Genomic DNA, 288,358 nt, shown 5'->3' on the forward strand with positions numbered 1-288,358 from the left:
GAATTTCATCATCCCACTTGAATCTTGCCTTGGATGCTTGTGTTTGAATCCTTAATGAAGATTAAAGGCTGGAGCTGCAATCTGCCGATGGAATTTCTCCTCTCTTACATTATTGTTCATTAAATACCAGTTATTCCTTTGTGCTGCTGCTGCTGCAGAAGAAAAAAGGTGCCAGGGAAGCACCTGGGATGTTTTAAATCACAAATTTGTTGGGGAAGGGGTGAGGGCAGGGAGTGTCCTTGGCCCTGCCCTCACTCCAGCCTGAGAGGGACACAGTTATTTATTTATCAGCCCAGGAAAATGATGTATTTACTGGGAGAGTCAAGGCTCCAGCCTGGCATTCATTACATGGCTGTTCCTATATTGCAAATGCTTCACTGCAGGCTGGTGTGGGCTGGAGTTATTGGGGAATTACTGGGATTTAGATCTTCTCCCAAGAGCTGAGTCAGACAATATCACTGCTAACCCTGGGTGTGTGCACCATAAAGTTGTAACCAAGCAACAAACTGCCTCTAGTGTTTTATTTTTGGTGGGTTACTTTTATTATTTACACTCTTGGTTTATTCATCTGCTTGGTGTGGATTGTGATAATGCAAAAGAAAATTTAAGAATAACCTTCAAAACTATTTCCCAGTACAGTTTCTGTGGAAATTGCCATTTTCCAATGAAAATCCATGTGAAATACATCCTGTTAGGAGTTTTGGCTCAGAGTTAAAAAGCTCAAAGAATTGAATGGAAGTAAGTGACCTGTGATCCACTTGCCTCAGTTTTCTCTACATCAGTTTGTTTTCACTCCACGATCTGAGATTTCCTTCCTTCCAATCTTGGCACTGTGGTTGTTCAGCTCTGAGGATTGTCTCAGGGAATTTCAGTTCATGTCAGCAGCTGCTGAACGTGTCACCAGCTGCTTCTGAGCTGTCCCAGCGTCAGCTGAGCTCCTGCAGATGGTGATGAAGAGGACACGAAGGTCTGGCCCTTTTCAGGCTGTTTTTGAGGTCACTTCCTTCAGTAAAAAATTCAATTCTGAAACTTGACAGGCTCAGATTTAACTTGTTCTGCTTCTCATGTGTTCTGGTGATGGTGGAGAGCTGCATTTCCTTGTGTGGGAAGGATAAACCTCTCCTAAACTCAGCCTGGGGGTCGCTGGCTCCAGGACTTGAGTTCCTGGGTGAGAGAAGGATCCAGCTCGATCAAAGCCACGTGGACAGAGACACCTGATCACATCACCCTGGAACCAGTGGGTGTTTTTCTGACCTTTTTTTTCCCTCTTGAAATCCCTGCTCTGCCTGGGCCGATGTGCAGGTACTGAGTTTAACACCCTGGCTGTGTGTGCTGAAGGAGGTGAAATCTGCTTTTGCCTGTGGTTCACTTTTCCATGACTAAATTTCCCTTCTCTCTCTATTTTTTATTAGACAAATTATAAGTGTTCCCTCTCTGGGGTTCTGCAGAGCCAGATCTGGAGCTCTGACAGTGTCACCTGTGAGTCTTTGACTCTGCTGCCTGTGAGTCCTGCTGTGATGGTCTTGTGTCTCTGAAAATCAGAAGAAAATGTAGTGAGGAGAATGCAGATTGAGCCACTTTCCAATTCTTTCAGGTAGAAAGCAGATAATACCTCAGGGCTTTGTTGTTATTCTGGTTTTCTGAAAGCAATATTCAGGGGAATGTCTGCATCTGCTGAATCCACCTCCTTTCCTTTCCCAGCTCAGAACTCTGTTTCTTTGGGGAGACAACAAGAGTGTGAGGGTTGGTTTTAATATTAATTTAGAATCCCAGTGTGGTTTATTTTCAAACAGAAAATTGCTCCCTATACTGAATGATGCTGAGGCATGCAGGGCTCAGAAAACAGCCTCATGTCTTGTTTAGGCTTGGAAATTGGAAAAAATTCAAGATATGATGAGTGTGTAGATTTTCTGATTCTTTTTGTCGTGTAAGACCCTTGGAAGATGAGGTGTCGGAGCGATTTCATGCTGTGTAATATCATGTCATTGGCAGGGGCTCTTTGGTAATGGAATTTGGGTTTTTCAAAGTACAGAGGCTGCGAAATCAGCCTGCATGAAAAGGCAAGGTTTAGGGCTTGTAATTGTGACACTTCAATGAGAAGCTTTAACATCAGTTTTTAAAGTAGTGCTGCTGCCTAGAAGTGTCTCCCTGAGTACAAAGGTGTAAGACAGAATGGCCAACGAGGAAAAATACCTTAGAAATAAAATCTGGCTGCTAAGGATTTAAACCAACTCCATCTATAGCAGCGGGATAAGATCTTTCACTCCACCTGAATGATCAGGAGGTAAAACTGCTGTCTACTCATCTTGCTGCCTATTAAAAATCCTCTTTTTAATACAAATGTAACCTTCCTCCCCTAATCTTTAGTGGGCTTTTTAACAAAAGGAAACGTTAAGTCAGAGTTTGGGTCCTTTATGATAAAGTTCCATTTTGGGGCAAAATAGATTCCACTTCAATCTTCAAAAAGTTTGGAAGTCTATTGAATGTGGAGCTAGGTGACTTTTTGTTCCTGGGATTTTTCTCCCCAGTAAGGCACATGAGACTTTTGTCAAAACAGTAATGAAATTGCTACAATCTTTCATTGTTATTTTTGGTTCTGTGTTGATTAGTCATAGAATCATTGATTGGTTTGGATTGGAAAGGATCTTCTCATCCAACCCCCCTGCCATGGGCAGAGACACCTTCCACAATCCCAGGCTGCTCCAAGCTCTGTCCAACATGACTTTAAACATTTCTAGAAATGAGGATTAAAAACAAACAAGCTGTTACTAAAACAACTGCCAAAAATAAAAATAAAAAAAATCACAATTCTTAGGGATTTTTTTCCTTTAAACAGTGTTTTGCAATGCTTTTGGAAGAGGAGCTGAGGGTATTTGTGTGTGTGCTCACAACAGAGTGATGAGACAGCCCCTGAGTGTGGCTCCAGTTAGAAAGAAAGAATTTGACTGAGAAAATGTTTATTTCTACCATTTCAGGGTGATGGAGTTTAGCCACCTTCTCTTAAAGAAAAAAACAACAAACTACAGGTTGAATGTGATGGGGTTTGGAATGTTATAAAGATGAAATAGGTGTGACAACCCTGGCCAGTTTTGTGGTAGACCCACGGGGCTCTTGACCCCCAGTGTGCCTGGCAGGAGTGACCCTTCCTGTCCTCCCTCTTCTGCAGCTGAAGCTTCTGAACTCTGCACGTCCAGATTGCACAGATTTGGGCTTGGGCGTTTGTTCTCAGGGTAAATATTTGTTTTGGATCCCTGAGGTCTCAGCCTTCTGCTTGGTGCATCCCTGAGCTCTCTGTGCCGTGAGCTGAGGACGTGGGGCTGAACTGGCATTGTCCCCCTGGTGCTGTTCATCTCCGTGCTCCCCTTCCCTCCCCACACGTGAGCTCAGCATCTCTGCCCCAGCCAGGACTGCACACGGGGTTTGTGATGCTCCTGGCACTTGTTTTCATCCCCCTGCTCTGAGCCCAAAGCAGGAATCCTCACAGGCAAGCAGTGAAGGAAATTGCCGTGCCCAGGGACACCAGCAGTGTTTTATTTTCATGGGCTTTAACCTGCAGCGGGGCTGTGGCTCTGTCTGGTGATGCATGGCTTTTCCCTGGGGGCTGTTTTACTTTTTAATATTTTCTCACGTCCTGCAGATGGTCGTGTGGGCTTCCAAGGGGATGGGCCAGGTGTTTTCCTACACTCATGCAGAGCATCCACTGAGAGAGTTATTGCCTCACTCAGCAAATGGATGTGACAGGACTTATTCTTACACTCTGCAAATGAAACTGTGGACTTTGATTTGGGCTGGTTGTTTAAGCTGAAATCCTTCATGAATCCCTGAATTGTGGTACTTAAATATTTCTGTGGAGAGCTGAAGAAGAGGTTTTCTAGCATATAAAATTACACTGGTGGAAGGATGGCACACGATCTCTGCCTCCGTGTGAGCAGGCAAGAGGAAGAGCGAGGCAAAAGTCCGAGACACAGAATATTTCTGTAAAATCCTGTAAAGAATATGTTGATTGTAGGAATAATAAATTAGCTACAGCTTCTCACTCACACAGAACCCCCACAGAAGGGGACAGAGCTGGGCAGGTTTCCCCTCAGAAGGGGACAGAGATGGGCAGGTTTCCCCTCAGGTGAGAAGAGCTGAGAGCAGAGCAGAGATGGCAGATTGGGGTGATAAAGAAAAAATCACTAAAAATCCTTAAATTTCCTCCAGCACTGCCCGTCCTTTCCTCTAACAATTTCTGAAGGACCCTGACTTAGGAGGAGATGCTGGCAGATGAACTTCTTGTTCTGTCCTGGAGCCTGCAGGGGGATGAGGAGGGAGGGAGGGAGGGAGGCTGGGGTTCATTCGAGGTGCCCTCAATGCTCACAATTAACACTGGATGCATCAGTGCCCACAAACAGCCTGACTGACGGCATTCAGCTCCCACAAAAGCCGCCGGCCTCATTAACATTTGCTGCAGCTTGAATGTTGAACTTTTTCTCAGATTTCGGGGGCTGAGTCGGGAAGTCTTTCCCTGTCCCCCACACACATCTGTTTGGATGGAGCTGGAGGAGGAGGGGTGTGGGGTTTGGCTGGTTCAGCTGCTTTTATTTGTCACTGAATGACCAAAGTGAGCCCAGCAGAGCTGGGATTCCACCAGTCTGGGGGAGCTGGTCGCGAATTGCGGCTGCTGAGCTCTGGGGCACAGCATGAGCAAGGTGCAGTGAACGGGAATCACGATTTTAAATGGCTTCACACAAGACACAGAGGTTTAATTTAGCGGAAGAACGTGGGTAACAAACTTGCCCTATTCACTGGCATGGAGATCCGTGGATTAGATGGATTTCACGTGTGACTAAATTGTCGTGTTTGAATGGCAGCGGTCTGAAATCAGAATCCTGCCCAACGTGGAACTACATCTGAGACCTCTCTGCAAATTTGAATTAAATAGGGAGAGCAGTCATGCACTTAGGGGAAGTGCTTGTTCACAAATCAAATTAAACATAAAAAGCTGAATAAATGTTAAAAATTAGGTTTTGATGAGAAAGCTGGTTTTTTAACAAGGTCTGTGAGGAATTTTGGGGATTGTGTTGCTACATTTCCTGTAACAAAAACCTTCACGAATCGAAGCAATTTTTTGAGCGTGACCATTTATTTCAAATGAATGGATTAAAAAAGCTTTGGAAAAGCAGAAGGTGTGGGTTTAAATGCAGAATGTCAGAATTGCAGCTGTGAAATCTATAATTCAATCTTGCTTTATCATCCTAAGCAAAAGATGGATTTCTAGTAATGGATTGTCAGCTTTAAACTGCGCTGTAGCTTTTTGTAATAAGCACAAGTAGATTCTTGTCAACCAGACATGCAATAGTTTTCCACATAAATATTTTCCCTTGCAACATTCTGTCCCGGTGCCTGCATTTTTTAACAAGAGATCACTCTTTGTGAGGATATTTGCTCACATCACCCAACATGATGGGTGAAGGACTGAGAATAAAATGCTTTTGCAATTAAAATTATCCGGTTTCAGTTGAAATCGTCCTTATTTATGCAGGGCAGACGCTCATCATAATTTATTCAGTGATTTCTCTTTCTTTTGTACCTGAAGACAGGCCTTGCAAGTCAGGGGTTATAACCCTGCAAAAAGGAGCCAGTAATTACACCTGCCAGCATCTCCCCCTGGCCACTGGCACAGTCACCCATCAAGGATAATTGACAAGTAGCTAATAGGATAAGCTTTTGTTTCTTTGGGTTGTTTTCCTGTGTTTTCCCCCTGCTTAGCAAGGGGAAATCCATTAGCTGGTGAGGCTCCACCAGGAATGCGCTGCTGGGCACACAAGGACTGAGCCCTTGAAGCAACAGGGAAGGGACAAACATCTTTAAGAGGGAGAAATAGATGTCTTTCATCTTCTCTTTGACATCTAAATTCCCAGCTGGCTGGCTGCTGGAGCTCAGCCCGTGCTGGAGCGGCCCCAAAGGAGCTGCAGATGCCATATGGGCTCCACCTGAGCTGGGCTGGGCAACAGGTTCTCCCTGGGGCCAGCTCAACAAGGCTCAGCTCCCGGCTCTTCATTCGAGGAGCCAACAAAGCAGCTGTGTCTGGGCACTGGTGGGACAGGAGGAGACCCCTGAGCCTCTGGGAAGCACAGAATCCATACCCTGAGAGCTGAGGGATGAAGAGGAGCTCCCAACATCCTTTAATTCCCGTAGCGGTGTCTGTTCATGGCTCAGTCAGAGCAAGGAGGTTGTCACAGCAAAGGTGTGAGTCCTGAGGCCAGGAAAAGGGTAAAAGTCAGGGGGAGAGGATAAATCACAGCTCAGGACACCCTGAGGGTGTGGGGAGTGAGGATATCCAGCTCCAGCCCAGGTTTGTGGTTCACAGCCAGTCTGACCCGTGATGCTGCTGTGATGTGTGTCAGCTCCTCCTCAGGCAGAGGGGCAAAGGGAACGGGGATCTTCCCCTCTCCACACCAACCCACAGCAATTTCAGTCAACTTCTGAAGATGAACCTGAACCCAAAATTCCCCAGGAAAGGGAGACCCTTGCAGGTCAGAGTGCAGTCAGTGCTCAGTGTTTGCTGCCGGCTGGCTCTAAACCCACCCCTCCCTCACCCTGGGGGTGTTTTTAACCTATTTTGCCAAATCCCTGATTCCCTTCCCGCATCTCTCCTTCCAGAGCTCCTCTGGCAGTGCAGTGCAAGTGTGACATCCTTCATCTGCCCCCAGCTGCGTTTACTGGAGCGCAGTGATGCTCTTCAGATGCGCTCCAGGGCTCTCCTAAGTGGCACATTCCTCCTGTGCCTGTTCCCTGGGGAATGCAGGTTTGCTCCCTTGCCATCGTCCCCACGCTGCTGCTCGGTGCCTGAGCACCAAGGTGTGTTAAAGTGTCTGAAGGGATGTTATTAACTGGGATTATTTGTGTTTAAAATATGCAAACCCATTAAGTCAAATCACCTGCTGGTTTCCTGCTGAATTTCACTTCTAGACCCAATCCTTACCTCTGAAAGAGCACAAAAAAAAAAAATGGGTTTGGAATAGCTCCTGTTAGGAAAAGAATCAAAATTATGAATAAGGATGTTTCAAACCCTTTAAACCATCTGCATGCTGCCAGCTTACCTATTGTGCCTTTAATTTAAAAGGAATGCTAAAATGAGTGCAAACACTGGAAATTATGGCTCTCTGTGGAATACTAATCCGTAATATTTGCATATTTCTGACATATTAAAATTCCCCAGACTCTCATTCCTTCATGCTCCCGTCAGGGCAGTTTTGAGGACGTTCTGTGGTTATGAGTGAGGAACGAGAGCTGAGAGGATCTCATCAGGGTGCTCTGTGTGACTTGGAGAGCCTCCTGTAATTTCGGGATTTGTCTGGCTAAAATCAATACTCCATCCCTTAACATTTAGGGAGGCTGTAAGAACCATGATTCCATCAGGAATGCAATTGGATTTTCTTTAATCATCCTCTTTCTACATCTTATTTCACATTGCCAGTGAGAAGGACATTTATCCTAAATAAATCCTAAACTATCCAGTTCCTAAAAACACGATCAGGATCAGGCTGCAGGTGTGCTGAGCCCTTTATAAAACACCTGGATGGGATAGCCTGGATATCATAAGGTGAGGATTTTTGGAATAACTTGCAATTAAATCTGGATTTTCCACTCTTTCTTCTGCCTCAGGTGACTGTTGACTAAAATGTTCTTCTCTGTGGATCACAGAAAAGATGGATTTTCTAAAAGGAATGGGAAGGATCATTCTGCTGCTCACCTGTGAATGTGTTTTGAGGTGTGTTTTTGTAATGTGCAGCTAATTTTGGTCCTGGGAACTGTTTTTTGGGGAGGAACCAGCAGCACCAGTCAGGTTTGGTTCTCAGATTGTCCCTGCCTGGCTGCACTGAAGAATCAATAAATCAAGTACATAGAATTTTATTCTGTGTACATCTATTTCAATTTCCAAGTTGAAACAGATGTACACAGATCTACACAGATGTAAAACCAAAAGCAAAACGTGCTCCTTTGGAACTTCAGCACTAATTCCACACTGCTGCAGATATTCCTCATTTTTCCCATTTGTTCCACTGCACAATTACCAAGGCCCAGAACTTCTGCTGGGCTTTATCAGACCTTATCTCCATCACCCTCCCCACTAGCTCAGAAGGCTCTCACCGCAAGAAATTAACATTTTGATGCACTTCACCACACAATTGCCAGCTTTTATTTTCTTCCCATTAAAATCATTGGCTCAGTTTACAGCTGGCTTGGTTTTTAATCTGGCTTTTTGCTATTCCTGTGGTAATGGAATCCATTCAATTAACACTCTCTTGGCTGGAGGGGAATACCAATCATTAAGCAATGCCTATTTGCCCTGGCCAGGCATGGAGGAAGGATTGCTTTTTGCTCTGTCAGGGGTAAAAATTTTGAAATTTGATGTTGCCAGGACTTCATTTTGTGAGGAATTCAGGCAATTATTGGGTTTCACTTGGCTGTTGGTATGGGGAACCTCTGTGTTAAAAGTTTAAAAGAGATAGTTTGGCTTTGGGTTTGTATTTGGTGGTTTTGTTTGGGTTTTTTTTGGAGGGAGAGCATGTAATATTTTGGAGGTTTGACTTTTGTTTCTGGTTGGTAGTGGGTTTTTGTTTTTTTTTTGTTTCTTTTGGATTTTTGGTGGGGTTTTGTTGGGTTTTGGGGATATTTTACATTTTTTTTTAATTGAATCAAGCTTGTTTACAGCAAAAGAAGCCTGGAGAAAATGTGTTCGAGTTCTGCAGCCCTGCACGGTGAGGAGATGAATACCATGAAAGAATGGAGCAGAAACCAGTGAACCTGAGGTAGGCTTGAACTTTCTGGACTTCTTTTGTTGTAGGTTTCTTTTCATTACCATGGGAGGCATCTCACTGCTGGGCAATGCTCCTGAGCTCATAACAACCCCCCTGGACGGGCTCAGTCACAGCAACTGGGGGGAAACAGATCTTTAGTGCTGCAAGCAAAATATTCCTGGAATCTCACCAGGATCAGGAGCCTTCCTGCCCAAAAGGGAAGGAACCCCAGGAGGAGAGTGCCAGCCCTGGGAGGTGCCTGGAATTGGGACACAATTATTTGGGAATCACTGAGCATCCGTTGCTGACTGTCACCCAACAGGTCTTCTCTGGCTGCCTCCACATCCTGTTCTTTCCTTCCCAACCAGTTTAAAAAGGATGAGGATCATGGCAAATATCCCTTCTTCATCTTTAATGGTTCTATTTCACAGAAGAAACAGATCTAGGGGCCCAAATAATCTGCTATGCATTCATTCCATGGTTGGACTTGATCTTGGAGGTCTTCTCCAACCTTAGTGATTCCCTGATTCTATGAAAACAGTAATAGGCAGGACAGGAATAAATCTGCCCTGCCTGAAATCCTGTTTCAAATATGGTATGATCCACTGTTTTAGTAATTATGTGGAAATTATGGTAATTTTTTTTTTTCTTGGGAAGAAAAAGCAACAGACAAACTTAATTGTCAATGTTAACATAAAATGCAAAATAAGTTTTGTTTTCCCATTCCTGTTCTAGCAAATCCCAATGCATAATTCACAGCAGTTTCACACTCAGACCCACTACACAACTGGTGTGTGTTTCAGGAGGAAAACACACCAAATGTTTCCTATTTGCAAATCTCACAAAATCCGGGGTGATTTTCAGTTTCGCCACAAAATAGGAGACCCACGCTTCCATGGTCTTGAATTTTGTGGTTGGAATGTTTCATTGCCAGAGGGGAGAGAAAAAAAAATGAAAATCTGAACAGCCTGTTCAATTAAAATCAATGGAAATTTTCCCAGGGACTTCAATGAAACTGAACATGGGCACCAGATCTGTGAAGATGGCTGGAAATGGTCCGTGGAGAATTCCAAGGCAGGCAGCTTTGAACTGGATATGAAATAAATGGGAAACTAAGTGCCAGTGGCTGCCAGTGGGGCTGTGATAAGGCAATGTGCAAACACTTCCTCTGATAGCCCTGGAATTAGCTGCAATTAAGTGTGATTCTGATGAGGAACACATGGAATTTCCAGTTCATCACCGTGAGCAACGCTTGTGCAAAATTCCTGCAGCAAATTGTGAGTCTCTGCAGGCGCTTCCTGAGGTTGGTTGTGTGCACAAAGCCTGTGGAAATTCCAAATTTTCAAAAACTGCAGGAAATTTTCACAGGAGTGAAATATTTCCACTTCCACTGGGGTGGAATTTCACTGGAGTGAAATATTTGCCAAACTGGAGTTTAATGAGAAACTGGAAATGAAGGAGGAATCAAAACCTCCGTGAGAAACAGAAAGGAGAAATGTGGAGGGCTGCAGACTGAACCTTGGAGTGTCCCAAGCCATCACCTCTCTCAGGTGGGTGCTGTTTGCAGGGCAACCCCTGAGCTCACCAAGGTCTATTTTGTTTTTATTTTCAGAATTATGCTCTGCTTCACTTAGAGCAAACATCAAGGATAACAATCAGGTAGATGCTGGGGCATTTACACGCACTATAAAGCTGGTATCCATTGTAAATATGGTACACACAGTAAATAGGTGCTAAAAGAACAAGATTTTTGTGTTTCTTCTCACTTTCCCTTCATTTCTTCTCTTTCATCTCTGTTATTTTGGGGTTGTGAGGTGCTGTTTTACCTCACTGCTTTGAGAGCTGCTCTGTTTGCATGTCCCTGCTGAGGCAGTGCCTGACTTAGGGGACAGCGAGGATCCCTGAAGGAATTCCCCAAAACAAAACCTTAATTACTGTTCCCAGCTGTATGGAAATGTGCCTGCCCCTGGCAATGCAGGGGAAGATGCTGGATGGTGACAACACTGTCTGTCCTCCACCTCCTGAGCAGAATAACTCTTGATCTTTCCTATTTCAGCACGTGGAGGGGCTGAGCCTGTCTCTGGATGTGCCTACATGTGCTTGCCCTCATAAATTATATCTGTACAGAGCATTTTCTCAGTGATTTTGCTTCAGGAAAAGGCAAGAAGCATGGGCACTTAATAACAGCTCCAGCCCAGAGCTGATCATCAAAGCTGTCCTGGTTTTCAGGAAGCCTCACAGAAAGTAACTGAGCCACGGCATTTGCAGGTGGAATTTAATGTAAATTAAAGCTGAAATTCAAGTTGAAATAGACAGAATGACTGAGCCCAGGAGTGGCTGGGCAGTGCTGCTGGCAGGGCAGGTGAGGGAGAGCAGGGAGAGCTTTTCCAGCTGCTGTTGCTGATTCCTGTCCCCCTGGAACTGGTCAGGAAATGCTGTCAGCTGCCTGCACTTTGCAGTGACAGGATTTGTCTTTATTCCCCCCAAATAATGTGTCTGCATGTGCTGTGGAATGGGACAGAGGATTGTGCTTTCACTCACCAATGGTAATTTTGTTCATTGTCAGGGGTTTTTGCACACAAAATTTGATTTTTGTTTTTCCAAAAAAAATTTGATTTGACTGCAAGGAAGTTGATGTTGCCTGAGCCCAGGTTGAGGCTGTAGACATCAGGTGGTTTGGAGCTGGGCTGTGGCCACACTCCAGCCAGCTCTGGGTTTAATGAACCTGCTGCCATCTCTGCATGCCCTGTGGGACCCTCAGCTCTTCACTCTCTCTTCTGCTGAGACAAATTTATTCACGTGTGGTGGTGTTTTATTCGGGATGGGGGGCTTTTTATTGAGAATAATTGCTGGTTTCTAGCTCTGTTTCTTTTTCCTTTGCCTTTCCCACCCATAAGAATGCCTTTCCCTTGCTCCTGTTGTGCTGGAGGTGAGCTCTGCTGTTGATTAAACAGGGATCGATGCAGAATTCCCTCACCATTACCCTGTACATTTTTACATGAGAACAATTTATGTTTTACCATCAGTTCCAGCAGTTCAAACTACTTCAAAAGCAGGAACTTAATGCAGTTGTGCTCTTGAAGGACTTCACATAACATTTAATTCTGCAAATGGCAGAAGTGCTGAGGAATTTGGAGTTTGGGGGTGCCACACGTGGGAATCTGCACATTTGTACTGGCAAAAGCCATGATGTAAATGCAGTTATTCTTTGGTAGAACTTAATTTGGGGAGCTGAATCTGCCTGAAATGGAGTTGGGATGAGCCATATCCATGCTAGGAAGGTGTTTTTAGCAAGGTTTTGTATTTCAGACAGCCCTTACATAAAAATGATGAGTTAATAGCATTACCAGAATTTCATGCCTTCATGCCCACAATTTAATCTACAATTTATGGTGTGATCCAAACCCTGCAGCTGCTACAGGGAGAAAACTTTTCTCCCTACCTTAGGAATTGCTCAGCATTTCCCTTTTGTAACTCAGCAGAGTGAAAAGCACTGGGGGAAGGCTCCTTTATAAAGGGCTGGAGAGCAGCGTGGTCCCTTTGGTTCCTCGCTGCAGGAAGGGAAGCAGGACCCCACATCCACAGGGTTTTTGCAAAGCCCCCCCAACAGGACAGGGTCATGGAGGGTCCTCAGTGAAGATACTCAGGAGAATTATCAGAAAATTCCTTTCAGGGGTGAGTAATGAGGATCCCAGTGCTTTGACTCTGAGCTTACTCAAGTGAGGAAGAGCTTTGAGATTTAACTTCCTTGCTTTTCTGTGGTAATGTAATTGTATCTCTGGCAGGAGATCCATGCAGTGACATTCAGAACAGGAACAATATTCCTAGACAGGAAATATCTTGGCAATAATTAGAAAAAAAACCCTCCAAAGAGAAAAATAATAAATGGAGATGCTCTGAAATAAAATTTAAAAAGCACATACATTTTTTGACAAATCTCTTCACCTAAGCCATGCAAGGCTGAGAGATGCCCAGCATGAATGTTTTTCAGGAGATTTATTTTTTTAGGAAACAATCTTTTCAAAGTTTCAGAGATGAGGTCACCCACTGAAATTGGCAAGTTGGCCATGTAATTTCAATGCCCTCCATGCACACCTTGCTCCTCAGAGATGTATCACTCGCTCTTCCCCAGTATTTTATTTTCCTTGCTGTAGAGGTGATCCCAAGGCAGATGTGAGGGTCATCCTTGTCTCAAGCACTCTGGAAGTCCATGGGCTGTGCTGGTGAGTTTCATTTGCTGCTTTTTTAGGATAGATCACCTAAAGGTGCCTAAAAGGGTTGTGCCAATGGGAAAAATGTACACTGGTCACTGCTTCAAGAAGGTGGATGATAAATTATAGGATGAGTTAATGGTTTGTGTTGGAAGAGACCTCAAAGCTCATCCCCATCCATCCCTGTGCCATGGCAGGGACACCTCCCACTGTCCCAGGCTGCTCCAAGCCCTGTCCAGCCTGGCCTTGGGCACTGCCAGGGATCCAGGGACAGCCCCAGCTGCTCTGGGCACCTGTGCCAGCCCTGCCCACCCTCCCAGGGAACAATTTCTTCCCAATATCCCATCTGATCCCACTTCCAAACACTTAAACCTTTTCTTTTCCACTGGGGTTATTGTAGAGGGTCCTGTTCAGAGCCAGAGTTCCCTATAATGAATTTTAGACACAAGGATCTGGGTCTCTCCTGGAGAAGATGCTGAGCCTTCCTCAGAGAGGGAGAACATTGCAGGTATTTCTTACTCTTCTTTACCTCCCTGTGAAAAGTCACATTTTTTTTCAAATTTGCTGAGAAATTTATGGCCAAACCCAGGCAACCCCAAAAATCTGATGGTGTGGGGATGAGAGCAGTCTGAGTGTGTGCAGTGGGAAATCCCAGCACTGAAAACATTCACACTTTATGCAACACTTTGGGTTTCTTTAGCATGTGATTAATACAAAATACTTCTAGAGAAGGAAAATCAGCTGGTTCTCACAGCCCCAGCACTCAGCATCCCAGCAATTTGTACTGATAGCTCCAGGCTAACTGTATTTTTTTCTTGACAATTTATGCTGTTCAGTCCAAAGCAGGAGATATAATTTGTCTGTAGATTCATGGACAGAATGAGAAGTTGGTTTCCAACAGGATCTCAGGGCTCCACAGAAGGACTCTTGCTGTGGTCTGGTGCAATGTTGTTCTTTTATCATCAGATTTGAGCTCTAAAACTCTTCATTATAAGAGGCATTGCTTCGATTCCATTTCCAATGTTATTTATTGTTATTTCTAAAGCTATTATTTGGTGCATAACATTATTCCTAAGTCAGTCAGCAGGTCTGAACATGAAAATGTTAAGATGCAAATTGCTGATATCTGGCACTGAATATGGATGTTTGAAACCAAACTCTGCTACTTGTGAATAATCATTACTCTTAGCTCTCAAATCTCCAACTGTTTAAAAGACAAAGTTCATTAAGATAATTATAATTTCTTGATGGCAAATCATCTTCTTGGCAAAGTCACTCTATATGGGAAAGCAAAAAAGCTGCAATGTAATCAGATGCTGCTGGAGAAAGAGGTTTAAAAAGGCAAAATGATTGAAATTAGTGCATCTTTAAACTCAAGGCAAAGGCAGTGTGTGCCAATCCCAGGTTCTCTGTGCCTTTCCTTTTGTCAAACAATTGATTTTTGTGTATTGTTTTTAAGTCGGCCACTACAATGGGTAATTCATCATCACTGGGAGATAGAAACTCAAGCAGTCTCCAAAAATAATTGAATTTTTCAGAAATTCTCTAAGGGGGTGAAAAATCCATAACAGCCATTAAATCCTGCTCTTTGTAGAAGGAATATGAAATATTACAATTATGTTCAAAAAGAAAAAGAAAAACAACCCTCTTTAATTCCAGTTGCTGAATCTAGCAGGAGGAATTTGGTGTTTTGTTATGCTGCTCTACAGTTTCAATGGAATTTGAATGGAAAAATGTGATAACACATATCAAAAGATGTCATTTATAAGGGGAGAGAGGAAGCTCTTTAGGAATTCCTGACAAATTCAGGCAGGAGATTACAGCCTTGATCTGTGCTGGGATCTGCACATGAATTGGTGCTCCATAAATGAGGGGGCGTTTGGTGCCTGCCCTATTCTGGCATTTCCATGGGATCTTCGTTTTTAGAACATCTCCAGATCTCCTGTCATTCCCAGGATTTGCTGTGCAATTTCAGGCCATGGGAAGGAGAAATATCCACCTTGGAAAGCCCATCTGCTCTTGGCATCATGGCACAGGAATAGCACCAAGAGCAAGAGTGGGATCCAGGCTTGAAGGTTTCCAAAACACATGAGGGAACTATGACAGCTTCTCCAAGGTATTTTGTTCCTCTCCCTCTACCTGTAGGATTTGAGTTGCCCATCATCTTCAAAAATGGATCAAAATTCTTTATAATTCTGGTGTTTATCAGTAAGACTTGAGGTCTAGTGGTCATACACCGAGTATTTGCTCTCTGGGAGAGATATCCCAAATTTCTGCGCTTATAAAGGGCTCACAAAGATTAGAACCCATGTTTTTGGAAATGGACTTACACTGGCATGGGTTAAATGGGAAAGGAAGAAGATATTGAGGAGTAAATAGAGCTGTGGTAATTCATTACAAGCTGTTTTTTCTATATACATAATAGTATGCTGTAAAGCAATAGATCATGTGAGATGAAGCCATAGCATGACAAGATGGATCATTTAAGATATTAAATGATGCTTTTCTGTGTACTGTTGTTATCCAAAGTCTATTAAAAAAGTATCGGACAGGATATTTTTTCTCATCACTCTTGTGTGCTTAGACCTGGCTTAGTAAATCCACTGCATCATTAGCTCCTGCCTGAGTTCAGCTTTTAGAACAGTGTACAGTTCTGAAACCATTTCACTGAAAACTGTTATTTTGTTTGTGTGTTCTAGGGGAAGAAATCATCTGGGAACAAAGGAAAGAAGTGTCCATGCTGTGCTACAGGATCCATGCCCAGATCTAGTGGGAAATGGCGTTATTTGAGTTCAGGTACAAAGATTAATTTGTGTTGGCTCTTGAGATGCTTCCCCTGGCTGCTGTGGGGGTTTGCTTTCTCCCAACAAGGGTACAAACCCCAAACTGTGTGTGGGGCAGGGTGGGGACACGATGCAGGAGCCCTGCTGAAGGATGAGCAGTTCCTTTTGCAGTCCTCTGACGATGCTCCAAGCTTCAGGCAATAAATCACAGGATCCCAGAATGGTTTGGGTTGGAAGGGAAGCTAAAGATCACCCATTCCACCCCTGCCATGGGCAGGGACACCTTCCACGATCCCAGGTTGCTCCAAGCCCCATCTAACCTGGCCTTGGAGACTTCCAGGGATGCAGCCAGAATATTTAACTTAAGCCCTGAGTTATTTCTGTGGTAGCCATGAAAATATTCACTGTGTTTAGCATTATCTGTCAGATTTTATCTGAAGCTGTCCCTAACAGTGACTCCCAGCTCTGCTCTGAGGGACTGTCACAAAGCAAGGGTCACTGGGTTGCCACCCTTGGAGAAAGGGAAGAGTGACTGCCAGTAATACCCTTGGCTTTATGAAGTGGAAACATCTTTATTTGCAAAGGCCACTGGGATCATAAATTTGAGGCAGGGTTGATGGGGAGCTGGGTTATAACCCGAGGGGGGAAAGCACCGCTCACTTCCAGCCACCCAACGCCCAGCCGAGCTTGGCTCGAGTCTTTGCTCTTTAATTAAACCATGAGCTCTTGTTTTTGGCTTTTCCCAAATTTTTTCAGCCTCTGTCTTGCACTCTATTTTCCTGCTTCTTGTGTCTTGAGGCATTTTGTGTTTCTGAGGCGCGTTATGAGGCGGGACTGTCTTCCGCTGAGGAATTAACTACTAGCCAGTGTTGAAAGAAGGATATAGGATTTCATGGACCAGCGGGCTAATATGATGTGAAATCCTATTTTCCTATCATCCAAGTGTCCACAGAATTCCAAGTTAATGTACTCTATACTATATGGTTGCCACCTGTTTATATTATCAGTAGTTTGAATATTTAAACATGACACACTCCATTTCCTACCAATTCGTCTGCATTTCCAGAATGGATTCTCCCAGTGTTTCCATACTTAATTTTTTGTCTTCTTTTTTCCCTCCAAAATGAGAGCTGTGGCCTAGCATGACTACATTTAAATTTTCATTAAAAAATTATATAGTTCACAGCACAGATTTAATTGATCTCACCCTTACCTGGTGTAAATCAACCCAAGCAGCATTAATCCTAACGAGATTTCTCACCAGCTGAGGATCTGCTCCTGTGGATTTTTGTGTTCTCAAAGCTGGGGAAGAGCAAATCTTCAAAAAAAACATCTTTGAAGATGGCTCCCTTTTAGCTGAAAATCACATTTTGCCGTCATATGCACATTTGGGGAACATCATAAATCTGACGTGAACAGCCCCCGCTTTCGGTGCATACATTTAAATATCTGATGATCCCAGGGCCCGTGGAGCACAGGCGGGTGGGAGGGTGGCTGTGAACACCCCGACTCGCACGGGGTCGTTGGATCATTCCCGCATCTGGACTAATAAACGGCAACTGCAGTTAATGGAGAACAATGAATCTTGGAACAAAGGGGGGAAATCGCGCATCTGCTGAAGGAAAGATGTGCCGAATACTGATTAGGAAAGAGATCTGGGAGTTGTTGGGGAAAATCTCTAAAGCATTCAGCTTAATGTGCAACTGCAGAGAAAAGGGCAAGCAGAACGCTGGCTTGTAGTGCTGGGGGAAGGCAATATAAATCAAAGCAGCTGCCTTTGTTTCCATCAGGCATTGTTTTGACATCACCCAAAGAACTGAACTTTATTTGCTATTGGCCACTCTGGCTTCAGAAGAATGTATTTCTTACTGGAGGGGATTTGCTGTGCACTAAAGTAAATTACCATCTTCTGCATTTTAAGATAAGGCAGAGGAAGAAACAGAACAAAAATCAGCTCATTAAGGAGTAAAGCGACCACTCTGATTGGGGCAATTGTTGTCAGAGAAGAGCAGTCTACAACTTGACCTGAGGTTCAACTTCAGGAAAAAGACAGGATGTGGAAATATTACCTAAAACGTGGTTAATTCAGATTGAGAAATAAGTGTTTTGTTGAAAATCTCATTTTGAGCAACTCTAAAATGATGTGAGTTATCGCTACAAAGACAGCAAATGATAGAGGAAAATGTAACTGCTGGGGAATGAAAAGACCAGAATAATAAGCTCAGTGCTCTTATCTGCTTACCAGCATTTGGATTTTGTCATGTTTTAATTTTACAAGATTCCCAGACCAAAGGAGGGATGATGCTTCCCTCATTCCTGGATAACTTTTCACAGAACCCCAGAATCACCGAGGTTGGAAAATCCCTCCAGGAGCCTCATCGAGCTCAAGCTGTGCCCAATCCCCACGTTGAGGACTGGGTGTCACCTCCAGCCCTTCCTTGGGCACTCCAGGGATGGGCACTCAAACCTCCCTGGGCACTTCCAAGGCCTGAGCTCCCTTTCCATGGGGAAATTCCTGCTCTGTCCACCCTGAGCCTCCCTTGGCCCAGCCTGAGGCCGTTCCCTCTCCTCCTGTCCCTGTTCCCTGGAGCAGATCCCAACACCCCCGGCTGTCCCCTCCTGCCAGGGAGTTCTGCAGAGCCAGAAATCCCCCCTGAGCCTCCTTCTCCCATTTTCTATTTCCATCCAACCCCAAAACCTCTCAGAACATCTCAGTTTCACCGACCAGGCACTCCTCACCTTCCTGTCTATCCATCCCCTGTCTCAATTTCTGACTCTGATGTATTATTTTTCAGAATTATTCCAGCAGAAGTCAAACAACAGGAATAAATTAGAGAAGAGTGGTGAGCTGAACAGTTTTCACTTTAACAGTATTTTAATAATCAGCAAAGTCACCCATGTATAGTAATGATAAATTGCTTTGCTACAGGCTAATATAAACTTTACAAGTATAATAAATATTTCTGCTTGGCTAAGAAAACTGAAAAACTGGAAACCTCTTAAGTATGTGCATCAGAATGAATGAAGATAAAAACCTGGGGAATATTTTTAAAATGGTTGTTTTTTGTACATTAAATCTCAACCTGTCTTTATGGAAACAGGGATTTGGGTCACTGATGTGTTTATGGTCTAGCTGAAATCAAGGAGATTTTGGCATCACATAGGTGCAAAACTTAGATTTATTTCTTTTCATGTTGCTGTTATTGGGATGGGATTAAAAGATTCAGGGTTATTTAAAAGAAATATGTCCATTTCAGATTTTTCAGCTGGAGATTTGCTTGTGGCACACTGTGTTGTTGAGTCAATAAAACCCAATCCTTTTCGTAGGAGAGCCCTTTCTTTGGAGAGTTACAGATGTGATCCAAATCAAAGACAGTATTTATGAGAGACAGAATGAAATTTTTATAACAGCCCTGCAAAATTAGATTTTAGAAGTTCCCACTTCCCATCAGCTGCCAAGGGATGAAGGAACTTAATATTGCAGTACCAGGAACAGCCTGGTATGAAATACAGGTAATAAACACAGAAAATAGTAATAATTTTATTAGGTCTTTTAATCCCATTTATGGTTGGTTGGAAGTTAACTGGGGGAAAAGGAAGAGCTTCACCCCACTTGAAACCTGGGATTCCAAGCTGGCTTCCAGCTTTGTAGTCAGTGCTGGTGACACCAGCCTCTCACTCATTCCACAGAGGGAATTTTCCAGCTTTATTCAGTTTTCTTTCCAAAGTTATTACGTTTCTCTCCCGCTAAGAAACCTCTAACTTCAGTCAGAGCATCCAGCTGCAGCAGCCTGGATTTCATCTGTCTCTTTTCCCCCTGGATATTGTCAGTCACTTCCATCTCAGCAATCCTTTATATCAGACCTGTTTCATCCAGGCTTTCCCGATATTTTAAAGAGAGATGCAGTTTTTATATGACTTTGGAATAAATGCCAGGGCGTTCCTGCATCTCCCTGTGTACATTTCCATCGAGCTTATCTTTCCACTGGCTTGTATTGATTTTTCCTGTGCATCTTTTGTTTTGCTTTGTTGATAGAAGTGGTGGATGGGGAAAAAAAGCTTTCCAGTTTTTGCCTCTGGTTTTATTTCTTCATCACCTTTTCTCTTCTTTCTCTTTTCATCCCAGCTCTGTCTCCACAGGAGTGACAAGGCACTGCTGAGGGTTGATGTCACCAGTATTTGCACTTCCTCTGTGAGGGACAAATGTCACGGAAACAGGTGCAGAATAATCTTCTGCCAACACCATAATCCCCATTGTGAAAGATCTTTGCAAGGTCAAATTATAACAAAGGATTTGTATATTTTCCAGATCTGGCCCTGGAGAAGAGTGGCATCATTCAGCTTATCCTTAGGACAAGGAGAGCTGGAAATCTGAATTGACCTTTTTGATCTCAACTGTAAGTTTGCAACAAAATCTTGCTGATTGTCTCCTCCAATTTTGTTTGATATTTCCTTCTGTATTCTTTGATATATGGGCATGACTCCTGGAAGTGCAATTCCTGTCAGGAACAAGCAGCATTCTGTCTTTGCACCAAATAAAGGGAGGATGCTGGACTGCAGGAGGGCTTTGGGTGCCATTCTGGTTCATTGCCCTCTTCTCCTGACTTTTCAACTCTGCTGAATAATTTCAGTCATTTCTGATTTGTGTAAATGCTGTGGACAAAAATCATTCTGTGAGAAGCAGCAGCTTTCTAATTGTTGTGTGTGTTTGTAGCAGATGAGACACTGAGAGCTGGGAGGATAAAAATGAGAGCAGGTTTGTGTGCTGGGGTCAGGGCTGGGCTGAGCCCTCTCCTTGGCCCTTTTACCAGTGCTCTCTGTCTTTCCTAGCTCATACTGGCTTCAGTGCAGGAAGTAGCACGTTCAGGAGCTTAATATCCAAATAAATACGATTAAAGGGAACAACTGCAACTCATTCACTCCCTCATTTTGTAAGAGTACACACAGACTTGAAGCTTGATTGCCAGGGCTGCTCAGGAGGTACTTCCAGCATTGTAAAATTGTCTGTGCACATCCTCGATGCTCTTGGGATCAAACCAGCTCCCTGTTCCTCCCTGGGCAGCCTGGAGGTGGCTGCAGAGTGGGCCAGCAGGTCCTGCCAGGTGTGGGGCAGTGCTGGTGACCTGATCCTGCCCCTTCCACCCTGTGTTCACAGCTCCCTCCTGCTCCATCCCTCGGGAGGTGTGGGGAAAGCCACTGCTCACCCTTGGGGAACTGTGGTCTGGTAGCGATCTGTGACGTGATTTACTAAGAACACAACACTTAGCCCCTTCTATCAGGAAGAGAAAATGGTCTTATGAAGTTCTCACTTGGCATAAAACACCGGGAACTCAATTTTTTTCTTTGTTCTCTTAGGCAAGGAGGAATCCGTGGATCTGTGGCACAGAAGGGAGGTGGGTCATACCCTGCTCTCTCTAGGAAGGCCTCTGATGATTCTTCCAATTGTTTTTCTGCTTCAAACACCCATTTTATTGCTCTTGCTGCCATAAACAGTGCTGGTATTCCTGCTTGGCACAGCACAAGCTTTTCCTGACGGGGCAGTAAGACATTCCCAGTAGAAGGAATTCACAATTCCCACCCATGCTGGGAACACCTCACGTCCCTTCTCTGTTTGCACAGGAGAATGGTGCAGGCAGTGGGGATTAATTAGGATTGATTCCTGCTGTCTCAGTGGCACACATGGATTCTCCTATAATTGAGAGAGATTCCAGTGATGGAATTGAGCTGATTAGGCTGAACAAAGTAATGTTGCATCCACATGCATCCTGCCTCCATGTAATTAGAATTGTTGGTCTTCCAAGAGCAACTGGGAGCAGAATACTGGGAACTAAAGGATTCTGTTCATGTTTAGGAGCACAAGGTTCCTTCTCCAAAGTACTTCTGGTCTAAAAGGAAAATTAAAAGGTGAGAACAGCAAGAGAAAGAAGGAGGTGAAGGATTTTCCTGAGATTATATCACAGCATAGGTGCTGTACTGGGTAGAATGGAAATGTCCAGGGTTTCTGGTCCTGCATTTTTCCCACTGTGTTACATTCAAAGGCTTTAAGCCACTGGGGTACAGACACCTTTTAATTTATCTTTTTTATGGTCTCTGTGCCTTTAAAAGCAAAAATAAAATACTGGCTTGTAAAGGGGGACTGAAAGGATGTCAAACACTTGTGCAGGTGCATCCCTCCCTGCATGATGTCACCTTGCTTTGAAAATCAGCAAATTGTCAGAGGATCTGTAATGGAGGCACACAAAAGTTGATATTTTATTTGCAATTTGCTGTCTAGGAAAATTCTAGCAAATTTTATTTATTTTTTTTTTACCCTGAACAGTGCTGTCCTTAGTCCTGGACAGGTGAAATCTCATGGCAAACCTCCTTAAAAGGGAGATTTCTTTTTGTTGTTGTTCTTCATGATTTATTGAGGTATTTGAAAGGTTTATGGCAAAAGGAGCTCTGCCATCCCACATTTACATAAGCTTCTTATGTCTGACAATACCTTTGTTTGTTCCTGAATACACCACGTATTTTTCCTCCATGTTTTAATGTGGATTCACATCAGGAGATGATAAAAGCATTCGAAATTAAACAGTTCCTGAGTTAACTGCAGCACCTTCTTTCAATTAGGCCTTCATACATTATAATAATCCCTATTTTGAGATTATTCTGCTATGTAAATGGAAGATTATAAGCAAGAATGCTGAGAAAACCCCTCTCCCCCACCCAATTAACAATTTATCCTCTGAATCTTTTCATGTAATGCCTTTCAACCTACTTGGATCCAGTTCTGCCTTTACCTCACTGATTGTCACAAATGTTGCACATTTGTGATGAAAAATTTCTGGGCACTGATTTTAAAACAGTTGGGTTTTGGCAAAATTTTTTCATTCCTTATCAGCACCTGGGATTCAAAATTCAGTCAGATGAACTGTTAGAGCAGGATGTGTAATGAGCAGCTGATGGAAGGGGATAGGGCCCCCTCAGGACACTTTTATTTTATCAGTATTTTCTGGAAAATGCTCACAACTGAATTTACCCTAAAGAGATAAAGGAGTTTACGTGCCACACCAGTCTGTGCACTCGTTTTGGTTTAAGTCTGAGTGATAAAGGCAAAACCATGTATTTGTTAGAGATAATGCTCAGTAGTCATGGCCTTTCAGAGCCCTGTGGAGGGGAATAACGCTCTGCATCATCCTGGATTCCTGCTTTGCCAATTTGTTTCTTTCCTGCACCCAAAGGGTTTTTGTTGGAGCAGCTGTAGGGGACTGTCCCTGCATCTCCTGAGTGCTGCCTGGGAGGGTGGATGTGCTGGAGAGCAAGGCACTGCCCTGCAGGAGGAAAAAGCTCTGGTGGATGCATGGAACTCGTTCAGGGTGATGAAACCTCCTCGTGGAACCCCAGGAGAACTGGAGGAAGAGTGGGGAGAACTGGAGGAAGAGTGGGGAGAACTGGAGGAAGAGTGGGGAGAACTGGAGGAGGCAGCATGAGCCATGGTGGGGGATGAGACCTGGAGAGTGATTTTTGACAGGGCCAGGCAGTGATGGATGGCAGGGAATGGTTTTAAACTAAAAGGGGAGGGATTTAGGTTTGAGGCTAGGAGGAATTCTTCCCTGGGAGGGTGGGCAGCCCTGGCACAGGTGCCCAGAGAAGCTGTGGCTGCCCCTGGATCCCTGGGGGTGACCAAGGCCAGGCTGGGCTTGGAGCAGCCTGGGACAGCAGGAGGTGTCCCTGCCATGGCAGGGGTGGGAGGCTGAATAATCTTTAAAGTCCTTCCAACCCAAATTCCTCTGGGATTCTCTGTCTCTGCTCTCTTCCAGGTGTCTTGCTGACCCAGGGACTGGCTGTTTGTCCGTGGCATCTGCTGCAGAGGGACAGCAGGACGTTTATCCCATGTCTTATGTGCGGATTCTTGGAAAGACTGAGGTCACTTTGTGCACTCAGTGACACGAACAGCCATGAGATCACTGCACATCATAAAACACCTCCTTCATCTTGTGCACAGCTCTGCTTCCCCAGCCACTGGTACTTTTTCTAAATATCTATTTAATGTCAGCTTCATTTGTTTTAATTCATGCCAATATTCCAAACCAGCAGCAGCTGAAGCACCTATTTCTGCAATTAGTGCAATCTTGCTCCTGCATGATAATCTTTTCTCCAGGCTGCTGCCAGCTCTGAGAAGTGCACTTAGAATAGAGTTGGCTCTCAGTTAACTTGAGGGTAACTGGAAGTGATGTCACCTTCAGGAGCAAATACTGGTGGAAAAATACCATTTAATTAATGATTTAATTTTTATGTGGAGGGACAGACAGTAGAATTCCAGACTTCACCTTTTCTGCACTGAAATTTGAGGTCTGATGCAGTATTCAGTAATAAAAAGCCGTCTTTGTGCTGTCACTGTGCCATAGTGACCCAATGTTTTTCTTCTGAACCCAGGAGTTATGGTCAGGTTCTTAACTGATCACACCAAACCTTTGTGAGAGCCCTGCTCGAGGAAAGAGCTTGTGTATCCTGTAGGGAAGGACGATCTTTGCAAAGAGAGTTTTATGTCTGGGTTTTATGTTTGAGAGTCTGGGTTTTATGTTCCCAGGACAGCTCTGGCACAGATATCTGTTCTGAAGGCTGATGAATGTGCATTGATTTATTTGGGAAGCTCCCACAGTGACTTTGCTCCCAGAGCCTGGTCTGCTCTTCATGAGACTCCTTCCACAAGACCTATGTATAAGAAATTTGGTTTTGGTTTAATCAACCTCAGGCAGTGCAGAGCAGCACAAAACCAGCCTTGAAGAATCCAGCTTGACATCCAAAGGATTGGTGTCAGCCAAAAATGTGAGATCACCTCACAGAGCAGAATGTGTGGCTGTGGTGCCTGCAGAAGAAATGATGAGCTCGTGGGTCACTGCAGCATCACTCACTGCCTCAGCCCTGGCATGGTGACACATCTCATGGATTGCTCACGTCCCCTCTGTGTCGTTTTAATTGGGAACGGCAGAAAGAACGACACGGACTCTCAAGGGAGTCAGAACAGGAGAGAATCTCTCAGTTTATTGCTCCAGGCCTGTTTTATAGACAGATACGTGGAAAGTATAGAAAGGAAACTCTTATTGGTTAGTAAACTACTACATCACCATCATTGGTCAGTGGGGCTCACCATCCCCCTGACCTTCTCCTGCAAGGAAAACAAGGAGAGCAAAACAACACCTGCAAGACTGTTTTGTTTCCCTGAGGATTGTTTTAATTCTTTCTCATGTTTTTCCCAGGCTACTTTCTCAGGCAAGCCTGAGGAGCTATGTGGCCTGTAATTTGTACAGGCACTCTGATTCAGATTTAGCATCCATACCTCTGTCCCAGGGTGTGAGCTCTGCTGGTTGAACTCAGAGTTTTCTCAGACACATCAGTGAGTGTCAGCCCAACACCAGCAGCCAGACCCCGCTGGTGTCCCCCTGCTATGGAGGAGCTCTGGCACCAGGAGAGGGCACCACAAGCCCTGCCTCTCTCCCAGGGCTGGAACGGGGCTGGAATTTCCTACAATCCAAGCGTTTCTCCTCCTTCATTCCCACGTCCAGCAATACCTCAGGATCTGCCTTGGAAACGCTGGGGTTTTGCACATGACAGCTTGCAGCATCCCGAGCGAGTTCCATTTTCCTGCAGCTATTCCTGAGTGGAGAAACACTCCTCTGGAGGCTGCCATTCCAGGCTGGCATTACCCAGAGCACTGACCAGCAGCTTTGCAGAGAGCTGAGGAGCTCCTTGTGAGGAGCGAGGTGCAGAAAACCTCTCTGGCTTCATCAGGGAAACAGCCTCGGGAATTTGCCTTTCCTCTTTCCTCCTGCAGAGACTGTGTGAATTGGCTTGTGATGGTTTTGTTCTCTGCTTAAACCTTGCAATCTGATTTACAGCCTTTGAACAGTCTGAGGCAAACTGTGCAGCTGAATAAAGAGGGAGGGAGCAGAGAGTGAAGCAAGGGTGCCTGGGGGAGAAGCAGAGAGGAGCTGCTCCATGGATGGATGCAGAGAAGGTGGGATAGAAAGCCCTTGGAGAGATTAATCATCTCTTTTGCCCTTTTTGCAATCAGACACATTTTCCTGGCCTGCTCACACGAGTCCATGTGTCTGCCAGCTGCCTCTTGCAAGCTCTGAAAGAAGTCATTGAGTCCCTCTGAGAAAACTGCCTTGGCTCAGGGGCTCAGAACATCAGACTGACTCCACACAGGGCTGGAGCTCCATAAAAACCAGTCTGATCTGCCAAGCAGGGAACTGGAAGCAGAGGTTTGGAGGATGCATCTTATCCCAGATGAAATAACACACTTGGAATTATTATCTCCAGCCTTAGAGCGCTGAGAGATGTTGAATTTCCTCAGGTGTCCTTCTCCAAATCACCACTGTCATCCTGGCATGGGTTTGTATCTTCAGGTCTTTGATGCTGCAACTTCAGGAAATGAATGAAATGAAATTTCAGAAAATTAAATGAATGGGAGAAACATAAGGAATGTCCTAACAAAATGTGCACCAGGTAAAATTGGGTGTAATGAGGCGTCCCCTCAGCCATCCCTTCAGCAGGGTGATGCTGCACATGGCTACAGGTGGGTACAGAAATTCACTCCAGCAGGCTTTCCTATGGCTATGGCCATCCTAGGAACGCCTCTGTGATGGTGCTTTTGCCTCTCTGTGCTTATTTAATCTATCTCCAAAATAACATCCTCATCTTTATGCAGCTTTGAAGCTGCACAGAGGGATTCCCTGTCTACCTGCCCTCCTTGCACATCCAGGATTCAGGAGCTCAGCAGCCCTTGGACAGCCTGTTTCCATAACAACAGAGGAGGAAAAAGCTGAGAAGTACTCAGTAACTGCATGCAGAGCTGGTTGGAGTGGCTCCAGAGGGGCATCAGGCCTCCTGCAACCCCCCAGGCTGGGAGGAGACCCCAGGGAATTCCCTTCTCCTCCCACCTCCCTTGGAGGAAACTTAAATTCTGGTGGGAAGTGGAATGAGCAGCTCAGCTCTGACCCTCACACGAGGGGCTGATGCCTTTCAGCTCCATCAGTTAATTTTTATCCATTATCCTTCTGCTGTGCATCCTTTCCCTGCTCTTCCCAAAGGCAATAATGGACTCAATCTCCCTGTCCAGCCTCTCCAGGCACCCCCTGCTCCCTGGGGACCCTGAGCTCTGTTTAAAGAGCACCCAGAAGGTGTCTGGGGGCCCCAAGGACAAACCTCGCTGGCCAGTGGGACCTTCTGAGTGCCATGGGCATCACAGAATCACAGCATGGTGAAAAAACCCCTTTAGTCTATAAAACACAGACTTGTACTGCCAACATTCTCCATTCCTCTGCTGTTGTTTGCACCAGCCCCTGCATGATTTCTGTATTTTTGGATCTTGTCTCAGGAGAGAGCACACAGCCCACACAACGCTGAACTTGTGGTCATTACTGCAACAGAAATTATAATAAATTATTCTGCAAGCAAAACAAATCCTGTGCAAATTGGAAAGCAAAGCTGCCTCTCCAGCAGCTTTAATTTGGTTTGGTGTTTTTCTCCCGGTTCAGAAGTGACTTGTTCCCTTAATGAGCAGGGGTCTCATTCTGATCAATGTATCCCAGATTCACAGGGGTGCCACTCCCCTGCTCACCAGCATCGCTCCTGATTTATCCCAGCACTCAGAACATGCTCCTGTCTTGCTCAGCCGTCTTTTTTCATTAATTCCAGCTTGTCTTTGCCCTTTCTAGCATCCAGAACTCCAGAGGCACAAGTGAGAGCACTTACTCAGCACAGGTGAAAAGGCAGCTGCCAATTAAATCCCTGTAATTCATTGTCATTCCCAGCCCAGGCAGAGCCCTGGAGTGGGAGCAATCCATTTATCCTCTCCTTGGGTCACACTCCAAGCCAATAACCTCATCAGCGTAAACACCCTTAAGCTTCCTTATCCTCTTCATCACACTTTAAGCCATATTTTACTTTCCCTTGCCTTTTGCATGCTGAACTCGCAATTTCTCCATGGCCTCGCACAACTTCTCCCACTGACTTTGCAGTCACCCCACAGAGTGAGTGGAAATCTCTGGCTTCCCACTTTTCCACCTAATTACCTCATTTTCTTCAGTGGACCAAAAATAGATTTTCTGGGAGACACATAAGCAAAGATTCCCTGGTCATGAAAGGAACTAATGCTTAGGACAAAGATAATTATTTCTCTTGAATAAATAAATACTTGCCATAAAACCGTAGGGGAAATATTGTATTTCACCTCTACTGTTGTCATGATCAGTTTCTAATGGGTTAATACACAACATATTTTAAAGAGAAAACATAGTTCCTATCTAAAACTACTTAATTTTGAGTTACATTGGCCAATTAATATGCTAGGAACCATCATAGGTGCCCCCAGGGGTCATCTTGGCTTTATTACAGCAATATTTAAACCCAGCCTTGGCTGAGTGGTCTGTGACCACATCTAGGCCTGGTTTAAAAGAGCCTTTGTCAGCACTGGGTTTGTCACAGCCCTCAAAACCCTCTCTGAAGATCCACAGCCATAAATCTGCTGCAGCTTGCTCAGTGTTTTAAGGTCAAATAACATCTTTTAATGAGAAAACATGAGTCAAAACACTGAAGTTTAAGTATTTCTCACTGATTTTTTGTCTTTTTTTTTTCTTCCCCAGTGTATGAATCACTGGCAGCATTCACACCTCCAGCCATTGCTTTGAATGTGCTAGGAATTTTGTTTTTTTTTAATTTGAAGACATGATTTTATTTATTTTATATTTGAAATTTTATTCTCTGTCAGTTGTGATAAACACAACTCCCTATCCCATTTTACATTTCAACGTGGAACATTAAAAGTGCTCAAGTGTTTTTCAGGTAAGTCAATACTGTCTTTTCTTTAAATACATAACCTGCTTGGAAACTGGAGCATATTTCTAACTGTTTAGAGCTTTTCAACCAGCACTGCTAATATTTAATTGAAATTCAAATAACATTAAACAGCAAGCCATTCTCTTGTGAATTGTTTGTGCCATCAGCACATCACCTTTGGACACGTGGTGACACCTTTTCAGCCACGCTAAAGTGTCACCCAAGGGTGGCACAGTGGGGAGAAATAATGGATTTGGGGTGGATTTACATCTCAAATTTGGCACCAGAAGAAGCTGAAACCCCCCCAAATTTTGCCAACTCATTGGTGTTTCAATGCTTCGTTTTGAGAGCTCGGAGCTGTGCCAGAGAGCAGCGGTGACAGGAGAAATTAAATTCCAATGTGTCCCTCTGCCCATCTGGAAACAGCAACTCAGGCTGTTTCCCATTGACCTCACAAGATTAATTGGCAGTTGATAGCCTTTATATTCTAATTTTCCACCTAAGGGCCCTGTTGTGTTTCAGCTGCTGGGCCTGCAGAAAGGCATCTTCATGTGGGATTAAAATTTGTATGAGTGAAACAGTTCTGATCAGAGGGACCTGCTTATTTTGAGGTCTTATTTTGTCTTTTCATCCCTGATTACTCCAACTTTGGAGAGACAGTGTAGCTTACAAGGATTTCCTTTCTCAGTGTCAGGGGTTTTTGGCCTTACTTTTACTGCAGCTGCATTATTTAAAATCCTTCTCTTTATTTTCAGTCAGTTCGATCTCTTGGCAATAAGGGTGGAGAACAAATTGATTTTCAAGAAATATATAACATTTTATGATTGACTATTGCAAAAGGAGAAAATACAGTCCCTCAGTCCCTTACAAATTAGGAGATAATTAACAAATGAATGCTGCAACTATGTAGATTGGAATGAGATGTAGTCAGATAGAAAAGTCAGAAGAAAGTCAGATTTGAAAGGGTTGCTTGTTTTATTTATAATTTGACAGAAAATGGCAACTTCACCCTTCCTGCTCCCCCCCCCCCCAAGAAAATGTGTAAAGCTTTCAGTGTATTTTAGATGGCACAGGGAAGGAAACTCATTTTAGCAAAGGTAAGAGAAATATCAACTGTTTGAGTGTTCAGAGCTTTACAGAGGATTGAATATCTGTGTCTGGAAACAATTCCTTTCAGAAAAGTTCCTTTGGTACAGTGGTGATTACTGTCATCCTGGGAAAATGATGCCTGCCTCGCATTCCTGCCCAGGGGTTGGATGTTGGCATGGGGATTTCTTTCTCTGCTGGTTCTCTAAGGGATGTGAGCGACTCCTCAAGTGTGGATTATCTGCAGGGCTGTGCCATGGGCCTTGGAAAGGCTTGGTTCTGTCAGCAGGCAGAGAAATTTACAGCCAAATGTAGATTATTGGGTCTGCCATTTTTTAATTGTTACCTGTTTGTGTTACATATTAATTTAGCTCCCAAAGGAGGCAGGGCACTTTTAAAATGTCCTTTCCATTGGGCATTTCACTGCTTTAGTGTGTTCCACAGAGCCCCTGCCCGAGGAATTCATGAGCCCAGCAAAAAAGGCAGGTGGCAGAAGGACTGAGGGAGCAGATTCACCAAAGCTAAAATCTGGGGGCTGTTAGAGTTGGTGGAGACACTTAGAAAAGGATCCAGGATGAAATTCCTCCTGATGGAAAATGTCAGAGCCAGATTAATTTCAGGGAGCTGGAATTCAGCTCAGTTTGGACTTCATGGTAGCTCTAAATCATTAAATCAGTGTGTACCTTAGCAGGAATCTAAACACAGGTGGATTTGACAGGGTTTTTTCCCTGGTTTTGCCTCCCCTCCCTGCTGGAATTACCCAGACAAGGATGGATCTGTGGGGTGACATTGATCTACATTTGCTGTTGATTTCTGAGGGAGCACATTTCCTCCTTGAGGAACTTTTGGAAGCCCTCAAGCAGGACGTGGCTGTTGTAACAGGATTTTTCCTGCTCCATCCCAGAGCCAGACTATGCAGCAGGAATAAAGTCTGCAGTTTGCATCAGCTGCAGCCACCTCAGGGTTAGAAAAGTCTCAAAACCAGTTTCCTTTTGCTGACAAGACTTGGATTAATGGGTTTCTTTTGAGGTCACCTTTGTGCATCCTTGGCTCATTCCAGGCTCCTCTTGGCCCAGATTTTGTGCTGAGTTGGGCTTTTGCCACTGCTGGGCATCAACTTTTGTGATCAACTGACAGGAGCTTCTCATATTCCACATCCCCAGTTCAATCTTTTTTCTCGAGCTAAAAACTGTTTTAAAGAAAAATATCTGGTCTTGATGTCATAACAGCCATCACAAATGATTTACCACAAGTAAGAAAATTTTGCTGAAGGGTTAATTAAACTCTCAGCTTTGAAAAAAAGTCACAAAATACAAAAGCAATGAGACTTTTTATATCTATTTCATATGCTCTGCTCATTCAGTTGTGGATTTTGTAGCCCTCCAACTGATAAGGTTAAACCTGTGGCTTTTAAATCCCTCTCAAACTTATGTCCCAGTCAGAGTGTGGATCTCCTTAGGGATCCAATCCCATGGCTTGAATTCCTGTCCTTGCTCCATCCCATCTCAGTTTCCGGATACTCTGGAAAAATCTCCTGCTTCTCACAGCCAAGGGGTTAAACTCACCACCTCATTTACTCTTAGGTTTGATCTGAAAGTTTTAGAAGTATTTATCTTTTTTATTTAAATACTGAAAAAGAAAAGCTAGACTGCCTGCACAGTGTATTGAAATTATTACTATATATTATCATCCTTTACAAATATAATTCTGAATATTTGGATAATCCCCAGCACTTTAAGTCCTTACTTTCCTTCTTGCAAGAATATAATTTTTGACTCACACTCATCATCTTGACTTAGTGACAACACTTTCAGTATTTACTGAGTGATTCCTATTTTTAATAAAATTTCTTGGTTTCCCATGACATGAATTTATATATATGCATTAAAGGTTGAAGGGTTTGCTTTTTTAACGGTGTTTTCCCAATTATTCCATTTGATGTTCCCATTACTATTTTTTTTTTCCTCACTGAATGTCTTGTCTGAAGGACACTGAAGAGGGATAAATCATTTATGTGCTCTGTTATGTGAGAATTGCCAATATTTTTAAAGAAGCCTCACGTTGTTGGTCAAGCTGTCACTTCCCTGCTTGCATAATAATTTTGTATAACTGCTCATAGCCAAAAAAAAAAAAAATTGCTTTAATATAGAATTATTTGTATGCTGTTGTTTCCTGAGCCCTCTAGAATTCTATAACTTTGTCTGTCTGGTGGAATTTAAAAGCAGTCTGAGTTGTAATTGGAAAATGTGTATCATAGCTTGTAGTATTCAGAGGCAAATTGTCTGGGCAGAAATTGCTGATGCAGGTGACCCTGCGAGCCACCAGCCACATTAAATTGGTAAAGGAGCACAGGCAGCACCAGCGGGCTCAGCAAACACCCATCTGTTGTTTTGGGGGGCTTGATGTGGATTTTAATGCAGGTTACTGTAATAAAATCAGCTCCATGGACGTAAAAGATGGGAGAATACAAATGACAGCATTAGCCAAGCCCAGTGCTCGTGCCTGTCTTAGGAGATCAGGGCCATTTCCTCCTCCCTCATGAAAACCAAATGAAGCCCAAGGCAATCATCCTGTCCACGTGTCTGCACAGTTTGGGAGGGGGTGCCTGGTAATTCTGATTTAGCTGTTCATGTTCAGAGCTGTGACCGGTTTCAAGGCTTGCTACAATAATTCTGTAAATGTTTGTTGTTATTGCTATCCAAACGGGTTTGGTTCTCAGCTGAAAAACGTGCACAAAACATTCCTTTACAATCCTTGATTTTATTTTTTTTTTGTCTTCTGTCAGCATAGGGCTTTTGCAGTAGAGATTTTTGTGGAATTAATGTCAGTTGACCTTGACAGGAAGAAATAAAAAATATCCACAAAGCGTTTTATTCAGCGGTTGGTGAGCAATAGGTCACTGGAAAAACACGACAGTGCTCATGGATTATCCAGGCAAAGGCTCCATTCTCCATATCCCACCTCCACACTGGGCAGGGATCAGAACAACTGCAGGACCTCCTTGCTGAGGTTTTGTCCAGTGAGTAGCAGCTTTTGTTCAGAAATAGGAAATCTTTATTCCTGGGCCCTTTTAATCTCTTCCACAAACGAGTGAGATCGATGCCATTGTCCTGACGTGAGTCACGATTCCATTTCTCTAAATATTGCAGCTTCCTCCTCCTGGGCTTTGTGCCAGTTCTCACAGACCGAAGATGCATTTCCTCACAGCTGTTTTTGTGAGGTGCACTCACTTTTCCTTAGAAATGTCCTTGTTCCTCTGCATGGCAGAGCAGGGGCTGCTCTCCCATCCTTCCCTGGCAGGGTGGGCAGGCCCTGGAAGAAGATCCCAGAGAAGCTGGGGCTGCCCCTGGATCCCTGGAAATGCCCAAGGTTGGGATGGACACTGGGTTTGGAGCTCCCTTGGATAGTGGAAGGTGTCCCTGCCATGGACTGGATGAGCTCTAAGTCCCTTCCAACCCAAACCATTCTATGGAAAATCAGGAATACTCTGTGGTGGCATCACTGGAGCTCAAACCCTCCTTCCATAAATTCTCTTACGAAAGTGAGACCCAGCTTTGCCACAGCTTGGGTCCAGGGAATCTTCAATTATTTTCTGCTGGATGAAATGCTCTCCAGGGGTCAGTCTGTCTGTCCTGAAGCAGAGTACAAACTTGTGTGGAGCTTTCTGGTCCAGCTGGGAATTAAACCTAAATCCCCATCTCCAGGCTGAGCTCCCTCATCTCCTGCTGTGCCTGTTTTTCAAGGAAAAGAGACCACGACCTCCTTTTTTGATGGAAACTTAGGGAAATATGTGGCTGGCCATAGGATACCTGATTCATCCCATTCTGAATTGTTTTCCATCCTGATCTTTGGATCTGAACCCGTGGATGAACCCCCTTGCCTAAATGATCTTTCAGATGCACTGTTACGTTCGTGCTCTTAAGTGTTGTGGGGTTGTTTGGTTTTTTTGGATTCATTTGTTTTCGACCTAGATCTTGCTGCTTTCTTTCAAAGGGACTGTAGGAAACCAACTGGAAAATAAGAACCAAATATTTCCCTGAATTTGAGCCTAAATCTCTCCGTGTTTGCACAGCAGACAGGCAGCTCGCTGTATTTTGGTGTCAGATTTGTTATTACAGATTAGATCAATTGTCTGGCTGCAGTAGCAACCCCCCCCTTGTAATGCACTTAGTCAGTTGTGAAATCAGGGACTCAGTGGTGGGAAAACCAGAAAATTCTCCATAACCCCTCCAAGCAATCAATTTATGCCCTGAAGCATGAGATTTGATTACCGTTGTTATTGTCTTAGCTTGCATAGTTACAAATGTTATTAGCAGTCATAAAATTATCCAGCCTTAAAAAAAATCAGATTAGGGAAAAAAAAAAACCAGTCCCAACATTTCATTCCAGGTTCTTCAAAGCCTGAATTCCTGGGATTGCTTCAAACTGCAAAAAGTGGAAGTTCCTTTAACTCACTTTAAATTTGGTGTCCTTTGATCACATGGATTTCTCCTGGACTCTCATTAGGAAGGGATAGATGAGCATTTTCTGGCAGGTCTGGAGTTTCTCTCTGGTCAAGACCCATCCAGCTTTCAGCATTTCAAAGCTAAGTGTTGATGAGGTGTGTTTATAATCAGATCACTCTGATCTGTGTTTAATAAACCATTAGCAGGATGTTCATCACCCTCTCTCTCATCTGTGTTTTTCCCTCAAACTTTTTCCTATGAACTCCAAGCTCCTAAAGCAGCTCGGTGCTTCTCAAACTGCAACTCAGCTGGTACAACTTAAACACTCTAAAAATTCAAAAGTTAAGGAAAATACTGCAGAATGTTGCAGCAGGGCATAATTAAAAAATTTAGATGACATCATATATATTATTTTAGCCACTTAATTTGTCCAGGACCAAAACAGGTTCCCAGAATCTTATCCTATTTTTTTTTTTTTCTTTCAGTCCATATCAAATTCTGGTTCTTGATATTCAAATACATTCCCATTTTTGCATATCTACCTATTCAGAAAATTACAGCATCTTTATTAACGAGCTCTGCTGATGGGATATGTGCTGGCAAACACAAGCAAATTCATTTCCTCCACAGAAAATCTGGCCAATCTGTTCTTTTGTCCTGAGTATTTCATGTGTCTTAAATGGCATTTAGAGCAGGACTGGGAATCTTCTGAGCCTGCCACCAGACTCTGGAGCTGGGTTTAAAATGCTGGGTGTGTCTTGAGGGAGAATATTCAGGGAATCAGGTAACAAGTTACAGTTGGGATTGGCAAAACACACCTGCTGTTCCTCCTGACTCCTTCAGACAATGCCTGAGATAAATATTCCCAGAGGGTTTTCTCACACTTGTTTTCAGACAATGTTATGCATTTCATGTGTATTTTAAATATGTGATCAGTACCAGCCTAGAGAGAATTAATGTTTTCCAGTGTTTCCAGCAGTGTTGCTCTCTCATTCTCACATCAAGCAGAGGGTCTGATGAAAAGGCCCCTTGATTTTCAGCAGGAAATCCCAAAATAAAGAGCAGTTTGTGAGACACAGAGAGGACCACACTGAGCTTCTGTGTCTTTATTTTTGTTTGGTGCAGACTTAAGTGCGACGACATTTGCCCCATTTCATTGCCCAGTGAAATGTGAAGCACGACTGGGTATGTCTATTTACACTTTACTTAAAGCAAGCCCTATTCTCAAATAGATTTAGTTAGTGCCATGTTATTATTATTATTATCATCATCATCATCATTAATATTAATATTATTATTGTTATCAGGAACACATTTTATTTTGCAAGTGTGGAGCAGCTCTGGGGAAGCTGCTGTACTTGGGCATTGCCATCAGTTGGTTTCCTAGCAGAAGCAAAACTTTGTGCACGATTCTGTGTGAGAAGTTAAAACCATTTAATGCTTTCCATATTATGGCCTCAAACCTGAACATGGGAGAAGACCTTGGGAAAATCACCTTGACAGAGAGGATCTAGCAGCTGGGCCAGCTAAGCAGGGAGATGAAGGTCTAAGGGGAGGCTGCATTTTGCAAGCCCATCTTCCCTCTGTGGCACAGGGATGTGGGGATGGGCAGCCTGGGGAGAGCTTTGGCAGCAGCCCTGCCTCGAGCAGTCTCTGCAGGTCATTCAACTGGAGTCTCTCTTCTTTCTGGCAGAAATCTGCCTGGAAACTCCTGCTGCTGCTGAGGCATCCTGGGTGGAACTCAGGTTTGGCTGGGGAGGGTGAGAGTCACCAGCCCTGCTTTCCATCCTCCTGGCAATGGCAGGAGAGGCAATGCCAGCTCTCCCTGCCTTTCCCAGCTCTTACCTCTGCTCCCAGACAAGCAGCTCCCCATCCTCGGCCTTTCCCATTATTGCCAAGGCTCCAGTGAATCTCCAAACCTCAGGACTGGAGTGAGTCTCTGATGGCTCCTTCTCCTGGGTCAAATGGCTTTTCAATTTCAGCCCCCAGCCATCCCTCCTGGTCCATTTATCTCCCGAGTTTCCGCTCACAGGGCACAGGTCTGTTGCTTAGCTGTTGGTTGCTTTGGAAAGCAATGTGCTGTAAATATAATATTTTACTGTCTTTGGATGGAACAGTGACTCAATTCAGGGTCTGGCATGGAGGGCAGGATCCAAAGGGAGGATTCCTGGCCCTCTCTGTGTGCTCTGGGCTGGGTGTTGGCTGCACAGAAATCTGCCCAACTTCAGAGCTTCCTCAGCAGCTTTGATCCATGCATTTATATTGGTGCCAGGTCACTTATGCATAGTTTAATATAAAAGGTCTATTTATTAATTGCCTGACTTTGCATGGCTGCAAACTTACCATTATTTTAACAGTTTTGCATTTACTCAACAAATATATTAAACTATTCTGCCCTTTTCCCTTCCGGTTTTCAGATCTTTTTTTCTTTTACTGCCATCTTTATAATGCTTTTCCTTAAATTTAATTATTTACCCATCCAAAAGGCAAGATCACCTACTTAAATGTGCTGGAGATAAACAACACCAGTTGGCCAGTACATCCACAAATTCCAATTGCCACTGTCCCAAAGATCTTTAACCCAAATGCTAATAATCCCCGGGAGTGCCACTGCGCTTCGGTAGGGTGGGTTTATGGTTTAATGTCCATGAATGTTACTTTATGATTATTGTTCATTGCATTAGGCAAGGCTCAGAGGAAAGAAAAGCACCCAAAGGTCAGCAGCGGGACAGAAACGTGTGAGGAGTCTGAGCCTTCATGAAAATGATTCCCTCTGACCTTCCCCAATGATTCTATCTGACCTTCCCCACCTCTCGGGATGGGGTGCTTAAGACAGTGACTGGCAGATCTGTGATGACTGTCTTTACCAATCACTTGGTAAAATGCAAATTACCCAAAATTTAGCCCATTCCACGCAGAATGAAGCACCCGGGCAGAGTCCGGGGTCTCGAGTGCACACGTGAACCTGAGCTGGTTTTATTACACATTTATTATTTAAATTACAGAGGGTGGCATCTGAAAAAAAAAAAATAAAATAAAATAATAAAAAAAACCCCAAAAAACCCGAAAAAGCCAAAAACGAGGAAACGAGGTTTGGTTTTCCGAGGTTTGGTGTTGGGATGATTTGGTACATGAGGGTTTAGTGGGGGAGAAGGGGGAAGGGCTAAACCCAGTTGCGGTTTTCTTAATCTTCATCCCTTCTCCTGACAAGCAACGACAATTCTACACCGGAGAGAGGGGTGAGCCCAGGCGGGGACCGTCCCTTCCCCGGCAGCGCCTCCCTGCTGCTCCTCGCCTGGATTTTGGCGGAGTCCCCGCACGCCGAAGCGAGAGCATCCCGGGCTCCTGCACGGGCAGCGCCCCCAGTCCGGCCACTCCTTTCTCCTCCTCCCGGCCCGGTTCTGGGCTGGCCGGCACTGGGGGATCCTCCGGCACCTGCCCGGCTGCGGGACGGGCTGGGGGCGGCCAGGGGCTCCCCTCGCTCCCTCCTCTCCTCCCTCCCCGCATCCCTCCGGCTCCCGGCGCATCCCCAGGAGCCGCCGGAGCAGCGGGGACGGAGGTGCCGCCGGCAGCCGGCTCCGGCCGAGGGGACCCGGATCGGGCAGGTGGGACCCGGAGCGGGGCCGGGGCCGGGGCGGGGGTGGCTGTGCCCCGGGGGAGGCTGCGGGGAGAGCGGGGGCTCGTTGCCATGGCTCCCCGCAAGCTCCGCCGGAGGAGATAGCGATGCCAGTCACGGAGGGACCCTCTCCCTCCTCGTGGGTGTGGAGCGGGGCTGGCTTTGGGGTGGTTGCGTTGGGTTTTTCCGCTCTCCCTCCTTCCCTTCCCCCTTACCCCCCTCCTTTTTTTTTTTTTTTTTTTTTTATTTTTCGGGGTGGAGCGATTATTTCGGAGCGCCGGGACGGGGCTGCGGAGCTGCGGCCGCCGCCGGGACCCCTCCGCCCGCCCGGGCTCAAGGTACGGGGGGGAACCGGGGGTGTCCGAGGGTCTCCGGCCGTGGAGCTCGCCCTGCCCGGCTCCCAAAGCGCTCTTTTAATTATTATTATCGCTCTGATTTGCGAACTGCTTCTCCTCCCGCTCCCGGCACCGCACCTGGTCCCGCGGCGGCTGCGCCTGCGGAGCGATGAGGAAGGGGAGCCGGGCTCAGCCCAGCCCGGGGGGCTGCTCGGGGGTCCCGGCGGGTTCTGGGGAGCCCCTGCGGCCCCTTCTCCCTGCCCCGGGCGGAGGAGCCGCTGCCCCCGGGAAGTTTCGGGGTGCGGAGCCCTGCGGAGCCGGGGGACAGCGCGGAGCTGCCAGGGGACACAACCACGGTCCCCTGGGGACCCCCGGCTCAGTGCCCTGCTGCTTTAGGGGGGCTCAAGTTTGCGAGCCCGGCTGTCCTGCAGCCGTGGCAAACGCTTGTTTCTGCTTCCCAAATGATTTCGGAGAGGATTTGGGGTGGTTTTGCTGCGGTACCTAAATAATTAGCCAAGTCCCCGGGATTTTTTCTCTCTGGGGAAGCGATGTGCTCGTGTTGCAGCGCAGGAGAGCTGCTGGAATCTCTGAAGCTCGGTGTGTCTGGGCCGTGTGTTATTGATTTGTGTTGCGAGATCCAAGGAGATTCTGTTTTCCAGCAGTCAGACACAGCAAATGTACGTGGGCTTTTCACCATTAATGATACTCGGCTCCTTCTGGGCTAGAAAGGGACTAAGCTGTGTTTTGTTGGATTATGTCCAGGTGTTCAGCCCTACCTGGGGATACTTTTGCTTGAGACGTGGTTTTGGGGGATTTCAGCAGAGCGGTGACAGGTGGCATTTCTGTGTCGTTGCCAATGGTTTGTTTGGTGTGACCGAGTTAATATGTGCTGTGTAGCTCCCCCAAATCCCGTTCCATAAGCGATAAATAATAAATGTTATGACTTTAGATACAGCTCTCAGGAAAGGAGAGGAGGTGAAAAAGCTGCACTTGAAATAAATATGTATTTTTTGGCCATTTTTGAACATGAAATGTTACCTTTGCCATCCTCTGGCCATTGCTTCCCACGTGCCTCTGCTTGTTTTCTGCTATGAAGTATCAGAGTGCACAACTCCTGCTGTCTTAACGCTTCTCTCTTGCTTAAAAGTAGTAAATTTTATTTGTTTAAAAAAAAAACAAAAAAACAAGTAAACCCCTCTCTCAGTGGGTCATTTACAAATCAGGAAATTCTGTTTCACCAGTTTCTGGTCCTCACTGAGCATCTGCTGTCAGTGGAGTCTGGCTTGGAGAGGAGCTACAAGTCCAGACCATGTGACATCAAAATGAGATGCACAGGCTAGGAGACCAGGATTTGCAGAAGGTAATTTCTTTAGAAATATTGCCCAGTGTATGTGAAATTATCATTAAATATCTTTAGTAAAAAAACACCTGCCGGCAATCAGGAAGTTGAAATTCTGCCATATGCAGCACACAGCCTGGAAACCAATTTGTTTCTAAACTCTTCCTGTTTATTATTGATTTTTATCAAAATAGGGATGGGATGAATCTTGAGTGTGAGGCTGAAAGAGACTTCAGCAATGTACATTTAACTCAGTGAGTGTAATTATTGTGGGCATTTAGTATGAGTTACTCCAGTAATTAAACTTCATGAATTCTTCTTTACCCCAAGAAAGACAACAGATAAGCCTTCATGAAATGAAAGATTACATTATTCACAGCTTGGATGTGTACCTCGAGTGGCTTGGACTGGAGCCACCTTGTTTGCCAGTAAAAATTTACTTTATCACTTCTGTTTGGGAGAAAAAAACGGAACAAAAAGGAATCTATTCTTTGCATAAAACGATGCTGAGGACAGTTGCTCGTGTGATCAGAAAGGATCTGCTCCTTTCCCCAGTGGGAGAGGACAGGGACTACTTTAAACACTGCTAATTAGTTCAGTTTATCCTGCACGCATTACGATGCTGTAGTTCGTTAATTATACCTTTTCCCATTAGCAGTATGTTAAGAATAATGAATTAACACATCACACAGATCAAAAGAACGTCTACAAAGTTTATCTTAGAGGAAAGAAAGTGTTATTGTGTGTCAGGAAGTCCCCCTGGCTTTCCCAAGGCACAGATTTTGTTGGAATTCCTGAGCTGGTGCTTCAGAGCCCTATGAATGACTTGAATTGATCACAAACAAGTGACACTGGAGCTCTTGGTTGCTTAGCAACCCACCAAGATGCCACAATTTCTTTTGGTATATTTGTCCAGTAAAGTAGAAATTCAGTTTTGTTACAGATCAAGGGTTCTCTGCCAGCACAAAGCCCACCCTATAACAACCCTAAATCAGGGAGAATGAAAATTGATGTCCCAGCACAGTGTGGGAGCAGCATGGGTGTGAAAACAGAGCAGGAATCTTGTAACCATATTCTGGTGGTGATGTTTGCAGTGTTTTATAACAAGTTTCAATTGTCCTTTATTGGTTAGACTCCTAAAAACCCCAACTAGGACAAGTTATATCAAAGAAATTTATCTGCAGGTGCTGTTTGAACAGTTCCCCTGGTGCTTCCATGAGCTGTGGGATCCTGCAAGGTCTATGGGGCTCCCCTGCGCTCCACTTTGAAATTCAGCCTGGAGTGTGTGGTTTGATTGTGCTCTGAATTACCCCATGGCCCCCAGGGCTGGGCAGCTCTGCTGGGTTCTCCTCAGAGCAGACACTGCGTCCTTCCCAGATCTTTTTGTGTAAAGGAATAACAGGTTTAGTACTTGAAGAGCAGAAGGAAGATAAATGTTATCATGATTGTCTGCCTGAAGTACCAACATCAGCTTGAACGAGTTATATTTTGGTCACTGAACTCTCTTTTGTTACTCCTGGCTCCACGTGTGCTGCACCTTGGGAGGGAATCCTGCATCATCCCATCCCCACCCTCTGTGCTTTTTTGGGACAGGGACCCCACAGGGTGAGTTTGGGCTGAACCCGAGCTGGGCTATTTCAGGAGCTCACCCTGTGCCCTTCAGCTGCTGAGGGGCTTTTCATCCGTGGCTGGAGCTGGAGCAAAGCTTTGCAGTGTGTGTGGCTGGACCTGGGGCTCCCAGCACTGTTTTGCTCTACTTTTCTCCACCCTTCTGAGCTCTGCCCATGCAGACAGCTCCTCATCCTGCTAAAGCTGGACCTAGGAGAGGCCTGCTAGGGCTGGGAGAGCTGCAGGGTGCCAGGACATTCATTCTACTTAAATTGCAGTGGCATTCTGCAAGATTTCTTCCCCCTGGATGAGAAAAAGGAATCCAGGTACTTCTCTTGGTGGAGCTTGAGTATGGAATAATTTATCATGTATGGGACTGGAGGGGGATGTTGTAGCAGTGCCCACACTGAACCAAATCCCAGCTCCTTGTCACTATTCCCAGGCTAAGATTATTGTAGTTCCCAATCTGTGTACTTGTAATTAATTGTTTTTTTAGGCTCAGACAGACTTAGGTGAAGAGCTTAGGTGAAGACCTGAGAGCTTGGCTGATTTATTGTGAGTTGGTTTTTTTCCTCCTTTTGTTTCTGTGTAACAAAGTCAGTGCTCAAAACTCAAGGTTGTTGTATTTAGCTTTTTTTTTTTTTTTTTCCTAGCCACTCTCTTCTATTTGTTTTATTCATTGATTTCTGGAAGTTCATTTGCATTCCCAGATGCTGATTAGTGATTGCCCCTGCACAATGAACAGATGAAGGTACTTGGTAATATTTGGTGCCTCAGGTTTCTCCTCCCAGCGTGTCCAGGCACCCTGCATGAAGCACACAGTGTGTCGTGGCTGTGGTGATGTTATTTTCTGAGGTTTAAGCACTCCCTAGCAGATGTTTCCTTCTTCCCTCATTGCACCTGGATGTATAAAATTAAAAAAAAAATGCAGATGGAGAACAGTTTATCACTTAAAGTAGTGTTTATTATTACAGCTTAACTAGCTTGTGGTTTCCAGTGTGTTTTCCAAGTGCTGATCCTGTTTTATGTAAGAAGGACAAAAATTATGTTTCTTTCTTCATTAGGGCTTCTCTTTGTATTTTCTTTTGACCATTTCTGGGACTCTCTTCTCTCCATTTATGAAGAAGATTATAAACTTTGGGTAGTTTTCTCCTTTTGTTTGTTTTTTCTCTCTTGCAACAGGATGGAGTTAAACCAGAGGTGTGGTGAGGATGTGATTCAGGTTAAAGGAGGGTGAAAAGGAGTTTGGGGAGGACAGGGACGAGCCTGCTTGGATGCATCCCCATTTTTGCTGCTGCTTTGTGGCACAGCAGAATTGAGATGTCTGGATGCTGAGCCAGTGGTGGAGCCTGGGCAGGGCTGTTTCTGTGAGAGTGAAGTTTTTAAGGGTATTTTCACCAGCTGGTTCCCAGCCTGGCTGTGAGAGCTGGGCTGAGCTGCCTGGGGACAGCCAAGCTGCAGACAGGTGACCTCAGACAGGCCCTGTCCCTGTGCCAAAAACAGAACTTCCAGTGTCCCTGCCAAATCCTCGCCTGTCTGCAGCCAGGGGGTGTGGAAAGGTGGCACCTGCCATCATATTTATCCTCAGAGCAGCACCAAGGGGCCTGTGCATTGCTCTGGGAGGGCTCTTGGTCCCCAGCCTGGCTCTGTGTCACTGTCCCCTGTGCTGTCCCTTATCCTCTGTCATATCCTGGTGATGCTGCTGCTGCACTTCTCCTCCTCCTCCTCCTCCTCCTCTCCCTCCCTCCTCCTCCTGAGAGCATCAAAGGCAGTGCCTGAGCTGTTCATTTCTGTTTCTGAGAGGGCTTTAAAGGTGGGATGAAGCCACGTGAAGGGGCTCTGATGGCTGGGGAGTCTCTGTGCCCTCCTGGAGAATACAAAGTGTAACTACAAACAAGCCAAGCAGTGAGAGCACGAGGCTGCAGTCCCAAAGAACTCTAAACATTCCAGTGAGCCAAAGCCCTCTGACCTCTCAGTACAGCTCACTCAGAGGATTTTAGTACTTTCAGAAATCTCATTTCAAGCCCCTCCGTTTTTTGGGAGGCCCATGGGATGACTCTGCAAGGTTTGAGTCACTATTCAGAACAGCATCCTGGCTGGAATGAATGGGAAAGGCAGAAATCTACTCAGAGGAGTAGGGAAAAAAAAACAAAAAACAAAAAAAAGGGCAGAATTGGGCCCATCCACCTTTCAGTGTGTGTCTGCTTTGGTGACTTTTGGAGTGTGACACAAGCAATTCCCTGTCAGCCTTCCCCGCTGGTTGAATGCTGCCTGCTGTGCTTGTGTGGCACTTGAAAGGAGAGAGGGCTGCCTTTAAGGAGTGTATTCCCACAGATTTAAAGGATATTTGAAAAATGCAGCGCTGCGTCCCGTCACGTGTCGTTCCAGCATTAAACCCGCTGGAAACCTGCAACAATGTCCCAGTAAAAAATGCCTGGTGCCACTGTGCATCCCCAGTGCTTCAAGTGAAATGAGTCCTGATTAAAGATTGCTCTGCTGATAAGGAAAGTGAAATTATTAGTCTGGGGCAGATTTTTTATTGTTTTTTTGCTGTTAGAAAGCACCCCAACAATGCTTTCAGCTAAAGGAATGATTAACTCGATTTTTGTGGGTTTTTTTAATACATGTTGACAGAATGCACCATTTTTTTGCAGTTTACTGAAATCAGAGAATGGTTAATAAGAAGAGATTGTCTGTAGGTTTGGAAGGACCCACATTTTTCCCAAGGTTGATCTCATAGGTTTGTCTGTCCCATCACTGAAATCCTTCCCTCTGGGGCAGTTTGTGTTGGTAGAGCCAGGTCTCTAAGTACACTTGCATCCATGGCTGCTTAATTTTGTTGATTTTACTTCTTCATAAGCAAAATACTCCAAACCACAATCTTTTTGTTGAGTTCAGTGAGCTTACTACCTAAAATTTGGATTATTGCTCAAGTGTTTTACTGAATAAGAGCCCAGTGCCTTATTTTTCACAGGTTATTCTTTCATATCACTCCACAGATGACTTTGTTCCAGTAAAATTTCATTGAGAGGATAGATTTTAGAGGATTTGTGTTGTAAGTCAGAGGAGGTCCTGTCTGATTTTTTTATTATTATTACTCAGTTTTACAGGAATAAGCTGTATTGAGTGCTTGCTTTGAGTTCTGCCAAGGCATCAGTCGAAACTACAGCAATATTGGTCATTACCATTCACATCCCTTTGAGATAAATATTCATTTTTTTGCATCTGGCCAGAAGAAAATGGCACAGAACTGAACTACTGCTATCTGCTAGTGGCAGATGTTTTTTACCATATTTTTAGGATAAACCATGGTGGCTTCCAGGCTGGATATTGCCCAGAAAAACCACTGGTGAAGCCACGGCGCCGCTGAAATGGATGCTCAAACTCCCAGTGACCTCAGCAGAGTCAGGTTTTTGTCCCAGGAGTGATGAAAATCTAATTTACAGCCTAACCAGTTTGAGGAGGAGGCGTAATGGCTGGGGTCCTTGACTGATACAAATGAGGGTGATTGAGTTACCCTGGCTTGAGCCATCTGGGATTTTGGAGAATCCGCGATCCACGTGGGCTCTGCAGGCAGGAGATCTGGGAGTTCTGTGGTTCTGCCTCCTCTCCATATCCCATATCCCTGCCTTGTGTTTTGACTGGGAACAAATAACCAGGAAACAACAATGAATATTGCTGTTTTGTGAGCTGTGGTGAGCAGGGCACGGAGGAGCAGTGATTAAAGGGCTGTCCCAGCTCTACAGAGCTGAGCCATACCTGCTCCATTAAACTGACAGGGCTAGCACTGAAATCCACGCTGACTGCTCAGGCTTTACCACCTGCATGACAAATGCACCTTTCTGTCACTGACTGTGTGAGGCTGCACTTAGGCTTTCCCCTAAATCTGGGATTTTTATGATCTCTGCTGAGCCTGGGGAATTGCAGCCTCCCTGCTGTCCGTGCTCAGCCCAGGGTTCTGCTCACCCTGATTTTCAGCTAATTCCTGTCCAGACAGTGCCTACCTGCTGGGAGAGGCTCAGGCTTGCCTTTTCAGCTTGGCTTTATAGCCCAGGGAATTGCTGAAAATTGAGCTGTTTGAGCTGTTTTATGGAACAAAGCTTTATTAAAGGTGAAGTGCAGTCGGTGTGGTGGCACCAGAAAGTAATCACAGAGTGTCAGAGTAGCTTGGGACATTAAAGATCATCTCATCCCTCCCCCTGCCATGGCAGGGACACCTCCCACTGTCCCAGGGTGCTCCAAACCCTGTCCAACCCAGTCTTGGACATTTCCAGGGATCCAGAGGCAGCCCCAGCTGCTCTGGGCACCTGTGCCAGGACCTGCCCACCCTCCCAGAGAGGAATTCCTTCCCAACATCCCATCCAAACCTGCTGTTTCAGTTTGAATCCATTCCCCCTTATCCTGTCACTACATGCCCTTGGAAACAGCCCCTCTCTATCTATTTTGTAATAGTTATTTGGTGGTGCAGCCCCTAAAGAAAAGGAAATTTCTCCCATTTCCTTTCCTGCCAGCAGGATTCTGCCTTTTGGAGAGTTGGACCTCCTTATCCTGCCAGAGCAGCACATTTTCCCTGTCAGCCATTCCCCCTGTCAGACATCCCTGTGCAGTGAAACCTCACAGAATTCCAGCTGCATAGCAAGAGGAAAAATTCATCTTTGGTGCATAAAATTATGCCTCAGTGTTTATTAAAAAAAAAAACAAAACAAAAAAAAAAAAACCCACAACAGGCAACAAACCTGGAGGGTAATTCACAATCTTATCATGTGTTCCAGGAAAAAAAAATTGGAATAATCTTTGCATTTAGCAGATAAGCAGCATTCTCCCTACAAACCTATTCCACTGTGATCCTCCAAAATGTATGCTGAGCTTGTCTGTACACAGAGCTCCATGAAATGGGTGGTTAGACCAAATTTTTTTATCCCTGGATAGGATAGAGTCAGGAATGTTGTGTATTTTCCCTGCAAATTACATAGTGCACTCGCTGAAAAGAATAATGTATGCAAAGTTTGGCAGCTCAGGCAATGACAATCCATTTAACCATTTATAGCTTTATGTATTTTATAATCCCTAAACCCAAATGTCCCCAGAGAGGGAATGTGCCCTTAAAAATTTTAGGCCTTTAAATTAAGTGAATTTAAATTCCTTCATTTGCATATTTTCCCTTTCTTTGTTCTGCCTGAATGAGATATTGCTCCAGTAATTGAACTGTAATTTCAGCACAGGTAAATGATGTAAGACAGGCGAGATTCCGGGCGCTGCCTGAGCCGCTAATCCGGCAATTTGCAGCACACCTTGGAGAGGAGAGGCTGTCCAGCCCACTTAGGATCACCCAGCATGGGGCTGGTGCTTGAAAGTTCAATCAATCTCTGGTGCTAAATGTGCTCCTGGAGCAGGGACTCGAAGGGATGCAGTGGGGGGAAGGAATTCCTGGGAAACAAACTTCTCACTGAGCTGATGGCATGCAGAATTCCAAAGGGGTTTGGAAGGGACATTAAAGATCATCTGCTTGCAGCCAAGCCCAGTCCAGCCTGGCCTTGGATGCTCCCAGGGATCCAGGGGCAGCCACAGCTTCTCTGGGCACCTGTGCCAGGCCCTCCCCATCCTCACAGGGAACAATTCCTTCCTGATATCTCACCTAAATTTCCCTTTTTTCAGTCTCATCACTGCTTGTCCTGTCACTCCAGTCCCTGATGAAATACACAGATGGGTTAAAGCTGAATTCTCCTAAAAATAAAACTTTCCAGCTAGAGCAGAGCACTGAAACTTCTGGAAGAGTTTTGCTGAGAAGGTTCTGGTGATGGTTTTGTGGTGTGTGTTGGTCTCAGCCCATGGATTTGGCATCTCTGTGCCCGTGTGACAGCTAAACTGGGATGGGTGGGCAGGAGTGGTGTGGGAGGGAGAGACCATCAATATCTGCTGGAAAAAGTCTTGGTTATGATCTTTGGGAAAGGTTGGGTGATGCATCATGCAAGCATGGCAAAGTGGTTTTGGCTCCATCATCCTGTCTCTTCTGCAGGAATAGAGGAGAATCCCATGTGCAGAGGGGGAAAGCAGGAGAGGTAAGAGATGATTGTCTGGAGGGCTTGGCACCAATGCCAGGAAAAGAATGGAAAAGTTGATAGAGGACTGAATTAAAATAGAGTTCAAGACTAGAGATAATTCAGGTCTCTCTGGAAAGGGAGGAGTTAGAGGTTTGATCAGTGAGGGTAACTGAGGTTGCTGTCAGAGTTTCCTGGTGTTAGATGTGGTATGCTGTGAAATCTCAGTTAAAACCAAGCAGTCCCAACAAAGCTGGTGTGTGGAGTCTTCTTTCATACAATTCTGGAATGCTTGGGGTTGGAAGGGACCTTAAATTGCACTCAGTGCCACTCCTGCCACGTGCAGGGACATCTTCCACCATCCCAGGGTGCTCCAAGCCCATCCAAGCCAGCCTTGGACACTTCAGGGGTCCAGGGGCAGCCCAGCAGGCTGAAGGACAAATAGGATCCTTTCACACAGGGATTTTATCTGAATCCATGAGAGTGCTGGAAAGCCAGGGTCAGTGTTGGTGTCAACAGCTGAAAGAAAGGGTTTACAAACCTGGAGAGTCAGGGAAATAACCACAATATTGATTTGAAGAGTGGAGGAAATTCCCTGCAGTGAGAGATTTAGAGCTCAATCTGCTTAGCTCATCAGAAAGAGGATTGAGAAGGGACTTGATTACAGGAGCAAGTATTTTCATGGGGAAAGCATATCCAGCTTTTTAATCAAGAAAAGAAAAGAAAAATCAGATCCAATAGCTGCAGGCTGGAGCCAGACAATTTTAAATTAGACATTAAAGACAGGTTTTGTTTTTTTTATCTGTGATTAACCACTGTGATGGACTGTGGTGTGTTCAGATGGAGACTGGATACCTCGTGTGACACAATCAAACACGAGTTGCTGGATATGATTTGCAGAGGACAGGAAAAAACACATCAGAATTTGCTGTACAGAAAGGTGCAAAGGCCTTAAAATCTGTGAGCATTGAGAGGGCAGTTGAAGGAAGAAGAAAGAAAAGGGAGGAACTTTTATGGGAAGCACAAAAAGGAGGAATAGAAGCACTGCAAGGACAAAGAAAGGAGTTTCAGAGCTTCTGTTTTGGAGTATTGGAGCATATGTGCGAGCAAAGTGAATTTTGGCATTGGGAGCACCTTGGGTGTTGGCAGAGCTGGAGTCATCTGTTTCCCAGTCAAAACAGCAATTTTGGATTCTGGGCTTTGTTAATGATGATAAAGAAACCTCCTATTTGTGGTCTGGGCTTTTGGCAGCGTTGTGGTGCTGGGGGAGAGGATGGTGGGATGGATCCCAGGCTGGGATCCCAGCAGGAGAGCTGTGCCACCCTTCCCTGGAGCAGGGACACATCCTGTATCCCAACATTGATAAGATAGATCCCAACAGGAGAGCTGTGCCACCCTCCCCTGGATCAAGGACACGTCCTGTATCCCAGCATTGATGGGATGGATCCCAAGCTGGGATCCCAGCAGAACTGTGTCACCCTTCCCTGGATCAAGGACATGTCCTGTATCCCAACATTGATGGGATGGATCCCAGCAGGAGAGCTGAGCCACCCTCCCCTTGATCAAGGACATGTCCTGTATCCCAACATTGATGGGATGGATCCCAAGCTGGGATCCCAGCAGGAGAGCTGAGCCACCCTCCCCTGGATCAAGGACACGTCCTGTATCCCAACATTGATGGGATGGATCCCAGCAGGAGAGCTGTGCCACCCTCCCCTGGAGCAGGGGCACATCCTGTATCCCAACATTGATGGGATGGATCCCAAGCTGGGATCCCAGCAGAACTGTGCCACCCTCCCTTGGATCAAGGACAAGTCCTGTATCCCAACATTGATGGGATGTCCCATTCCAACACCAACTTGTCACTGTGGTCCCTTGTGTGTCCCCTTCTTTTCTGGCATCAGTGTTACACACACAGGTGTTAAAAGAAATCGAGAACTTCACATTTCTACCATTGAACCAAATTTTCAGGAAATCCCACAAGGAAATCTCTGTGGTCTCAGGATTTTCCATGTGTTCTCTCTCTTTGTCCTCTAAGTTGTTTCACCAGAGCAGTGATTGAGACTTCTTTTTTTCTGAGAAACATAACTCTATTACACCTGCTTACACTGCCTAATAATGATATTATCATCAATTTAAACCCAGTATTGTGTTTTTTTCTGTGAGGTGGTGCAGTGGTTCAGTCAGACCGTGCTCCTGGTGACTGCTGCTGTTTTTCTCCTGTGGCTCTTCAGCTATAACGAAAGTGAAACAAATGCCTTAAAACTGTCAGTAATATTGATATCATGGGAACTCTTTAGCCAGGACTGGAAATCACTTTTCCAGAAAAATTTCCAAAACTCTTCTTTACCTCCACAGCAGAGAATATTCTGTCAAGGTTATGTGGAAGGAAATCTCTCACATATGCTCTTTTTTCACAACTCCATCCCAAAGGTGTTACTTTGTTCAGCAACATTTCCTGCATTGTTTGTGGACTGGGGGAGAGTCACTATTTGAGGATCTTCTCAGTGGAAATAGAAGATGTTTTCTTTGGACTATTTAACAAAACCATAAACTCTTTGTGATCAATTAGAGCTCCAATCACCTGCAGTTCTGATTCTGCCTTGGATGGCCATGGACATTTGGCACTGCCAGCAAACCCAGGACCAGGGTGTAGAACTGGGTTGGTTATGCTCATGTTCTCCTTGGAACCAGGAAAGCTGATAAATGGGAATAAACTGATTTATTGGGGAAAAAAAAAAGATATGAAGCAAAGGATGTGTGTCCTACCTGTAAGAACTGGCTGAGTGGGAAATAATTATTCCAAAATCCTGTTGGAATATCTTGACCTTGATGATCATTTTCTTTCTTAGTGGACATCCCAATAATTTGTCTTTGCCTAAGGATCCCCTGGAAGCTGCTCTCAAATCAGAGCAGCCCTTCAGCATTTAACTCCTGACATTGTGACATCCATTAGGAACGCAGAGAGGTAGGAATTACCCTATTCAATCCGATTAAAGATCCAATTAAGTTAGAATCCTCTCTCTGTTAGTAACTAAAACCACATGACTCAACACCCTGGGAAAAGCCCCAAACCTTCTTCCCTCTTTCCCTGAGCTCTCATCACAATTTAGGAGCAAATTGTCCCTTAAAAATATTTTATTTTATTTTATTTTATTTTATTTTATTTTATTTTATTTTATTTTATTTTATTTTATTTTATTTTATTTTATTTTATTTTATTTTATTTTATTTTTATTTTATTTTATTTTTTTTTTACCTTATTTTATTTTATTTTACCTTATTTTATTTTATTTTACCTTATTTTATTTTACCTTATTTTATTCTATTTTTTATTTTCATTTTATTTATATTTTATTTTTTATTTTAGTTTTATTTTCTTTTGTTTATTTTTATTTTTTATTTTATTTTATTTTTATTTTATTTTTTAATTTTATTTTTGTATTTAATTTTTATTTATTTTTTTAATTTTTTAAAAAAAATATATTTTATTTTTCCTTCTTCCCAAGGACTTCCAGCTTGGCTTCCATCCTGAAACATGAGATCAATAGCCCTCATAAATTCTTCTCCTGCCTTGGGAAAGTATTGTTATTAGCACTTTAAATACCTAATCATTCTCCTAATCATCCTGCCCTTTGTATCAATAACTTTTTTGTGTCAGACAGGTCGCAAAGTTAATTATGGTGATTTACTTCCTTGTTTTAAACGTGCTGTGTCTTAATTCCAGTGTGATCATTGGAGTGGCTGCTTGACCTTGTTTCACCTGTTTTCATAAATACTTGTGTCTGTCATGTCCATTCCTGGAAACACTTCATCTGTACATGAAATCCTGGGGATTCTTCTCATTCCTTCCTTAAAGGGACTTGTCATATTTTCCTTGTTTGTTTGTTTGGTTTTTTTTCTCATTTAGTCCTTTTTACATCTCTAATTTTTGAATGCAGTCCTGCCTGGTGTCAAAAATAAATCAGCAAATCTAAATTGCAAATAATTATTATTAATAATGATTTTAGTCCTTTCTAAGGCATTCTGTACAGAATCCTCATCTCAGTTGCATCTTGAGCACCTTGGGCTGCTGAGCAGATGGTTCCTATTGAAGTGATTTTTATTCATTTCTGTGGAAAGCAAACAATCCAATTGAAACCCTCTTCTCCTGAAGGCCAGGGGCTATTTGATGAATTTAACTTCAGTTACATCGAATGAAACAAATCCATTCTGACCCTTGAGGAAGCCTCATGTTTTAGATCATAGGTTGCTTCTAAATATAGGGATGGGAAATTAATGTCTCCTTGGATGGATGATCCTGTAACTGCCTCCTGCAAGGGTTTTCACAGTTCCCTTTGAGCTGAGTGGCCTGGTCCTTCCTGGAGAGGGTGAAATTTGAGTGGATAAAGTGTTTAAAAAGATATATTTATGTTTAAATATATATATATATATATGCATGTGTATGTGTGTGTATGTGTGTGTGCACAATTAGTTAAATTACTATATTTGTATGGTTTTGTGCAGAATTGTTTAACCATCATGGCAGTTCATGGAAAGCAAAATCATTTGGGAGATACATCTGTAGATATATCTTTATTTTTTGTTTCAAAACCGCTTTGTGCAACAGGCAGTAGCTTTAGCCTTGGGCTTTTGAATCTGATATTACATTTATCTTCCCTGAAAATAATCAGAGTACAGCAACATCTGATGTGCCTGAAAGGGAAACAAACACAAGTGAAGCAGCTGAATATGGAGCATATGACATGTTTTGATTTATTCCTGAGCTATGAACTTTGAAATTTGATATTACACACCTATAATGCGTTTTCATGAGTGTCCCCATACAAGTGCATTTATATCTTCTACTTATAAATAAAGATAATCGGGTTTTTGCCTTGTGTGGGCACACGAGGAGTGCTGGAAAGCTCATACACTAAGGTTTATTTCTTCCTAATAATTAATAATTAGGTGTTACCTGAGAGGTGGTTCAGATTCTTTCTATTTTGGGATATTGTTTTATTTGGGTGCTTCTCTCTGAGGAACAACTTCATCCTGTCCTTGGCACTGGCACTCTCAGTGGCAGATGTTATAACTCAGAGCAGACAAGAAGATTCAGATTTTTATTTTCTTCTACTTTTTTTTATTTTTTTTTTTCTGTAAGTGACTTGCCCCCCAGGCATTTTTTGACAGGGAGAATATAATTTCAAATTAAATGTGAATGTGGAGGCTTTCCAAAGCTCCAAATTGCAGAGATTTCTCAGCATGGCTCAAGGAGAAATAAAACTCTCCATGCTGATGGGCTGCTGTGATGGGAGGGGGCAGCTCTGGTACCAAACCCTGTGTTTATTGCTTTGCTACAAATTTGGACACGAGAGATGCCCTGTCCATCACTGAGCTGCTTTCACTTCACTCTTTTAACAACCTTTTCCCTTCTGGAAACCTCGGAAAGGCCAATAGGGCACAGCTGGATTTTCCCTTCTCCCTGTTCCCCTTCACCTCCAGATGGTGACTGGTGGTTCAACATCTTATTTATCAGGTGAGCAGCAGTGAGCACAGGTGGTTTTAAGAGGAAGAATTTGCTGCCAAAGCAGGCAATTCCAGAGGGCCAGGAAAGGCTTTTTTGTCCCTGCCAAGGTGTTTGCTCTCATTTTGGATGGGGAGAGGTGCAGTGAGGAGAGGATGTCTCTCTTCATTGTGGTGGGCTCTTTTCAGCTGTTTCAGGAAATTGGTGTCTGTGATTTTTATGTCTTTCGAAGGAAAAAAAGCTTCACACTCCAGATCTAAAACTCTTGAAAGGATTCCCCAAGTTTAAGAGCAGAACTTTTTTCCTGATGAAACAGAGCACAGAGGAACTTCCGTGTTCCTTGCCTAAATCTCCAGATTTCCACCCCAGCTTTAACAAGGTCAGGTTTGCATTGTGTGGAGCTGCTCCCCTTTGTGTGGGTTCTGCCTGACTGAGGACAAGACATCTTCTCACAGTTTGCCTTTCATTTCCCCACCTTTATTCCCTTCTTCACCTTTTTGTTCCAGCATTTGGCCTGGGTTTTGTCTCTCGCTCTGGTGCTCCTGTCCCCACCACTGCTGGCTCTCAGGGCAGGGGGTGGCTCTGCAGCCCCCAGAACTTTCATGTTTTGGGGTCAGTGTGGTTTGATGCTGATCAAGGGCTGTTTCCATCGGGCATCTGTTGATTCATGCATCTCTAGGAAATTGTGGAATTGCAGAACTGTGTGTGCAGGCAGGATCTGTCCCTCTGCACCAAAATCTCTCCCTCTCGCTCCCCCTGGAGCACCTTTTGTGGGTCATGGCCATGAATTCCCTTTGTGCCCCCACCTTCAGGAGGTTTTTCCTTCAGTGCTGAGGATCCAGCCTCGGAAAGGAGCGAGAGCTCGGAGAGCTTTAACCCATAATAAGCCTGATGTCCTCGGGGAGAAGGGAGATTAAAAAGCCCAAATTCTCCAGGAGATTGTCACTTGGCTAATGATGATCGTAGCCCATGGCAGTGGGGGATGATAGGGCTGATACTTAGCAGGGGTTGTGAACCAATTAGTCTGCTCAACAAAATACTTGGTCCATTGGGTGCAAATGTTAGGAATATTTATAGGGTTGGCTCCACAGCCAGCTAATCAAAACTGGAGGAAGCTACTTAAGAGGCTGTCCCAGGCTCTACAGAGGCCCTGAGATTACACAGCTGACAGATAAACAAATGTTTGCCCATGTAAATATTAGGACTCAAAGACTGTATTTGAACTCTTTCTCAGTTTCCTGGTGGTGTAAAATCAATTAGGGGTGATTAAAACACGCTGGGAGTGTGCTTCCCTGCGGAGAGCAGGCTCTGGTGGTGGCTCTCCATGGGCAGTCTCCTGTTGGCTTCTCCCCTGTCGGGGTGTCCCAAGGTGGGGATGTCACATCAGCTGGCCCAGGTGAAAGGGGAGCAGCACAGTAAGAATTCAGCCATTACTGAGGTGCTTTGCATTCCTTTCCTGACTGATGCTTCAGCCCTGAGTGGTCCTGTCAACTCCTTAACCCTGAACCTGCTGATTTTCCAAAACATGGCACTATTGGAAATGCACAGTGGTCTCACAGTGAGTGCTGGCCACCACCTTCTGCTGCTAAAGCAGAGACTTGGTCCTTGCATAAAGTCTAATAGTGGAGTTGGAGGGAAGATAATTCATCTTAATTTACAGGCTGGTTTAAATGTTTCCAAACTCTACTGACTTGTGTATTTATTTGCACGTCATTTCAAATTTTCAGGGTTTTTTCCCCTCTGATCTCAGGCCTCAGTTGCAGAAACATTTCTGTGAAACAGACAGGAGTAAGAAAAATCCACAAGCTTCCCTGGAACAGCTTTTTGAAAGCTGAGAGTATTGATTGCTCAGATTGAAGGTGTAAATGTGGTTCTACATGTCTTTACAGAGAACCTGCAAATAGAAGAACAGCTTCTAACCCTAGTACTCAGCTCCTCACCAAAATATCCTGCCTTGCTGTTTTCCAGCTGTGATTTTACAGCAAGTGATCATTTTGAAATACAACCATTTTGGGTTTGGGGCTCAAGGTGGTTTTCTCCAGTTTATTTTAAAAAAATCACATGTTAAACTGGGGCATTTATTGCACTTGGCAAGCTCTATACTAGGTCTTTACTTCAAGAAAAATCAAATTTAATAAAAGCCAGGTTGCAGATTGTTCTGGCGAGCACGATGTAATTTTATTTTTTTATTATGGTTTTTTTACACCCCTCTGTGTGTAAAAGCTTTCTTTATGCTGCTGCTATTCTGGCTGTAAATGGCTTTAAGTGCAGTGGGTTTTAATATAAAGATGTTCTTTCTGATGGCTCCTATATGTTGAAAATGACATAATGCCTTTTTTTTGAGCCTGAAAAGCACCATTCTCATTGGTCCTGGTAATTGTGTTAATAGTGCTCTTTATTTCCAGGTTTTCTTTGGGTTTTTTTTTTTTTGCTTTCTTTTTGTTCATGTGTGTATCAGAGATGCAACACACTGGCAGTTAAATGGGGTAAAAATGATCTTTTGGAGAGGATGGTCCAAGTCCATGGAGACTCTCCAGGGATCTCATTAAAGCATTCTCTCCTAATCCAGTGTACTGCAATATCAGCTCTCTGAATCCCACAGTGTGCCTTCCTGATAGGTTAGTTTACACAGAATTAATTGTCTAATTTTGCAAACAACCAGCACAGTGCACATTGATTTTTATTTATTTATTTATTTGTTCAGCTGCCTATTTTTAACCTGGTGTGTTACTCTTTGTGGATTCTGCTTTGTATTTCAAGGTAGTTTTAACAACCTAGCTCTACTTACACCAGTTAGTCACAGCCCATATCACACAGGAATCATTGTGTATTTTTATCATTTTCTTTTTGTCCTTACAATAGATAAAAATTGCTGGTAATTTAAGCAATAATTTTCTACATTAAAAAAAAAAAAAACAAAACAACAAAAAAACCAAAAAACAAAAAACAAAAAACGCCCAAAAAAACAGGTACAAGGGGGTTTCAGAAAAGAAAATTCAGATTGTTCAAGGCTTCAATGGTTTAGATGCTCCAGGGACTGATCCTCACTGAGGAGTTTGGATTTTCCTTGTCCTCAGAGGTCACCTGGCTGCTTTGGTGGCACTGGAATAGCACAGGGAAAATGAGCCTTGCCCTGAACAAAGGACCAGCAAGAGGAAAACAGTTGATATAGAAGTACAAAATAATGCATTTGAATAAAGTCTCATGGACTGGGCTGTGAATTTGGCTCAAACAGGTTTTTTCGTATATTTGGAGGATCTGTTTTAAGGTAAAGTTCTTGAAATGTGACTTGCACACAGAGGAATTTTGCATTAGAACCAGAGTATTATTCAGGCTGACAAAACCCCTTAAGATGATCAAGTTGAAGTTGCTACCTGTGGTTTTTAACCACATGAGAAAGATGGATTTACTCACAATATCCCTCAGCTTGCTTTGGCCAGGGTGGCTGCTGAAAACCTGCTGCTCCCAAGCACCTGCTCCAGACTGCTCCCAGCTTGGCTCCTCATTCTGCTGCCCTCAGGAGACACATTCCTTTCCCCTTTCCCCTTTCCCCTTTCCCCTTTCCCCTTTCCCCTTTCCCCTTTCCCCTTTCCCCTTTCCCCTTTCCCCTTTCCCCTTTCCCCTTTCCCCTTTCCCCCTTCCCCTTTCCCCCTTCCCCTTTCCCCTTTCCCCTTTCCCCCTTCCCCTTTCCCCTTTCCCCTTTCCCCCTTCCCCTTTCCCCTTTCCCCCTTCCCCTTTCCCCTTTCCCCTTTCCCCTTTCCCCTTTCCCCTTTCCCCCTTCCCCTTTCCCCTTTCCCCTTTCCCCTTTCCCCCTTCCCCTTTCCCCTTTCCCCTTTCCCCTTTCCCCCTTCCCCTTTCCCCTTTCCCCTTTCCCCTTTCCCCTTTCCCCCTTCCCCCTTCCCCTTTCCCCTTTCCCCCTTTCCCCTTTCCCCTTTCCCCTTTCCCCTTTCCCCTTTCCCCTTTCCCCTTTCCCCCTTCCCCTTTCCCCCTTTCCCCTTTCCCCTTTCCCCTTTTCCCCTTCCCTGGACCAGTTGATGGAGTTCTGCTGCTCCCCCAGCCTCTGAGAGCTGTGCCCTGAGGAACAGCTCTGCTCTACAAAGTTCATCACAAACACAAATCCCTCTGTGGAGCTGGGGCTGTTCACTGCCATCAGCAGGGGCTGCTGGAATGAAGCTGTGGCTTCATCTGTTGTAACCTGGAGAAGTTTTATCCTAAATCCCAGACTGGTTTGGGGAGGGACCTTAAAGCTCACCCAGTTCCACCCCTGCCATGGCAGGGACACCTCCCACTGTCCCAGGCTGCTCCAAGCCCTGTCCAACCTGGCTTTGGACACTTCCAGGGATCCAAGGACAGCTCCAGCTTCTCTGGGCACCTGTGCCAGGGCCTCCCCACTCTCTGAGTAAAGAATTTTTCCTGATATCTGATCTAAACCTGCCCTCCTTCAATGTGAAGCCACTCCCCCTTGTCCTGTCACTCCATGCTCTCACAAATATCTTTCCATCTTTCTTTTCAGGTGGGAGTTCAGGCAAAAGGAATAGGAGTGAAAAGATGGAAAAATGAGATACTTTGGTTCATGTAAGTGAGGGAGATTAAGGACAAGTCAGGATAGCTTATGTGGAAGAGAAAAAAAACCCAAACAAAGCAGCAAAATTATCCTCAAAACCTATTGTAATTCAGAAAATGTGTTAATCAACACTAGGAATTCATCTTCCTTTTCTCATTTATGTTCACAAGACGTTTTCCAGTGAAAATTACAACTTCTTGTGTAAGAAGTGAGCATTTTGGACAATATTAATGTTCTCTGTGTTCTCTCCTTTGCCAGCATGTCTAGGATGGTAAATAGAAAAGAAGTCAGGGAAAGTTTGCTTTGCCATCTCATTTATTGTCCTTTTAGTGCTTGCTTCTATTAAAGAAATTCAGGAGCAGCCTACACTGGGAATTTAGATCACCACAGCTGTTCCAAACTCCTTTTGCCACAGGGATTGGATCTCCCTGTTGCACGCTGGATCTGAAAAATGAAGAAGCTAAATGGGATTTCTCCATCACCCCCAAAGTTCCAGGAACTGCACACTGGGCTTGAGCAGAGCTGAGGCTGCTCCCTGCTGGGAGGGAAGGTGGCACGATCCTGTGTGGCCCTGTGACAGGGATGTGACAGCGAGCAGAGCCCCCAGAGCTGTGTCCCATCCTGGCCCCAGCGGCAATGTGCACGTTCTCCTCCTGTCAGCTGTTATCTCGGGCTGTTGACATCACACACTAAGTAACACTTAAGGCAGGTCTCTTCCCATTAAAAGATGAATTCCCGACACAATTGAAATCTCCGGGGCCTTTGTCACTGACTTCAATGGGCCTCAGCTCCCACCTCATGGCTCCATGGGAGGAAGAATAAATTGCTGCCGAAAAGGCGCTGCCGGTGCCGTGCAGGGGGAAAGGATAATTAGCAGTCAGTCATGGAGCTGCGTGCTGGTTGTCTGATGAATAATAGAACTGAGTGCAAGTGAAACGTTGCCTTCCAAGTGGGTAAAGTGATTTTAGCAGATTAACATGAGTGTAGGCAGCCAGGAAACATGGCATGAAAACCAAGCGTGAGAGGAGTTCTAGACAGAAGACATCAACTTTTCCGTCTGTCTGGTGTCCAAAACATGCTGTGGGTTTTTATGTAAATACTGCACCAGGAAGTTCTTGGGGATCAAGAAGACAAAGTCTTGTGTAACTTGGATTTATTTCATCTTTAATTTTTTGGAGAAGAGGGCTGATGCTCTTAGAGGAGCTTGAGGGAGATTTCAATGAACGCTCTCCTTCCTTTTTGCTTCTTGTCAAAAATACCTTTGGCAGTTGTCAGAGGAGCTCCTTTGTAAGGCGTTCAAGACCAGCTGGGATGAGGATTGGAACAACCTGGCGTAGTGGAAAGTGTCCTTGCCCATGGCAGGGGCTTGGAATGGGATGAACTTTAAGGTCCCTTCCAAACAAAACCATTCTGTGATGGCAGAGGATGATGGACCATGTTTTATTGGAAACCCTGGCTTGGAAACTCCGACTCCAAACAGAAAGATGGTGAGACCAGCTGCTGCAGCGAACCTGTGGGACAAAGTTAGGTGCTGGATTTGCAGATCTGTTACCTCTAAGCAAAGCAAGCAACAATTAAAGCAGAAGAAAGGCATCCCAGTGTAGTTTTAATCATTAGTCTCAGTTTGTCGTTGGTCTTAGCGCTGCGTGAAGCTTTGTGAGAGCATAAAGGCAGCTCTGTAATGCCGAGCCTTTTAACCAGCCCTGTTTGTGGATTGTGATTGGCAAAGCCATTGACTTCATATTCTTTCATGTTCTTTCTGTTCCCTCCTGTTTTGATGTTATCCTGCAGTCATCTTAGCTGCGTATTAAACAAGAGACTACTTCAATATAAAATGATCAAAGGGCTGAGGGAACACAGGGCCATAAAGAATATATGGAGAGCTGGGGGAGAATGGTGAGTTGAATTTAAAGGCTTTTTCAAGCTGCTTAATTCCTGCTTAGATTTCTGGTGTCACCAATAGGCAACAGTCCCTTTCTTTAAATCTTTTACTAGGGATTGACTGGCAGAATCGCTGTTTTACATGGGGTTTAAAGAGTAAAAGGCCACCCTGAAGGTCAAACCCTAGGAGATTTCCACTAAGAGCTCATTGATTCTCCTAGATTTTTGACTTGGAGAGAGAGACCACTCCTTCCTAGATCTGCAGCTTGGATACAAGTGCCTCAGTATGTGCCAGCACAGAAGGCAGGAGCCAAAGTGTAAGGGCAGGAAAAAAAATTAGAGAGAAAGATGCTGTGGGGCAGACAGACAATGATCTCAGTCTTGTATCATTCAAACTGGTGACATTATTAGCTACTGGTCCATGAAAAAAAGGGCAGTATTATTTTATCTGTCTCAGAAATGGATTATGTTAACAATGAAATTGGGCAGGATAAAGATTTATGGCCCCATTCTCAGCTTGAGTAAACAGGCAGAGGACCTGAGTGTGTGGGGATGGAAAAGCAGGGATGTGAATGCTGGGGATCTGGTTTTCTTCACATACAGACACGAATTCAAGGGTGATGTGACTGCACAGGCAAGTAACTGTCTCTTTTTTATACCAAAAAATTCAGATGAGCATGTTTTGCCTCTCTAACCTCATTAAAGTGTTGGCCTTGTGAGCTGCCCAGTGCTGTGGTAGTGATTAGCAACATCCTACCCCATAAGCAAACTCTGTATTTGTTCTATTACCTACTCCTGTGATATTTCAATCTGATTCATTAGAGAAATTAGCATTTTTATGGACTAATTAGGGGAAAATGTTGCTCGTACTCTTCCTGATATACAGAGATTTTTCACACAACAAAGACACATAGAAGTGAAACGTGATTCCACCCCCCCCCAAAAGGGAAGAAAAGCAAAATGATTATTCTAATTAACACAGAATGTTGGGGAGATTTGAACTTAAACCCAGGAATTAAGAGAAGGTTAGATTGCTGCACTACTGGCAGTTTGTCCAGTCTTTTTGAATTCAAAATTTCAGCTCTCTTTCAGTTATTTTGGTTCTTGAGGCATAAAAATATTTTAAAAGCTGTCAGTCAGTCACTGTATTTTTTGTGACAGTTGCAAAATGCACAGTAATGAGAATGAATAGTAATGAGTGCATTATTCAGCAGCTATAAATACCAATTGATTTCCACTGTAAGTTTATATATTTCAGTCAACATACATTTTTAGCCTTATTTTTTTCTTCTCTATAAAACCAGGCTCAGGTTTTATTAGACTGTAGCTAACAATCATTCAAACATGTCTTGGTTTTCCTAATGAACCACTTGCTTTTGAAGTTTAATTCTAGCTCTGCCTGTGAGTCACTTGCTCCTGCTCACATTTTCTGTTTGCCAGGAGGGTGAAAATGGGTGGCTGGGACTACACAGCTGATGTTGGCTCTTTGCAGGGGAAGTGTTTTGGGTTTTTTTCCTTTTCTGAGAGGGTGGAATAGCATTATTTTAATCAATGCAGGCATTTCCTGTTTTGATCATTATGTTTTGATAATGATCCTGCTCTGCAGAGGCTCAGAGCAGCGAACCCCTCATCCTGGGCTTCTGTGGAAAAGGCAAAAATCTCCATCCTGCACAGAGGGGAGAAGTTCAATTAGGCCTTCTGGTGTCACGGGAGGTTGATCAGGCTTTAATTGGCTCCAGCTGACTGGCTGTCAGGCCATGCTATTCCTCACCTGCAGTTGGGTACTTCTCAAATATGTATGGAATTTTGTATTGCGTTTGAAAGTGTCACACAAAGTCAGAATAATTATTTTAAATTATATTTTGCAGTGAATGCGCTGTGATAAGCACAAGTGAGGGAGAAAGCATTAAAACTGTGGAGGAATATAAGTAGGAAGGGACCTTTGGAGGTCCTCCTGTTGAATGTTGGCCTGACTTTGAACTTAAATCAGGTTGCTCAGGGTTTTCTTGGGTTGAAACCAGGAATTAGGCTTCTCTCTTCATGCAGGACAAACCCAGTTCTCTCTGCACTCCTCCTGAGTTATGTGCTGCATCTTCCTCACCATTCTGATCCGTTCTGCTGAATTTTTTCCTGTGCCCTTCTGCAGTCAGCCATGGCCTTACAACTCCCACCTCCCTGGGCAAGCCTGACTGCTCCCCTGAATTTCAGTATTGTCAGGAAATCTCAGTTTCTGCTGCATCACCAGTTGCCATATTTTATATTTTGTGAAGGCTGACTCAAGCTTTATCCACTTCCAGTTTTTAACTGGGTGATGGGCAGCAAACCCCCCAGCAGCATCTTCCTTGGTGGCTTTTCATTCTGGCCTCCAAGAATGAACTCCCAACAAACCTGTTTCACAGCATTAAATCCCTGAGAAATAATTCTGACTCATCAATCTCTTCTGAGGAAAATTCTGTTGTCTTGGCATTGTTTTAAACTCCTTCTAATCCTATAGATTTATTTCTCCAGCAGAAACATGTCCTGTTTTTCTGACAGAAAAACGAAAATTAAATCCTTTTGGACTCCAAATACACAGAGTACCATAATAAATTAAGCATCTTGTTGATGTTCTTTCTTGCTGAGGGATTGTTGGTGTAAAGTCTTTGTGCATGTCTGTGGGCAGAAGGAGTTAATAGAGCACTTCAAGCCTCGAGTGCCAGTGTAAAGCACTCCTTGAATCGATGGCTTTTTTCAGTTGCACTTTCCTCCTTGTGCTTTCAGCAGTTCAGAAGTTGGGATGCTCAAATTGCCCATCTTGACCTCAGTTGTCTCCTGTGTTAATAAAATTCCCTGTGCTGCTGCTTAGGCCATTACTTGGGACTCGGAAGTTTTATTTCTGGCTCTGCAATTATCCCACTGCTGTAATTTCCTTATCTGGATTGGGGATAAATAACAAAGCTCTCCTTCTTCATAGAAGGCTCAGAGATTTGATGATGAAAAATGCTATATAAGGGTTCAATGTTGTTATGGGAACAAATATCACTTTGTTTGCATGGCTTGACCATCTTAACAAGCAAGCAGAGAGTTGATGACCAAATCAAGATAAGAATTGAACAAATGAGGGATAATGAGCAACTTCAGAATATAGACTTCATTTTTTCCTTCTGCTTAAAAGTTATTCACTTTTATGTCTGTCTGTAGAGGACTTTTTAGTCTGTGAATCATTTGCCAGTTGGGTGTAGAAATCTTTCAGTTTGCTTGTTTTGTGATTTGCTTATCATTTTCAGATGCCAAATAAGTCACTTATTAGTTTGTGTGATCATTAGCAATCTCAGCATAGAATCATATTATAAGGTTAAGTTTCCAATTTTCATGTTGGACAATTTTCAAGTGCATTTAAAGGGCATTTCCTGGGGGGGAGAAAAGTGAAAATTATAGTTTAATAGTGAAGTATCTTTATAATAAGAAAAAAAATTGTCCTTCATTAAAACTGTGCTTGAAATCTGTTATGAAAAGGGCAGCAGAAAACTGATCATTTTAAAATACTTTCAAACTCCTTTGCCTGTTATTTTAACTCAGTGCCATGGGTTAGGCCCTCCTGATCTTTCAGAGTTCATGCTCGTGACAGCTTGCATGGGAGTCACTTCTAGGTTATAGAGAGGAAAAAACCACCATGCTCAGTTCAATTTGCATTAAATTTTAACCAGGAAACAAAAGGAAATGGTTTGTCAGGTGGGGTAAATAAATTTAAATTCAAAAACCTACACTGATTTATTTGAATCAAAGACCATTTACCTTCAAATTGAGAGATGGTTTAGGTGGGACATTGGGAAGGAATCCTTCCCTGGGAGGGTGGGCAGGCCCTGGCACAGATTCCCAGAGCAGCTGGGGCTGTCCCTGGATCCCTGGCAGTGCCCAAGGCCAGGCTGGACAGGGCTTGGAGCAGCCTGGGACAGTGGAAGGTGTCCCTGCCATGGATTGGCTTTAATGGTTTAATGGTTCCAACCCAATCTTTTGGGGATTCCATTTCTCTGTGCTGAGAGCTGCTCCAGAGTGCCTGATAATGACCATGGATTTGAGTGTGAATAGCTGAACAATTAGGGTTTTTTAAGATTTCATATCTTCAAATACACAGAGAGAAATTTTCTGTCTGCTTTCATTGCTGAAACCCCAGGATTGTGATGAGACTCCCTGTGTCTCCTGGAGAAGGGTGGCTGTTTCCCAGCTGCTGTGCAAACACAGGGTGCAGTCCCATCCTTTTGTCAGCGATGTGCTGCTCGGTTCCTCCGTGGTGAGGAGCTCAGAGCGGGGCTGTAACGCAGCTTTGAGCTTTAGGAGGTTGTTAAAACCAGCCAGAGTGCTGCCTGTACCTCGGGGACATGAAATGCAGAATCATTCTAGCCAATAGGCAGGTACAAAGCGTGCCAAATTTTACCCCAAAGTGCTCACAGGCTGCTGCTGTCGGTTTTGCTCGCTGACTTTTATGGACTATCAGGATTTATTGACCCAGCAGGGGAATATTGACAGAGGTGATTCTGTCCTGCTCCCAGATTCCCTTAAGGGGCAATAAGAACACCTGGTGTGCACTGTAAATTTCAACTCAACTCGTGTGTGGCGTGGCACGGGGTTTAAGTGCTGAGCACTCCCTGATGGTGTGAACATGAAACCTGGGTGATTCTGCACAGACCTTGACATTTTCTTTAGGGAAAAAATGGTTCTGCTCCCTGGGTAATGACAAGGCTCAGAGACAGACTGTGCACAGCCTTTGCTTGGCTGCTGGAGCCAAGGTGATTTTCTCCTGGTAACTTTTAATGCCCTACATCCATATATTAAGTTCACCACCTGAATTATGTACTGGCAAAGAGTTATAACATTTCTTATGCCTGAGTAATCGAGGACCCAAATCTGGCCCAATGGACTTGATTTACAAAAACGTGTTCACGGCTGCCTTCTTTTACTGGTGCAGTAAATCACAGGAATTGTCAGCCAGCATCATGTGATGGGCCCAGACAGCTGTGATTAGTACTGCAAGGCTCTCTTCATATTCTGATAGCATTTCCACTAATAAATAAACAGACATTTGAGCAACTTGTAGCACTGTGCTTGGAGTAATTATGAGCCAACCTATTCTATATGTGCCACAGAGGAGAAACATATTTTTATTAATTTATTTTTCCTGGTGGGAAAAGTTGAAAAATGGGCAAAGCATGTCTACTAAACTAGGCTTCTTAATTTTATTCCTGTAAAATTAATATCTTCTACTGTTCCTAAAAAGAAAATAATCATATTATTTAAGGAACAGAAAAACATTTGTGCTGATTCTTCTCGGCACGCTGCATCTCTGCTGGGTTGTGTTTAAAATGCACATGGGTAAAACTGCATCAAGAATGTTTGTTTCTTTATTAAAGAGTTTATTTTCTCTCTTGCTGTTCTTTTTCTCAACCCATGTTAATTCTGTGCACTTGGTCTTAGTCAGAAGACATCACTGTAAATATTCCCCTTAGCACAGTTACGTTGATGTGGGATCCATAAGCTGTAAGGGCCTTGGTCTTTTGCTGGGAAAGTTTATCCACTTCATCCCGTGCTCTTTTCCAAGCTGGTTAAAGCATCTTTTCATGGCTTGACAGCACCTCCTCCTGGAAAACTCTTCATCTGTTAAAGTGCACAAGTGCAGCTCATGCCTCTCTGCTGGTGCTGGAGCTGCTGGGGACAATGCCCAGCCCTGGGATTTAGGTCCTTTCATCCCTTTGCCACCTCCACATCCCTGAAACAGGATCAACCTTCATGGTGTGGGCTGAGAGCAGAGTCAAGGCAGGTCTGATGTACAGAGCCCAGTGCTGTGGGAGCAGGTTGGCTCCAGGAGCAGCCAGAGCAGTGCCAGAGCTCCATCCTGGCCAGCATTCCCCTCCTTTGATGCCATTCTTCTTCCTGCAGTCCCACAGGACAAATCTGTGAATTACCTTCCTCTGTTTTGCAGGGATCTGCAGCAGGCACAATTCAAGTACCATTTAAATATTTATTTGTGCTTTCCAGAATGTATTCTGAGCCTGAGTGGCAGGTTTTCACTTTGTCATTTGTGTGTCTGTTCAGGAGCAATGCATGGGTGGAATGTGAAGGTCACATTGCAGCAGGGACTGCTCATCCCTCTTTCTTTGTTCCTCCTCGGCCATCCGGAGATGCAGGAGCCCGGGAAGCTGCTGGTGCCATCTGTGGCATGGCCAGAGGCAGTGGCTGATGCCAGCCCTGCTCCTGGCTCTGCTCAGACACCGAGCAGCCCCAGCTGGCCCCGGGGCTGAGGGTGTCTCACCCATCTCTGTGCCACACACGAGGCAGGGGTGAGCAGCTGAGGGCATGGAGACTGCATTCCCCCACCCAGGAATCCATCAGCTCCCTCTGACCTTTGGGAAATGGAAAGACAGAGTGGCTGTACTTGTGGAACATCAGAACAATAAAATGTCTTTGCAGCACTGGGAGCTCAGACAGGCAGACACTTTGCCTGAGCCCACAGAGGAAAAGAGTAGATTTTAATTTCTCTGTTTTAAAAATCCCACCAGATTTACCATACCAGGGCACCTAAATTTGATTTGGGCCACAAGGTTTCTAGGACAGTCATAAGTCCCAGTTAGGAAGGGTACAGGTTTTTCCCTTGTAGTACTCAAGGCATGAAAAACCAACAACAGGCTGAGTTTTCAGTGTAGACTGGAGACAGGTTTTCTCATTAAGACAGACCTGGTTTCTGTTATTCCTCTGTGAAATAAACCCCGTGGTTGATTTTGAAATTTAAGGAACTTGCTGTAGCCAAGAGAGCCCCCAGCAAGGGAGGCCAGAGCTGGCTGTGCCTGGTTGTTGCACAGGAGGAATGGTGGTCCTTCCCTTCCCTTCCCTTCCCTTCCCTTCCCTTCCCTTCCCTTCCCTTCCCTTCCCTTCCCTTCCCTTCCCTTCCCTTCCCTTCCCTTCCCTTCCCTTCCCTTCCCTTCCCTTCCCTTCCCTTCCCTTCCCTTCCCTTCCCTTCCCTTCCCTTCCCTTCCCTTCCCTTCCCTTCCCTTCCCTTCCCTTCCCTCCCCTCCCCTCCCCTCCCCTCCCCTCCCCTCCCCTCCCCTCCCCTCCCCTCCCCTCCCCTCCCCTCCCCTCCCCTCCCCTCCCCTCCCCTCCCCTCCCCTCCCCTCCCCTCCCCTCCCCTCCCCTCCCCTCCCCTCCCCTCCCCTCCCCTCCCCTCCCCTCCCCTCCCCTCCCCTCCCCTCCCCTCCCCTCCCCTCCCCTCCCCTCCCCTCCCCTCCCCTCCCCTCCCCTCCCCTCCCCTCCCCTTCCCTTCCCTTCCCTTCCCTTCCCTTCCCTTCCCTTCCCTTCCCTTCCCTTCCCTTCCCTTCCCTTCCCTTCCCTTCCCTTCCCTTCCCTTCCCTTCCCTTCCCTTCCCTTCCCTTCCCTTCCCTCAGCATCACCCCAGCTGGGAACACCTGGAACAGAGGCCTCAGAGTCGTAATTTTTCCTTCATGCTGCAGAAAAGTCTTGGGAAAAATCCTGGATAACCTTCCCTGGGAAATTGCAGTACCACTGCAGGGAGTATTGGATTTGAGGTGGAGTCTGGGGATTCATGGAGTTCTTTAAGGAAGACAGTGGAAGGTGTCCTTGTCCATGGAAGGAGGGCTGGAATGAGATGATTTTAAGGTCTCTTTCAGCCATTCTGTGATTCCATGATTCTCTGACAGCCCCAAAAGCCTGGAGTGAGCCCCTGAGCAGGTTCTGAGCTGAGGCTGCAGTGGGTGCACCTGAGCAGAGAAATCAGCTCTGTCCCTGCTCTGTCTTTGCCATGGGAAATATTTCCAGTGGTTTTGGGGAGCAGTGAATCCTTATTGACTAAACTCAGCCTGAAACCACAAGAAACCCTGCTATAAATTGGCTGGCTCTCATAAACCCAGTGCTATAAATCAGCTGATTGATGCTTGTATAAATCTGGTATTTTTTTCCCCCAAGTTTTCCTACACTTTTCACTGGGAATGTTTTTGATATAACCCCTTTCCTTCAATCTGACTGCTTTTTTTTGCTTGTCCTCTGTCCATAAAGCCTACCAATAACATCAGCCTCACAGACCTTCTCTCCAGGAAATGCCATTAAGATTTTCTTTTAGCAAAAGTGAGCAGCCCTTCAGAAATCCTTTATCAGGCCTGGTTTTTCCTGTTGTGGTTTGCCTCTTGCTTTTTTTTTTTTGCTTTTTTTTCCATGGATAACTGTAATTTAAAGCTTACAAGATCGATAAGTCCAAGATGCACAGCATAAATGGGAGAAGCAGACAAACAACTGGGAAAGATAGGAGACAGCTGATGAAAATGAATTCAGCTATAAAGCATTTGAGTTACTGTTCTCTGCTCTGATTTCTGAGAGAGATTAAAAAATAGGAGGAGGGGGAGACACAAATCATCATTCCCTCCTCCCTCAGAATCTCAGGTTGAAATAGTGTTGAATTTCTTCTTTTTCTTCCCATGTCTCTAAATAAACAGGAGATTTTTTTTATTTAGAGGAGAGCTTTTAATCAATTGCAGGAGAATTGGTTTAATACAGAGCTAACTGGGGCAAGTGTAATGGCAGGAAGTCTGGACCTGATGTAATAACAGCATCTTGTCTTTCACTCCCTGAATCCAGCCCTGTGATAAACTGAAATCCTGCAAATGGCCTCTGCTGTGCCCTGGTTCGTGGCAGAAGGATTTTTCCACTCTGTTTGGTGATTCTGGGTTGGGGTTTGCTGTGGTTTCCAGCCCAGGCATGTCTTACAAGGCTCAGACCAAGGCTGGCAGAGCTCAGCTGGGCTGGGCCCAGCTGGCACGGGCTGGGGCTCAGACAATTTGCATTTGGCATTACAAATTGCAGTCACATTGCTCTGGGGAGGTGGAGGAAAGGCAGAGTGCAGTGCCAGCAGGAGAGCAAACATTGCCGAGCTAAAGCCTCAATAGAAGTCAAGAAGGATTAAGGTGCAGCTGAAAGTAGAATTGGGGTTCCTAAATCACTGCAGAGCTTTAGAAAATGTGTTCTGTTCACATCAAAACCATAATTTATCTACAGAGGGGTCAAGCTGTAAAATACATGTGCCAGTGAGTTGTGTTTCAGTGAAACTGCAAATTTCTATTGATGGGGAGATTCTTATGAATGTTCCCTGTGTGCCCATGGCCACAGAAACTCCCTGAAAGGCTGAAGATGTGTGTGGCAATAAGCACTGGCATTTTATATATTTACATATACATTTACACCTGTGTGTGCTGAAGCTGTCTCTGTTTAGCCCAAAAGATCAGGGGCACTTTGCAATTTGAATTTGAAACGCTCTGTCTGTGAAAGGAGGTCCAGGTGCATGTGGGGACTTTGGAAAATTGGGATTGGCCCTGTCCATGGGGAAATAAATCTGTCTGCACCTGGTGAGATGAGAGCAGATAAAGAGATTATCAAGTAGTGACAAGAAAGAAAATAGGTTAGCTGAATTCTTCTTTATACTTCTCCTCCCTCAAGATGTCTCTCTGAATATCTTGTCATTCATACAGCGAGGCTGGAAAGAAAATCACTTTTAAAGGTGACCCACAGATGTAGAAAAAGACCAAAATGGTGCCTGTGTGCTCGTTTTGCCCCTGGGTGACACAGGATTTGGTCTGGGTGGGTTGTAACGCTTGGGAGAGCAGGAAAAGTGGGATTAAAGCTCCAAAGTATTTTCCATGCTTTTGCTGCTCCCAGCACACAGTGAGCCAGCTGCAGGTGGGAATATCGAGGTCAGTGGCAGAGGTGTGTCCTCTCCTTGTAGTAAAGATACAGAAATGCAGCTCTTGGTCAATGTGTTTGAAACAGGTGGAATGTATTGGGAAAAAACCCAACCAATTTAGGGATCTGTTTCCCCTTGGATGAGCTTTTCTTCCATGAGCCTTTTTTATTTCTTTTCCTTTAAAGGAAAGCAACTGTTGAAAATCACTTTGAAACGTGTTTCATGTTAGGAGAGCAATAATGTAGGTGGTGATTGATAAGATTTATTGTTTCTGGGTTCGTGTTATCTTGTGATTCTGAGGAAAGCTGAATCTTATCTGTTTGGTGCTGTATAAACACTTAACAGACTTCAGAGAGCTTGTAATGTAAGCAGAAAAGAAAGGCAAAGGAAGAGAGGGGAAATGTGCAGAAAATGCCTTGTTCCAAGGCCACAAACCAGATTTAAAATAAAAATCAGATCTCCTCACTCCTGCCCATTTTTCTCTATTCCATGGGGGACTTTGCTTCTGTTATTCAAATATGGAAAAACCTCTCCTTTTCCAGGTAAATGAAGGGCAAGGAGAATGAGATCAGACAGAAACTCAGCATACAGGGGAAAAAAAAAAAAATAAAGCAAAGGAATTGTGCTGATAAAGGTGCTGGTTTTAGATAAATTCGACATATGACATACCATTACTCAAATCACAATTCTGTCTTTATTCCTAGATGCAGTAAAGTGGGAAGAAGGATTCAGATGTAAAACTACAACCTGACCATGCATTGATGAGGAAACAGCCACATGTTCTGGTTAGAAATGCATATTTTTCTTCTTAATTAAATATTTCTGTTCTGGGTGTTGATTTCATTTGCCTCTCTTCATGAATCATCACAGTTCAGTTCCTTGTAACCATTTTGGACCTGTTTGATAGCAGCTCTGTCTGTAAAAAGCTCCCTGTAAAAGCACAAACAGGTGTGTGTGTGTGTGTTTGTGTGTGTAGGTATGCCCTGCAGTGATCCCCTGGGATTTTAATTCCCTGGAGGATGTGGACATGCTTTCAGAGCCTGACAGCTCCGAGGTCAGATGGAGCTTGTTTGTCTTCTCTTTTTGCAGCTCAGGCAAACACTCATTTGTTATTGTGTGTGGAGCTGAGCCCTAAGCCAGGCTTTATCCTGTTGTAGCAACTAATTGGTGAGGAAATTGTGATTTTACATTCAAAAAACCCCCTCAGTTCTGGAGAAAAAGGTGCTGTGACCATTCTACCCCGATTATTTCAAGGTCAGTGTCCCATTCTGCTCCCCAGCAGCTGCTGGTGGCCATCAGGGCAGGGAGGGGCTGGAGGGATTTCCTTGGATTTCCAAAAAGCTGAAGAGAACCAGCGGAAGAGCAGGGCCTGCATGGTGGCACTGCCAAGAACTCTTCATCAGGGAAAAAAGGCTTTGGAGCCCTGGAGTTATTTATGGCTTGCACTTCTCCAGGACAGTTTGTTTCCATGGGATTTTAGTGCCCATGGACCCTTCCTGTAGGGAGATGTGCCTGGAGGAAATAATCACACTGGCAAGGGGGTTCTGTCTATTTATTGAACTATTTTTAAATCCTATTCAGGAAAAAAAGCAACAAAACCCTCCTGTAATTCTATTTTCTTTCTGTTTGTGGCTGCTGAAAAGGGAATCTTGGCTACAAATGCATGCATTTCCCATGAACTTTTACTAACAGGAGCTTCAAGGTGAAAACTTGGCCTATAATGGGAATTATTAACACCATAACTTCCTATTGAGCTGCCATTTTTTAGGATTTTGTGTTCTGCTTGCTGGGATTGACTACTGTAGAGAGCAGGTTTCTTATGTATCTGCTGCTGAATTTCATTTTGTGAACTTTTGTGTTCTGTAAAAACCAGAATGATAAACTTATTGACAAAATGTAGTTTGTCTGAATAGTCTTTAAAATGTTTTAGGATTTTTTTTAAATTCTTTTCTTACACTCACTGATAAATGGATTTTCCCCATTACAGCCAGTGATTCTTCCAAGCAGAAAATAATATACTAATTTCTGATCAGCCCCAGCTAATCAGGCAGGCAGTGGGATCCAGCTGCTGTGTAAGTCCAGATCTCCATAAAATCTGGTTCTATTTTCATTTATCTCATTGTGGGAGCAGCTCTGACCTGAAAAGCTCACTTCCTTGTGTGTTTGTGAGTTAGCTGATAAACTTTCCCTGTTTCCAGACCATCCAGCTGGGAAGGCCACCATGAAATGCTGGCTGGTTTTTGGGTGTGAATGAAAGAGAAGAAAGTTTTACTCTGGTTGTCATAGGGAAAAAATTTTGTTGTTCCTTCTTGTACACCTCCAGAACCTTCTCCTGAAGGATTTACTATTTCTCTTGGAGGACAGTTTGTTGTCTCTTCTTGCACACCTCCAGAACCTTGTCCTACCTTTTATCCCCTAAACCTTCTCTCTGGGCTGAGATCCCATGGGCTGAGCTGCTCCATGTCCAGGGAGGAACCCTGGAAATGCAGGCACAACCTTCCAAGTGCAGACTTGAGCAGCTTTTGTGATTTTTTTTGTGATTCCTGTATGGAATCACAGAATCATTTAGGCTGGAAAAGACCTTTAGGGCCACCAAATCCAAAGGATTGCTGCAGCTCTGCTGAGGCCACCACTGAGCCATGTCCCCATGTCCCCAAGTGCCACATCCACACAGTTTCCGAATTCCAAGGAAGTCCTGAAGTGCCTGCAAGTGTGGATGTTTGGAATTGGAGTATTTCCCCCCTCTGGATCCCAGTTTAAACCACCCACTTTTGTGTTTTTCTGCTGTTTCCTCTCGGACTGAACCCGTTTCTCAGGGCAGGGATCAGCCTGGTGACCTCCTTGCCCTGCATGACCAGAGAATGAACCCAGAGCCATTCAGATGGGGCTCCAGACTGGAGTTAATCTGTGCTGCCCCACAAATAACTGCATTTACTCACACAGGGGCTTTTTATTTAAACACATTTCTCCTCTTTGTCAGAGAGGGGAATTGTAATTAACATTTCATTGTGTGATGAACTCCCTATATTTAGAGCATTATTGGTGAATCTGTTACCTTTTAAAAGATATCTGGCAGTGGGAAAGTTGGGAATTGTTCATTTTCATTTAAAATTCAGGGCATGGTGTGTGAAACTGTGTTTATGAGGAGGGTACGTGGTCCTGTCATTTTCTACTTGCTTAAAAGCTACATAAGTGGTTGAGGCTCCCATCCTGAGGAGAAGAAAGGGCTCATTAAAAAGATTAGCTCATAGAGAACAAATTAAACTTCAGTGCCCTGCATAAAGATTATAATAACTGTAATAATAAATGAATTAATAATGCATTAAAGGAGAATTCCTCCAGTCAGCTTGTCACACGCTTATCCTTGAAAATTGACTTCAGCGACGTGTGTCACATGAGCTAATGACCTTAACTGATGGATTTGGGATTTTTCCACACTCCAGAATCCACTCAAACCCAGATTTCTGTATTTTTGACAGTCAGTTTGCTGGGTAGACATGCAGTAAGTTGAGCCATTTGGTGCTGCTGGTTGGGGAGGAAGCTCTAGTTTTAACCTCAGGTAATCAGAGCTGGTAAATCCTGAGCACTGGGAAGGGGAAAAAATGACAATCCAGTGCTGGAGGTGAACATCTTGGGCTGATGTGGAATGGAAAATTTATATGAAACTGACAGAGAGTAGGTTTAGATCAAACATAATGAAGAAATCTTCCCCTGGAAGGGTGGGGAGGGCCTGGAATGGAATTCCCAGAGCAGCTGTGGCTGCCCCTGGATCCCTGGCAGTGCCCAAGGCCAGGCTGGATGGGTTTGGAGCAGCCTGGGACAGTGGGAGGTGTCCCTGTCCTGGCAGGGCTGGAATGAGTTGAGCTTTAAGGTCCCTTCCAACCCAAACCATTCTGGGATTCTATCTGGGGAGCTCCCATAAATTTGAAGGTTTTGTTCCCACTGTTATAAATATGGAATTATCAGGATTTAGGAATAAGTTAGCAAGTTCAGCACTGAAATAGGAGGCATCCATAGGGGTTTAGCTGGGGAATTGTAGGTGCTGAGGCACCTCTAGACAGCAGAAAAGTGAGAGTTTGGGGATTTCTGCTGTTTCCCCTGGGTAAGGGCTGATTTTCTAATGGTTGTTACACTGGGGAAAAATTGAATTAAGGGAATTGATTATCCAGACATGGTAAACCAATGCTGGTTGTAAAATGCATCTTTAGGCACCTGGGTACCTTTAAAATTAATCCATTATTCACTCCTGAAACCCAAAGCTGCTCCTCTAAACCCAGGCACTACTGAAGATGGAGTTTACATGAGCCATGGCATGGTTAATTTATAGAATCTTGAAAGAATTGAGGCTGGAAGGGCCCTGGGGAGGTTCAGAAAAGAATCTGTGGCTTCCAGAGATTATGGGGAACGCTTACCCTGTTCCTACAGAATCATGGAATGGTTTTGGGTTTGAAGGGACCTTAAAGATCACCTCATTCCAACCCCTGCCATGGGCAGGGACATTTTCCATCAGCCCAGGTTGTTCAGTTTATAATGATTCTGTCACAGTGGTGCTCCTCTGTGTCCTCAGATACACCTGCAAACAGGTATTTGTAGGTGTTGATTTAACACTGAGCTTTGCCTATGAAAGACATGAAAGCAAATTCCTTCTGGGATGCTTTTTCTTTTTTAAATTTGAAAATAATTGAAAATTCGTCTCCAGTGTTTTGTTGCTTTTATTGGAAGGGTATTTTTAATAAAAATCTCATTCAGCATAGAAAGGGCAACATCAATGGGGTTTTTATCAGTGCTTTGCATCATGTTAATACCAGAGCCAACAATGAGTTGTGCAGGTATTATACCAGAACAAAGGAAATTATTCCAGGGATTTTATCAGAGAATATTTTGAGTTTGCTAGTCAAGCCATGCAATATGTGCTCTGCTTTATTTGCTGGCTGGTGCCAGAGCAGCTGAACAGTTGCTGGAGTTTGCACAAGGATTCTTTTCTCTCCCTGCCCTGGTTTGCTTTGGCACATTATTTGATCCACGCTGGGAAAATAGTGAGAGATCAAACAAAAGTGATGTATTAATACCTGGAATTGTTACAGCTCAGAGGAGTGTTGCCTCTTCCTCATTGGAAGTGGTCACTGGGGGTGCTGGAAGTACAATCCTCTTTTTCAGCCTTCCCAAGCAATAAAGGCTGAGCCGTGAATTCTGCAGGATTTTGGAGCAGAGCAGGGAGGCACAGCTCTGCCTGCTGGGCTGGAGCTGCTCCTCCAAACCCCCCTGACTTCTGCTCTCAGGGCAGCAGAACACCGAGGTGTTCTTAAATTTCCACTAACGAGGCTGGCTTCATTAGCACTCTCATCAAATGGCTTTCAGTTGCTATCAGTCTGACTTGGATTTGAATTGATGACCTTGAGATAAAAGGCTTTTTATTCTATTACCCATCTCCTGAGCCATCAAGTCTTTAATATGCCGTGTAAAATAATTTTTCAGATGGTATTTCTTTTATATAATATCGTCGTTTGTTGCTAATGATGTCTGATTTTGGGTGCTACAAGCTATAATTGTGCACAATAGTACTTTTGTTATTCCTATTATTTCAGATTTATCTGCTGTGTTGCCAGATACTTGTAGACACAGAGAAAATAGATTGGTAATAGAGTGTAATCCAGTTTTATATAAACGAGTTAATAAAATCACATAAAAATACAAAGTTAAATTCTGCACCGGCAAAGCTCATCTCTTACTTCTGTAAATTGAAGTATAAAACTTGACTTTGGTGCTGAAATAAGCTTTAGTGCAAAATGCTATATGGGACCACCAAATGCATGGAAAATTAAGGAAAAATGAGTAAGAAAATGTAATGCAAACATCACAACGAAGGAAGTTTATTACATGCCACCTTTTTCCTCCTGAAGGCTTTTCCCTGAGGACAATATGGAGGAGGTCATGTTAAAATATCAATGTACACAGGAGTGTTAGAGGGGAAACGAGGGAGCTTTTCCTGTTTTGATTTTATGTCACTGTGTTTGTTTGGAAAAGATAAAACTGGGAGCACTGGGATGAAGAGGTGCCTTTAGGGAGAGATGCTTTGGGAATTCTCAGGTATGGCCAACTTGTTGTCCATAGTTGATTTGGCTTGAAGGTATCCAGTCATTAATTTGAAAAGGAAGATATTTCAAGGCTGCTGCTGCAGCAGTTCCTTGTGCCAAATTAAATGGTTTTGTTCCAGAGGAGATAATAACATTTCTCTAAGATGTTATTTATTGGGTTTTGACGCTGAAAATAAGGGGTAGAATGCAAATCTGGCACAAATTCCAAGGGGTCAGGCAGCTGTGCCCTCTGGACCCCCGTGCATCCCCTGCCTCCAGCAGAGGTGGTCGTGTCAAGGTCACTCCAGAAGCTCCCAGCAATGGGTCACAGCAGCTTTCTTGGGGATAAAGTATGAAAATGATGAACTGTGTAGCTCAGACAGCTTTCCATACTATCTGTCCTTAATTTCCCTCTCAGTGAGCTGAGGCAGCCACTGCTGGTGTTCCCAAAGTGCTGCTGATTGGAGCCTTCTTAATTAAACCCTGTCATGCAGGAATGTTGCTGCCATGTCCCTCTTCCAGCCTTCCCTCTTTATGGAGTGGGCAAACATCCTCCTTTCTAGGTCATGTTTTCTGACTCTCACGTGGATAATTACCTCCTGTGTCCTGTGGTTAACATCTGGTAATATTTCCCCAAACACCCCTTGTGTCTGGCAGCAGCCTCTCCTTGCTGACTCACGCTTGGGTTTGATCCTTTCCAACCTCTGTTCCCACTGCCTGTCTGAAAAAAAAACGTCTTTTAAAGCTTGTCCTTGGTTATTCCCAAAATAAGTAGGACTTTGACTATCTTTTCATTAAATTATCTTCATTATTTCTGATTGTTTTTCACCATAAGTCTTGTCCTTTAGGACCCTGGTGAATCCTTCACACTGTGTACAACTCATAAAAATATGGGGCCAAGTCAAAAACAAAAAAAAAAAAACATTTTTTTGGGTGTGTTTATTACCAGTGTAAACTCACAAGTTGTTGAATGGACCTTACTGTGACAAACATATTCTGTATGTCTATTTAAAATGTATCACAGCTAATTCCCTCCTGTGATAGGGTAATTACCCTGATTTTTAAAAAAGGTTAGATTGGGTTGACATGATTAGAACTTCACATCTTGGCAGTTTCTTCTCACTTTATATTCCTGGAGGCTCTTAGAATTTAATTCTTTATTCATTTGTCCCTGGGTCTTCCAGTGATCTGAATTTAGGCTTATGGAGACCTCCTTTTTCCCATCTGTAAAAATAGCTGCTCTGTTTGACCATCTCTTGCCCTCAGTCATTCTCAGAGAGTGCTAAAAACGAATTCCTGGTAGTTTAAAGGGAACTTCAGCAGATTCAGAAGTATTTCAAAAGGAATTTAATCCTTAATTACTTACCCAGCTTCATTTTACCTGTGCAGTCCTCAGCTCTCTCCTCGGATTGTGGTCCAAGCTCCAAGTTAAAATTAATTCTCTTGAGGGTCTGGTCACTGTAAAACATCTTTTTGTGAAGAAAGAGGTAGAAAATGCCAACCTTTTGTGATTTGCAGTCCTTTCCCAGGTAGATAATGGACTAAGGTTGCCCTTAACCTTTACAATCCCTTTCTGCAGGCAAGGTAGGAAGAAAGGATCTTGTCACTAAAAGTAAAAGCTTCTTTTGTAAGTGACCATCTTTATTTTTTTGATTAATCATGGTTAATTCAACTACTGAAGGGTTAGAAAAACTCATTAGGATTTATATGAACGACTTCTTATCGCTTAATTAGTCTTCATTAGTTGGATTGGAAGACTTGAAGATCCCCATTTCTGCATTACTCACCAATCCATGACAGGCAGGCAGTTTTATTATTATTTTTTAGAAGTGCACTGCAGGTGTGGTTGTGTTCTCTTCAATTTCCTGCCCTTTTTTGCTGTCCTGGTGCCTGATCCTCACTCAGGTCCAGGTCAAACACTCTGAGGGGAGCAAATCCAGTTTCAGGAGGAGGAGGAGGAGGAGGAAGAGTTGTTTTGGGCAGCTCAAGCATCCAACACAGAGGACTTAGAGGGGTGGGAAGGGTTAAACTGGAAATCTCACCCACGTTGGTGTGCATGGGATTTTTAGACCTTGGTAGCACTGCATTGTTTCTCACAATGATGGCAAAGGCATATTGGAATAATAAATACATGATAAATATTATTAATGTATTAAAAAACCTCACATTCTGTGGTTAAAAAATTGCAGCCTGTTTTTTTTTGTTATGCTTCAATAGTTTATTCCAAGTCCTGCCCCTGCAGATTTGGAACATTAATGTATTTCATTCTTCTATGAAGAATATTCCTCTTTTCTGCAATGCCACCTTCCACTTAGGGATTTCTGAGACAGATGTGATATTAAAGAACCTTCAGTCCGGTGCTTTGGAAAAAAAGGAAATAATTTAAAAGCAAAAAACAACACAGTACCCTTCAGAAAATGGAAATATAAATTCATTTTCTGAAAGTGACTGAGCTACTATTGAATTATCTTCTAGAGTCATCATTTGACAGAATAGCATAAGAAAATGCCATACCGTGATGGCTCTCCCAGATTTAACAGCCACAGCTTTTCCAAAGGCTCATTTCCCTGGAATCTGCTGCGTAGCAGAGGATTCTGAGAGGAATCCTGGGTGGATCCCTGGATGGGCTGAGGAGCTCTGCTGGCTGTGGGACAGGGGCTGCTGGAGATGTGAGGGCACCAGGATGGAACCACGGTGGATTTTCCTGGTTTTCCCTGGGAAGGGGCTGGTGGAAGGTGTGAGGGCACCAGGATGGAACCACAGTGGATTTTCCCAATTTTCCCTGGGAAGAAGCAGTGGGAAGGTGTGAGGGCACCAGGATGGAACCATGGTGGATTTTCCTGGTTTTCCCTGGGAAGAAGCAGTGGGAAGGTGTGAGGGCACCAGGATGGAACCACAGTGGATTTTCCCAATTTTCCCTGGGAAGAGGCTGCAGAGGAATGACCACAATTCTCTCTGCTGGTCAGTTTGGGTTGGCTGGAGCTGGCCACGAGGTCTCTGTGGTCACAGCACAAGTTGTGTCTCGGGGACAGGGCTGAGGGGACACCCACTAACGAGGGACTCAGCCAGGAGACAAAGGGACATTGTGCTCATCATCCCTCATTTGGGAATTAATGAACGAGACTCCAGGCCTATGAAACCTCTTCCACTGGGCAAGGAGAGCTCTCCACCGAGTTCTTGCTGCTTAATGATTTCATTTCGGGTTTGAGGGACTCTTTGTTGCTGTGCAGTGGTTCTGGGCAAACTGGTTTTGGGGGAGGGATTTGTGTTTTCAAGGATGCTTCATGCCTGTGTTAGAGAAATGCTTATTTTTCTTAATTCTTTCATGAAATCCTGCAGATTAATGATGCAAAAAAAAGGCTTTTTGATCATCTGTTGAGCTGCTGTGTCCCTACAGGGTGGTTGTTTTCATTAACCAACTCGGGTTTACAGTTCTACAATGCAGATTTATGTTAAAAAGTTAATAATAACCCTAGAGCACAAAATAACAGGGAAAGCAATTCTCTGCAGGTAATTAAAAATCGAGCCTTTCTGACAAAACAAGATATTGTGTAACCTGTGAACCTAAAAGGCTGTCTTGGTTTCCTACTGCCTGACATCTGCACGGGGCAGAGCTGGTGCCTGCTCTGCCTTCCCCAGCAGGCAGGAGATACTCCTGGGTTACTCAGAGCCCGTGTTCTGCACAGCCTGCCTGAGCTGCCAGCAAATGTGCTGAGATTTGCCAGTCAGCTGCTCTCAAACAGAATTTGCAATGTCTTTTTTTCTCAGAGGAAGCACTGGCTGGAGTTCCTTTCTTCTGCAGCTCCCCCAGGGTGGGGGGGTTTGGGTAGCTGGGACAGGCTGCACAAGTGGAAAGAGCCTCATTTCCTCAACAAGCTGTCCCAGAAAAGAGCATTTCTATTTTTTTCCCTTTTTTTTTCCCCCTTTGCCAAGTTCCCAAAAACAACAGTTCTCATTAATCTAGTCCATTTCAGCATTATAACCTTTACCTCCCCCCAGTCAAGATGTGCAGTTTTTTCCAAACCTCTGCTTATCACACGGGATTTTCATCTCTGAAGGGTTTATATTTGAGTTTTTATCTTCAAGAATGTTTCCTGGGAGTGTTTTTGGGGTCTCCCAACACCTCTGGGTGCTGCTGGGTGAGGATGGGTCAGTCCCCAGAGCTGAGGGCTGCTGAGGTAGAGATTGCATAATTCAACATTTTTCAGTAAAACTCTGAAAGCCCAGGCTGGCATTGAATAAATGATAATTTCATCATGAAGATGATAACAGAGACATTTTTACTTCTAGAAACATTTTATTGGGAAGCAGTGGCTTTACCGTATTTCAGCCTCGCCAAGGCACTCGTAGAACACCAAAACATTCAGAAAGCACTGACAAAACTTGTTACTTGTTTTGCAGCAAAGAGCAGCTCTGATGCCACTCATTAAAGGGTTCCTTCAGCCCAGGGGCTGGGACAGGGACATTTGTCTCCCTCAGGGCTGCTGATGCTTTTGACAGATTTTTTTGAAGTTCCCATCATGAGCTGTAGCCTTTGGACTCCCTGAGGATTGCTGGAAATGCCCTAAAACTTGATTTTCCCTTCTTGCAGGAAGTATTGGAGATCAGTGAGAGAAGGTTGTCTGCTATTAGGATTAACCTGGCCTTGGGTTTCTCGTTGCACTGGATCTGTTCAAAGCCATTCTCCCACTTGCAGAACAAGTGAGCTGGAATTTAGGGCTGTGTCTGAGGGAAAAGTGCCCCTCTGGATCTCACAGGAGGCAAGAACCAAGGTCTGGATGCTGGTGATGGAGGATGGTTGTGCTACAAGGCAGCAAAAGAATGTTACTCCACCATTTGGGGAGAAATACATCAAGAAAAGGACCATGTGTTAAAGGAATTGGATTTAGCAGCAATTTTTTCTGTGTGGGTGAAAGGGTAAGGGAGTGTTTTGCTGTAGGGTGGCAGAACTGCAAAGAACAGAGATTTTCAGTCTTAAAATATCTAATTAATATCACTGATTCTTCGCCTTGCTGCGAGCCAAGTGTCCTTTACTGATCGTTTTTCTATGTAGAAAGAGTAAATATTGTGTTCCATGTGCTCAGGCAGGGGCTCTGACATGCAGAGCACAGGAGGGCACCCTCATCCTCGGGGACTGAGCTGGTGCTCAGCCCTGCTCCACTGCTGGGCCTACATTTAAAAATATCCTTTTGGTATTAATCTCTCCAGACTCCCATCATACATCATCTCACTGAGAAGTGTAACATAAGGAATTGGCTTAATTAGTGTTTAGGGACTGTTAATTTGTGATTGTTTCTGTGGAGGAGGTTGCCCAGTTCCCTGCTGAGTTGTCCAAATTAGTGACCTGCATGCACTGGATATTATTTACTTGTTTTACAGCAAGATATGGGACCAGATCTCTCTCATTCCTCTTCCCTTGGGTTTGGATGAATCATCAGATTTCTCAGTTGGGTTGGGTTTTTTTTTGATGACTCAGTTGGGTTGGGTATTTTTGTCTCCAATCTGCCACTTTCACCCATCTGCAGTCCACTGAAAAGATTTGGATAAAAGTATTTCCAGGCTTTTATTTCACCAGGAAGTTGCAGAGAAGCAGCAGCTTGGTGACGTAGCAAAGGCAGGTGCACACTGACTTCTGCTAGAAAATTCAGAATAATCAGAAATAATTTACTGTTTGGAAATGTAATTGATAAAAAACGTGCCATATGTCATAAATTGGTGCAGGGTCTTCTGGTGAATCCTGAGATCCTCCTGGAAGGAACCTGGTTTTCTCTGTATTTGCAGGGTGGGAAAATGAAGATGTAGAAATATTTCATGGTGATCTAAGAGAAATTGCATGAGAGGCTTTCACAGCCTAGGATGGACTTGTTGGAAGTGATCTTATTTGGGTGTTAATTATTTACACACTAATTACTCAGAGTTTCACGGTACTTTAAGTAATTTGGCTGCATAAAGTTTATTGATAAACTGTTTTTAACAGAATCCCACCAGAAAATGAAGGCAGGTGGAGGGAATAGGATGACTTTGGAAAAGTTTCAGATAGCTCTGAGAGTCAGAGACAGAACTGAGCAGAGTTGAGGAATTAATTTTAAAAAAATATTATTTAAATTATCATTTGCTCAGCTGTAACGGAAGATAGAATTTACGTCCTTCTTGGCCAAGTTCAGCTGACTCCCTTTAAAAGAGGAGTTAATTGAGATAGGGCAGAAGGACAGACTCAGATATTTTAGGATCACCCTTTACAAGAGCCACATACAGGAAAATCTGGTGCTAAACGCTCTTCCCCTGATAAATGTGGTTCTGCTGCCATCTGATCCATATTCCCAGCTCCGGGATGTATCACCCTGCACATTGCAAAACTCGGGATTAAGAAATGCACCTTGAGAATGTGCCAGCCCAGCTCCTTAAAAGGCTCCCAGAAAAGATGAGTCACTGCTTAAATGGCCCCTCGGTGCATCTGCAGAGCATTTCAGGTTAAATCCCCTGGAATAGTCAGGATTCCTTGGGGAAGCTGCTCCGGGGGGCAGAGGCAGCGGAAATCCTGGAGGAAAGGAGGTGGCATCAACCCAGGAGGAGCATGAGGGGAGAAGAGAGGTCCCAAAGCCATCCAGAGCAGTGAGGAGGAGGAGGAGGAGAAGCACAGAGGCAGCCCCAGGAAGGTCTGGAATTTCTGAACTGGTCTGGGGGTCTCGTGGATGGTTGGTGGTGTCACCAGGAAGGGGCAGATGTGAGATCCTGTTCTGGTTCATGGTGTGCAGGGCAGGGTTTGGGAGCTGTGGTGGTGTCAGAGCACTTTGGGGAGATGTTTGGGATGTGTCCCCTCAAGACTGAGTTGGTGTTTTGTGGTTTTATCTGTCTCCCCACCTTCTCTTGGTCTCTTTGTAGTTGTGTGGCTCAGAGCCTTGGTTATTGCACATCTCGGTGTAAGATCAGGATTTTTGTCTATATAGGCAGGATTTCTGAATTCCAGTCTTAGCCCAGATGTTTTATGGGTTTTGTTGTTGTTGTTAATTTCTTTTTCTTCTACCTCCTAACAAACCCTGCTTTCTCAATCTCTCAGCTGTGCCCAATGTCCCGGCAGAGCTGATGGGCAGAGCTGAGACATCTGAGTTTATTCTCAAGAGCCTGCTGCTTTCTGCTTCTCAAAACACATCTAAAACAACCTTTACCAGAACAATTCCTTTTACCTTTTCTGTCTTCTGGGTCAGGGAGGAGTGAGATTTTTAGCCAGGTGTTTTCTGACCGTATGCACTGGCTTTCCTTTGCTGAGTGTGTTTCTGACACATCTGAGCCTTGAAAAACTCAGATTCAGGTGCTTTGTGGGGACCTTTCAGGAAAATCAGATTCTCTTCAGCACTGCTTGGATTTTTGGAGTGTTCTACACAGATCATTCCCAGCTGGCAGGAGGAGGTGCAGTCCCCAGGGCTGTGCAGGCTCTCCCGGTTAATGAGCTCCAGCTTTGGCTGCTCTGGGATGTGCCAGGTTTTGCCTGGCAGATTTTTTGGCTCCTTCTGAGGGAAAGCAGCTTCTTTCTGTCTTTGTAATAAATGGGGACAGCTGCACATCGAGGCAGTGCCCTTCCAGATTCTGAAGATTTATCCAGACCTTGCTGGAGTTCCTTGCAATTCCTTCTGGAGGTGAGAGTCAGATTCTGCTGGGATTTCTTGTTAACTTTGATGTTGCCTTAGTGGTGATTCTGCCTTAGGCTCTATATGGACACTAAGAAAATATCAGTTATTTCTTTCAGACAGAGATCCTTGTAGGGATAAAAAGTTTCTGTTTTTCATCAGGAAAAAAAATAGCGATAGGACAAGGGAAAATGCTTCAGACTGGAAGAGGAGAGGGTGGATGGGGCACTGGGCAGGAATTCTTCCCTGGGAGGGTGGGGAGGGCTGGCACAGAATTCCCAGAGCAGCTCTGGCTGCCCCTGCATCCCTGGAAATGTCCAAGGCCAGGCTGGGAGCACCTGGGACAGTGGGAGGTGTCCCTGCCATGGAAGGGGGACACTGGATGGGCTTTCATGTCCTCCCAACCCAAACCCTTCCAGGATTCTGCGCCACATTTAACAGGACTCTGTCCTAGTTTTTTCTCATGAAAGCTCATCTAAACATAAATAATATATATATGTGTTTTCATATTTTCTATATATTTTTTTATATCCTGTTGATTTCTGTTTCTTTTCTGTTTCTTCTCCAGTGTTATTTTTTTGTCTCCTTTTTACTTCTTTTTTTGCTTCCCTTTCTCTTTTTTTCTCCCTTTTTGCTGTAAAGTTGCAGGTTTCCCTCATCTGTGAGGTGCACACCAGAATTTTCAATTCATTTACTCTTCTCCTTTGACAGCTGCATTTTTTTGCCTCTCCATGTTATTACCAAGTTTTGTTCTTCCTCCAGGCTTTGCTCCACCAGAACTTCCCAGCCCATCCAGAGCATCTCTGCTTTATAATTACTTTACATTTCTTTATGGCTTCTCTTTAGGCAGGGGAATTGCATAAGTTAATGTGAATAATAATAATCAGTTTGGATCTGTCACTGCACGACTGATGATGAATAATGCAGACACTGCTCTGCTGCTGGATGCAGTTGTTGGGGATTTTTGCCTTTTTCTCCTCATCACCTGCCTTGAAGTATTGTGACATTGGATGACACAGATAAACCTGGGTTCTGTAATTAAGGTTTATTTTAATGATCCTGGAAAATACTGAGTTTTGTGTGTTCTCGTGGCTCAAATGTGGTTTAATCATTCCTCCAGTTTTCCTTTCTGCTCTGCTGACATTTCTCCAAAGGAATAACAGGATAAATATTCTCCACAGGAATATCAGTGGGATAAAGCTTCAGAATGCCACACACACGTTAAGGTTTTCATATTAATGACAATAATTTTGTGCATTAGATCAATTAATTTTTCCCATCTATCTGTGGAAGGCCTGGCAAACCCCACTGAGGTGGGAATTTCAGCACCTATGAATTTGACTTTTCTAATAGAATTCAGCTTATTTTCCATGAGCATTGGGGTGATTGGGATCTTTTCCACTCCTGTTTCCATAAAAGAAGCTTTAAGTCTCCCTGTACAGGCTTTTGCAGCTGCAAAAAAATGAAATTTGATGAAAGCAGTGACTGAAACCATGGGTTCCTCACCCCCTCCCTGCACGCTCTGCCCAGAATCCGTGGAATCTGTACAGGAAAAGCTCTGCTTAGGCAGGGTCTTATTTCCCCCCTCAGTTTGCCAGCAGAGCTGCTGGTTGCTGGGCTAAAGAAAAGTCATTTATGAGTGGTGGGTGAGGAATTTGTGAATATTCAGCTCATCTGTCTGAGCTGACACCGAGCTCTGAGAGCCCTGTCCATTACTGTCCAAACAGATATTTCCAGATTGGATTCGATCCCCTTCAGGCACTGAAACTTAAGAATTTAACGGGGATTTTTTAATTTTTTTTTTCCTCCCATCCCCTCCCTCTTTTTTCCCCCCTGTGGCTGTTTAATATTAAAATGCTGCATCTCGTGGTAGGGAAGTCAGCAGGGATGCTCCAGCTCCGAGGGAATGTTAATTCTCAGGTTCCCAAAGCCCTGTCAGGAGCAGCTCCTCGGATGGGCTGAGGCTGCCTGGGTTTGCTCTGGCAGGATGGAGAGCTCAGCCTCGCCTTCAGAGCTGATTCCTGGGAAAGGAGGGTGTGGGAATCCAGCTCCTTCCCAGAAGGGAAGCCTGGAAGGATGCTCCTGCTACTCCACAAAGGTGATTTTACGCTGTCTTAGAGTTGGAAATAAATCTGAATATATCTTTGGTTTAGCCAGCGTTCTCAGAGTGTTTGGGAGCAGGAATGGTGAATTTCCAGCTGTAGGTTTCTTCCTCACTTGCAGCTGAAAAGGCTATGGAAAAGAACTAGGGGAAAAAAAAATAAATTGGCTTTTTGTTGATTCTTCCTATAGGAGAATCATTTGAAATTTAGCAACTCAGCTTCCCAAAGTCACAATTCCCACTCAGGGATGATGTGTGTTGCACCAAAACCACCTTGGTGTTCCCAGAACATAATGAACTCAAAATGTATTTATTGACTGTATGGCTTGAATTCAAAGATCTTTAAATGAGAAAGAAAGACAGAAAGAAAGTCAGAAAGAAAGAAAAGCCAATTTTCCCAGCAGAAACATTTATAGTGGGAAGAAATAGTTTGAAAAATTTAATTTTTCAGCCTGAGGCCAAACAGAGCAATCACATATAGGATGAATCAGATGGGTTCCATGTACAGAATGCTGGGAAATCTGCTTTGAAGCATTAATCAACACTTGCATGTTATGATTTTTAGCTTTGTAATTACAATCATGCAGTATTTACCAAGTGTGAATACTTACATTGCAGGGATTTGTTATCAAATTGGACGTGGGGCTTAATTTAGATTAAATTCAGGAACTCTGTGTCTGGAAACCACTCAGTACTTTGTGCCTTGTAGGCAAAAAGTGCAGAGGAAGAACGTGAGAAAGAGGAGAGGAAATAAACAGCCCCACTGCAGAGACAACAATACACTGATTTTTCTCTTTTAATTAACAAGAAAGGTTCAGGTATGAGAATAGAAACAAATCAGCTTGATGTAAATTCATTGCAAATCAGAGATGCACTGCAGATACCAAAAGATTAAATACTCCAAGCAGAGTCCTGTGGAAGCTGGGTTTAGGAACTGATTATTGTGAGGCTGAGCCTAAGTAATAAGCATGAAATATTAATTAGGCTCCTGGTATCTCATGAAATAAAGGTGCTTTAGCATTAAGAAATGAAATTGAACCAGACTTGGAAGAAACATTTCAAATTATTTTGTGCAGTAGGCTAAGGCAAATATTGACTCCCTGCTCCACTAATGCAAATAAATTAAATTATTAGGGATTAGTGGCCAGTTGAAAGTGGAGAGAGCCCAAAGCAGGAAGATTTAACCTTTTCCCTGCTCATCCCTGACACTTGGGATAAGCAGCAGTTGTGTCTCCTGCACTGGAGCACTGCTGCTCTCCAGGGAGGTCTTTGGTCAAATTAGTCGCTAATCTTTGTTAATGTGCTCTCCAGAGGCTGCTGTGCCAAGGAACAGTGTGTGCAAGGAGATCTGCCCTGCTGGGGCTGGATGTGGGGAATGATGGAGTTCCAGCAGGGCAGCTGAAACCTGACTGGTGAAATTGTTCTCTGAACCCAGCCGTGTCCCCAGGCCTGGCTGTCCTGCAGTGCCACATTCTCCAGGGAAGGATGGGTTTGTTGTCAGGGTCCTGGTGGAATGAGAGAGGGAAAAACACCAAAGGAGTGAGGAATAGGAAGGGTTTTGATTCCCTGGGAGAGGAATCAGAGGGGACTGAGTGGTGCCCTGATTATTATAATCATGCATTATGTGAATATACATTAATATATATGTATATTTTATCTACAGGCACACATACATAGTATGTAGAATGATAACAGTGTAGCTATTTCAGCAAAAATTACTCCTGACACCAACACCCTTCGCATGTCCTCTTGTTATCCGTGCTCCTTTCAGTTGCAAAATCCAAATTTTTATGATCTTTGTGGTCTTTTCCAACCCAATGGTTCCATAATTCTATAGCTGTGGCATTTAGGGGATGCTTTAGTGTGGAGTTGGTATTCCTGTGTTAATGGTTAGACCTGATGGTCTTAGAGGTCTTTTCCAACCCAAAGGATTTCATGATTCTGCGATGTGTAAAATGTTTGCAAGCAGTTCCCACTCTTATTTACAGCACTCCCTCTTCCAGTGATGCTGTGAGCAGGGGCAGGAGGGTTTCCCAGAGCTTTCCCTGCATTCAGGGGGTGCTCAGGATCAGTGCTGCCAGTGTGGCTTTCTCCTGCCCTTTAGACCTCTTCCAGGAGGAAGATTCAAGAATTCTTTTGCTTGTAATTAAAAACCTGAATTTCCTGGAAAATTTGGAAAGAATGCACCCCAAAAAAAGGCTTAAATAATACTTAAAAGCTATGATTTATTGTACTGTTATTAGAATAGACCTGTGTATCCTTGGCACTTCCAGGGATTGCATTCATTGCACACAGGTCCCATCCTGAGAATGGTATGAACACAAGCAGGAGTCCAAAAGATGGGAGAAGGTGCATCATGACACAGAAAAGCTCAGTAGGATCATATGTAAAGTCTGCCAAAGCTGGAATTTGAATTTCTGCCTCCTGTCCAAGACCATCTCTTTAATTGAAGACATCACAGTGATTTGGGAAAGGGAAAGGCTGCAGTGACAGGGTCAGATTTGAGATTTGTAACCCACATCATCCTGCCCTGAGCTCTTGTTCTGCCTTCACAAACTCTTCCCAGAGAAGTGCTGGTTTGTGGCTGAGGCTGCCAGAGTCCAAGCCCAGGCTGCCACGACCCTCAGCTGCCTCCTCCTGCCTTGGTTTTGGCCCTGCAGTTTTCCTCCTGCACCACAGATATCATTAAGAACCACTGGCCCAATTCCTTGTTTCATTATGGATGACAAAAATAAAACATTAATAGGTTTTTTTCATATGAGCTGGGAGTTAAATATTCATTATTTCTTATTACTTCAATGTCACTAAGCCTTTGATGTGCTGAAACTCCAAAACTCTTCTCTCTGCTCTCCACTTGTACCCTTTTAGCTCCTGAGCGTGAAGGGCGCCCGGGCTTTGCTTGTGGCTCCTTCCCTGGCTCAGCACTCCTGATGTCACTGCTGGATGGGATCTGGGATGAATCCTGAGCAGTTCCTGGCTCCTGCCTGAGCTCTGGCCCTGGGCTCACTGCTCCCTACAGCCAGGCCACTTGTCTGTCACTGTGTCAGTGTCACAGGACGTGGCGTGGCTTGGGAGGGACCTCAGAGCCCACCCAGTGCCACCCCTGCCACCTCCCACTGTCCCAGGCTGCTCCAGCCCCAGTGTCCTGTGTTTAAAATTCATGGAATATTGAGGAATGGCTGTGTTAGGAGGGAATAGAGGCACTGGGCCAGCCCTGGGCACTGAGGGTGGCAGGAGGGAGCAGGGATGTCATGTCCATGATAAAACAGCAGCCAAGGCGAGAGAGATGGCTTTGCATTTTGTTTCTTAGAGCTATTTCTATCCTCTCTTTCACCTTCAGATCCCCGTTGTGTGTCTGGATTGCTGTTTTACTCCTTTGTAATCCCAAATCAGCTTTCCTGCAACTTGCTATCCTGAATTTTTCCTTTCAGATTTAATCTTTTTGTGCTGTGATGTTCTCACAGAATTATTTGGGTTGTGAGGCACCTAAAGATCATCTGTTTCCACCTCCTGCCATGGCAGGGACACCTCCCACTGTCCCAGGCTGCTCCAAGCCCTGTCCAACCTGGTTTTGGGCATTTCCAGGGATCCAGGGGCATCCACAGCTGCTCTGGGCACCCTCAGAGCCTCCCCACCCCCTGAGTAAAGAATATTTTCCTAATATCTAATCTAGCCCTGCTCTTTCTCAGTTTGAATCCATCCCCCTTGTGCTGTGCCCACGTGTTCTTGCAAATAATCCCATTTGTTTCTAAGTGAACGTGTTCAAACGTTGACTGCCTGCTGTCCTTTAATGCCAAATATTTTCCAGAAAAATGGCACTTGAATGCCATAGGCATTTCTGTGGCAGTTTCCTCAGAATAGGAGCAGAATCTCTAAAAATGTGTGTGAAATATTTGTGTCTTACCCTTCCTCAGAGCTTGGTTCACCCCAAGGTACCACAATTATCAGTTGTGTAAATCCCTGAGGCTGTGGTCGTGGTTCTGCTGGGGGAAATACGCAGCAATTTGAAAATCAGTACTGAAAAGAGGTTTTTTAAGACAGGGAAAAGGTGTACAAGTTGTTTTTATTTATGAAGTATAACCATGAATTATGATTATTGTGTATGTTGGCCTGTTGTTATAGATCCTTGTCACGGAAGTTGCATCCTACAGGTCTGGGCATTTTCAGTCTCAAAGTTCCTCACCGGCAGATTAAAGAGAATTCTTTGTCAGAGACGTGATCTCCCCTGAAAGAGGCTGCACATTCTGTTTTCTGTGTGATTAAACATTTTCCAAAATGATTTAATTTAAAGTTTAGTTTGACAGCAAACTGTTGGGTTTGTGCAAAGGCAGGTCTGCAGTGCAGGCCTGGGGAGGGGATTCTCTGGTGGATTGGAGTTTGGCTTTGAGTAGTAAAAAATAAAATAAAAATAGAGGTTGAACAAGTGATAGAATGAAAGGTATTTTCATTTCATACGAAAAAAACTTCCACAAAAGTCCAAATTTCTGACACAAATGCTGATTTCTCACTCCTGGGTGTTGTGTTTACAAGCAGGGGCAGGGCATGGGTGGTTTCAGCGTGTAGGGAGGAGCTGGAATAGCACCAATCCTAGGGACAAACTCCAGCCCTTGATGAAAAAATAATACAATCAATTAATAGATAATCAAGTGTTAATAATTGAAATGAACTTGGCAATGAGTGTTTTAATATTTAAACATTATTCTGATAGATGAAAATGAATCACAGTATTACCTGACTGTCTGGAGGGATGCTGGGGAGAAATTCAAGTCTGCTCCTTAACACAATGGATCTGCAATCCAGTGGGTCATCAGCTGATGTTTTGTGGTTCAGGAGAGGTTCAAAATGTATTTCCAATGTGCTATCTTCATTTTTACAAGCATTCAGGGAAAAGAGCATCAATATCTGCAATGAAATACATTTGAAAGGAGTTGGGGTTTGCTTTTGGTGGCTTTTTTTGTTTGTTTTGGGGTTTTAATTTGTTTTTTGGTGGAGTTTTTTGGTTGGTTGTTTTCTAGTTTGTTTTGATTGTTTTGTTTTTTTTTTTTTATTTTGGGTTTGTTTGGTGGAGTTTGTTGTTGTTTGTTTGGGGTTTTTTTTTGAGTATTCAGAAGATATTTTATATCTTTTATTACCTTTTTATTACCTTCTATTACCTTTTATATTGCTTTATCTTCTATTACCTTTTACAGTGCTGCTGCAGGTGACAGGGCAGCAGCAGAGCCCATCCTTGGCCGTGACCCCAGGAGATTTTGGGGTGCCTGAGCCACTCTCCAGCTCTGCTGGGCCAGTCCCAGGTGCCTCTGGTGCTGATCCAGGGCAGTAGATATTATATATATATACATATATATGCATATTATATATTATATACATAGATATTATATATATATACATATATATGCATATTATATATTATATACATAGATATTATATATATATACATATATATGCATATTATATATTATATACATATATATATGGAATATTTTCCCAGCTGCTCTGGAAGTTTGTGTCAGGATGAGCCAGGCTGGCTGTGACACCTGAAATCTGAAAGGAGAGAAAAGCAAGCCTGCATGAAGTTGCTCCATCAGGAGCAGCTGAAAGATGAATTTACAAAGTGATGACTCTTGATTATTCCAGTTATTTCTCCAAAGGTTCTTCAGCACATTTTAATTTGAAATTTAGTTTTCTTGCAGTATTTCAGTTCTATAAATTGCTTCAACTAACACTGCAAAAAAGCTGGAAGATTGTAATTTTGTTATGTATTTTATTCATCAAACCTGAATGCAGGTGTTAGAATTCCTCACTGGACTGGATTTTTTGCTAAGGGCAATGAACAACTTTGGAAAATTCAATAGGTACCAGGTCAGGAGAGGAAGCAGAGCATAAACTACACGGAATTATCTTGGAATAAGGAGTAAAGAAGGAAATATCTTGATCTTAGATTCTGGATTTATACATGTATTTTTCCAGTTAATTTTAACTTCATAAATTCATAGCAATTAATTTATTTCAGTGTTGAAACTCAAAGGTTTTTCAACTCCTTAGAAAAACCTGATTCTGTTGTTCTCATCGCCTTTCCCAGTTCACCTTTCAACTCTAAATGCAAAAATTTATTGGCAGCAATTTGGATTCCAGTAGCTGGTGCTTTATTCAGTGGCTCTGCAAGAAGGGCTGGGGTAAAAATTTGGGCTCAAGAGAGAATCCAGAGGTTTTTATCCACCTCATGGAAAGGAGCACTGCACTCCTTCTTGGAGAGCTGCTCTTGAAGACATTTATAAGAAAAAGTGGTTCAAATAGTTTGGAAATGAGGAGTGTGGCAAAGGGGGAAGGGATCTGAATTTCTGGAAAAAACTCTTTATGCTATTTCTTTATGAAATAGCACCCAGTTTTGTGTTCCTTGTTTTCTCTCTGTTTAAATTTGGTTTTTTTTTTGGTTGTGGGGATGTGTGGTAATGGAGCTGAGTGTTTGACAGACAATGAACCGTGTAATGACAGTGATTAACATCCACTAAAGGTAATTCAGGTGGGAAAAAGCTCAGCAAATCTAATAAATGCTTCCACAGGAGGATCTGCCTCTTGAGGGGAAATACACAAACCACAAAAAGAAAACCCAAAACCCACTCTGGGATTTTCAAATTACTTCCAGAGACTGGACTCACAGATCCCTGATGGTATTCATGTGAGCAGAGCATCCAAATCCCTGGAAATATTGGTCCCCATCACATCAGATGCCTGGAGGAGTCGGTGTCCTGCAGGGATTGGGGACTTTGTGCCCCTGCTCTGGGCTCCTGAGTGCCAAGGTTTCAAATGAGCTGTGCTGAGAACAGCCCTGAAACGGAGTGAAACAGAAATTAGGGAATGTTTCCTTCGCTCTGCAGAAGGCAGAGCTGGGCTGGGGGGCTGGATGGATGTTCAGACAGCTTTCAGCAGGACTGCTCCTCTGCTGGCTTGCACAAAGTCACCTCTGATTGTCTGCTCAGGGCATGTCATCTGTCACAGCTGCTCTGTCTGCTGCCCATCGATGTCCTTTTGGACAGATTTATGTCACACCCCATCCCTGCACCGTGACCAATAGCACAGGAAACAATGAAGGAAGCAGATGCACATTATTTCTTAATTATTATTACTTTATTGCCATCTATAAATAATTTCTCTATTTTCCCCCCTCCAAAACCAGGTTCCTATTTGTTTTCTTTTTTCCTTTCCTTGTTGTTACTCTAATGGGCTGTCTCAGCTCCACAGCCATCAGAAATCTTGGCTTGATGAGGCTGCTATGAAACATTTAAAGATTTAAATTATAAACTCAGAGGGAGAAAACCAGTGATGCATGATTAGTTGAAAGTTTTAAACATAATAGTCGTATTTTTCATATGCACGTACAGAAATGGCTTATGTCAACTGTAATGTGATTTTTAATACATATTAATAGAGTCTGTTGCAGTGTGGATGGTTTGAACACCTTTTGGCAGATGGCTGTGGTATTAGAGAATGCACAGTATAAATTAATCATTTAGAGAAAGAAAACAATGCTGGAGTGCTAACATTGTCTCTGCTCAGAGATGCAGTTCCAGCACATCTCTCCTGCAACCAGAAAGATTAGAAGCAGGATTAAATTTGCCAGGGAAATGAAATAAATGAACAGATAAATTCCTGTGTCAGAAGGGAGCTGGGTGTTGCTACAGCTTGTTCACATCCCCAGCTGTGTCTCCATCTCGTAGCTCCTGTCCCTTCAGAGGTCAGAAGGTGCAAAGCCAGGGCTGGGGCTCGTCCCTGGGAGGGTTGGAGAGGAGCAGCATCCCCCACATGGAGCCCCAAGGCTGTGAGGCTCAGGTGTGTTGGGTGTGAGGGGTGGAGCAGCTCTGCTGGGAGGAAAGGCTGAGAGAATTGGGATTGCTCAGTCTGGAGAAGGCTTTGGGATGACCTCATGGTGGCTTTCAGTGCCTAAATGTTCTCCAAGAGTGCTGGAGAAGGACTTCTGCAAGGGCCTGCAGGGACAGGACAGGAGGGAATGACTTCAGACTGAAAGAGAGCAGGTTTAGATGGGACATTAGGAAAAATGTCCCATGGGGAGGCCCTGGCAAAGGTGCCCAGAGCAGCTGTGGCTGCCCCTGGATCCCTGGCAGTGCCCATGGCCAGGTTGGACAGGGCTGGGAGCAGCCTGGGACAGTGGAAGTTGTCCCAGAGGGGACAAACAAGATGGATTTGAAGGTCCTTCCCAACCAACCCAAACCCTTCTCTGTGGAAGGCAGCAACCACTGCCCTAAAACTGATGTAAGATGTGAAAGAAGTTGATGGCTGAGCACGGCCTCCTTTTTGTTTTGTGCTGTTCAGAAAACAGAATTAGCAGGTGATGAATCCACGAGTCCTGTAAGTGTATTCCACTTTCCAGGTAGTGGCCTGACAAATGGCAGGGATTTTGTAGGAAATCACTTTAGCAAACGCTAAAAGGCACTCATCTCTGAGCCAGAGTGCAGCAGCTGCTTGGGCAATTTATTGCTGTGCTCAAATTCCTAATCGAGGCGCTTGTATGTAATCACTCTGCCTGGTAACCCTGGCTGGGGGAGTCCAGAAAGAGATAGTTAAAGCAATCTGCATTTTCTCCCTTGGAAATCTTCAGAGCCATTCTCATTCCTTGAGTTTCCAACAGGAGAGGCGGTAGCTTTTGGCTTCTGCTCGGTCAGGATGATTGTCAGGGCTCTTAATGAGCTTTGTGCAGAGTGAGCGCTTTCGGAACATATGTGTGCAGCAAGAGCCTCGCTGCTGCTGGCTGGGCACGCTGCTCCACAGGCAGCCTGCCTCTCCTGAGCCTTGGAGCATTCCAGTGTTTCCAGACACCCCTTTGGAATTAGGGATGATCATCGAGCTCATCCCTTTGAATGTTGCTGCTCCTTGGCGAAGCTGAAGTGGAAAGGAATTCTAACACGAATCACAAGGTGTGAGCAAATGCCTCTGTTTACTGGTTAGGGCTGTGTTTTCTCTGGAAAGGGAATTGTGCTCCAAAGCTTTGAAAAGGAGCTTTGTGTGGTGAGGTGGTGGCTGATGTGAGTGCACAATAACAGGCTGACAGGTTTGCACTGTGCTCTGACACGTCGTGTCAGGGCTGCTGGAGATGGAGCCGAGCTCTTTGCTGGAGATGCAGCAATTGCAGATCGAGTGATATGTAATTTACTGAGCTGCTTGTTAATTCTGTGAGCTGATGAAATCTCCTGGGCATATAATTACTACAAATGTTTACTTGACTCTACCACATAGCTTGACATTATACTCCACAAGTTTGTACCTCACTGAATTATGGCCTGGCTATAAAACGCCACTATTAGGCAGCAAAATATTAAAGAAGTGCAGATGAGACTAAAGGCATTTTAAAAATGCTTTCTACGCCTTGGAATTACAGCCATTCATCCCATCTCCTGCTGGTTACACACTTTGTAATAGCTATTGTTTCCACGGCTGGGGTTTAATTTTCCTCAGCACGTTGGCAGCGCTGGTGATCTCAGTATCAATCCTCCCAGCAAGGCTGCGGGAGCTGCGGGGAGGCCAGCGGGGAGCAGCCTGACTGACAGATATTTCAAACCTTTTTGTGCTCCAGGATTAGTGAAACATTCCCAGGCAGACCTGTTGGAGGGGGTGATGGGTGGGATCCTGGCTCTGTCACCTGCAGGGGAGCTGGGCTGGCTTTGGGGTCAGGTTGGTGCCGTTCCTCCCTGCAGGTGACACTTCAGCCCCTGTCAGCCTGGGGCAGGGGAAGTGCCAGATTTCCAATCACTTCAGAGCCCCCCTCTCACTGTTCATGGCTGAATTGCTGTTTGGGGGCTTTTCAATGACTCAGATCAGCCCCAGAGTGCAGGTATGTGTTTGAGCTGAATATTTTGGGGTGTAGGGGTACCAGCAGGTGCTGGTGGGGCTCTGGGACATGTTCTGCAGCACCATTCCCATCTACACAGCAGTCCCGGGATCACTGAGCTTGGAAAAGCCCTCCAGGATCATCGAGTCCAAGCTGTGCCCCATCCCCACCCTGTCCCCAGCCCAGTGCCACCTCCAGGTGACACCTCCAGGCATGGGAACCCCAAACCTCCCTGGGCAGCCCCTGCCAGTGCTTCTCCACCAGGTCTAACACCAGAGGAGCCACACTTTGAACAGGTCTGGATGTTTTCTGGAGTCCTGGATTGTCCCTTTGGATAGGAAAAAGTGGTGCTAGGGACAGCATCCAGCTCCTGGGATGGTTCCTCCTCACCTGCAGATTCCTTTCAGCAGCCCTGGAGCTGATTTTGCAGTGAGTGAGAGCCACTCCCAGACGCTTGGGATGCCCAAACTTGCCCTGAATCAGTATTTGTTGAAAACACTGATTTCTTTGAGTGTGAAAGTCGTGTATCCTTTATGCCCAACAAGCTTCTATGAGCCCATTTAAACATTAGCTAAGCTGAGAATGAAAACAACTTTCACTCTAATAAAGCCAAAGTTGCAAAATTAGAAATGCTGTTATTACAAAAGAAAAGCAGACAGAATTAGGAAACAGAAGCTTCATGTGTTCCTGGATTTGAAGGCGTTACCTCCAAAGGAGGAATCTTTGGTAAGTTCAGCCTGACAGAGCTTGGATTTTGGAGAGGTCTCTTGGGGGTGGAAGCCCACCTGGAGCTTTCACTCTTTATTTTTCAATTTTCTGGCTGCTCCATAATGTAAGAGGCATTTTAGAGCAGCTCTCAGGCCTCCCTGATTCCTGCACTGGTTCAAAGGATCCGTGTGTGTTGTCAGCTTGGATTTACCTGTCTGGTACCCAGGAGAGTGCCAATGACCTTGGTTTGTGGTGAATGGATCTGAGGGAAGCAGAGGGAATGGGGATACAGCTGTGTTCTGTTCCTCTCAGGAAGCACACAGCGTTGCAGCTCTTTGGTGGTATTTATAAACACGTAAATCACATTAATAAATCCCCCAAGAAAGATTTTCCTGAGACAGGTAACAGAGAGTGGCCCCAGCCCTGTTTTTCTTCACCAGTTGCTTCTGTTCCTGGAAAGGCAGTGAGGTGTTGTGGTGCATGAGCAGAATTTGACAGGTTTCCCATGGAAACAGAAGATCAGATTTTTATTTCTTTGTCAGTGAAGCTGATGTCAGTCAGGAGCATCTGTGCTGTCCTCAGAGGATACACCCTGGTGTAGGTTGGAGTAAGTGAGCGCTGAGTCCTCCTGTGCCCTTGTGCTGAATAGTTTGTACAGTCTTTTCTGCCTTAATGTATCTTATTTATATATATTTTTAAAAATTGCTTGGTGATATGATAGTAGTATTTTCTTTTTGAAATAAATTCCCGCTGTGGCTCCAGCCTGGGGAGTTCAGGCAGGTTTGAAATACTCTCAAATGCAGATTTGGCTGCTTTGCTCTCTGATCCCCCCAGACTGCCACTGCCATCGCAGGGTCCCCAGTTCCCTGCTCGGGGCTTTGAGACCCAGACTCTTTCATTTCTTCCCCAGTGAGTTTCTGTTCCAGCCTCACCAATTCTCCCAAGTCCCTGTGCTGCCTGTCTCTGCACAGCACTGATCTCCTCTCAGCTGCATTCCCGGGTTTTTCCAGCACCATCCCTCTCCCAGGATCTGTTCCCTTGCTCATGGATGTGGAACAGCAGCTGCTGTGAGGCTCAGCCTGGTGCTGCACCAGCCTCGTTTGGTGCCTGCTCCCATTTCCTTCTGTGCTCCTCTTGCTGCCTCCCAATCTCCGTTTCTCATTCCACATCCTCTGTGCTGCTGCTTCTCAGCACTTTCATCCCTCCAGCCTCATGGAACCATGGAGTGGTTTTGGGTTGGAAGGGACCTTAAAACTCACCCACCCCTGCCCTGGCAGGGACACCTTCCACTGTCCCAGACTGCTCCAAGCCTTGTCCAGCCTGGCCTTGGGCACTGCCAGGGATCCAGGGACAGCCACAGCTGCTCTGGGCACCTGTGCCAGGGCCTGCCCACCCTCCCAGGGAGCTCATCCCTTGCTGCCTCCTCATTTCTGCATGGAGAGGGTCCCTGAGTGTCTGTACCAGCTGCTGAAACAGCTTTGCTCAAAAAGCATCGCAGTTCTTGTTTCCCTTTTCTACCTCCAGTGTCAAACTGGCTCGGATGAAGAGCTGGGTTTGGGTTTTTGTCACACTAACCTGGCTCTGCTGTTTCCAGTATGGAAATAGGTGAGAATCTCAGGCACACCTGGACCAGGAAAAAATGAGTCAAGTCACATCTGCTTTATGAAACATCAGTTGGAGCTTTTCCCCAAGCAAGTCAAGCCTTTGCTGGCATTGGGTCAAGCCAGTTGTCTTTAATGCTGTTCCCAGGGTTGCCTGCAGTGAGGGACAGAGGGAACAATGCTGTGCACACCAATGGCAGAATAAACCCAATGCTTCCCTGATCCTGGCTGGGAAATCCCGTAAAGCATCCCAGAGGCATTGCTGGACCTGGCTGCTGACTAGGAAAAATTCTGAGAGCAACATATGTGTAAGAAACCTGTTTGAAATCCGTATTTCTCAAGAATTCTCTCATTCACGTCATGAAACTCACCCTGCCTCTATGTAAACCTGCTTAATATTGGGTTGTGATATCATTTACCTGGTCTGCTCCTCTGTAATTGGTGGGAGAGAAGGAAAAAAAATCTCAAAAATCTCTTTATGAAGTGCTCTGCCAATTTACCATTCCATAAAAGAGATGTGCCATAGTTAGTACTAAGGTCTAATTATGCAAATTACATAATTTAATAATCATTATTAAATCCCAGCAAGCTTTATTTCTTTCCCTTATTGTTGATGGTTGTCCTTGATAGGAAAATGGCATGATGCCTATCATAAAAATTAATTTTTGTGGAGTTTTCACACCATTGCAGAGGCTTGGAGTGCAGGAGGCCTCGCAGGCAAAGGCGGAGGCTGATTCCTCTTATCTTTGCAAGAACAAATGTTGTCCACAAGGAGAGCAGGGAGGGGAGAGAAAACTCCCACAGCAGCAAATATTTAATTAAAAAAGCTGCTTGGGCCAACTAGTTGTGGCAGCAGCTGCTTAAACAGAGATCTGTCCTCTAAATAACTTCAGCTAAATAAAGGGAGGAAAAGGAGAGTGGAAGGGAAAGCTCCAAGGGCTTGTGCTTTAATTGCAAAAGTGGGTTTCATTTTCACATTTTGGTGTCTTCAGTAGCCATAAGCTCCTTCTCTGCCTGTCTGGAGGAACAGGATGGCTCAAGCTCTGGGAGTTTTCCAGAGAGGAGTGTCAGGAAAGACAGTGCATCGCCTGCTGCCTGTGTTGGAGGTGTACAAGGTCTCATGGGGAACGCTTTTCTGCCACATAGAATAAAGCAGAGTTTCGTAGGTACAGAATTAGCTCTTTTCTAGCATCAGGGAACCTTTCAGTGGAGTTCAGTCAGGTTCCCTGACTAAAGGAGGGGTTAACTCTGTCTCTACTGCAGCAGGGCTGGCCTCGTGCCCTCGTGCCAGGAGCTGCCCCGGCCATGGGGAGTTTTCTGTGTTTAATATCAGACTCCTGGTGAGCTCCCTTTGCACCTTCTGGAGCTGCCAAGCTGTCACCTGCACTTCCAAAGGGTTCATGCCACTCATCTAACAGGAAATGTTATTTATAATAACCTGGTTCCATTTTTAGGGAGTACCTCAGAGCATCCCTCAGGCTCCCAGCTGCAGGCCAGTTCCATCACAAATGTGGTTTGAGCGAGCAGTTGGGCTGGGCAGGATAAGGAATGGGAGGTGTCCATGCATGGTCTGTGTCAGGAGAGCTCTTGGAAATGCTCAGATCCATAAAGAGTAAATCCACAAGTTCTTCCATGCTCTGGGGACATTTCCAGGCTCAGGGCTGCAGGGAAGCGTGAAGGAGCAGAGGTTGTCAGAGGTATTTGAGAGACAAGAGTATGCAGGGCCTTGTGCTGACTGACTCCTCTCTTTTTTAGGGGTTTTTAGCCACTTTCTGGGTAGTCTTTATTAGGAACATAATTAGTTTTTGTGACATAAAGATTAGAGGGCATTAAGTTTATCCATGATGTGACACAAAAGAGATTTGACCAACAGTACTGACAATTACTTTAATTATTATTTTTTTAAGAAGAAGGCAGAGCAATGTCTGTGATGCTGTAGAATCTCTGGGTAAAGTCTGTAATGCAGTTTTCATGCATGTGGCATGAAAAACTCTTCTCCCACCGTGCAAATCATTGATTAGAGCAACACCTCTGCAGGTGGGCTGGGGAGAAAAAGCCACCCTTGTCCTGAAGAACTTGGTGCTGTGCACAGAATGAGCAACAAAATCCTGGTTTTGCCTGTTTGACATTCAATGTGAAGCTTCCCCTTGCAGTTTTACATAACTTCAGCAGATTTTAATTGTTCAGGCAGAACTTTCCACTCCTGATATTTGCTTGCTGTACTTCTAATTTGATTTTATTTACTTTAATTTCCAGCAAGGTGGAGTAGAGTTTTTTTCCAAAGCTGGGGGACTATAATGGTGGGTTTGTTCTCAGTGTTCAGAAAGTCACTTCATGGGGAGCGAGCAGCAGCTCCAGCTTTTGAAACAAAGATTTCATTTTAGGTGAGTGGATTTTGCTGTTGCCATGGAAAGCAAAAACCAAAATAAAGGAAAAAGGAGGCATCTAAGTTGCCCTTTAGTTAGTGGGCACTTCTCTGGGTTGTTTCTAAACCTTCTTGTGTGGCCTTGGGGGATATTTCACCAACCCCTCACGAGCTGAGGGAATAGATTTAGTTTTGCCCAATTTCCTTCAAAGCATTTTCCCCGGTAAACAGGTAAATCATATTTTCCCAAGCAGTTGTGTTTCTCCAAGGCTTTTAGGCTGTTTGAACAGTGTGTTTTGCTGCCTGTGTTGCTTCCTCATTGTTTTCTGCTCAGCCACCTAGCTGGAGTCAAATTGAATCTCTAAAGATCAACTGTGCCTTAAAATACACGCAGGGCTTGAGCTGTGCCTGGTGAAAGATCTCCTGTGATCACCTGAAGGCACTGCAGTCACTGACAGCTGCTTCTCTGCATCCTGCCAGTGCTGAAAGGGTGATGAATGTGGATCCCGAGGAGAGAGAAGCAGAATTACAGAGTCTCTTCCCTTTCTTTCACAGCTACACTAGATATATTCAATATATTGTCAGCCAGCTGTCTTCGGCGTGGTTGATGGATGTTTTGATTTAGTGCCTTGGAAAAAAAAAAAAGTATTAATGGAGAAAAGCAACTGTTGCAGCTAGAAAATCATTGGGGTTTGGAGTGTTTTGAATGATGCTTTTCCCTTACAATGGTAAAACTACTGGAGCAAGTACAGAAAATTGCTGCTGTGCTCAGAAATAATTCTCGCCTTATCAACAACTTGATTTCCCTGAAAGATTTGCCAAAAAACATTTCCATAGCTATAGGAACAAAATGATGACCAGATAAATTGCAGCATTATGCTGCTTAGGAGAATGTCTCAGGCATTCCTGGTATGATTCTGAGCTCTTTCCTCCCTGGAGATCCTGACAAAAAAATTGTCTCATCTTCCTCATGAGTCTCTAAAAGTGAGCTCCTGAAAATGCAGGTGAAACAAGAGTGTCTCCCCTGGGTGGGCTGGGCTGCTCAATGTGGGCTTTTATTTAGGCTTATTGGGGGTTTTGTTGAGCTGGGAAGTTCTTCATGGAAAAAGGAAATTGTTGTAGATCCCAGGTGAAAACGGGGAAAGTAGGGAATGCAGAACCAGGATGAATTATCCATGCATCTCTAGTGCCATCCTGCTTGCTCAGGTACTCAGATTCCTAATGCACAAACTGGGCCAAATCCTACAGTTATTGCCATAAATCAATTCCTGTGGTGGTACTGCCTTGGCAGACTGTCAGTCCCACTGGATCCTCCTGTAGAATCAAACCAAGGTTCCCCAGCTGAGAGATGCTGCTCCTGTCCAGGCAGGCACATCAGGATTTCAGAGTGGTGTGGATGGTTTCACTTGAACCCTTAAACGTTTCCATGCAGCATCTGTGTGAAATCACATTTCACTTGATTTTTAATTTTTTTTTTTCCCTAAGTAATCCCCTGTATCTCTGGCAACATAGAAAATGTTGGAAGCTTAATGGCCTTGAGTTATTGGGAAAAACGTGGGGAGATCCTCCAGGAAGCTGCAAGAGCTCATCTCTGTTATTGCACAGGAGGAGAATCAGAGGCAGGCAGAGAGCACAGAGCCTGCTCGCTGTGAAACTCTCCATGGTCACGAGTCACTGGCTGCAATTTAAATTAGGAACACGCAGTGTCCCAGTGACTTTCAATGCCATTGTGCTGAGATGCAGGGTAAAACTGAGAGAGGAGATTTGCTGCAGTTTTGGGGACAGTTTTTCTTGGGGTTTAAGATTTTGTGTGTGAAGCCTGCCAGGATTTTTCTCTCAAGGTCTTGGGAATGCACTGAGCATCTCCTGAGTTCTTGAGGCAGAGAAGCTCTGTGAGTGTGCATTTTTCCTGGCACAGATGAAGCAGGGAGCTCAGATTCAGGGGTTTTGATATCTGACAGTATTGCCAGCGCTGTACATCGTGAGTGAGTTCACCTGCCTGGGATGCAGCAGGAAAAAGATGATCCTTAATGGATGGAGTGGGAATAATAGCTGGTTTCTGCTGTTTATAGAGGCAATTCATTTGCAATTAAACCCCCTTTTCCCCCTGTTCGTGTTGTCACCTCTTTGCCAGCACAAGGAGCTCTCCAGCAAACACAAACCCACACTGTGAGAATCACCAGCACCAAGTGCAGCTCTCAGTGCCCTGCTGTGGTTTCTGCCTTTGTTGGGTGATTTTCCTGGCACTGGAATGGTTCCTGTGCCTGGAAAGGAACCCAGCAGGGGCCAGGTGTGTAAATTTTCCCCCTCCTTTACTACCTGAGAGAGTGCAGGGTTCCTCCCGTGGCAGAATCCCGAGGAGCCCTTGGCTGTGCCTTTGGAGTGTGTTTTGTGCTCTTCTCCCCCAGCTTTCTGCTGACTGAACTATCCCATTAGCCCGAGGCTTGCCAGAGCTCTGCCTGCCACATCCCTGCCCACATTTCCCAGTCAGCAGAGCTCCTGGCTTTGTGTGTGCCAAGGATGGCTCCAAGCAGGAGCTGGAATGGCTCAGACTGGCTGTGGCACGTGCTGGGCTCCAGGAGAGCCTTTCAAGGTGAGGCAGGGCTGCTTCGAGGAGAAGTTGCTTTACTGTAACTCATGTTTGTTTGTATTAACAGCAGGAAGCTCATGATTTTCCCATTATTACGTGTTTTGAAAGAGGCAGGATGAGCATACAAAAGAAGCAGGCACCTTTGCAAATTCATGTTGAAATTCTGGAGAATTTGCATCACCTCTATTGGCAGAGGCTGCCATTGGCAGTGTCATCTGAGCACAATCTGCAAGTTCCCTTCCCTTCCCTTCCCTTCCCTTCCCTTCCCTTCCCTTCCCTTCCCTTCCCTTCCCTTCCCTTCCCTTCCCTTCCCTTCCCTTCCCTTCCCTTCCCTTCCCTTCCCTTCCCTTCCCTTCCCTTCCCTTCCCTTCCCTTCCCTTCCCTTCCCTTCCCTTCCCTTCCCTTCCCTTCCCTTCCCTTCCCTTCCCTTCCCTTCCCTTCCCTTCCCTTCCCTTCCCTTCCCTTCCCTTCCCTTCCCTTCCCTTCTTTTATTTTATTTTTCCTTTCCTCCTTTTTTCCTTTCCTTCTGCACAGCCTCATCCCCATCACCCTCCCCACCTGCTGCTGTCCTTTGCTTCATGCTTGACCTGTGAGCTGAAATGCTAATGGCCATTGAAAATTCCAATTAATATAAAACTAGTTTTGGCCAGAAATGTGCTAACCTCGTTCAGGAGATGCAGCATCTCAAGGAAATGCAGAATGACAAAAGCCTCAGACAACAGTTGAATTTTTAACAGGCTTTGATTTCAGGTGTGTCTGCAAAGCTCAGATCTGGGCTGGTTTGTGGCCAGCAAGGAGGATGATGGTCACTGTGTGTTTGTAGGTCACAACATTCCTCTACTGCAGCCTTGTCACCTCGTGCTGCAATAATTTCTGGGTTTTCATTGGCTAAAAAAGGAACGATGTGTGGACAAACCTTCATGTGAAGGGGATAAACCAGACACACAGGAGGGGGGATTAGGCTGCTCTTAAAGCAGACCTTTATTTTATGGTGCCTTGTACAGGAATTATGCAAAGTACACTTTATATTGCAGTGAAGAAATACAGTCTAAAATTTCAGCAGGGTACTTTTAATTCCACTCTAAATACCTTAGAAACTTGCTAATTAAATATGTGTGGGTTTCTCAGAAGTCTGCACGACATCTCCACAAGCAATTTGTGCAGCAGGATGTGGTACAAACACCTCGAGTGCACTACATTAAATCCAGATTCTCCCCTGAAAGAGAGGTTGGTGCCACAGCAGAACTGGAAGAAGGCTTAAAGGAGATGAATGTAAAAATATGGATTAGTTCCCACTCAAGGAAAGATTGTGTTTAGAGACTTACACTTGTCTGCAACAGGAGCTGCTGTAGTGGCCCAGTGCTCCCAGTGCTCCCAGTGCTCAGACTGCTGCCCAGTTAACCCAGCCTGAAAATGAACTGGAGGAGGAGTTTTTCATGCAGTTTTTCATGCAGTGAGGACAGGCAAGGAAGTAATTAATTAAAAGAGGAAAGGCACTTAAGTTTCTTGAGGAAAGACCTGTTGGTATTAAAGAGCAGAGGTTTGATCAGATCTGGCCCAGAAACTCCCCAGACAGCTGCAGGACAGAGGATTTCTGTTCTCCCTCTGTGAGCCACTGTGGGGTCACCTTGTGTCCCATTTCCCTGCTGTTCTCCTCCTCAGATCACTACAGATGCTGGTGTTTACTCACATATGTCAGAGCATCCACAAGGGCAGAATTTGGCTGCACTTTGTGTGCTCCTGCTGGAAGGAGTGACCACGAGGCAGGTTATCTCAGTTTACTGGGAAGAGCCGTGTCAATAATGCCATCACTAAAGTTTAATGAGTTATCCATCATCAGCAATGACCCAGTGGCACAGTTCACATTTGTTCCTTTGCCATGAAGAGGCTAAAGCAGGCATTGATTTCCACCCTGGATTTTTTTGGGACACTTTACTGCAAGTGCTGCTCAGAGGCATTTGGAGGTTCCAGCAGGTCTGTGGGGCTGGCAAACCTGGGCTCCTGAGTGTCTTTGCAGGTTACAAACCACATTTCTCCAGCTTTCCACCCCTGGGTGTGTGTAAAAGCCAAGCAAGGCTTTAACAAATGTGGTTCTTGTACTCAGTGCTTCAGCTGCCAGATGGACCAAGCCAATTAAATCAGCTCTCCCAGGTGCTGGGCCATTATGTGGGCACAGGGATGACCAGGAGAAATCATTTATTGCTGGCTTTTAAAACATTTCAGAGCACAGGGCGTGATCTGATGAGACTTGAGGGGATTGCACTTCAGGATTTTGTTGGGAGCAGATAAGGGAGCATTTGTGAGAAGGGATAGCTGGTGCTGGCTGCCTGGTCCTGTGTAATATAAAGGCTGCAAAGGAAAAAAATCATAGGAATGCAAAAGCTGCAAATTATTTGCTTTCTCTAGAAGCAGCAGGTTACCTATTGGTGCAGGAGAAGGTATCTTTGGTCCACTGAACTCTAGATCAGTTTGGTAAAAGTTCTGGATTCCAAGATGCTCGTGTACCTCTTGCTTCCCCTCAGCTCAGGGGAGATCTCTGACACAAACACCAGAAATTGAGTTTCCACAGAATCAGCAGAGGCTGATATCCAACTGAGCCAGCCAGGGGACAGCACCGTCTGTCACCCTGCCCAGCCCACAACTGACCTGCTCTCCCAGACAGCCAGCATCTGGCAAGCTGGCCTCCCAAATTCCTTCTTTATTCCTTAAAACTTTGGCCCAGGGAAGTGAATTCCAGTGCACTCTTTATTGAATGGAATGCTTTACTGCTACATTGTGCTACAGCTTTGCGTACATATTTATTTTTTAATTATATTCATTCCATTTTCAGAGTGGTTTTTAGGTTTGGGAGCTGAAAGATTGATGGATTACAAAATTGGGAAGGCGCAATAGTTGCAATCATAGTTGAAACACATAAATTTTGTGGAATAATGCTGAAGTTGTGTAACTACACTGAAAACTTTTCCTTTGGATGTGCTGTCTGATGATGTTTATGAAGTCCTTGGCAAGATAAATAGTGCATGGACTTTTCTCACTGAACCTCCTGAGAGTGGAATTGCATCTAAAACCAAAATCCCTCTGTGCCTGTTGTGTGCTGCAGAGTGTTTGGAAATACTTTGCCACGGAAGGAAGAGCAGCTTTCTGATTTGGGTGATTATTTTAATCACCTCCAGCATATGCATCATGGGCTGCTTTTTTAAGAACCAACAACATCCCAAAATAGGTGATTGGGGAAGAGTCAAGTGAAGGTTATCTTCTGCCTGGAACTGACACTGGGATGTCAAAAATCTTTTAGGGGAAAAGCAATGGGCAAATTGACACTTGAACTAAAATGGGGTCCTTATGAATATTCCCTCTCTTTTCTAAACTCTCGAGTGACTCCACACATTGTGGGGTTTTCAAGGGAAAAAAAGGATCTCTGTCTGCATAAAAACTGGTGCAGTACATTTACAGCAGAAATGTAAATCTCCACCTTTCCCTGATAATCGGTGGAGTAGGGAGCTCCTTGAGGTGTGGCAGAGCTCAGAGGAGATTGATTGAGGGGATTGATTCATTCTTTGAGCTCCCCAGGACCCTGCCTGGATCCCAGAGCTGTCATCCCTCTTCTGGGAGCTGCTCTGGAAACACTTTGGAGCACATTTCCTTACCTGAATTTTCTATTTTTGGTGAATTTTCTATTCCCCACTTGCTGGAAGGCTTTTCAGTGCAGCCCCTGTGCTCTGTAGCACTGAACTCATCTTTTCCAACATTAACAATTCCATGTGAAATCATTAAACAACCAAACTTTTATTTTTTCCTACCAGAAAGCATTTTTTTTTCCCCCAGAGTTTTTTTTCCTGTTGTTCCATAACTGGGACCACACAGGAGGCTGCAATTTCTAATTACAAATATTTACCAGTCCTGTGATGTGTCACTGAGAAATTAGACCTGGTTCTAGCTAATGAAAAGCTTAGCCAAGGGATGCACCAGTGTTAAGCTGTGGGGATCCATTATTTTCCTCAAGATTTGTGCTGTACAGGACTTAAACAAGAAACATTTGAAGAGGGAACCAAAGAGCTGAGGTTGATGGCATATTTAGTAGTGCATTATAATTTCTCTTGGAAGAGGTAGACCCGTAATCTGGGAATTTTGGCTGTCATCCTGCTGCTATTTATGAGCAATTTTAATGCAGTAATTACATGTAGGGAAAATTGTTCACTAGGTTGATGAGATAAATGGAAATTTAATCTTTTTCTCTTGTTTGGTTGTCCAATATTTTTATGACATCCTTCTGGAAGCAAGGGGATATAATAAAAGAATCTGGAACTCCACTGCTCCTTGGAAATACTGATAGTTTGAAAGATTTGCTCAGTGTAAGCTAAAGGCAGCTCATTAAACAAACAAATGAGATGTCCTTAGAGCAATCAGTATTTACTATTAACTGAACAGCACAGTAAATAATGAATTGCAGGTAAGGAACTACAGATTAGTATTTGCAGTGAATTCAAATTACTTGACTTAAGCCTGGGGCAGAGAAAAGCAAATAGAAAGATGGAAAGAGAAGAAGGATGGGTAAAGAAGAAGGGAGAGGAGGGGTTGCAAATGTAACATTTGTTGTAGCAAATGTGTTCATTTGTTGTGCAGAAGAAAGGTTTTCTAGGGCAATCTGGTGCCCCCGTCCCTGGTGCAAGTGGTGCTGCACTGAGTCCACGTGGGAACAAAGGAGGATGTGGAATTCCTGGGAAAAAGGAATTGGGGGAGGTTTTATAAATTTTTTTCCAGTACCTGAAGTGGGGTTACAAGAAGGCTTGAGAGGGACTTTGGACAAGGACATGGAGGGACAGGACACAGGGAATGGCTGCCCACTGCCAGAGGGCAGGGATGGATGGGATATTGGGAAGGAATCCTTCCCTGGGAGGGTGGGCAGGCCCTGGCACAGGGTGCCCAGAGCATCTGGGGCTGTCCCTGAATCCCTGGAAGTGTCCAAGGCCAGGCTGGACAGGGCTTGGAGACACCTGAGATAGTGGAAGGTGTCCCTGCCCATGGCAGGGGGTGGGAGAAGGTGATTTTTAAGGCCCCTTCCAACCCAAACCATCCTGTAATTCTGTGAAAAGCAGGACTCTGGGCCTGACCCAGCTCGGAGAGCAGGGCTGATGATTTCCCCAAGGTCAGGATTTTACAAGTGGGTCCCTGGCACTCTCCTACCCCAAGGACAGAGCTGTGCTTTGGCACCAGTGAGACCACAACCTGCCCACGGCTGCCAAGTGCCTGCACAGCTCCCCCAGTCATTGCTCCAAATTACTTAGGCAGCGAAATTGTTCATTTGCTAGGAACTGGCACACGTTGAGACGTTTGGGTTTGGAGTTTAATCATCATTGGAGAGAAAGAGACATTGTGCTGCCTAAAGTTTGGGTGTGTGGCTGTGTCTGGAGCCAGGAGGGATGGATGGGCTGTCTGGGGGATATTGTTCATCAAGGACAGGGCTCGGGGTGTTTTGGGTGCTGGAGGTGAGGGAAGGTCGGGGATTTAATCAGGATCTCAGCAGTTTCACCTGGGGGCTGGTGGGACAGCCAAAGCTTGGCAGCCCTGCCTAAATGTCACCTTAAAAAGGTGAAGAGCTTGGCCCAGGTCCCTGCAGGGAGGATGTGCCTCACCTGGCTGCGTGCTGAGCTCCAGCAGCACCCAGAACAGGGCACACAGGAGGGACCAGCGAGTGGGGCACGTCAGGGGAGATGTGTGTGAGGTGCTGGCATTCCATAATCACTGTCACAGCCAGGATATTGCCTCTGCTACTCCAGCAGGGATAACAGCCATAGGAGCAGGAGGCTTGTCTTGCTGGGAGGTTGGCATGAGGTAAATATCTCTGCAAAGAACCTCTTGCTTGATTCACATCACCCCAGGGCTGCACCTCGTGGAAACCCATCAGAATAATCCAGCTGAGGTCCAGCACGGCCGCAGGGAGGTTTCCAAGTGGAATTACCTGCAGGATGTGCACAAGTCCATCACTGCTGGTCCCCCTGTGCTGGCTGCTTCCAAATGCTGGTGCTGTCAGCATTAGTATTCAAGCCAGGGAACAGGAGTGAGGTGCTAGACAGGCCGACTAATTACAGCAGCCTGCAGAGGCAAGTCGGGCTGTAGCACATGATGAAGGATATCCTGCTTGCTTGGAACATTGCTGCTTTGCTCTGGCACTTCATTAAAAAAAATAAGAAAAAAAAAAAAAAGGTGCGAGCTAATTGGTTTGGTTAAGGAACTGAGCTGTGCTCTTGTCTTTTTCTTGAATTTAATCTGAATTTTTACAATGCTTTGTGACACTCATCTAAAACAAAACTTGCTGTGACCTTAGCAAGCTGCGCACCTCCTGTAATCCCAGCTCCCCCGCCTCTGGCTGCCATCCTGACCTGCCTGCTCCTGTCCCCAGAGCTGTCAGCAGATGGGGGGGAGGAGGATCTCACTGCCCCCAGCCCACCATCTGCAGGCAGCAAGGCTGGTCAGGTTTTTATGAGCCTAAACTGCAGTTCTGCATCCAGAGGGATTTCTGTCAGAGCATCTGTTTTACCTCCATGGCACAGATCTGGGGCTGGGCGTGTGCCAGGAGCAGGTGAGGAGGGGGACAGCCCCATCCTGCAGTGACAGCAGCCATCAGGTGGCTGCTGGCTGGGGCTGCTGCGTGTCCCGTGTGTCCCCCTGGCTGTCACACAGCCCAGGTTTTGACAGGCTGAGCTTTGGAAAGCTCTGCTGCTCACAAGTCAGAGCCAGGAGAACTCAAACTGAGGGAATATCGACAAACAGAACTACTGGTGTTGCCTGATTGTGGCTGATTTACACCCAGGATAGCCTGGGGGTACCAGCTGAGCCTGTCCCCTGCCCTTGTCCCCTCCAGTGCCCTTCTGCAGAGAGGGGCACTAAGCAGATTAGTCAGCTTCTTCCATCAGCAAATACTCTGGGCCTAAGATACTTAAAAGACATCTGGTTTTTAGCCTCATTTCCAAACAAACGAGGCTTATGTGATTATCGTGTCTGTCGCTTGCCCCTCGTTGGCCAATTTCAATCCTCAGCCGGGGATTTTGGTGTCACAGATGTGAACTCCCGGGAAGTTTTGGTGGGCTGGTGACCGTGTGAACAGGGCTCACCCTGGAGGGAGGGCTGCAGCACAGGCTGTGCTCATCTCCGAGCCCGTGTGAGAGGGAATGTGCTGGGGGAAAGGGAAACCTCTGCTTGTAGGGAAAATCAGCCACGAGGAGAAAACCCCCAGGCACTGGAGGCTGTGGGCGGTGTGGCTGAGCTCGGCCTCTGCTCCAGCTGTGCTGGGCAAGCCCAGCCATCCCCAGTGCCACCTCCTGCTGTCCCCACGCCAGCCGTGATCCCGGGATTGCTTTGCTGATCCCTGGATTAACGGGGTGGGATGTGCAAAGATCCGAGAGCTGTGTGTGAGGCAGGCTCAGCCGGATTGCCCTGGTGCAGGCCATGGCCAGGCCGTGCCAGGCTGGGCTGCCTGCTCAGCCCGTGGCTCCTGCACGTGTTTTATCAAAGTTATCCTGACAACTGAGGTCTGCATTCTCCTGACACTGATGTCCCTTAGCTCTCTTAGGGGGTGCACAGCTAAACACAGCTTGTGCTGGTTAATAATTCACTCAGGTACCGTGGATGAATCCTCAGTATCTGAGGAATCCTCCCTGAACCCACATTTGCAGAATCACAGAATCCCAGACTGGTTTGGGTTGGAAGGGGCCTTAAAAATCATCTTCTCCCACCCCTTGCCATGGCAGGGACACCTTCCACTGTCCCAGGCTGCTCCAAGCCCCATCCAACCTGGCCTTGGGCACTGCCAGGGATCCAGGGGCAGCCCCAGCTGCTCTGGGAATCTGTGCCAGCCCTGCCCACCCTCACAGGGAATGATTTCTTCCTGATTTTTGATCTAAATCAGAATTCTCTCCTTGACTTCTCAGTGAATTTCACTTAAGTGCTCTTTAGAGCTGGATCTGTCTCCTTTTCGCAGCTACACAACATGTTAGCCTTGTAATTCAGAACCTAAGGATGTCTAATGGAATGTGTAAAACCCACGTAGAGTAGTTCTGGGACTGTGGGGGAAAAGCAAAGGTTTCATGTTCTGGTTCCTAGTAATGAACTAAATGAGATTGTGTCCTTCTTTGAGCATAAATGAAAGATAAAAGACAAATGAGATTTATGAACAAGGTCATTAGTGTACCAAATTTCTCTCATTAGATCTGTTACATTACTTTCCAACTTACACAACTCCCATTAGTAAAATTTATGAACTGGAATGATTACAAATACACCATATTCCAAACCATCCCTACTTTTAATTGCCAAACATCAAAAAAATAATTATACTTCTGTGCTACAATAGAGCTGTACTTTTGTGCATGTGTTTTTATGTTAGGATTTAAATAGAGGCTGTTCCTGAAGCCAGGGGATGGGGCGAGAGGAAAATGGACCATTTAGTGCTATTTAGCTGCAAACCTGAAGCATTGCTTTAATTTTATAACCGTGTCAGAGCCAGGCTGATATTGCAGGCTAATATTGCTGTTTGTTCTCTCCACCAGACTCCCACTTTCACATCCCTGTGCCTGATTTGAAGTGACAGTGAGCGGAAGCATAAGGTATCTCTCATTCTGTTTGGACTCCTTGTTTACAGAAGAGTGATGGAGATGCTATTAAGCACAAAAGGCATCACCATATGCCTGTTTTTCTTTGTATTGAGTTTGGCAGCAGCTATTGAAATACCATTATCAGGTGAGTTGTAGCTATTTGCTGTGCACTTTGCTGTTTTGTTTGGTATTCCTTTGCAGTTATCCCTGAAGGAAAAATATTAAATCCTCCTTTCCAGTTGTGTTCCATTTGGAATTTAATCTTGCCACGATGTGGCCTTTGGGAAATTCAGGTCTGATCAAAAGCTAAGCTGTCCTGTTTGGGCCTGCTTAAATGGAGCAGTAAAGTTGTCTAATAATGTCTCTCTGGTGTTTGCCATCCAACACAACGCTTAGCTCCGAGGGTTTGGGTTTGTCCTTCACTTCAATTCCTCATTTTGGCTCTGAATCCCCCTGAAGCTTGTTTGATGTGTGTATATCCCTCCTTACTTGTCGTGCAAGCTGCTGTTCCAACCTGGGAAAGGAGCAGGTGGATGTCTCAGGGCAAATGTTGGTCCCCAGAGAAGGATTTCACACTCCCAGTCCTGCCCCAGGGAGCAGCTCCTGCATCCCCCACCAGCTGGGATGAATTCAAACTGCTTGTTTGACATGGATCATGAGCTTCCAGGACATGTGTAAAATACAGGATGAGGCTCACAGGGAAAATCCCAGGAAAGCCAGAGGACCCCTCTGCCTGGAGTACAGCCCAGACCTCCCGAGCTTTGCATTTTTCAGACATAAATGAACCAGGAGGGTTGAAAACTGCATTTTGCTCTGTTGTTTCAGTTGCAAAAAAAACCCAAACAACCCAACAAAGCAAAACTCAACAGTATTAAGGGTTTATGAATTATGGTGGGGAAAAATAAAGAAGTAAACCTAAGGAATAATAAATTTAGGGTTTTTTTCAGGATCTCAGAGTAGGACATGGGCCAGTTTCAGGGCATCCTGTGGATCTGCCATGAGCTCTTAGCACTCTGGAGCCTGCCAATAGCCCTGGCTCCAAGAGGAAGCCAACTGAGCAGGTTTATAGGATATTTTTGTAAAACTATCCAAATTTACATTGGGAAGTAGAGGTTTCTAGGTTTTTTTCAGGAAGGAGCTGCAGTGGCTCCTTGTGTTTCAATAAAACCAAAGTGAAGCTGTGACTGTAAAGCACAAGACAAACTCTCTGAGCATCCACTGCTTTTATGAACCTACCCAAGGGAACCACCTAACCCTTAATTAGGTGTAAAGAAGCATTTTCTATTATAATAATAAGTTATTTCTGATCAGCAGAGCTGGTGGGCTTGTTCAGCTTTGAGGCCATGTGATGTGACAAGACACTGCATCTCACTCCAGCTTTGAGCTCCCTGGATTTAAACAGCACCCAAAGAGCATTTTAATTCTCTTCCTGGCTGTTTATAACAATGGGGTGATCCTATTATCCCAGCTCCACTGCAGGGAACATTCTCCTTCCTCTGTTACACAGGCTTTTGCAACACTTTAATTCCCTCAGAAAAAATGAGAAGTTAGTGCAGCCTCTGTGCGTGACCATGCAGCTGCAGCCTGGGGCAGGTACTAAACCAGCCTTGCAGTCCATGGGTTTTGTGGCAATTTGATCCAGGATGGAGGCAGCAGTTTGCTACTTCATGTGTGTGCATCTGTGTCTGGATTGAATCCAGTTACTGACCTCACCTATGAATACATTTGCCAGGCCACAGCTCCGTGCTCTGCTGTGGTCCCAGCTCCCCTGTGGCCTGGGTGGGTTTGGAGGGGAAGGAGGGTGGGCACTGTCCCTCTGCCAGGCCTTTCTTTGGCCACCGAGGCAGTGCCAGTGATCAGAGTGTGTTGTCTGTGCCAGGGAGGTGATGATCATCATTTCCCAAGGCAAGCCTCACTTTCTGCAGCAATAACGCGATGCTGCCATTGTCCCTCTCCACTCAAGGGGAGCCCAGTTTGGCTGGGACGGTGTTTTAACCCAATTCCTCTTTGTGTTCAGTTTCCCAGCTTCCAACAATCACGGAGCAATCCCACACCCAGGTTGCCTACCCCTTTGATGAGGACTTCACCATCAAATGTGAAGCCAGAGGAAACCCCCAGCCCACGTGAGTACTGCTTAACAGAAGCTGAGTTTGCTTTTAAGCTTTGCCAATCACTGTTGTGTCTGTCAGGAGCTGCTGCACAAAAACCTGCTCGTCATCCTCACTGGGGTTAAGGTTTGGATTTCCTTTCAGGCCGTTCAGCTTTTGTTGCTCCATCACTTCCCCTCACCCTGTGAATAGATATCAACATGGTTTTCCTTGCTGGGGGGATGTTTCATTTCTCTGGCACGTGCCAAATTCACCCCGTGGTTTAAAAAAAAATCTTGTGTGGGTTGTGCTGCAAAAGATGGGTAATCAAAGGGGCCCAGCTGTTCCTCTGCCTCTTCCACAGCAACCCTAAAAATCCCAAACACATTAAACAGTGTATTCAAACACCACATTTGCATTTTATCAGATACCTTGTCTGTACCTAACATCAGCAGGGCTGTGGTGATGGTACAAATAGACACATAAGGAGTTACTCAGATAAATATCCAAAGATAAGCTCTGTGCATTTTACACCAGTGTGGAAAAGAGAAAGATTTTTAATGAAAATGTGATTAACAAGGGTGCAATAATAACACAGTAAAAACTCCTCCTGTGGCTTTCACCACTGAATGGTGTTTGGGCTAAATTAATAGCTGGTTTGAATGTAATTTTTTCTCTTTAATCCTCCACTTCTCCTTTCTTTGCAGTACAATTTAAATTTTAAAAGACATTCTTTTATTTAGATCAAGACGATGTGGTAGTTTTTAATTGAGCTCTGAATGGGGATTTGTAGCATGATAACAAATTCCCTTTGTTCCACTGTTTGTCAGTGCATCAATGAAAAGTTTCCTGGTGTGTTTAAATGATGAGGTAGTGCCTGTTAGGCATGGGGTTCCCATATTCCCCCCATCCTGGAGCAAGGCAGTTTGGCCAACAACAGTTTTGTTTACATTATTTATTCTCTTAAAACAGAAAAGAAACATCTGCCACTAAATTGATGTTACATTGTAATTTCCAGCTGCCTGATTTTAACTCAGTTTAGGTAAATTCCAATGCATCTGGGAATTGCAGCTACAGGAGCTGCGACAATTCCTTCAGCATTCATCAAAATCACTCCCCAGCAGCATCAAAACTACAAATGTTTTCTATGGCAAGGAGAGACTCAATGGAATCATCTCAGTTTCTTCTGATTCAGCCACAGTGGAGGGTGGGAAATGTGGGAAATTGTGGATCTTTGCTGTTCCAAAGCAGCAGTTCCACCGCAGCCACAGCCTTTGCAAAGCCCCAGGTCCTGGGTGGCTTTTCCCAGATGCTCTGTCTGTCACTGTCCTTGCTCCAAGCCCTGAGCTCTTGTCTCATGTCACAGCTGTCCCCAGGCAGAGTGTGTGGAAGGAGAGATGTGCCCGAGAGGCAGCATGAGGCAGAGGAGCACATTCTGCCTCTCACCTCTCCTCTCACATCCAGTTTTTCCTCCTCTTCTGGTAAAACCCTCTTGGCCCGACATTTACCCCTGGTTAATACCAAAATGCTGCCCACTGTAAACATTTCTTTTATTTTTCAGCTTTAACTGGACCAAGGATGGAAAACCATTTGATTTATCATCTGACCCAAGGATAGTGACATCTAACAACTCTGGAACTTTTGTGATCCAAAACCGGGGAATCATCAACAATTTCCAGGGGAAATATCGCTGCTTTGCATCCAACGTGCTGGGAACTGCCATGTCAGAAGAAATTGAGCTGATTGTTCCAAGTAAGTGTTTTGCTTTTGGTTTGAATTTGTAATTATTACTTTTATTATTAAGATGAGAATTGTCTTTCCTCAAAATTAATGGGAAAGAACCACTCACTAATGTGATGCGTGGCAAAACACGAGTTGTTTGTATTCAGTGAACGTTCGAAGGAAAAAGTCGTATTTTCTCCTTGGAATGGTTTTATTTAATTCCTGGTTTTGAGGATAGAAACCAAATCTGGATGCAGGATTTCAGACCACTGAACTATCAACTCCCACAGGTTATTACTGCAAAATAGCAATGGATGCAAATGTTTGAAAGCTCCAGGGGAAGTGATTTGATCAACTGTGAGTTCATTAATCTGATGTCAGCAGCATTCAGGGTTTGGGATAAATACTGATGGGGAGAAGAATAAAGCCCTGGAACTGAATGGAAAACAAGGTTAAAAATAAAGCAGGGAGAATTACTGATCCTAGAAATTTGTGCTTCCACTATTAGCATGGAAGAAGGACAGAGGGGGAAATGAGGGACTAAGGACCAGGTTTGTAGAAGTGGGATGAAATTTATGGATAGAATCAGAGGATCGTTAAGGTTGGCAAAAAGCTCTTAAAATCACTGGGTCCAACCCAGCCCAGCCAGGTTCAACATTCAACCTTGTCCCAAAGCTGAAACAACTGGTTTGTACCAATCCATTTAATCACCTGTAGGCTGGAATATGAGCACACATTTTGGTTCCAAATTCAGGATTGAAACATATGAAATGAGAGGAGGAAAATCAGAAGCAGAATCTTCCCAGTGGAAGTAGAAAGGACAAGAAGCTTCCCCAGCTCTGTGATGGAGCAGGGTGAGAACCTGAAGCAGGTTTTATGATGCAGTTCAGTGGCAGAGATGGAGAAAAGCAGCAGTGCAGTGGGTTTTTTCAGATTAGATCCTGCATTTCCAAGCTCCTGCAGTATTTTGTTATCAGATATCTGACAGCTCCATGCTCAGGTGGAATCCATGTGGCAGGGGATGCATCCACAGCCTTCTCAGCCCCACAGTGGCAGGAGGTGGCTGCTTTTGTACAAAAAACACTTCTGGCAGATCAGTGCAGATGAAATGGGCTATGAGAAACATGAAAAAAATACTTTTGTCCTGTCTTCAGCACAGGAAATAATCCTGAGAAGCATTCAAGGCATAGCCAGGGCTGGGAGAGTCGTGGTGCTGTGGGCACGTAGAAAACAAAGACATTGGGCTGGGAGGGACCTGCTGAGGTTGCCAAAATGCATTTTATGAGTACTCCTCATGAAAGACACGCTTTATTTTCCTTCCATCCAGTTTTATGGATTTCTTTTTTCCTTGGGAAATCTATTCCATGTTGCAATGTGTCACACAGCAATCCCTGATGCCAGAGCTTGGTGTTTGGTGAGGAATTAACAGGATTCCAGGTATTGCTCTGTGCTTCAGTCTCCACCACCACCTCACAGCTGGTTTTTGGGAAGAGCTTTCCAGAGCAGAGGAGAATTGCAGAAAGCTCTAGGACAGTAAGGTGAGGTTTACTGAGGTGTTGGCTCCACAGGCAGCTGATGGCAGCTGGAGTTTCAGGCAGGGACAGGAGAGTGATGCAGTTCAACTTCAGACAGAACATAGTTCTTCACTTTGGAGTCTGGACAGAGCAGTGGGGTTCATACAACTTCTCTTAAGCAAAATATCTCAAACTCATTACATTTGAGAGGAGTCAAAGGGCTCAGTGTCATGTTTGTACCTCCAGCAGCAGAATATTCTGATTCTCCATTGCTACTGAACTAAAAAAGATGCTTAAGATGGAAGACAAGGAGTTTATGTCTCTATTTGAGATTATTGAATCTGGATTCAGAGAAGAGATTTTTGCCTTTAATGAAAAACAGTCTGGAGTAGCTTAAGTAGATATTAAATATATTGGGAGTGGATGGCAATGAATCTATGGAGAGGTGACAAACACAGTTGTTATCAAAAGCAAGAGGAATTTAAGTGCTAATATATGCAAAGCCCTAAACCCAGCAAAAAAACCCCAAAACATTGTACAGATAATGTATTAGAGGGATTTACCCAACTCACACATCTTTTAAAGCACATTTGCTGTTATTAGAACTCTTCTGCCATCAGTTCTTTCATTTACGGGTGCAATGCAGAGGCTGCAAATTAAATCAGGATTGAGAGAGGAGTAGAAGGCACCTTTGATTCTCTAAAGTGCTGGATGCTCTGCAAATGTGCCCCAGTGAAGGAGGTGCTGGTGCACAGATCCGCTGTAAATGAGGCCCTGCCACGGAGGGGCTGGGGATAAATCACCTCTATTCACCCCCAGGTTTTGAAGCAGAGCCTGGTACATGTGAGATCACTCCCTGCATTCATGATGATGATGCAGAGGTGGCAGAGCTGTGCCAGCTGCATTCAAGTCAGATGTAAAGCTCCTTGGCAAAGTCACCGTGCCAGGGAAGGGAAGAAAACCCCAACGAGGCAGAGCAGGGCAGTTTCTTTCATAAATTACATTTCCAGTGCAGAAGCAGAATACTGGGTCTGTAAGGCTGCTGCTGAAAAGGAGAACAAAAGACTGTTTACTCACAGTAGTCATTCCAGGGAAGCAATAGAAATGTCAGCAGAAATGATCATTAAATCTCACCTACATAATGAAAATACCCCACCTCCCCTATGTAGGATGACATTAAGGAGAGGGGGAAGAATGGGCTCTGAGGATCTCGATGTGTTTGCAGCACTAACAAAAGCCAGATTGTTACAAGATACATTCAGCATGAAAATGAATTTAAATGGTGAGAACACAGACTTCAGCTCCCCTCCTCCAGCATTTCGGGAATCTGCTGCTTGAATTAGTGAGCAGGCCCAGTGCCAGAGGAAAGAGAAGAAGTATAGTTTAAACTTCTTTAATTAACTGTGCTGGAAAAGACTCTTCATGGCAGACTGAGTTAAGATTTATGCTCGGTATTTCTAAAGCTGTTGCTCCAAAAGACCAGAGACCTGAGGATGGAAATATTGTCTGAATGTAAAATTATCCTGTGGCAGGCTGTGCTCTGCCAGTGACATTAGCGCCAAAATTCCCAAAGAAAGCCAGACCTAAGTTAATATTCAAACACTCAGGTGTGAATATCCTGAAATCAGTAAAAGACACTGAGCTGATATGAAGTAGAAAGTCTCAGTTTTGGGAAGGCTTTGGTGTAGCTTCTATGGAAGAGAAAACAGAAGTGAGGAATTCACTGAGACTTTGCAGGTGATGGGAGTGCAGTGTAACCCTCTTCCCTCCTAAGGCAGTGACCTTCACCCATGGCAGCTTTTCTGGCCACCTGAATCATTGGGCTGGCTCTGATTCTTGCCTGTGGCCATCATTTTGAAAAGGATAACAGAGATTTACACAGAAAAAAGCTGTCCCTGATTCCATTCCACATCTTCGGGAGCGAGTGGATTCCTGGCCACTCTCTTCCTGACAGCCAGGCTTTGTTAACTTCTTCAATTTAAGGCAGCAATTAAAAAATCCATAAACAAGCAGGGTCATATCTCATAAACAGTTCAAAGGCTGCAATGGAAATTACAGATATAACTACTGCTCCTGCTCCATGGATCAGAATATCAATTGAGGCACAGAGATGAGCCCTGGAAACTTCCCAAGCTCCACTCAGTGCAGCTCAACATCAGGGACTGCAAGCCATGGTTAAGATTCCTTAAAATGTTGGGTTGCTTGCTGATACAGATACAGATCTGTATGAAAAAATCATAATTAAATACTCATTTAAGTGTCTAAGGAGCTGGAAATTTTGAGGTTATAGAAATTTCTTGAGTATTTCTGCTTTGCCTCGCTTTTACATCCTTTAAGGGTTTATTTGCAACGAAAAATATGAGGCTATCCATGATGGACCAGGCTAAGCTCTCATTTATCCCAGAAAATCTTCAGTAGAATCCACAGGGAAGGTTATAAAACCAGACCTGGGTTCAAGTGATGCTTTTTTACAATAATTTCACAATGTATTTGCTAATTGCTGATTTACCATCCTGAATTCACTCCCATTTTACACCTGATATTGGTAGAAACAAGACACAGGGATCTTAAGGACAAGTTACCTAGAGGAATGCTTTTGTTCAATTTCCCAACACTTGACCCCAAAACATATAAAATACCTGATGGAATGGGCTCCATTCTCACAAAAACTGGAATAAATTGCCATAATTGATACAGTTTTAGCATGAAGTCGCTGTAATCAGCAGTAGGACAAAAACTGAGCTGTAGGACAAAAACTGAGCTGTAGGACATGGTGTCCTGAACAGATCCTTGGGTAAATCTGGATCAGTGTTGGGGACTGGAGCTCCCAGCTCTGCTTGCTGCATTTCTGAATCTCTATTTCTGCTAAACTCAAATTAAGCCTTTCTATTGCACTGTATTGGTCTCCCTCCTGTTTGATTTGGGTTGAGAAACTGCATTTTCTGAAGGGATAAGGAGGAGACACTCAGGCTCCTTTCTGGATTTTCTCCCAGCCCCCCTGAATTTGCCAGTGGTGCTTCAGCCTGGTCTCAAGCACAGCTCAGTCATTAAACTTTGAGTCACCCCAGGGATTAAGCAGATCCTGGCTCCTTGCACAAATGACTCTGGCTGCTGATAATCTTCCATTTCCATGGTTCTCACACTGTCAGAGCACTTCAGGTCTGGTTTTTGAGTGCAGACTTGTCAGGGAAAAAAACCTTGGTCAGCAAAGCCTTTCCCAGGAGTATTTGAAGAGGTGTCACGGTGGGATTTTAGGAGATTCTCCATAGCTGGAGTTGGGAGTGCAGCATGGGGAGTTCCCCACGGCTGTTCCACTCACAGCCCATGGTTTGTGTGTGGTGAGAGCCCTCCTGGCCCCTCAGCCTTTCTCAGAGCCACTAAATCCCACTGCTCTCCTGATGCCCAGAACAGAGGCTGGGCAGAGTTCAGGATAAAGCAGGGATTTACTGAAAGGCCTTAAAGGACACACCTTGGGCAGCACAAGAGCCTGGCCAGGGCTGCACCCAAGATGGACCCAAAAACGGTCACAAAATGCATGACTGGCCACGAGGTCTCACATTTTTATCAGTTTTGGTCCATCTGTGTATCAGGGTTAATTGTCCAATTACAGCTTCAGGTTATGAAGTGCCATCCTTCTTGTTTTGTCTCTTCAGCCCACCCTTGTTTCTGCTTTTGTTCTTGTCCTGGGTGCCAAGCTAGGAAAGGAATTGTTTTGTCTGCTTGTTCTGTGAAGAGAGCGCACTGACACTGAGTATGAAGCTCAAAACTACACAGCTAGGGAAAAATATGAAAGCTTAAAGTTAAGGCCTCGCTCCCCTGTGCCGTGGATATGTGGGAAGCAGCACCCAGGGCTGTGCTGGATTCTCTGTCCCCTCTCATGGGATTCCATGGAATATTGATGTAGCAGGTTCAGTGACAGCACTTCAGAGACTGGATTTTTCACTCCATGTGCTGCACTGAGGACTCTGTACAATGTTAAACACTTCCATGGCACAGTTTATTTTGTGTGGTGCTGTGGAGTTTAACTCAGCTGTGCTCGTTTCTGATTGCTCACAAATCAGTGGTGATTGATTCTGGAATATCCTCTAATTAGAACATAAGAGCCCTGCAAAAAGATCCAAAATACTGCCTGCATAGATGTCCTGAAGATTGATGTGCAAAAGGCAAAGTCTAATGTGACAGAAGGTTTTCATTTTTAATAAATCTGAATTCAGAAGCAGGTATTTTTCTACTCTTTGAGACCAGTGGGACCCCAGCAAAAAAATTATGCTTGTCAGATGTTTTGGCTCAGGAATTTATCATGAGTTTTCATCTCTTGCAGAGCTTCAAGGATTAAACCATTCAAATTTATCCATTGTGAGGATGAAAATCAAAGTTTTTCAATGCTTTTCATGGTGAGCTAAGCAAAAAAAAAAACCAGCATGGAAGGACCCAAACACCCTGATCACCTCTGGGTCAAGTACTTGTTGGAGGTGGAGGACATTTGGGGTCAAATTTCTGCTTCCCCCAGTGAAGTCCAGCTGCCAACATCTGGGCCCCACGTTGGAGATGAATGTCTGTGCTGCCAGCTAATGACACCAGGACTGTGACTTGTCACTGTCTCCTGGTGGGACTCTGTAAATTTCTGTATAATTCTGTAATTTCTGGCCACACAAATTCACTGAGGAGCCCAGTGGTTATGGCACCCAGCTGGGAGATCACAAACCCAGCTGTAGTTCTGCTAAATGAGGCAAAAAATGGGTTTTAACAAGGGGTTCACAATGTCCTAAATAAGTGATCCCAAATTAATCCATTTGCTGATCTCATTGGTTTGGTCAGAAATCCCTTATCCTTCACCTGATCCAGCTTATTTAAAGTTGTGTTGTGAGTGACGTGCTTAGGGGACTAAATAAGCTTTAGATCAAGAAATTGGCTTTTTCCTGCTGGAAAATATTCCACCTCTGCAATCAGCAGATGAATTTCCCAGGGCTTGAAGAGTGCTGGTTACTGAAGGTACTGGATATGAATATGCAGCTCTTTTTTTCACCTGAAATTTCACCTACAGGGTGGGTGATGCTCATTAGCTGCATTTTGCCTCTCCTAAGAATTCCTAACCTATTAATAACCCTCCTGGAGATAAAATCTCTGCAGAGTCTGCATTCTGGCAATCAGCACTGGAGTGATTGCTTCTTTTCATGTTTACTAATCCTGAGATGTGGGAAGTGTCCTCAGAGTCCTGTCCCTGCATTTCTCCCCCTCTCCTTTCCTTTGCCTCCTGCACTGTGATGTTGCAGATTCTCTGCTGATGTCTCAAGCTGTGGAGCTGCTCTCAGAGCTCCCTGTCGTGACCTGGGCACCAGGGAGGTGATGTTTGCTGTGCCACGTTGACTCTGCACAGCCAGGACGTTCTCCATCCTTTGCTGTTTAATTGCTGCTCACTTTGCTGGTTGATGCTGGTCTGAAGTGAAACTTTGGCCAGTTTGAACTTGCCTGGAATGAAAGCAGGAGGCAACGTCAGCCCTGAAACTGCCTGAGCTCAGTTCCTTCAAGGAGTGGTTCCATTTTGCAGGCTGGTTTCTCTGTGATCATCTCCAGGCTGAGTCTGGGGTGGGATCCAGCCCAGCTCTGCTCCCCATTTTCCCACATGAGCTCCAGTGGCATTTTGGGCATCCAAATTTGCCCAGGTGTGCCAAGCACGGATCAGGCTTTGAACAAAATGCTGGCAGCAGGTGCTGTGGGTGATGAAACGTTGATCCATTAACAGTTTAACCTGTATTTACACCCAGCCAGAGCAGCCCTGTGAGCTTTGTGCCAAACCTGTCCCTGCACCCCGAGCCTGCAGGAATTCGTGGCTGAGGAGGCAACAGAGGCTTCACCTCAGCCTTCCTCTGATCCTGGAGATGGAGAAGAGCTGGGACAACTCCGGGCACGAGCCTGATGTCTGTCCTCACCCGCAGTGGATCCTTAGGAACTGTGGTTTATCCAAGGCTTCCCAGAACATTCCACACTCCCAGGCTGGTTTCTGATCTCCTGGGAGCAGCTGGGGCCCCATCAGTGCACAGCCCTCTGTGCCAGCCTTGTCCTTAGGGACCCTGTGGCCTTGAGTGGTCCCTGCCAGACAGCACAAAGGAGCTAAAGAAAGTGTTTGGAAAGAATTGTGTTCAAGTAAAGCCAAAGCAAAGCACAGGACGTCACAAACAAGTGTTGAACATCCCCATTCAGTGCCTGGCTTTGCATAGGATGCTCCAAGAACTTTGTGAATGAAGGGATTCCTATTCTGAGTGTCCCAGAGCACAGGGATTTCCCACTCTGAGTAAAAATCATCATTAATCTGTGCCTCTGTGTAAATTAAAATTGGTATTAAAGGCAGAGAATGCAAAGGATGATGTAAAGGTAAATATTTTATTAAAACTGTATCAAGGGGAAAGCAAAAGGAGACATTTCAAAAGCCACCAATAAAAGAGGAACTTCTTTGCTTTTTTGTGCAGGTGTGCCAAAATTCCCCAAAGAAAAAATCGAGCCTCTGGATGTGGAGCACGGAGATTCTGTGATCCTGCACTGCAACCCCCCAAAAGGCATCCCCCCTTTGCATATCTACTGGATGAATATTGGTGAGTCAATGGCTTTTGCACAATTCGCACAAGGGGGCTCAAAGTATTTGTCTTTCAGAGCAGTTTCATTGCAGATTCATCAAGGATGGGAATTGTAATTGTGAAAGTGCTTGGGAGAAATATCTGGATACTGAAGAACAGAATTAAAGAATGGAGGATGGAGATCTGGTTTTACATGGTCCAAAGTTAAATTGTTGAATGCATTGACACAGCATCTCATTAAATATAAGATAAAAAATAATTTACATATTGGTGAGTCTGCCAGTGATGAGGAGTCCTGCATTTAGAGGAGAGAGGATAGCTCGTGTCAATGTGTTATTTCTCTCATCATTGTTTTCCTCTTTCCATAAATTGATGATTGATTTATGATGGTAAGGGAAAAATAATCCACCAGTTTTATATAATTAGCTCCTTGTGGGTTTCTGTCCCGTTATTCTGCAGCACTTGTGTTCTGCAGGAATTTCTGCCTTTTGGGAAGCAAAATAACTCTGTTTTTTAATTATTAATTCCTTATCAGTTATATAAGTATCCATTCTTATATAAAAATTATTTTTATCACAAGACATTGGTATATAATTGGTCCATCCAATCCATTGGTTCTGCTGGATTTTCTGCCTCTTTTACTTCAGAGTTTCATTGTCTGTACCTGGAAAGAAGCACATGAGGGGAGCATTTGCTGAAACAGCCCCGTGTTGTTCCCACTTTTCCTTTTTTTCCTTTTCCTTGCCAGATTTGCAGCACATCCCACAGGATGAGAGGGTCTCCATGAGCCTGAAGGGAGATCTCTACTTTGCCAACGTGGAGGAAAGCGACAGCAGGAGTGACTATTGCTGCTTTGCAGCCTTCCCCAGGCTCAGGACCATCGTGCAGAAGATGCCGATGACGCTGAAGGTTTCCCGCTGTAAGTTGGGCTGAGCTGTTTGCTGTTGGTTTTGGAGCTCCCTGGGCAGCAGTGCATGCAGAGCTGTGCATGCAGAGCTGTGCCCTGGCTCTCTCAAAGGACACCTTGCTGAGTTTATTTCCTGTGCTGTTAACCTCGTTCTCTGGGCTGTGTTCCACTGAGAAGGGAATTCCTGCGTTCCTTGCTGTAGCCTCTGCTCTAGGTCACCGTCCCGAGGTGTCACTTTCTCCTGTCCCCTCTGGGTCTCCAGAACCTGATGCCTTGGGATGGTGACCTGAAACAGTGGCTGGACAGGATTGAGAGAATAAAATGGGTTTATTATTATTAAAGGCCTTTGATAGGCACACCTTGGGCACTCAGAGGCCTCCCAGGGGCTGCACCCAGAACGGTCACGAGTTTTTCAGATAATTATAAGTTTGGTCCATTCACATGTCAGGGGTTAATCCTCCAATTCCAGCTCAGGTAATGAAGTCATTTAGCTCAAGTTTGCTGCCCCCAAGTCCCTTTTGTTTCCATCTCTGGGGCCTGAGGCAGTGAGGTGTCCTTGATTGCCAGGCCTGGAGAGGAATTGCTGTGTCTGCCCAAAGTGGGGAAGCAGCAGCTGGCACTGGGTGTGGAGTTTGGAGTTCTGCACTAAAGAACTGCAGGGTTACAAATATGTGAAAATTATAAAAGCTGGAATCCCAAGGCATCACAATCAGAGGCCAGAATTGCCCTGTCCTTCCTCCTGCACACTGAAAGCCAAGGGTGCATGAGGGAAATCTGCTGTTCCCGAGTCCAGCAGGTCCCCCAAGGATGGCACATCCCTGGGTTTTGGGGATTTTGTGGCCACCCCTTTGCTGGGCAAGGCCTGCTTTGGTCCAGCTGCAGCAGAGAGGTTGGAAGGATGATGTTTTCCAGGTTTTTCCAGGCAGGCTGGAGCAGCCTGGAGCATCAGAAATACAAGAATTGTTTCCAGTTCCGTGATGAATTTATGTGTAGGAAATAAAAGATTCCAGTTGTTCATTAAAACCTTGATCTTTTGGGCCTACACAAAAATCGAGGGAGAATTTTGTCTCCATGAATGTAGCCCTCATGTTTAATATGTGATTTTGAGAGTTTTCTTGTTGGGATAAAAAGATAAAGGATTAATAGTGGCTTTGTGTGTTTAATGCTTGCTTAGATTGTATCTTGGGATAATAATTGTGAGAAAAAAAATCCAAATTAAATGTTGCTCTCCACGGCTTTTCAAGTGGGTTCAGTCCCCCACACATGCACACAGAGATTAGAGAAAAACAAGATGGGTTTTGGCTGCTGGTAGCCCTGGAAGTGGCCCAAAAACCCACTTCAGTGTGTCCACCTTGTCATCAAAGCCACAGGACTTGGGCCAGGAAAAGATGAGAGGCATGAATTGAAAGGGTTCTGTAAATTCAGCTTGACACTGCCCACTCCACTCTGTGCCAAGTGCCTGGTGAGGGACTGCATTAAAAATAAATAGAACAAAAATAAGCAAAAGGAAACAAGAGAATGGATACATTTTATAACATTTCTCTTTCTGGATACTTAGTGATTTTTATTACTGTACACAGCAAGGATGGAATGCAGATTATATCATATCACCCATTAAGTATTTTTCAGCATAACACAAATCTTTAAAGCATTTTCATTGTATTTTCCAAACTCTGTTGCTCATCTGTTGCTTTATTTTATATTTTTCATTCTTTCTTTCATTTGGGGCAGAAATGGGGTGGGTGGGGAGGGGCATGGTTTTGTTTTGTTTGATTTATGGTTTCTTTTGATTCTGTCTCAACCCTGCATGTTTGTTTGGTTGTCATTTTTATTTATTTCAGTAAAGCATGCTAATGACTCAGGCTCACCTAACGCTGCTGTTACTAAGGGTGAGTTGAATGCATCTGTTTTTAGCCTTTAAACTGAGACTCCTCCAGCTGAGGTGAAATGGGAGCTGCTCAAAAACACATCACAAAAGCCTCTTGATTGTGATGGGATGGATTTAACCGGTCCAGGGAGCACAATTGGCTCATCTTGTAGTTTTTGAGAGCAATCTGCAGGGTTTTTAATAAAAATGGCAGGTTTTTTTTTTCTTACTTGAGAAAGGGGCTTTGTAAGGAGGTGGAAGTGAGGACGTTGATGTTCTGGGTTTCTCATGTTATCAATTCAGGACAGGAGCCAGAGCTGGATGCTCCAGATCTTTTCCTGGCAGTTAAGAGGACTCTGAGATGAGACAGCTGGTTTGACAGCATGAATTCATGTCCCAGGGGTCACCCTGGGGCTGCATTGCTCCAGGATGAGCTCAGGGTGGGGATTTATGGAGTTTGGGTGCCCTGTGGTGGCTGTCCCCATCACCTCGATGTGGCTGGAGGTGGCTCTGTCTCTGTGGTGTCTGTCACCAGCACAGGGGACACTGCAGCAAAGCACTTCTCATCCTGTGGATTCCCATCTGCCACTGCTTTCCCTGCCCCTCTCTGGAGCAGATCCTGAGAATCCCCTGCTCTCCTTGCAGGCAGCATGGTGGCTATTCCTGCAATCCTCCACCTGCTTCCTTTTGTTTTGAATAGATGAAATTTAGAGTCTGTAGCTCATGACTCTTCATTTCTTTGGTGAAATGGCTTTTAAAAGTCTATTTTTTGGGTTTTTTTTAATGCCCCATTTAGCCTCCTCTTTTTGCCAGACAAGGTTTCTGAAAAGGGGTTTATGCTGGAGTGTTTTGGGATGGATAACCCAGAGCACTCATCACTCCTCTGACTTTGCCCGTGGAGCTGAGCCCTGGGAGCAGGACAGGCAGGGCTTTGTGCCACTCCATGAGCAGCTTTTCCCTCAAAGGGATGTCTGAACTCGTGCTGGGAAGGGGCTCTGGCTGCCTTTAGCAGCAGGAGGTGGAGGGCAGATGGGAAATGTGTGAGTGTGTCCAGAGGCACCAACGTGCTCTGCTGCAGCTCAGTGACACAGATCTGCAGAGAGACAAGGGGAAATTAAAATTAAAAATGAGAAAATGGTTCAGGGAGATCTATGTGGTCTTTTACCAAATCATCCATAACTGGCTATTTTTTAAGAACCAGCACCATTTGGGGACTGATTCATTAGTGTGCTAATTGTTATGATAGTGATAACTGGACAGCCACTGAATCCTGCATCTTTCATCCTAAAACCCTCGCTTGGCAGGCTGGAACAAATGGGCTGTTGGAATCAAACACAGGTCAATCTTGTTTTATTATTTTTACAGTCTTCCTTACAAATTTTATCTCCATTACTGCAGATTTAATAATTGGAGCAGGAGGGACAGTTCTGTGGGATGCTCAAGTCAGGAAAAGCTGGGGTTTCACCTGAGGTTTAAAAGATGATGGAGACAGTGCAGAAGATACTAAGGATATATTATAAAGTGTTATAAAGATATTTATAAGGATATAAAACTGTAGGAAAAGGGATTTCCCAGCACTGCTGCCTGTTGATATCACTGCACCTCCCTTTTGACTGTTATCAGGGGAAATAAGGGCTCCTGGATTTGTCTCAGAGCGTATAAATAGAAAAAAAAAGGCACAAATTGTTGTCAGGAACCTTCTGTCAGCAGTGATGTCTGTGGCATTATTGAAGAATATCCGAGACTTCCCACCTAACTTCTGTTTTATTTTATCTTTCAGCAAATTTTATCAAGGAAAGGAAACCCAAACTGCTGATCCCTCCTGAATCTGCTGGCAGTAGCTCATCAGTCACTGTTATCAAGGGAGGTGTCCTGCTCCTGGAGTGTATTGCTGAAGGGCTGTGAGTAATGAAAATGCTGCACAAACTTAATCACCTTGGGAGGTAGAAATGAGCAAAGAAAAAGGGATATTGCAAATTTTGCAGCAGTTTTAAATGGAGCTCCTGTGCAGAGTTTTTTGTCCCTGTAAAGCAGCACAGAGTGCATGCAGGAGTGGTGTACTGGTTATTGCTGTAGCTTGTAAACAAGTAATTAAAATCCCAGTGGGGTAAGTATGGAATTATTTTTTACTCTTCTATTAAAAAAATTGAAGTTTTTTCAGTAGTGCTATTTTTGAGATGTTGAGAAAGTAAATAATATCAGCATCAGCTTCAGTGCTTTTGTTCACAAGCTGTTACTTTTTTTTTTCCTGGTTTTGCCAATTCAGTTTTGTTTCGATGCTCAAAATTTAAGATTTTCCTGGTGTAAGATCTCACTCTTTTTTTAAAAAACAAATTTCTTGAGTGATGTAGCACAAGACATCCTTTAAGGAATGGTTGGGCCATTGAGGGAAAAATCATAATCTCAGTTACAGCAGGAGGTGCAGGCTCAGGTGTGAATGTGAACCTGGCTGTTTTCTGTGCCCATTCCCCAGCATCCAGAATTGCCATAAAGGATCTTCATTCCACAGTGTCCTCACAAATGACAGGATATCGAGGAACAAATCCATGGCAATGTAGGAATTCAGTGTCAGCTGTATTTGATCCTGCTAAATCCAACAGCAAAGGGCAAACCTCAAACCTTGGACATTTCCAGGGATCCAGGGGCCACAGCTTCCCTGGGCACCCTGTGCCAGGGACTCTCCACCCTCACAGGGAAGAGTTTTTTCCTAAAAAACCTAAATCACCTCTAAACCTTCTCTGTTTGAAGCCATTCCCCCTTGTCCTGTCACTCCAAGCTCTTCTAAATGATCTCTCTCCACCTTGCTGACTGCCTTTGGGTAGTGAAAGGATTAATATAGGGAAGGGTTAAAACAGCTGCTTTATGATGGGAAATCAGGGCAATTTTGTCCTTGTAAACAACACAGGACAAAATGAGGGTAAGTAAGGAAAGGGACTGGGAATAAATGTTGAGTGCCACTCTCACAAGGAGCTGTGATTCCCTTCTCAGCCCCATTGCTGCTGCTCCAGCTCGCTCAGCCTTTGCTCTTCCAGCTTCCCAGTGTGTCCCATGTGGCTGTCAGTGCAAAAGGAGAACCAGAGAACCTGTGCACCCCCTGAACCCCCAGTGAAAGCAGAGTCCCCTCTGGTTTGGCTGGGACAGAGCAAATCACCGTCCCCTGGTGCTGGATGTGGAGCTGCAGGCTCTGCCTCGCACCGAGATTATTCCTGTTAAAGGCTCTGCAATTACATTCCCTCCATAAAATTCCAAAGTCAGGATATTTATCTGCCTGCACATGTTTAGGGCATTTTGTTTTTCCATATGGGCTTGAAAGGGCATTGCTGGTGGAAGCTGGCAGGGAGTTGAGTTGGCATTCCCGAAGGGAGGTGAATTACTTGTCTCTGTTGGATTCACTCCAGGTATCTGCAGTGAGTTTTGCTTCCCTGTTGCAACGCTTCCTTGTCTAATTCACTCCCCATCAAGCAAATCTGCCAGCCCACAAACCTCCCTAAAGCCACAACTCTGATTTTAGAGGGTTTCCGAGGGGTTTTAATAGGGAAATCACCTGGGGAAAACTCAAATCTGAATTTTGATGTGCAAGCATGAATATCAGATACAAGAAGAGAAAGCCAGGAAAGTCTTTCAGTCCCTTTGGAAAAAGGTAAAAAGATAGAAATATTTTTGTTTCACTCAAAATTTTCCAGGACTCTTTAGAAATTTAATTTTTTGAAGAAAAAGATTTGTTTTTTTTTAAGCAGTCATTATTGAAAGAACACAAAGTACTTTGCCTTATAACCAAGCACATCTTTTCATCAAAATCCTTCAAAAATGCAACTTTTAGAACAAAATGTTGTTTTTTTTTCTTTGCTAAAATTCCCGTTTTCAGCAGAAAAATGATCAGCTTTGCCTACATCTCTGCCAATCCATCCTGCCAAGTATCCACAGACCATGGAAGCTGATTTCAAGGAGCTCGGATCAGGGGCACCCAACTGCAAAATAAGGAATTAAGGACATTTCCAATCTGTCATTTTTTAAAGATTGATGCCCTGAGCAGTGGCAGTGTCAGGAGGGCACGGCCTCGGAGCTGGCTGTGGGACAAGAGTGGGATGAGGAATAATGGGATATTTGCAGGGCTCAGAGCTGGTGGGACAGCAGAATTTGTGGCTACCTGGGGCTTTGTGCCTCCTGCCTGGGCACAGAGCCACGGGGCCAGACGGGCCCGGGAGGAGAAGCAGCTCTGGCACCGTGTCCTGTGCGGTGTCAGGGTCACCAACCACGTCTGTCCCCAGCTCTGTGACACTTCTGGCATCTTCTAAGGGTGGGGACAGCACTTCAGCCACCTCCAAAGAGGCAGGCAGGGAGGGAGGCACTGCAGTGGAGCCTGGTCCTCCTTGGCTGTCCTCAGGTGCCCTTTTGGAGCAGGATGGAATGAGCTCCAGCTCCTTTCCCGCTGTCCATGCCAAGACACATCCAAGGAATGCAGCTTTGTGCTTTTCCCTGCTGAAAATCCCACTCACAGGGGCTGTGCAGAACAAGGAGCAGTAGGGTAGCTGTATAGTGTAACCCTTAGGTTTGAAATGCTCAAAATCCTCTAAAAACCCCTCCCAAGCCCCGGGTGTGAGCTCCGGCAGCTCTGCCACCTGAAACATCACAGCAGCTTCTTGCGTTCAACTCAAAATCTTCTTTTTTTCCCTTTGTTCTCAGCCCAACTCCTCATCTCAGCTGGGTGAAGGTCATGGGGAACATGCCCAAGGATGAGCCAGAGACAGAGAATTTTGGGAAGACCCTGAAGATTGACCAGGTGACAGCAGCTGATGAGGGGACGTACCAGTGCACGGCCAGCAACCCCATGGGCAGCGCCAGTCACAAGTTCCACGTGCATGTGGAAGGTACTCAGTACTCTTTACTAAAATTATCATTTTGGGACAAAAAGGTGGGAAAAGGGAAGTAAAGGAGGCTCTTTGTTGATATGATTCAGGCAACTCCAGCAATTTATGTCGGCCTCATGGATTTGGGAAGGTTTGCACAAAGTAGCACCTCTAAAATTACAACAGAAAAAAATATAAATAATGCTTTTGTTTTTCCCCTGAACCATGAAGGCCTTAAAAATCAGGGAACAATTTAAATATGTGAGCAGGTTCAATACTCTAAAGATGGGAGGGAGTCAAGCAGAGATATTGATGAAATGTCTTGTACTGAGCTGAAGGTCAGAAAAAATATCTAATTATTCTTTTTGCTCTTAAAAGCTGTAGAATGGCTGTACTGGGCTGGATCAGAGGGACATTTAGCTCAAGTCCTTTTCTTTGGTTTCCACCAAAAGTGGGCTCTTAGGGAGGGCTGTGAAAATTCAGTGAGCAGACAAGGTACCACCCCTTGCCTCCTTCCCCTGTTCCTTTGCTGTGATTTTTGTACAGGCACAACCTGAGCTGGGAGTGTTTTCTGTAATCCCTGCAAAGCATCATAAACCCTGTGACACAAAGTAAAAAAGATGCTTTCTGCTATATTTTAGCAGTCAAAAAAATGGAAATATGACCCTTTTTGTCACCTCACCGAGTACCCAAGGCTCCTTTTTCCCTTCTCCTCCCCAAACCCTGAGTGTGAGCAGGTGGAGCTGCCCTTTCCCAGGAGCCAGCAGAGCTCTGAAGAGTCACTGCAGATCCAAGAACTCTCCCTGCCACTTTCTCTGCCCAAAAATAACCACAAACTGCGAATCCTGAGGCTGAAAAACTTGCTGGAAACATCTGCCTGATGAAAAATGCTCCAACCTCTGCTCTGCACTTAAAGAATAAAATAAATCTCTGGCAGTTTTACACTGCTAGAATCTTCAAAGTGCTTTATTTTCATCAGGGCTCCTCATCCCTCTGTGGCCACCAGATTTCTGATGGGAGAAAAGCACTTTGAGCTCTCTGCCCTGTATTTGCTCAGCAGCTGAGGAAAAGATTTTCTCCCAGTGGCTGATGAGTCCTCTCCATTCGCTCAACCCAACCTTGTCCCCTGCACTCCTCTTTCCCTCTCTGGAAGTGTGGCAGAGGAGGATCCCAGGGCATGGAAAGTTCTCAGCTGTGGTGGAGGGGAAGTGCTGACTCCTAGAAATCCTTCCAGATGGTTTGGAGCATCTCTGCTGTAGCAGAATATTTTAACAATCTGGCTATGATTTTCTCGGCTGCAAAAAATCGATTTCCTTCAAAGAAATTGCAGGAGCTGCAAAAACTAAAATACCAGAGAAGTAACATTAATTTTGTAGTTTAGAATATTGACCTTCTTCTCCCACAGTTTCCACAGGAAGGAAAACTTCCTGCCAAATTGTTATTCCTTCTTAACAAACAAGTGCTTAGAAGAAGAGAAAAGAGGGAAATAATCCCACTGCAGCCACTGCAATGTGAAAAATCCTTTTCCAATTGCTACTAAATCCATTTTCCATGTGTGTAACTGATGGTGGCTCCTGTCAGCAGCAGGGATTCTTCCTATTAGGAGTCACCTCACATCCCAGGTGTGAAGGAAAACCTGAGCCCAAACACTGCTGCAATTCCTGAGCAGCAAATGGATGGACACGTTCATCGTTCCTGCAGGAGCTCCTGCCAGCACACTCAAGGGCAGATCCTGAGCATTCACTGCAGGAGGCTTCAGGGAGCCTGTGCTGATGTTGGGCTCCTCTCACAGGATGTGTGCAGGGAGAGGAAAATTAAATATGGAAGGAAAATTATCTGTTCTTAACCTCCAGCCATCCTCAGTGGAGTGCTGGGGTGTAAATCAGGGTTTTTCTGTCACTGTGCCACGTTTTCTGTTCTTCTTTCTGGTATTTGAGGACCTCAAACCAACACTCCTCCCTTCTAAATACCAGTTTTAATGATATTTGCATGCAGCCCACTTCCTAATCCTAGCGAGTCTGAGGGCAAAGATTCAGGCAATCATTACCAAGCATATGAAAATATTCAGCAAGCAAATTGCTTGACTGTTTGAGCATTTTAATCTCTCTTTGCAAGGGAAGATGTAGCCTGGAATACCTGAGCAGACACAAAATCCCCACTGTTGTTATTCAAATGAGAGAAAATTATTTTTAAAAAAATAGCAGAGCAAGCCCACAAATTGTTTTGTCTTCAAGTGTTTATTTGGTTGTTGTTTGTAATTCACCAAACCTGAGAGAAAATGAACATAAAACCTCCAAATCTTGCAGGATCATAATGAGCTAAAGTTACTTTGATCTCAACTGAGGTGGGGTTTAATATGAAATAATTGTTACAATATAATGATTAATTATAGTAATAATGTCATAGCTAAGGGCCTTTGCAGTTATGTCTCAGAATACTTTTATTACTCAGCCAGAGCAAAAGAAAAGAGATTAAATTAATGGGAAGCAGAACTGGGTGTTTTAATCAGGCTCAAACTTTCTGTTCCACTGGAAAATTGCTCCAAGAGGGATGCAGAGCCCAAGGTGGCGACAGCAGCTGCTGCTGGCCCTGGAGTGGGATGGATTCCCAGCCTTTGGGAAGATGGGAGGAGAATTGGAAGGGAACTTGACAAATTGGGAAAGTGGAGTGGGATAAAAAGGATGGGCTTCAGTAAGCACAAGTGCAGAGCAATTCTCACCAGGCAGCGCTAATTGGCTTCATCAGCACAGGCTGGGAAATGCCTGGTTGGGTTTTTCGGGAGAATCCACTGGATGGCTAAAGGAACATCACTGCAAGTGTTAGTCTGGCAGAAAAGGCAAAAATCATCCTGGAAAAGAAAGAAAAGTGTTGTTGTACGAGACCGCCAAGAACTGAGAAGGCCTCACCTAAAGTAAGCAGATTTGCAATTTTACCTCTTTCAGGAAAAGTCAGAAGGCAACAGAGATGGTCACAGAGCTCAAAATCATGGCATTTGAGAAAAAAATAGTAGAGATATCTTTAATTTAGGAGAATTTACACCTGGGGAATGCACAACAGCCTTCAGAAAGGAAATTTCTCCACAGATTTCTTTGGGGGTGATGGAAGACAGGGGAGAGTTAAAGTGCAGCAAGGCAGAAGCTGGTTAGATGTCCCAAATTTGTTCTACTGATGGGAAAACACAGTGAGAGAGGCTGAGGGAAGGTTTGGATCCTTTGTGGATTTTTTGGATGCTGATGATCCTGCTCTGCTGCAGAAGGATGCAGGAGATGCCCACTTTAGATCATTTTCATTTCTGAATCTCCCAGTATTTCCCATAAAGACAGAAATCAATCAGCAGGAGCAAACTGATAACTCTTACCAGGAAGAATAAATGATGCAGTGAAATATTTGCCATTCCAGATTAACTATTTGCCTATCCAACCCCTGGATTTTGTAGCTGCTGAAAAATCTGTGTCTATTTTGTTATATTTTGTATACTTTAAGGGGTATAGCACATCTGCCACGTGGGAAAGAGGTTCTTCAGCCTTTCTGTGAAATTGCTTTTCACACCTGGCAAAATCTCATTGCCTCTGACTTCACAGCCTCTTCTCTTCCTTGGAGCACCCACAGCAATTCCAGTGCTGAGAAAGGAAAGCAGTGACATCAAATATCAGCTCACACCTCCAGAGTGTGGGCACAGTGGGGACAGGAAGGGATCCTTCAGGTCTGTGCCTGGTGTCTCCAAAACAAGGGAATTTCCTGTCTCAGTTTGGGGCAGATTTAGAGGAAAAATTCCAAACCAACAATTTAGTCAGGACTGCTACAAACCTTTTCACCTCCATGCCTTTGACTCATCTTTTCCTGATGAAACCATATGAGAGAGAAGGAAAAAGACCTGCAAAACCAAAATATTCTGTTTGCAGAGTTTTTCCCTGGAGTCAAGTACCAAGAAGCTTAACAAACGTGGTCATGTCACTGTGGGATGGGAAGTGGCACTGAGTGAGGATGTTGGTACAAGAATCTCTGCTGGGTGAAGGAAATGGGGTGATTTTATCATTTAAAATAATCTTTAGTGGCTTGAATTTGATTTCAGTCTTTCTGTGTTAATTAAACCATTCCTGGGTGCTCTCCTGTGGGAACGCTGGGCTGGCTGTGGAAGTGCATCACACTTTAGGGTGGTTTTTATAAATATCTGTGTGAATGGGAGCAGTGATGTTCTGCTTTAGCATATCTCACTGATAACATCTGTTGCTGTATTACCAGGCAACAGCTCTGTTAATCTTCAGGGCACTTTATGAGTATTAACTAATGAATCCTCACGTTTTCCCTACATTAGCTCACTTTTTTAATAGCAAAAGAGGCCCCATGATCTCCCCAGCACTTGCAGAAGAGGCAGTGTCAGGTCTGGTGTTAAATCCTCTAGGTTTGGTGCCTTTCAAGGGGAAATGATGAATTCAAGGCTGTGTTTCGTGTTGAGGCTGCCCACTGAAGGCTCATGGACCTGTGTTCAGTCAGAATTAAGCATTTATGAGATAAATTCTCTTTTTCTCCCCTTCAGCTCCCCTCCCTCGTTATGGATATCTATTCCCAGCAAGGTTTGGGTACCTGATGCTCAGGGATGCTCTGCAGAGGAGTTTTCCCAGAGCTTCCCTGGAATAGCTGGGAAAGGCGAGCACAGGGAATGCAGCAGCAGCAGCACACGGCTGCTCCTCTACCACCACCCTGTGGGCACCCAAACCTCTCATCCCCCGTGATGAGAGAATGTTTTACCATTCCTAAATGTGCTGTGGCTCAGCCTCCGGTCTGCAGGATGGATAAACAGGAATTCAGGGTGATGGAGCATTTCCCCAGCACAGGGAGAGGGGCAGGTGGGTCAGTCCTGTCCTGGAGCTCTGTCAGCTCCCAGGAAAGGTGAGAGAGGAGGATTCGAGCTGGATGGATATTCACACCTTGTTTGCCTTGCTGAAATAGCCTCACCATAATTCACAGATCACACTCACACCGGAGGGTTTTTGTGGAAGTGCCGAGCCATTCCCTCCTTCCCAGCCTCTCCCGTCCCGTGTCCATCCGTTTCCCACCTGGATAAGCGCTGCCCATTCCTCCGCCCTGCCTGGCTCTCACCAAGCCTGCAGGACAGGATTGCTGTGTGCTGATGCTAATTTTGCCTTTCCTTTGCGCTGGAAGTACAAGGAATCCAGCTGAGCCCGGGGATGGGCTGAGAGCTGGGAAGTGTTGGTGGCGTTTGCCATCTCCTGGAGAATCCCAGCAACAGCACAGGCACTCGCTGGGCTCTGACTGGGCTGCCTTAGGATTTCAGCTTTTCTATTTCTCATCTGTTTGTAACCCTGCAGTTCTTTAGTGCAGAACTCCAAACTCCACACCCAGTGCCAGCTGCTGCTTCCCCACTTTGGGCAGACACAGCAATTCCTCTCCAGGCCTGGCAATCAAGGACACCTCACTGCCTCAGGCCCCAGAGATGGAAACAAAAGGGACTTGGGGGCAGCAAACTTGGGGTGAATGACTTCATTACCTGAGCTGGAATTGGAAAATCAACCCCCAAAATGCAAATGGACCAAACTTATAAAGTGTGAAACCTGTGACCATTTTTGGGTGCAGCCCCTGGGGGATTTTGTCTGCCCTAAATGTCCCTGAAGGCCTTCAGTGAATAGAACTGTTTTTTATTCCCTTAATTCTGCCTGGCCTCTGTTTTTAGGTAGCACCAAAAGTCACCAGCTGATCCCTGTTCTGTCTCTTTTCCCAGAGCCTCCCCAGTGGCTGAAGAAGCCCGAAGGTGGTGTCTACAGCGTGGGGACAAACCTGGTGCTGCTGTGCGAGGCCATCGGGAACCCCGAGCCCAGCATCCAGTGGAAGCTCAATGGGATGCCCATCGATGGTACGGGGTGCTCCTCCAGGGGGGCTGTGCCTCTGTACCCCCCAGTCTGAGGGGACCCACAAGTCCTAATGCACTGAGTGATTGTCTGGTTTGGCACCTCTTTAGAAATGAGTTGTTTATTTACTTGAATAAACGGATATTTAAATAGGATTCTTGAAGAGGATGGTGGTGAACAATTCACATGTAGAGCAGTGATACTTTTCAGGGGCTGCCTCTGCCTCACCTGTAACTCTCCCATCTTTTGGAGATCTGGGACAGCTCAAGCTTTGTGCTTCTGCATAAGCTCAAGTGGCTGGGGAGCACTGGTGGAGCAGTATTATTATTATTATCATTTTTAAAGTCTCTGTGGTGAATTTACCAGAATTTGGTGCCCTGGAGCACTTTCCTCAGGCCACGGGACTGCTGGCAAAGGCAGAACCCTGGAACTCCCAGCTGTTGGGCAAGGTCATGGTTGGATCCTCAGGATGTTCTTTCCCTTGGCTTCCAAGCAGTGAGGAGAGCCTGGGAGCTCCCCAGTCACGGCGTTCCTCCAGCTCCTGACACAATCTGGTGTTTTCCAGGCAGGACCTTCCGAGGGAGAATCTCCACCAGGGAGATCAGCCTGACCAACCTGCAGCTGCAGGACAGCGCCGTGTTCCAGTGCGAGGCCACCAACAAGCACGGCACCATCCTGGCCAGCGCCAACGTCAACGTCCTCAGTGAGTCCCCTGGGCTGTCCCCTCCCAGAGATCACACCCAACAACCCCAGGCTGAATCCTCAGAGCAGCCTGGGGCTTGGCAACATCTCATGGTTCCCTTGGACTGGCCCCAGATTTTAAGAAATATTGACCAAATTTATGCAACAGGTTTTATCACAGGCAGTGTTATGTGCTTAGACAATCCTGAGCTTTCAGCTGTTTTAAAAACATGTTTGTAGCTGAGCTTAAAAACCTGAGTTCAAACACAGTGAAACCACTGGGGACTGAACTGTGACCACAACACTGGTTTTGAATTATTAAGTGTATTTTTAATCTTTGATTTCAGTTGTGATGTTCAGCCTGTTCTTTGAAGAAAGGGAGTGAGGGGAATTTATTTAATAAAAAACATCTCTGGAGGCAGCAGAACTGGGTCTGTTTTCTCTCCTGGATGTTTCAATTTCTGACATGTCCAGCAGTAAACCCCTGTTATCTCTGTCAGTGAGGCTTCTGAGAGCTCAGCTGCTCAGTGCAGCTCTTCCAAACAGCTGTGAAATTCCCATTAAACACCTCAGCCTCTCCCCCTTGCTGGAAGAGGGGAAGGTGCAGGGCCAATATTTGTATTCCTAGTTGTGCAATGCAGTGCTGCTCACCTTGCATCCTCTCCTGCAGATATTGCCCCCCTGATACTGACCCCGGATGAGGAAAACTACGCCACGGTCGTGGGTTACAGCGCCTTCCTGCACTGTGACATCTTTGCCTCACCTGCAGCAGATGTCAGATGGTAAGATACTGAGAATCAGTGTTTTTTAATATGGAACAAGTTCCTGCAGGCTTTCCCAGGTTTGCAGAGTCTGTTAGTTATTATTTCTATGGAATTAAGAACAGAAATCTGCAACAAATCTATATATAATGTACATTTCCTGTGTTTAAATGATCTTTTAAGAATTCTGAAGAACTGTGTAGGAAAAAAAAGAGTTCCTGGAAGTCCCCAATACCTGCTTGAGACAAATGCCAGGCTATACAATAAGCAAAACCACCCTGTTTATAGCCAAATCCTGCTGCAGCTTCATCAGTTTAATGCTGGCAACTCTTCAAGTTTGGACACGTTATTGAGGTGGAAACGCAGTGACTTACAGGACACATTTACCTGGACATGCTTCCATGGGGTGGAAATCACAGGATTGTCACAGCAGGTGACAGGTGCAATAAAATTGCAGGTGGCAGCTGTAGATTAAAGACAGTCTTTTAGAGAATTTTTTGACTCTGTCCCTGTGGGTTTGGTGTGCAGGACTCTTCAGTCCCGTTATGATTTGCTGTGTGTGGATAAAGCGCCTCACTAATCCTGACTTCAATTGCTCAGGGGCAGAGCCGAGTCCCAAAATTCCCCTGCAATAACCCCTAACCATGAACTAACACTTCCTGCAGTAACCCAGGCCTGTTTTTATCGTCTGTAGGACTAAGGATGACAGCATAGAGCCCCTTTCAACGTTTCGCTACGAGCTGAACAAGAACGGCACCCTGGAGATCAGGGACACCAAGAAGGAGGATTCGGGATCCTACGCCTGCTGGGCTGCAAATTCCGTGGGGAAAAGAGCAATCACTGCTAATCTGGATATAAGGGGTGAGAAGAGAAAAAAAACTTTCACAGCTGCTAAGATTTTATGTCTCCAGTTTTAAGTCCAGGGTACAGATTTATTCTGTGACTTTAGGGATTCTTTGGATATTATGGCCTGAAATTGTCGCATATGTATGTGGCCTTTAAAATAGTCCCAACTTTTCAGCTGGATTTCTCCATGCTCATACATGGTGCTCATTTCCTTCTGGATGCTTGCAGAAGCTGCACAAACCACCAAAAATTTGCATTTGCACATTATCTTGAAAGGATTTTCCCTCCTTTTTGTCACTGCCCTGTTACACCCAGGACAGACTCTCGGCTGACCCTTGGGAGCCTTCCCTGTGCTCCTGGGCTTGGTGGGATCCTTGTTGATCCAGATGTGTTCCTGCTTCTCCCTCAGCTGTGGGATTCCCTTCCCTAAAATTCCTTCCCATCTGTTGATCAGAAGGCACATCCCAAACTGGGTTAACTCCCACAGTGGACACCAACACCTTGCTGCTGGATGAAGGACTTTGCACCGGGCTTCTGCGTGTTTGTTGATAAATATTTTTAAACAGAGAAAAAAAAAAAAAAGAGAAAAAAAAAAAGATGTGTTTACTTATAAATTTTAGATCCATCCCTTGTTCTGCAGCTCTGTTTTAAGGGATTTGTGTGGTTGGTAGCAGGAGGGGTTTTCCCTGGAGGGGCTGATGGCAGTGGGCAGCTCCTGTTGGGCACACAGCTGACATTTAATGGCTTTTCTACAAATTTACTTAAGATTTAGGGCTTGTCAATAAAAAAAACAGAACTTAAATCCTCAATTAGCAAAGCTCTCTGATGTAGGTTTGCTGTGACAAAGTTGAGGAATAAGCCCACTCTTTGTGTTCCATTTCCACCCACTCCCTTGGCTTTGGGAATTTTACAGTGATAATAAACATGAAAATGTACAATTAAATTCTCACAGAGCAACATTTCACTGCAGAAATAAATTCAGCTAAGTGCTTTCTTCTTACTTATTCATCTGTTTCTGCATTCAGATTACAGTCAATTAAAAGAACAAACTTGATTGCAATAATTTTTTCTCACTTGACTTTAATAAGCTTGTAATTTTTCTTGGATCTTTGCCAAAGCTTATTTCAAATGTCAATTAGACATAAAAATCATATTCAAGCTTTTTTTTATCATCCATTTCATGACAGGCTTCTAACAAGGATTTTCACCTGTAACCTTTTTCTTGTGGACTTTTTTTTTTGTGGATTTTTTTTTTTTTCTGGAGCTCTTTGGTTTGGAGCAAACTAAAAAATGTTTCAAGATAAAAAACGTTTGAAGATAAAAAAAAATGTTTCAAGATAAGAAATGGAATCCTGGCAAATATCTATTTCAAACCCCACCATCCTTCACTTGAAATGTTTGTGTATATAACAGAAAAAAGACATGATTGTTGCTCCTGAGGTTGATTTGTGTAGATGAAGTGCTTGGTGAAAATTTGATGTAATAGCCCCTCTCTCACCTAATCAAAGTGTTTTTCTGTGATCAATCAGATGCTACAAAACTTGTTGTTACTCCAAAGAGCCCCCGAGTGCTGAAATCACATTCCATTTTATTGAAATGTCAGGCTGAGTATGATTCCCACTTGAAACACAGTTTTAAATTATCCTGGAGGAAGGATGGAGATGAGCTGCCAGTCAACAGCACGGAAGGTGGCAGGTGAGTGGGGAAGGAACAAGGCTGTTCTTGATCTCAGCTGGATAATCTGGTGCTGGAGCTGGAGTTTCATTAAACATGAGCCTTTAATAGCTTGAAATGCAAATTTATGTCTGCAAAGAATTCTTCATGTGACACGTGAATAAATCTGCATTTTATGCACATCTAAATAGAAATGCAGCAGTGTGAGTTTTGAGCCAAGTGGGTTTGGGTTTATTAACTCTGTTACCATCATAGCAGGGTATAAAGTTATATATTCATATATACATAATACATATCTGTATTTTATGTATAATATAAATGTTGGCCAAACACAACCCTGACCCCAGTGCAGGTTTTTTCTCCACTTGAGTAGAACCTGTATCTTCTTATAGTTTACACTTACTTGGCCAAAACAAAGTCTTTGCAATGTTGAAGTGATGGTAAACAGGTTTCATGGGTTCTGTCATAAATTTTTCTGATGTATGAGTTTAGGATTTGCAGGTTCAGGAATTTTGCCCTATTTTTGGGTTTCCATTGATCTCAATGGGCTGGAGCTCAGCCTTTATTCCATAGAGGGGTCCCACAGCAGGCAATCAGATGTCTTTATTAATTACCACAGGAGAGAGATGTTTCCTAAATACTGGAGAGGCTGAAAATCCCACTGAGCCCTGGTAGGATGGTGAGGCAATGCCATGGAAATTCCACGTCTGCCACGGAGCCCATGGCCCTGGATTCTTGGCAGCTTCCCTGGACATGACACAAATGCCTTGGGAATGCTCAGTTTCCCTCAGTCTTTCAAAAATTCCATCATAAACCCCATATATTTGTCTCATTAATGATGTGCCAAAACCCTATGTCCCAGGCGCTCATCCAGTGCATCTCAGTGTGGTTCTTTTCAGGGCAGGGTTGACAGGCCACGGGGGCTAAATTGCCACAAAACACAAATAATAGTCCTCAGCACAGTGTAGAGCAGAGCCACAATTACATTTTAATGTAACAGGCCCAGTGTGCAGCTATTTAATGAAAATGTCCCGTGCCAAGTTCTTTTATGGACAATTTTTCAGAGAACATCTGTGTGTGTCGTACTCATCTTATGAATTTTTCTCATCCTTATTACCTCTTTTTTGTGTTTTTTTCTCCCCTGCAGGATAATTCTGGACAGGGATACCCTGTCCATATCCAATGTGCTCCTGGAGGATCAGGGAGTTTACACATGTGTGGCCAGCACTGCCCTGGACACTGCTGAGGCTGAGGCACAGCTGATTGTTCTGGGTAAGGTCGATTTTTCCAATGTGGAAACAGCTCCTTGCAGCAGGAATTGCCACTGCAGCACTTCTGCTTCTTTGCTTCTTTTCACAGCGCCTCAATAACCCAATTTCACAGAGCCTCTCACTCCTTAACCTCTGCTGTGCTGTCCCTTATCTCCAGGAGCAGCGATGCTGACACAAACTCCATTTATTTTCATCTTTGGTGTAGCAAGAGGAGGCAGAATTTTTGCCTCAGGTCAGTGTCTGCAGGAGCTGCCCAGGCTGGAGGGTGTAAGAGCATACTGAGAATGGTTCTGCTCCTGCTTTGAAGTCCTTGGCCAGCCCTTCACTTCACTGGAGGTTTGCACAGGAGTTGGACTATTTTTTGAAGGCCACCCAGGCCAAGATTGGATGTGCAGCTCCTCGGAAGATCAGTGCGAGTTAAGCACCTAAAAGGAATAAATTACATCTGTGAACATGAGCATAAATGACTGTCCAGGGGCAAAGAGCAGAGAAGAGCCTTGACCCCCTGGCTCTGAAGCTTGGCCTTGTGAGAGCATCCTCACAACCTGCATCCCTCCCTGAAGGACCGCTCGGAATTAAGAGGATGAACTTTGGGAGTGCTGTGCACCCATTGTACCCAAGGGCAGCAGCCAGCAGCCAAAATTCTGCTCTGTGGTCACAATTTTGGCCAGCCTGGTCTAGGTGAAGGTGTTCCTGCCCATGGCAGGGGGCTGGAATTAGATAAATCTTTAATGTTCCTTCCGACCCAAACCATTCCATGACTTCATGATTCTCTGACAGCTTTGCATCATTTTAATTACATTTATTTTTGCTTCATTTTGCGTTTTTATTTATTGCTGGCAGTGATTATAACAAGAAATAAGTCAATCTGCCCTTCAAGATGTTTTTTCACTTTAAAGGAGTGATATTTTTCAGTAAATAGTAAATTAGGAAGATGCTGTGCACATTATTTATGGTGCTGTGTCCTTCAGTGCTGTATAATTCAAAAAGTTTTTAGACTATTCGTTACTTCACTAATGAAAATTTTATAAAGCACTTTGTTCCTTTTTAAAAAGGTGCTTTGCAGAAGAAGAAAAACAGTTTTGAGCTCTTTTCCCTTGTTATTGCTTGTGAGAAAGGTCTTGGTGAATTAACAACATCCGTTATTTTCCAAGTGAAAAATTCAAGTTTTTGCAATCAAGGACTTGTGGGCTGACTGAAGAACGAAATGGAGACGTCAGATTAGGGGCAACTAAAAGTAAAATAAATATTAATTTAGAATAATTCTAAGTCTTTGTTGTGTGTTTAACAAACAGCGCCAGGAGATCCGGGGTTTTTCAAAGCAATTCCCACTTTCCACAATCTGTCCATCTTGAAATCAGGAGGTATTTCACCACCATCTTCACTGATTCTGCTGTTCCAACCCTCTGGAAAATGCCAGGACAAACAGAAATACCTTGCTTGTGCTCCTGACACTTCTTCTTTATTTCTCAGATGTTCCTGACCCACCAGAAGACCTCCAGCTCTCGGAAAACCAAAACCGGAGCGTTCGGCTCTCCTGGAAAGCTGGGGCCAGCCATAACAGCCCTGTTAATGGTAGGGAGGGGTTTCCAGCATAATTTTGTAGGGTTGTTCAGAATCCTGGCATGTCCTGGTTGTCACAGGACACAAACCCTGCTGATGGCCAGGTTTAGTCACTTAACTATGACAGTTCATTTGTTGTAAGTTCATTTTCACCCGCGCTGTTCACATTAAGTTGGTTTTCTTTTATCTTTTTTCCCCTTTTTTGTCTTTTTTTCCTTCCCAGAATCAATTATAGAGTTTGAAGAGAACCGCTGGGAGCCAGGGAGGTGGCAGGAGCTCAGCAGAGTGCCAGGGAATGACACCACAGCCCTGCTGTCCCTGGCCCCGTATGTGAATTACCAGTTCCGTGTGGTGTCCGTCAACGCCGTGGGCAGGAGCCAGCCCAGCAAACCATCCCTGCGCTATGCCACCCCTCCAGCTGGTAAACCTGACTCTGGTTTCCTAAATATTCGTATTTTCAGTGCTTTATTTGGAATATCTGTGCCCTCCCGTGCTCCAGAGGGCGTGAAGAAATCAGGGTCACTTGCACTGCTCAGTGGCAGCCTCAGGGATTATTAAAAGTCCTGTGGTGGGAATCACCCCCAGCTGCTTCAGTGGAACTGGAATAACCCTCAGTAATTTTGGTGGGGCAGGTGATCATTTGAATTGACTGTATTAATTAAAGCAGTGTGTTTTCAGAGAGGTAGAATCAGCTGGAGGATGTCTCGTGACAAGCCATATTCTGATATTTTAGATATGAATGAGATGGGAACCCTGCTGGGATGAATTCTTCAGTGATTGGTAAAAAAGAGCAGCCCAGCAGTTGCACATCAAATGTCCAGGCGTTGTTTTAAGCATTTGATGTGCAGCTAGAACAAATCTAAATTTTAATGACCCAACTTGCTGCTCTATATAAAATTCCTAAGGATGCCAAAGGGAGGAGTCCACACTGCTGGGATTTCCTACACCTCCAGCACCTCACTCTGCTGATTTTCCACCCTTTGCAGACCTTCATGGACAAACAGTTCCTGGAGAAGGGCTGGGTTTACAGGGAGCCTTTCAGGAGCACTAAGCTTGTCAAAAAATCTCCATTTACAGAGCATTCAGTGGGGCAGAAAATGTTCTCCCCAAAAGTCATTTTAGAGGCCAACTGTTCAGCACAGCATTTGCATTCCTTGGCACTTTCACTCTTTTTTTCCCCATTTACACCAATTTCAGGTCCTTTTTCAGCTTTCCAGCTGTGTGGATGTCTAATAATGCCCCTTCTGTTTGGTATCCCCACAGGGAGAAAAAGCTCTTCCTTACAATCCCCCCACATCTGGTGCTTTCAAATCCAAAAATCACAGTTCTGAGTTAGCTGGTGGCTCCAACCAAGAGGGGCACTTAGGAATCCAAACTGCATAAACGACGGGTTTGGGTCCCATCAGCTTTTTGTTTAAGTGTTTTTCACTAGTAGGGGAATTTCCCATCCTTTTTTGGCACTTAAATGCTAATTGCAAATAAATGGGGTGTGCAAACTGACCTTGTCACCTGTGTGGTTTCAGCTCCAGATAAAAACCCAGAGAACATCCGAGTTGAAGCTTCTGAACCCAATGAAATGGTGATGAAATGGGAGGTAAGGCAAGATTAGCAAATCCTATAGGAACGATCCTTTATTCTTCTGAAAGCTGAATTTGACTTAAATGTATTCTGGATTTTCAACCCCAGTATCATTTTTGTTTCAAAAGACTGTTTTTTATGTCCACCTTCACAAGATATTAAAAAAATATGGAACTCCTGTAAAGCATAGTGAGAATTCATCAAAATTTGCTCTTCTCTGCTTCTTGTCTGCAAGAAACAGCTTCAAATTATTGTGGTATTACCCTTCTCTGCAATTAAAATTACCAGCCAGGCCCAGGGAAGGGATGGGTGGCTCATGGCTTCTGCCCTTCCAGCCTGGAAGTTTAAAAACGCCACAGATCCCTTGCCCAAGAGAATGTGAGCTTGAATTTTTACACCAAGGAACTAAAGGAATGTGGATAAACCTCCAAAGCCTGTGATGTGCATCAAAGGAATTATGTAAAAGTCTTGAGGATGGTTTCCAGACTTCAAATTTCCTGGGTTTTAAGCCTCGAGCTTCTGTGCCAGCAGTTGAGTTATGTGTTCCTTCATTTAGCACAAATATCCACAACTGTGGAAGGAAGCAGGTTTTTGTTGAGGCTGGAAATGCACACAATTTGCATGAGATTTACTCCTCAATCTGCTGCTCCCAACGAAGAACAACAAATGTTTCCCCAGTGGGAAGTCATGGTTTGGGGTATAATTGCATCCAAAAGGAGATGGCCCTCAAGATCCATGGGCTTGGATTGGAATGGGATTTTTAGCCCAGGGTTAGGGGAGACAGCTGCCTCTCAGAAAAGATTGGATTTGATCTTGGATGTCTTTTTCAACTTTAATGAATCAATGAAGTGCAGAGTTTTAGTACCCAGTGTGTCTATTTGGAAATACTGGGATGGCAAACACATCTTTGAGCACCAGAAACTTCACAATCACTGCTCAGACAGGGCAAAAGTGGAAGTGAAAGCTGAGCCTGAAAGGAGAGAATGGGATGGAAAGGCTTGGTTAAATCTTGTTGAATCATTAAAATGTTGTTAAACAGGATATTCATTTATTTATGGCATTTCCTGTGTGCTTTTCAGAGGAACTGCTGGGCACTGCACAATCTATTTCTGACAGACAAAGGCTGCAGAATGATGTTAATCTGCCTATTTTGGATTAAGAGACCAGCTGAGCTTTAGTGACTGGGATCTTTAGCCAAGGATTTGCAGCTTTAAGGAAGATCAAAATAAGAGTCAAGTGGCGCTGTGATTTAACTCTATACAAGAAATCATTTTTTTTAGGAGGAATTTCTTACTTCTTCAGCTTTCCTTGCAAATCCCATTCCCAGGATCTTTGCCACAGAGGTGGTGCCTGTGAGAAAGGCGCCCAAAGGTCCTCACAACAGAGGAGATCAGTGGGGATTTTTTCAGGTCCCCCAAATTTAGGTCTCCCCATGCATGAGGAACATCAAATTGAAATCACTTTTTTCTGGTATTTGATGCTATTTCCTGTCAGACCTCTTAGATACAAATCAGCTATACTATCTTTCATATTTGCCTATATTTAAATATTATTAAAAGCAGCCTGTATGGTGGGTAACACCTGCAGCTGTTTCAGTGTGTAGCATTTTTGGTAGGGTAGGTCATTATTTAACTTTCTTAATTAAAGTAGTTCATTTTCAGAGAAATAAACTCAACTTGAGGATGTATGACAAGATACTACCATACATCTAATATTTTATAATTTCATGTTAATTAGCTGGAAACCCTGCTGGGATGAATTCTCCAGCTGATTGGTAAAAGCAGAGTGGCCCAGCAGTTGCAAATTAAATGTCCAGGCGTAATTTCAAGCATTTGGTGTGTAGTTAGAACAAATCTAAATTTTAATGACCCAACTCACTGTGCTACATAAAATTCTAAGACAAAATGCAAATTTTATCTCTGCTAAAAGGCTTACACAGCCTTATGCCAAACTGCAGTTCGGTTGTGCTGAAGGCGTGGGGTTTTACCTCACACAGGAAAACCTGTGGCAAAACAAAACCTGATGTGTGTAGGAGGCAGAAATACGGCTCCTAGCAATTAATCTGGATTTTAATCCAAGCCTTTCGCCCTCCTTTCTCTTGAAGTCATGATGTTCTTGTTCCAATCAGCCTCAAATTCAAATGACAGCAAAAAGCTTGGGGTTTTCACCCCTTTTCTCTCCCAGTGCTGTAACACACATTCCAAAATTACCTCCCCTCCCCTCGGCTGCTGCTTTGTGATTCCAACAAAGGTGGACAAGATCTCTTTTAACTTTTCCCCAGCCACTGAAGCCCGTGGAGAGGAACGGGCCGGGGCTGGAGTACAAAGTCAGCTGGAGGCAGCGGGGTGTGGAGACCGACTGGAACGAGGAGCTGGTGAAGAAACACTCCCTGAGCGTGCGGAACGTGCCCACCTTCGTGCCTTACGAGATCAAAGTCCAGGCAGTGAATAATTTAGGATCTGGCCCCGAACCAAACGTCACCATTGGATATTCAGGAGAGGATGGTGAGTGGAGGGAACTTGCCTGTAAAAACGGGGGCTTCTTGTGCTGCAGAACGCTGGGGTGTGGAGTGATGGATTAGGCAGCCCGGAGCTGCTGGAATTCCAGTGCTCAGCCTGATGGGCTCCATGAGGCATGGGCATGACCCGTGCTGGGTGCCAGCCTGCTGGAGTGTGAGGGGTTTTTTTGGAAAGGTGGCTTGTGCTCTCATTAATCTCAGTTGTTGGCTCAGTCTGGGTACTTGTTTGAAGGCCACACTCCATGAGAAGTCTCTGAAGTGTAGCAGTCGTGTTGTACTCGGTCGGAGGAAAATCTTTGGGTTCTCTGAGGCTTGACCCAACAGTTTAAGGGTGTCAGAAGTTAAATACTCAGATAATTGGAGACAAACTGGCAGGCACTGGGTGTTTGAGTGAATTTACAGACAATGCCACTTTCCCCCTACGTGTGCTGGTGTTACCTTGTCCGTGAGTCCCCGAAGAATGTGCCATCTTCTCCAGCCTGGCTTTCTGCCCCATGGTTCTCCATGGCTCCCAGGTGGAGTTTCAGGGCTGGAAATGGACTCAGTGGTGGTCAGACACTCCCCACTGCCCACCCAGAGGTGGGAACAGGAAGGTCTGGTGGTGCAGAAGAGGTGGTGAATAGCATGAACGAGAAGAAAGAAACTCCACAGCATGTTTATTTTCTTTGTCTCTCTGTGATGAGTCTAATTTTACATCTACCACTGGAAAATCTTCCTTGCAATTCAGTTGTCAATGGATCAAGGCCTCCTTTTTTTCAGGCACTGTAATAGCTCTCTGTGTTATGCAGTGATTAAAACCCTACTGTTTAATGAGCTTAGTTGTAAAATGAAATTGATTATAAAAAAAACCTTTATGATTGCCTTCTTGAGTGCTGTGTTAATCATTTTTTTTATTCTTCTCACTGCTGTAAGCATTGCTTGAAACAGGAAATCATAAATACTGGTGTAGAAATTCATGTGTCCCAATGCACACGTATCCCAACCCTCAGCAGAAAAATACAGGAAAATAATATTTATTGGCCCATTCCACCCACTGGATGCAGGTGGAATGGCTTTGTGCTTGCCTGCGGTGAGACTGCATGAAGTGGCACAGCTGGAGCCGGAAAGCCAAGCCTGGAGCTGAGAACAGTGTGAATCTGGGCTCTTGGAAGTGTTTTTAACACCTGGGACTTTTGTTTTTACAGTTCCAGATGCTGCTCCCTCGGGCGTGTCGGTGGAGGTTGTGAACAGCACCCTGGTGAAAGTCTTCTGGTTTGGGATACCAAGGGACAGAGTTCGTGGGCACTTAAAAGGCTACAAGGTTACAAAATTCTCTATAAATATTTGTATGTAGTTGAATAAATTATTAAATGAGTTCCAGATTGCAATCTCTCATTTGTGGGAAGGTGAGAGAGATCGTGATCATCCCCATACACTATAAATTGTTTTAGAAATCCCAATCTCCTCGCAGGTCAACTGGTGGAAAACAAAAAACATGCTGGATGGAAAGAGGCATCACCCAGAGAAACACTTCCTGACCTTTGTAGGAGACAGGAACTATGGGATGATTCCTGGCCTGGAGCCCTTCAGTGAATTCCGCTTGACAGTTTTGGCTTTCAACTCCAGAGGAGATGGCCCTGAGAGCTCCCCCGTGGTGTTTGAAACTCCAGAAGGAGGTAAGACAAGAGGAAAATATGGGATGGAGGGACATAAATTGAAATTGTGCTTGGGACAAGGCGAGCTGATTCCCTTATTTGAGGTAATAGTAAAAACTCCATTATTCATGGAACCCTTCACTTGAAAGGGGAGCTGTGGGTGTTGTGCTGAATTATAACCTCATTTAACAAGGATTTGTAGGGACAGACCTGCTCACTCTCCTCTGAGATCTCACCCCTGTGTCTTCCAGTCCCTGAACAACCACGTTTCCTCAGGATCCTGAGCTTTGACAAGGACTCGGTCACTCTGTCCTGGGGGCTTCCCAAGAAAGCCAATGGCCACCTGACAGGCTACGTCCTGCAGTACCAGATAAGTATGTGCCTGGTTTGCTTTGGGTGCAGAATTGAGGCAGGATTAGTTAAGGAAACTCCCAGGTGTGATGTGCACAGAGGCTGCCAGAGGGCAGGCTGCAGTCAGCTCCCAGAGCTGAAGGTTTTCCATGCACTTTTTCCCATGGAAGCTCCCATTGCTGCCATTCCCCATCCCACATTTATTGGCTGATTGAATTATTTCATAATTTCACCTAATGTAGTGGTTAAAAAGACCCATAAATTGTAGATGTCTTTTACTGGGGTGAAACTCACTTAATACAAAGTGAATTGTGATGAAAGCACTCTATGAAACCCCATTAATGTAGAGCTGCACATTATGTCAGGGAGCTTCTCCCCCCTAAGGTGCCTCAGCATCAACACAAAGAACCACCTGAGACATGGTGCCGAGTAACCACACTGAGAACAACCAAATTCCAGGGGATTTCTTTCTTTCTTGCCTAGGAAAGAAATGAGAAACAAAGACAACCTCAGGCAAGACCCAGTACTTAGCCCAGACTGCCACACCACCAGTTGTGTGGTGATAATTCAGTGTATTTTGTGCTCTTTGAGGGTGGAAAAGGAAACAGAAATCCCCCATGTACTTTACACTTCTCTGCTGATAGCAGAACTGCTCAGCTGCCTTTGCCAACAGGCTGGTGTCTGGATCTTCCTTTGCTTGTGCTGATTATGTGCAGAGAGTGGATCTATTTGCAGAATCCCAGACTGGTTCAGTTGGGAAGGGACCACAGAGCCATCTTGGTCATCCCACAGCTCAGGAGTGTGTCCAGATGGCTCTGGGATGTCCCCAGTGAGGCAGAGACTGCAGCCTCTCTGCTCCCTGCTCCAGTGCTCAGTCACTGCACAGGGAAGCTTTTCCTCATGTCCAGGTGGAACTTCTGGGCATCAGTTCCCTCCCAGTGCTGGGCAACACCAAGCACAGCCTGGTCCACATTCTGACACCTCCCTTCAGATATTTCTAGATATTTATAAGATCCTTTCTCCATTTTCTCACAACCCCTCCTCAGCTGCCAGCTCTGAGCAGCCAGAGCAGCTCACAGCCCACCAACCGCCCTCTAAGCTGCCAGTAGAAGTTCACAGATGTTTGGAAGCAAAGCAAGGAGCAATTCATAGATATTTAATGATGATGGGGACAATCATTCTTCCCTCCCACTCAGGCTGTGCATATGTGCACTCAGAGAGCTTCCCAAGAGCAGTGACAGCTCACCAAGCCGCTGGGAGATGGACACAGATGACATAAATCCCACTTAACCCTGTCAGGAAGGTCCCACAGCCTTCCTCCTCCCCTCTCCCAGCCGAGTTCTCCCTCCTGGGGGTGCTCAGGACACATTTCCATGGCTCTGACCGAGGTTCTCTTCCCTTGCAGTCAACGAGACGCACGAGGTGGGTGCCATGAGCGAGGTGAGCGTCAGCAACCGCTCGGTGCTGAGCTGGCGCCTGGCGGGGCTCAGCCCCAGCACCAAGTACAAGTTCTACATCAAAGCCTGCACGGCCAAGGGCTGCGGGAAGGCGGCCACCGAGGAGGGGCTGACGCTGGCCCAAGGCAGTAAGTTCACAAAGTCTGGTTTGGTGTGGAGGAGCTCTAAGAATAGCGGGGAAATGTTGGTAAAACCTTCCCCTGGGGCTGGGCAGGAAAGGAGCATGGGAAAGTGACTCAGCTGAGTTGGAGGTGGGAAAACAAGTTATAGAACCATGACGTGCTCACATGGTGGTTTATGGTGGTTGGTTGAATTCTGTTTGTTATACTTCAGTGGAATGTAACTGAAAATGGGATAACTGCTTCAAAAGGTCTGGGTTTTGCCATAAAGAGCTCTCCTTTGCACCTGCCTGGGGACTCTGCATTACTCTGCTTTGCAACAGGAAAATCCATCAGGAATACTCCAGGCTTGAGGTTTCCTTCTTAATTAAGGGAAATAAGTTTATTTTCCTTGCCATGAGAGCAGTCAATGGACTTTTTAATGTGGCCATGGTGTTCTTCAGGGAAGCAGAGCTCATCTGCTTCATTTTGCTGTGCAATCCTGTTTCTGTTCCCATCCTTAAGCCATGCTGGAATAAGAGAATTGCATTCAGGCACGAACAGAAAATTGAAGATGCAGATAATCTGTTCTCAGTAATATTATAAAAACAAATTCTGCCCGTGGATGAAGATGGGGGACTGCCAGCAACATTAGGGTCAGCTGTTTGACATGGAAAATCCAGATAAACATCGAGCTGACTGCATTTGCTCCATTATTTATGATTATTTTATCAGAGACTAGGAGTGAGCATTCGTGTGCCACTTACACCCTGTGCTGAAACACTGATGTTCAGTGGTTTAAAGGAAAATCCCCAGCACTCTGTGATAGCTCATCTTTCACTTTCAGCTGAAATGAAATGAAATGTACTGTGCTCAGCAAGTCTGAGAACTCCACAGTACTGAGGAGCAGCTCCTCGCTATTAATCAGAAACCATTGCTGTGCACTTACCCCGGGGAAGGAGAAACAGAATGTGATAAGCAAAAGAGTCCTGGCTGCATCATTTTTAGCAAAGATAACAGTCTGCAGCAATGTTGATGTAAAACAGAAAAATGGCCCATGTGCTGTTGGACTTCTAAGCTGCAGAATTCTTTTCAATTACTGGTAAAACAGGTAAAAAGTGTTTTAAACCTTCAAGTCCCAGTTCCAGATCCAGTCAGGAGCTGCCATTTGTTTTCCCAAAACTCCTTCTCAGCTCTCTTTTGGCCTCCAGTCTCACTGTAGGATACAGGTACTCAACTGGTAACAACTATTAATCACCTTAATTTAAAACTTATTCCTCATTATGAATTTTTTTTTTCCCCAATATAAAAATACCCCATTTCCTTTCATTAGTTGCCTTTTCTGGCCTTCATTGGGCTACCAGAAAAATGTGTTTTGACTCTTTGAAATGACCTTGTCACTGTTTAGAGATGTTGACATTCATTTTGTGCTCATTCCCTACTTTCCTAAGCTCTGTTTCAGCACTGGCAACACCTGATTCTTGTGAAATATTCTTAAACTAGAGTAGTGTAATTAATGAAAGCTGCAAGGGTTCAGTTCTATGATTTATGTCTGCTCCTTGCTGCTTCTCAAGCCACCCTAAATTAGGGCACTGCATCTGTCACTGAGATGCCATGAGAGTTCTGTGTCATTATTTGCTGGCTACATTGTTCAGATATTTTTCACCTAAACATGATAGGCTAAAAAAAAAAAAAGAAAAAAAAAATCACTCTTTTCTGTGACCTCCTTGGGGTTTTAAGCTGTGGTTTGGGGAGCGAGGCAATTGCTCAAAATTAAAACAATCTCTCTTTTTGAAGGAGGGGAGTGATTTCAGAAGTCAAAGTTTATCATTTCAAATGACCCACGTAAATGACAGATATAAAATGTGGTGCCCTCTGAAATGAAACTCCGTGATGGAGCGCTCCACGTTTCTTTGGGGGTTGATTCAGTGATTCTATAACCACTCTGTTCCAGTTTAATAATAAACCCATAAAGCTCTTGTTCATTTAAGGCTTTGGAAACTTCCACTGCTGCAATTCAGCCTTTGCCATGGGTATTTCAGAATTTCACAATGCAATCTGCCAGGAAAGTGGAAATGTTGAGGTGGCAACTCTGGATTCATTCATTTTATTTTTTTTACTTGATCTCCATCACTGCTGTTGCTTTAATTTATTTGCAGTTATCCTTTCTACTGTCATCTGCAAATGGAAAGAAAAGGGAAATTTCCTTATTTAATATGTGTGAGGATTCGTGTAACACCACTGAAAACAAATCTGTACAGGGAAAGTAACTCAGATATGAAAACACTGATAGGCAACCTAAGATCTTTATCATTTCTTGGTAAAATAAGCCTTGAAGCTGAGTAAAAGGGAATTTGGATTGCATTGCAAAATAAATAATAGCTTAATTTCTGTGGTTTCATCTTGGTTTCATTCCACAGAAAAAGGTATGTTGTTCTTAGAAAAGGGCTATAATCTCTGTCTTCATATTTTCAGGCAGTGCATCTTAAATGACCTCCAAACTAATTAATTTTCCCCTTGAAAATGTCAATTTCCCCAAGATCATTAGCCCTCAGAAACATAACACAAAATAACATTCTTCCAGAAGTGAAAAGATTAATTTAATGTAGCAGCCCTTCTTTAACACAAAGCTCCTTTTCATCTTGTCACCAGTGTTGCTCGGGGATTACCAAACACATATTACAAGTTGAGAATTATCATTGTGTGTCCAGAAATCCAAGCATTAATGAGAAATTCATCCACATGAAGCCACACAGTTGCAGTTTTATTCTCCAGAGAGGCCAGGAAATAAAAGTTCACCAGTTTCATTATATTCCAGTGCCCGTAATTCCCAAAGGATTTTGGAAAATCTCAGGCAGAGGGTCCTATCCTTTAGGACCAGAGTGACCATTTGGAACAAGGCTTGTGGGTTTAGCTCTCTTTTGCCACAGGCAGAGTGGAAAAGGAATAATAAAATAATTTTTCCTGTATGTAACCACTGGTGCTGTTAGCAGCAAACCCTTTTTGCTCACAATCAAAAAAATCTTAATAAAATCGGTGAAAATTTCTTGAACATCTCCTCACCTATAATTTTTTTCGTAATAAACTTTACATGCAACAGGTTTGCTAATCTCTGTAGTCTAAAACAATCCAAATTTAACATGAATTACCTCCTTCACTGAAAAGCCCTGAAAATGAAGAATAACTTCTGCTGCATATTTATACATTTTTAATATCCAGGCAGCAGGGGAAAATTAATGGAAGTTCAACTTTGCATTTATTGCAGCAGATGTATTTAGACAGGTATGGTTATAAATTAAGATGCTGCCCACAATTAGTATTTAGCTCTCAGACTGACAGGGTTTTTTTTTAATATAAATATATTTTATAACAGATGTGCTAACTTTTGGAGAACACTCTGGAAAATCTTTGGGGGTGGTTTCTATTGTTTTTCCCTTTATACCATAAGCTTCTATAAAAAATGTGTGTTCTGTTCTCCTCATAAATCTTGGAGCCCAGTAGGAATATTGTAAAATTGCAGTTCAGTGTTTAATGTTCATGCAAGTCCCCTGGTGTGGCTGATAAATAGTGGGGGAAGATGAGAAGTGCTGGTGATATGCCTTTATTACTAATGCTCCTTCTCCCTTATTGGAGATTAAAAACCCGACCCAACTGCTTTCAATTTTCTGCAGCTAATTCCTGCAGCTTTCAGGATGTTCCTGGCCCTCCAGAATGTGGAGTTTTGCCTTATCTGTGTATCTTTGCTTTTATTTTCCAGGAGGCCACACTGATTTTTCTACTCCAGCCACCAAACCCGCCCCCTTTAGCAAAACTTTCTCCTCTGTAGGGCCCTTGGTGGCTGTGTCACACACACCAGGACGAAATGGCACAGAAAGAAAACTCATAATCCCCCAGCACTGGACACCTGTTCTGAGTTTTAAAGGAAAAAAAGAGTATTTTGGGATAGGAGATGATAAATGAAGAGCTGTTGGTAAATCCCCAGTGCCAGGTTAGGCTGGGCTCATCCTCATCCCAGGGTGTGCATCCCACCCTGAGCTGCTCCATGTGCCAGGGCATCAGACAGAGCTGAGCAATGAGTGGACAGAAAAAGGGATTTTTTTCAGCCATCTCATTTCCCTCTTTCTGCTTCTCTAAAGAGCTGATGGTTCAGAAAGAGGCTGCCACAAGCTGGGAATCCATGGGGGCAGAGAGGTAAAGTTGGTTTAGGAATATTCACCACAAACCACCTGCCAGGAGCTCAAGGTTTAGGATTTTCTTCCCGGGAATTCAGGAGAAATCCTTCCTTAGGAAGCTGGCGTGTGAACACTTTGGATCATGTAGTTATCACATCATGCTCGAGCATTACGTGGAATTTAACAGATGTTGGGTTGAAGGCTCGTGTTCATTCCTGTTCCTTTATGGATAATATTCCCAATTTTTCTGATGCCTTGATTTTAAAACATGTAATTAAAATGTACCTGTGGTATCCTGTTGCTCAATTTGCAGTTTGATTAGAAACTATAGCTGGGTTTCGCATACTTCATTTAGCAAAAAATTACTGATAGATGGATTAATTTATGCAAATGAGCTGTGCCTCAGTATCAGCAGTGTTTCAGTGGATGTGTTCTCTCTGGTCCCTGTGGTCTGCTCATTTAACTGCTTATTGTAATACACAGAGAGTTGCCTTGAAAAACTTACCCTGAACTGCTGCTTTGACTGTGCTTGGATTTATCTTAATCTGTTTTTTTCTCTTTTTTTCCCTTCAGCTGTCAACTCAGCCTTAATCTCCAGCAGCTTCTTGCTTTGCTTGTTTACTAGTTGAAGTATTAATGAGCATTGTTGCCGTCGGTGCTAATTGGCCGAGTAGTTTTCAGATTAGACTTTGTGCTCAAGCCTTAGTTTAGATGGCTTTGGACAAAACAGGCAAATCAGGCAACTGAAAACAGTTCAGGAATTATTTTTATTAAGTGCAGCCCCCCCAAATTTCTCTCCTGCCATTGAGGACAGGGACACTCCCGTGTTTTAAGAGATCTCTCCACGTCACACGGAGTTGTGAATTTGCTGAGCAGGCTGTTCACGTCCAGGCAGTGATTGTCAACTGCTTTCCACAAAAGCTGTTCTAAAAAATCTTATTTAATGGCCACAGTCTGAATGCAGATGGAGTTACAGGAGGCATTCTGCAACAAACAAGGTTCCATAACCACAACTACTGGAATTCACTTTCTCCTAATCAAATATTAAACTCATCATCAACGCTTAAATGCCTAAATATCCATTTACAGGCAAATTGTTGAGTTGTTTCTAAACCAGTGCTTTGTGCGGGCCTTGTGGAACTTAAAAGGACACAGAAAATCACTGTCAGGAGAGAAGCAAGCACAAATCCCCCTGTTAATTTTTTTCTGGGAGACATATAAGAATCCATATCCAGCTAACAAGCTGTCTGTGCTTCCCTGCTGAGTTCAGTTCAATGGGAGAAGCATCAAACCCCAGATTATCCATACAAAGCAAGCCCGTTTGCAAGTTGTAATTTTTTAAGCATGCATTAGTTAAAGCAGATCCATAATCCCCCATCAATATTAACTCTCATCCTGGGAGATGAACAAACCCCTTCCTAAACATCAGGATTACTCCAGTCTGCTGTTGATTTCATCTGACAGAACGTTAAAAATCAAAGGGAGGGAATGTTTGGGGGTAGTTTTTTTTTGCTTTGGAAACTCAGATTGCCTGATGCCAAATGTTTAGAATCACGTTGTATTTGTCTGTTATTTCTAACTGTGCATTTCCTAGGCTTTTTGTCCATGAATGCCATTAATCCCTGTGCCTTGAATGTGTGCATTCTGTAGGTAAAGGCAGCGGCAGGATTTCAGACGCAGTAAAGCCCACCCCAAAGTTTCAGCCCAGCGAGGCCCTTGAGCCTGGCACTGAGTACACAATCCGCCTAGTGACTAAGAACTGGGTGGATAACAATAGCATTTTTGAAGATGTAATTGAGACCAGGGGGAGAGGTGAGACCCGAAGCCCTTCGAGGTGCTGAACGTTTGTTTTTCCGTGTGGCTCGATGCCGAGGCTCCATCCTGTGCAGTGCGAGTGTCCCAAGCTCATCGCTCCTCGCAGTTGAATCCCATGGCAGCACAAACACATCCCAGGTTCTTGGCTGAGCCCTGTGCTTTACAACAGCCTGGAGCAATCCCAAAGCTTTACAAAGCTGTGCAATGTGAGAGGGCAGCTGTGATAAAACCCATAAGCGGCCAGCTTGGTGATCTGCGTGTACTGGGGGCACTTTTACCTCTCTCTGTCTTTCGCAAAACTGCTTTGGCATGAGAGGCTTAACAGCTCTGTGCTCAGCTTTCCTGTGTGGTGCTAATCCTGTGAGTCAACTGCTCTCTCAGAGCCACCTTGCCAAGTGTCTGTGTTGTCCCTCGTCACCCCCACGCTCCCCTCCAGTCCCAAATGTCCCACTCTGGACACATTCCTGCCTCACCCTGAACACCATCAGTAGTGATAGATCAATTCCTCTAAGATCCAGAGAGGAACGTGATGTGTTTGTGTTTTTGGGGGGTGCTGCCCTTTCCCTCTGATTAATTTTCTCCCTTTTTCCCCCCTCTCCCATCTCCCCAAGCCTACGCTGGCATTTACGAGGGGATTTCCACCCAGGGCTGGTTCATCGGGCTGATGTGCGCCATCGCCTTGCTCACCCTGCTGCTGCTAACGATCTGCTTCGTCAGAAGAAATAAAGGAGGCAAATATTCAGGTAAATGGATTTATTGTCCTTTCCCCACATTCATGTGTTAATAACTAACATCCTTCAGAGGTTTCTCTCTGGGGGCCGCAAGGCCGCGAGCACAAACATCCAATTAGGAATTGTAGCTTTAGATGAATATCCACAGAAGGGATTTTAATGAATGTGAGTGGAGCTGTGCTGTGTGCTGGCCACAGGGCCTGCAAAGGCCTTTCCCAGCACTCCTGGAATATTCCAGCATTTAATCCAGCAAGATCCTTGCTGGCAGGACTCCCTGTCCACTTTCCACCTGGCAACTGCTGCTGGACACGTGGACAGAATTTCCGCGGGCAGCTTAACAGTGGAATATTTGGTTAAAAATTACCTCTGTCATTTCCCAAGCAGTGAGTAGGGATTTAGGAAAATTATTGAAGTAGAAATCTGGTTGCCCAAAGTGGTGGTGGATGCTCCATCTCTGAAAACATTCAGTGCCAGGCTGGACAGGGCTTGGAACAACCTGGGACAGTGGGAGGTGTCCCTGCCATGGCAGGGGTGGCACTGGATGAGCTTTAAGGTCCCTCCCAACCCAAATCCTTCCATGATTCTATAAATACCTGCTTATAATCAGTTAGGGAATGGTCCCAAATGACTGGAAGCTCCCAGGCTGTGTCCAGCCAGCTCCAGGCCAGGCTGGAGGTGATTACAGATGTTTTTCCCATTGCCCCTGGGAAAAGAAAAATCCATGGCAGAACACAACACAGAGATCTGTCCTTTATTTTATTTGCACAGTGAAAGAAAAAGAAGATTTGCATCCAGATCCCGAAGCTCAATCAATAAAAGATGAAATCTTTGGGGAATATAGGTAAATAGGACCTGCTTTCACGAGCCTTTGTGTTTCTTGGGGTTTTGTTTGTTTCCAAATGCCATCATTACTCGGGACATTTTTATGGCATGCAATTAATGCTGTTTTTCATTTTCAAAGCAAACCTCATAGGAGTGGATAAGAGTAGGAATCTAAAGGTATATCCAGTATATTTCAATCCATCCAAGCTGGGATATAAGGAAATGTTGATGTATCGGTGGTTATTTTTCACTTTTTTTTGTTTCTTTAATTAGCATTGTATGAATAATGTAAATATATATGATAATTTGGGGTACTGCTGAAAAGCCCACTGAAGTCAGTGGATTGAATTCTATGCCTTCAGTGGGTTTTTGAAACTCAGGCCCAAATCATGTAATATGGGGAATGGTCATTTTGGGGAAGAAAACAAGAAAAGTTTGGAATATGGTAAAGAATATTAAAAAACCAAAAATCTTTCTACAGAAATCCCTGTGGGAGAATTGAAATAACCACTTTGGCTGCTTTAAAATAACTAAAACTTCTAGCAATATGTAATTGTGATATGAAAGAAAATTCATATAATTATAAGAACCATGCTGGAAAACTGGTGTTGCTGCCCTTAAGGGCATAAAATTGCTGTTGAAATCCCACTTATATATACTACATTATTTGTACTGGAGTAGGGCTTTTTCTTTTTTTTTTTTTCTGCATAATTTCATCTTTATTTAATTTTTAATGCTTTCTAATGGGACAAATATTTAGAAAGGTAAGAAAGCCCTGAGGTTAATAACTTTGACCCCCCTCCTTTCCCCCCAGAAATCCAAACTTGTTTTGTTTTTTTTCCTGAGGAGAAATGCCCTGTGCAGAAAAATAGCAATTTTTTTCTGTGTTGTTTATGCAGACATTGAATCCATCCTGAAGAAATGAAGCTCAGGTTCATTTCTCTGTCCTTCCTTAGATAAAATTGCCAAAGATTTGACAGCGAGTTGGCATTAGCAGCAAGGGCTGTTCTTGAGTAATTATGTCCCTAATCCAGAGGCCAGATTTAGGGTTTTGGTTTTTTTTTAACCTTTTAATGTTTTCCCAATCCCCCCAGATGTCCTGTTCAGGCTGTTCTTGTTCCTCTTCTGTGGTGCCATTTGGAGGAATGGCCTTGAAATTCCCCTTTTTTCCCAGAATTTTGGTGGTGGGCCTGTCCTTTTTCTTGGAATTTTTGCTGAACAGAGACTGCAGATGCAGATGTTGATTCTGCTTTGGTTTTTCCCAGTTCTTCCCCTTTTTCCTGGAATTTTCACTGAACAGAGATTGTAAATACAGACATTGATTCTGCTTTGGTTTTTCCCAGTTCCTCCCCTTTAGCAGAGGCAAACTGCAGTGAGATAAACTTTGGTAAAATAAAATAAAATAACAGCAGGAAAAAAGGGGTAAAGCACCTTTATTGGTCATTTAAACTCAAAGAGATGCTCCCAAAGCAGTGAGATGTGACCCACTGATGTGATATCACTTCATCCACCCACCCCAAAAAGAAATTGAAATAAATAGTCCCTGAATGTTGCCCAGTGTTTTGCAAAATGAAAAGCGTCTCTCTGTGAGGTTCCAAATACTTGACATCAGCCCTGGTGGCTGGAACCCACCAATCCTTTCCAGCATTCCCTTCTCCTTCCCCTTCTGTCCATTCTGCCTGCCCAAGGCAAAAAGGGAAAAAAAACCAACAGATGGGTATTGATAATGCCCATTAACCAGTTAATTTGTGTGAATAATGACAAATTCCTGTGTGGGGGGAGCTCAGGTGTGTGGGCATCACCCATGTGAGGAGCACTCAGAGGTCAGCTCATCCCACCTGCCCCTCACTCTTCCCTTCCCAAGCCAGGAGCAGTTTTTCCCTCCTTGCCAGTGAAAGGCGGATTTTTGGAAAGGCATCTCTTTATTTTGTAGTGACAGCGATGAAAAGCCGCTGAAAGGCAGCCTCCAGTCACTTAACGGGGACATTAAAGCCACTGGAAGTGCTGATAGTCTGGTAGATTATGGAGAAGGGGAGCATGGCATGTTCAATGAAGATGGTTCATTTATTGGAGCTTATTCTGGATCTAAGGAAAAAGGATCCGTGGAAAGCACTGGGAGTTCTACGGCAACTTTTCCTCTCCACGCCTAAAACGATTGGTGTTTAATTGTGCTATTTATCCTGGCTAGCTCTCCACAGCTCCCCTGTGTGCTGGGGATCAGGGGGCCAGTTGAGCCAGTCAGGAAAATCCTGGCGTCCAGGTAATACAAAAATGAGTCACTGCCACTAAAAGGTGATTTTTCCATCCTAATTTCTATGTGTTTTCTTCTCAATAAATCAGAATAATTCTTTATTCTACCTGATGTGTTAGTCTGAGCAAACCAGAGTTTCTCGGTGGTACATCTGTATCCTTACCTGCTGCTCCAGGTGTTTCTTAGGCTTGGAATATGTTTCTCTGTGTAGTATTTTTGCCCTGTTATCACAGGTCTATGTGTAAAATTCCCTCATGGCCTTGGTTATAACCTCAAGGTTATGGCACCAGCTAAAACAGTTCACTCTGCAAAGTGACACAAAGAGGAAAATTAGAATTTAAAATACCAGAGAAATATATTCTATATATTGTATAATTTTTCCTAAAGAATTAAACCCCTTTATGTATGATATTCAAAAAAAAAAACTGTTTTAGTGGTTACAGCTGACTTCAACTACCAACACTTAGAAATGCAGCTTTACCCACAGGAGAGTGTGGGTGAAGCTGCTGCCCAGTAGCTGGCACTATTTCCTTAAATAAGCTGCAGCTCTTTCCTGTGGCAAGGCAAAACAGGGTTCCCATCCACCATCACTCGAAATATTTTTAATTTTTCCCAGCTGCAAGCTGCATTTCTAAGCAAACTCCTTGGTGTCTGTCTCATATCTGTATATTTGTGAGCTAGCCAACATTTCATGGAGACGTTGTACATATGATATTAATATTGATACAAGTCCAGAGCAGCCTGGTTTTATTTTGATCTGAGACATGTTGCTAGCATGGGTCTGTATAGCTGTGTAGGAATGAGTAGAATTGCTTCTCAATATGGATTTGGACCAGCAAAATTAGTTTTCAGAAGGAGTTGTATGTATAGGAACCATCCAAACCTCACACCATTCAAACATCACCTGAACTAGACCTACCTGACTTTCAAGAGTTCATTTCTTTTCAGCCTATTCACTGTTAAATAAACAAGAACAAAAAGCAAAGAGAAAATATTATGGTAGAGTTTGTTTTCCTATTTTGTTGACTGAATGCTGGTTTAAATCCGGTTCTTTGCCTCTCCAGCACTAACTCAGCCGAGCTGTACAGCACATTTTTTTGGTCTTTTTGTATTGGAATCTCCTGGATCTCTTTTTAATGGCATTTGCATTCTTGAATCTGCTTGTTTGAGTAGAGCATCAACGTGGCTTCATTTCTTCTGTCACTCCCATTAGGAAAGTTTTTAAGTAGTTCCTGCAGGAAAAATAGATCCTCAAAGCTGTTTGGCATCCTGCTAGCAATTAGGCAAATATCCCCAAATGGCTCCTCCATGATTTCAGTGGAAGAAAGAGAGGAAGCAAGAATTACTCACCTGGTTCTGAGTTTCCAGCAAGGGCCATGATTAAGCCCAGGGAAATGCAGATTTTTTTTTCCCAGTGGAAAGGCAGTGGATCCCCCACTGCTCCCCCCAGGCTGGGGCTGCTCCTCAGAGCTCGGCAGCTTCGGGAAGCCTTTGGTGCTCAAGCTTCTGCTTTCCTGTGCCTCTTTTTGGGTTTTTGATTGGAGCTTTTAAGGGCTTTTTATGTAACCTCTGTTTGGGAAAAGCAAACTCCAAAAGCCCCGTTCAGGCTATGCCTGTGAGTGTAAAATGGTGAGTGGAAATCTGCCCTCAATCAAGAATTATCCCATCCCATATCAGTGACCCACATTATTCACTTTTTATTATTTATAAAATTCTGTTTTCTATATTTCACTCAATCCAAACACCAAAAAGTCCAAAAGCCTTTTAATTTTGGGGGGGAAAAGTAATTTTCCAAAGAAGGGAGTGTACAATTAGAGAAATGTGAAAATTGGCATCTCAGCAACAGAGACATTTCCCAGCAGCATCTTTATCTGCTGACTCGTGTCTGCTGCAGCCCAAACCAGATAAAATCTAAGAACTGATTAGCCTTGTGACAACCTGCTGCTTGCTTTGGGCTGGTTTTAAAGCATTTCCTTAGGGAATCATCTGCAGTGATCAAAGGTCTTCGAAATTTAGGGAATAAAATTGGGGTGGGCTCCCCCAAATCCTCACTTTGGGCTGTGGGGAGGCTGTGCCTGCACACATCACATTTTCCTCTGGGTCACTGCAGATAAACCAGACCCCTCACCCCAGAAAATGCCTCTGTTTTAGAGAAATGTTCCATTTGTCTGTGCAGTTTCAGGCATATTAATGGGTGCCAAATGATGCAGTGATGGATTTCAATCCCTTGTGCAGCTCTGGCTCTGCTGCTGCTGCCAAGAGGGGTTTGTGATGTGCTGCTCAGCCGGGCTGGTGGCACTGCTCTGTCCACCCTGATTTCAATTCACTGCCTTAAATCTTCATCTTGGTGTTTCCATGATGCCTCAGGACCTAAAAATCAGACAGGGAGGGAAAGATGTGCAATGGAACCTGGATTTTTGAATACAAAATTCCTGGTTTTGAGGAATATGCCCGATGAATATTAAACAAGTGGCTCAAACTCCCAGGAAATCTCACTCACCTGAGCTGTTTTCTCTGCCCCAATCATTTATTTTCCTTTTTTTCCCTGCATTGGGGTTTTATTTCCTGCTCTAAAGCTACTTGGAAAGTGCAGGGCATTGATGATTTTTTGGAGATTGGCTTTCAAAAGTAAATTAACAGAGCAAGCTGAGGTTTTGTTGAGTTTTTTGTCATTGCAAGGAGCTGGGCTGTGTTCTTGTCTTGGTCTGAGACAGGTGAGGGGAAGTGTGACCATGCAGCTCAATAAAAGTGTCACCACCTGCACTGCAGTTTATGGAACTTCCTGAGTTGGAAAGGATCCACAAAGTCATCAAAGCCCACCCAAAAATCACTCCCTATTCTGAAATAGTGCATTGAGTATTAAATCTCTGTGTTGCTTTGTTTGGGACTTTTTTTGATTTTTGGTTTTTTTTCCCTCCAGCCAGGGGAGTTTATTAAAGTTAGCTGCCGGAAATAAATTTCTTTCCAATGACATTTAAAATTCTTCAAATTTAAATTTCTTTAAATCAATTAACACCTAGCAGGGAATTCCAGCCTGCCTGCTGGGAGGAGGGAGTCCAGCCATGGGAGTTGAACAGGGAATTATTATTTATCCCATGCCATGGCTGTGGTTGGGTTCCATTTGCTTCTGACACATTTTGTCTCAGTACAAGTGGGAAATGGCACTCTCAGATTTGATATCCAGGTTGAGCCAGGATGTAATTCCAACCCTCAGGGCATTTCCCTGGCCCCATGGATCCAGGTTTGGGGATTTAAGCAGCCTCTGGAAGAAGAGAGGGATGGGTCTTGCTGAAAAAGTTGTGCAGTTTGGACTGTGCATGAGATTAAACAAATAAAATCAGCTCTTCCTAAATAATGGGAAAAAAACTGCTCTGTCCTTTCTCCCAAGGGGGGCTGTTTGGATTCCCAGAGCAGCATAATATTGATTGGGTGTGGATTAATTTTTCTCTAATTTTTATATATGTATACATATATTATATATATATATAATATATATAATATATATAATATATATAATATATATAAAAATGTAATTACATTATCAAGAACTTGCAGGAACAGCCCCAGCTTCCCTCCCTGGCAAAATTAGGGGATCCAATCTCCAGAAACCCTCATGGCTCTGCACTCCAGCAGGATAAAAGAGCAGCACTGGGCATCAATGCCCTGCTGGGGCTGGATTTTTAGGAGGAGCAGAATTCAAAATCAAATCAGAAAATTACTTTCCCCCTCTGGATAAAATCATGTGTCCATGTATAAAAAAATTTAAAAACCTTCATTGTAACTCACATCTTAAATGGATCTAATTAGCAAATCATTTAATGCTGGATATTTGTTCTGCTGTGTTACAAATTCCAGTGAGTAACTCTTTTCCTGGTAACTGCTTCCATTGACTCAGTGGCTCCAATCCAGTGCACGAGAGGTTTTCATCAAAGTTTTCAGGCCAATATTATTTGTGACACAAAAACAAATAGTAGTGCATTTTTCTGTATTTAAAAAAAAAAAAAAAAAGAAAAAAAAAAAGTGGGGTTTTTAAACAGTGGTTTCACATTTTGTAAAGAAAAGTTAGAATAACGTTCACTGCTCCCTGAGCTTTTGAGAGGAAACCTCAGCATCATTTTTCACAGCCATTCTTTTGCAGATGAGAAGTGTATTTGGGTTATTTTGCTTACCTGTAAGAACAGATAGAAAGAAAGGAAATTCTTCATGGAGAATTCCCTTTGTTTGCCAATGGATCACACCCTCAGCTGCATCTCTGTCAGTGTTTATGACAAAAAAAATCAAGGTACAAAGCACGCTGGAGTAGCAGGACGTGTTTACATTGCAGCTCTGGATCTCTCATGTCAAATCTCAAGTGATCTGCACTGATTTGTTCTGTTTTCAGGCAGGAGCCCCTCGGGGGGTTTGAGCCAAAGCATTCTGTCTGTTCATTTTTTTATTATTATGGTTCTGACTTTAAACAAGAGACTTTGTAATTTCATGAGAAAAAGATCAAAGGAAATGTGGTGTCACCATCACAATGTTACTTTTTTGGGAGCTAAATGTTAGTGTGCATTGATTAAAGTTTAGAGGAACGTGTTGTACTGTAGTTGCTGTTTGTACCACGCAGATGTGCACGTACCGTTTGAAAAGATATTTTCATTTTACATGAAATACAACTTTGCTAATAAAAGTTTGACTTGATGTAATCTTCAAAAGCCTTGGCTGCAATCAGCAAGTTTCTTTTGTTTGGTTTGGGGGTTTTGTTTGATTGGGTTTTTTTGCATGACACTGTTTATTTGCTGGGAATCTGATTTAATTGTGAGCCTCAGCCCTCTCTAGGCTGTGATTTGTGGGGTTTTTTTTTGGTTTCACACCAAGGTTGAGCTGCCCTTGGTTTTCACTGGGATTTTTGGACACCATGGATCATCAGCCCTCTGGATATGACACCAAAGCAGGATGAAGCTGACCTGCAAAGAGCCTGAATTCAAATTCCTCATTGATTCTGGGTGATCCTCTCCTGGACCAAACTGTGACCCTGTAAATTGTTAACATCTCTCACAGGTTTTACTCACCCTGTTACCAGCACAAAACCTCCCAGCACACAGAGTTTCTACTCCTCTTCATTAGAGATCACCAGAATATTGGAAATTTTATAAATATCCAGGTAATTTTATAAACATCCAGGTAATTTTATAAATATCCATGTGCACACAAACCCAGTCAGACCATTTTTTGGTGTTTTTTTTAGGGAAAACTACACTTGTGCTTAAAGTCTGTAAAAAAAAGATGCAAAAAAAAATCTATATGGATTCATTTTATAGGAATTTAAATGGGCTTTGTCTGCCAAGGAAAATATCTCAGTTCTTTCGTTACTCCCTCTCTCCATCACCAATACTCTGTCCCAGGATTAATTCTACTCTGTCCCTGGGGGAGGCTCTGCAGTGAACACCAATTCACCCTCCTGATTCCTGGAACAGCCAACCTGAGGAGTCACTGAAAGGCAGCAGACAAATCCACAGCAGCTGTTATTGCTGGAAAATCCATTTTTTTAATGTGTTTAATGGGGATCTGAAAGAGCTGGTTGATGCTCAAGTGTGTTGAGCACCACCCTTGATGCTGGTGTGGCTTCTGTGCTGTTCTGAGTGTATTTCACTGCATTTCAGTGAAAGGAATTCTTTTTTTTTGCCACATGTTTTTAGCTGCTTCACTTCAGCAGGAAAGCTTTGGGACTTTTTTTAATGCATTCTTCACCTGCAAGAAGTGAATACCCTCAGAGGGAATGTGCTACCATCCTGTGCTAACAGGAATTCACCTTTCAGGGAGCCATCAAGGGCATCCCAAGAAGGTTTTTATTATCATTCATATCCTGGAATAATGAGATTTACACTTTTCTCAATAGCATAATGGAGGGGAGAAAGTCCTACAATCATGTGCTTCACTGGAGTGAGAATAAAGGTGCTGCTGCCACCAGCAGGTGTGTGGGAGCTGATCTCACACAAGTTTAAGGATAAAATATGGATTTATTTTCCTCTGTGAGGCAATTTATATGAAACATGCATTAAAATATTCCTGGACTGCTGAAAATGAGAGTGAAAAACAACTTCCAGTGGTGCAGGAGCTCTGGTTAATTATGTATAATTTTGAAAATATTTGATCTTTTGATTTGGGGACAAGGTTATCATGATTAGACCTGGTTTGGGGGCAGAGCATTCCTTCTAATGCTCAAACATTTCCCTCTGTTCTTCAGTCTCACAAGGAAATGTCATCACTTTTCCACTTCAGCATCTGTTGATCAGCTGGGGACGCAGAGGAGCCCCTCAGTCACCCCCAGGGAAACACCAGCAGCCTCACTCTGCTGAAATGTCTGAGCTCTGCACATTTCTCAGCCTCATTTAACAAGACTTGGGTGTTGTTCTTATCCCTCCCAGCCCGGGGTTTGCATCATGTTCTTCCCCATTTGTTTGGAACACTGGGGCAGGAATATCTCAAACAAGAAAATAGACAGCAGTACCCCAGGCTTGGGTTGGTTTGGTTTTTGGTTTTTTTTTGCTTTTACCACCTGATTTTGTTTGGGACTCCCAAAACTTGTTTGCAGTAGTTTTATTGACTCAAAACTCTAAAAATGGATGGTTTTGGTGGCTGTGCTTCACCTGGGATGGGGATGAGGATGGCTGTGAGGAGGAGTGGGAAAGAAGGGGCAGCTGTGGCTGGCACAGGACCAGAACTGGGTCATTCCCAATTGTTCTTCCTGCAGAAAATGGGGTACAGGAGGTGCCTCTTTGCCAATTATCCTGGTGGAAAATCAGATTTTCCTTCCAGTGGAATTACCTTGGTGGCTGAGAAGTGAATTTCCCTGAGCTCTGGAATGGGGAAGCTCTGCACTGGTGTTGCAGCTCCTTGTGTGGGAGCAGGAGCAGAGGTTTCCCACACCTCTCCTGGGCTGGGCATGGAGCTGGAGCCCCATGGAAAAGTGGCTCAGGTGAGAATAACCAGCAGTGGGAAGAAGGGTTTGGTGCTGCTTTACCTGGAAGAGAACATCAGAAGACCTTGCTGAGGAGATTTGGGGGGCTGTGGTCCCTCCTAAGGGGGTTTGCTGTACCAGGGCTGCTTTTTCCCCCTTTTCCCTTGGCTGGATGATGTGGCTGCTCTGTTGTCTTTCTCCTGGAATAAGTTTCCTTCTCCCTAAGGCAGCCAGGCTGCCTCTCCTGCACAAGCTTTGTTGTTTTGTCCCCCTCCTGACCCGATCAGGATTTATCTGTGTTGATCCCTCACCTCCTCCATCCAGGGCTTGGAAAAGTTCCAGCCTGTTTTGTATCTGTGCTGAGGCTTCTCCTTCTCCGTGCATATTTCTCCTCAGCTCCTCGGGGAAGTCGTATTTCACTGACTGTGTGTTCTTCCCTCCTCCCCAAGTATCAATAAATGCAAAACCAGCACAGGCAGGGATTTTGAATTCAGCATGGATCAAGGTGTCCGAGCTTCCAGCCTTTATAGTACTTTAAAAAAACATTATTTTTATTTATTAAAAAAAAAAAAAACAACATAAAAAAACCAAAACAATTTATCCAAAGAGTTCCCATTTGCTCCTGTGGGTGATGGAAAGATCTGGGCAGGAGTTGAGGCCCTCCCCAGCGTGTTCCTGGTGTGGGGACCCTGCCTGAGCCTGGTGCTGGGGTGGGATTTCACCTGGGAATTGCTGCTGCTGCTCCCTCCTGTGCCTCTCTCTCTGCAGGTGGCTGGACACATCAGGCTGCTGCTATTTTGAAATGAGTTCTTTTTATGATTATTTATTAAATAATGAAAAGCATAAATGCAGTTTCTAATAAAAATCACCTCGCTATGTGTAAGCCTTTATGACTTCAGGCAGTCACCGTTCCGAACATTTATTTTCCCCTAAGTGGCAATTTATGTGAAACATGCATTAAAAAAAAAATATTCTCGGACTATTTAAAATGAGAGTGGAGTAACAACTTGCAGTGGTGCAGGAGCTCTGGTTAATTATTTATAATTTTGAAAAGTACATTTTCCAAGCTCGGCATGGAGCCCAGAGGCCACTAAGTAAATAAATTTACATAAAATGCAGTGAAATCAGATCATTTGACACAGTAATTCACCTAATTTAAAAAAAAAAATATATTAAAAAAGGTCTTGAGGAAAAATGGTTGCTGCAGAGAGGAGTGTCAGCAGAGGGCTGTGGAAGTGGCAGTGACAAGAGGAGTGGGAATAGCTCTGGAATTCCTCCTTGAGAGATGGGGGAACACCATGGGAGCTGTAAAACCACTCGTTTTCATTGTTGCCTCATCAGGATGAGGATGAGTTGAGCAGAAAATTGTCTCCTGGAAATATTTTCTTTGTTTCATTCCCCACAACCATCATTTGTTGAGAACATAAAATTTATTGATTGGTTTCTTAGAAAATATTTACTGAAAATCCAAAAACTCTTCCCTTTTTTAGTGCATTTTCTATGATGCCAAGGCTGCAGATTATTTCCTGTCCCAGGTTTTATCCATTTGTTGTTTTCCTCTGCTGGCCTCACTTTCCTGCCAAGGTTTTCACTCTCCCAAGGCAGCAGCATCTCCTTGGCTTTACCTGGATCCCACTTTTCTGAACTTCCCAGCTCCTGGAGTCCCAGAATGACAGAATTAAGAATAAGAGGAAGAATTCAAGTGTTGTGCTTTCAGATTATTTCAATAAGGGAAAAATAGAAGTACAGCCTACCTCAAGGAATGAAGGTCACCAGGTTTAGCCTGATTTATTGGGGGTTTTACACTGCAGATCACACTTTTTAAAAAGAAATAGTTACAAAACCTCTTCCTTTTGGCTACATAATGCTATGGGGGGATAGAAGAATGTGCTTATTCTTTTTAAATATTCAGGTTTGTTACTTCCTCATTGACTCTGCCTTTCAAAACTGAGCATTTAAGCATTTGAAAAGCCCACATTTGGACTCATTTTGGCAAACCTCATAAAAGCACACGTTTCTCAGTCCTGTTCTATCAGAGTTTAAATTTCTCCACATCTCTCCTTGCCAAAATATTATTTTTTTTCTCACATCTGCTGTGGAAGTTTCCAATTGAGGAAACTTCCAACTCCATGGGCTTCTTTCATCAGCCACTTCTCAGTTCCCATTGTACCTGGAATTTCTGTCAGCCTCAGACAGAGCTGAACCCATTTTTTTTTTCTCCTAATCAAGATAATAACTGCAAAGAATGGATGGATTTTGCTGCCCTGGAAAATGCAGACTACTTCTTGCCATAATTATCAAGTCTTTAACTGGTAATTGCACACTGTTCCCATCTATCTGCTGTCAGATTTATTTCTGTAATTGACCTCCTGGTCCAGGAATTAGAGACAGCCTTTGATTATTGGCTCAATTAGTCTTAAAGCATCATGGGTTTTTCTTTCTTTTTCTTTTTTATGGTATTTTAGCTCTCCAGCCCATCAAAGGAAGTATAAAAAAGGTCACTAAATATTTCTTACCTTTATCACTATTAGTACCTGCTGAGTCTCATTTTATTCAGTCTGTACAGATGCATTCTGGAGGGTTTTGATGAGAAAGGATTGACTCTGTGCTTTTTCTTACTTTTAACCTGTAGGGACACCTTTTTGGGGACAAGAAATGGCTTTTTGGTGGTGGTGGTGTCGAGCTGTGCCATCCTCAGTGCTCCCCACCTGATGTGTTTGTGTGGAGTTTAAGAATTGCACCGAAATTGAGGGAAGTGGTGGAAGCAGCCCAAGTCATCTCTGAGAGCTGGCCTTCAGTCAAGCCATTCATTAGATTATTAAAATATCATAAGGAGTCGGGGATTTCAGAATTCCTCCTCTCTAACTCCACCACTGCATCAGAGTTGCCAAATATATGGAATTTCTTTCTTTTCCCCAGTACAAAACAACAAGCTTAGCTGCTTCCCTGAGACTATTCATTTTCACCACATCAGGAACTTATTAATTCTTGATGAGAATTCAAGCATTAATCAATTCTTGATTGAATTCTCCCCAGAGGGAAAGAGGAGAAACTGGGCCAGATTTGCCTTTTGGCTGCTTTGAGCTCTGACTGAGCACACGTGGAGCAGGGGGATGATCAGTCTGCTCCGTATCAAACCCATCTCCAGAGCTAATGGGGCACTCTGAAGACAATCTCTCTGTACAGGTGAGGAAAAAGGGGCCAGAGACCTTTCCAAAAATGCTTTAAAACCTGAAGATAAAAGTTATTTGTGAATGTTGCTGGTATTTTCTCCCTCATGGCAAAAAATAAAATAAAATAAAATGGAACCCAAACATGTAATCTGATGAAAAATATGTCCAAAAATGGCCCAAGGAAATGTTGTTCCTGTTAATTGCAAGGGAAAAGGAGTCATGGAGGTCTCAGGTGGCGGCAGTGCAATCCCAGAATGGTTTGGGTTGGAAAGGACCTCAAAGCTCATCTCATTCCCACCCTGCCATGGCAGGGACGCTTTCCCCTATCCCAGGCTGCTCCAGGTTCTGTCCAGCCTGGCCCTGGGCATTTCCAGGGATCCAGGGCAGCCCCAGCAGTGCAGGGAAACTCCTCAGAGTGCAGAAGCTCCATGGCCAACCTCCACTTCCAGCCCAGCTCTTCCCTGAGCTCAGGCTTTCAGGATGGACTTGTGCTGCTCAGCTTCTCCCTTCTGCCCTCCTTCAGGCTGCTGCAGCTGGGAATGATTTTGTTTTTATTCCTTCCAGCCTGGGGAGCCAGGCTGCTGTGCTCTGAAGGGCTGGTGCTGGTGTGACCCCGCTCCCAGGCTGCCTGCAGGGTGGGAGGGATGTGGGAACTCTGCTCCCAGACCCAAAGGAAAGGCAGGTTTGGGAGGGATGGGAGCCTGGGATGAGGACTGAGCCTTTGGGCACTGCCCCAGGGTGTGAGCACAGAGCTGAGCTGGCACCAGATCCAGCTGCTGGGCAGGCACAGAACTGGAGCAGCTTTTAAGCTCCTTTACCCTGAATTTCCCATTTCTGAATTGTGAAATGTGGTCCTGGCTGCCCTGGGAAAAGCAGAGGGAATGGGATCAGATGGGATGGGCTTTAACCCCGGTGCTGGAGGGTGGATGGAGGAGCAGAGCTGGAGGAGCAGCACCAGAGGGCTCCTGGTGGCCCAGGAAGGCACAGCTGCCCCATCCTCTCTGGTTTGGGGCTCAAAGCAGCAGAATTCTCTGATTTGAGCTTTTGCCATGCTGGGCATCTCCAGCAGTGCCAGGTTTTGGGGACACCACGGTGACAATGAGGATGGTTTCTGTGGGGGGTAATGGCAATGCAGGCTCTGGTTGCTGTGAATGGCTCTAGTGGGTTTAAATGGCTGAAAAAAGGGAAATATTCCAATTTTCTCATCAAAGACGCTTTGTGCTCAAAGTGTGAAGACAAATCCCCTGGCAGTGATGGCATACAGTGGGATTGGGGGTTTATGGATTGCTGTCCTTCCTCTTAGGGAAAGAGAGAGCCTCTATTTCAACCAGTCTCAGCTGGGCAGGAAGAGCAGAAAACAGCTTGAAAAGTCAGGAGGGGAATATGGGAGCACTTAAAAGAGGATGTCAGCAATGAAATGGAGATTTATCAATCCTAGTGACCTGTATAAACAGATGAGGGGAGCTGTAGCTGGTCATTTAAAACCATGTAAATTTAATTAAATTGGTATTGCTTGCAGGAAAGAGAGAGTATTGGATATAGCAATTAGTGGCTCTTTGTGCCCTTTTGGGAGCAGCAAGGAGGAAGCAGACCCAGGGAAATGGCACTTGGAGCAGCCTGCAGTGCCCCTGGCAGTCCCAGGCAATAAATACAAATGAGCCATCAGCATTCCAGGTCAGCTTTCTGATAGCTGGAATACAGGATGGGGCACTTGGCCACGGCTGCTAGGAAATAAACCCCACAGGATGGTCTCTGCCTTGGTTTTGCAGGGTGGAAGGAGCTGGTCCTTGGGAAAGGCCCATGGAAGTTTTGGGAAGCCAACACAGAAGGTCTGGAGCAGCTGGTGGGAGATTGCCCTGAGTGTTTCCTATAAACTGAATTTTCCTAATTCAAGGTACAGCACATCCAGCAGGATGGAGCTCTAAATTAGATCCCACGGCAAGAGAAAAATTGATCAATGTATGGAAAATTAGTGGCTGCTCGCTTTGATTGTGTCTGGTTTATGCTAATGGAGAAAAAAAATATTTACTGCTCTCCAAAAGCTCCAATTTCACAATGAGGAAAACAATCCAACTCCCCAGATTCCTCCACTCCTCTCCTGTCCCTGATGAAATACCCAGAAAATGGCAAGTGGGGTGATCAGGAGCCCATGGCAGGGAATGGAAGTGAGGAGTTGGGTGAGACTGAGAAGACAGAGCATGGAAAAAAAATGTGTGACCAGAGAGTTTAAACTTATTTCATAATGTTCTTGAAGTGTGATAGGAGTGAAATTCCCCAGCCCATTTTCAGGTGGATCCAGAGCTGCTGCTGCCTCTGTCCTCTCCCTGGGAGGGAGGGAGGAGGGTGATGCTGCTGCCTCACAGGAGGGAATAATTTATCTCCCAGCAGTGATTAAGAGGCAGTTAAACAGCAGCTCCTCTCATCAGACTCTGTTAAATCAGTAAGTCTGCCTAACTGGCACCTAAAATTTTTAAGAGCCATCTGAGCTACTCTTTGGATCGTTAATGTTTATTTTTAATAAGTCCTGGCTCGCAGGGGAAGTTTCAATAGGCTGGAAGAAAGCTTGTGCTCTGCCATTATTTAAAGAGGGTAAATGGGCTGACCTGAGTAATTACAAGGCTGTCAGATGAGCGTTCAATCAATATGTGTTTGATAGCACCAAATGTAAGGTCATCTATCCAGGAATAATGAACGGAGCTGGTGCAGGCAGGAGAGGAGATCTTATCCCCCGGCACAAGAGGAGAATGCTGAGCAGGGCTGGGGAGAATCCCTCACCCTGGCACGGGGGAGCTCCATCAGGGGATGCTGCTGGCCTGCTTTTGCATCTGCAGTTCATGAGGATGCTTGGGAATGCAGAGGGAATTCAGGGAAAATTCACCAGGATGATGAGAGGTTTTGCAGTCCACCATACAAAACTGGAGTCTGCTTAACCCACATTAATTCATTTTAATTTCTCTTCAAAAACTCATGAACTTGATGGTTTTAAAGAACCATCAAAATCTTGTGCCATCTCTATATTTTTCCAGATTCATTTCTTATTTAATCGACAAAATTAATGGCAACAATATCTGCCCTGCTCTTCTCCTTTAATTGTCTGTTGGAGCTTCTGAATGAAATTGCTGTTGGATTTTTTAGACTTGGATTGTGAATTACTGATACAATTTGCATGCTGATGTTGGGTTTGTAAGCTTTTTGTGTTCCAAAAGAAACTGCCAATGCCTTTATGAAGAAAAAGCCATTAAAATCCTGTAGTACAGTAGGAACTGGGTGTGGAAGGGCTTCTGGAACAGCTGGATCTCCTTGGGTGCTCCCACCCTGATTTCCCACCAGGAGATAGGGAAATGTGGAAATAAATGGTCTGGTGGGAATAAAGCTGCTTTTAACAAACTTACAAAAACCTGTATTTTTAAAGTCTAGTTTGACTTTGTATTTAAGCTAAGATCTGCTTTTCAGGGTTTAAATGATAACTTCTCTTTGGAATTTAAATCCATCTTTTGGGAGATGGAACCTAAATGAAGTCCATCAAACCATTCACTAGGGGAAAATTCCAGGCTGCAATATTTGCAGTACAACTTTCCCACTCCATTTTCCCATTCTCCCCCAGGTTAAGTTTTTAACCTTTCATTTCATTCCTCAGCAGGTGAAATTTGATATTGATATTTCTCACAAACTAGGCCAATATTTATTTCCTAGACCTAGCTAGGAGTCAAAAGCATTCTGTGAGGTGGAAGTCCCTGGGAGCAGCAGAAAATCATGTTGGAATGTGGATTCCTGAATGAGGGAATGGCTCCTAAAGGCTTGGCCAAACCCTTTCCTCTCTCCCCTGCTGCGCTGGGCTTGCATCTCCTGCAGCATCTACAATACACTCATTTCCAAAAATTTCACTTTGTCAAGCTCTCCTTTGATTCTTCCCTTCCTTCCAAATTCCAGTTTTCCCCCTCTCCAGGGAAATAATCCTTTGAAGCTTCCTCACTTTGTTCATAGTAAGGTTATTAAAATATTTATTGGGTTCCTTCATGGGTAGAAATTCTCTGAGGAGGGTTCCAAGGACTGGGAGTCTGGTTTGGCTCCTCCTCCTGCCTGGTAAATCAATTTCTGCTCATTTCAAGTGAATGAGTCTGATTATCAATATTCCACCAGCAGGTAAATGGAATTCTATTGATTTGGGTGGAGCCAAGTCAAATTTCTAAGTTAACTTTTAATCCACAGGATCCAACTCCATGGGATACAGCTGGCAGGATAACATCTCTGTTTAATCCAAATCCATTATCAAACACACTTTTTCTTTTCCTGAGCACTCACCACCCTACAAATCTTATTTTAATGGTTTTCTTAGTGTGCTATGCAGTTCTTTAGTGTTAAAATTAAGAAAACAAGCGTTCTTTTAATTATCTAACAGTGGTTGGTTTGTTGGCTTGGTTTTTTAATGAGAGTTTCTTTGTTCTTATCACTAAAGAAACCTCTGCCAAAAGTCAGTGCCTTTGCAACTGCAGCATTTCCCAGCGAGACCAGCAACATTCAAGGTTATTTTTGGAGAGAATTTTGTCAAATAATGGTCACTTTGGGTTACTGTGGGGGAAAAAAAAATATTCACTGATCAGCTGACAGATTGTTCTCAGTTTCCAAGTCCTAAAAAAGAGAAAATGTTCTCTTTAATTCTTAATATTTCCAAATGTGATTTTGACAACTGGGAAAATGCGGGATCAGTGAGCACACATCCCACATTTTGTGAAACATATGGAAAGCACTTTTTATAGGGTTTCTAATGAAGTCTTTGTTATTGTAACATGTGGATATTCTGAGTGTTGCCAGGTTGTCTTTTGTTGGTGTTTGTGCTATAATTCATTGTGCCAAATGGCTGTGAATTCCAAGGAGCTGTAATTTTATTTAAGAATTCTGATTTCCACTTGAGCAGCTCGGGAGGAAATTATCAGGAATTTAATATGGAACCTTGATCATGCAACCTGTTTTGTTTATTTGTTTGTTTGGGGTTCTATTTATCCTTATGGAGAACTGCAACCCAGAGAAATGAATAAAATAGAATTATTTCACAGGGAGGGATTTCTAAGGAATGTCAACCCTGCAGCATCTCTGTGTTGCTGTGTCATGGGGTAGCTTCACCTTTCAGACAGAGTAAAAAGAGGGGAAGTTGAAGCTACTGGTGGCTGATGGGAGTTTTCCTCCAGACCAATTATCAGTCATTTCCAAGAATTGACAGCAGATCTGACCATTAAAAAGTGAATTCAACTTGTAAACACCTCCTTAAGAAGTACATTCCGAGCTGTCTCGTTCTCTTTGGTTTCCGGCTTTTGAGAGGTAACTGATGAAAAGGGGGCTGATGAAAAGACTCTAGAAATTGAGACTGTTTTTGACCACCAAGATTCTAAAATTTTTTTGTCTCTATGTTGTTATGTGTACAAAGAAATAATTAAGTAGTGAGAAGTAAAAGGGTTTTCTGAAAGTTTATTTTGGTATTCTTATTCTAATAGTTTGTTAATAAACTGTCTTTATTCCTTTTAAGTTTTAAGCCTGTTTTATTTTAATCCATATCCAGGGCTGGGATGCTGCTGATCAAAGCACACCCAGGGGCGTGAGCTCGGCTCAAAGGCTCCAGCCACAGCTCCCACTTATCCATGAATATATTCCTTCTACTTTATCCTCTACCAGCCATCATTTCTGTCATCCCTGTTTTCCCTAGGAGGTGGTCATTATTTCATGCTGGTCATTCATTATTTCATGCTGGTCATTCATTATTTCATGCTGGTCATTATTTCATGCTGGTCGTTATTTCATGCTGGTCATTCATTATTTCATGCTGGTCATTCATTATTTCATGCTGGTCATTATTTCATGCTGGTCGTTATTTCATGCTGGTCATTCATTATTTCATGCTGGTCATTCATTATTTCATGCTGGTCATTATTTCATGCTGGTCATTATTTCATGCTGGTCATTATTTCATGCTGGTCATTATTTCATGCTGGTCATTATTTCATGCTGGTCGTTATTTCATGCTGGTCATTCATTATTTCATGCTGGTCATTATTTCATGCTGGTCATTATTTCACACTGGTCATTATTTCATGCTGGTCATTCATTATTTCATGCTGGTCATTCATTATTTCATGCTGGTCATTATTTCATGCTGGTCATTCACTATTTCATGCTGGTCATTATTTCATGCTGGTCATTATTTCATGCTGGTCATTCATTATTTCATGCTGGTCATTCATTATTTCATGCTGGTCATTATTTCACGCTGGTCATTATTTCCCAGGCCTGCTCCAGTCATTATCAATTGATGGCATCGTTTCATGTTCTCCACAGAAGAATTCCAGTCAGGATCTCTGTCCTGCAGTTCCTGCTTGTGGCCAGCACGGCAGCAGCCAGGGGGGAAGCGTGAAGGCAGCTTTGGTTTGTTGGTTTTCAGGGCAGTCACTTCCCCAAGTTGTGTTCTCCTGCACCCCATGGATGCTGTGGCACAGGTAAAATAATGACACCACCCCAATTTGGGGGTGTTTCACCTCTCTGTTCAGAGAAGATTTGCAGCCCAGGACACAGAGTCCCAGTCCATGCTCCTATGAAAATTTAAGGTATTTTTGGGGAGCCTTTTCCTGCTTTCCCTGGAGGCTGAAGATCTTGGGGGCTTTTTTTTTTTGCTGCCTGAGTGTGGTTGGACTCATCCTGCTGTCTCCTGGGCTGTGAGACACTGGAAGCTGATCAAAAACCATTTGGGGTCATCCCAGTCTTCTAAAATGCCTCATGCAGAGAAAATACCTCTCCAATAATATCTTCAGCACAACTCCTGGGTTTTTGCATGAGGCAGAGGTGTCACCACCAGGCTCAGCAACAATCTTAATCTGGATTTAGAACCCCCAGATGTTGGACAGGGAGGAAGTACCAGATATGTGCTGCCAGCCCCTTGTTTCCAAGAGTTAACTGAGACCTGCAGAAGGAAATTTTATTGATTAGCTTTCAGGGTAAAAAATTAGCTATATTTGCCCAGATATGTTCAGCATCATTGTATATTGACTATGTGTATGAAAGATGGATAAGATACAACCGTGATAGGCACATCTTGTCTGAAGCAATGGCCTTCATTAACTTGATTATTAAAGTGACCATATTAACACTGAGTGCTGCAGCCCCTCTGCCTCCCTGTGGGAGCAGCAGCATTTCAATCTTGTGTTCACTGAGCTCTAATTCCAGTTTTCCAATGATACAACCTTCAGGACAACATTTTCCGTGCTCTTCTGAGAGACAGGGAGACAGAAAAGGGATGAGAACACCACCCCAAGCAATTTGGACTAACCTGTTTCTTTCACGTTGATAATTAAGTTTATTTTCACAATTGGTTTGAAAAATGGGAAAATCACTTTGTTTTCCAGATAACCTGATTCATCTGCTATTTGCAAGGTACTGCTTGAGATCCAAAAATGAACATTTAAGCAGCAGGGATGTTGTCTCTGAAGGAAAAACAAGGATGTGCTCACCCTGTGCTTGGATTTGCTGTGCTGCACTGAGGTTGCCTGGGCCAGCTCCATTTATTCCAGACTCCGTGTGGAATTTGGCTAGTTGCTGTGATGAATTAAGGGGCCAAGAAGATGAAGTGCTTTAATCATAATTGCCTGTTCAAGAGCCAAACTTCAAGGCAAGGATTTAATATCTTTAAGTGCAAGAGATAATAATAATGGCAAAAGTTACATTGTAAGGAGTAATTTCAGTTTCTAAAATAAGTCTCTGGTATAATACTCAACCAAGTAATTTGTGTAGCTACATAAATATTCCCTGTGTTCCTTAAAGCACCTCTTTTTTTTTTCCTTCAAGTCTGCAAATTACCCTTTTATGAGATGCTGTACAAACTAACTACTATATCTATTCAGAGTATGATAATATCTCCTTGCCTTTGAATGAAATATTTGGCCCTTGAGGATATGCCAGTAGCTCTCCTCACAAAATACCTGGAAATTGAATAAGATCTGCAGCTTTATTATGTACATATAATACTGGAACCTGTGGGATTATGTGTAGTAACCTTACTTACAGAACCAGGAGATACATTTGCAGAATATATTTTAGGCTGGGACAGCTCAGTAACACATTTATAACATCCTTTGCTTATGTGGATTGATCTCAGGGAAATGCCAAAGGTCTTAGCTCAGAAAAAGGACAAGGGTCCCCAGCACAATCTGAGTATTTAAAGTGCAACATTTCAGAGTGGCAGGAATAATATCTTTACCTGACACAGTAATAATAAATCAGTTTCTAAATCCTTTTGGCTCCAAATGCCAAGATCTTGTAAGAAAATGCAGCTTTTCTCTTATAAGGAAAGCTCATGGATGGTTTCTCCCCAGATACTCTTCTTTTGAAACTGGAATAGAATTCTCAGGTATCAGAGAAATAATATTAGTGACCTCATACTGGTGAAATACTTGATTTTTTTCCAAAAGTGGATTTCCTCCCCTCTGGAAACAGGACTTGCTCTGGTGAAGAAGCCTTTCCCCCAAATATGTGCAATTTCCCACTCCACTTCCTTTGGAAGAAAGGAGGGGGGGAGAAAAGTCATAACTCTCCAAATAAGAAAAGGCCCCATGTTTGGAAATGGTGAGTGGGTTCCAGACTCTTATTTTTTTTGGAAAGAAGCTGGGAAAATGTAGAAACTTTCCCTTTTCAGAAATTAAAAAAATACTCTGTGGGCATGAAATCCTTCTTGACCAAAATGTAAACAGGTTAAGGCTTTGCAAATCACTGTTGTAGTTTTAGCCATGATGCCAAAGGCCTTTACAGAAACTTCTGAGAAGTCAAAATACAGGACAAAGCAGCTTTATCTGAGCTGAAGGAAAACAGAGGTTTTACCAAACTCTTTTTTCCCCTCGAACCTCTTAGCAGTTCCTTCACAGATAAATAATTCCATTACATTGCTGTTTGAAACATGCAAGCACGATCACTTTGGTGGCTTTAGTCATCCTATTTTTCTTTACTAAGCTGTTCTTTACAGGCCTTTTGAGGCACTGGAACCGAATCCATGTCCAATCAACCTGATCAGCATTTTTGGGCATGACTTTTCAATCACAGCATGATGTTCAGTCATTTAATGTAACTTTATACAACAGAGCTGTTTGGATTATTCCCTAAAGATTATCTGCAGGATCTTCAGGAGCATTTTGGATAGCTCAGAAGTTTCAGCACTATATATATTTTTCATTACTTTCCTGCTGTTTCTGTAATGTTTCCAAAGTGTCAGTGCTGGGTACAGTAACAGAAGAGTTTGCAGTTTCCTTCACTGAGACAGCAGTGCTGTCTAAGGTGAAATTAAAATAGACATCACTTATTTGTGGAATTAATTATTCAAATGTGCTCAGCAATCACTCACATCAACTCTCTGTGCTTACAAGGCTGTTTCTCCCCTCGTGCAAATGCCACCAAAACAATGAGGGGTGGTGCTGGGTTGCTTTGCATTAGTGATGGCCAAACCTCCTCCTGCCTCTTGTATTATTTAAAATGTGCCTTTCATCAGTTATTCAGTGCAGTGCATTTGAGGGAGACAAAGTAAATCCTGATTCATTTGCATCAGAATCTAAACCTGGACATATCAGTCTAAAATTAATAGGTTTTGGACTATAACTTTCATGTGGTTCTTTCTAGTTGTCAGTTTCTGCATTAGGCTCAGCTCATTTGATTGGATTTTGGGTTTAGGCCTGGTTGGGTTTCTGTTCTCCGTCTGTATGGCTGGGGTGATGTGGGAAGAGCCCTGTGGAGTCATCAGGGAGTGCTTCCATAAGTCATGGAATGGTTTGGGATGGAAGGACCTTAAATCCCACCCTGTGTCCCCCAGCCATGGCAGGGACACCTCCCACTGTCCCAGGTGCTCCAGCCCCAATGTCCAGCCTGGCCTTGGGCACTGCCAGGGATCCAGGGACAGCCACAGCTGCTCTGGGAATTCTGTGCCAGGGCCTGCCCACCCTCACTGGGAACAATTTCTTCCCAATATCCTGTCTAAACCCAGTGTCTGTCAGTTTGAAGCCATTCCCTGTGTCCTGTCCCTCCAGCCCTTGGCAATTGTCTCTCTCCAGGTTTCCTGCAGCTCCTTCAGGCCCTGCAGGGCCACCCTGAGCTCAGCCCAAAGCTTCTCCTGTCCAGGCTGAACAATGGCAGCTGTGCCAGCCTTTCCTGCCAGCAGAGCTGCTCCATCCCTCTGCTCATCCTGGAGCCTCCTCTGGGCTCTCTGCAGCAGCTCCAGCTCCCTCCTGTGCTGGGCCCAGGCTGGGGCAGCTCTGCAGGTGGCGTCTCACCTGAGCACAGGGGCACAATCCCCCCTTTCCTGCTGGGATCAGCCCAGGGCTCGGGGGGTTCTGGGGTCAGCACACACATCCAGGACATGAAGGTGACAAAGGAAACCTCACCAGAGTTTCCTGAGATTCTGCTTCATTAAGAATCCCTGGGATTAATTTTGCCAGTGGCTCTCAGAAATCGCATCTCCATCACTCTTGGCTTCATTTCAGAGCAAGTGTCTGAGTGTGAGCACAGCCTAAAGTTGAGGAATTTGGGAGTGGATGTGAAGCAGGACATTTAGGAGGCTCTCTACCGTGAAGGAGCAAGGTTAAAGGTCTCAAGTTGTGGGTTTGTTTTTTTTTTTCGAAAGGGATGATCTTTGAAATCTTTTCCATCAGTTCTCTCCACATTCCAATTTCAGTTTTATAACACCCCTCACTGTGCACGTCTTGGCAGGAAACTTGCCCATCTTGCAGAGCCTTGTGTGAATAATTCATGGCAGTGTCATGCTGATTCTCAGAAGGCTGGAATATTTCTTTGGAGAAAGTGTTTAATAAGATTCTTCCAAACAACACAAACTATAGCTTTGTATGAATTTTATGGGGTAGTAGCTCTCAGAAGGTTTTGCACGATCAAGGATTTAATGAACTGAAACCCCAAACATATGGTAGCCCCTTCTACCTATTTGTTTCCTGGGTTGAAGCATGGAGATGTAGCTGCTTAATTGGAGTCAGAAACTTGAATTTGCCACATCTGAAAGGCACAGAGAGAAGTTTCAAGAAATAGGATGCTGCTCTTATTTGGCTCCTTTTATTTACATCTTCATTTGGGTGATATTATATGACAATGATGGGGAATGGAACAGCTTTTACACTTATTTTTTCCAAGCCAACAGCAAATATCACACAGCTCCTGCAAAAATACTGAAATTCCCCCAGCTGCACTGCATCCCAGAAATTGTGTTCAACCAGGTGTCATTTAACCCAGCAGAGAGAGGAGCTGAGGCATTTGCAGCCTTTGGAAAGAAGGATGAGCTCCACAACAAATTATGGAGAGCTCGACCCTCCTGAGGCTGAGGGTGTTTTGGCTTTGTTGGTTTTTCCTTTTGAAGATGACTTTTAAGCAGGCCTTGGTGGTCTAAGAGGCTGTTCTGAAACTATAAATACCTTGAAATATTTCAAAACAATTGTTTTTTTCCCTTTTTTTTTTTTTTCCCCAGGGTATTTAGAATTATTCCAGTTTTTAGTGGGTGCTATTTTGCCAGGAAAAAAAAAAATAACAGCAAAGCCTGTGTCAAAAACCAGTGTAGCTAAAATACAACATCACATCAGTCTTGGTGTTTGCAGGAACACATTTCAGGGTGGATTTGGCAGCTAAAAAATGGGGATAAATATTTGGTGTTGTTCTGAGGGTGGGAGACCATAGAAATGTTTGAGAAGGAAAACTCACAAGGGAAATGTTGGTGGTATAGAATTGGTTCTCATTGTTGAGCTCTCCAGTTTAGGAAAGGATGATGGGGAGCCCTTTCTCCAAATTTTCTCCAGCAGCTCTGCCCAGGGAGCTGCAGAACCTCCATCCTTGGAGATTTTCAGAATTTAATTAGAAAAAAGCTGCACTTAACCCAGCAGGAAGAGCTTTACTCTGAATGGGGAAATTGTGATCTCCTGAAGTCCCTTCCAACCATGATTTCTGGGAGTCTCTGGGATTTTAATGGCAAGAAGAATTTAGGATTTCACTGAGACTTTGCATGGAAGGGATCACAGACCCAGGACTAGGGTATAAATTAAATCTCCATAGATTTCAGTGCCAAGATCCCAGCAGAACTCCCTGGATCACCAGCCTGACTGTGCACACGTGCCTGGCCCCCACCTCCAGGATCCAGCCTATTTTCTGCTCAAACCCTGTGACTCAGACTCAAAAACCTGCACATTCATGCCTGCTGAAATGTATTCCTACATGGATCTTGCTCTTTGCAGTGCCTTCCAGGCAGCTCATTTAAATATTATATTGGTGATTGGTGGTTTTCAGTGTTGAAGTTGTTTTCTTAATCACGATCTAAAGAACTCCTTAAACCAGCTGATTCTTTTTTTTTTTGTTTCTCCTAGTTGTCATTTAGTTAAAATTAATATTGTAATTGCTTTCTCTGGAGACTCTGTAACTTTGTGCACTCTCATTTAGGGAGAGAAATATGGATGATGGGTGACTAATGATGCTTAGTTAGGCATTTTTTAAAAATAAATACAGAATCTGTCAATCCGCTCTCTGTCAGAGAGAGAAGCAGCTCCTGTTTTCACACAGTATCTTCCTTGAGGGGATTCTGTCTTGGGAAGCTCTGTAATAGGCAGAAGTGGATGGAATTTGACTTTTTTGGCAGTTTTCACTCTTTCTTTTGCAAACACCCTTCCAGTTCTCCCATAAGGTTTATGGGGGCTGAGGGTGCACTGCTGCCAGTGACAGTGACCACAGCAAGTCAAGTCCTTACCCTTCAATTTTATAAGTAAGGGTAATAAAAGTTGGACAAACAATATCTTTAGCCTGAGGCATTCAGTTTAGCTGCATTGAGCAGGATGTTGCTATGTGGATTTAAATTAGCTGGATGTCTCCTGGCTGGTTCAGACAAGGTGGGCTGGTGTGTCAGAGTTTTCCCTGCCTCCTCTGCCACCTGCTTACTGATAAGTCTATTTTTTTTTTTAGCCTATCAATAGTCTGGTGATTGATGAACTCAGCTCAGATTCCTCTGCCTGCAAGGTTCAAAAGGACACTTTCTTGTTTTACTCATAAATATACAATATTTTATTCCCTTCCTATTGACTCCTCACTCTTCAAATGTTCATTCCTTGCCTTTTCTCTTCTCGTGAGCAGTCTTGTTTCCTGCTGCTTGAAAAAGAAAAGGAAACACTTTGCTTTCCAAGCCTTCCTAAGGGTCAACCTCCCCTCTTTTTAAAATTAGTTGTGTGCTGCAGGGGAGCAGAGGGTGGAGTGTGGCAGGGTGAGCAAGCAGCTTGGATCCAAACAGAAAAATTCATGACCTAAATGATGCATCTCCCTCCAGATGTCAGAGCAGCAAATAAATGTTTCATAAACTTTGCTTTCCAGGTCAGCTCCAAGCCATGATTTTAGGGTGGCAGTTTAACCCTTGATGTTTGGAGAAAGCAGCACAAGGAGAATGGACAAGGAGCAGGGAATGTTCTTGGACACCTCTGCTCCTGGGAGTAGTTGTGGCATTAATGCCTCCAGCCAGGAAAAAACAATGTGCAAGACTGATGCCATAATCTTGAGGATGAGGAATGTGATCACGTGGATTTGCTTTGTAGAAAAATCTGAGGAAATGCTGTGAAAATGCATCACAGCAGGTTTAATATCCTGGGGCAAGAGCAGAGGGCTGGTCCTACAGGGGCCACACCAGCCTCCTGTGGGGTCCAGGACAGCTCTGTCCAGCCAGGAAAGCTTCTGTTTGCACAGAGGGATGGAGGGAAGGAGAGGGTGGATGACTGCGTGGAGGAAGTGAGGGCACAAAGCCAGAATTCTGTGATTCTATTCCTAGGATGAACACTTTTCCATCCACTCGCTCCTCACAGCTGGAGAAGCGCTGGGGGTTTTATTTGCAGGTGAAGGAACAGCTGTTAGGGCTGCTGCATGCTCAGAGTTTGGATCCTGTGTGCCAAGGCTGTGCTGCTGAGCAGCGGTGCCTGGCACCAGGGCCCTGCTCTCTAAGATCCATCCATGTGCTCCTGCAGTTCTCCATGGGGCAGGAACCTTCTCACGGCATCCAGAGCCTGCCAGCCCAGCCTGAGCTGCCTGTGCCTGTCCTCAGGCAGCCAAATGGGGCTGCACACCCTGCACTTCTCAACGGGGCAGGAGATTGTCAGCAAATTCTGTTAACAAGTGCCACAATTGATGCGCTCCTGGGCTACCCCAGCGCTGGAGATTTATGGCATCCTCCCTTCCCGCTCTGCTGCTGCTGCTGCTCTGCAATTAGAGGGGAGCTGGCATTTAAAACATCTGCTGCCCATGTTGGCCTGGAGTTGCCAAACTTCTGGCCCTCTTTGTGGCAGGCAGGGCCTTGCCAGCAGCACAGTTGTGTTGAAATGTTAGCTCCCGAAAGCGCGGCTCGCGGGCACCACTGAATCAGCACTAATCCTGACATTTCACTTAGGGAAGGATCGGGGAGGAAGAGGCACAGCCAGGAGCTTAATTAGCATGGAAGTGCAGGGAAAAAGTGGCATGTTCTACAAAAGAGCACAGTGAGAGGTTATTTCCTGTGTTTTCCTGAGCTTTCCCAGCAGCTGCTGTGGATGAGTTATTTGGGAGCTGCTGGCTGGGCTCCAGGCTGTTGCCCTGCACTGAGGTTCCTGTTCTGGTGACATCCAGGACGCTCAGAGCCCAGTGTGGGTGTCCCATTTATTCCCAGAAGTGTAAGATCTGCTCCCTCAGTCCCTCCAGCTGTGTTTGGGTGAGTTTTTCCCATAGTGCCGGTGCTGGGATGCTCTGGGTGGGTCAGGACCTGCTCTTTGTGATGTTCAGCCAGGCACTGAGACGTGTCCCCACACCCCAGCATCCTTGCCACCTGTGTTCACTCTGATTAAAAGAACTCCTGACAGGTAAAGGAGCTGTCAGCCCTCTCTCTAATTTCTAAATTTCCACCCCTCTCTCTAATGGTCAGTGATTTTTTTCCTGGTTGCTTCCCAAGCAATATCAGCACCCCACTGGAATAAGCACAAGACATTCTCACATCAGAAAAGGGAAAATGGTGATAAAGTGCTCAGGGTCCTGCACAGGAGCAGCTGAGAAGTAGCAAAGCTTGGGAAGAACAATTATGAAGACCATCTCTATTTTCTAGATATGCTTTGGGAAGGAATTTCAGAATTGTTCAGGTTCAAAAAGCCCTCTCAAGGGCATTGAGCCCAACTGTTCCTTCAGCCCTGCCAATCCCACACTAACCCATGTCCCCATGTGCCACATGTGCACATCTTCCAAAACCCTCCAAGGCAGCCTCTGCCAGCACTTAAAAACCTTTTTGGTGAAGAAATCTTCCCAAATACCCATTTAAACCTCCCCTGGCAGAAATCAAGGCAGTTCCTCCTTGTCCTGTCACTTGTTACCTGGGAGAGGAGCCCGACCTCCACGTGGCTACAAGATCCTTTCTGGGAGTTGTATTTTTATTTATTTAATTTTATTTATTTAATTAGAAGCTGAAAATTCAATCTAACAACAAGGAATGAAATATAAAGTTTATGAGTAGACTCCAATAATTCCTGTGTGCATTTATATTCTTACATGGAGCAGTGTTCCTTCTTCCAGTCAGTGTTTAAATTCAGGGTGCTGTCAAACTTTCCAGTTAACTATTTATTTTTTCTCTTTTTGGAAATGTTATGCTTTTTCATAGTTTGGTTTAGGGTTAGTTTGTTTTGGTTTGGTTTTTTTTTTAGGTTTTGGGGTACTTTTAAGCTGATAGAATCTTCATCACTTTCTGTGACTTTTTCCAGTTGTGACATCACTCCATTGCAGGTAGGATCCTGACTATGAGTAAGAAGTGCTGAAAGCAAGTTAGGGACCATTTCTTTATGAATCCATGGGCTGGTTTTACTCTCCTGAGGAATTTCCTGACTCTTGGAGCAGCCAAGTCTCATGGCAGAAGCTGTTTGCAAAGTGAGACAGTTTATCTCAATGTACAGCTGCAATATGAGCATGCAAATCACTTCTTCATAATGCATTAAAAACATTTCACTTGATCAAAAAGGGCAAAAAGACGAAGTTTAGCAGCTACCAGAGGGGGCTTGATTTTTGATATGAAATGATGAAATGTTTTTCTGATTTTATGATATGGAGAGATGCTGATATTTCCAGGCAATATTGTCAGGAGAGCTTGCTGCTAAATATCCCTGTTGTCTGTATTTCCTTGGAAAGAAGGTGTTGAGGGCACAGATCCCTGAGAGGTTCCACAGATCCCTGGAGGTTCCACTGATCCCTGAGAGGTTCCCCTGATCCCTGAGAGGATCCACAGATCCCTGGAGGTTCCACAGATCCCTGAGAGGTTCCACATATCCCTGAGAGGATCCACAGATCCCTGGAGGTTCCACTGATCCCTGAGAGGTTCCCCTGATCCCTGAGAGGATCCACAGATCCCTGTGAGGATCCCCTGATCCCTGAGAGGATCCACTGATCCCTGAGAGGTTCCACAGATCCCTGAGAGGATCCACAGATCCCTGTGAGGTTCCACAGATCCCTGGAGGTTCCACTGATCCCTGAGAGGTTCCAGAGATCCCTGGAGGTTCCACAGATCCCTGAGAGGTTCCACAGATCCCTGTGAGGATCCACAGATTCCTGCAAGGTTCCAGAGATCCCTGAGAGGTTCCAGAGATCCCTGAGAGGTTCCAGAGATCCCTGAGAGGTTCCACAGATCCCTGAGAGGTTCCACAGATCCCTGAGAGGTTCCACTGCTCCCTGAGAGGTTCCACTGCTCCCTGAGAGGTTCCACAGATCCCTGAGAGGTTCCACAGATCCCTGAGAGGTTCCACAGATCCCTGGAGGTTCCACAGATCCCTGGAGGTTCCACAGATCCCTGAGAGGTTCCACTGATCCCTGGAGGTTCCACAGATCCCTGAGAGGTTCCACAGATCCCTGGAGGTTCCACAGATCCCTGAGAGGTTTCTCACTGTGTAAATCCCAGGCTGGAGCTGTTTTTCAGCAGGTTGGAGCTGCCAGAGCCAGGCACTGAGCAGCAGAGGGCACTGATCTAACAGGAGTGGGAGAAAAATCGTCATTTCACTTCAGCGCAGTCTAAATGGCCCCAAGATTAATCTGTTAATATCCTCTCATTCCTTCCCCTCCTATATCAGTGTTAATTGCCAAACAAGTGACAACTTTCCCCAGTATATTATACTGGTCCATTATACACTGCTGCTGCAGATATGGTTATTTGCCAATTCGCTACAGACTCCTCCACCAACTCCAGAGGGTTTTATGTTGCTCTTGTATGTATGAATACAAATAAATAGAGGCTGCAGTTCCACCTATATCAAATTTAATCTGCATGCTGTTTAAAGCAGTCTAAATATTAAAACCAGATTATTGGCGTTTTCCACGGGATTCGTTTTATTTTTCAGAGTTTACTTTCAAATCAACTCGTCTCTTTCCTTTGGGTTTGTTTGCCTCCAAGAAGGTGCTTTCTTCTCAGGATTACAGTATTTTTATTGGCTCTGCACTCACAAGTGGATTTAAGGAATGGTTTATACCTGTTGTCAGCTGAGCTGATAAATGCACCCACCACGGAGACTCGGCATAAATAACCATCATAAACCCGGCTGCATAAAAATCCAAAGGAATTGTGAAATTCATTTCTGAATTGCTGTGAAATCCAAAGGAAAAGGCCAGCACGGATGTTCTGGGGTGAAGGAGAAGGCAAAGAGGGGCAGAAGTTGCTGCTGGTGATGCCCAGCCCGGGTCCCCGGCGGCTGCAGACGGGGCTGGAGGCAGAGGGTGTCAGCAGCCCTGACGGAGCCTGGCGTCTCTGCAAATTGCTCTGACAGCCAGGGCCCTATAAAATTTTAATTTGAGGAATGAACCTGCTCTAAAGTTTGCGAGTCAAGCCCTGCAGCTTGTGACTTGGGCGAGATTTTTGAGAAGATAAATGGAAATAGACTCAAGGACTGTGACAGCAGCCGGTGGGCAAGGCCCCGTCTCGTGTCTGACAAAGAGCCCCGACCCCTGTCACGAAATTGGGGTCAGTAAATAAATATCAGCTGCTGTAAGCACGTCTGCAGTGGCACAGCGTTATTAAAAGCCTTTCAGGGTGAGCAGAGGACACTTGTGTAAAGGTAGCTTTGAGGTCTGGCCGCCTACAAATGGTGGTTTATTGTCTGCTCGGTGTTAGTCTGACTGAGAGCATTATGTCAGGTTTAACTGGACCCTGCAGAGCTTTCTGAGATTGGGCTGGGAAGAGTTTCCAGTGGAAAAAACCCTATTACTGAAGGGACATTTTGGTTGTTACTGAATATCAAAGCTTAAGCCAGGGAAGGGATCTCACTCTGAGCTATTTGGGATGGAAACCAAAAACTAAATCCAAATGAAGACACTTAAGTGGGACTGCTAAAGAAAGCCCTTCTTGCTGTTTTCCTAATCCCATTTAAAATGGGAAAAAGTCATGAATAGCTGGGAAGAGGCTAGCCCACCTCCCAAAACATTCTGTAAACAACATGTTTTTGGGAAATTCCTGTCTGAATACAGGTCACTGTTAGCAGGCAGCAAACAACCGTCAGCTTCAACAGAGTAATACCAAATTAGTGCTCTCCAGCTGAAGACAGATGCCCACTTGATATGTTCAAACATATTCTTTTCAAATGTGGATGTAGCAGCTTCCCAGCTGATGGGTAGTGAAGCTTGGAGAGCACTAACTACTTTTCAAAATAGAGTATTCATGTTACATGGCCATTTCTTTAAATAACTTTCTGTGTAAACTGCTTTAAATGTAAGTTTTGGGCCCAATTTTTCTGTCTTTTCCTCCACTGGGTGCTCTTCTATCCCTTCAGTATGAAGGCAGGTGGATTTTGGGCTTAATTATATTTTATATGTGGCTTAGCAGTGCCCATTTGACAGAGAACTTATTCATGACTCTGGATGTGAAGCAGAATCTGGCTTTGGTTCAGTCTGAGAGGCAGCAGGTCAGACTTTAATATGTGGTGAGTTTCTGATTTGTTTGTTTGATTTAGTCTTGTTCAGCAAATGCCAAAAAAAATTTTCCTCCACTGAGTTCGATCATCTCAAGTGAGGTCAGTCAGAGTGGGCTGCCCAGAAAAATCCCTGAATTTAAGCTGTGTTTTAGTTTAATCCTGGCAAAGGGAGGCAGCCCAGGATTTTCTGCTGCTGCAGCTGCTCTTGGGCACTGGTTCTGTCCATGAATTGCTTCCCAGCTTAGGTCCCACTGCAGGATCCGGGCTGGACTTGCCCAAAGTGTGAGACACCTCCTGATTTCCATATTTTGTTAGTGTGAGTGAAGCAGGGAGCCCAGCTTTACAATGCCTGAGCAGAAAAATTAATGCAGACACAGCACAAAATCCTGAAGAACAGAGATGCATGGGAGGGGTTTATCCACAGAATCCTGGAATGATTTGGGGTGGGAAGGAACCTTAAAGCCCATCCCATTCACCCCTGCCATGGGCTGGGACACTTTCCACTAGCCCAGGCTGCTCCAAGCCCCATCCAACATTGAAATATCAGCTACTGCAGAAAGAGAAACAGCATTCTCTCTGTCAGAATACAAAAACAAGGAAAAGTCTTTATTATGATCCAAAAATAAGAGAAGAACTTGGTGTTTCAGGTATGGGAGCCCATCCTGGTGGAAGCTCCAGATGGGTTTTGGTTGAAATACCTTCATAACATCAGAAAGGAAAGTTAAAAAGGAGAAAAAGAGAGGAAAAAGGTTTTTTACAGCAACTGTAGGAGTGTCAACAAAGGATTCACATTGTTGGGAGCTGAAGGGGCTCCCCAGGGAGGTTTGGGGTCCCCATCCCTGGAGTGTCCAAGGAAGGGCTGGAGGTGGCACTGAGGGCTCTGGGCTGGGGACAGGGTGGGCATTGGGCACTGCTGGGACTCTTGGGATGATCTTTGAGATCCTTCCCATCCTCACTGATTCCATGGCTGGAGGGGAGAATCGTGGCATTTTCAATGGTCAGTGCAGAAAATTCACCAATTCTTACTGTACGTGATTTCCTTAAAAAAGAAACTTAGTTTTCCTCACCAGCCCTACTGTCATTTCCCAGAAAACAAAGATACAGCCAGGAATAATTGCTTTAGCCTTTAGTTTTGAGTGGAATTTTTTCTTTTCCTCTGCCAAACAAATAGAAAAAGCAGTTGGACTGGTTTAACATATACTCCTATCTAGGAAAAAAATCCAATAGAGATGAAGATAACTTTATTTCTGTCAGCAAAGAAAAATATATATTTGATCCAATCTACACTAAACTTTTCTTTGCAGCTCTTGAGAAATAAAAATGAAAAAAAAAAAAAATCTATATATCACATTTTTGGCCAGTATTTGATGACATTCCCCTTCAGTTTTTCCTTCTGTTTTCTTACTAACTACAACAAAAAAGGAAGAGTGTAAGTTTGTGTAGCAGTAAAGGTAGAGCAGCAGAGTTCCCAGGCACCTCATTTTACAATTTGCTTTGACATGAAGTGAGAAATAACTGAGCACAACCTTTACTACAATAATTGGATTTTTGCCATCAGGAAAAGCTTGTTACATTTGTGTCCTCTGAGAAATAATACGCTTTTTAGGTTGAGTTTTATAGACTCCACTCTCTGTAACCTTAGAGGGATGTGATGTGCAGGGGTTGGATCCTTCCCCACCCAATTTGATTGTCTCTCATGGTTCTGTCAATAGTGGTGCTTGGTTTGCACCACCACAGCCTCAAAATCATTTTGTGAGACATGGCTTTGAACACAGGCTCATTTTAGAGCAGGCTCCTCTGTCTTCCTCTTTTTATTTTGCTCTTTTTTGCTTCTGTTGCTTCGGGTTTTGCCGGTGATTTTTCGCCCTTTGTGCAATTTCCTTGTAGAATCATAGGAAAATGGAATTAATTAAAAAATCCGCATGGATGTTGCACCTGGAAATGTCAGAGCCCAAGGATGAGTGAGCTTTGTCAGCTGGGGATAGGAAATTCCTTTCATTTTATCACCTCAAGTGTGCTGAAGTTGCCTGTGGTGTTTCTCCCCATCACATCTTGGCTCCCCCAATTCAAAAAACTGCTTAATTTCATGCATCTCATTAAACAGGGGAGTAATTTCATAGATTTCATTACCTAGAACTTTACCAATAACATTGATGATCACGTACAGGCCTGTCAAGGATTGTTTTTGTCATTCTCCAGCCTGTGCTTGAAGCAGAAATGAAACAAATGCTGAAAAGAGTATGAAAAATTGTTAATCCAGATTTTTTTTTATGATACCAAATTCCAAAATATTTGTACCTACTGTGATATTGTTTCAGTACTGTGAGTACAGTGAAAAGATAAAATAGGAAGTAAGAAATATTCCATTATGATTTTTGATAGCTTAAGAGAAGCGACAGGAACGTTGAGCACGAGCATCACCTCAGTCTCATGACCCCGAGAGATCGACATTTCAGCATCAGCAGGATTATTTATCCGAGGAGGAAGATTAGATTTGATAAAAGGATTAGATATTAGGAAGGAATTGTTCCCTGTGAGGGTGGGCAGGGCTGGCACAGAATTCCCAGAGCAGCTGTGGCTGCCCCTGGATCCCTGGAAGTGCCCAAGGCCAGGCTGGACATTGGAGAAACCTGGGACAGTGGGAAGTGGATGAGCTTTAAAATCCCTTCCAAGCAAATCCATTCTATAACATAATGTGATCTGAACCTGTTTTATTTCAATATCACCAATGTGAGATGCGAAGTGTGAAGTGGTAAAACACCATTTTAGGAGCGGGAGATGGATATTAAGTTAAAGTGCCTTGTACTCAAAATCAATTTGAATTTACTTCAAACTTTGCATAACCTTCTCCTCAGAGTTATCCAAATGTCTTGATAGACTCATTAAAATCTGGAAAATGGGAAAGAAAAATCTCAAGATATGAGACTCCTGAACAAGCAGAAATAAAAATCTATAACTGAGGTGTGAAATAAGAGTGGATCAGTGAGAATTTTAAGTTTCAATTCCTTTCACTTTGTGGCTTTATCACACGCTGTTACTTCGCCACTTTTATGGAGCAGAACGTACATGGTACAAACTACTTATTCCAATTTATTTTTGCAGGGTCTTCTCTTTGGGTGTGTTCTCATTCTACTCGTGTAGCCCAAGGTGAAGATCCTTATGGGGTTTTTGAGAGAGGAACCAGTGCTAGTGGATCTATGAGAAATTATCATTTTTGAGCCCTCCTTTCGTTACCTTGGTGGCCAAAAGAGGAGAGATTCTGATTAGGGATCCTTTCCAAGCTCAAAGTCCCTCTCCTCCTTCTAGAAACAGATTTCAAATGCAATTTACCTCATCAGGGAATGTGCATGAATTTGTTTTCCAGAATGTTCTGACTTGTTACTGAGCACCACATCCTGTATTTCACGTACCTGTCTGCCTCCAAACAGCACAACTGGCAGCATTTTATTTAGTCTCACAAACCAAAATTGTTTTCTCATATCTGCCTTTCCACTGTGCTCAAAACGTGGCTCTTGCCCTCAGGGATACCTTGAAATGTGACTTTTATTCTGATGAAAGTTTTTTTTTTTTTGGTTGAGACTCCCATTTACACCCCAAACTGATGGAGAAAAATTGAGATTTTCTTTATCATGATGGTACAGTATGAAACAAATTGCTTCAGATTATGATTCCCTCCAGTTTAAATTGTTCCATTGTTTAGACTGGAGCTGGCTGACAGTTTCTTCATTTATCTTTCTTGGCTAACACAGCCCTGGACGTATTTGAGGCATTAGGCTGGGGCTGGTTTGTCAACCTTGACCTTGTGCCACATTAGCTCCTTGCAAAGCTGACACTCTTCATTTCTCAGCCCTACAGTTTGTTCTAAGCTCTCTGAGCCAGGATTAGCCAGAACTGCTTGTGAAATTTCTATGGGCAGGTACCAAAAGCCCTCATGGAGGATCTCCTTTTTCACACTCCCTATTTTCACCAGCTTGTATTCTAGATCAGAAACAAAAATCTCATCATTCACACATCATAACAAAATTTAGTTGCTATTTGTCTTAACTCTGATTTATTTTATGGACTTGTTCTGGCTTAAAACCAACTTGAAACCTGTGCCATCAAAATTAGCAGTGAGTTCTTGGTACTTGGTGATTAGAAATTATCTGTGAAGGACATCCTGGTGGTTTCTTCTAAAAATTGGTGTTGATCAACTTAATCTATAGGCTTCATTTTAGGAAAGGAAGCAGCTTTGGGGCTGAAAACTGAAGTTGTGTGACTTAAAGCTGATGCAGTTGTGTAAATACTTCCAGGAGCGCTGGGAGTTTATTCCACATTCACTTTAAATTGGATAAAACTAACCCCTGCTCCAAAGCCTCCTGGAGAGGCAGCCAGCATGGTCTCACCTGTTTCTTTTCACCAGGAAGGTGACCTCACTTCTTCACAACAATTTCTTGCAAACTTTGCATGTTCAAAGGCTGAGCCTCATCTTTGCTGCTAATGGGAATTAATAGCACCAGGAAGTTCTAACAGCAGTTGTCTCTTCAGAAGAGTGATGGTGTGATTCATTAAAAGTTGCCTGTCTGGTTTTCTTGCAGGTAGGAAACCATGGGGGGAAAAAAAAAGCCATATTATTCAAGAAACAAACAAATAAACCAAATTCACAATGACCCTGGTCCACAGGGAACCCCAGACTGCCTCATTTTCTATCATAACTCACAAACCTTAAAAAACATCTTGGCCTGGAAAGCTCTCAGGTAAATTGTGCAAACCCAAAGCATTTGGGAATCAGCTGCTGAGGGAAGATGAAAACAAAAGTGTTGATTGCATGTGCTGGGAGAAAGCAGGTGAAGCTCATCCTGCAGGGAGATTTTTCCATGGCTCAGCTCCGGGATGAAGAGCAGCTTGTGGAGGAGAGGGAGGTCTGTGGCACCCCCAGCTCCCTGAGCCCACTGGCAGCTGTTTGGCTGCCAGATGTTCTGGTTTTAATGGGGGAATCACAGCTGCAGCCCTGGAAACGCTGCACTTCACTCTCTTCAGTCTCTGCTGCTCACTCCTGGTGTCTCATTTTCACTCTGCAGATTATTTTCAGGTCTTTGTAATTTATATTTATTTAAAGCTGGTTCTTTCTTTTTGCTTTGTCCTGTGTTGTTAAAGATCTTTGTGAGCTGCAGAATTCTGTGTGGTTATCTGAGTAAGGATTAAAATGGTAGAAGTCAAAGATATTTCAATATGTTGAAATATTACAGAATATAGCCCTAAATCAATCAAGTTGGAAACTGTAAGAAACTTAAATCAGCCATGTAGGAGGGCCTGGAGGGCTTTTTCTCTCCCCAGGATAAATGTGTTTCACATGGTGACAGACACCCTAAATTTGGATTGTTGTTCCACAGATTATTTACCTTTATGGTTCTTCATCCCTAAATGGATAAAGAACCAAAAATATCTGCCCTTGGTGAATCCCAAATAATAGAGGAAGGTTAATGAGCTGATCAGGAGGGATCTGAGTGGGAATCAGGGAAGAGTTTGCAGGAGCTTAAAATCAGAGTGACTGTCAGAGGGCACAAGGAGTGTCCAGAGTGGAGTTTCTCATGGCTGTGCCCTTACTGTGAGGATGAAATGTTGATCTTTATCATGTCTGAGCTATCTGCAGAATCTTCTTCCTGACTGCTGAGCTTTCTGAACAAATCCTGCAGCGCAGGCACAAAAAAAATTCTCTTTTCTAACTTGTTTTGGGAAAGATCCATCCCACCCAGCACTGCAGGCTTTGGAGAAGGTCACAGCCACCAATTTCTTGTCTTCATCCTGGACTTCATCCTTCATGCTGGAGCTGGAGGAAGCCGTGAGCATCTGATGGGATCATGGGAAGTTAAAGGGTTAGAATGGGATTTAAAGACTCTTTAGTGCCAACACACCTCCCACAGTCACCTGTTTACATGGGACAATGATAATTTCTCTCAAGAGCACTTCACATCTTCTTTTTCCTAACTCAAAGCTATTTAATATATTAATTTCTATTGCCTTTTCATGTCAAGTAAGACACAGATGAGGCTATACAACATTTCACTTCTCATCCTACAGCAACGATAATTTACGTCAAGAGCTATAAATCCCCAGACCACAGGAAATGGTATGAAATAAATATTTCCTAAAATGCTTTAATATGAGAGCTAATACTTTTAATGTCTTGTAACTTGGTTTGGTTCTAAACTGAGAGTTAATTGGATTGTCATATTTACGTGGGTAAGTATTAAAACACGTCTGAACTTCATAAAACCTCCAGGAAAGAGAGACAGGCAGTGTCAGAGCAAAATCAAACCAAAACTTTTAAGCCTGTTTGCAGAGCAAGCTCAATAAACACTTTTGTTGATCTCCCTGAAACCTGGACAATTTTAATGCCATTATTCTCTTTGTCAATGCTCAGGCAAGTTCTGTTACGAGTGGAAAACCCTAAAAATATGAAGTTTGTTTAATAAAACATATTAAAATAGGTGGCATGAAACTGAATTATTTCAACTATGTATGGAATGTATACACTGGGGAAAAGCAAGATCTTGAATATTCACATTACAGCTCATTGAAAAGGCAATGGGCTATGCAACAAGATTGACAACAAAGGGAAAAATGATGAGGAAAATTGCCTTACTTATCTGCTAGAGTGCTCTTGACTGCCAACTGTAATTTTATGGTTCATTATATAAAAAAATACCATTAATGTTAGTACTTGTGTATCATAATCATGAGAAGAAGGGAAAAAGTTCATTGAAATGTGCTCCATTTTTAATCAAGACACTATAATTGTGTGTTTTTCAGGCATCATCAATTTCCATCAATTTTACTGCTGCACAAATAATGTGCTGCTATAGTTCTTGCACAGGTCAGTTCCTGCATGAGGTACATTGACTGCAGGGATGTAAACTGTAAATAAACAGTGGCATAATTTATCTTCTCTGATATTACTTGATACACCACCAGCTTTACGTTGATAAGGGGAGCGAATGGAAGGGCTGGGTTTGAATTGTGTGGTGCGTCACAGACCTTAGGAATTGTTATATAAATGTTGTTATATAAAATGTCAGGCAACAGCCAATATTAGCATCACAGAGCCACTGTCACACAGAAAATGTGTCTGTCAACTGAGCTGGGTGTTTTTGGGAGTACTGAAAATCACAGATCGGGTAAAATTGTCTGGAATTACAGCAGGGGCTGCGCTGGGACGTGTCTGTCATCAGCCAGCTCAAAACAGCTCAAACCAGCCCAAAACATGGTGTTCCCTGGCCAGGGGACAGTCTGTGCTCCCCACAGCCAGAGGGAGGTGAAGGTGTCACTGATCCATCCCTTTTGGAAGGGGAGCACCAGGGAGCCGAGTGCCGTCTCTGAGCGCACGGAGCGGCTCGTGCCGAAGGCCTTCTCTGAATTAACGTTGCTGTTACTCCATGGGACATCAGGGAACAAATCCACAGCACAGCCCCAACCCCAGAGCAAGCCCAGAGCACAGGAGAGGCCTTTCCCAAGGACTTTTTTCTGGATAAAAGAGAGATGATTCCCAGATGATGTTTTCCTGGATGGAGGATGCTCGGACTTCCTTTATTCCGTGAGTCTATGGTTGAGACTTTGGTAAAAGCTGCTCTTTTCTTTGGGGAAAGAGCTGAGTTTTGAGGCCTGGGTAAATCACATTTTGTTTACAAAATTGAAGTTTAAGCCAAGTCACAGCTGGCCAACCAAGTGCAAAAGGTTCATGTTAGGTGTGCTATCAATGTTATCGAAAGGTTTTTTGTCTGCTGGTGCAGAATATTGATAAAAACTGGTGATCTTTACGGGCAGCCTCTGTGATAGCTGATCCTTAATCCCACTGAGCACATCCCCTTCTTGAAGAATTAATCATGGAATCACAGAATCACAGAATAGGTTGGATTGGAACACACCTTAGAGATCATCTCATTCCAGCCCCCTGCCTTGGGCAAGGAAACCAGAGCCAGAATTACCACCAGCATTTGTCCTCCTGCTCACTCTTTTAATCCCAGTCTGAGACTGGGATTCTAATCCCAATTAGAACTGGGATTTTAATCCCAGACTGAGATTTCTTGCAGAGAAATCTCCATGTGGATGCCTGAGAATGGAGCAGGTTGTTGCACCCCATGAAAGTGGCCCTGGCACACACCACAGCCAGGAATAAACACATTTTCTCTCTACTCTCCCTCTTTTGAAAGCTCCCTGTCCATAAATAAAGGGGGAGAAACTCAGTACACTGGACAGGGCTGGTGCATTTAGGGCAAACTCGTAACAGTGGCATGGTTTGGATGATATATCCATGCAGTGTTTCAGCTGTATTAGTGTCTGACACTACTGCATTTGTGGAGCTTTAATTATAAATTACTTGATAAAATAAGGTCAGCTGTCAAAAGCCCATTCCAGTGTTTGAGGCACTCTGAGATTTTTGGGGGGAGGGACAAAAGGAGCAGTTTATTTTATTCCTGAAGAGTCTGGGGGAGTGGAGGATGGTGAGACTGAAGCTGAGGGGCTTTCCTGGGGCTGAGAAGCCCTCGAGAAATCCCAGCACTTTGCCAAGGCAGCACCACCCAGGGCCCTGGGAACAAACTGCTGCCAACTGCAGCTCTCCTGAGCCGAGCAATGGGCCTGAAAGAGCAGAAATAATACAGAGATTTCTGCTGATTTTCAGCTAAATGGCAGCGCACACCTCACGCCTGGAATCCTCCTGCAGAGGATGCTGAGCAGCCGAGTGGGGAGAGCTGGAGCAGCCTCTGCTTCCTCCTGCCCCCGGCAGAAGGGAATGTCTGGGATAACACTTTGCAAATCTGCCTGGAAAAACATGGCATTATTCATAGTGTATGATTAGTCTTGCACGCTTTCCTTGTTATAAATATGTAACACATGCTCCAGTGCAGAATGTGATAATGTATTCCAACATGATCTTTATTGCTGATATTTAAAAACCTGTTCCTGAATATGCACAGTTTAAATTTCACATGAATGTACATCTTCCATTTTTCCTGGTTTAAAGCATAAAGTCTCTCAGGCAAAATGTAGGGTTTATGTCAATCCATTTTTACCCCTTTCCTCAGCTCGTTTGTCTACAGTTAAATATTTTCTTCATCTTCCACAGGAAAATATGAATTATTCTAAAGCTCCAAGTGCTGCAGTGTGTGTGCATCTGTGTTTGTTGGGAAGTCAAAATACAAACAGTGGAGAGGATATCCTCATTTGTTTTCCATTCCAGTTTTTAAGTGATATGTTAGGAAGCAATCATAATAAAGAGGAGCTGAAGGAGCCAAAGAAATTATTTCTCAGTGAGACAGCAGCCTGCTGTTATCTCTAATCTAAGAGGCACTGGATAGAGGTCATCTTCTGATCAATGAAGTGAATTTCACTTTATGATGCTGCAAACAGAGAATGGTACAATCAAGTGCTTTCGAAGAGAAAACAGAAGCAGCCAGAGAGCAATGGGAGCACCATAACAAAAATAAACAGATTTATTGCTATACAGAGCCTGTTTTACAAGGGCCCTGTAGTGAGGGAAGAGGATGTTGCCCTCCCTCAGCACCCTGGATGTTCAGAGTATTGCCAAAACCTGAAATCACTTTATCTGCCCAGGACAGTCCTCTGGACAAACAGAGTTACCAACCTGCTCTGCCACATCCAAAGATTATCCCTCCTGCAGGGAAAGCAATTTAGGTTCCAAGCTGAGCACTTAATCATGGGATGTAATGTGACTTTCAGGAATTCTGAACAAGGAATGCTGACAGCTTTTGTTCCACAGTCTCCACATGCTTCAGGCCTCTCTGCTTTGCCCATATTTTGCTCTTCAAGAGGAATTTGACTCAATCAGGTCTTATAGCACTGTCTGATATGATTTTTGATCTCTAAATAATATGGATTTCAAGGCCTGATCAAAAGTGCTGCTGAGGTTTTATAGTTTGGAGTAGTAAGTATGGACATGTCATGGTAATTGAGCAAAAATTGGATGTGTGATGCAGCCTGTGCCACAGGAAAGCCTTAAAACATTGGCTGCTGCTTATTTTTTTTCCCAGACCTCACAAAATCAATGGAAAGGTAACGAGGGCCCTTGCTGTCAGCATGGATTAATCTGGAATTCCCTGGCATCTTCAGATCCTTGTGCATCAAAACACGAGTTTATATCAAAAGTTTGAGCAGTGGCTCAAAGTGCTCAGGAGTTCAAAAAAAAAAATAAAAAAAAAGACAAGAGCCAGCGAACTAAAACACCTCCAATTTCTATGGTTTGCAAACTTCAAAAAGTGTGATTGTGCTGGGAGGCTTTGATCTCAATATTACTTTTTTATTGCCTTTGAAGTCCAAAGCAAAGGGCCATTGCAGCAGGATCTGGAGGTGCTGGGTGTTAATTCCCTACAGCCACGTTTAAGGTACAGCAGATCAGCTATTGACCACTGGATGCTAAAGAATGTAACCAGAATAGAGAGGATTTTCTTATTAAAGAAGGTTTCACACTCAGCAGTGTTGGTGCAGTTTGAGTTTCCCCAACACAAAGGTCGCCGACGCTCAGGACCTCCAGAAGGTGTTTTCTAGAATATCCCACATTTTTAATAATCAGCTGTTCCAGCTAAGCAGGAGTTGGAATTCTGTCAAAATGATCCACCAAACAACAGCATGTGTTATTTTTGGAGCTGGTGAGGGGCTGGAATCTCTGCCTTCTCCTGAGATAGGAACTTAAATTCCATAAATTGGCACCAGCGTCTGCCTTTGAACAGCAAAACTGGAAAGGAAAAATGGAAAGGGCTGCATTTATATGGCTTGTAAAATATTCATTTATGTGCTGTGCTTGAGGAGAATCGATCTCTGGAGAGCAGGAGGTTTCTTCATCTCAGTCACATTGCATTAGAGGGAAGAGCAGAGTGGGGTGAGGTGTCGTGGGGACAAACAGGGCAGCACGTGCTGGCCCCGAGCTCTGCATGGGGCAGGGGGACACCAGGGCAACAGGAGAGGGACGTGAGCTCATCCCTGTGCCTCTGGGTTTTGATTCCACTCAGTGGCAAGTTGGAATGTTTTTGGAGATTTGGTCTTCAGTGAGTCACTTTTTTCTGTTGAATTATAGCAAGGTTAAAGAGGGAGGCAATGGTTTATTCCTTTTATGTCCGGGCAGGTGCTGGGATTCCTGGGGTGGCCTGTGCAGGGCCAGCAGCTGGATTTTGATGCTCCTTGTGGGTCCCTCCTAATTCAGAAAATTTAATGAATCCGTGATTGTGAAAATGAATCTATTTTCAGAAGGGGCACAGCAGGTTTTGTTTTGCCCCTCCACAATTCCCAGTTGCTCCCAGACATGGGATGTGCTGCAGTATTCCATGTGATGGGATCTATGCAGCTGGATTGATTTTCTTACTGTGGCCTCTTGAAATCACTTCTTGAGTCGTTTCCTCCTGAGCTGAGGGAATTTCCATCCACTGGATTCTCTAAAGCTGCCAGAGCCCAGGCAGGGCTGTGCAGAGGATGGGAGATGAGGTGTGGGCAGGCACAGCTGGGTTTGCCAGTGACCCAGCTCTGCCACCAATCCAAAGATTTTTCCAGTTAAAATAACCCTTCAATGATTTAAGTGAGGCACTCCATTGTGAACAGGATTCTTTCACATTTTTTCTGATGTTAAGAACTCATAAAGATTTTTAACAGCAGACTTTTACATAGTTAAACTGAGAAATAGCTTCTCTAATGTTTTCAGCTCCTCCTGACAATAATGTCTTTACCTCGAGAGCAGAGTATTCATGCTGATGTCAATAAAGGCAGTGGTTTTGACAGCAGTTTTATACATCAGCATAGATCTGGATGCTGAATATTACCTGTGTTATCAATTGGCTAACACTTTCCACGAGAGAGATGTCTCTTTAGAAAGCTGTTCCTTTTATGAGTGTCATCAACTCCTGTCAGCCTGACACCGCTGGGTTTGACTGGGTTTGAAGTTTTTGTTGTTGTTTAAATTTGTGATAACGTAAGTGAGCATTTTTTGAGGAATGGATGTTGAAAAATGTGTTCTGTTCACATATAAACAGCTTCATTCAGCTGCTTTTTTGTGAAAGCTCTGAGATCTGTGGAGGAAATTACTTAAGTAATAGAGTGATTTGCTGTGCTTTTGGTGCTAAGACAGCACAGGTGTAGCTCATGCAGAGGCAGTGACTTAGTGCAGCTCGGAATATCTCAGCTTAAAAGCTCTGGGGCTTAAAGCTTTGTGCAGAATCTCCTTTGGATTTTGGATAAACCAAGGGCAGAAAGGCCCTGGGAGCACAGGGGATGTACAAGTGCATAATCTCATCCCAACAAGGAACACTTCATTAGCAAATATCAGGAATATTTATTTTTCCATGTTAAGAAAAAAGAAACTTTTCTAACAGTGCAAATTGGTGTGGATTCACAGTTTATGGATACAGAAAGAGCACAGGCTTGCTGACAAACTTCAGTTTTTCACTGTTGGCGAAAGGAACAGCAACAAAACCAGATGTAACATCTCAAACCCAGCTTGTGGCTGTGGCTGCTGCTCAGGCCACACTCCTGAAGACCAAGGAGGCATCGGCCACGATTCCAGCAGGTGACACTGAATCTTCCCAAAATGAGCACTGCCAGCTCGTAAGGGCCTGGTATCAACACAGAATCCCAGGAGGGATTGTTGGGAGGGACCTTAAAACCCACCCCATTCCACTCCCATCCATGGCAGGGACATTCCCACTGTCCCAGGGCACTGCCAGCCCCATCCAAGCTGGCCTTGGGCACTGCCAGGGATCCAGGGGCAGCCACAGCCTCCCCCCGCCCCCAGGGAACAATTCCTGCCCAATATTTAATATATTGTACCAACATGCTGAAGATGAACGTGGATGGAGAGCAGGGAGCAGCTGCTTTCATTATGGGAGGTCTCTTTCTGAATATTTACATCTGAGATATAAATCACCCCTAACGCATCTCTCAGTGTAATAGGTTCCTGTAATTAAATGAGAGCTTTATTGAATAAATTGCACACTGTTAATTATACGTGTAAGGCTCTCTGGCAATTCCTTTGACTTTATTGCAGATAAAACAATGACCTTGTCTATTTTCATAGTGCTTGATAATTTAAGAAGATTGAAGAAATGTTAATTGTGAGTTGGCCAAGAAGTCTTTAAAATGCCTTAATAGCTTTAATAGTATTAACTCAATATTGAGATAAGATTATTCCTTGTACTTCTGTGTACTCACAGTGCCAGGCATTGCTCCTCTGACCTCTGGAACTCACCTGTGAGAGCACTGGAACTTGGGGTGGGGAACAAAACCCAGGAAAATGTTGATTTAGTCTATAATATCCACAAATCGATTTTTCTTGATGGAGTGGAGAGTCAGGAATTATCTGCATCAAATCAGCAAGGATTTTATGCAAATGAATGCAGAATTAGAATAGCAGAGTGCAACTTGATGACATTGGCCTTATTTTTTGTATATTAGTCAATAGTTGCTAAGTTTACAATTTCCCCTTTCCTTTGGCATCTTTATTTAGAATTAAGTTATTTATACATGCACACAAGTACAAACTCACCCATTGGACACTGGAATTAAATCCCAGCGAGGCTTTATTTTTATTTACTGCTTTCTCCATTAAATGCACATCTTTCAAATCTCTGCAGAGCTGCATCGATTCCTGAAGTATCATCTCCCAGTTTATTGAGTACAAGTGGTGACTGATTGTCCCCTGACACTTCAGCAAGAACTTAAATATACAAGAAGCAAGTTTTAAATAAGCTACAACTTTATTAAGATACCACCACATCTGGGAAGTTATTTGGGATGGTTGGGAATTTCTTGATAATTTTTTTTTTTTTTTTTGTCCTCCCCACTGGAAAAAACCTGCTGATTTGCCCAAATCCAAGCTGTTTGCTAAGCAGAATTTGATTCAAAAGATCCAATTAAGAAGAAAAAGAAGCCAGAGCAGTAGCAGGTTGACACTGTTAACAGGAGATTGTGCTTTTCCTTGTGATGGCAATTTTTCAACATTTTAATGAACTTCCACTTGAAAAAAAAAAAAAAAAAAGAAAAAGTTGAAACCAATTAATTTGAGTGACCTGACAAAAAAAAATTAAAAAAAAAAAAGAAGAAAACAAACCAGGGGGAGTGTTGGTGGGTGGCAATGTGAGATCACAGCTTTACACCCTGTCTCGTAGAGAACTTCCCTGCAAACTGCTGAAAACCTGGGGGAAAACCAAGCTCAATCCACACTCAGTGGGGAACTTCCTTGCTGCACTGCTGATATCCTCCAAACTTAGAGAAAACTTGGGAATTTAAAGGGAAAATCAGCATTTACAGCCTGGTTTTTATCTTTTTGGTGTCTCCTGAGAGCAGCTTGTCTCCATCACCAGAGTCGAGCCTGGGGTCCTGCTTGTCTCTCATCTTTCTTAGCAAATTCCAGCCCATCCCAAATCCTCTGGAGCTCTGCTGGGATCTTCCTGAGATTCTCCTTTTTGCCTCAATCCTACTGAACACCAAATTTTTTTTTGTGCTGAATGATATTGATGCATTTCTGACCATGACTTTGCTTGAAATTGGCGTTACAGCAACACCAGGATCTGCCAAGTTAGCTCAGAATCGCTCTGGTTCATAGAAAACACTTGAATTTAAAGTTTGAAGCCATCTTCCATTTAAAACAACATTCTGAAAAATTAATTTGCACCTCTGCTCAATAGGGCACAGGAAGAACAGCAAAGCTTTTCACCAGGGTTTGAAAACTACAGCAAATAACTTCTTCAGCCAGAGAAAAATAACCTAATAGCAGCTTTCTCTGGGAACTCACAGGATTTCTCTGTTCAACGGAGCAGGAAAATACATGTGCATTGTATGAATATAGAAACGAAGAAATAATTTATCAAGCAAAAATATAGGTATTTCTTCAAGCATTTCCATTGCTGTGGAAATATTTTTGTCTTTTTTGACACAGTTTTCCTGGTCCATTGTCTGCTGGACTGATCTGAGATGGGAGAAGAAGAGCTTTCCTTCCTTTGATGATAAAGAAAAGGGAAGAAAGGAAAAAACCAAGCATTAAGATGCCAACGTGTTTCATCTACTTCAGTTCTGCCTGAGAGAAGTGGTCAGCAGTTTCCCACTTTGCAGAAATTATTGCTTCATCTTCTCTGCCTCTTTTCCTGTTTCTTCCTTGGTTTCCTACTTTTTCCTTTGTGTTTTATCATTCACAAGAGAGTAAAGCACCTGCTCCCTCAGGATATCCAGAAATATCCCACCTTGGCAGGGGGGTGGGGACAAAACTTCTGCTTTGCTATGGAGACTCGAAATTTCAGAGTTTTTAATTTAATTAATTGGAGAGGAATATCGATCAGTTCTCTGTCCCCAGTATTATTCTTATTTCTCTTTTAATAGAAAAATGGTGCCTTTCTCTAAATGCAGAGCTTTATTTATTTGAATCTCCTTCCCCAATTACTTAAATTAATAAAAAGACATCAGCTGGAGACAGAGTGGAGGACCAGGGGTATTTTTCCTTTTTTACTTGCACATCTCCCAAAGCAAATAAATCCAATTTGGAATTGAATTAAAGGGGTTCACAATACGTTTTTATTGGTTCATTTAGGAGGTATAAAATCCACCTAATTTGGTTCATTCCATGGAAGGTATGTTAGTTTGAAACTTGTTTATGTCTTCAGCCAGTAATGGAGCTCTGGTTTGGGAGTTGTGGTTTCCTGAAACACAATGAATTTTTTAAATTGTTAGCAAAAATCTCCATGTTTTTTTATGAAAAATCTTCTTTACCCACAGGGTTGTTTTGTTTTGAGAAGAAAAGGTTTTAGATGACTTGATAGACACCTGTCTATGGAGACATCCCAAATCACTTAAAATATTTAATATTTTTGTCTAATCTTACAGCTGGACTCTTCAGGCATGTCCAGAAATCAGGTTACCAGCTCTGCTGAACTTCAGTTCGAGGAGGTTCTTTAAAGCCTACAGGAATTTCAGATTGCTGGTAGGATTAAGAAAATAATAAGATCTCATTAATTTTAGGATTAAGAAGCATGAGAAACATGTTTACTGAATTCTGATAGTCTCGCTGTGATCAAGCATAATTTTCCTGTTGCAGTTTTGGCAATTATCAAATGGAAGACAGAAACTCTAAACACAATCAGATTTAAAAAAAAAATAAAGTCCTGAATGTAACAAAATATGATGTGAAATAGTTCCAGAAAACTGGGACAGGTTTTGCTGCAGTGGAATTCCTCAGGTAAACGAAAATCATCTTTTTCTCCCCATTTTTATTCCAAGGTGTCATTTTTTGGATGGAAATCTCCTGTTGTACAGTACACCAAGAAATCCCAGCGAGCCAACAGCTCCACCAGGGCTTCCCCCAGTTCAGATGCAAACCCATTTCCCATTTCAATATTTATTTTGATACTTCGATTTTCCAATATTTCAATATTTATTTTGATATTTCGATATTTCAATATTTCGATTTTCCAATATTTCAAAATTTCGATATTTCAATATTTCAATATTTCAATATTTCAATATTTTGATATTTCAATATTTCGATATTTCGATATTTTAATATTTTGATTTTCCAATATTTAAATATTTCAATATTTCAATATATCAATATTTTGATATTTCAATATTTCGATATTTCAATATTTTGATATTTCAATATTTCAATATTTCAATATTTTCATTTTCCAATATTTCAATATTTCAATATTTCAATATTTTGATATTTCAATATTTCGATATTTCAATATTTTGATTTTCCAATATTTCAATATTTCAATATTTTGATTTTCCAATATTTCAATATTTCAATATTTCAATATTTCGATTTTCCAATATTTCAATATTTCAATATTTCAATATTTCAATATTTATTTCAATATTTCACTTCAGCAATGCCAGCACAGGGAGCAAGGCCTGGTGAATTTTATCTGCAGTGAGGAGCAGAAGGAGCCAGACCCCAGCCCTGCCCCAAAGGAAGGTCAGCACTGCACACAGGTGACACTGCAGCCTCGGGCTGGGGTGTTGCTCTTTTCCCTTTTATTTATTTCTTGGGGAAGGGAGAGGACGCTGCTGAAATAAAACCATTTTGTGCCAATTTCTCAGATTTTCTAGAATTTTCAAAGCCCAGCTCTCTGATCCATCATTTCATGGGTCCTGTTTAAATGATAACATCCTCCAAATGGGATTATTTTCCTGGATAAAACAGGAAAGATCTATTTTCAAACTCTTGCTGTGAATCAAGGCGAAGAAAGAACCCAAAACCATCAAATGCAGGCAGAGCTGTACCCAGAGCTGACAACACCATCAGGCTGGGAATGCTGCACGGATAATCACAGACAGGTAACTTTGGGGTGATTTTTTTTAACCAATATTGATTGTCTGACTCTGCAAAAATGCTGGAATTGTGGCAGGAGAAAGCCTGGCTGATGTTCATGGACTGCAGGGTGCTGGGGTCAGGGAGCACCACCAACCAAGGGTGCCCAGTGCACGCTTTAATGAAGTCTGACATCGAAATTCAGCGTGACCTTGTGTTGTACAAGAGCAGGAATATCGTGAGCTACATCAATAAAACCCCAACAAGGTCTTTTTTTCAGCTGAAAGGAGTCTCTGACACCTGAGCTGCTATAAATATTCATTGGGAAAACAGGCCAAATGGTTTGAAGGGTTATTTTTGGGAGGACTGAGGGCTGCATTTGGGTTTATGCCACATGAAATTAAACAACTGGGGGTTTTATGTATGAAAACATAATATTAGGAGGAGTAGTTTAAATTAGATTTTCAAATGGAGGTATAGGAATCTTTCCACATGCATTTGCTCAGACATTTAAAGGAGCTGGACACAGATTGAAGTTCACTAGTGATCAAAAAGTCCTGAAGTGTTTCACAGAACACAGGCTCAGGTCTTGATGAGATTATTTTACAAGGCCTGTTTTCTGTTTAAATTCTCATTTTCCTTTGAAATATCCCAGGATATTATCTGAAATAGGAGAAGTACTTCCTCCTTTCTTAAGAAGAGTTCTCTGATCAGGGAAGAGCAGTTCTTGTTGATATCTGCATAGTCAAAATATGGTAACACAACTTTGGAATGTGCTTGCATTTGGCTTCTGTTAATTTGTATTTGGTTTTTTTCTGGAATGTAAAGATCAGGACCAAAGTTTAACTTCAGTTTTGCCCCATCTCAGCTGTGGGAAACTTCTCCAAGGTGGTCAGAGGGATGGAGCAGCTCTGCTGGCAGGAAAGGCTGGCACAGCTGCCATTGTTCAGCCTGGACAGGAGAAGCTTTGGGCTGAGCTCAGGGTGGCCTTGCAGGGCCTGAAGGAGCTGCAGGAAACCTGGAGAGAGACAATTGCCAAGGGATGGAGGGACAGGACACAGGGAATGGCTTCCCACCGCCAGAGAGTAGATTTAGGTGAGATATTTGGAATAAATCCTCCCCAGTGAGGGTGGGCAGGGCTGGCAGAAGTGCCCAGAGCAGCTGTGGCTGCCCCTGGATCCCTGGCAGTGCCCAAGTCCAGGCTGGACAGGGCTTGGAGCACCTGGGACAGTGGGAGGTGTCCCTGCCATGGCAGGGGGACACTGGATGGGCTTTCAGGTCCCTTCTCACCCAGGCTATTCCACACTTCTATCAGTCACACATTTAAATATATCTGCATATCTGGATAATTCCTATCATTCATGTGTGGATAATTCCAGCCAGACAATGCCAGCAATCAGCTGTCCTGCCCAGAGCCCACACACAAACCCTGCCCAGAGCCCTCTCCTGCAGGAGGGCAGCCCAGCTGCTCCACGTTTGGGGACGTGCAAGTGGCACATCCCAATCCCAGCAGAGGAGCCACTCCAGCCAAATGCAGGCCAAGCTCTGCTCTCCTGCTTATTAAACACCATTCATCACGGCACACTCCATGTGCCACAGCTGCATGTGGGAATGTTGGTGTTTGTGGAGCAAAGATATCTCCTTAAACTCCTTTTTCAATGTTATTTTTAGCCTTTAGCTATTGCTCAAACTTAAGATGCAGGCATTGCTGTTTTGGGGGCCTTTTTAACGTGTTCTGGCCACACTGAAATCAAGAATTTAAAAATATCTGTTTACCTTAAAAGAAATTTATGAATGTGCTTCCTGAGCTCGGCAACAGCCACAATCTGGATTTGCTTTTAATTTTGCTGCTTTACCACCTTACAGCTGCAGCTTCCATGCAGGCAAATTTGATGGGAGCTTTGTGCATGTGAATACTGTTGGCAGAAGCTCTTTGTTCCACCTTTATTAAAAAAGGAATACCTGGATTTGTAATGCATTTAATGATGTATAAATACATAAATTCATTTGCATAGTGTACTATAAATACACATATTTCTGTATAAATACATAAATTAATAAATACATAAATTTATACGTTATCAGAATTTTGCTTTTGTGATTGTATTTTTTCCAAGTCCTCACTCAGGGGCATTTCTGGCTCATCATGAGCTGATTTATTTTTCCAGAAGGCCATGCAGTGTTTTTATGGTGCTCAGCTGCCTGGGTTGGTGCTGGGAAGGCACAGAAAGGCTGGAATGCGTAGATGTGACAGGAATTCTGTCATATTTTGTGTTCAGGCAAGCCACAGTTGCAATTCTGACATCACTGCCCGTGTGTTATTAAATCATTACAGAAACAGGAAAAAATCCCAGGTAAAATTAACACAACCTCCAGGTTTTCCCAAGCACATGGAGCTGCTTTAAAGAGAACAGATTTTCCTGAATTTTCTGGAATTACAGGTTGGTATTTTATGGATACACTCCCCAAACCCTGATGTGGCAGAGTGGTAAATGCACAGCACAGGATGATGAGTGGCTGGAGGAGAAGCAGTTCTGTCCCTCTTGCAGATATCTTCATGTTGGGGAGATTCAGGTAAGACCTCAGGAAAAATTTCCTCATGTAAAAGCTGTCCAGGATTGGAACAGACCACCCAGGGCAGTGGTGGAGTCCCCATCCCTGGATGGGTTCAAAAAACACGTGGATGTGGCACTTGAGTACATGGATTAGGGTTGATGGTTGGACTTGATGAGTTTAGGGGTCTTTTCCACCCTTAAATATTCCCTGTTTCTGTTCAAGGCTAAAGGATTAAGAATTTAAAAGACTCCAATCCTTGATGATGTCCTTATGTAGAATAAACCCTAATTTCCTGCTCAGATAAAACAAAGTAAAGACCCTAGAGAGAGAAAAAGAGGGAATTTAGCCCTGAAAAAAAATGGAGAATAGAAGGGAAAATTCGTAAAGATACAGGAGATGCAGTCTGAGTTCCAATAAAATATCCCTGCTTGTCTCAGGGCTGGTGCCTCTCTCCTTTGACAGGCTGTGCTGATCCCACGGAGTCCTCACCACAAAAAGTTGCCCAGTGATGCTCTACAAGGTGAGTAAATGTGTGTGTCAGGAGGAAAAACAACACTCCCATGCAAGGATGATTTAAGATTATTTTTCCCCACTTCTGCATGAGATTGGATCTATTGTAACCTTCCTAAACCTTTGTTACCTTTGTAATTTAAACTGACAGGTTAAATGCTAATGCAATTGATGGGGGTGAACAAGTGGTCAAGGAACAACCTGATCTGACTGTATAATGCATCAGAGAATTGCAAAAATATGCAGGTCAGATATAATTTTGACAGAAAATGGCTCGCTGCAAGGGTTTATGTTTCCCTGGATGGTCTTAAAAAGAGCTGGACTATGGTAAGTACCACAGCGCTGGAAAAAAATACCAAGTTCATCTTGATGGAAAAAATCCAAGTTCTCAATATCCTCAGATTTCATTATCAGTTTTTATTGGAGCTAGGATAATAAGATTATAGAATTAAGAGAAAAGTTATACCCATTTTCTTCAGCTCAGCAGCCCTAATGTGCAGGAAAGAAGTGACACTCATTTCTCACCATAAATACAGCAGAAACTGCCTGGAAAAAGGAGTTTCTGACCATGTACAGGTCCTTACTGAAAATTCTGTTACCTCAGCAGGCGCTGGGGCATGGAAATAACCCTAAAAGGGGGGGTAAAAAGGTGGTTTCTCATCAGTTGATCCTGAAGTTAAAGACTTTCCACGTGGCTGTGGAGTGGGAGCAGGATGTGAATCCTGGAGCAGCTGCCCACAGGAGGAACATCCCAGTTCAGGGGTAAAATGTGTAAATGAAGTGAAACAGCAGAGAAAGACAAAGTCACTTCAACCCAGACCTCTTTATTTTCAGTTTAGGGACCTCCTGAAAAAGAAGAGACACATTAAATCCATCTGCTGGCTGCTTGAGATGATCTGAAGCAGAGGGAAAGGGAAAGTCGGGCAACTTTCATGTCCACAAACACTCTGAATCCCACCTTTATTTCCTTATATTAATATATGTGCTTTAAAAAGCACTTCTCTAGAACAGATAGAAAACAAAACAGGTTTATTTTCCATTTTGGGGGCATGGTAACAAACTGTTCACTCCAGTCTGAGGAATACCAAGGATATTGGAAATATCAGTTTTTCCCTGGACCCTTTCTGAGGTCTTCAGAACTTCAAAATTTTTCATCACTGACTGTATGCCAGTGAAATCTAGTACCATATTCCTTTAAAAAGTGTCAGTTTTTTAACTCAGAAAATCCAGGAATCCCTCAAGACTTTTTCCACTCCCAGAAGCCACCAGCAGGTGCTAAATAGACCAGAACAAAGACAGTAAATAAAGATATAACCACTCCCTTCAAGAATTTGACTTATTTTCAATATTTTCCTGATTTGTTTACTTCTTTAGTGGGTCTTTTTCCTCAGAGGAAATTTCAGGGTTGAATTTGTCCTCCTGCCCGACAAGAGCTCACCGTATTCTTCATCTATAGAGGTGTTTAGAAAGGAAAATTGAAATGTAAATTGACTCAGTGCTTTTAAAACCTTAAAAAATAATAATTCAGTGCCTACTCTATGAAATGGAACTCTCCTGGCTGCTTTAACCTGCTGAGCAGGTTAGCATAACATGAAATCAATTATTGTACTCGCCATATAAAAGCTGTCAGGTTTAATACTTAACTGCAGTATCTCCCCTGAATGTTTGATTTCCAATCATCATCCCTGTGAAGCTCCAGAAATACAGGGACATAAGAAAGATTCCGGAGTAAGAAATTTATTGGACTACCCTGAGTTATAAAAGTGAAATTGGGAAAGAATAACACACCCTGCAAACACGGCTCCCTTTTTAATCAAACACTTCCCAGCCCCATAAAACAAAGCAGGGAACAAACTGCAGACAAATATTGAATTTCTACTCTGGATTGTAATAATTGTGACACCATTCCACTTATTTTTCAGCTTGTCTGGAAGGAGCTTTCACTGGAATGTTGTTCCCATTCTTTTCTGTTCTTTTCCTTGAGTTTCTTCTTGGGTTGTTTTGTGATTTGGTTTTGGTTTTTGTGCTTTTATTTGGTGGTTTGGTGGGGGTTTTTTGTGGTTATTTTTTGGTTTGAGTTTTTTTGGGTTTTAGGGTTTTCTAGGATTTTTTTTTTTTTGCTTTAATTTTTGTGAGTTCTTGGGTTTTGAGGGGACTTTTTAGGTTGTTTGTTGTTGGAGTTTTTTGGGGGGTGGGTCTTTTTCTACAGAGGGAGAATCAAATAGCAAAATGCTTTGACTTTCACAGCTCTTCTACTGTTAAACTTTATTCTACACTTATAACACACAATGCAAATAATTATTGATCTCTTTTCTGATCTGGGCTTTATTGTGTGACCTTGCTGTGGCTGAAATTGCAATCTTAGATGTTCCACCTGTAGTGGTGACCACAGGCAGCAAGTTTGTCATTTGAGAATCCTGAAAATGATGAATTAAGGATTGTGAAGGTCTGGTGCTATAACAAGAGTGGGAATTGTTTGTAGCAGAGCTGGGACAAAGGCCCAGTGTGGTGGGAAAGGAGGGAAGGTTGTGACTCTGACTCCTTCCTGCCGTGTTTCTGTAGGGAAGGGGAAGCCTTGGACCTCTGGGGAGGCTGAGAATGCAGGAAATGAAGAGGCAGGACAGGGAATGGCTTCAGTCTGACAGAGGGCAGGGTTAGGTGGGATCTAAAGAAGGAAAAACTCTCTGTGAGGGTGGGCAGGCCCTGGCACAGGTGCCCAGAGCAGCTGGGGCTGCCCCTGGATCCCTGGCAGTGCCCAAGGCCAGGCTGGATGGGTTTGGAGCAGCCTGGGACAGTGGGAGGTGTCCCTGCCATGGCAGGGGGGCACTGGATGGGATTTAGGGTCCTTCCCAACCCAAACCAGTCTGGGATTCTTTCACTCTGAGCAAAGTCACCTTGGAGCCTCTGTCCTTCCCACCAAACCCCCAGCCAAGCCCAAAAACCAGGGCAGGCTTCTTTGAGCTGCCCCTTTGCACTTTTGTGTTTAAAATATACCAAAAGCAAAGCCCAAACCATCTGTAGGGTCTGGTTTGAAGCTCTGTCTCCTGACAGCCTTGGGGGATTGCTTCTAGCAGCAGAAACATTACCTGCCCATGGTCCATAACAGCTTGGAACAAAGAGCTATAAAAGCAGGGAGCAGGAGACAGATTTATCTTGGTGTATTTCAAGAAATGATGATCCTGAATTGATTCCTTCTCTGAAATACAAACTCCATGTTTAGCCCTCCTGAAAAAGGAAAAAAAAAAAAAAAAAAGGAAAACCATAAAGTAAACCAGGATTTATCCTCAAGATCAACTCTCTTTCTCTTTCAGAAATTACATTCTAGACAATAAGTGATCATTATGTGCCAACAGAGCTGAGAATCTGATTTTAACTTTCAGGTAACATATTAGGGCCATAACCAAATCTGAGAACTATTATCATAGCCAAATGACTGTAATGCTTCAAGGCTGTAACAGTCATCACCTTTTTATCATTCAAATTACCAGCCAACCCTGAAACAATGAATTTCTTTAACATTATTCTCCCATAACCTTTAACTGTATGCATTATTTCAAACATCTGAAATAATCCTTTATATGACACAGTAGAATAATACTTTTGCCACTCACTGCACACTGGAATTTGTTGAGGCTGGAGTAGTGCAAAAGATTCCAGTCTGTTCTATCTGCCATGGAAATACATTTATTTCAATTGTGCTGGAATGATGTTTAAGTGATAAATAATTTGAAGCAACACTGATAGGAAGCATAAGGTTCATAAAAGTCCAGAAATGCTGCTGCAGTTTTATCACCATTATAAAAGTGTCCTGCTTGCCTTGTTTTGGGAGGGCTTTACTTGGCCAGCTCTCCCATATTTCACGTGGAATGGACAGCATAAATATTCCATGGGTTCATTACAGAGCTGTGTTTGTGATAAACCTTCCCAGAGTCCTTTCAGGAAATGTTTATTCCTGTTCTGTCAAGTGGGTGCTAATGCCCCACGCCAGCTCTCTCCACAGGCCATGCAGATAAATAATCCTGTGTATGCTCTGGTGGTTCTGTGCATAAACTCTCCTCTATCTGAGTTACTGCATCCAGCCCCTGGATGAATCAGATTTATAAACACAACATTGCATTTCTTACCTGTGTTGAGGTGTATTATGGTGGCAGAACTGGCATTTATCTGGACTCTTGGTATAAAAAGGTTTCCAGGCACACAAGCAGTGCATGAAAATACAAAAGCAACTGCTTGAAATAATGCCAGGGAGAGGGGTCTTGAAAAATATCCCAGGTCTCGAGGCTACTGAGAACAGAACACTTTGGATCATTCCCTTGGAGAGCACAAACCTCTAAAGTTTGAAGAATTAAATTGTGTTTTCTCCTGTGTCCTCATGAAAACCGGATGCCTCAGAAAGGTCTCAGCAATAAAAAACAGCAGCTTTTTAATGAAGTTCAACTACTTCCAAGAGCTTAAAAATGTAGGCTTAGAAAATCTGAATTTATTGAAATATTTCTAAACTGCATTAAGGAAAAGGGGTTCAGACACAGAAGATTCAGGCTCTGGATAAGGGACAATTATTCCTGTGCTGAACAAGCAGAAAGGGGTTGGACTTTAAGTCCAATTTTGCTGTGATTTCTCGTGTGACCTTTCACAAGCCACACACGGTCAGCCCAGGCAAGCCACAAAGTGATTTCCACTGGCTTCAGTGGAGGAGAGAATCAGCTCCTAATTTCTCTTTGAATCAGTTTTCTCATTAGTAAATTACCGACCTCAGAGCTTAATGCTTCCAATGCTCTTCAGTATCCTTGAAGGGGAAGTGATATTGGGATGTTAACTGTCCTTACTGCCAGCAGCCAGGGAGCAGAAAATCCAGATTAATTGAGGCACTCTGGTGGCCATGGCCACCACGTGGACCTGTGTTCCCTCCACCCCAGGAGAACAAGAGCCAAAAATTAAACATTTCAGCTCAAGAGAATGCTGCTTCCTCAGCAGATACCTGGACTTTGCTGTATTTTAGGACAGATTTTCATCTGCTGTCATCTCAGCACTCCACTAAAGCACTTCTTTCATTCACAGAGTTCATCAGCAAGTTCACATCACCTGGACTGGAAATTTCTGGAGCTGAATATTCCCTTTGTTCCAGGACTTCAGGGCTGACAATGTTTACACAGAGCTACAAACCCCGAGCTCAAGGAGAGGTAAAAGCTGTTCATGCTGGCAGTGCTCAGCCTCACACAGCAACACCTGGCAGGAAAAGGTGAAGAAACCAAAGATTGCAGCAAATTTGCTGGTGAGTATTTAAAAAAAAAGATCAGTCCTAAACATTAAAGAGGGCCAGCAGGAAATCATTAAATCTGAGAGATAACGTGGGTTTATTTTAATTTGCTTGCCCAGATTTTCATTGGCAATGAATGGATTGTGGAAAATAAAATAAACTCCATAAAAATGTGGAGTTGTCTACAATTTGCAAAGTAGGACTTAATAAATAACTGTAATAACCCAGCCAGATTTCCTACCCCTTTCTTTTGGATTAGTTTTATCTGTATTACTTGCATCACCAAAAGAGTAACTTTTATACAGTTGAAGTGCCACCTGCTAGACCCACTGGAGGGTTTCAATAATTTTGAAATTATTGAATTTCAAATCTGTGAGTTATCTGTGGGTTTTCATACAAATATTTCAATTAAAGCCCTCAAAGCCAAGGCCTGGAGTCACTGAGTGCTGCATGGCCACGAGCCTGAGCCACAGCAAGAATCCCCCAGCTGTGACTCCTGAAAAATCCAACCCAGGATCCCATGGACTCCATGGGAGGGTGGAATTCCTTCCTCTGGATGTTCTCCATGGACCAGGTCACCACCAGAGACAGCTGCTCAGGGATTATTCAACTTCCATAAACTCAACTGCTGCAAAGTCTTCATAAACTCATTGGAGTAAGGGTGAAAAAAGATTTTATCTCTTCCCAAAGCAGCTGCTTGAACCTGCAGTCCCTGTGAGAATCAGAAAAGCTGAGGTTGAAAAGACCTTCAAGAGCCTCGAGTCCAAGCCAAGGGATTGTGCCTTTTGAGTAAATTAAAAAAGAGCCATCCATCTCTGCTGCAGAGGATCACCTGCCACGCCTGCTGATTTATTTAACTAATTTTTCATCCCATAATTCTTCCAATCTGTGTTCAAACGATCTCATCCTGCATTTCTTTGCTGAAGGTTACCAAGCTGGCAGAGCCGTGTCCTTCCAATGACGGATCTCTCTGATGCTCTGTTTACCTGCCTTTAATCTGCTCCAAGGCTAACAGAGGTTTGGTTTTTTTTGTTCCCACCCACAAGAAATTCAGGAATTCCCTTCCTGCTATGCCAGTCCCAAGCAGGAGGATTTTTGCATGGTAAGAAATTAAATCCTTTCCCTTACGTTGTTTTAACTCCTGAGCTGGTGGTGTTGTCAGAAGAGCTCTAATTGAGTAATTGAATAATTGCTCATGGGAATCATCTCAAAGAGGAGCCAGTGGCCACCAGCACCTGCTCAGCTTCACTCCTTGTTGTCCCAACAATGGTGCTGGATTCATTCCCAGTCCCAGGGCCAGCAGGCACCGTGAGGAGGGCACAAACCTTCTCAAGTTATTTGAAAAGCCATCAATTTTCCAAAGTGTGCTGTGCTGAGTTAAAGCTTGTCCAAACTCCTCACCCTGGTCATATTTCTTGCCCATCATGTTGGATATGTCAGCTGTTGTTTCACCACCTGTTAATCCGTCTGTGCTCGGGCTGTACGTGTGATTTATGAAGGTTCCTGAATATTGTTGCCTACATGTGACCACTGCAGCTATTTTTTCATCATTCTTGTTTTTTTTCCTCAAGCTACATCCACCTATTAGTCACAATTTTAAGACAGGGAAATACGGAAATTTTTATTTCCACAACATTCATTGAAGTTCTTCTTTTTTTATCATGAGCTATTGAAGTTGTATCGACACAACAGCTCGGGTAGATAGTTTAATTTACAATTTTCACCACCCTCATTCACTGCTATCAAAAGTGCATTTTAACCACGAGTGATACATAAATGAACCTGATGATTTGTAATCATCAGCAGCTCAGGTTATAAGGAATCTCCTGCTGGGGTTACACATCAACGCAGACAGGAGCAAAATTGCTTTGCTCATAACCTGGGATAGTTTTAATAATTTTATTTCTATTTCTTTCAGAATTCTGGGAAACATTAGCCAGATAATTATGCCTTTTGATTACCAAGCTTGTTCTCTCTTTCAGAAAACATCTTTGGACTGCAAGAATCACCTCAAATGGGGTTTCTTTTGTGGGCTGATATTTTTTCCCCTATGCTATCTTTGTGCCTGAGCATTCCTGTTTTTCAGTCCTACTGCTCTGCTCCAATATGCTCCCAATATTTTTGCTTTTACTGGCTCATTTACCCTATGCAATGAAGATGCTTGTCATGTCATAAGGTAAGTATTTTCCCTAGAAATTGCTGTGAAACTTTGTACCAAATTGGACATTTCTATTGATTTTTGAATTGATATTTGCAGGTCTCTTTCTGCTTTCTTTTTAACAATTGACTTTTAGAACCCCACATTTCTTGAAAGAAATATTGCTGTAAATTGCAGTGATCTTGACCTGCTCTTTTTCTCCTCTTATCCCTCAGAGCTTTGCTATTCTAATAGCTTTTCTTATGCTGCTTGCAATTAGTTCACAGAAAATTAGAAGAGATAATGGTTAATGAACAACTGTCACTCACTGTCAGCGAAGTGCTGCAAAGGAAAAGGCACTTTCAGAAGTCAGAGAAACGAGAAGATATTACAGAGACAATGAGCATCCAGAGTTGGGGAGGAAAAACTGTGAGGAAACTGAATTTTTTTCTTGATCAAGACCTTTTAGAGGGTATTCATCACACATCAAGCCCTGAGGAACTTTCCTAACACTGAAATTTCCTAGCAGTGAAATGACCCCATGTCAGTTTAGGTCAGTGGCATTTTAAAATGTCTTTCATAGGCTTGTCTTGGACTCTCTCAAAGATACAAAGAAAAAACAATTATGGTTATTAAACCCATGCAATAATACAAAGTACTAATATTGACACCTTTCTCACCAGGCCTGCCTGGTGAGAGTGCTGAGAACACAAATTTATTCTGACTTTCACCTGCAGAGAAATCCACAGTGTCCACCTCATTAGGATAACGATTTTCCTTGCAGGATTTTTGCCTTCATTTCTCCAGGGTGAGAGCAAAAAATCCCAGAGTGGTTTGGTTTGGAAGGGACCTTAAAGCTCATTTAGTCATGGGCCTAAATCTCTACAGCACCCAGTGAAACAGGGAGGATCTTTTATTCTGCTTTTCTTTTGCATCTAAACCCAATGACATCAGATTTCAAGTGATTACCTTCAGAGTAAGATCTCATCCAGGATAAACCACTCCAGCAGGACATTTCCATTCCTTATTTCCCTAACCAAGCTGAGCCACAGACATCCCCAGATGTGGTTGAGAATGTTGTTTGTCTTCATCCAGAAGAAAGATCAATTCTGTTGTGGAAACAGTGCACAGCATGGGATCACTCTAATCAATTTGAGCAGGCCTTGGTAAAACGATCTGGTAGTCTGCAATCCGGCAGCATCAAAGCTAATTAATACTTTAGTCAGCTTAATGAATGTATTAGTGGTTAATATTAGTGTATAAGCTCCTCATAACTCAATAATCCTATCCCATTTGCATTATTAATAGGACAGGTATGAGCTGATTGATCATAAAACCCATTAACTCAGATTTGTGCTGCCTTCAGTTCCCTCCACGGAAGAGCCGGAATCGCTGAGGATTGCAGGGAGCAGACTCTGTAAAGGCCTTTTCAGACTCCAGGTGAGTGGGATTGAAGAATTGCAATGGAAAGTTGCATTTTAAACCACACATGAACTGATCTAGAAGGTGATGGATGTCTAAACCCAAGGACTGGGTGCCCTGGTTTATGAGATGCCCAAATTCTTTCAGGTCAAAACCCCTCTACAAGGCAAGAGCAACAGGCAGGAAGGAAGGGGAGAAACATGGAGAGATATAATCCACCAAACAATTTCCTTTCATCTCCCTTCCTCTCTTTGCTCCACTCCTCACATAAAAACCAGGGTGTGGGAGCTTGTTTATTGAAATGAAGCTGGAGGCTGGCTCAGGTGGGAGACGAGTAAATAAACCGAGTGCTTCTAACGCCTGCTAGAGAAGAACAGTATTTTGCAATTTCCCTCCTACAGGCTTTGTGTTCTACAAAGAGAAATAAAAAATTGCTTCATCCTCTTCAGCAGCCTTGAAAGCTTTTGCTTATTCACAGCCCCTCACAACAGAGGCCAGATAATCCTCTGGAAGGGGAAAGCACCGTTCCAATGCTGCGGAGAGAGCGTGCAGGCAGATGAATTCCATTGGAACAACAATAAAAAACAGAGATCAGGAAACAGCAGCTCATTCCTTTGGAGACTCATCTTTTTAATGCACCATTTCCACAGGATCTTCTAATTGCTTCTTGTGGGATTGGAGTGTTTTCTCTTGCAGCCTCTCTTCGGAAATTTGTTACAGTTCCTGGTACGATGTTCTCCTGCTTTTTTATGTCTAGGTTTGAAGAACTGTTTTCTTATCCCCTTTTTTTTTATTTTTTTTTCCTTCCCTGAGATATTTTCCCCATCTCTCCCATTTCCATGTGCACGTTGTTATTATCAGTGAAATTTAAGCTTGTGTGGTGCTGTGAAGCTGAATCCTCTTTTATTGCCACACTTTCTTATGTGGTGGGACAGCAGCGAGAGCTGCTGGTTAATCACTTCTGAAGTCCTACATGAGGCAGGGAGATGTGCTATGAATTATCCAGTGAGCTGTACCTGCATGATTAACGAGAATCCATTCCCCACTCTGCTCCTCCAGTTGCAATTTCTTTGTTAGAACCATGTACAAAGGGAATGAAAGAGGAAAGGAGACAGGAAAACCTCGAGGAAAGGAGTTTGTGGCTAAAAAAAGGGGGATGAGAGCAATGCCACTGCTCCCAGGGCTGGCCGGATGTTTGCTCATCTGTTCAGGCACAGCTCTTTATTGTCAGCTGCCACACGACAAGTGGCAAAGCTAAAGCTTAATGAGTAATTAAGACAGTCTGCCGTGAAAATGAGAAAAATGAGGGAAACAATGTCTTTCACCTCTTCTTGTATGATTTAACTGGTTAAAAATGTTCCTCTATTTTGCATAGAGCTGAGCAAATCACTCATTATAAATAATGTATTAACCTAATTTCATCACTTTTACTCTGTGAAATGTTCCTGACTAGATTTACAACTATTCCCTCTCAAAAAGTACTGGTACCTGGAAGCAAATCAGCAGATATTTCATCTGCTCATGATAATTCCATACAAACAGGTAGTGCTGTAAATTGAGAAAGTCTAATATTACCTCTCCAGGTAGTATTTGAGAAATATTTAGGAAATAGCTTCAGAGAAAATATTTATAGCTAAAAGCAGTGTGTTGGGAACATTTTGTGCACCTGAAGCTAACTGATGTGCTTGAGGAGAGTCATTGTGAAGAACTCAGGGCCAACTAAAAATTAAATATTTCTTAATATGCCAGTAAAATGATTGCTATCCCTAAAACTGCTTAAATTAACAGAGTCATAGTTTTGTGAGACAGACAATATCACCTCAGGTGTACAAAATACCCAGATATTGCAGTGCTCCAACACAAACTGTCAATCTTTAGCTAAACTTGCCTTGGGATTACAGCAAATCTTTTATTTCCCTTGATGCAGTTGCATTTTTTGCTTTGAAGGTCTCTGTGCAGGGAGTTCAAATAACAGGGAAAACACCTCCTGAGGTAATTCAGGGAGACAAAATATGCAAAATGTGTCCAGATCTCTGTTTTGGAGAAGAAATTGCATTTCCAATAAGCAGCAGAGATCAAATCAGGCAGCAAGAGCCTGGCTGCCCCCAGCCTATGAAGGGCAAGGAGAGTCAAGGGAAGATCAATAAATTTTGGGTAAGGCCTTGAAAGAGACTTTTAAATGTGCATTATTAGCCAGTCTTAGAAGTGTCAGAGCAGCTCACAGCAAAGGTGTGGGAGTGCAGATTGCATCCCCTGAAACCTGGGCTGGCCACCAAAGGCCACCATAAAAACCACGAGAATCCCAACTAAAACACTGAATTTATTGTATCAGCCACTCACACTTTAGAACTGGGAGAGGATGAATCCAAAATTTCACATCAGGGGCTGCAAAGCAGCTGGCCTGGCCTTTGGGGTGGGAAATGTTCTTCAGAGACTTGTGCTGCTGTAACCACACATCAGAAACCACCCTGACCCTGCAGCTGCACGAGCTTACAGTGAATTGAGTTCTAGGATAATATTATCCTGTAAATAGGAACAGTCTGCCACACAGCAGGGCTTGGTTTACCTCACCTTCCTTACAGACTGCAGGATGTGATCCAAGCAAGCTTTTACCATTGGTTACTTCCTAAACCCAAATTTTCCCTGCCAGGGTCTTTATGAAAGGTTGGGCTGCAGAAATTTGGGTTGTGTTGAGTTTGGGCCCTTGCTCCAGTCCATTGGAACTGGGATTCTGCTTTTAGCATCTAAAGGTGTCACCAAGAGGAACTTTGTTTTGCAGTTAATGTTCAGCCTGTTGGTTTAAGAAGTGTGGCTAAAACTCCATAAATTCCACGCAAAAATCAGATTATAAAACAATCTGGTGGTCTGTTTATTATGCTCTTGGTGTTAGTTCATAACTCTCAGGAATTCAAATTAAAGCAGGATGGAGGGATGTTTTATAAATGTTTGTAGTTCTTGCTGCAGCCACTCCAAAAACACCAACACAAAAAGCAGATCTTGTTCACCCATTGCAAAATTAGCTTTTACTTTGCAATTAATAATCCACAAACAGATTTATTCTCTGACTGCTTAACAATCCTCAAACCAGCAATTTTTTTTCCTGGTTTAATGATTGAAGGAACTAAACTATGTGAATAGAATTCCTTCTTTTTACTCTCTTGTGACATTGGACTGGCATTTGAGAATTATCAGTAAAACTCTCTGCTGCTTTTGGAGCTGAACTGCAGGAAACTGAAAGATGTAAAATCTCTTTTCAGGATGGGATTGTGCATCTCCTCTGCTATAATGTACATAACATAACACAGTGCCTCTGCTTGCACTGACTGCTACAGGATACACTCAAACTCTCAGTCTATTTATTAAAGATCCATTTTTGTGATATCATTGATCCCCTGCACACTGGGATTGTCATCCTCGCTCAGGAGCAGCTGAAATTCAATCCTTTCTTCTCCATCCCCCTGCAGATGAAACCCTGGGACACACATAATAGACACTCTCTGGGAAGATAATGTGCCACTGGAATTAGACAAAAAATGACAATAATGAAGGAATATGTTGTTAAAAATGGTGAAGAAGAAACAACAGCCTGATCATTTCCTGCTCTGTGCCCAGGAAGACACCAGGATAAACAGTCAGCCAATCTATTTAAGCACTCAGAAGATAAAGGGTGATAAGAGAAGATGGATGTTCTGAGAACAAATCATGCCAAGCTACCTTCTGCAGATAAGGTGATAGGGAAGATGTGTACAGGAGCTGTGGTGGTGGGTTAGTAACAAAGAGAAACAGAGAGAAAATCAGGATGAATGAGCAGGAGCAGCACATTTTCAGTGTGGAGCAATTCCTCAGGGCTACTCCTCAGTTACTCCACAGGAGGAATATCTGCCTTGTCTTGGCCTGAAGGGAATTCTGGGGGGAACGTGGCCAAAACTGCAGGAAAAATGGAGCATGAGGAAAGCCTGGCAGGATGGAGCTGGGTTAATCTAAGGGGGGATGCTGAGGGAGGGGAAATAGAAATATCTTCTTCTAGAACCTCCACGGCATCAGCTCCAGCTCTGTCCTCTGTGGGAGGAGGGCTGGGAAGTGTCCTGACAGCAGTGAGGGACTAGCAGAATTCTCATGATGAAACTGCAAGGGAAATTCAGGTTAAACACTTGGGAAATGTCCAGCCTAAAGGCCAGATGGGAACTGGAGTAAATCGTGCAGGATCTGTGGAAGGACAGGTTAAGCAGACACCTGCCAGACAAAACAAGTCTGGTTTATGTCATCTTGAGATAAAAATAATGTGGGTGACTTCATAAAAAAATCTTTTTCCATTATCCCTCCTTTCTGCCTTTCCATTTTCATTTCTGTCCTGACATCCAGCTTAAGTTTGGAGTAATTAAAATATTTGAAGCCAAATAAATCTAAAATTTTTGGTATTTTGTATGGAGAAACTCAAGAGACACCGTGTTTATTGTTAGTTGTAAGGATCCCCTCAAAGCCAACCTCAATTAAAGATATTGATCTTAATTTTCTTGTTTTTCGAGCAGTGAAGGCCCAGGTATGATCTTGACTGTTAATTCCATGGATTTAACTCATTCTGCAGAGGCAGAGCCAAAGGTTTCTTTAAATTAGATGCCCAGTAGCCAACAAGAATTTGCTGCTGCTGTTTATAAAGTCCCGCTCTCATGAGAGCAGAGGCAACTTCCATGTTTTCCTTTGTTGAATTAATTTTACGAGCTCTTCAGGCTTGCTGTTGTTTCCTTGCTTACTGTGTGTGTTTTGCTTTTCAAGATTGTTTTCATCCAATTGTCCTTCTCCAGATTTACAGTGAAAACAACTGAGGACACTTTGTACATAACCCTTTCATCCAAAGTGATTGAAAAGTTCAGCTGGATGTGCTCAGTGCATTTTTTTTCTTTTCACTTGTCATCCTTCACAGCTTCCCTTCTTTACGTTCCACCTCCAAATATTGTTTTGTTTAAGGAGGAAAAAAAAAACCCATCCTGGTGCCAATTTGCATAATATGTTAATGCTGATATGCATCCAGACATCTGGATGGCATTTTAATATCTCATTCTCATTCAGACAAGTAGGAACCACACAGATGGGAGAGACAATTTTAAGAGCATTGTTGTAAACAAATAAGGCAGCCAGGAAATCAAACACACTCCAGGATGGGCTTTGTGTGCGAGGATGTGCTGGTGACACGTTGTGAGTGCAGGAGAGAGCTGCCTGCTGCACTCCCAGCTACTCCCAGAGCTAAATGCACCACTGGAAATGGAGATTTGGGATCATTTCATGGCAAGATCCTTTCCCAACCCAACAAAACTGGCACCCCAGATTATCCTCAGGAGTTATATGGGGCTCTGCTGTGGGCAGACTGTGTTTGGTTTATCTCATTTTCAATTAGTAACAGAAATGTGAACAATCCTGATTGCTTCAGGAAGGAGACCTGTGAATGGTGTTCTCCTGCTCCACATAATCATGCACCTCCTGGGAGTGATTTGTTCCTGCTGCTAAAAATTCATCTCCACGGAGGCCTCAGTAATTCCCTGCAGTCCCCTTTAATCTGCTGCTCGTTTGTAGCTCTTTACAGAGTGAAATGCCTCTGAACTCCAGCAGCCACAGCCAGTGATGATATTTTGGGTGTCTGCTCCAGGTGTTTTTGCAAGAGCCATGAAAAGCCTTTGCTGTAGGTGGAGCTGGCAGCTCAGCAGATGCTGCACACTGGTGCTGATCCCTGGATTGCACTGAAAGTCACAAATCCCAGAGTATTCCCAAGGGTCTGAGCCCCACAGGGGTCATCCCAGCCCAGCTCCTGGCCCTGCACAGGCCAGCCCCAAGAACTGCTCCAACCTTTTCCAAATAACACCATAAACTGATTATTTTCCCCTTCACCTCTCAGCAGCTACGGCTACAGATCAGCACAATTAAATTCCCAGAATTTTTCAGGAATTCAGCTGTGTTCAGTGAAATAAGTGATTAAAGGCTCCAGGACTCTTCATCTCCTGGAACACAGGTAAAAAGTTACCTTTAAAGGTCCCTTCCAACCCAAACTATTCTATCATTTCAATTATATATAAATGAAAATAGGAGAAAATCTATTCATTTTCCATTACCAAAATAGGTGTCTAAGCCTGTACTGGAATATTTCAGGCACTGAAACATCAATGAGCTATTTAGGAAACCAGTTAAAAACTTGTCCTGGTTCAGTCTGGTTAACTGAAGACCAAGAGATTCTCTTGAATAAAAGAAAATGTGATTTTCTTTTAAGAAAGAAAAAAATAAAAGAAGCTCAAAGACAAGGGTGGGTAATGACCTCAGAAAGCAGTTTAGCAAGGGAACTTGTGAAAACAGCAGTTCCTAAAATAATTCTGCTTTTCCTCTCACCTCAAAGCTGCAGCTTTGCATGTGGCAAATGCTAAGGAGGGGTGGAAGACAACTTAGAGGAATGAGAAACAGAGGTAATGGAAACACAGAAACACAGCCTTAGTTCGTGTCTCAGACCTAAAAATAAAAACAAGACTGCAGCATAAAATAACCTGACAGGAGCCTTTCAGAGAGAACGGTGAATAAACCAATTTTCCTTCACAATTACCCGTTCCCTGCATTGCAGAAATGATTCCAGGGGACCATTCCCATCAACCTGTGGATGATTTCCTCCACTGCTTCTTCCTTTTTTCATGACAGAAGTTTCTCTCATGCTCCATCTCTCTCACACTGTTGCTTTTTTCTGAGCCCACATTTGGGTGCTGTGTCCAAGCTGTGAGCCAGGTAGCAGCAGATTGAAACTGTCACCAGGACTGGGATCAGGAGCTCCTGGCAGCAGAACTGGAACAGGAATCTGGGCCAGGAAGTCTTTTAATGCAGCTATGAAAACTTTATGTGCCATATCTTAAGTTTGCCTTAAAATAAAAAAAAAAAAATAAAAAAAAAGTCAATAAAACTTTAATCCTAAGCATGCTAACGTTGACAAATTGAGTTAATGTCTGGCAGAAAAGGGAGGGTAAAAATAGTCATTTAATTTTTAGTCTGAAAATTGCAAGATTGTAAACAGCATTTGCTCTCCAAGAGGATTCTGTACTTTGTTCACACAGCTGGAGTTTTGTCATGGCTGGGACAGGCTTAAAGAAAATCACGATCTAATTGTTCCTCCAAGCCTGGTGATGATGGAGCTATTGTGGAAACCAGAATGTTTGGAGAAAAAACATTAATAACAAATGATTCCCTGATAACAGAGTGCTGGAAAACAGGAAAATCATTAAATTATGATGGGAAGAGTGAGAAAACAGGAGACAGAGGCTTTAAAAGCAGAGATTTGTTTGTTTAAGCAGATGGGGCTGATGTGTTCTCTCACCAGGCTTAGCAGGTCGTGCTCATTCCATGATCAATCCTCCACCTTCCCTTCCTTGGAATTTCCCCCCTCCCTGAATTAAAGAAGCAGCTGAGAGAACCCAAAGTTATTTTTGAAGTCAATCATTTTCCCAAATATCAATCTCCCTGCACCTCAGCATCCACCAGAAGCCGACATTTTTAGAGGATTGCAGGAGCTTTTGGTGAAAGGATTCCATAAAATATGTATGAATTTGTTGTATACACACAGCAAGAGGAGAACAGGTACATCACAGCAGATCATATTTTTGTGTCATCTTTGGTGAGAAAATATAGATCAATTGATTCTAAACTGTTTCCTGGGACTGGAACAGCACAGAAAGCCCTGGGTAAGTGATGGGGACACCACAGGCAGAGTTACTGTCTGATGAGTTTTCTCCATTGGGATCTGTAACATACAATTCCACCTTGAATGAAATTAAATTTGTTGTCTCCTGTCCTTTATCGAGATGTGAAAACCACCAAAGGAGTTGCATCTCCATCGTTTAAACCACATTAAAGCCCTTCAGCTGAAAACTCACAAGAACTTTTCTGTGAAGAATGGGATGTCTCGTTCCTCAAGCCTCTTTCCACAGCGAATGTCTTTTCAAAAACATCGAAATTTCTCCACAACAATGGAGCTGCTCATTCAGGCTGCATGATTAAATTGGAGGATTTGAAAGCAAGTGAACAGAGAGCATTAAAGCAGCCAGTATTGATCTGCATTAGGAGCATAATCCCCACTGCTGGGAGAGGTGGAGAGGAGCAATCGCAGTGCCTGGAGATGACTTAAAGCTGTTCTTAATTTGTGCAGCCCTGGTTTGGTAGCAGAAGATCAGTCAGTAAATTGAGGGATCATGAGGGCTGATCTTTTAAAGGATTTTTTAAAATATTCTCAGGAACTTGGATACCTTGATTTCTGTGAAGAAGCTGTCAGTGCAGGTATGCTCCACAGCAGCATCAGGTGGACACAGTAAACTTTCTAGCAGTGATTTCAAAACCTACATTGTCAAAAAGAGGTTTAATTAAAAGGGAAAGGGTTCCCTTCAAGTTGTTCCAGGCTTCAGCTGATTATCTTAATCAATTTTTAAAAATTAATAAATAAAGGTGGGATTTTCTCCTCCAACAGATCTTTTGGAATTGCTCCAATACTCTGTAGTTTAAGACATAGGACAGCTCCTCATTGTAACCAAGATAATAAAATTTCACAGTTCCCAAATCCCTCCTTCAAACCAGCACCTGCCCTGGCTCAGCAGATTCATCACCAGGGCTTCAGTGGGGCCCTTCTGATGGTGCTGAACCTCTCTGGGGCTCTCTCAAAATCCTTTGGTTTGGGTTTTTTTCAAAGCCAGAGGTTGCAACACTTCCCCACCAACCTGCTTTCCACCCACCTGCTTTCCACCCACCTGCTTTCCACCTGCTCTTGGATTTCAGTGTGGAAAATCCTTGCTTTTTACAGAGAAGTTGACCAGAAAAGGCAGAATAGAGAGACACATTCAAAGTGCTGGAACTCCAGGGAAAGGGGATCTGATTCTGCTGATCCTCAGTAATTCCTTTATTTTGTTTTGTGGACCACGTGGCAAAAGCCCTGCTGCTCCTTTCTCCTCCATCATCTCGTGTTATTAAAATTCCCTTCCATCCTTGATCTCCATGCAGAATAGGTTGTGTCCTAAAATGGTATCAATTCAGCAAACTCCTCCTGAAAGAACAGGGAACACTCCTCAGCAATTTGCATCAAAATTGTGGACAAAAATTGTGGATTCATCCTCTGTCCCTCCAGCTGGCAGGAGAGAGGAAAGGCTTTGTTTTTATCTGTGTATTATGTACAGTATTCATAACTGAAATGACAATTTTTAATGTTCTTGGCTGGTTTTTGTTCAGCAAGATCCGTTTCACCCTCCTGCCTTGGGAGGGGGATATCTTAATCATATTTATAACATTTATAAAAGTCATTCAGACCTTATATTGTAGGAGATCTGAGGCACACAGTGAATTTCTACTGAGAATCCTCCTTTCTTTCCCCCCACCCTAACAGAAGATAGGACTGCATTAAATTATCTGAAATTTAAATGCATTAGCTGTTAGCCAAGGCAAATTTTCATATAAATTAATATTGTTATTGTATTTTAATAAAGCCACAGCATTTATGGAATTATGCAGACATCAATTACTTAGAGATATCTTGGAACAATTATTGACTTCAGGCATCATCTATTCCCTCCCTTCCAAACCAGTTGCACTCTTCAGGAGCACCATCCATCAACAAGCCATAAAACCACATTTTCAAAGCCTTGCAGCCCATCAGTGTTAGAAAAAAGCCCCCTGAGCCCACGACATCCTAATGTGTGGCTGTGTAATTAAAATTTTGACATATGCAAGGAGTTGTAAGATAGATAAAAGAGCCTGGGTTGTAAATAGAAGTTGAAAGGCTCCCAGCAGATGGTTGGTTTGTGGGAGAGGCACGGGCAGAGCCAAGAGATGACAAACAGATGGTTTAGGTGTGAAGGACAGGCTGGGAGAGCTGGGGATGGAATGGGCAACAGCTCTGTGGAATTCTGCTTGGAGAGGAGGTTAAACATTTTACATGTTTCTATTTGCACTCACAGAAATGTGTCAGTGGAAAACAGCCAACAATACAGCCTAAGAATAATAAAAATAATAATCTGTATCAAGTCATTCCAGACAGGCTTTAGGGAGGCAAAATCTGTTTGAGCTGCAGCTCTCACTGGGGTGAGAACACGGCCACTTCCACCCCAGTCCTGTGGGTGGGCTGAGTTGTCTTAATTCAAACAGAAATATTCAAAATGGTGGCAAAATCAGATTGCCAATATTTATATATTATTTAATATTTAATATTATTTGCCTGAAAAGCAGATTTGGTCCTGCTGTAAATGAACTGGAGCTTGCAGGCTCCTTGCTTGTCTCTAAGTGTTGTGTTAATTGTGTGATGAGTGAATTCAGTTCAGATTTAGGTGATTCTGCACCAAAATCATGATCAAAAGGAATCTCCTCTGAGCAGAAAGATCAAATCAAATATTACTCATTGTTTTTAAACTATGACAAGTCTGAAATCACAATCAAATTAAAATGACAATGCTGTTAATCCTGAGATTACTTCCCCATTAGGTTTTGACTCCTACTTGTCAGACAAGCTCAAAAACTGCATCAGCAGCTACAAAATAGAAGAATTTCTCCACAATAATGGGCAAAAGATCCTTTTTTAGTAACCATAATCAATTTTCCTAAGAACAATAAAGGTGCAGGGATTTTGAGGGTGCTCTTTGATAAGGTTCTGTGGGAAAATTTGATCCATGTAGCAAAAGGGAGACTTGTATGAAAAATAATCAATATTTATACTTTCCTCTTACTGCAAAAAGCCATTTACATTTGAAACAACATTTCTGTTTATGAGAATGAATTTCTGCAAAGCAATTGTTACATGGGAAGAACTTTTTAGGTCTAAGTTTTAACTTGCAAAACTCAGTATAATTGTGAGTTTTGTGTAGGTTTTTGCTCAATATTAATAAGAAGTTGTAGTTTCACTAGTAAGGGAACAATGGAGTGCTGATAAAACTGGTGCATTCTATAAAGGCTTGGAGTTTTTTTTCCTCACAACTATTTGAAAGATTGGCACAATCTGTTGCTCCAAGAACCAAACCAAAGTGTCCTGTAGTAAATATTCCTGAAAGCAACACCTGCTTGTCTTTGAGGAGCTCCCACAAACTGGTGGAATTATCATAAAGATAATTATCATAAAGATAATTATCACAAAGATAATTCCTGTTTTCCTGCCTTACCAAGCCCAGGAGTTGTTCCAAGCCTGACCTGGGGAGGAGGTGCCCTGGGAAGTGCAGGTTTAGATTTTCTCTCTGCTTTAACTCCATCTGCATTCCCTCTGCTCGCTGAATCATCTGTTCCATCCCTGCCAAAATGCCTTTCCTTGCTCTTTTGTGGCTGCCTGTGCCTGCTGGATCCTGGCTCAGCGTTTCTCAGGCGCTCCCAGCTGTCACCACTCCTCAGGGTGACAATCCCTGCTCCTGCCAGCTTCTCCCTGATTTTCCCACTCCAAGCCCTGCTCTCCATCCCCCTGGCACTGCAATCACGCAGCATCATCCCCATCACTGATCCAGGCTTTTTTCCCAGGGTGTTGGCAAATTTATCTTCTTTTTCTGCCTGGAGAGGAGCTGAGTATTGGAGCTATAAATTATTCTCAGGATTAACTTATTTGACCTGCTCTCTTTTTTTTTATTTTGTCTAAGAAACTGTCACTTGTGGTGTTTGGTTTTGTTTTTTTTTTTATCTCACTGCTGTCTCCCTGGTTGTTCCCCTTGATTTTTTTCTCTCTGCCAGGTATCACTGTCCAAAGGAGGTGAATTTTTCTGTTTGTGCTCTGACAGCTGAGGCTGTGTCACAAAAATATTACAAACCACATCCTGCACAAGTTTCCTGTAGCCATAAACATTTGCTCTAAAAATCTGTGTAGGATTTTGTTGAGGAAATTATTTCTATAAATCTGGATGATATTTATTTAAATGCTTATTAATAATGTGCAAATAAAATATATTGATATATTCTCAGGGCCTAATAGAAACCACAGAAACACAAATGTCTGAGAGAAATAACAGAAGCACATAATAAATGTGAGTACAGATTGGTCTTACTTTTGTGGGGGGATTGTTCTCATGTAAAAATGGTATTTGAATATCAAACAGCCAGACCTATTTGGGGATATCTATTTTTCAAGGTGTTTAAAGCATTACAATCAAATTTAAATATAATACATATTTATTATAACTATATATTTAGATCTAACTGGTTCTCAGAACTAGGAAAAAAAAAAAAAAAATCTCACCTCTGCCCCTGTCTCTAAACTTCCAAAAATGCCTTAAAATAATGTCTACAACACTAAACATCCAAAGATACCTTAAAACACCCCCTACAACAATCCCTCCTCTCTGGGTGAAGCATGGAGATGCAACAGGGATTTCTCATGACAGATCTGATCTTTTCTCTCTGCTTCCATCAGCACCGTGACAAAATCATGGTTCATTTTGGTTTGCTGTGTTCTCCTCTGTGAGGGTAAAACCCTGGAGCTCAATGATTTCTCCAGATGGCTTCAGGCTGGAAGTGTCCCAAGACAAGAATCTGACCCATAATTGTTGGGTTTTGTTAAGTTATGGGGTTTATTTTTTTCAGCACCATCCATCTAAAGACTCACTTTACTCACCCATCAATATTCACACTTTGAAGGATGATTTCCTGTCAATGACCTAGAGAAATTGGGTCCTTCCAACAATAAAGACCCCAATGACATCAACATCTGCCCCCATCCAGCCCTTTATTTGCATTAGAGAGGGGCTGAAGTGATGAGGAAGTTAATGGAGAGATCATTTTCAATTTTCACATTTCCCAATTAAGTGGCTCCATGAATCACCATTTATTGGCAGCCCAATCATGGAAGCAGTGACAAAACATCCCTTGACTTCCACAGGATCTTCTCCTGAACACTTCAGAGAGAGGAAAAGTGAAGTACTGGCATTTATCGACCTTTACAACCCATATAATTATCAATTTGTCTTTTCTTGGGCATGGAAAACAACCGACTGTCCTGAGGCTCCAAACTTCCCATGGCTACCTCAGATTTTCCTATGGACAGAATCACAGCCCTACAAGCAAAAAAATGACAATATTCCTAACAATAAAACCCGGTGGAATGACAGGAAAGAATCATTTCTCCACCAGCTGATATTTCTTTACACATCTGATGCAAATTTAAAAGCAAAGTGATGTGGCCAGGGATGGAGGGAGATGTTGCAGCATCCATGTGGAGCTGGAGGGGACAGAAAATTGTCTGGTGTGTGGTGAACTGCTGCTGGTGACCATGGCAGGGACCTCCCTGAGCAGAGAGGACGTGGGGAATACAGGGGGTGTCAAATGTCAGGTGTGTAAAATACACAGGGTGTAAAATAGAGGGTGTGTAAAATGCAGAGGGTGTAAAATAGAGGGTGTGTAAAATGCAGAGGGTGTAAAATAGAGGGTGTGTAAAATGCAGAAGGTATAAAATGGTGTGTAAAATTCAGAGGGTGTAAAATAGAGGGTGTGTAAAATGCAGAGGGTGTAAAATTGTGTGTAAAATGCAGAGGGTGTAAAATGGTGTGTAAAATGCAGAGTGTAAAATAGAGGGTGTGTAAAATTCAGAGGGTGTAAAATGTCAGGTTTGTAAAATTCAGAGGATGTAAAATAGAGGGTGTGTAAAAGAAACAGGGTGTAAAACAGAGGGTGTGTAAAATTCAGAGGGTGTAAGATGGTGTGTAAAATGCAGAGGGTGTAAAATAGAGGGTGTGTAAAATGCAGAAGGTATAAAATGGTGTGTAAAATTCAGAGGGTGTAAAATTGTGTGTAAAATTCAGAGGGTGTAAAATGGTGTGTAAGATGCAGAGGGTGTAAAATAGAGGGTGTGTAAAATTCAGAGGGTGTAAAATAGAGGGTGTGTAAGATGCAGAGGGTGTAAAATAGAGAGTGTGTAAAATTCAGAGGGTGTAAAATAGAGGGTGTGTAAGATGCAAAGGGTGTAAAATACAGAGGGTGTGTAAAATACAGGGTGTGCACAATGTAATGTGTATCAAGACACAGAAAGAGCTGAAGTTTGGGGTTTGGGGAGTTATCCTGGCTCACTTGGGAGAAAAAGTCACAAAATCAGGGGGTGAGCCCCAGCTGATCCCCCTGCAGAACCTCACCCCTTCCTGAGTCTTCTCCAAACCCATCCCCTCCTCCAAAGGCCCAATTCCATCTGGATCTTGGCAGAGCTGCCTCAAAGGATCCAATTCTCTGACCCAGCTCAGCTCTGCTGCTCTGTTCTTGGCCTTCCCCAATATTGTGCTGTGAAATTCCCTGTGTGTACACAAACATTTATATATGCACATATGTATAGGTCATTGTACATACATTTATATAAATATAAATATAAATATATATATATATATATATATGCAGGTTGGGATTGCAAATACAAATTGAACCAAACCCAGTATATTTGAAGAGAACAGAAGCTTTTAGCAAATGAAGGTTAAAGAGATCAGGTTGTCAATGAAATAGAAAAACTCTTGTTAAAAAGCAAATAAAACGGTGCTAAGTACAACCATTGTGATCTGGTTTCTGATACATCATTATAAATTTTTTTTTAATATCAAAAATATTTAAAAATATTAAACAGTATTAAAAAATAAGGAGGAAGCAGAACAATTGTAGTGCTGACACTGAACCAAATGGAACCAGCAAACCTCACAAAGCACAACCCTCCCCAGAGCAGAAGCACATGATGGAGAGAGGCTGTTTGACCATTCCATTTGTTGACAAAATTATCAAGATCATTAGGCTGAGTAAGGAGATGAGATTTACAAGAAAAAAGAACAGTAACATGCAAAAATAGAGGTGAAGGGTTTTATTTGAACTGAGAAATTGCATTTATTATTTAAACACCATCATCATCAATTGTCTGGATGCCAGAAGTAGCCTGGAAAGATGAGATTTAAAAAGAACTTAAACATGGAGAGAAGATCAGCACAAAGGCAATGAAAACCAGCCCAGAATGCTGTCAATTGAAAGAGTAGGTTTGGATGGGATATTGAGAAAAACCCTTCCCTGTGAGGGTGGTGAGGGGCTGGAATTCCCAGAGAAGCTGTGGCTGCCCCTGGATCCCTGGAATGTCCAAGGGGATTGTTGGATGGGGCTTGGAGCACCCTGGGAATGGGGAAGGTGTCCCTGCCATGGCAGGGCTGGAATGAGATGAATTTTAAGGTCCCTCCCAATCCAAGGTGCCTGTGCCATGAACGTTCTCCCTGTGCCACGGGATCATCAGCAGCAACATCCCCAAAATACCCAGAGGCTGCATAATTTATAAATTAAATAATATATAATGCCTAGGAATGCAGACTCAGAAAATGCCCTTTCATCCTTATTCAGAGTTTTGAGTACACAAACACAGATGCTCAAACATGGGGATAGAAATTCAGTTTTTCTGATGGTAGAAGTTCTCCTTGTCTCCTCTGATATCATGAAAAGCCAAAATAATTCAGTATCAGGTTGGAATAGATCTGTTGTGAGCAGCAATGCATCTGGGGCTGTGCTAACACAAACAATCCCAAGCAAAATTTCATTTCTCCAGAGAATCTCCCTGTTTAAGCTGCTTTTCCTCATCCTTCAAGGCTATGGCCTGTATTCATCTGGAGAGAACTTCTCCAACTCTAAAGCACATTTCTGAACTTCACTCAAAAGCCAGGGCTCCTCTGAGTTATTAAACCATGAAAGGCCTCTGTCACTCCCAATATCGAGGTTACTCATCAAGTGATTACAGCAGTTAAAAGTTCCAGCTGGAGCAGGAAAAATCCAGCACCCACTTTGTGAGATGAAGAACAATCCCAGGTGGGTCTGACATGTCAGAACTGTGCTGAAGTGTTGCTAATTAAAAGGCAGCTGACAGAAAAGGAACTTAAGGTATTGTTCCTAACGCTATGAAGAGAAAGTTGTTTGATTCTTCTTTGCACTAAAGAAATTTGTCTTTCATTTCATTTAAATGTATTAAAAGTCCACCATTAATTTGATTTAGCTGAGTTCCTTTAGGTTTGGAGGCTGAAAGTGCTTCCAAGATGGGAAGTGACAAATCAAGAGCAACGCTGCCTTTGCTCTGAGCAATCAGCAGCTGCTTTGATGCTGAAAAAAACTCTGGAACCAGGGAGTACAAAGTCCCTAAACATTCTGTACACATTCCATGACTTTTTGACTTGGAATTTTGCCAGCACACAGGGAAGAGTTGGAAGAACAATCCTTGTGCAGAATTGAGACTTGAGGTGAACGTGGCTCCTGTGCTGAACCCACCTGGGGTGAAACTCTTGGTCTGCTGGAACATTTCACCTGCCAAGAAAGGTAATTCCAGCATGGAGCACCCCAACATCACGGAAAAGACGGAAATTTGACTTCCCTCTCATTTCTGTGGCGCTCCAACTTCAGTGTTGGTTAATTTGGGTTTGGTTTTTTCAGCTGCTCAAGGCCTCGAGTGCACCTAACAGCTCAGATTTACCAAATCTTGCTTCTAGGAGCAACCTAGAAAAAAAATCCTCATTTTTGGCTAATCTCCTCTTGGAATTTTCTGTCTCTCTTCACATTTTGTGGAGGGTGACCACTCAGTTATTTGTAACCCCATCAAGCAATGCTAATTTAGTCATGATCACTCCTGCTCCAGCTTGTTACATTCTGGATTTGGGCATCCTTCATTAGTTTCCTTATTGCAACCACCAGAATTATTCATGTGCTTATCTGTGTGTCTGAGCATTTGGCTGCTCAGAAACTTATTTTTAAAATGCTAACCAACAGCTGGAGTTAATGTTACATGAAAAATATTAATTCAACCGATATTTTCAGTAACTCTTCACCGCCTGAATTTCTGTGTTTGGATTGGGATCATCCAGACTTGGCTTTTTAAGTGCAAGCTACGCTAACAAAAAGACAAAAAGTGGATTACTCAACAATTACATGTAAATGTATGAGTGTGTATAGATATAAATATATATTTATTTACAAGCTGGTTTTAATATGCAGTGGAAAGTTGGAATTTGCTGCAGAAACCTTTGCTGCAGAAACCTTTTCCTGGAGGAGAGCTGTATTAAAATTCATTCAAGAAATCTTGCTGACAACTTCAGAGAATTCTATCGCTGCTTCTATTTTGGGCTGGTTTGTGAAGGATTTATCAGGTTTGTGAAAAGCTACAAGATGGTGCCGTGCATTGTGTGGTGATACAATGAATTCAGCCTTCCTGGTGCCATTCAGACTTGTGCAGAAGTATTTCAGCTTCATGATGGGATGCTGCTCAGAGGGCAGCAGCTGAGTTTTGTTTACAGAATGAAAAAAAAGTTATGTCTTTAAATGAAAACAAGGTGTTAGGGCACACAAAAGTAAAATGACAATTAATGTTATTAACATCTCTAATATGTCATGGCAAAAAATGCCTGTGTGGTAATAAACAACATCATTTGTGCTTCTGGATTAAGAAAATCATCTCAGAAAATAGGAAAGAAATAGAATAATAGAATTCCAAAATGGTTTGGGTTGGAAGGGACCTTAAATCCCATCTGATTCCACCTCCCTGCCATGGGCAGGGACACCTCCCACTGTCCCAGGCTGCTCCAAACCCTGTCCAGCCTGGCCTTGGACACTGCCAGGGATCCAGGGCAGCCACAGGGAAGAATTCTTCCCTAAGAAATTCCATTTTTCATGGGACAGAGCTGGGCTCGGGAGCAGCTCAGGGTGCAGGAGCCTGACTGCCCCAAGGTCAGCCTGGCTGTGTGTGATGCTGTGCAAGAAAAAACCATCCAGGTTATTGCAGCCTCTTCAACAAAGCCCTTCCAGAGAAAGAAATAACCCCAAACAGCATAAAACCAACTCTTCCCCCCAAATCCCAAAATAAAGCAACCACGGGGCTAAAACCTTGTTCTCTTTTATAACTCACAATAATTATATTTATGATTGGCTTATTTAATCTTCTTTAGACACACTAGGACAACACTTTCTTTTCAAACTGAACAAAATGCAGAATTTTAGATGATGAGTTGTATTTCTGACAGGAATTATGTGATGTGATGTGCCAGCAGCAGACAGGATATGCCAACCCAGGAGATCTTTTCCCTCTTCTATTTCCCTTTCAGTGTTCCTGTGTTCCTACTTAGAGCCTGCTATAATAAAAGTAGTGCTCATAATATTGCAATATACTTTTCCAGATTACTTTAATAGTGCCAGAAAGATAACCAATGAATAATCATAATAAAATATATGTAAAGGGGATCACAAATCTCACTGATGCAGAACAGGAAGAATTTATTATCAAAGTGTTGTTAATGACTTTCTGCCTGCCCCTTTGAAAATGGCTCTGAGCTTAGCACTATCCCTTGGAAATCCAATTCATAAATCCACAAGCAGCATGAAATTCCAGTAGGAAATGAAGCACTTTTATTCCAATGTATTACAGCACATTAATGCTGTTTGTTAGAACATAAACTGCTGGAAACGCCGAAACACAAACAAGGAGTGACCTCAGTGTGGGGCTTTACAAAGTTCTGGGGTTAAAAGCCAAAGCTCAGCTCACAGACAGCTCAGGTTAGGACAGAACAGATCCGGATGAAATTCCTAATGCAATCCCAGTGCTGCTCCAGGGAGCAGAGCATCCTTTCCCTGCGCTGGGAATTGCTGCAGGAGCTGCAGGGACAGGAGTGATGCTGCTGAGCACAGCCCTGTGCAGAGCAGGTGCTGCAGGCCTGGCAGCAGGGCTGTGGCATCCAGCAGCTGCTGATAAGGGATAATTTTTGCTGGGAGCTCTCTCCAAAGCCTTTCTCCAAGTGCCTCCTCCTTGTCTCTGCCTCTGCTCCCATTTCCCTCTGAGTGCTCCTCTCCAGCACACTCAAGTGATCTGCTCTGCCTGGAGGGGGAGAGAGAGTAGCTGAATTCCTAAATACTGCCATAAAAACACACTGGCTGCTAACAGGACTCTGGAAATAACTGGAAGTACCCTTGTTTCCTATTCCCATAGCTCTGCTGAATACCTCTGCTCGGTGCAGCTGGAAATTCTTGTGCTACCCTGCATTGCCAGGACAGATTTGGCTGCCTCGTGGCAAGAGCTGCTCATTCCCTTTCCTTCTTCTCTGTTTTTAAAGGAAAACAACCAATATCATTAGAGACCCATAAGAGGCAACAACAGAGGTTTATGAGTGAGAAAAAAATGGGGAGCTCAGCACTCCAGAGAATCCCAGAATGGTTTGGGGTGGAAGGATCTGAAAAATCATCTTGTTCCACGCCCTGCCATGGCAGGGACACCTCCCACCATCCCAGGCTGTTCCCAGCCCTGTCCAGCCTGGCCTTGGGCACTGCCAGGGATCCAGGGACAGCCCCAGCTGCTCTGCACAGCCTCAGGGCCTCCCCACCCTCATGTGGAGGAATTTCTACCCCTCATGCCAGGCAGACCTGCCCTGTGTCACCTGGAAGCCAAGCCCCTTGTTCTTCCCGTGCTGGGGACCCCAGAGTCAAATGGTGTCTCTTTGGGAAAGAAAAAAATTCCAAAAAATCCTTAATTACAGATCAGAGTAATTACCTCAGGAAAAAGAGAAGATTAATTAACCACAGCTCTTGTAGGTCCTGGGGAATGAGAGTTTGGCAAGCCCAGCCCAGTCCCTGAGATAAGAAGTGAAGGATCAGCCACCTGGAACGGCAGCACCAGGAAGGGTCTGGAGCCACCAACGCAGCTTCCATGGGAAACCTCGCCTCTCTCTGAGCTGCACTTCCCTCAAAATGTTAAAAGGCAAATTAAAGTGACCTCTGCCAAACACAAACTTCTTCAATAACCACAGAATCCCCCTCTCCATAGCTCACTTTCCATTGCAATTTTGTATTTTTTAATAACTGTTAAGTGCCTGGTAAAGAAGAAACTGCAGCTTCACCGTCTAGGATGAATGAATTGCTGGAATGACAGGAAGAGGAAAAGAAGGAAGGAAATATCAAGAATTGGCTGATTTGGGATCAATGCTCAAAAATCAATATGGATCCATAAATGCTGTCTTGGTATCTCCATAGCTGCATGATTTATCTCCATTATCAGTGTGTTGATTTATAAGCAGGCAGGTTAAAGCTGCCTGTGTTCCTAAACAAACATTTTCATCTCATCCTTAGCCCTGCATTTCTTTCCCCTCTTTCCTTTTCAGCTCTAAGATCCCAGACTGACTAAAACATCATTTTTGACTTGACTTGAGAGACAGAGAAACAAAATCTGCAACAGGACCTGCCCAGAGCAGCTGTGGCTGCCCCTGGATCCCTGGGGGTGTCCAAGGCCAGGCTGGACACTGGGGTTTGGAGCATCCTGGGACAGTGGGAGGTGCCCCTGCCATGGCAGGAACTGGATGATTTTTAAGGTCCTTCCAACCCAAACCATTCTGGGATTTCAAGTCCATGAGCTGAGAAAGAACCCAGACATTCCTACTGCAGTTTGATGGCAAAAGACCAATTTTTGTGTTTTCCACTTTGCTCTTTCTTCCATCTCCAGGAACCTGGTGATGAGGATGAAGAACAAACACTACTGCAGTGACTGATGGCCTCTCCTACCAAATCTCTTGTGTTTGGTATTCCTGCTCTGTAACCTGGGAAGGGTTTAGTCCATTATTAAACATAATTCCAGCTCTGTCTTGTCAGGCTTAATGCAGCTGATGCTGTCTTTGAAAGTCAGGGCCCAAGACAAGCACCTGAATGTCTCATTGCTTAAAATCAGACATCTAAATCCACCTTACACATCCAAATAAGCCAGAGGAGTTCTCAGAATGCTGAGAATCTCAGTGAGACCAGGTGATACCCAGCATCTTTAGAAACAGAGAACTCTGATTAGTACCAAAATTGTTGTGGAATGCCTGGTACCCACACTTGAGTATCTTCTTCAGAGAACTCTGTATTTCATCCCCTGAAATGTTTTCATTTCCTGGAACAGCTGTGTTTATTGCTTTAATAAACTGAATTAGGGAATATAGTTATTGGTTTCCTAACTAGGCTGAATTAAGTTTCATTAAAAAATAAAATCCAGGATTCTAGTTTATACTTGGTAGAAATGCACTTAAAATGTTAGAGCAACCATACTCCTTTTCCTTTTAATATGTAGATTTTAAAAAATCCTTCCTGCATTAAACCCAGAGATATACTCAACATTTCAAATGGACTGAAATATAATAAATAAAAATTTAAATTAAAACATCTAGTACATAATAGTTGTGGACTTATTATGTGTATTTTTTTTTTTTTTCCTGCTTGCTGCAGACCACAGATCTGTATAATATATTTATTAAGCCAGCAGGATGATGCTCCAAAGATGTCACCTGGAGTTAGGGCAGTGCAGGGATGTGGCTGCAATGTCCCAGCAAAGTAAAAACCAGGGAGGATCAGGATGGAGGCAGACATGAGCAGGGATAACCTTATCTGATCTACTGGAAAATCCTGCCAAAATCAACTGGAATTTGACATAAGGAAATATTCATCATCATGTTTAGATTGAAAATTGGGAAGGAACTCTTCCCTGTGAGGGTGGGGAGGCCCTGGCACAGGGCTGGGGCTGCCCCTGGATCCCTGGAAGTGCCCAAGGCTGGGCTGGATGGGGCTTGGAGCACCCTGGGACAGTGGGAAGTGTCCCTGCCATGGAACTGGATGGGCTTTAAGGTCTCTTCCAACCCCAAACTCTTCTGTGATTCTGCACAGAACTGGGGTAAATGCTAAGTTATAATAAATACTCAGAGTACAGCTGATTATCAGCTCCATACAAACAGAAGAGTAAAATGGGCCAAGATGCAGCTCACAGAAGCAAAGTTCAGATCCCAGGTGTTAGAAAGCAAACTGAGAAAGAATTGCCAGGTTTTGGATTTTCCACGGCTTGGGGAAGCAGAACTCCTGATGATCTGATGTGTTTCACAAAACTCGCTGTGAGCAGCACGGCACAGAGAGTCAGGCAAACGTAGTAATGAGGAGATGTAGGATGTAAAAATAATTAGTCAGGGTTTATGGAGCCTACCAGCGAAACACAGGGAGCTGTGAAGTTATCAAAGGCTCTGTGCAGGGTATGATAATGGGAAAATGTGGCGTGGCAGATTCAGAGAGAGAAGTGCAGGCCCTCCTAGCACAACTAATACAACTTCATTGCAGTTACTCTTGGGATTAGTCATTGTAAGCACAGCAAAACGTGGATAAAACAGCCTATTTGCACTGTATCAGCACCTGCTTTATTGATCCTATAAACTGCTCCTCCAGTCCTGCTCTTAACACATTTTGAAACAAAGAATCCTTGAAAGACATGGATGGCACTCAGACAGTGGTTCCCTTTCAAACAAGCGGGCTCTGAACACCAAACCCACAGAAGCAGCTTTGAAAGTGCCCACCTTCATCTTTCCCCTCCCTCATCATTAAAAACACTCTTCCACATTGCCAGCGATTTTTCATCAGGCAAGATCAGAGAATTCTGCATGCTGGGGAGGACTTTTGGAGTCACCTGAAACACAAGCACCTCCTGTATTGTATCACCTACAGGTAATGCAGCCTCAGAGCACAGAACAGCACCTGCAGAAAGCTTTGGAGCAAACAGCCATCCCTGGGGAAGGTGCAGACTAATTAAAACCAGTGCTACAAAAAGATGCTGCTGTTCTAACATGTGTTAATGTGAGCTGGTGCAAGGGAGAGCAATAAAAGAAATGTCAAAGGAAGCGAGGAGTCATGGAGGAACCTGCACTGAGAAAGGCACAAACGAGAGTCTGGGGAAGCAGGGCACAGACTGTGGAAAACAGAGATCTAAAAATGTAAATATGGGGGAAGGAAGGTGCAGATGAGTCTCTGCCATGGGGCCAAGGTCTGATCAGTGCTCTTGGAGACAGGTGCTCCTATCAGAATGGGTGACACTGCCAAATGTGGCATTTGATTCACATATCATCATAGTTTAGAACATGGACTGACCTGGGGGCATCCACAGTCCAAGACAACCATTTCTCCAAGTTCCTCATAGCTGTGTTGGAATAGGAAAGAGGAGACAGATTTCCAACTCTTTCTGCAATCCCCAAATCCCTCCCCAGTGCTGCTGATCAGATCACCAGAGGTGCCATGGAATGCACAATGGACCCCTGGTCAGCTGGGGAGAAAGGATTTGTCTGCTTGTGTCTGTCCTCTCTGGCTCTGGGATCACCAGGGCAGTGGGCAGAGGCTCATCTGACAGCCTGACTTCATTCCCAGTTCCCATCCATGGCCTGACTCCATTCCCATCCATTCCCAGTTCCCATCCATGGCCTGACTCCATTCCCATCCATTCCCAGTTCCCATCCATGGCCTGACTCCATTCCCATCCATTCCCAGTTCCCATCCACGGTGACAGAGAGCAGAGCTGCATCTTTGTTAACACAAAATCACCTGGGTTCCATCAGTGCTCTGCAAACTGAGGCTGGAGGAGAACCCAACCCTTCTCACAAAGGACTGGGAGTCCAATTTCCCTTCCTGTGTTCAGCCTCCTGGAAAAATGGAAAAAAAATTAAAATCCCAAGTGCTCAAAACTGGGCAACAAGAAGTGCCTCTGAAAGCTCTGTGAGAAATCCTTCCCCATCTGGTTGGTCTGCAGCTAATTAACTGACATGGTCGCAAATGAGCAGCAGCTAATTGGAGCTCTCTGTTCTGCCTTTCCCTGGCAGGAATGGAAGGGATTCCAGATGACCAATGCTTCAACATTTTCCAAGTAATCTCCATTCTGTGCCGGGCCAGCCTCCCAACAACTTGTCCACATCCTCACCTTGGACTGCGAATCCAAAGAGCATCACTGGAACTGGAAAGTGGTTATGGGGAAGCATCAGGCAGATGTGTCAGGCAGGCTCCAATTCCAAGGATGTTTTGGAAAACAAACCACCTGCAGGCAGTCAGAGGCCAGCTGAGTCCCAGCTGTGACTTCTCCTTGCAGCCAAGGAAACCCTCTGAGCTGGCCCATGGAACCTGGAGGCACAAGGGCCATGCTTGGTGCACTCTGCAGGGGAATTGCAATGTGGAAGAGGAGTTTCTGTGGGTCTCCAGCAGCTGATGGGTGCCAGATCTCCAAATCTGAGGTCTTAAAAAGAAAAAAAAATAATAAAAAGAAGCACCAGGAGGTTTTCCTGCTCCAGCCTCTGCTAGCATTCCTTCCCTGAGCTCCCAGCCTCTGTTCCAGTGATGTTATTTGACATTACCCCCAAACACCAGGAACAGCTTTACAACAGCAAGAAATCCCCTAAACACTCTCCATATCTCAGAATTACAGAATGCTTTGGCTTAGAAGGAACCTTAAAGATCACATTAACCTTAATTCCAACCCCCTGCCAGGGACAGGAGCACCTCCCACCGTTCCAGGTCCAACCTTGAACACTTCTCCCATTGTACAGGACCAGTGGAGCAGGTTAAACTGGGACCAGTGCTGTCCCTGCCCTGTTGCTGCCTACAGATGCTTTAAACACCTCAAACACAAACAAGCAAACAGAAATCCCCTCCCCAAACACCCAGGTGCACAAAATTATTTGCAAAAACATTCGGAGTAACTCGAGCACCAAAGATCAGGCCAGATGTTGTGGTTAGGCTGGACTGGGAATAACCCCCAGGATTTCTCAGAAAAGCAGGGATGAACATCATGTCCATGTGAACATATTATAGACAGAAATGTCCTTTAAAACCAGCACAAACCAGTGATGGATGCCAGTCCCAGTTGTTTTCACGTGTTTTGCTCTTAATTGCAATATGGTAAAACAGGTTTAAGCCCACTGAGATTTTTAGTTGGGTTGCAATGAACTCAAAATCTGTGAGGAGACTCATTTCTAATGAAGGTTTTCCCTATTTCTCCACAATATGGAATTTTTAAAATTCTCCTGGCCTTTCCAGTTGTCTGGTCTTTAGTGGATGGTAAAAAAAAAAAACAGATTTCCAGTCCCAAACCATGACCAGTTCAAGTGAGGGATTTTTTTTCTATTTTCATCTTAAACTATTAAATTCTAGCAAAATTACATTAAAAGCTGGATTAACTAAGAGGAGTTCTTTGTTTCTGAGTTTGGTGTCTGTGTTTATCAAGTTTGGAAATAAGAAAGCATAAATAAAACATCTCCATGGGATACAAACTCACTTCTCTGTCTCGAATACAAGAAATGCAGCTGTGGAATACAAATCATCTTCCAGCCAGAAATATCATTTAATATTTATTACTGCACACTTGGCTCTGTGGATTCAGGGAAGGTGTCCCCCACTTCATATCTGTCACCTTTTGGGGTCCTGACCTCACAGTGTGCCACCATTAAACCATTTAAATGGTTTAATTTAAACCATTAAATTGTGCTGGAGCAAAATTTCTTTTACCCCATTTAAAACTACATCAGTTTGGATGTTTCCCACTCTCAGGCTTTTAGAAACAACAACAGAAGGTTCTCTTTTTCCATTGTAAGACGTTTGGGAAAGCAGCTGAAGGATATTCTTCCACTGTGAAAATGGGAGGACGATCCAACTGGAAGAAATCTCATGAGTGAGGGCAGAGTGGTGCTGGAATTGCCTCTGCAGAGGCTGCGTGGAGGTTTTGGCTTCCCAAAGGGCTGCAGTCATCAAGAGCTTTCCAAGAGCTTCCAGGAAAAGCAAATTACTCATTTTGATCAAAAAGTCAACTCAAGTTTTGAGGAAAATGTGAATATCTAAAAAAACCTAATACAGTGTGAGGTACCTGTAGGAGAAGGCTGATCACAGGCAGTGGTTTTTAAATGCTGGTCACCTCTGTCCTTATTTTTTTGCACCTCAAAAATGAAAGTTCAGAAGAGGTAACCACGGATTTGCTGTCAGAACTCGAACTGGAGTTCCTGTGCTCCCAATCTCTGGGTGGGAATGGTGGTGTTTGGCTGAAGGTTGGACTTACTAATCTTGGAAAGCTTTTCCAAACCTTAATGAATTTGTGATTTTAATGCATTTTGAGTCCTGGAAATAAAATTAACACCACTAAGGGCCTGCTCCATCTCCCCAGTGGGTTTGACATAGGGCTGTCTAAGGCAAAAACACTGTGGATTTAAACAGCTTTTCAAAAAAGTCTTTTAAAGACAGGGAGAGCTCTTGGGCAGGGAAGATTTTTGACAATCAGGCCCCTTTGAACAGGAGGCAGAACCGTTTTTTAGCTGTGTCTTTACACTCCCTTCCAACTGGCACCACTCTTCCTTCCAGCATGAGAAATGGGTGCTAAAAGGAGGGTGATTTTTGGGGAAAAAAAAATTAAAAATAAAAAAATAGCATTGAAAGGAGAAGTGCTTTTCTATTATAAAAGGGTTAAAAAGGGCTAATTCTGAGTTTCTATTTCTGCATCCCAAGATGCTTCTTTTCTGAAAGTCAAAAACTGATTTAAGTGCCACATTGTCATGTACAGACTGAAGCAGCAGAAGCAACGCTTTACCTGCTTCCCAGAACAAAAAATAATCCAAAAAAGTAATTTTCCCCTCATTACTATGCAGTGGCAAAGCAGAAACCAGCCAATTATCCCATGAGAAATAACAGCACCTTCCCCCAAACGGGGGCAGCCCTGCACTGGCAGGTGACAGAAACACTGAGCCCACTGCAGCCCACACCCCACAGAACATCCCTGTCCAACATCCAGGATCCCACTGCACTCCTCTCCCAGGATTTTTATATCCTCATGGAGATTTCGTCAGAAGCAGCAGCAAGAATGAAAGGTTGGAGATCTGCAAGCAGATGGAACAACCAGGACTGCAACAAAACCTCCTAAAGCCACTGAAATGCAGGTTAATTCAGGGACTGCCTTCAGCCTGAGCCTGCAGAGGGTCCTGCTAGCACCCATCTATCAGCTGCTAAAACAGACTGCCCACAGCTCTAAATATCCTATAAATACATCCAGCCACTGCCAGGGCAGAGCTGTGCCCATAAAACACTGGGTGCTGCACAGCACAAGATTTAGGAAGTGAAAGCTGGAGGTGAGGACACTCCAGTGACCCTGAACACCATGGGACATTGACAGCACTGGCACAAGAGGTTTTTTTTCTTCTGTCAGTTTTACAAATTTCCAGGTGTTTTCCATTTCCAGAGGTGGAACCACCCTTCTGTTACCTGTACCAAAAGCCAGCACCTGTTTTCTGATCACCTTTGGCTCTTGCTTCTCAAGGTTGCACACATGAAAATGATTTTTTACTGCTTTAATGTGAATTATTTCATAGCAGCTCTTGGAGCACTGATCCTGTAGCTGCTGAGGTAAATCCCAGAATGGTTTGGGTTGAAAAGGACCTTAAATCCCACCCAGTGCCACCCCTTCCATGGCAGGGACACCTCCCACTGTCCCAGGTGCTCCAAGCCCTGTCCAACCTGGCCTTGGACACTTCCAGGGATGTGCTTTAGATAATTTTCCTGTAGATATAAAGTCTTCTACACTCTTTCTCCATGCTGTCACTTTTTGTAGTCTTTGTCCAGCTGTTTCCTTCCCCTTTTTATGCTCAAATTCAGTGGTTTTTAAAAGCCCAAAAAACCAGAATTCTGGGACAAGGCTACGTGCATCTCCAAAGCCCCATTTTCCTGTGTAATGTTCCCTCACAGGTGCTACTTGCTCCCAAGCAGATTAGGATCACTGGAAAATGCTCAAATCTTTTAGGAGCTCTCTCATTCCCACTGTTACATAATTAACTCTCCCTGCCACCTGCATTTGTCTAATTCCAGCAAAAACATCTCCCGTGCCAGAGCCCTCACTTTTGGAAGAGTGAAGAGCCTGGGGCTGGGTGAGAGCAGCCACTGCAGCCCCAAACTGCTCGGCTTTGTGGTATTTATTAGGAACTGGATTTCCTCAGACATTATCCACAGCAGTGGATATTCTAGAAAGAACCTGGATATTGCTGGCTTGCTCCTTTCCAGCAAATGGAATTATTCCAGGTGCCAAATGTCTCATCCCCACCTCGTTCAAGGCTTTTTGTGAGCTGGTTTTTGTCGTGGTTGCCTGGAGAAAGAGCATCCTTTGGGAAGTTGTGGTCAGGTGGTTTGAACACCTAAAATACAAACAAGCAACCAGAAATCCTCTCCCTGAATGCCCAGGTGAGCAAAACTATTTGCAAAAATAATTTCAAGTAACAAAAGCATCATGCTGCTCCAAAGATCAGGCCAGATGCTGTGATCTGCAGAGGAGGCATGGAACAAACCCTCACCTCACTCACCCTCAAAAAAACCTCACCTGGTTTTAATTAAACACAGCAGAGGGTGGAAATCTGGGAAGCACTGGAAAAAAAAGAATGGGAAAAGATGAAATAATTCCCTGTTTTCCATCAGCACAGCCCCTACACAATCCAAATGTCAGGGATCCGGTTGAACAGGGGATGGAATAAGCTTCAAATGTTGAATTTGCCTCAGAATTCACTCAAAAAGTCCCTGCTTTGTGTTCCTATCTTTTCTTTTTATACTTATCTTTTGGCAGAGGTGCTGCAGCACTTGTGGCACTGCTGAGGAGGTTTTCTGGGAGGACATTTGAAGCTCCCAGGTATGGAAGTTGCTCAAAGTCTACCATTATTATTGTCCTTCAGGAAAAACATCTGTGAGAACTCTGATTGTGCTCACTTTCAGGCTTGCTGTTATGTTGATAAACAGAACTGCTGCTGAGTTGGGCTTCTCAAAAGCCAATTTTTTCCGTTTATCTGTAGGAAAAAATATCCAGAAAAAGTGCATTCCACAGGGATGTCTTAAACAGCACAACTTGGAAAAGTTTCCCATCTGCTACAAGTCCATTAAATGCGAAAATGTGGAATTTTCCAGCCTGTGATTTGGGTGGTGAAGGTTTAAGTTCTGTTCACAGCCACATTTGCAGCCATTCGGGCAGATGGGGATTGTTTAGAGTTGCCTGCAAAAAGCCTCAATTTGTACCCACGGACGAGATAATTTTTATTAATGAATCATATTGACACATCAACCTCCAATTGTGTGTCACAGGCTTGGAGTACACAAACACCTTCTGACAGGGGAATATGCCATTATTCACCAGAACTTAATTTTAAAATGTATTTAAAAAATAGACACTGTGTGTCATTGCTCTAAATCACAGTATTTTTAGCTTTTCCTGTCTTTCATAGTAATGTTCAATTAATAAATTTCTTCATTAATTAGCTCAGTATAAAAACTGAAAAAAGAAATAAGAAATATGCTCTTTTTTAGTTCCAGTTACATAATGGAATAGTCTAGAATGTTTTCTTTTTCCTTAATGAATTATGTGTTTTAAACTCACTCTTAGCACATCTCCACCCTGCTTCTTTGTAGTGCTAATTACACAACATGAACTGTGTATTGGATAGTTGTGTTGAAATTTCAAGTCAATAATTACTTTCAGCACAAAAATAAGATATTTTTACACCCTCCCTGTTCAAAGAGATGTACTCAGGAATGTAATGGATGCAGTAGATACAAATAGTAAATTTTAAGTGCAAATTGCATCTGGCCGTGATTTTTTCATCATCTCAGCTTTGCTTCACATGGTTTTTAAATGCCAAATAAAATGCCATATTCTGTATAAAAGGGGGGAAATCCCAGCTCAATCCTGCCTGAGGTTCTGAAGGACAAAGTGTAGTGATGATAATGGTAAAAACAACTCCATGAACTTCTGATGGTCAACTCACAAAATGAGTTTCAATCAGAATACAAATCCCTCCACGTCTTCCTGCTAATCAAACATAAAAATGAAATTACCATCTTAATCTCCCCTTCCTTTTTTTTTTTTTTTTAATATTCTTAAATTTTAGTAGTTTCTTCTCCTGAGTTTTGGGAGTTTGACAGTTCTGCAGTTCTAATCTAAATAAAAATTTCTTCACCTTCTTTAGCATCAAGCTTTAGTCTTGCTTTGCCTTATGAAAAATCCTAATTGCATTAATTACCCCATGAGTTATTTATTTAGGGTGGTGTTTGCAACAGTGTGGGAACTCACAATGGATCTTTGTTTTGATTTTGCTACAGCACAAAATCTGTGAAACCTGAGGCACACATGGCAGAATGGATACAAAACAAAAAGCTTTTTAAGAAAACATTTTAGCTTTTAAAACCCCTAAACCTTGTGATGTCCCTCCATTTAATAAAGATATTTCAATTACAAACAGCTTTATTTTAGTGAATATCGGTGCTCAGCGTCACAACCACCGCTGGAGGATGTTTTTCCCTGCTCCCTGTTTTTCTGGAAAATAGCACTGCACACTCTGCTGTCCATCAGATATGTTGGAGGATGTGCTGGAAAGCTGAGATACCAACGTATGGATTCACTAAGCCTTTAAGAAGAAGAAAGTCTCACTGCTATCCACTTATCTCAAATTAGAATCCAATCCCAGCAAAGGGAAAGGGGAGATAGAGGTATTTATAATATCAAAACTAGACCACATGGTAACAAATGACATTGGGGAATAAAGAAGAGAAAATCTACTTTATCTCTGCTGAGGCCACCTTGGAAAGGCATATCCTGCATTTAACTGTAAAGTGGAAATCTCCTCCTCCTTCTTTGGGTAACAACATTTCCTTCTTCTGTAAAACATGCAAGGTATCAACATCTGATCCCAAAATCCCAGTGCCACCAAAATTTGCCTCCTGTTGGTTCCTGAGGGAAAGCAGCACCCGCAGCATGAGCAGGTTTGGGGCAAGGGCTGTTCCCTCTCCTGGAGCACACACTGGATCACATCCAAACAACCTTTTAAAGTTCTAACTGAAGTTTTATACATGCAATAACCTGAGTACTGAAATGCAAATTAAAAATCATTATTATTGCTGCCATACAGATCTGTCTTCTCCAGGCACCAGTTGTCCTGCAGCATTAAAAACTGAGGGCCTGGGGGGTCATTTCAGCTTTGATGCCTTGTTTTTACAGGAGAGGGGAGCAGAAGGAAAGCACCTGGAGGAACATTTACCCCTGATTTGCATTTAGCCATTCAAGTTTAAAATCCCATTCCTGGCTTTGCAGGAGCCCTCAAAGACATAAGCACAGATTCTCCCAGGATGGAGTGGAGCAGCGCTCTTGTTTCCTCCCAAACTGCTGTACAACCAACTCTGTCTCACTGTTTATGTTTCCTGTCCAGTTTATTGCTCTGTTGTTGCTCCAATGTGCCCAAGGAGGGCTTTTCAAACTGTGTCACACAGGATTACCTCAGAACTTCACGGAAAGCCTTATTAAAAAGCTCAATTTCCCGTGTGTGTATGTGTGTGGGCCTGCAGAAATCAGGATCAAATTATACCTGGTGACCCAAAAGTGTTGGGTGAAGGTGGAAGATGATGAATTTGTGGGTAGTTGAGCAGAGATCCCACCTGAAAGAAGAGGTAAAACATTCCTGGAGCGCTTGTATCCAACCTGGTGCCACCAAATTCTCCAGAATCCTTCACAGCGCCCGAGGAGCGGAGCCTGGCGCTGCTGAGTACCCAAAGCACTCTTCCTCCCTGAACATCATCACTGTCACCTTCCCCAAAGCCAGCCTGTGCCAGCTGCTCCTAATCCAGCAGCTCCTCTCCTCCAGGCCCCACACACCTGATGGAAGAGGGTGAGAAGTTTGCAGAGTTATCCATAAACTCTGTCTCCCCAAGGAAATGCCGTCTGCCGTGCTAAGATTGACCAAGGTTGCCACACACGGAGCAGGATCTGCTCTGCTTGATGAAGGAACACGTGGATGAGTGGATTTTAGCTGCCCCATTATTCTGCTTTAGGGAAAACCTGCTCTCCCTGTGAAACCCTGGCATCAGAGCTGGCACGAGGGGAAACCAGGAGCCTGCTCCCGTATCCTGGATCAGGAGACACAGCTCAGCCCCAAGAATCACAGCCCAGAATGAACCAGGAGGAAATGAACATGTTTAAAACACAAATCCTGCCCCTATTCCACATCTCAGCCCCAAGAATCACAGCCCAGAATGAACCAGGAGGAAATGAACATGTTTAAAACACAAATCCTGCCCCTATTCCACATCTCAGCCCCAAGAATCACAGCCCAGAATGAACCAGGAGGAAATGAACATGTTTAAAACACAAATCCTGCCCCTATTCCACATCTCTTGGAAGTTATCTCACAAAAAAGAGCTTCACCTCTCCAAGTCTCCCTCTCCTTGATTTGTGTTTCCAATGACAACTTTCCTATTTTTCCTCAGATCTCTCATGTAGAATGAGCCCAGTTTACCATCAGAGCTGGAGAATAAGGACTCTGCAATCCCTGGGTTTTTGGTTTTTTTTGATAAAACAGGTAACAAAGGAGAGAAAATGCCAAGAACAGTTCACCCCTCTGCATCCACACTGCCAATACAAGAACTGGAGCTGCTGGATCATCCCTAATTCCTCCAGCAGCCCATGAAGCAATCAAAGCAAACATCTGTTTTCCTAAAAAAACCCTTTCTCACAGAATCACAGCACCTTTGGTATAAAATAAGAGCTGAGATGTGCATCTGTTACAGTAAAAAAAAAAAAAAAAAAAAATACAGCAGAACTTTTTAATATATTAAATTAGGCTATATTGGCTAAAATTCCATTTTAATTTGAAACTCGTTGGATATTAAAGGCAAGTTTAAAAAGTTATTATCTAGGGTTTAATTGCATACATTATGTTTGTAGCCTTAGGTACTGCAGGTAGATCTTTAATATTCCCTGCAATATATTGAGAGCACGGAGCAACCATTTAATTCTGCTCCAAGAAACTTCCAGAGGTAACTTTGGGAAAACTGATAAGAAAATTCCAAACTTTTGGCTGTTGAGTGAAACTCCAATGGATTTGGGCCTGTTGGCAGGGAATTTCCAAAGTTTTAGCTGTAGGAAGTATATTGGAAGCATATGGGCTGTCATGAAAACATTATTGAGTCCATCCTTGACAGTCAGACACCAGATTAAAAATAGAAGGATTTTCAAGCTGCAATATGGGTGCTTGGAAAAATATCAGATATTTTCCTTCAAAAATGTTTAAAAAAATCAAATGTGTCCAAACATTTCAATGGGACAGCACCTCCCCTCTACCTCATGTGGTGGAGGAGGTTGGTTGTGTGAGCACTTCCATGCTTTGGCAGGATTAAGCAGAAAAATTGTAAAATTAGGTTAAAAATAATCAGAATTCCAGTCCTGTGCCAAAAGAGCTGCAAATTTGGTGGGGAGTAATGAATCCCCTTAGTTTCCTGTGCACCTGCCTTTCTGCAAACACCAAAGTATTCAAAATCAGGGTCACAAGAGACTAAAACTCCCCAGTGAGGAACTGTGTAAAGCCAGAACCATATTCCCTATAACCAGAAATCATGTCACGTTCCTCACTTTCACTCTGGGGGCTCTGGTCACCTTGGATCCTCCTGGAAATGCATTTTTGTGTCTCACTCAAGCAGGGGAACACCTTTGTACCCACCCTGTCCCTGTTCCTGGGGCACAAGGTGGGGTCAGAGCAAAATGAGCACTCAAGGAAATTTCTGGAAAATCCAAAAGCACTCCTTCCTCCCACTGACACACACAGGTTTTCTGCACAGCTGGTGGCATTTCTCCAGCCCCAGTTCTTCTCACACCAATTGCTGCTGAAGTGCCACATCAATGATCTGGGTGTTCCCACAAAGAATTTCACCTTTCCACCCTCACCACATCACACAGTACCAGGAGTATTTGACTTCCAGTGACAATTATCCTCCTAAAACCAATTCCTGAGCTTAGTGCTTAATGACACAATTAATTTGCTAAATTACTTAGGAACTTCTGAAAATGCCAAATTTTTTTTTTTAAATATACTTGAATCCCTTTAAATATCAATAATCATCATCCTCAGCATCACCATCCAACACAACTTTAACTCTGAGGTATTTTTTAAATGATCCAGAATATCTACCCTGATTAGAATGTTACTTCCTGTGCTTCTCCTTCATCTTTGAAGAGTGGAAATCTAGAGAAGCACTCCAAGCATCTTCCACATCTCATTTTGACACCATTTTGGACAGAACTTGCCCAAAGCCAGCCCCGTCCAACACTAAAGATAAATAAAACCCCAAGTAATGCACAAACAATTCCAAGTCATGCAAACATCTTCCAGAAAAGGATTAGATACAACATCAGGAAATACAGATCCTTATTTCTTTCAAAGCACAGGGAAGGACTTCTGACCCAGGACTTCTGATGTTGCTAAAGAAGCCGAGCCCAGGATGGCAGCTGGAATTCCAGCCTGTGGAGGATGAGCAAAGTATCTCTGCCTCCTTCTTTTCAATTCCTCTGATTACCCCAGAGTGCTGCGTTCACCAAATGTTTGTTTAAACTCGGAATGTTTGCTTATTTAAAGCAGATCTCTGCAATGGGAGTGTGCAGCCTGGTGTCTGGGTGGGTTCTGCTGAATGGAGAGCAGGGGACGGGAGGAAGCCGAGCTCAGCTATTCCAGACACACTCCACGCTCAGCAAACAAAGAGATACAGAGTTTTCATCTTTTGTTCAATCATTTCCAATGAATGCAAACTTTTTTTTTTTTTTTCCCTTCCTTGCCATTTAATTTTAAATTAGTCTAATCAGACATCTGCTAGGATGTGTCTGAATTAACAGAACTGAACACAAATCTTCTGCGAGCTCTCAAGTGCTGCTTCCCTCAAATGGCATTAACTCACACGGACACTCTGTGGAACTAATTGAACATCCCCAGCACAATATTCCAGACTCTCTGATTTAACTTTATTACAGTCAGAAGAAATCACAGGATAGAAGGAAACATGTTGTTAAGGACTCTGTTCTGAAGCAGTTCAATAAAAGCAGACTGCTTATCCTGCTTTATTATCTTTATTATTGCTGTTCAAAGATGAAAAGAGAATTTCCTCTCAAGACAGAAAAGCAGAGTTTGTCTCAAAGCTCTTTGTTTTCTTTTCAATAGCAAGGTACAGTTTACTCCTTAAAATTTACAGGATTTTTTTTTTATTGCCTGTACAGGGAATTTTGATATTGTGGAGTTCTCTTGTTGCTGTGACAAATTATGGTGGCATTTGTCAGCATTTACTAAAGGTTTTGACATTACTCAACAATGCTGAGGTGGATTCTGCTGACTCTGGACATGTTCTGAATGAAACATCTTTTGTCAAACGCTGACATTATCCAGGAGATGCACACAGGTGGTCTGTTCAGCTCTGTGGTCCTGGCCTTTGCAGGGAATAGGAATTTCAAAATCAGATTAATTAGAATCGAGGGACTTCTTTTAGCTTGTGTTTGTGGGGCTGATACCAACACAACAACCACCTGAAAATCCCACTAATTTCAGGAGCCAGCTTAGATCTGCTTCAAGCAATACTTCAGTATTGATTAAAATACAAATTCTGAATAAAAAGACAAGACTTCTTACATATTTTTAACCAAAATGTTGGGTTTTTTAAGCAGTACTTTTAAAGCTATTTAAGATTTCAACCCACTAATTCTAGAAGTAGAATAATTGCCACATTCTGTAAAAGAAGCATTTCCCTAAGAGTTTTAAGCTCTGGCCATATTTGTGATCCTGGGTTTCAGAGGATGACCTAGGAGAGAAGATTTCATTCTTGGGGCAGTCCTGTCCCTCGAGGTTGCTGCCAAAGCTCTACAAGAAACACCAGCGAAGTTTCCATGAATTTTTCAGCTACCTGCATCTCTGTCATCTCTTAAATACAAATAAAATCGAGCCCAAATGTCCCTTATTTTTATGAGTAATGGGAAATGAGACAGAATCAATCCTTGGCAAAGTAAAAGATGCTTAATATTGATTGTTCTTCTGAAGGATGAGGAAGCTTTTCTAAAGCTTGTTGGGGGACACGAGGAGGGGACAGCTTATGGATTTGTTTTCCTTTCTGCATTCCCAAGGGAGAAAGGAAAAGATGAGGCCATGATAGATGATAATTCTGCAAAGAATGACTAATGAGGCACTGAGCTGCCTCTGTAGCAGTAGTGAAGGCAGTAATAACCAGAGTAATTGGGTTTATTGGGTTTCTGCTTAGCACAAATCCAGTCCTCTCCAACATCCTGTCCCTCCAAAGCATTTTATGCTCTCTTGTCTTTCCTTTTTATTATGCCTGACTTGAGTTATTTCATGAAATTTGACCTTGTACTCTTAATCTCATCTGCTTGTTCTGCATAGTTCATCTTCTTTATTTTCCTCAGTAGCTGTTCTGTCAAACTCTCCACGTAACCACCACATCTCAGGCTGCAGAGCCGGCCCTGACTCAGGGTGGATTTACATTTCTGTAGCTCTAACAGCTCCATTTCATCTTCTCTGGGAATCTGGCTCAAGAATTAATACTCCAGGATAAATTTGCTAGAAGTGCATGACCCTCTTTTACAAATCAAAATGCTAACTCTGTGTTAGAATTAATAACAACTTCCATTTTCAACTAAATGCAATTTTTTCTTAAGAGTAATTTTTTTTAAATACTGCTGTGTCCCCCCAACAATAATTTCAATATCTCAGGTTCTTTAAGAGCATGAGAGGTGCAGCTTTAAGGCCAGAATTTTCCACAGCATAAAAAGGAAAGGGATTGCTCAGCTCCTTTGGAAAGGCAGGGAGATGAACTGATGAGAAATATTCCAAAGCACCCTTCTGATACTCTGCTTCCTCCAGGAATTTATTTTCCCCACCTCTTTGGACAAAGGATTATTATGAAATGTCCCTCAGACCTGAAAACTGCCACTTGACTTTTTAGTTACAAATGTGTGTTTAAAACAGACAACCTCTGATTTGGGGATGGGAGCTAAAGCACACAGAACATCTCAGAATGTTTGTGGTGGTCACATTTGCTCTTCACCCTTTTAAATCCTCTTGGGATGAGCTCTGTTTCCATGTGACAAGCCCCATAGTCCAAACAGGTTCTGTGGAGTGTTTGTGGAAATCTTATTTCAAGACTCAAACTTCTCCAGTTCACCTGCAAAGCACGTTACAGAAATGAGAACACACGTTTGATTTTCTTCATAAAGGCAATTGAGGTGGTTCATCCTCACTGAAACCACACAATAAACATGTCACTGGGTCAGTGAACGATGGAAATTCAGAGTTTTTTGGGGATTAGCATTGCTCTGGCTGTGCCAGCCATGGTGATGGCAATCACACTGTGAGCCTGTGAGCGCTGAGGCACACCCTGGACAAAATTTCCCTGCAAATTAAGGATAATAATGAATAGATAGCACAGGAAAAGCTTCCTAGATAAAGGTATTCATTCCTAGGAGGCTTAGTTCATTCCAGAATAGCAATGTGAAGTCAATAGGTGCAAGGCAGGGCTCTGCACAGGGCTGGCTGAGCCAGGAGGTCTCTGAGGGGCCTCATTAACGTGGATTTCCCCATCACAGACTCCTCAGATGGAACCTGGATCAACACTGCTTCTGCAGGGCTTCAGATGCTTTGTGTTAAATTTCAGCAGTTACATGCACATCACTCGGCATGCAGCAGGAGGAGAACGTGTTACTAACTGAGGAAAATTATATCTACCAAAAGAGATTAATTAAGCCTCAGATAACACAGATTATTCAGTTTTTTGTACTTCCTGGACTCACTGAAGTTGCCCAGTGAGTGCAGCCTTAGAGTGGCCCTCTCCTCTATCCACTAAATCTTGAGCTGATATCTTTATTTTGTGCACTCACATCCTCCAGCTCTGTTAACAAAGAGTTCCTGGCACTTCTCAAATCCCTGGAATGTGGCTGCAGCACAAATAATAAACACAAGAGCTTGTGCCTTCAATGACAGAGGCTCAGCAGCGCAGGCAGGAAAGGGACTGATGATGATAATAAGTATAATAGTGACTGCATTAGGCCAGCAGGGCCAACAGCTCATCTTGCTGCATTCTGAAAGGGGTTATTTTAATTCCAGTAATTGGCCCCAGCCAGCAGCAGGAATTGATGTGCTGCCACTTTTATCTGTTTGCTGCTCACCATGTTCACATGCAACAACACTGCCTGATGAAAAAAAATTACCTGCTGGAGTCAATGAAAGCAATTGCTTTGTTCCCATTATTGATCAGTTGTGGTGCTCAGACAAAGCCTCAGCCACTGTCCCATCCCCAGCTTATTGAAGATGAGTGGTCTGTAGGTACCACAGCATCCAAGGAGCCAGGGAACAGCTAATTGTTATTTTACTGCTGATCATTATTATGATTCTTGCACTTAATGACCAACATTTATATGATGCTGATCATGCAGTTACCCTACAGCACTCTGCAAGCTTCACAAAAGGTTTTACAAATTATGTTTCTGAGCCTAAAAGCATTATTATGATTCGGCCACTCCATGTAATGGGGAAAAGAAAGATCAGGATTATCCTTAGTAAGTGTTCTAACAAAACATTTTGTCTGTTTAAATACTCAGAATATCCAGTGGGACCTGCAGCTGTGCTGGATGTGTAGGGACTCATCACAGTTCTCAGATTTACCAGCACAATGACTGAAAACCTACAAAGTCACCCAAAAAGGGCTGGTGCAGGTCACAGGAGTTCACAGGTGAGGGTCACAGCCACGTGAAAAATGACATGGTCACCATCTCAAGAGGCTCCTTCTCACTCCCAGCGTTTTAGGGAGTATAAAGCTCCTGACACATGTTCGGTAACGCTGTTAAATGGGGTGGACATAACACAGAATTGTGCCTCAGTGTGAGTGCTGGAGCTCCATCTCAGAGCTATTGTTGTAAAATTAATATTTTAGATCATATCCCAGTTCCTCTGCAGAAAGGATGGGACAAAGGAGGTTTGGTCCCTGAGCTGGCTCAGTGGCTTCACAGCCCCAGCCCTCCCATCACAGATGTGTTCTCAGGTACCTGCATCTCCCACTGGGATCCAGATTTTACCTCCTGTTCCAGGCCCACACTGGCTCTTACCTCACTTTGCTACTGAAGGAAAAATAAAAATAAAAAAAACAAAACCAATCCCACATGAGTTTAAGAGCTTTTGAATTTAAGTCATTACATGATGAAATGCACAGCAATAAACAGGGACAGGAGTTGGACTCCGTGATCCTTGTGGGTCACTTCCAACTCAGGATATTCTTCTAAACAACCATATCTAGCTCTATCTTATTTCAAGAAAATTCCCAGAGCTGTAATACCCAAGGGAGAGAAACATGATGTGTAATCCTATGTCATAAGAAAACAAGAAAGCAGGGTACCTTAAAATTTGGGAAGTTTCACTAGGAAGGATCTTGGCTGCCCTAATAATCTCCAGAGTCATGGGTTAGGTGTTGCCATAAATAATTGGATAATTTGTGTCTTTGGCCAGCCTTTGTCCCACAAACAGGGCACAGGGAGGCAGCAGCAGCCTGGTGGAGAATCCTGCCTTTCCCACAAGATCAGGACACCTCTAAATGTCTTTTCTTCCTGCTGCTTGAACTTCCCACCCATGTGCTGAGGTGGAAGGAATTAATTACAGAGATTTCAGCAGAGCTGAGAGCTCTTCACAGGAAAGCACCTTAATATCAGGTGTAAATAAAACAATCCAGGAGTCTTGGACCCACTCCAGGAGCAAGACTTGTCTCCTTTCTTTATGGATATTCAGAGAGCTGCCCCCATTCCCAAAAAAAATATTTGAGGAAATTAGTTTTTCCACCTGATTCTTTGGCCAATTTCCCATAGCAGAGATAAGACCCACAGCGTGTACATTTACAGATTGCTGCTCTCTGTTCTCCTTGTCCTTGGAAAAAGGGACTTGTTTCCTCCAGGAGCATTTCACCCTACACAGCTGGAGAGCTTTTTTAACAACATAAATAAAATTAGAAAGTTGTGTACAGCAAGGAGAAATGCAGCTGTCTAGATCCAAGCCACACATGAAATGATAAAACTTTTTAATTTTACTTGCTAAACTCCTTCTCATTGACGTTGCTAGAAAAAAAAAAAAAATAAACTAATAAACCATTTTGTTGGATTGAAGAAAAATAAGCAAACAAAAGTAGCAACTGGCAAAGAATTCTGCCCTGAACCCCTGCAATTTAATGGAAGTAAGATGTTTATCATTTGGAGGGGAAATAGTAGGTTTGTGATTTTCCATGCCATTTTTTCAGGTGTTTTGTTTAAGATGTTGGGGCAAGAGGGAAGATTTTCACCAAACTTAAGAGTATTGATTTCTATGCTTAGAAGATGGGTCTGATCTGGAAGAAAACCTGCCTAATTCCTGCAGTGATTCTGTACAAAACCCATGACCTGCGACTATTCCCATGTAATAAAGAGAGTTATTTCCAAGGTTGGTATTTATCCAGACCCTGGTGTTTCAGGGATTTGTGTCCACATCTTAATTTTGAAGCTGGCTTCATCCAGGTTCTGTTGCCTGGCCCAAAACCTACGTGTTTTTTGTTACTCCACAGTGTCAGCAGCATTAGTTTGTGCTGCCCCTGGGTCCCTGGAAGTGTCCAGGGCCAGGCTGGATGGGGCTTGGAGCACCCTGGGATAGGGGAAGGTGTCCCTGCCCATGGCACTGGATGGGCTTTAACATCACTTCCACCTCAAATCATTCTATGATTCTATAATTTCAACTTTACAATGAATTTCAGAAAGGTTTGGATGAATCTGGCACAAACAAGTTCAAGAAGTTTGGCAAAATCCCAAATTCTTACACATTATGCAGGAGAGGTGGGAAATTGGAAAGGAAAAGATAACTTAAAACCTTTATTTCATGTTTAGCTGTGATTTAGACATTGTTTTCCATCTAATTGGATGCAGATTAAAAAGCAAAATATGTTGGAAACACTCACCAATCCATTGGGTAAATAAAGGTAACTAAATTACATGTATTTTTGCTAATTACTACCCTAACTACATGGGGATTTGTCAGCAATCCTGTTCTTTATTCAGATAAAGGCAAGCACATTCCAAACAGCAATGCCTGTACTTCTGTATTTCAGTCACATAAAACGTGGCTTGAACATGGCTGTTTTATAGATCAAAAGCTTAATTCATAAATAAAATTAAATGCTTTATATGTTAGAGGGTGTGCTCAGCCTTGCAGTTCTTTATAAATGAGCTGTGGCTACAGTGGCTGTTACAGGTTTTAGATCAAAATGTTTCAGGCCTGTTTTCGTGTCCTTTTCCAGAGGAATCCCAGAGTAGTTTGGGTTGGAAGGAACCTTAGAGATGATCATTTCAATCCCCTTGCCATGGGCAGGGACACCTTCCACTAGAAAGGAAGATATTTTATAATTGCCTTCATTTTCCCAATTTCCATTCTTTATGGACCACATCCTCAGCTCACATAAACTGCAATTGCTCTGATTTTATAAACTGAACTAGAATGATTTTTGCTACCAGGAGCTCTGGCCGATTGCTTTGTTCTGGGGGGAAACACCAAACTCCTCATTGCTGTCCATGCATTTTCAATAGAATCTGAGAATTTTGGGGGTTGGATGGGATCTTAGAGTGCCAAATCCTTGTCATGGGACACCTTCCACTATCCCAGGTTGCTCCAAACCCTGTCCAGCTTGGCCTTGGACACTTCCAGGGATCCAGGGGCAGCCCCAGCTTCCCACATCCTGGGAAATGATGCATTTGGTAATTAATTATTTGCCTTTGGATTGATTATTTGCAGTGGGAGCCATCCCTAGCAGCAGACAGGGAGTGTCACAGCAGCTGGCAAAACAGGGAAGAGCTGCTCCACGGACTGGATTAGTATTGGAATTTGCCCCAAGTCCCTCATGGAATTGGAGTCTTATGAGAAACTAGACATGAAACAATCTTTGTCATTCCAAAGGGCAACTCATTTGATAGATTGGGAAGATGATAGACAGTTATCTCCTCAGAAAAATCTGATGGCTGACAAAGTGATGGACACGGTGATAACTGACACGAGGATTACTGCAGGTTAATGAAGTACGGCCGGCTCCCTGCAGCAGCAAAATTCATTATCACGTTTCAGGCAGATGAATCACAACTCTCCTCACGTGCTACATTTACAGGGTTTATTTCTGCAACTGAAAACAGCCTTAAAAATTATTGTAAGTTTCATCTGGCTAATCTGTCAATATTCCTGAAAATCATCCCCAAAACTTTCCCCTCGGTTTTTAACTGGGCTGATCAAAAGCTCGCACTTTTGCTCATGTAGGCAACACCTTTATCTCCCCAACACCAAGGAATGCTTTGTCCATCTCACTGCTACTGCAACAAAAGCGTGCCTTGATTGTAGGAAAAACTTCCATCACAAAGCAGGGGAAGCAACCCAAAGAGCTGCAGAGGGTATGGGACAACCTCAGGATAGGAGAGCTGGGGATGTGGGGTCATGGCCCATCTCTCTTTGCATGGATAAAGAGTAAAGGGACTTTTGCTAAGTTGAACTTCATTGCAAATGAACAAGAAATTCAAGATCGGCTTCTGCTCTTCAGGCTGCTCAGTTTAACCCTGGCTAAAAGCTTTTATGCACAAGATCTTAGAATTGTTAAGGCTGGGAAAAAATCTCCAATATCATCAAAAGCCCAACCTTGGACCGAACAGCCTCACACACACTAAACCATATCACAGAGTGCTGCACCTGCTCAGTTTTTGAGCACTTCCAGGGATGGTGACTCCACAACATCCCCAGGCACCCTGTTCCAGTGTTTGACCACCCTTTATGTGAAGACATTTTCCCAATTTCCAGCTAAGATGTGCAGCTTTTCCTTCTGACACGATCTCAGTATGTAACAATCACTTTGACAAGCGATCTAACCTGGAGCTCTGTGCTGTTCCAAGGCTCCACTCAGGTAGAACAGTGATAAATACCCAAACAGAACAGAACTCCCAGGATTTATTAATTGAAATTAAGATGAAGCAGCTTATGACACTCCGAAAAACAATTTCAGGAAGTACTCACAATAAAGTGAGGCAGTTACAGCCATATAAAGCAATCAGTGATTAAAGATTTAACATGTTGTCCTGGACTCACAATACAGCCATTCTGGAAACCAGGAATGTGCCTGTGGGATTTGTAATTCCTTACAGAAAGCATTCTCATTTACTTGGAAGAAATAAAGCCCATTTGATGGCGATATCATTTCAAGGAATGTACTGAAGCTTATTAAGAGCAGTAGATTTTATTTTTTCAGTTGAATCAATGGTAAATCTAATGAGAAACAATGAAAAATTTTTGGGTTTGATTTTTGTTTTCAAAACAACCTAACAAGAACAACTGTGAATTTAACTGGAACATGCCAAGGTATCTTTGGAGTGTACTTTATCAATCAATGTGCTGCTAAAACAATGATGGTTGTAGGAGATGGTCTCAAGGCCAGATGAGCTTTAAGGTCCTTCCAACCCAAACCATTCTGGGATTCTACAATTCCACGAGAAAAACAACAAATAACCCCTCAACCCACAGTGTGAAAACATTCCTGGTAACATCACTGAGACTTTCCATTTTCTATTAACTACTTCCTTTGGTCTGAAATAATTTAGAAATTTTGGAGGAAAAAAAACTGAGTGTTAATTTTAGCATAAAACACATCAAACATTCAAATGCAGCTCTGCATGGGAGTTGAATTCCTTCCACGTATTACAGCAAGCTGGATTCTGTCACCTCTATTCAAAGTAATCATCTGAGCCTAATCTTCCAAGAAATCCTGGCACTAGAAATGCAAAAAGGACTTTCAAAGGAGCTCCCTGAGTAACTCATTTTAGCATCAGTGCTTTTATTTAAGTAATAAAACTTAAATAATTGAAGATACACAGGCAACCACATATGCAAATAAATGTCATTGCAGGGCCCTAGACAGGTGTCATGCACCAGAGCTCCTTTGAAATTTCCAGCTGACAGCTCTTTATGTTCAGGTCGATGATTATTTTAAAAATGTAGCTCTTAGGTGTTTCCATGGACTTCCCTGAGAAATAAAGATAATCCCTGACTGTTGTAAAAATTAATACATTTAAAGACTGTGCCATGCTCAGACAGCAGAGTAAAAGGTGTGTTCTGAAAAGATCAGAAACAAGACACCAGAAATGAAACTTTACTGTGTTAGGGTTTATGTATTTCTAGGAAATTAAGAATTGATAGATCAGAGACTTCAGAAAACTGGGAAGCCCTGGGAAGTTTTTCTGAATGGGCAGAGAATAGTTTCATTTCTCTGCCAAATCTGCCATACTGCAATATAAAATATTTAAATCTAAATAAGAATTTATTTTCTTAATAGAATGGATTTCAGTCAGGCCCTTTCTTCTCCTAATATCACTAAAATCATTATTTTGACCACTTGTGTCCTTCCTTCACTAGACTGCTGACACAGCTCCAGCTGCTGGAGCAGCTTTTCCCCCTTGTGTTTTCCAAGTGAGCCAGAAAAGGCTTTTCCAAGTTGTCCTGTTGGCCACAAGAGCATGAACTGGAGATGTCAAAGTCTTTGGAACAAGGGCAAAGCAGTCCCACACCTTGGATCCCCCCAGATCTCCCCCAGACCTTGCTTTGAGAGAGCAAGTGAGAGATTAGGGACAACAGAAATGATGGTTATGAAGAATTAATCCCTCTGGACGTTTGCCTTCCCAAAGCTTAAATCCCCCTCTGCCTCCCCCTGCAGCCTCAAATCACCAAGGGCTGGCTCCTGTAAATAAATGTTGTAGGGTGGAGGAGGCAAATCCTTCATTACCTTTCGGGAAGAACTCATTTGGTGACCTTGAAGTGGTTACACAACCTCGTTTTGCAATCCAGGGTGAAACAAGGACCACGCTCAGAGCCATCTGCTGCAATTCATCTCGGCCTGCCCTGCCAGAAGGATTGCAGTGCATGTTGCAAATAGATTAGTTTGCCTGGGAGCAATCTATTTTTGGGTCCCAACTTGTAATCCCAATTTACAAACCCTCTGTTGGTGGAGGGCAGTGGGAATGGCCGGTGTGGGCAGCTCGAGTGTGACATTAACGTCACCCCGGCCCCAGATTTTTACACAGTGAGGCTTTTGAGAAATGATCCATGGGAAGGAGGGAAGGGCAAACTCAAGTGATTCCACGTTTGCTGCAGAGCAGGAGTGGTGGATAGGAATTTATCAGGTCTCTCTAGAGCTTCTGCATCTCCCAAAACCTCGTGTGGACAGCTTGGGGTTCCCCACCCTTCCTGCCAAAGTCCAGCTGCCATCAAATCCCAGGAGAATCTCAAAGTCTCAAGAGCCTGACCACCCTTTCAGAGAAGAATGGTTTTTTTTCCTGGATCAGATATAAGGAAATCTTTTCTCACTGAAATGGTGGTGAGGCACTGGAACAGGCTGATCAGGGAAGTGGTGGAGCCACCATCCTGAATGTGGCACCTGGGGACACATTTTTGGGGTGAACACGGTGGTGTGGGGCTCGTGGCTGCTCTCAATGATCTTCGAGGTCTTTTCCAACTTTAATGGTTCTGTGATTCTATGAAAATTCTCTGAAACTAAAGCATCTTGTCATAACCAGATGTGTGAATGCCATCACTGCCAAAATGAAACACCTGAACATTCTGAATAGGGGAAATTCAATCCAATCACAGGTTGTGTCTGTTACCAGAATTTTCATTTATTCTGGCATTCTCAAGCACTAAGAATAGTGAAGTCTGAGCTATTATCTCCATTTTGCTGCTCTTTTAATTTGGGGTGTTTTGTGCTGCAGTGAATACTGAGACATCACAATATTTTTAGACTCTGCAAAATAACATCACTCTGAGGCAATGGCACGAACATTTGCATTTAGAAAATAGGACAGGTGCAGCTCTAGCATCAGCTGCAGGCAGAAAAAAATGTGGCACCAATACCTGGAGAATGACTTTATTTTACTAGACCTGCCTCGTTGTAACTTTTCCTCGTTGAGTAGTCTCACAAAAGTCATTTTCCAAGGTACTGAGCTTAATCCAAACCTTACTGAGGGTAAATCCTATGGTTTAAACTAAATTCACAAAATCTCCTGTGATAATTTTGTCAAAACACACCCATTCATGGTGCAAAGGCCTCCTTGCCTTGCCAGAAGGATGTGAGGAACTGCCAGTCAAGTCCCACAGCTCAGCTCACTCTACAACTCCTCTTAAAACCCAAAAAGAACAAGACAACCAACAGCTGGAGCTTTTCAGCTTGTCTTTTTTTTTTTTTTTAATTTTATTTTCCTCTGGTTTGCTTGACCTTTTCATAGCTGGCTGAACATCACAAGGAAACTCCACACGGGATCAGGCATGAGGATACAACTGATGAAAGATCCATGGCCTGCAGCCTTTCCCCACTGGACACATTCTTTGCTGTCAATACACTTTTCCCTACCCTATTCATTATAACCACTTCCCTGAAGTCCCCAGGTTTTAAATACCATGTGTTTTCACTTCAAAACCCAGAATAAATCTCAATTTATTCTGAGTATGGAGCTTTTAGGCTCCAATTTTTTGCCGTAAGTGAATAAATCAATTTCTATTTAAGTTGTAGTGTCTTTCTCTTGCTGTTTGAAGCTGCAAGAATAGTTACACTTATTCTACACTGAAAAATATCACCTCATTGGGTACTTTATAGACTTTGGTGCCAACTGAGTCACTAATTTACTCTGTCAAATCAAATTAATCTTGTCTCAAAATTCACTCTGTTATGGTCAACGGATCAGAGATGAACTGCAAGGAATTCATTGGAAGGCCATGCTCAGATTAAACAGTGTATTACAGAATAACACTTGAAGAAATTAAATTGGAATTACTTTGGCTACAGGGAAAGATTCCCATTCAGAATTTACTTCCAGAGAAAGGCCTGGAGTTTTTCAGCTTTACTAACATGAACATCCCAAGTTTAGAAACCTTCAGTCATCCAGCTTAGTTTTAATTATAAAATGGAACTGAGACATCGTAACGCAAATTATTCCAAAGTTATCCTGCCTTAATTGTACAGAAATCAAGATACTGTTTGGAAATGCCAGAATTAGGTAAGCCAAAGCTAAATCCTTTGTACAAATCCTCTCCTCCAAACACTTGACTGGGCCACTTTGGATGCAGCACAGCTATTTCTATTCCAAACAGTTCTGGTGCTCTCTGATTGTTTTCTCTTTAGCTCAGTAAAAGGTACCAGAACAAACAGAGGGGGAAAAGGAGAGCAGCGAGGTGGGCGCTGAATCATCTGCTGATGCAAACAACATCTTGGCATTATTTTCACACACTGTCCCCAAGCTTAACCTCTTCAAATTCCAGCAAGAACTTAAATAAAATAGCAGTTTTCTAGGTTCTGGGTTATCTAATTAAAAAGTTTTCTCCTTCTTTTTTGAGGGATGAGGCACAAACCCAACAGGCACGATTAAAAACTTGATCTACCCCGGTGAGCCCACGCTGTCACACAGCAGAGCTGGCAGGATGCAGATAAATGGCAAAGCAACGCTGGGCACAACACCCTTCATGTTCCTTTTATTAGCAACGTTTAATGGCCTTGCCACTTTTTGCCATGAATTAGAGGCGCTCATGTCTGACATGTAAGAAATTAGCACGACACAAATCATCTGTAAAAAGACTTTTTAACACGGTGACAACTGATTTCAGCTTGCAAGGGAGAAAATTAGTCTTTTGTGAGCAGCCCTGAGAGCACTGAGAGAGAACCATCCTTTTACAAGGGAGCTGGGAATTTAACAGAAGCACTCAACCCTCTGCAGGATCAGAGCTTTAATTTTTTATTCTGCAAAAGGAACTCGGAAGAATTTGCTTGAGGAGAATTTATAGAGATGTACTTTATACACCCAGTCCATAATACAGATGAATAGCTCTAGATGTTTACGGTATATTTAAGTACACTCATGGGACCCATCCCAACTTGATTCTGTAATATCAATTTTGTTATATATTTGCTGTGGGGAAGATGTTAATAGGCTGTTAAAACAGTCACTAGGAAAAAAAAAATTTGAATCAGCCTCATAAATCCTAAAGCATCTGATTTCAGTTTTATGTTTATTTCTTTCACTAGGATATCGAAAAGAAGAGTTAGATTCCTAGTAAATCTTTTATAGGTTACACTGGTTTATAGTCTTAAAATGATGGCTCTCGGTAGTTAATTTTGCTGCTTGGAAAAAAAAAAAGGCAACATTATCCCTATATCACATCATCAGCTTAACTGCACATTCTGCACCCACTGCTCTTTAAGGAATCGTTACTTAAAGCCAGGATTTTCATTTCCCTCCCTCTCTCAGGTTTCCATGAGGAAAACACTTGATGATTATGAAGCAGGTTATTATTTAGAACAGGAGATCAGGCCTGAGGGTGGATTACCCTGCCCATGTGAGCAGCAGCATCACTTTTACCACAGCCACAGGGACAGGACAGCCCTGGTACCACAAAAACCACAGGAAACCAAATCTGACACAAACCAGGCAGCACTCAACACAAACCTGACACAACACTCCCTGCTGGTGGAGAGGAACTGCCACTTTCCAGGGAAAAAATCTCTCCAACAGCTTCCTTCCCCATCCCAAAAGCACCTCAGAGAACATTTAATGAGCTTCTTTGGTTCCTAAGCCAATTGAGGGAATTGTTCTGCAAAAAGGTAACTCCAGGTAAAGGGGGGAGACAGCTAAAAGTGAACATGCCTTGCATTTACCTCCTTCTAACACAGAGCTCTGCATTTTCTGCATTTCTCTGCCCAGGCTCTTCCTCTTCTGCCTCATCCCAAAGCAGCAGTTCCAGTTCTTTGGCCAAAAGGATGCTGAGGGCACTGCTGCATTGTCTACATATTTTTAGTTCATTCTGCCTTGCACTGAGCTCTGGCTGTAGCTGTCAACAGATAACAAATTCAAATTATGATGCAGGCTCCCTCCCATTTTGAGACACAATTTAGCTGGCTGCTTTGGGGTTTTCTCTTTAGCAGCCTCTCAGCAGCCTGGTTTCCTTTCCCAGTCCCACAGGAAGGTTGTGCCACCACCCTCAGTGCCTCCAGTAATGCCTGGTGTTCAAGATCCTGGGCTGGGCACTTGTGCTTTGCAAGTTCTTGCTCTCTTGGGAGGCTCCACTCTGAAGAAATTGTTGGTGTTTCAGGATAACCTTCTCTCCTGAACACCAAACTGCTTGGCTACCACTCTAAAGAGAGATATAAATATTTTTTGGACAAGTTCATTCCTGGCACAGATATTGTATTCCTACTTCTCTCATTTTGCATCGGGGTAATACTGAGTTAATTCCAAGACAAAGAAGCACAGTCTCCCCAAATTCAGGTTGTCCCCTATCACAGGAAAACACCTAATTTAGTTGAAATCAATGTTTATTTCTAAGGAAAGCAACAGCTTCAGAGCCATCAAGGCCCTCATGCAGTATTCATTATTAATAAGTATTCAGGTCAGCAGTGACAGCAGAAAACACCACCTCCTTTGAAGCTCTGAACTTCAGTCCCCCAAGCCAATATAAAAATCTCATTTAGCAGTGTTTGGCTGTGTGACGAATTGGGGGGACTTGTCTAAACGTGATTTATGAATTCCATTGTGCTTTTATGAACTACCTATACTCTTATATCTTGTGACTCTCTCTACTGTCTTATGACTCCCTTTTATTGTATTGGCCCTCACGGTTCTTATGCTAAGGACACCAGAGAATGGTTTTGGTACATCAGCTCTTAAATAATTGATAGTTAAGGACTACAAGTTGTTGAATAGACCTGTCTGGGGAAAACAAACGACCCATGGCACTCAAGAAAAACAAGTTTTCCCCAATTTCCTTGCAGAACCCTGGCATCTGAAAGGTTGTGCTTTAGCCAGAAGGAAGACAAACATGAAATATTAGCAAGGGTTCTTAAAAACAGAGTCTGAGTCACTCACTGAAGGTACTGGGAAGCAAGTCCACTCAGCACAGAGACCTTTTAGTGCTCAGCTCTGATTGCCAACTCAGAGCAAAGCTGGGCTTCATCCCTACCAGCTCCAGCTGAACTATCCCACATCGGTTTCAACAGCAAAGTCAGAAATGAAGAAGTGTTTTAAGAACAAAGCCAGAGCATCAAAACCCTCACAACATTTAGAAACTCAATCTGACCACCTGCACTCCTGAACATATTTCTGTTCATCTTTCATTTCCAAACTCGTCACAGATGCAGTCAAAGCAAGGCCAGAAAGGTCCAACCACTACAACTGACAGAGGGTAAAGGGCTTTAAAAACTGCTGCAGTGTGGTTCTGCTGGACTGGCTGTCTGAGAGGACTTTCATGCTTAAATAAACAAATAATATTTCCTTGCTGACAATTTATACAGGATTTTATGTTCCTAACAAGATTTCCAAGCCCTCCAGTGAGCTCCTGGAAGAGGCTGAGCTGACAGTACAAAGGCAGAGCAGCAGCAGCAGAAAACAGAGCATGAATGATAAAACAGAGCTTGAAGCAGTGGATGGGTTTGGCACAAGCATCTCCTTTGTGAGGGAACGTTCTTCTGTGTAAACTTAGCCAAGAGCCTTTTCATTTCAGCAAAATGGGCCCATCTCTAACATCTCTATTTTCTCCTCTGTAATGCAATCGTTTTGCCTCTGAAAATGACAAAAAAAATCTCTTCTTACAGCTTAACTGGTTCCACAAACATAATTCTGTTTTGTAAACTGGAGGATTTGTCATGCTACAAGAGAGTTAGGAATTCTGAGGTTTAGAAGAGATCTCCACCAGGGTTTTGTGTAAGTTTTTCAAACACAGGAGAGACCCAGAGATATGATCCCAGGAAACATATTCTCAGTGGAGGAGCTCCCTCTGATCTCAGCTCCACACAGAGAAGAGAAAGGGAATTTTTCTCAGACTCCCAAGACCTAAAATTTTGCTTGGGCGAAGAACAGAACATTTGAACTCTTGAAATGGATACACCTGTCCCCAGGGAAACGTGTTCCCACTGCAGAGAAGCTGGAATCTTCACTGCCACGTCAGAGAATCTTGGAATCACTGCAGAGGTTTGGGTTGGAAGAAACCTTTAAGTGTCAGCCCTGGATGGGCAGGGACAACTTCCACTACCCCAGGCTGCTCCAAGCCCTGTCCAACCTGGCCTTGGGCACTGCCAGGGATGGGGCAGCCACAGCTGCTCTGTCAGAAGTGTTGTAGTAGACAAAAGTTTATCCACTTTCACAGATTTCTTACCCAGTTCTGTCTGAACACTGCAAATATTCCAAGAAAAAGCCAAAACAAACAGGGCTGGGCCTTGTTATCCCAGCTGATAACCTGAGCTAAATAAAACATTTGAAATTCGTAATTCTGGGAGAGTTTCTTAGATCTGCTGCAGCATTCCCGTGGGAAGGCTGTAGGCAAGATAGAATTACATTTGTATTTATAATTGTGTCTTGTGTAACACATAAACAAGAAAGGTCCACCCAAAAAACAAACCCTATTTTCTTCTAACAGTATGTTAACAACCAAATCAAGTCAGCACTTTGTGAGGAAAACAGCTAAGAGCTGTTATTTAAATAATATCAAAAGTGGAAGCTTTGGAGTGGGTTAAAACCCACAAGATTATAAAAAAAAAAAAAAATTTGCTCAAGACAAGAATCTGAAACAATTCCTGCAAACACCTTTTAGATCATTTTACAAGTTCCACAAACAGGATTAATTTAGGATGTTTATTTTTAATAGTTCCTCTGTGTAGCAAAATTCAGATGATGAAGTGGTGGAAAACTAAATATGAATAGCAAACAACGATTGGGAAAGGACATAAAGACGCATTTAATAGTGAGGGAACATTTAAAAATAGTAAGCTAAGACAGACATCTGCACAAAACTCTGTGCAGGGTGACATCAGCTGCCACTAGAAAGGGTGAGATAATCTGAAGTTATTTATACTCCATCAAATGAGTGCTATTTTGAGACAATTTTTGGAGAAATAGATGCCAATGTTAGTTTACAATGACTTTGTTTTGGTTGTGTCAGATAATTCCTGCAGATACAGCAACGTCTGCTAGAAATATTCCTGTTCCTGTGCTGCTGCTGAATACCTGAGCTGTGACTTAGGGGGCAAATGGGATCTGTCAGAACTAAAAAATAGCTCTTCCTAAGAGAAGCAGGAATAGCTGAATATAATGATGAACTACTGAAGAATTTGATCATCCTGTTTCAGTGTCATTGGGATATGATTGACTCATGGACTCCTGCAGCATTTACAACAGAGAGCTCACTTCCCAGGTAGAGCTGGGGGAGAGTTTAGCACTTATTTACCCCAAGGGGTGATTTTACTCCCAAGTTCCAACAGCAGTTAGCCCAGCAGAGTCAGTTTCCCCTTTTGACTAAGATCCCACGATAGCAATTAGTAAATAACCCATCCTTTCACAGCCAAACGTGAGCAGACACACCGAGGTCATGGCAAAGATCTCTGCCGTTCTCTCAATTTCAGCAATTATTAAAGCAAGCACAGGCAGGGATGTTCTGGCCTGTGGAAAGTGAAAGGAGTTTTGATCCTGACTTCCAGCACGCTGCAGATCTGTGTCTCTGTGTACCGAGCTCTTTGCCTGGCAGCACAAAGGGAAGCAAACAGTGCCCGGCTCTGCACCGCAAATGAGCGCAATTCTGGCTGCCCAGCTGAGCTTTTCTCCAGCCTGGGAATGCAGACTCTGCCCTGATGAGAGCAGGAATGGCCACAGACAAAATATCTCCCGTTCATCACATCCCATCTGAGGTCTGGCTGTGATTTTTGTGGCTGTAACTCATGCCCAGCAAGCTGGTTCTGTTCGGGAGTCACAGAGCTGGCAATCCATTTCCTGCTGTGATTTGGGTTGAGAGCTGAGTCTAAAAAGGAAAGCACTAATCTATTACAAATACATCCTAAATCTGTTCAGAGGGGCTGACAGATCACATTAGAACATGTGCCCTTAAGCTCTGGGTGAGATGGCAAGTGACTGGTGATACACGATACCACTATTGACCTTTGAATTGGACAATTCATAACAAAAAAAACCCAGACTTTTCTTGCCTGGCACATAAGCTAAACCAAAGGGTGAAAGCTCCATGCTGACATCATAAGGGAAGTTGTCTGTAAAGCTAAAAGTTCAGATTAACAGCAGGGAAGTCACCCACAATACAAAAACAAATTCTATCATTCTTCTGTTGCTTGAGATTTTGATTTCTGTGTATGCCATAGAGATGAACTGCAGTGACTGATCCTGGTGCTGGAACAATTTGCACACATGAACACACTGCAGCTCTCACTGACTTTCCAGGACTCACAGAAATACATGTCAATGCCACAGGATTTTTCTCATGGAATGGTCAATGTTGGCTTGAAGGAATCCTCCAAAAGAAAACACTATCTGTGACATAGGAATCTTTTTTTACTAGTGTTAATTAAAGAAAGTAGAGTCAGGAATGAACTCCTGGAAAGTTCTTATCGTGCAGGTGAACTTCTTCCTGATGAACAAATTAGTGCTGAATGTGATGATCTTAAAGTCCTTTTCCAACTGCATCAATTCCATGATTCCAGTCCCTCACAGCTCTTTTGGGGGAACACTGCACAGAAAAAGCAAACACAATATTTACCAACATAAGCAATTTTATGGATCTCCTCATTCTTTCCATTTATAATGCACCAAGGGCTGTGTTTAATTCACATTTCTCCACTAACTGAGAAAAAACATTTGCCTGGAAGTCTGCCTTGGATGAGGGCACATCTCTGTGGCCATGGCCTGACCACCTCCTCCAGGAGCCCAAGTGACCATCAGCAGCCCTGCTCATTACCTGCTCCTCCTGGAGAAGAGAGCAGCCAGAGCAGGGGACAGACAGATGGCACATTCACCATGGCCCAGAGATGGAATCCCAACACCAGGAGCATGGGAAGAGACGTGGAGCAGGTCCAGAGACATTCCAAGAGGCATCAGTCAGCAGGACCAGCAGCCTCAGCTGACAAGTGGCCTTTGGATTAATCACTTTACAAAACATAATTGGGGCTTTGTTCTGAGTCCAAGCAAATAGAGAGGCACTTACTGAGAAATGCTTTAGGACAAAGAGTTCAATTTTAGCTTGTTTTGAACCTCAGAACACCAAACACTGGGCAATTATCTCTGATCACATTGCAGTCCTATGCCCAAAACCAGAATCCAAGTGATTAGTGGTGCTGGACTTGCTCGTGTCTCAGTTCTCATTGATGTAAAGTGGGAACAGCAGCACCGAGTTTCATCAGTGACACATTAATAAGGCATTATCAGAATCAAGTGGCTGATTCAGGGTGTATTTTGAAGGCTGTGCACACTGATCCTGCTCAGTCCCATTTCCAGCAGCAGTAAACTGGGACATATCCACTGAAATCAGGGAAGCCACAATAATTCTGCCCAGCTGAGCCCATGGCCTGTACTCTCAGAAAACACTGATTAGAGACCAGAGGCCAAGAAGTTAATCACACTTTGTTCGAGGGGGAAGCTCTGCTCCTGTCAAATTCCCTGTCTGCAGTGTTTCTACAGACCATTTTGAATTTTCTGTCTCAGTTTTCCTGTTTTCTAAAACAGTCTGTGAGCCTCTTGCAGATTTTTTCTGTCTGCAGAGCCAGAAAAAGAAAAGGATTGCAGCGAGACTTCTCTCAGATTGGTCTTCCCTGGATTTAAAAGCCTTCAGGAAACATTTGAGGTAATCCAGAAAGATTGAAGAGTACAGATGTACCTCCCAGGATGTGAGGACTAATGCATGTAATAACTGTATTTCTTTAAAATGACTTTCTCAGGCAGAGTTAAAGGCATAGATGTAACTAAAGGATTGGACTCAGGCCAACTTGTAATGGCTCTGCTGTTTATTTTTTTTCTTTTCTTTATCCCCTTCAGCAGAAAGAGCAGAACAAGCATTTCACTAAGAGATTTAAGGTTTGCTTTCACTCCCTCTCTTACTCAGCCCTCCTGCCCCAAACATTGCTGGGTCACACAAATCAAAGCCTGAATTGCCTGAACCACAGCAAAACCAGAAAACTCACTGCTCCAGCTATTTTTACTTTCTTTGTCTGCTAGAAGAACGGGAAGATAGATAAGACAAAGTATTCATCAATATTTTAGTATTAATATATCAGAGTAGAAAGAGTAAAAAATCGTTGGTTATGCAGAGTGCAATTTAACAGTGGCCACCCTGTCACCAAGGTGACTGAAATTTGTCTTGTATAGAAGTTATTTTCTTAACATTTTTATCAAGAGCCAATGGAGCAGACCCTGAAAAGAGTGAGGATTTGGGTTTTTTTTCACTGTTTTTCATATAAACAGAGTTTTTGCTGATGATCCTCCTCTGCTGTGCTTACCCATACTCATAACTAGGGGATTAAAGGCTGCCCTAAAACCCCTTTTCAGTCCTTATTAAACCCATAAGGAGTAATATTTTTCCTTTGATGGCTCATCCAAACAATGAAATCCCTACACAGAGCTCAGAAGAAAGTTTGGAACTCTGTCATGGTTATTTGAAATTGTGCAAGGGTGACACCACCCCTGTGGTGCCCCTCTCCCCTCTCCTGGAGAGCTCTGTCCTGAGAGACAGCCCTCATGCAAAACACATTTTACATCCTATGGAAAACAGGGAAAATCTCTCACTTAGCATGTGGAACAGCACATTTTACATCCTATGGAAAACAGGGAAAATCTCTCACTTAGCATGTGGAACAGAGTGGAAAAACAGCTGTGTGGCTTTCATGACTCTGGATTTTATCCACTTCTAGTTTTCAGGGCTTTTCCAGCCAGCAACCTGCTATCCCAACCTTCAGAGCACTGATTTATGTGATATTTTAGATATATATTTCAGATGGATGGCTAAAAAGCCTCAAATGCCAAGCCCAGAAGTGATTCAATGCTACTTTTCCTACTACTCTCATTCCAGGCTCCTCTAGGACAGGACAGCAGCAGCCCCTGAGCCCTGGCTAAGAGGACAGACTTCTTTCCTCCTGCTCTCTTTATCCATGTGATTCCAGCTTATTTCTCAGTGCCTGCCCCTGAGTTAAATGCTGCTTTTTGAAATCCACACTGCAGAAAGCAAAATCTAGCCTCTTCCCGTCATTTCCCAAAGTAATTTTTACGGTTAACCACAGGAAAGGCAGATGAATTGTGTGAAAACCATCACCTGCAAAGATCTTTTTCAGGTGCTCTCCCCCACACTGGCCATTTGCTCAGCGTGTGCTGTGGCACTGGACACTCACAGCACACTCCTGACCAGAAAATTGGTCAAAGAATTCAGATTTATGCAGTGCAATAATACCCAGCTTCACATCAAGGCTTGCATGGAGCAAATAAAGATGAAAACTCTCCTCGCTTCCTGCCAAAATCTCTGGCAAACAAAACAACCCCGTAATAGAATCCTGCTTGTAAAAATGCTTCAGGGTGCCCGTGTTCCAGAGCTGGGAGCATAATAAATGAAGGAGTGGATGCCTAGGACAAAACCCTGTGGGATACCTGAGCCAAGCCAACAGGTGGAGAAATTGAAAACAAATTGATAGCCTTGGGAGAGGAAATATTAGAAGCAAGCAATTAGAGTGCCAGACTGTCTGGGATGAAAGGCAGGCAGAGCCAGCAGTGATTTGCATCGATGCAGCACCAGGAGTGGAGTGTGTCAGTGATATCCCAGAGCTTTTCACAGCAAGGGAGCAGCAGAGCACGCAACAGCTGAAGATGAAGGGGGAAAAGCAACCGGCATCAAAATCCACACCCAAGCAACAAAAGCTGGAGTGGGTTTGAAAGCAGGAGAGAGTGGGTTTGTCATGTGGGGGCAAGGGGGAGGCAGCTGATTTGGGAATCGGCCTCCATGGTGCCTGTGTTCAGAGGAACTCAGTAAATCCAGTGGTTTCACCCAGCCTGGCCCAGTGGTTCTGTTCTCCAACACGAAGAAATGAAGCAAAGGAAGGAGATCCAGGCTGCCCCTTCCCCCTGCTCTCATTATTTTACCTCTGCACTCTCCCAGCCTGCATGGCTATCCCAGCTCTACTCCTGGCTCAGTGCAGCAGAGAGGAATAGAAACCATTCATTTTCACTTTTAGTCCATACTTTTCCTGATGCAAACAGGAACTTGAGCCACTCTGCCTCCCCCTGAAAGCTACGCCTGATGGATAGATTCTGCAGGATCAAACAATGATAGCTTTCAATTGTGACCTTGGTTGGATCCACCTTTCCTGGGACTAATCTATAATTAACTGCAGCTCCAGCCCCACTGCCAGCCCCGTGCTGTTCTCTCTCAGTGCATCACTAAGGTTCAGAAAATGCCACACTCCATAACTGGCTGCTCAAGGCTCTGTTAGAGCTGAGAAAAGCGAGCCCATGATGAATTTTCCACAAGTTTTCCATTTTTCCCTGTGCCTGGGTGTGGAATACAGAGGTTGTCACCTCAGCTCTGAGCTCCTGGCACAATCCATCCCTCCAAGGGAAGGGTGGCCTTGTGGTAGGAATGGGAGGAAATGAGGTGAGAATGCTCCAGTTCCAGGCACAGGGAATCCCTGAAGTTGGAAAAGAACTCCAAGATCGTCAAGTCCAACCCCCAAGAGTCTCTCCTATGGAGCTTGGCACAGGAAACACAACCACCAAGTTTCCCCAGGAAAATCTTCCTCACAGATGTAGTCTGAGGGCTTCATACTTTGCAAGCAGCTACCCAATGGAAAATGCCAGAGAAGCACTCTCTGTAATTACAATTTTACCACTTGAAAAGCTTGGCTGTGTCATAGCAGTGGCTCAATTAAGTTGAAATGCAGGACTGCTCCTGATGGTGCAACGGTTGTGAATAATATCACAAACCATTTGCCAGGCTGCTGGAAACATGCTGATTATGGGCACAAAGTACACTCTGTTTTCCTTCTGAGCACTGAGGCTCGACACATTCACTTACGTGGGGAATCAGGACAGCTCCTGCCTTTTTTAATACAACTTCATGTCATTTATGCTTCACATCAAAATAGCTCCTCTCCGGAGCAGGAATCGCTGCTTTGGGGAGCCTGCCTGTTTCTCAGAACAAAACACCTCAGGTGGAACTGCCACAGCTTCCCCTGACTGCTGGAGAAGTCAAGGCACTTTGTGGGATGACAGAGAAGAGAAATAAGGGAGCCAGGAAGTTCCTGGAGCCCTGGTGATTAGGCTGCACTAATTAGAAAGGCTTGGGATTCAAATAATTCCACAAGAAACGCGACTGCAGACAAGAAGTGATGGAACAGGCAACTTCTGCAAGGATTTCAAGACGTTCTCCTCTGCAGCTGCATGAGAGATCAGCATTTCTGGATAACAATCTAAATGCAAGAGCAGTCACCTCATCTGAGAGGGGTGAATCAGGGCAAGGGAATGATTTACAAACCTCTCCTGACGTTACAGAGCTCCTGTGGAAGGATCAGAGTCACCCTTTGCTGCTCAAGAACACAAGCCAAAGACAGCAGAAAGAAGGAAGCTCTTGTCTATTTGCTTGCCCATAGAAGTAGAGATTGCTTCCCTGTCTTCTGAGCAAAACAGAAAACATAGGTCAGCTGCTTTTGTCAAACATCAGAGCCAGAAAAAGAGATCTGAAATATTTTTAGTGGCTCTTTTTCCAGGATGGAGTAGCTACATACCCATAAAAAATTAGAGGCTTTGACTGAAGAATGTTTCCATCATAAATAAGGATGATTCCCTCATTGAAAAGAGTGTAAAAATAAGCAAATACAGAGATTTTCAGAGTAGGGCTTGAAGAAAATGTTGTCTCTGGCTCATTTCTTGAAGCACTCTCATTTCAGCTGCATTATTTGCCCCGCTACAGAGCTGTGATGCTCAGCTATTAACTGTGGACTTTGACTCAAAATACTGTGAATTTATATTTAGCATAAAATAACAACAGTCACATGTCCTGTACACCCAATGCCAACATTATTCCTCAGCTCAAATGCTCAGGGCTCTAAACCTGGGCCTCACACAAGGACGCCTGAAGGTTTTATATTAAATATTTCCTAACCCTAAATGAGAACAGCAACTGCTGCTCAGTAATGCCCCAAAGCCAAAGTTTGACAGAGATCTGCTTCATTTTGTACCCAAATGTTAAGGCAGTGCCAGACAAAGCTCTGCAGAGCAGAGCCACCAGTTCTGACAGCTCAGGGCAGCCTCTGCAAGAAGAGTTTCTGGCAGGCAGGACCCTGCACAAGATTTGCTGGTGCAGCTGAGTTTGGCATTGGCGTTATCCTTGACAAGATAAATCAGATTAAAATGCGCAAGTAGCCACTGGGTCTGGAGTTTGCTGAGAGTAAGGGAGTTCTGAACATGTTCATTTTGGCCACTCAGCTGGACAGGGGACCCTGGGGGAGCATAAGTCCACATTAAGCTGTTGTAAGGAGATATAAATCTCCTCTGACTGGATGGCCACTGGCTATTAAGTGGCTCCATAATAAATGTTAATCATCCTGGACCTGATGGAGGATTAAAAGAGTCAGATTTTTGTGTCTGAAGTTGGGCAAGGCTGAGGATGCCCTGACATTGATCTGTGCAGGAGCCAAGCGGGTGCTGGGGCTTGAGGCAGGATTCACTCAGCCCAGAGCAGCTGCAAGAAACTGAGAATCCAAAGATTCCTAAACCCTTCCTAAAACACATTCCTCAGTTTTCCACATTCCAGCATCACAGGTGATACTTTAGCTCCATTTGCAGATTTATTTTTTGGATCATTCAGCACTGGAAAGCTCCCTTTAAGTAAGGTATGTTATGAGCTTTTTCAGGGACAGTAGTGTAGGAGAAATATGAAGTGGGGGTGATTTAATGCCCTTCAAACATTAGATTCCATTCACTGGATTCCATTCTTACTGCTTCCTTTTCCTGCCATAATTATCCCAAAGTCTTATGAAGCAGCAAGTGTCTGAGCACCAAAAAAATAAAAATAAAAAATCATCATCCTGGTCTGTTGTATCTGTAAAAATATGTAGTTAAGGTGATGTTTTCATCCACTTCATTATTTTCCTTGTTTATGGAGTGTAATCTCTCAGCCCCCTCTTTATATTTCTGCAGTGACAATTCCTCAAAGTCTGGTACTCCCTAAAAACTCCCTTCCCCCTGTGATCAGCAATTCTGCTCTTCTTGGTCTCTGGGTTTCTTCATTTCAATTCTTTCCAAGCCTTCATGCAGTGTACCCAAAAGGAAGTGGGATGTTAATGTGAGCCATGTATTTATAACCACTTTGCTTCAGCTTGTAAGTGACAAATACTCCTTGTTTCTAACATTCCCTCGAGCCTTCTGTAGAGTGTGATTTCTTATTTTATATGTAAAAACCTCAATCTCTGTTCTTCTACAGCTCCCAATGAATCTCTCTAAGTTATACACAGACATGAACACATGTAAAATTGCCAGCCCAAAGCTGGAGGCAAAAAAATTAAATTTATTGATAAATGATGCTAACTAGATTTGACATTTGACCAAACTTCTTAAAACAAACAGAATATCTGGTATCATTAAACCTAATAAAGATGAAATATCCAGGATTATACATTCTGCCATGCACCCCAAGATTTATCTTCAACATAATGGTACTGAACTAAGCTGCCTTTATCAACTCTAAGCATGGCCTTGTGTCCAAACTAACAGCTACTGCAAACACATTTAAGGACTAAAAATTAATTAAAATTGCATGAACTCATATTTTTACTAATTCTGGAATGCTGCAGCACTGAAAAATAAAATAGGTTGGAATCATTCAAGAATCCAGTCTTACTTTTTTCACTAAGATCCTGTGTCTCAAAAAACAGTGAAAAGAATTCATGAAGAAAGAGATTTGTGTTATCTAGGACCACATGGAAATGAAGAGAATTCCCACTTCCTGCTAAAATTCATGGGGAGTTTGTTTGTTTAATTAGGGGTAAAAGGTTTGTCCCAGCTGAATCGGGCAATACCTCAAGGAAAGGGAAAGCCACCCCTTAATTCTGGTTCAGAATTCCTGGAGATGTCTGCAAGGAATCCAGGGGATGATGAAAGGTCTTGCTGGTAAAACTCCTGAGGGAGCTGACAAAGATCCCTCAAAACTCAACCATTTGGAGACCAACTTCCCTGTGTGCCTCACAGAACATTCCATGCATCAATTCCTCTGAAACAGAGGTGAAAATCCACACCTGGAATAACAGGAATGGGACTGAACCATAAAATCTGCCCAGACCTGGATGGAAAGCAGAAGGGCTGAGCTGGACATTGGAAAAGAGCCACTGGAAGGGTACAGGGAAATCCCACAGCCCTGGGGACAAAACTCCCAGTGCAGGGTGAGGTTGGGATGAGGAGGTCTGGAAAAGCTGAGTGGGTGGCAAGGACCCACCAAGCACAGAGAGGTTTCTGCAGGTCCTGCTCAGCTCTGTTCTCTCGACACAAGCTCTTAGCTCTTGTTTCCTTTCTCTCACCCCCTATGCCAAATTTCCTACTGGAGAATAAATCTGCAGGGAATCGAGGCCATTGTTTTATTGGAATCTCTCAGTGGCTGCTGTTTATCCCTTGCAGGAGTGATAATCCTGTCTTTGTCATCAGCACCGTTCTGCCACAGCCCAATGCAATGTCAGAAATGAAATTATGACAAACATCTGGATCCAATGAATCCCCACGGAACAAAGGCCCTGTTCTCATGCAGATCGGTTCAGTAATAAAAATTAAGAAAAACACATAAATCCTCTGGAAATACATTGTAATGGATGAGCAGAATTCCTTCTGGATAAAGGGCATTGTCATTGTATGTTCCCATGCCACATCAGCCAGGAGATTTCTAAAGAACAGATCTATTTGCATTGAAAAGTATCCATTTTAAATGAATTTAAGCCTTTTATTTGTGACTGCTGCTGAAGGCTTTGTGTCCTGTGACAGCCATTTCCACTGAGCTTGACCAATTTGCACATAAAACTAATTGAAAACAAAACATTTGGGGGGTTTGTTAAAAAATAATAATTATAATCTTTAAAAATTACCATGGAATAGAAACATTCTGATGAAAATCCAAAATGTGAATCTTAAGATTTTTTTTTGTGTGTGTGTGATTTCTACTAAACAGATGTTCTTAAAATAAACTGTGGGGGTTTTTTTGTTTTTAAAAAGGATTAAGAAATGTTCCCTTGGTATTTTCAGGGTGATTATTATGAAAGGGAATGGAAAGAATTCCAGGGCCTCATCATCCTCACAGGGAGGAATTTCTTCCTAATATCCCATCTAAATCTACCCATCATGTTCATTGTTGAATAATGCACATCTCCATTGATTGGATTTTACCCTGTGCACAGTTTTCCAAAGTTTCCACCAGATCAGACACAAACACAGCACACAGGCCACGAGAATCCGAAGGTTTTTGGGGGGATTTTTGCACAGAACCCCTTGTGACCAAACAAACCTGAATTTCCACTTATTGGAGCACTGCCAGTGTTTTCTGTGACACAGATTGAGCTCAGGTGCCTTCCCAGGAGCAGTGGGGATGGAAAACTGTCTCAAAGAGGGATCAGTCCAGGTAAAAACCCCTCACCATCCCCTCCAAGATGTGCCAGTTCCCAGCCTGAACACGCACATGGAATCACAGAAGCGTTTAGGGTGGAAAAGACCTTTAAGATCATCGAGTCCAACCACTGCCAAGCCCCCCATTAAACCACATCCCCAAATGCCACATCCCCACATCCTCCAAACACCCAGCTTGGGGTGGTGGAACAATCCAAATCCCCAGTTTGTCCAATTTATCCCCAGTAAAAATGGCTGACTGTAAGCCAAGAATCTGTGCAGCGAATTTCCAAACTTGTATTCAGCACTTACCAGCCTGCAAGAACATCTGAAGGAGCAGAGCCCTTTCTAATCAGCTCGCCCTGGAATTTGCTCACAACAACGTTCTCTTTTCTCACTTTGACAATTCTCATTAAGGGCTGCCTTCCCTGCACCTCCATGTGGAAAGGCTGATGTGAGCTGCATGCTGATCCGCACAGGGAGAGCTCACTGCAGGCTGCAGCTCCCAAACTCTGCCCAAACCTTCCTGGAAAGAGAGGGAAGAGCGTTTCAAGAACCTTGAAGGAGCAAGGGGAGGAGAAGTGGGATACCTGAGCTGCAGAGAGCATTGGGATGGACTCAGGAATGTGGGAACAGCATCCTGCAGTTCCTACCTCCATCTGTCTTAAAATTTGCATTTTCCAGGTGAAACTTTCAGCATGAAAAAGGAACTTTGGAGGTATTTTTTTCTTAATATCCACTATTACTAATCTCACTTATACTCAATGCATTAATATCTAATTATCTACCAGCTGTTCTCAAAAGATTCCACAAATCCCAAAGGTCCAAATATGACTTCAGAGGTTAAGTCAGGAAAATCAGGCACACAGCAGCTCATCCTTTATGCTGACTGGGAATTTGGCCACAATTTAAAGTTTTCAGTAAGCAAGTCTGAGTTCTGGGTATTTCTCTACAGAGAACAGTTATTTGTCAGAACAGAGCCCTGATGAATGAAACCATAAAGGAAGAATAGTAGCTCTGGAAGATAAGGAGATAGTTCAATCAAACATTTCCATTGACTAAACATCTTTTTAATGAGTAAGAGCAATTAAGTGTTACTCTGACCTGCTCTGCCTATTTTTTAAAGTGACTAATGTATTTTTTTAATAATTCAGTTTTCTTTTTAAATGCACTTGAAATCTGCATTTTCCATTTCAGTGATGTGCAAGGCAGCACACAGATCTGGCAATTCTTGATTTGACAGAAAATACTGTTTTCTCAAGACCGACATACCCACAAACATAGATTATGTTTGGGAAATCCCTCATCAAAACTGTTCCAAGCAACAACACATCTGTTCTTATTTACAGACATAAAAAGATGCAGCTCCCCATCAACAAGCAGAGTCATTAATTCTGATTTACTCTTTGCAGGCTCTACAAGTGTTTTAGAGGCCACCTCCTCCCCATTCACACAAACTCTCCCCCCCCTTCATTGTTTCAAAAAACCTTCAGCTCTGGATGGAGAAATACCTTGGCTAAAATCTTCTTGCTGATTATTTCCACCTCAATAAGTAAAGATGTTGTTTATGCCTTTGAATTCAGTCAGGTTTGCATTTTGAAGTGGTTTTGTTGTGTACACAATTAATTGAGGGGGTTCAAACCACAGATTAATGGCTCCTCCAATTATGTTACAGCTTTGTGCAACTTGAAAGTGTTCACAGAAGAGCAAAGCAGATTTCACTGCCCAAAGCATTTGCACAGATTCTTCTCCAGCCTTGAATCCACGTGGCAAGTGCCAGAAACTCCCTCCGGGTATGAAACATGTGAATACTTTGTCTTTTTAAACAGCTGAGGGAATTTACTTTCATGCTTGGGAGATAATCAGAATATTCCTGGCTCAGAATTTGGATGAGCCATCGCTTGTGAAGAGCTTTATGGAATTTTTAATGATCACCGATGATCAATGACTGCTCTGCTTCAAGGCACAGCTCCAAGGAGCAGCCACAAGCCCCTGCTGCCCATTCCTGGCTGGCCCAGCACAACCCTGCACAGATGGCATGAGGGAGGAAAAGGTGAAACAGGACAATCAAAAATCATCAGGGTTGGAAAAGACCTCTAAGATTATAGAGTCCAACAGTCAGCCCAGCAGCACCAGAATGCTCAGCACTAAACCTTGTCCTCAAGTGGCATAATCAGACGTGGTTTGAACACTTCCAGGGCTGGGGACTCCACCACTTCCCTGGGCAGCCTGTTCCAGAGCTTGACAACACTTTGAATGAAGAATTTCTTTTCCTAGTATCCAATCTGAGCCACCCTTGGAGCAATTTGAGACAGCTTTCTCCTGTCCTGTCAGCGGGGAAAAGGCACTGACTGCCACCTCACTCCAACCTCCTGTCAGTGGTCACACACCACACACACCACAAAGAATCCATGGTTAGGCAGTTAGAGGTGTTTCAGAGATGCAGCCATTGAAAAGTCAAACCAAACACAATTAGTGATGGTGATGGAGAAGGTGTTACTGGTATCTGTGTCCCACATGTTGGGAAGGGCAGGACACCGGTGTTTGCCCCAGTAATTGGGCACATGTTTAACTCTGAGTGCCAGCTTTAACCCCCAAACCCCTGCACAGCTCCACATCAAGAGGAAGCAAAGAGCATGACAATCCCAGTGAGAAGAAAAACTGGGAATTTTCAGAGCCTGGAGCCTTCAAAGCAGCTGAAGGAATGCTTGGATTCATCACACAATGCAGCCTCCCCAGAGACAGCCCTGCATGGGAGTGCAGCAGGTCACAGCTCCACGTGAGACTGACAATGGAATGACTCAAATGCACTTCAAAGAATGTAAATATTTGGGAGACTGGCAGGTATGGGGAAAATATTTACCATAAACAGGAGGAGGAAAAAAACAGCGTGCCTGGAATGGTACCACAGCTTGCTGAGCTGGAGAGAAGGTGTTGAATACCCCTGTAGCATTGCTCTGTTCATCTCCTTAAGGTTCTACTGATGCCTCAGGATTTCAACTCTTCTATTTCCCATCTGTTTGTAACCCTGCAGTTCTTTAGTGCAGAACTCCAAACTCCACACCCAGTGCCAGCTGCTGCTTCCCCACTTTGGGCAGACACAGCAATTCCTCTCCAGGCCTGGCAATCAAGGACACCTCACTGCCTCAGGCCCCAGAGATGGAAACAAAAGGGACTTGGGGCAGCAAACTTGGGCTAAATGACTTCATTACCTGAGCTGGAATTGGAAAATCAACCCCCAAAATGCAAATGGACCAAACTTATAAAAGTGTGAAACCTGTGGTCCATTTTTGGGTGCAGCCCCTGGGGGGCTTTGTCTGCCCTAAATGTCCCTGCAGGCCTTCAATGAACAGAACTGCTTTTTATTCCCTTCATTCTGCCTGGCCTCTGTTTTTAGGTAGCCCTAAAAGGCATCACAACAGAAGCCAAGGGTTTTCCATCAGCTCGCTCATCCTTGGTACCACTTTATCCCAGCTCAAGGTCAGGGCATTCCCAGCAAACTCTTCACTCTGTTTTTCCAAGGGTGGAATTTCTGCCTAGGAACACATCAAGGCTTTTTGACAGCCCATCCCTTCCTCCCCCCTCTCTCAGGAGCAGCCCCCCTGAACAAGAACCTGACCCAGCTCACGCTGGCACTGGAGCTGCTGGGAAGGCACCTGGGCATTGTGAGGATTCATACTCGGTGCCTTCCTGTAATTTGTGGGAATGTGTTCCTGATCTCCCCTGCATACTAATGATGTGTTATATGCAGAAGAGATGGATGGCACTGAGTAAAATATTTTTGGAGGATCAAGAGGAAAAATGAGGAGCAGAAATGTAAGGAAAGATCCTTTCACCTGGCTGTGATCACAAAAATGTTGGTGAATGGTAACAGCAGTTTCTGCTCCAATATAGACTCCATGTAACTCTGCAGGGATGGCTCTAATTTCACAGGTTTCTCATTTGTATGGCAGTTACAGTGATGGACAATGTCCCCAGCATACAAAATACAAGAAACAGGACTTAAAGACCAGATGTACCAGATTTCTTACCTCTTACATTCCACCTAACCTTTCTACCTGTATTTCTTGGTCTAATCTAATAAGACAAACAAACAATATTGAAGGAGATTTACCATTTTTGTCCTGTTGTGGGGGGAGATATTAGGCTGCAAACACTTCTGCTGGCCTTTAACAGAAGGTGAAAATGCTGTAAACAACACTCACTCCACTGCAAGACAGAGGAGAACTGAACTGGCTCAGCTCCCCTGAAATAAAGAGTGAGTTAACTAATCTGGCATATTGAGCTGTTCCATATATCTATATATTTAATGTTGAGGTATTAGGCACATAGCAAGAAGAAATCCTTCCCTGTGCAGGTGGTGAGGCCCTGGCAGGGTTGGACAGGTCTTGGAGCAGCCTGGGATAGCTGAAGGTCCTGCCCATGGCAGGGGAGGGATGGGATTTTAGGTTCTTCCAGCCCAAACCACCTATCATAAACGATTCTATGATGATTTTATGAGACAGACATTGCATCCAAAGCTGCTTCTTTTGTCCTACTGGGAAGCTGGAATGCTGTAGGTAGTGAACACTGTAAGCTTTTATGAGAGGATAACTAGGAAACAGCTTTTATTATTCCAATAAATACCATTTGCATTCAGACAGCACTAAATAATGTCCACAAACACATGAAAATAGAGTCACTGGCTGAGAGAGCTTGCAGTGGAAAAGACAAGTTTTATTTACTTTTTAGAAACCTTTTAGTTCCTTAAAGCAGCAAAATATGATTTCATAATTATTACCTTATGCTGTCCTGACATTTACATTACCATACAGTGCTGAAAGCCAGAAAATACCAACTGTTCTGCAGAGGATTTTGTTCTCTGCAGGGTAAAAAAATCTATTAACTGCATTCAGACCTGTATATATATTATTAAAAAAAAAAATACACTGGTGGATTGCAGGATTGGCTTGGAGGCTGAACGTGGAGTTGCATAGGATGGATCGATGAATGATGGTGGATTTGGAAGGGTTAAAGGGGTTTTATGAAATCTCCTATGCCAGGGATAGGTGACCTGTACTCAGAAACTGGGCTGAGAAGAGGAAGGGGAAATGTAACAAAATGTAAGATACACACCTGTAGTTCTGTATTTCTTGGTGCAAAGGCCTCCTGGAAATGTGTGTGGATCTGCATAATGATCAGAAATACTGCACTGCTCCATATCACCTCCTGAAATGTACAGACTATGCCATGAAAGAGGATGATGAGGTGGGAATGAACAGGGACTTACTCCAAACCCTTTCACATCCCAAGCAAGGTCTCACCCCCAAGGGTCACCCAGAGCCCTGTTTCTGCACAGAGATTTAATCCATCCCCTCCCAAACTCCACACTGCCCTCACCAGTGACATTCAGCAGGGATTGGGAAGGGCTTGGAGCAGCACTCCTTTCACCAGTTCTCACTGGACTGATGAATGGCTCCTGTAAAAGATTAAATCCTCACTTTTCCTGCCCCTCAGAGCTGCAGCATTTCCCAATCCAAACTGTGCCCTGAGCACTCAGTGAGGGGAGAAGGGTGTGAGCAGCAACAGCTTTTCCTTCAAGGCAAAAGGACATTCCCCAAAGTCCAAACACCTTTCCTTCCCTCTGCCTTGAGCCTGGGGCTCTCTCCTCAGCCCTCATCCTCAGGAGTGAGGATGGAGCAGGGATGGAACAGGGATGGAACAGTCCCAGACCTTGGCCCAGCTTGGCCCAGCCCTTCACTCATGGCACTGGATGGCTGCCATCACCAATTAATTCATTTCCCAGCTGATGATGGGGGCCCAAATATCCACAGGGCAACCTCTGTGGTCTCCAGAGGACCATTCCTCACGGCCAGAAGCTGGGAAGGACTGGCACAGGGAACCCAGAGAAGCTGTGGCTGCCCCTGTATCCCTGGGAGCATCCAAGGCCAGGCTGGACAGGTCTTGGAGCAGCCTGGGACAGTGGAAGGTGGCAGAGGATGGAAATGGATGGTCCTGAAGGTGCCTCTCAACCCAAAGATTCCATGAGGAATCCTTCCTTGCACTGGAGAAGTGGCAGTGGGCAGGGCTGGGAGGAGGCCTTGGCCAGGCAGTGGCTGCTCCAGCAGCTCAGGAATGGATGAAGAATGTATTTCTGGATTCCACACAAAACCCTCAGAGGGAAGGAAGGGCCAGGAGCTTCTTCCCTACTGCCCTGACAGGCTAAAGATGCCAAATCCATCCTTGCCCTCTGTCACCAGGAGGTGCAAGGCTGTACCTCCGTGTCCTCGACACCGAACGCAGCCAGGCAACGTGTGGCAGTTATCTTTAAATTAGAAAATAATTTAAAGCTGCAGTCCTGACACTCCATCATTCTATAGAGAGGCCAGCACAGCCTCATTATAGATAAAAATCACAAATTAAGGTGTCTCCTCTCATTGACTGAAGAGTTTCCTTCAGAGATAATTCAGAACAGAAATCTAATTTTTGTGCTCTGAGTTTTCTGTGAAGGAGCCCTGTCGCCCTTCCCATCACTGTCTGCTCTGGCAATAATGGGAAATTATCCATGTCATCCACATCAAGCATCTCAGGACATCAGATTTGCTTGTCCTCTTTCTTTCTGGATTAATTATTAGCTGAATGGTCAGAACAGTAAATTTTGACGCTCCACTGCTTCCACAGCACTTCCATGTGAGAGAAATGGCTTCATTTCAAATCCAAACAGAACTTTTTGAAAACAAAGATAAATGTAATTTCCTAAAATTAAAATCCTTAAGTTTACAGAGAAAACACCACATCACAGGTAAGATGATTCATGTAATTAAAAATACTCATGTACTATTAATAATCTTAATTTGCATGAGTATTAGGTCATTTTTGTGTAATTAGCTGAAGCAGAAGGTTTTTTGTCAATTAAACTAATTGTTTTTCACACTAGGTGTAGACTGAATATTGATCTTTTTTATTCAGCTCACTTACATAAGCAAATGAGATCTAATTGCATCCTTACCACATCATTACTCAGTTATTGTAAATTACAGAACATAGATTCTCTCACATAATAACACTTTCTTTGTGCTATTGCCGTTGAAGAGATGCTGCTTAATTTGGGAACTTCAAACTCTGTTTTCCATCTGTTGACTTAGGACAAATTTGCATTGTGGAGTTTGTCTCCTTAGTAGTTGAGCTAAGGTTCAAGCAGAGTTTTAGAAGGACAAAGGAAATGCCCAAAGAGCATCTGTGACTTTCAAAAACCAGTCAGAAGAGAGATCAGTCAAGCAATGACAGCTCCCACATACAAGTCATGACAGGACTTTTAGATTTAATAATCAATCTCAGCTTTGTAAAGAATTTGTGCTTTTGGCTTAACAAAGGTTAAAAAAAACAAGGATTTTCACTGGTTTAGTTGTGAGGTTTTTGCTTTTGTTGATGCTTTTTTTGTTTGTGGTTGGGTTTTTTATGTTTTTGTGTGTTTGTTTTTAATGCCTCTGCACTGGGGCAGAGAAGAAAAAATTATTTGTTGTATTTTACCTGTAGCAAATTCCAGACTCTCAACAGCTTTCCTGGGTGCTCCACTTTCCCACTGGCTGCTTTTATTATGATGGGATAGGGAAATGATAATCTGTGCCTGAGCCTCACCTTGTCCCCAGCCCAGAGCACTGAGTCCTTCCTTGGACACCTCCAGGGCTGGGGACTCCAGCACATCCCTGAACAGCCCCTTCCAGTTCTCTCCATGGAGAAATTCCTCCTGAAATCCAACCTGAGCCTCTCCTGGCACAGCCTGAGCCCCTCACCAGGACATTTTACCTTTGAGCACCTGAGCTGCCGTGCAGAAGCTGCACCAGCCCCAGAAAGCCCCCCCTGCTTCCTCAGCCACCGGGTTAATTTGTGTGTTCTACCCAAAATGAAGAAGTCTTCAAGAATTTGTTGTTCCAGCAAAACTCTGAATGTTTTGCAAAGAAAATCATAGCAGTGTTTCTGCTGCAAGTCAGGCTGGAAGAAATGCTCCTGAAGAGAAGTCACTGGGAACAACAATGTGTCTTGATGCTGTACAAATTGCTTCCCTTAAAAAAAAAAAAAAAAAAAAGAAATGAACAGTACTTAGGCTTGATGGATTGTTTGTTCTCCTCACTTGTTAAAATTCTCTGGTGCTGAAGCTGGGCCATATGGAGCAGAGCTGTTGGTGTCAGAGCTCAGATGCCAGCTGCCTACATTCTTCTAGCAACTGCATCTGGATTTCTCAGCACTCCGGATTCAAAATTAAAAGCAAAAATGCTAATTTCCA

The 288,358-nt window shown here is 43.6% G+C and overlaps 1 protein-coding gene across 4 annotated transcripts; it reads left to right on the plus strand.

The window, feature by feature from the left end:
* Positions 1 to 37,563: 37,563 nt before the first annotated feature.
* On the plus strand, positions 37,564 to 164,537 carry CHL1 (cell adhesion molecule L1 like). 4 transcript variants are annotated; one of them, XM_058845030.1, is made up of 27 exons: positions 37,565 to 37,741; positions 69,443 to 69,523; positions 110,193 to 110,382; positions 112,255 to 112,360; positions 113,886 to 114,076; positions 122,028 to 122,150; positions 122,881 to 123,051; positions 124,881 to 124,928; positions 126,687 to 126,807; positions 129,590 to 129,774; positions 135,494 to 135,625; positions 136,186 to 136,323; positions 136,972 to 137,083; positions 137,757 to 137,923; positions 139,438 to 139,603; positions 140,730 to 140,854; positions 142,327 to 142,428; positions 142,640 to 142,837; positions 143,940 to 144,010; positions 146,276 to 146,498; positions 147,697 to 147,812; positions 147,963 to 148,167; positions 148,398 to 148,520; positions 149,903 to 150,082; positions 156,651 to 156,782; positions 157,539 to 157,611; positions 159,526 to 164,537. In XM_058845030.1, exons 3-27 carry the CDS (start codon positions 110,292 to 110,294, stop codon positions 159,740 to 159,742), a joined length of 3,516 nt encoding a protein of 1,171 aa, XP_058701013.1. In that variant the 5' UTR covers positions 37,565 to 37,741; positions 69,443 to 69,523; positions 110,193 to 110,291; the 3' UTR covers positions 159,743 to 164,537. The 4 variants fall into 4 exon arrangements, with proteins under 4 accessions (XP_058701014.1, XP_058701013.1, XP_058701011.1 ...); XM_058845028.1 differs by lacking the exon at positions 37,565 to 37,741 and adding an exon at positions 38,009 to 38,090; XM_058845031.1 differs by lacking the exon at positions 69,443 to 69,523 and having other exon boundaries at positions 37,564 to 37,741.
* The last annotated feature ends 123,821 nt before the right edge of the window (positions 164,538 to 288,358 follow it).

Source organism: Poecile atricapillus, chromosome 9 (genome assembly GCF_030490865.1).
Source record: "Poecile atricapillus isolate bPoeAtr1 chromosome 9, bPoeAtr1.hap1, whole genome shotgun sequence".
Lineage (NCBI taxonomy): Eukaryota > Metazoa > Chordata > Aves > Passeriformes > Paridae > Poecile > Poecile atricapillus.

Bases quoted from the DNA above. Each gene is read 5' to 3' on its own strand.
- CHL1 (XM_058845031.1), top strand. From the start codon at position 110,292: ATGGAGATGCTATTAAGCACAAAAGGCATCACCATATGCCTGTTTTTC. The intron at 135,626-136,185 runs GTACGGGGTGCT...GGTGTTTTCCAG, and splicing joins CAATGGGATGCCCATCGATG to GCAGGACCTTCCGAGGGAGA. The intron at 139,604-140,729 runs GTGAGTGGGGAA...TCTCCCCTGCAG, and splicing joins AACAGCACGGAAGGTGGCAG to GATAATTCTGGACAGGGATA.